The sequence below is a fragment of the Antedon bifida genome, chromosome 4 (assembly GCF_963402885.1).
Source record: "Antedon bifida chromosome 4, ecAntBifi1.1, whole genome shotgun sequence".
In the NCBI taxonomy this organism is placed as follows: Eukaryota; Metazoa; Echinodermata; class Crinoidea; order Comatulida; family Antedonidae; genus Antedon; species Antedon bifida.
This window is the reverse complement of record NC_136229.1, coordinates 26,916,509-27,172,163: the sequence shown is the minus strand read 5'-3', so window position 1 is coordinate 27,172,163 and position 255,655 is coordinate 26,916,509. Positions and strand designations below refer to the sequence as shown.

At 33.6% G+C, this 255,655-nt stretch overlaps 25 protein-coding genes and 25 non-coding genes across 64 annotated transcripts; 40 read left to right on the top strand and 10 right to left on the bottom strand.

Annotated features, from left to right (window-relative positions):
* Window positions 1–16,576: 16,576 nt before the first annotated feature.
* LOC144839832 (uncharacterized) lies at window positions 16,577–22,409 on the bottom strand. Its single transcript, XM_078695370.1, has 4 exons — window positions 22,314–22,409; window positions 21,513–21,856; window positions 20,860–21,126; window positions 16,577–20,154 (listed from the first exon to the last, which is right to left on the bottom strand). The coding sequence occupies exons 1-4, from the start codon at window positions 22,365–22,367 to the stop codon at window positions 18,405–18,407; spliced, it is 2,415 nt and encodes an 804-aa protein (XP_078551496.1). The 5' UTR covers window positions 22,368–22,409; the 3' UTR covers window positions 16,577–18,404.
* Window positions 22,410–23,383: 974 nt separating this feature from the next.
* On the top strand, window positions 23,384–38,440 carry LOC144839827 (pumilio homolog 1-like). Of its 3 annotated transcripts, none has more exons than XM_078695359.1 (17): window positions 23,384–23,456; window positions 23,756–24,031; window positions 24,693–24,779; window positions 25,211–25,337; window positions 25,699–25,913; window positions 27,318–27,478; window positions 28,054–28,315; window positions 28,789–28,897; window positions 29,919–30,023; window positions 30,886–31,194; window positions 31,616–31,687; window positions 32,127–32,534; window positions 32,696–33,183; window positions 33,500–33,790; window positions 33,938–34,032; window positions 34,467–34,550; window positions 34,925–38,440. In XM_078695359.1, exons 2-17 carry the CDS (start codon window positions 23,807–23,809, stop codon window positions 35,151–35,153), a joined length of 3,267 nt encoding a protein of 1,088 aa, XP_078551485.1. In that variant the 5' UTR covers window positions 23,384–23,456; window positions 23,756–23,806; the 3' UTR covers window positions 35,154–38,440. The 3 variants fall into 3 exon arrangements, with proteins under 3 accessions (XP_078551485.1, XP_078551484.1, XP_078551486.1); XM_078695358.1 differs by having other exon boundaries at window positions 34,916–38,440; XM_078695360.1 differs by lacking the exon at window positions 29,919–30,023 and having other exon boundaries at window positions 34,916–38,440.
* Window positions 38,441–38,699: 259 nt separating this feature from the next.
* Window positions 38,700–42,781, top strand: LOC144839883 (MICOS complex subunit MIC27-like). The gene is made up of 6 exons (XM_078695453.1): window positions 38,700–38,797; window positions 39,876–40,050; window positions 40,278–40,332; window positions 40,441–40,536; window positions 40,992–41,143; window positions 41,783–42,781. Exons 2-6 carry the CDS (start codon window positions 39,907–39,909, stop codon window positions 41,936–41,938), a joined length of 603 nt encoding a protein of 200 aa, XP_078551579.1. The 5' UTR covers window positions 38,700–38,797; window positions 39,876–39,906; the 3' UTR covers window positions 41,939–42,781.
* An 18-nt stretch (window positions 42,782–42,799) lies between these two features.
* On the bottom strand, window positions 42,800–46,354 carry LOC144839848 (carbohydrate sulfotransferase 11-like). Of its 2 annotated transcripts, none has more exons than XM_078695409.1 (4): window positions 46,206–46,354; window positions 45,819–45,988; window positions 44,215–44,390; window positions 42,800–43,663 (listed from the first exon to the last, which is right to left on the bottom strand). In XM_078695409.1, the coding sequence occupies exons 2-4, from the start codon at window positions 45,934–45,936 to the stop codon at window positions 42,800–42,802; spliced, it is 1,158 nt and encodes a 385-aa protein (XP_078551535.1). In that variant the 5' UTR covers window positions 45,937–45,988; window positions 46,206–46,354. The 2 variants fall into 2 exon arrangements, with proteins under 2 accessions (XP_078551535.1, XP_078551534.1); XM_078695408.1 differs by having other exon boundaries at window positions 45,819–45,972.
* Window positions 46,355–46,982: 628 nt separating this feature from the next.
* Window positions 46,983–47,054, top strand: Trnah-gug (transfer RNA histidin (anticodon GUG)). The gene has a single exon. It is a non-coding gene; the product is annotated as a tRNA-His (tRNA).
* A 164-nt stretch (window positions 47,055–47,218) lies between these two features.
* Window positions 47,219–47,290, top strand: Trnaw-cca (transfer RNA tryptophan (anticodon CCA)). Its single transcript has one exon. It is a non-coding gene; the product is annotated as a tRNA-Trp (tRNA).
* Window positions 47,291–47,402: 112 nt separating this feature from the next.
* On the top strand, window positions 47,403–47,474 carry Trnaw-cca (transfer RNA tryptophan (anticodon CCA)). The gene has a single exon. It is a non-coding gene; the product is annotated as a tRNA-Trp (tRNA).
* A 274-nt stretch (window positions 47,475–47,748) lies between these two features.
* Trnah-gug (transfer RNA histidin (anticodon GUG)) lies at window positions 47,749–47,820 on the top strand. Its single transcript has one exon. It is a non-coding gene; the product is annotated as a tRNA-His (tRNA).
* A 178-nt stretch (window positions 47,821–47,998) lies between these two features.
* Trnah-gug (transfer RNA histidin (anticodon GUG)) lies at window positions 47,999–48,070 on the top strand. Its single transcript has one exon. It is a non-coding gene; the product is annotated as a tRNA-His (tRNA).
* Window positions 48,071–48,246: 176 nt separating this feature from the next.
* On the top strand, window positions 48,247–48,318 carry Trnah-gug (transfer RNA histidin (anticodon GUG)). The gene has a single exon. It is a non-coding gene; the product is annotated as a tRNA-His (tRNA).
* A 168-nt stretch (window positions 48,319–48,486) lies between these two features.
* Trnah-gug (transfer RNA histidin (anticodon GUG)) lies at window positions 48,487–48,558 on the top strand. Its single transcript has one exon. It is a non-coding gene; the product is annotated as a tRNA-His (tRNA).
* Window positions 48,559–48,976: 418 nt separating this feature from the next.
* On the top strand, window positions 48,977–49,048 carry Trnah-gug (transfer RNA histidin (anticodon GUG)). Its single transcript has one exon. It is a non-coding gene; the product is annotated as a tRNA-His (tRNA).
* A 175-nt stretch (window positions 49,049–49,223) lies between these two features.
* On the top strand, window positions 49,224–49,295 carry Trnah-gug (transfer RNA histidin (anticodon GUG)). Its single transcript has one exon. It is a non-coding gene; the product is annotated as a tRNA-His (tRNA).
* A 168-nt stretch (window positions 49,296–49,463) lies between these two features.
* On the top strand, window positions 49,464–49,535 carry Trnah-gug (transfer RNA histidin (anticodon GUG)). The gene has a single exon. It is a non-coding gene; the product is annotated as a tRNA-His (tRNA).
* Window positions 49,536–49,953: 418 nt separating this feature from the next.
* On the top strand, window positions 49,954–50,025 carry Trnah-gug (transfer RNA histidin (anticodon GUG)). Its single transcript has one exon. It is a non-coding gene; the product is annotated as a tRNA-His (tRNA).
* Window positions 50,026–50,443: 418 nt separating this feature from the next.
* On the top strand, window positions 50,444–50,515 carry Trnah-gug (transfer RNA histidin (anticodon GUG)). The gene has a single exon. It is a non-coding gene; the product is annotated as a tRNA-His (tRNA).
* A 175-nt stretch (window positions 50,516–50,690) lies between these two features.
* Trnah-gug (transfer RNA histidin (anticodon GUG)) lies at window positions 50,691–50,762 on the top strand. The gene has a single exon. It is a non-coding gene; the product is annotated as a tRNA-His (tRNA).
* A 168-nt stretch (window positions 50,763–50,930) lies between these two features.
* Trnah-gug (transfer RNA histidin (anticodon GUG)) lies at window positions 50,931–51,002 on the top strand. Its single transcript has one exon. It is a non-coding gene; the product is annotated as a tRNA-His (tRNA).
* Window positions 51,003–51,420: 418 nt separating this feature from the next.
* Window positions 51,421–51,492, top strand: Trnah-gug (transfer RNA histidin (anticodon GUG)). Its single transcript has one exon. It is a non-coding gene; the product is annotated as a tRNA-His (tRNA).
* Window positions 51,493–51,908: 416 nt separating this feature from the next.
* Trnah-gug (transfer RNA histidin (anticodon GUG)) lies at window positions 51,909–51,980 on the top strand. The gene has a single exon. It is a non-coding gene; the product is annotated as a tRNA-His (tRNA).
* Window positions 51,981–52,398: 418 nt separating this feature from the next.
* On the top strand, window positions 52,399–52,470 carry Trnah-gug (transfer RNA histidin (anticodon GUG)). Its single transcript has one exon. It is a non-coding gene; the product is annotated as a tRNA-His (tRNA).
* A 176-nt stretch (window positions 52,471–52,646) lies between these two features.
* Window positions 52,647–52,718, top strand: Trnah-gug (transfer RNA histidin (anticodon GUG)). Its single transcript has one exon. It is a non-coding gene; the product is annotated as a tRNA-His (tRNA).
* Window positions 52,719–52,886: 168 nt separating this feature from the next.
* On the top strand, window positions 52,887–52,958 carry Trnah-gug (transfer RNA histidin (anticodon GUG)). The gene has a single exon. It is a non-coding gene; the product is annotated as a tRNA-His (tRNA).
* Window positions 52,959–53,135: 177 nt separating this feature from the next.
* Trnah-gug (transfer RNA histidin (anticodon GUG)) lies at window positions 53,136–53,207 on the top strand. Its single transcript has one exon. It is a non-coding gene; the product is annotated as a tRNA-His (tRNA).
* A 178-nt stretch (window positions 53,208–53,385) lies between these two features.
* On the top strand, window positions 53,386–53,457 carry Trnah-gug (transfer RNA histidin (anticodon GUG)). The gene has a single exon. It is a non-coding gene; the product is annotated as a tRNA-His (tRNA).
* A 178-nt stretch (window positions 53,458–53,635) lies between these two features.
* On the top strand, window positions 53,636–53,707 carry Trnah-gug (transfer RNA histidin (anticodon GUG)). Its single transcript has one exon. It is a non-coding gene; the product is annotated as a tRNA-His (tRNA).
* A 179-nt stretch (window positions 53,708–53,886) lies between these two features.
* Window positions 53,887–53,963, top strand: Trnaw-cca (transfer RNA tryptophan (anticodon CCA)). Its single transcript has one exon. It is a non-coding gene; the product is annotated as a tRNA-Trp (tRNA).
* A 112-nt stretch (window positions 53,964–54,075) lies between these two features.
* Window positions 54,076–54,147, top strand: Trnaw-cca (transfer RNA tryptophan (anticodon CCA)). The gene has a single exon. It is a non-coding gene; the product is annotated as a tRNA-Trp (tRNA).
* Window positions 54,148–54,419: 272 nt separating this feature from the next.
* On the top strand, window positions 54,420–54,491 carry Trnah-gug (transfer RNA histidin (anticodon GUG)). Its single transcript has one exon. It is a non-coding gene; the product is annotated as a tRNA-His (tRNA).
* A 493-nt stretch (window positions 54,492–54,984) lies between these two features.
* On the bottom strand, window positions 54,985–58,961 carry LOC144839887 (COX assembly mitochondrial protein homolog). 2 transcript variants are annotated; one of them, XM_078695459.1, is made up of 4 exons: window positions 58,915–58,961; window positions 56,839–56,937; window positions 56,541–56,631; window positions 54,985–55,982 (listed from the first exon to the last, which is right to left on the bottom strand). In XM_078695459.1, exons 1-4 carry the CDS (start codon window positions 58,949–58,951, stop codon window positions 55,868–55,870), a joined length of 342 nt encoding a protein of 113 aa, XP_078551585.1. In that variant the 5' UTR covers window positions 58,952–58,961; the 3' UTR covers window positions 54,985–55,867. The 2 variants fall into 2 exon arrangements, with proteins under 2 accessions (XP_078551585.1, XP_078551586.1); XM_078695460.1 differs by lacking the exon at window positions 58,915–58,961 and adding an exon at window positions 57,345–57,477.
* Window positions 58,711–101,415, top strand: LOC144839873 (very-long-chain (3R)-3-hydroxyacyl-CoA dehydratase 2-like). 2 transcript variants are annotated; one of them, XM_078695441.1, is made up of 6 exons: window positions 58,711–58,749; window positions 96,182–96,299; window positions 97,296–97,403; window positions 97,806–97,967; window positions 99,446–99,584; window positions 100,017–101,415. In XM_078695441.1, the coding sequence occupies exons 2-6, from the start codon at window positions 96,219–96,221 to the stop codon at window positions 100,094–100,096; spliced, it is 570 nt and encodes a 189-aa protein (XP_078551567.1). In that variant the 5' UTR covers window positions 58,711–58,749; window positions 96,182–96,218; the 3' UTR covers window positions 100,097–101,415. The 2 variants fall into 2 exon arrangements, with proteins under 2 accessions (XP_078551567.1, XP_078551566.1); XM_078695440.1 differs by lacking the exon at window positions 58,711–58,749 and adding an exon at window positions 95,715–95,849.
* LOC144839838 (signal transducing adapter molecule 2-like) lies at window positions 59,194–70,113 on the top strand. Of its 2 annotated transcripts, XM_078695381.1 has the most exons (13): window positions 59,194–59,314; window positions 60,619–60,703; window positions 61,156–61,231; window positions 61,926–62,021; window positions 63,061–63,140; window positions 63,436–63,499; window positions 63,652–63,727; window positions 64,236–64,434; window positions 64,532–64,626; window positions 65,249–65,431; window positions 66,082–66,284; window positions 67,044–67,315; window positions 67,958–70,113. In XM_078695381.1, the coding sequence occupies exons 1-13, from the start codon at window positions 59,272–59,274 to the stop codon at window positions 68,271–68,273; spliced, it is 1,788 nt and encodes a 595-aa protein (XP_078551507.1). In that variant the 5' UTR covers window positions 59,194–59,271; the 3' UTR covers window positions 68,274–70,113. The 2 variants fall into 2 exon arrangements, with proteins under 2 accessions (XP_078551507.1, XP_078551508.1); XM_078695382.1 differs by lacking the exon at window positions 60,619–60,703 and having other exon boundaries at window positions 59,245–59,314.
* LOC144839302 (ras-related protein Rab-7a-like) lies at window positions 72,390–74,040 on the bottom strand. The gene is made up of 5 exons (XM_078694619.1): window positions 73,693–74,040; window positions 73,391–73,440; window positions 73,086–73,209; window positions 72,743–72,955; window positions 72,390–72,623 (listed from the first exon to the last, which is right to left on the bottom strand). The coding sequence occupies exons 1-5, from the start codon at window positions 74,038–74,040 to the stop codon at window positions 72,390–72,392; spliced, it is 969 nt and encodes a 322-aa protein (XP_078550745.1).
* Window positions 75,752–77,519, bottom strand: LOC144839299 (ras-related protein Rab-7a-like). The gene is made up of 5 exons (XM_078694615.1): window positions 77,370–77,519; window positions 76,760–76,812; window positions 76,445–76,556; window positions 76,112–76,318; window positions 75,752–76,000 (listed from the first exon to the last, which is right to left on the bottom strand). Exons 1-5 carry the CDS (start codon window positions 77,517–77,519, stop codon window positions 75,776–75,778), a joined length of 747 nt encoding a protein of 248 aa, XP_078550741.1. The 3' UTR covers window positions 75,752–75,775.
* LOC144839872 (survival of motor neuron-related-splicing factor 30-like) lies at window positions 78,781–83,042 on the top strand. Its single transcript, XM_078695439.1, has 7 exons — window positions 78,781–78,839; window positions 79,302–79,367; window positions 79,999–80,132; window positions 81,102–81,189; window positions 81,509–81,600; window positions 82,265–82,391; window positions 82,653–83,042. Exons 1-7 carry the CDS (start codon window positions 78,786–78,788, stop codon window positions 82,806–82,808), a joined length of 717 nt encoding a protein of 238 aa, XP_078551565.1. The 5' UTR covers window positions 78,781–78,785; the 3' UTR covers window positions 82,809–83,042.
* Window positions 86,349–95,373, bottom strand: LOC144839874 (ras-related protein Rab-32-like). Of its 2 annotated transcripts, none has more exons than XM_078695444.1 (6): window positions 95,223–95,373; window positions 92,353–92,478; window positions 91,346–91,424; window positions 90,258–90,439; window positions 88,988–89,131; window positions 86,349–88,541 (listed from the first exon to the last, which is right to left on the bottom strand). In XM_078695444.1, the coding sequence occupies exons 1-6, from the start codon at window positions 95,223–95,225 to the stop codon at window positions 88,431–88,433; spliced, it is 645 nt and encodes a 214-aa protein (XP_078551570.1). In that variant the 5' UTR covers window positions 95,226–95,373; the 3' UTR covers window positions 86,349–88,430. The 2 variants fall into 2 exon arrangements, with proteins under 2 accessions (XP_078551570.1, XP_078551569.1); XM_078695443.1 differs by lacking the exon at window positions 95,223–95,373 and adding an exon at window positions 94,383–94,517.
* Window positions 101,416–105,584: 4,169 nt separating the features above from the next.
* LOC144839837 (dolichyl-diphosphooligosaccharide--protein glycosyltransferase subunit STT3A) lies at window positions 105,585–138,471 on the top strand. Of its 2 annotated transcripts, XM_078695380.1 has the most exons (16): window positions 105,585–105,689; window positions 123,694–123,716; window positions 128,785–128,916; window positions 129,526–129,708; window positions 129,945–130,090; window positions 130,569–130,766; window positions 131,169–131,360; window positions 131,773–131,929; window positions 132,418–132,570; window positions 133,088–133,170; window positions 133,427–133,588; window positions 133,903–134,091; window positions 134,243–134,359; window positions 135,148–135,250; window positions 136,022–136,210; window positions 137,115–138,471. In XM_078695380.1, the coding sequence occupies exons 3-16, from the start codon at window positions 128,805–128,807 to the stop codon at window positions 137,258–137,260; spliced, it is 2,130 nt and encodes a 709-aa protein (XP_078551506.1). In that variant the 5' UTR covers window positions 105,585–105,689; window positions 123,694–123,716; window positions 128,785–128,804; the 3' UTR covers window positions 137,261–138,471. The 2 variants fall into 2 exon arrangements, with proteins under 2 accessions (XP_078551506.1, XP_078551505.1); XM_078695379.1 differs by lacking the exons at window positions 105,585–105,689; window positions 123,694–123,716 and adding an exon at window positions 127,963–128,030.
* Window positions 106,770–127,589, bottom strand: LOC144839836 (solute carrier family 12 member 8-like). 2 transcript variants are annotated; one of them, XM_078695378.1, is made up of 11 exons: window positions 127,531–127,589; window positions 126,192–126,458; window positions 121,610–121,753; window positions 120,108–120,299; window positions 119,640–119,871; window positions 117,302–117,591; window positions 116,381–116,527; window positions 113,471–113,936; window positions 113,003–113,091; window positions 112,364–112,539; window positions 106,770–107,515 (listed from the first exon to the last, which is right to left on the bottom strand). In XM_078695378.1, exons 2-11 carry the CDS (start codon window positions 126,393–126,395, stop codon window positions 107,326–107,328), a joined length of 2,130 nt encoding a protein of 709 aa, XP_078551504.1. In that variant the 5' UTR covers window positions 126,396–126,458; window positions 127,531–127,589; the 3' UTR covers window positions 106,770–107,325. The 2 variants fall into 2 exon arrangements, with proteins under 2 accessions (XP_078551504.1, XP_078551503.1); XM_078695377.1 differs by lacking the exon at window positions 106,770–107,515 and adding an exon at window positions 109,780–110,410.
* Window positions 138,472–138,845: 374 nt separating the features above from the next.
* On the top strand, window positions 138,846–141,250 carry LOC144839849 (uncharacterized). Its single transcript, XM_078695410.1, has 3 exons — window positions 138,846–138,985; window positions 139,431–140,348; window positions 140,491–141,250. Exons 1-3 carry the CDS (start codon window positions 138,924–138,926, stop codon window positions 140,636–140,638), a joined length of 1,128 nt encoding a protein of 375 aa, XP_078551536.1. The 5' UTR covers window positions 138,846–138,923; the 3' UTR covers window positions 140,639–141,250.
* Window positions 141,251–141,839: 589 nt separating this feature from the next.
* On the top strand, window positions 141,840–161,310 carry LOC144839839 (uncharacterized). The gene is made up of 7 exons (XM_078695383.1): window positions 141,840–141,914; window positions 143,085–143,186; window positions 144,731–144,826; window positions 156,770–157,000; window positions 157,841–158,092; window positions 158,678–159,262; window positions 159,741–161,310. Exons 1-7 carry the CDS (start codon window positions 141,857–141,859, stop codon window positions 159,992–159,994), a joined length of 1,578 nt encoding a protein of 525 aa, XP_078551509.1. The 5' UTR covers window positions 141,840–141,856; the 3' UTR covers window positions 159,995–161,310.
* A 460-nt stretch (window positions 161,311–161,770) lies between these two features.
* Window positions 161,771–172,511, top strand: LOC144840224 (small ribosomal subunit protein uS14m-like). Its single transcript, XM_078695963.1, has 3 exons — window positions 161,771–161,883; window positions 170,719–170,907; window positions 171,612–172,511. The coding sequence occupies exons 1-3, from the start codon at window positions 161,827–161,829 to the stop codon at window positions 171,792–171,794; spliced, it is 429 nt and encodes a 142-aa protein (XP_078552089.1). The 5' UTR covers window positions 161,771–161,826; the 3' UTR covers window positions 171,795–172,511.
* Window positions 162,890–169,456, bottom strand: LOC144841180 (uncharacterized). Its single transcript, XM_078697401.1, has one exon. The coding sequence runs from the start codon at window positions 169,454–169,456 to the stop codon at window positions 162,890–162,892; it is 6,567 nt and encodes a 2,188-aa protein (XP_078553527.1).
* Window positions 171,497–175,316, bottom strand: LOC144840223 (cytochrome P450 2J4-like). The gene is made up of 4 exons (XM_078695962.1): window positions 174,764–175,316; window positions 173,942–174,558; window positions 173,025–173,355; window positions 171,497–172,767 (listed from the first exon to the last, which is right to left on the bottom strand). The coding sequence occupies exons 1-4, from the start codon at window positions 175,119–175,121 to the stop codon at window positions 172,589–172,591; spliced, it is 1,485 nt and encodes a 494-aa protein (XP_078552088.1). The 5' UTR covers window positions 175,122–175,316; the 3' UTR covers window positions 171,497–172,588.
* Window positions 175,317–176,482: 1,166 nt separating this feature from the next.
* LOC144839297 (uncharacterized) lies at window positions 176,483–183,302 on the bottom strand. The gene is made up of 7 exons (XM_078694614.1): window positions 183,236–183,302; window positions 182,477–182,593; window positions 181,999–182,097; window positions 180,929–181,165; window positions 178,469–178,729; window positions 177,502–178,080; window positions 176,483–177,133 (listed from the first exon to the last, which is right to left on the bottom strand). Exons 1-7 carry the CDS (start codon window positions 183,300–183,302, stop codon window positions 176,877–176,879), a joined length of 1,617 nt encoding a protein of 538 aa, XP_078550740.1. The 3' UTR covers window positions 176,483–176,876.
* A 5,816-nt stretch (window positions 183,303–189,118) lies between these two features.
* On the top strand, window positions 189,119–191,488 carry LOC144839296 (uncharacterized). The gene is made up of 4 exons (XM_078694613.1): window positions 189,119–189,470; window positions 189,746–190,878; window positions 191,125–191,260; window positions 191,484–191,488. Exons 1-4 carry the CDS (start codon window positions 189,197–189,199, stop codon window positions 191,486–191,488), a joined length of 1,548 nt encoding a protein of 515 aa, XP_078550739.1. The 5' UTR covers window positions 189,119–189,196.
* Window positions 191,489–191,542: 54 nt separating this feature from the next.
* LOC144839881 (fibrinogen-like protein A) lies at window positions 191,543–194,962 on the top strand. The gene is made up of 3 exons (XM_078695451.1): window positions 191,543–191,691; window positions 192,497–192,758; window positions 194,516–194,962. The coding sequence occupies exons 1-3, from the start codon at window positions 191,569–191,571 to the stop codon at window positions 194,761–194,763; spliced, it is 633 nt and encodes a 210-aa protein (XP_078551577.1). The 5' UTR covers window positions 191,543–191,568; the 3' UTR covers window positions 194,764–194,962.
* Window positions 194,963–198,824: 3,862 nt separating this feature from the next.
* On the top strand, window positions 198,825–202,092 carry LOC144839859 (fibrinogen-like protein A). Of its 2 annotated transcripts, none has more exons than XM_078695424.1 (4): window positions 198,825–199,305; window positions 200,045–200,181; window positions 200,563–200,827; window positions 201,750–202,092. In XM_078695424.1, the coding sequence occupies exons 1-4, from the start codon at window positions 199,011–199,013 to the stop codon at window positions 201,995–201,997; spliced, it is 945 nt and encodes a 314-aa protein (XP_078551550.1). In that variant the 5' UTR covers window positions 198,825–199,010; the 3' UTR covers window positions 201,998–202,092. The 2 variants fall into 2 exon arrangements, with proteins under 2 accessions (XP_078551550.1, XP_078551549.1); XM_078695423.1 differs by having other exon boundaries at window positions 198,825–199,325; window positions 200,062–200,181.
* Window positions 202,093–203,204: 1,112 nt separating this feature from the next.
* On the top strand, window positions 203,205–213,417 carry LOC144839884 (uncharacterized). The gene is made up of 7 exons (XM_078695455.1): window positions 203,205–203,344; window positions 206,486–206,557; window positions 207,738–207,845; window positions 208,212–208,363; window positions 210,685–210,742; window positions 210,890–211,012; window positions 213,170–213,417. The coding sequence occupies exons 2-7, from the start codon at window positions 206,543–206,545 to the stop codon at window positions 213,233–213,235; spliced, it is 522 nt and encodes a 173-aa protein (XP_078551581.1). The 5' UTR covers window positions 203,205–203,344; window positions 206,486–206,542; the 3' UTR covers window positions 213,236–213,417.
* Window positions 213,418–218,733: 5,316 nt separating this feature from the next.
* LOC144839843 (uncharacterized) lies at window positions 218,734–225,560 on the top strand. Its single transcript, XM_078695398.1, has 7 exons — window positions 218,734–218,886; window positions 220,714–220,816; window positions 221,597–222,372; window positions 222,628–222,759; window positions 223,048–223,180; window positions 223,398–223,565; window positions 224,740–225,560. Exons 2-7 carry the CDS (start codon window positions 220,732–220,734, stop codon window positions 224,904–224,906), a joined length of 1,461 nt encoding a protein of 486 aa, XP_078551524.1. The 5' UTR covers window positions 218,734–218,886; window positions 220,714–220,731; the 3' UTR covers window positions 224,907–225,560.
* A 15,517-nt stretch (window positions 225,561–241,077) lies between these two features.
* Window positions 241,078–254,390, top strand: LOC144839634 (uncharacterized). 5 transcript variants are annotated; one of them, XM_078695079.1, is made up of 13 exons: window positions 241,078–241,392; window positions 246,399–246,873; window positions 247,307–247,381; window positions 247,558–247,676; window positions 247,977–248,044; window positions 248,275–248,429; window positions 248,577–248,639; window positions 249,061–249,123; window positions 249,523–250,596; window positions 250,994–251,281; window positions 251,713–251,740; window positions 252,878–252,997; window positions 253,379–254,390. In XM_078695079.1, the coding sequence occupies exons 1-12, from the start codon at window positions 241,390–241,392 to the stop codon at window positions 252,957–252,959; spliced, it is 2,493 nt and encodes an 830-aa protein (XP_078551205.1). In that variant the 5' UTR covers window positions 241,078–241,389; the 3' UTR covers window positions 252,960–252,997; window positions 253,379–254,390. The 5 variants fall into 5 exon arrangements, with proteins under 5 accessions (XP_078551205.1, XP_078551204.1, XP_078551203.1 ...); XM_078695078.1 differs by lacking the exon at window positions 251,713–251,740 and having other exon boundaries at window positions 241,084–241,392; window positions 249,523–249,750; window positions 249,841–250,596; XM_078695077.1 differs by lacking the exon at window positions 251,713–251,740 and having other exon boundaries at window positions 241,084–241,392.
* Window positions 254,391–255,655: the final 1,265 nt, after the last annotated feature.

Sequence of the window (255,655 nt, the reverse complement as noted above, 5' to 3'; positions counted from 1 at the left end):
AACGATTCGAAAATAAATATTATATGATGATAAAACTACCAACAATATGTCTGCTTCGTGGACGCGCTTGACGGCTTTAAATTGATTTTGTTTTCTGCGGCCTTATCAATTATCTCATAATAGATTTTCAAAATATTTATTATACTGTTTAGCCGTTGATATATTATATAACTATAGTTGACAATTATATTTGACGCGTAAGTACATCGCAATAATTTGACCAATCACGACGCGATGGATCCTCCGTATCGTCGCTTATGATTGGTCCAAGTGGGAACCAAACAGAAACAAAGTGATGCTAAAGTTTAGTTTTAGTTTTTTGATTTTTTGATTTTTTTTGGGCTTGTTAAAAAGACAAGGAAGGGAAGAAAAAAGAAAAAAAATGAAACGTATTACTTACATGAAAAACTGTATAAATAAAAAAAATGTATATGATTTTTTTTAAACACTATCCATAAGGTGTAATATTATACATTTTTAATGTATGTGCAATATGTGTATACAGCACTATAAAAAGATTGTTTGTGTGCTGTCTTATATTAACAACTTGTTCTATAATACTATTTTATTATATTATATAATAATGAACTTTTGTATATCAAAATATGCATACATTAATGAATGAATAAAGATGGGAGAGACCCATAAAAGGTAAACAAAAAAATTCAAAGTTCAAATATTATAGTATAATGAAAACAACAATCTAAAAAAAGAATACATAAATCGCAACATAATTTTATAAATGTAATCATTACTTAATGACAATGGAAATGAATAATTTCTTACATTTTTGCATATAATACAAGGATCGTTTGGAAATGTTTTCGCAGGCGTAGTATAGTACGTGACATACTAGTTTACCAGCAACAGTTAAATGCTCTACTAGTCTGAACAGTTTCAAGACCAACCTGAACGTCGCTATTCGCTGATGTACTCGCACGTTGCTAATGCACAAAGCGCCATGAACTTCACATGGGTGGGGGACACCGGCGCTATACAAGTTTTCATTTATTATTATTATTATTAGTTATTATTTTATTATTACTAGTAGTAACAACTAGCTATAGCGTATCTGATTGGCCAATTTCTGCTGCAGCCATTATTGTTGGAACCTGCCATGATGAATCGCTTGAACTGCGCGACAACATTGGGAGTTCGTCCTCTAGCCAATATAATAATACCTCAATGGGGTTACGTTTGAAATGAACATCTATTTGTATAATCAGGGAACACTCTTCCCTGGTATATAATAGAGCTATGGTTTAATATGAAACTAGCGTGTGACAAGCGTTTTTTATACGATACGATATTATTTATTGTCATTTCAACAAAAAGGTACAAATGAAACATTCCTATATTAAGCAAAAACAAGGCCAACAGCCATTAAGTCGCGTGCTACAATGCATAGTGATACCGGACCGACAGACAGACAGACCGACAGACAGACCGACAGACAGACAGACCGACCAACCGACCGACATAGTGAACTATAGAGTCGCGTCCACGCGACTAAAAATGTGATGTGGCCATATATGGACATGCTGATGTCATATCACTACCATATTTGGGCATATCACTACCACATTTGGCCATATCAAACTTTTAATTTGATAGTGTGGACAGAGCTTTAAACAAACATATCCATCTGACTTTAATTTCACTCGAAAAATGTATGATTTAAGAATGGATTTAAAAAAATAGTGAATGAATATATGAATCTTAATAACAGTAAATTATGATATTTCCATATATCAAACTTCCAATAAAATTCAATAACATATCAAATGTATCTAGCATCATATCATATTTAGAGATAATGACATATCAAATTAATATAATGACATATCGAATTATTAAATAACAACATAAATTCTGTATAATAATGCAGTATAGATCATGCAATCCACAGTAGAACCACTCATGTTACGTCTATTCGGTCCAGACACCCCTATTTTTGTTATTATTAATAATTCAAGCTATTCACTTAACATACAAAATGAATACACATAAAACTGTTATTTTTCACAAACAGCAAATAACCAGAAAAAAAAACCATTCCAACATTTTTGTTATTCTCATTCGATATAACAATTCACCAGCTCAAGTTTACAACTTAGATTTTAATAAGGTGTATTGTCATTAACTTCCCTGCCATCCAAAAATGTGAATAGATCCACTGTAAAAATAGTGTTTAGATCTTAAACATGTACTTTGTACCCACTTTTTCCACATATTTAGCCTTAAACATTTTAAGATATGAAACATGTTTAGGTTCTAAACGCATTCTAAACATGTAGTCTGTATCCAACTCAACACATCAGTGACGTGTTGAATGTTAAACATGCGGAGCAATATAAAGACACGTGTTTAATTTGCCATGTGTGGAGCCTTTTTCCGCCACAGAAAAATCGTATGCACGCAAACACGTAACTAAACATGTTGACTGAACATAATAGTGGCATGTTGACTGCTAAACGAGTGGAGGAAAACAACATGTAGCTATAAACACGTTTAGGCTTTAAACACGTACAACATGTAACTATGTTTTTAAAAGCTAAATGTGTGGAAAAAGTGGTTACAAAATACATGTTTAAGATCAAACACTATTTTCACAGTGTATAAATATTAATTTAATTACTTTACAACCTCGTCGCCGAGAGGTCCATGTACTTTTCCGCCTGGGATGCCTTGGAAATACACCTCACAAGATTTCTCTTCTTCTCAATTATTAAAAGATACTTGTGTCCCGAGGTACGTGTCCCTTTAATATGGCGTCCAAAGTCAACTACAACGAGGTGTTCATCTTAAGACGAGTAAAGTGATGTCTCCGTTGATGATGATAAGGCTATTCTGATGTTTTACCAATGAATTATTCTTATAGAATTGTAATTGTTTCTTAGTAAGGAAATTATCAGAAAAAGAGTGTAATTTATATTGGAAGCCGAATTAGAAAATCTACACAAAACTGGAAAAAATCGACTCAATATATAGATCTAAACCGTATAAACTGTCATTTATTTTTTAAAACAGCTTTTGGCCACAAACATTTTGAGAACCGCACATTAGAGTATGATAATCAGGAAGCTATAATACATTTGCTCTTCTTTGATTTAGGCCTATTCATCATCATTTTGGGCACATAGGCCTACTTTGATAACTGTGCATTATAGTATAAAGGCCATACCATTATAGTTATTTGATTAATCTTTGATATCTAGTCAACTTGGCTTAAAAAATAACACATTTGGGCGCAATTTTTTAAGAATCATGCATTAGAGTATGATGACCGTGATGCTAAGTGTTAAAGTATCGTATCATCACTTATTCTTATCTTATTAATCTTCTTTGATTTTAGCTTTCTATTATCTAAATGGAACGAGTCCTCGCGTATTCGCCTGTATAGAGATTTCAAGTGTTTTTTTCACTGCATTGAATAACATGCATTTAAAACATAATTATAAACAAAAGCATTACGCCGATCTCTTGTGTAATCCCAATTGGCTTTTATTCTCTAGATTTAGCGCAATATGTCTTATTGATAATAATCAAGTTACATGCTGTTTAAATAGATAGTTATTATTTTTGCCATGCTTGCATCTAGAGTAATACCATTAATTCTTAATACAACATAGCAAGATGATCGTATTCATGTTATTGAATGCCAAGAACACAAGACACAAATGTGTTACAGCGTAATATAATCTTGTCGCGATATAGGTCTTTTCGTTTCAGAATTGTCTTTTGAATTATATATTTTACTGGCATTGTTTTCACCGGCATGATTATTGAAATTATAACCACATCCCTGGGGAGAGTTCGGGGTTTTAGCCAATTGGTATCATAACGCGCCACGAGAATAATCCCATGAGCATGCTAGTCGGCACACATTCAGCGCCACCTAGCCAACCGGCCTCTACCATACGGAACATTACAGTTTCTCTAATTCATTATTATACATACAACGATATTATTTTTCCACGGAAAACGGGAACAAAGCAATGAATGAAACCAGATTCTCATTCGGGGTCCGAGGTCCATATTACGACGGATTGACTATAATTGTTACCTTTAAAAACATGCACAACTTAATGCCCTTCCAACGCTGGAAGCCTTCGGGCGTGTTTAGCCCTTTTCGATATTTTAATGTCTTTTTTACTCTGGCACTGCTCAGGGGCTCATAAGCTCCAAGGCCCCTAGGTTTAGCTAGTGAGCGCTCATAGCCGTTACGCCACTGTCTTATACATAATAATACAGCATATTGTATAATTTATAATCAACCTAAAAACTCGAAATCTTGTATTTTTTAAGTGAATGAATAGAAGTATACTGTATTATAGAAGCGTCTTGGGCTTATGTTCCGGTGGTATTACGCTTTGAAACAAACCGTGCTTTTAGCAATTATAAAATTAAGTGGAAAACTTTGAATATTCTTTGCACTAGATATCAATCATGATAATTAACTAAATAAAATAAGGGATTCCACGTAATTTTTACAATAATGTATTACATTACACATTCATATTGAACAAAATGTATACCGAAAATTGGTAATACAACAAATGGAAAATACTTACTAGATTGTAATTACACGAAAAGTAAAGTATATTAGGCAATATATTATTTTGAATGTGTGTTTGTGTACTTTTCACTTTATCATCGTCATTCATTATTAAGAGAGGGCGCACGCATACTTCTAGCCTAAACAATATTAAAGTGTCAAACTTGTTTACGTAGTAAAATTAAAATACAGTATAGGAGTATATGGAGTTTTCGATTTGCGACACGACCGACGAAAAACGTTAGGCCTACGTCATATTTATTCACTGTGGGGATGATAGGCCGGTCATAGGTTAATCTTAATCGTATAATAATACAGACGCCACATGCGATACTTTTTCATGATACTGGACACAATGATTTATTGTCACTACAGATACTTATGTTTTCTCATTATTACATTTAATGTTAGCATCACCCCCAACAACCATGCATTTTTTGCAACATTGACTGCTCATTATATCGACTAAACTATAATGAAATGAGAACAGATATACCTACAACACCTATTTTAGACTAATGATTGTCGTGGGTTTTACAGATAGAGCAAATTCGCCATTCAGATGCAATTGTTATAATATAAACGTGTAAGTAGCAAGTTAATCGAAATATAAACACTTTTCTAATGGTTTGTAGAAGATAGAAAGCGTTTAAAATGAAACTTAGTTGATAAGCCCATTTTAACAGTAGGGGAGATAGGGGCTAAAAGTCACAAATTCATTATAATCCCCTCTGGATATTAGGTTTTAAAGCTAAATTAACTTAGTTTATACCTCCCAACATAGCCTAGGGTATGGTCTATATAAGGGGACCATTGATTGTGAAAATACTCTTGACCGTGACCCAGGGGAGCACTTTCTCCCCAATGTGTCAGATGTGACAATTTGCCCCGTACATGGGGCAAGTTGTCACATGCCGTGGGGCACTTTGTCACATCGTTAAAAATAAGACAATATGTATGGAATATCTGCTTAAAACTCATTTATTTATTGAAAGTGTGTTTACCAGACATAATTTAGTGAGTTTAGATGATAACAATATTAATAAGTATGTTGTATATAGGTCTATTTATAATCCTGTTGTAAGTAAAAGAGTCCGCAATATATTTATGTGTAATGAGTTTCGCGTAATTAAGGGTAAAAAAGACACTACATGTCGGCGATCTTTTCAAACTTCGTACCCTTATTGTTGTTGTTGATAAAATTGAGTTAGTATTATAATTATCCTATGGAAACCAATACCAATATAAGAAGGAGAAGACCAAGATAAGAAGAAAAGAAAAAGAAAAAACAGAAGAAAAAAAAGAAGAAAAAAAGAAGAAAAAGAAAAAGAAGAAAAAGAAAAAGGACGAAAACACCGACGACGACGACATTTTTTAATGGCATTTTTATTTGTTTTTTTATTGCTATAATATTGTATTGTGTTTTTTTGTGCTGCCTTTTATATATTTTTATATCATGTAAATACAATTCTTTTAACATTTGCTGCTTTTTTATATTGTTTTATATGCTATAATAAAAATAAATAAATAACAAATACAGAAAAGGAACAATGACGCGTTTCATGATAATAAAAATACAAAAGGAACATTCGACACGTAATTCACGCCAATAATGAGACTAATGATGAGAATCGAACCCCATAAAGGAAGTGGATTGGCTGAACGAAGAAAATGAAAAAAGGTAATTTATTCATTAGACACTTTTAAATGATACGATACTATGGCAATATAAATAACAATTTTACTGAAAAAATTGATTATTTTATCATTATAAATACAATAAAATAGTCATTTTTGTCATCAAATGTCATGATGGCCAAGATGACACTAGAACTAGTAATGTTGACTGCTTGTTTTGTTTGTCAAATTCAAGTTGGACAAACATGTAAGTTTAAATATACGGTACTGTATGAATTTGATTGTACCGTAAAGGCAATTTTACACAGACGAGTGGTAACGGTAAGCGGAAATCCGCGTAGCTTGTCCCACGGGACGTAGAATCTTTTTTTTTATACCGAGCGTTGTGAAAATGGTCATAGGGAATAACATATAGATTCTATATTTGTATATTACTATTACCGCTCGTCTGTCTAAATTGGCCTTAACAGTTATTGCTTCATCAAATAACATACCAGGGGTGTAATATATTTGTATTTATATTTTATATGTAACAGTATGTACCGTAACTTTGTTAAAACATTTGTCTGGGTTAGAGTGAGTTTTCTAAAGTGCTATTTTAGTAAAATGGTAGAATTTAATTAGGGAATAGTTCAATTACACAAATAAAGTCCCTTTTCTTTGCACTTTCATTTTCTGTGAAGCCATCGGATATGGTAACATCAGTACCAAAATACTCCCGACTGTTTTTTATAGCATAACTAACAATATTGTAGTAAGGAATGAAGATTGGAATTCCAAAATTATAATTTAAATTATGATTGCATAACTAGTATGTACTTTTTTAAAAATAAAATATTAACTGAAAGGGAGAATATGAATGACCATGTTGGGATGATCAATATGTCGTCTAGCTCAAACTCCATTTTATCGTTATGTTTGTAGTATTTTAGAGATTCCTGATCATTGTAATAATATAATATAGCTAGAATTCGTAACCGTGTGTTAGTCTCCACGCGTACTTAACTTAGTACATATTGTCACACTTTAAATCCTTCTCTCGATATTCATCCAATGTGTTTTGATCATAATGTACCTGAGCATGAAAGGTTAGCTTTCTCACGTTTACGACTTGTATCGTTATAACATTAGAATAGAAACTGGGCGGTGGTCTCGCACGCCACCCGATGGACGTCTTTGTAAATGCGGCAAAGTGCAGACCGAGCTTCACGCATTATGTGAATGCCCATTTACTGCACACATACGCCAAACTTGTAATATACATTGCCATAGCCTTGTGTATTTATATTGAACCTTTATTACTGTCAAAGTTTGTTATTGCTATTTTCATGCTTGTATCGCCTACAAATTTGTGTGCCATGTTGGACACTGTTATCCCCAGTTGTATAAGAATAATAATAATACTTAATAAGGAAGGAAAATTGGTTTTTAAAATTATTTGAACATAAATTTTATGACATGAATATTATGAATATCTGTTAATTTCAAATAGTTTGAGGAGAGGGTCTGACGTTTTAATTATTACTCTGAGTGTTTCAGTTGATTTTTTTGTAATTGAGATACAAATGGTAGGACACGTGGCCTGTATCTGATTACAGTGTTAATTTAACTAAATCGGGTGACGGATTATTTCAATTGGAAAAACTTAACCGAATCGGTTTTCAAAGATATTCATCACATTTTTTTTATCAAGGTTGTGAGTGAAATCTGTCAATTTTAGAAATTCTTGCCAGTCACAAATGTCTTGAATGCATCAATAAAAAATACTTATTTATGATTTCTTTTTGAAGCATATTTGTCGTACAAAAAGCCTGCTGATGCGTATTCCGCAAACGGCTTTGGTACCACAGGTGTTACTGATAGTAATGATTATGCATTAACTGGAGAATGGTGTTACCACTCAGGTAGGCTTCTTGATTAGTAACAAAATGCCCTGAAGCAGCAAAGCTGCAGCGAATATTATCACATCAACCCTGAAACGTTCACTGTGTATTTGCTAGTTTTTGTCAAATAAACCACGGAGGTTTAAGCCCCACGCCAAACTTCCCTATAGCTTTCGGTTAGCGACCTAACTATAGATCAGGTTAATCGATGTGTCGTCGGTCGTCGTCTGGACCTAGAAACCATCAAACCTGTGTCGATGTGGAAAGCGACGACACATTTCCCAATATTCCCGCATGCGCACAATGAATCAACATGACGTATAGTTTGGTCGTCATTCGTCGAAAATCAAAAGCTCCCTAATGTACTAAAGAAAGATTGAAAATAAATAAAAAAAAAAAAAAAAAGATCCCTCTAACTAGAATGAAAAGCCCAACTTATCTGTCGAATAAGACAGCCGTCGTCATCCTCCATCCTTTCGTGTACAAAGAGTTCCTCAACAGCTTCCACCCAGCTGCTTTAGTTCACTATGTAATACGGTGTGACTTTCGATTTCCATAAAAAAAGAAGCTCATGGACTACTTTTTTATGACTCTTGGATGGGCTTTTTTTTTTATAGATGAGCTTCTTCTTTTCTTGCTGCAATTAAAGCACCATTTGAAAACTGTAAAAATAAATGTATATAAACACGATCATACCTCATTTCTATACTCTGCATTACACATATCCGGTATTAAATCACGATATACTCTTAACCATGTGTTATCTATCTCAAAAGGAAGACTATCGTGGGGCTTCCTTTCGAGATTACCAAAGAACGCTTCTTTTACGATATTTAATTTATTTATGTATTTGTCTCACAAAATTCTAATTTCTATGTATTATAATAAATGCAAATTATTATAAATATAAATGGAAATAACTGTTTCTTCTGATGATTGAATACACTCGCAACGTCCAGTCGCGTTGATAATTTCTAGCAAAGTTTTAGGTTGTATTTATAAATGCATTTTATCAATTTATTTGTTCTTAAGATGGGATAAGTTCTAATGAATGGGTAAGAGTTGATCTGCAAAAGGAATATAACGTTACAAGTGTAACAGTAATAAATCGAGCCAGCACCTACAGTAAGTAAAATGGAATTCTAATTTCTTGTGTTTTTTATGCATATTTATCTAGTTAAGATATCGCATCGCAGATAGACAGAAACGGATAACTTTTCTCGGATATAATTGACGGACTTCTGACTTATCGTATTTTGAAAAGAAGAAAACGAAAACAAAATTATTATTTTAGAACGACAGATTTACAAGATAATTCTTCTCGGAAATCCTTCTTTCTTATAATAAACCATCTCGTTAGTCTATCTTTACAAAGTGGTTATCTTCGTAATTCTTCCTTTCCGAGATCATTAACTCGGAATTCCGCCTTTCCAATATATTATTACCTCGGTAATTGAAATCTATGCATGGACATAAATCAAATACTGTAGGTTATTTTAACGATTTGTTGCCTTAAATCTGAAGATCCGTGTTCGAAACCCATCGATTCTATAGGTTAGAAAATATCAGTTAGGAAATAGGTCGGCTCTCTTGAAATGCTATAACATATAGCCTAATATAACATAATTATGCTCGTACATTTTAGGAAAACAATGAGGAAGTTTTAATACATCTCTAACCTTTTGAAATATTTTTTTCGCCGAAGAATTGAGCCTTTTCAAAATAATATACTGACATTACAACAATACATTTTTATTGTACGATAGAACCAGCGACACATAGGCTTGTTCATACTGACATCCGAATTAGTTTTGAAACTGAAATAGGAAGTGGTCAAGTGTGCGGCAACCGTGTTACTCAAACGCAAACTGAAACCAGTCCTATTATTGATTTTACCTGCTTGGAAGGAATTAGAGGAAGATATGTGGTTCTCGGGATGAATGCAATCAATTATATGAACTTTTGTGAAATCCGTGTATACAGTGAAGATTCACCCGAAATAAGTAAGTGTTTATAATTGATATATTTTCTCGTAGGCCAAATGTTACGTTGCACCGATAGAAAAAGCTGATAGCCCATCAAATACATTAGACGTAGCTTACTTAAGAGCGGCTTACACGCTCTTTCATGTGAATGCAGAGTCACTGAATCTGGTGAAGACTATCGAGGCATTGTGGCCATCACTAAGAACGGTCGAGTTTGTCAAGAATGGTCGTCAAATACTCCACACAATCATTCTGTTGTACAAGATCCAGACAAAGGAATCGGTGATCATAATCTGTGCAGGAACCCGGATGGCAAAGCAGGAGGACCGTGGTGTTATACCAACGATGTAGATACCGAATGGGAATACTGTGACGTTGGTGAAGTTGAGGAGTACTGTTCATTGGGTATGTGTATTTTAATCACAGGCATACTATAAATCATGATATCCCTTTATCTCAAACAAATACATTATTACCACATTACTCTTAATATTCGTTCATGGCTATTTGAGCTGTTCACTCTTCTTCTCACAGGTTATGGATAGTGATCAGTGTGGTTTCAACATTTTGGTTTCCTACTTTAATCTTTGACTTCTCAGATTTCCACAGTATTTTTGATTTTGACGTTTCTTCTTTCTTTTCGCCAATATCCCGTCACAAATGTGATCTTCGTTTCAGACCACCCTTTGCTTGGACTGTTTCAATCCACTCTTCCTTCCCTAGATTCTATAAACTTTGGAGTGATCTTCCTTCAAATTTAAAAGATTTCGCTCTTCTTGGCAAGTTTCGAGAATTTGCGACCAAGTCTTCTTAAAACTATTTAAAATAAATCTCACGACCAATACGTTTATTATGCAACTATTATTGTAGCCCATGAACAAAAGTGAAGAGACCATGTTATTTATAGTATCATTTTGGCTATAATTGATATATTGAATATTCATAGGTTATTCTCTTTATTTTCATATCTAAATTATGCTTCTCTTACATCTTTTTTATTCAATTTTTATTTGAAATTTAGTTTAATTTTTATTTTAGATTTCTATCTAAATCGTTATTTTTTAATATTTCAAAATCATGTTTTAAATGATTTTTAAGTACTTTTTCTTGAGCTCGGAATGTAATAAATCAAATCAAATTTATTATTTGCATAGGAAATAAACACGACAAACGAGTATGTGTGAAGGCGAACTTTCGAAATTGACAACAATGTTTTACCCTGTTTAATCTTTTCAGATGCTGTAAGCATTTTAAATCCCATTGGACTAGTTGACATGGATTTGGCAAAGTTGCTGTCACGACAAGCCAACAACATTTTATTTACATTTAATGTATATGAGCTACCGACGTGTAACTTAAATGAAGATGCGACGATGTCATTCGAAAAGAAATTATTTGACTTATCTTCACTCACTCTAGCATTTTACATACTACCTGGCGTTGATTCCTTGGGATCCATTTTAGAGTTCGGTAATGCTGGCAAGTACCTAGTTCTTAAGCAAACTTGGTCGCAAGTTGACTGGTTGTATGAGAGTGAAGTGACTGTATCTTACGATGATGGAGATGTACTTACAAGAGCTTACGTCTTACAGCCAGACGTCTGGACATTTATTGCCCTTACCTTCAACGGAAAGAACAAAAATGTGAAGCTCTGGCGAGATGGAGAGATTGCAAGTATCGGATATACAACGTTTACACATCTTGAATTTGAATATGATATAATAGACCTTTTTGTTGATACTGGAGATGATCTTAACTCTGCGATAGCTATGGTACAAATATATGATCACGTGCTGAACGAAGTTCAGATGAAAGCAGCAAGAGATATGACATTTAACGGTATGAATATCTTGCACTATTTTAGCTTTAGAATCCTTTATGGGTTATGGCATGTAGGGCGTGTGGCGCAGTGTGCTGGACGTTCTGCTACTAATCGAAAGTTCGTCGCATTGCCAAAGCGTCCAGAAATAATACGGTCTTTTTATTTTTTGTAGCTTTTGCAGACAGACAACTTATTTTTGTACGAAGGGAAGGACTTGGAGGTCACCAAATATCAGAACAAAACTGCAGGTCGTTGATAGAATGCTCACAAATGTGTCTGAACAAGAATTTCTGCGAAGGGTTTAGATTTGAATCCTACACCAGATGTGTTCTTTTCACCTGCCTTCGTGACGTATCATCAAATACGCTTACAAGTAATATCATTCACTACCAGAAGGTTGATGTTATGTTTACAGTTGATCAATACTCACAACTGTGAGAAGGCTACTGATTTGTTTTTTTAATGTGGAACATTTCCTTTACTTTGCCACATCTAGAAATGGAAACGATGACGTCATATCACTACCATATTTGGTCACATCACATATTTTTGTTTGATGGTGTAGACAGAGTTTTATTATGTCAGACTATCAACCAACAGCTATTCCTGATCATGAATGGGAACGGTGTATACTCTGGAAAAAAATCAGAGACGTGTAGATTTTACTTGTGGTACTACAGGCGGCCATTAGAAATACCTACTCTGTATGTTGTTTTAAAAGGGTTTATTTTCTATCCATATTTTTCTTTGAATTTACCCATTTTTTTATTCACAATATTCACTTTAATTATTACGACAAACCCATGGGTTTGATGTATTCGTCATAATCACACATACAGTCGAAATATTTAAGTGCAATGCTTTTAAACACATTTAACTGTTCTTCGGGGACAACAACTGAATGTCTATGACATATTTTTCATCTATATATTTTAGCGTCAAAGGTTAATAATGTATCGTAGGGATTATTATTGCAAAGAGAGGAAATAGGGAAAACGACACATTTGCGATATGTCAAAGCAATATGCCACAGACATACAATTATTTTAAACTGTAGTCTTTCTGATCAATACAGTAAAAAGATAGAATTGTCTAATGCAAAAATACGTCTACAAAATGTTTTCCCCAAATTATTCGTATAATGTAGACATTAACTTTAGTTTTCTTTTTTTATGTTAGTTATTTTAGATTATTATATTGTAACTTATGAAATTCAAATTGTCTGTAGGCCTATGCAGTAGATAGAAATGCATTATTTTCATTTTCCCGATCACTGCTATACAAATGCGACGACATAAAACCTACGACATCGCATGTAATATGTTGTGTGATTAGAATCCGCCAAAACTGGGACTGAGAAATACATCAATGTCACGCGCGAATGCGCACAGGGCATACTTATTTCCCATTCTGGGGGTCGCAAATCGCATGCTCCCTACCAAGACTCAGTTTTTAGATTACTAAAAGTGATTACTTTTTAAAAATGTTGGAGAGCAATCATACTATAATGGTTCTTGGACAATGTGCCTTTAATATTTCAAACCGTGTAATAATAATTGCATTATGTTGGCGGCGCGCACTGTTTTTATTCACGATGCTTTAGAAATATCATTCACAGAAATAGTCAAAGCTGTGTCCATTCATCATTTTGTTTTTTCGATGTAAAACAAATACAGGAATATTAATCGTCTTCATTTTTAAACTAAGAAAACATTCTTTATTGATATTCCAAACAATTAATGCAAATCTATACAATCTTATATTTTTTCAAAGCGTAGGCCTATAACCCACTCGTTATGCAAAAGGATTTGAAAGCAGCTGGAGGGATTGGATGCATGTAGAAGATGCTGGCCGATGTAGATAATTAAGTAGATAGATAGATAGTACATAATTCATAGGCCTACACTAATTTAGATAATTTAAATAAAGCGCTCAGATAACCTGATATAATAATTAAAGGACAAACTTTACCGAGAACCATATTTTAACAACGTATTAGGGATGTACATAATGATTTAAGAACAATCGCGAAATTTAGGATATCGCCGCACGCGCTCGCCGTCAGCCGTTGCCGTAAATTGCTGTGACGTTACAAGTGCATGGTAAAATCTACTTTATGAGTTTTCACTGTTGTTAACATGCAAGAGATATACCGTCACTTCAATTGCTAATTTGACTTATATTAAATTTGCCAAAATGTTTAGTCTGGTATTTTGAAGAAAAACTTAAATATCCATTTAGGCAAAAGAAACAATAACAAAATTCAACATTTATATTTTTTACGATTTATTTAAAAAGAGTGTTTACTAGAAATGTTCGCGCTTCGCCAGAGACGAGGAGGTAGCTAGAAATATCACGTATGTGATGACGCAATGGAATCACTCAACCATTACATGTCACACTCAAAACGTTCCTCTTTGACGTGACACACTCGACGGTCGGTGTGTGTGGTCGTGATTCTGCAGCCTATTGATATGCCTACTCTCTAGGGCGCCTATGCCTAGCCTCATAGGCATAGCTAGTCTAGTAGCTACACTACTAGCTAGGTATCCAGTCGGTCTGATTATTTTGGCCGCCGTTTATGAACGCCTAAATTCATGAACTTTTATAATTTACTTACCATCGTCTTTGAGTACAAGGGTTAGGGCGGTGGATTACTATAAACATCATCGTCTTTATTTACCAAAAACAAAGAACTTATAACACAAGAATCTCCTGTTCGTCCGAAGCGCGTAACAATTTCGAAAGGCATTGTGGGATAGAATAAAACTAATGGGTGGCGCCATTGTGAGCCATGGAGTAGGGCGCCCGCATCAAATTAGAAAGTCAAAATCATAGAGGGGATCTGCTAATACTCTAGGGGATAGAGTAATTCACTTCCTAGTTTGGAGGGGGCGCTGCTCCATGCTGTGAAATGGCGTCGCCCAGTTTGACCTTTTAACCCTGTACTTCCGATACTGTGTTTTGAATGCAAATTAAAGAACAGGAGATTCTTGTGTTATAAGTTCTTTGGCAAAAATCACCGTGATTGTTATTAAAAAGGTTTTTAGTTCGATATGGTTGAATGATTCCAGAGCATCACTTTACGTCATGTTTCTAGTAAACACACTTTTTAAATAAATCGTAAAAAATATAAATGTTGAAATTTTTAATTCTTTCTTTTCCCTATCTGGATAATGAAGTGTTTCTTCTAAATACCAGATTAAACATTTTGGGAAATGTAAGCATATACAGGTCAAATTAGCAATTGAACAACAGTGAAAACTCATGAGGTAGATTTTGCCATGCACTTGTGACGTCACAGCAATTTAAGTGCGTGTGGCGATATCGTAAATCTCGCAATCATACTATACGTTGTTAAGATATGGTTGTGGCGTCACAAGTCTCTGTATTCTTGTCTTTACGTCACCCAGAGCTACGACGTCAATGTTAACAACTGGAGCGTATCACTGGCAGAACACCCCGCGGAATTTTCAAACGTTTCTAATACAGTACGTATACCATGGATTAATGAATATTTATTAATCCATGGTTATACCACTATTTCAATTACAACTTAATTTCTCCAACTCATTGCATCTCGCATAAAATTCGATCGATTTACCATAATATTCAAAAGTAACGTAGGCTATAATTGCACAAACTAATTCGCCATAAACATTTTTGAATGCGATCCCAAATACTAAATTGTCAATTATGTGTTGTATGAAACAGATAAAAGAGTTTTATGCCATTATTTATGTTTTATTTATTTAACGATCATTCTGTTCTCACGAAAGACTCACTGTAGCGCATAGGATGTTTTGTAGGCAATCCTAATCTACCTTTTTGTTGAGTTTCGATTTAGGTATGTGCTTTTTACTTTCTGTAGGCCTCACACACGGTACAACACACATCCACACACACACTATTCACTCCAGGGGTAATTTGAATATCCATAACTGACACATCAGATGTCAGAATGTCATTACACTTCTGACTAACAGAAATACACTTACAGAATTACACTTACAGAATTGTATATGATGGACTACTGGACATATAATTCCATTTATTATTTAGAGATTATACAGTTTAGTAATACTGTAAAATCGATATATTCACCGGTTAATAGTACTACTAGACTTACTATTAGTATTAAATAGGTTAATATATTGATTTTTCTGAAATATAATAGACATATGCACTTAAAGATGTATTGTCCCCCAAAATCATGAAAAATAAAGATTTTTAAAATCGAACTTTGAATAGGCCATTTTGCAGTTTTAATGAAGTTGTTCACTTCCATAAGAAAAAAATAATTTCACCTATAAAAAGACAAAATAAACAGTTAAATTACCCAAAAACTCATTGTCTTCCAGACAATTTGACCATTTTTTGCTTTAAATTACATTTTTCTCAGATAAAAATTTTTTTTTCAGACCCAATTTTTTGTGAGAGTGAATAACTATTATGTGACATTAAAATAACATATTCAACAAAAAAATTTAAAAAAATATTTTTTTAGGGGGACAATATATCTTTAAAATTTACATATTATAAAGCATGTAGCCTAATAATGTTACCCAAGTATATCATAATGGGAATGAAAAATGAAAAGATATTGTAGTGGTGGTTTGCCGCTATCATAATAATGCTTGGTTGCAAAGTTTACGATTTTCGACTTCAAATGCTGACTAAAAATGTCATAAGCCGACTTTGGAAAGCCATAAAAAGCCCTAATACCATAAACGTATGGTTCACAAGGAAATACGCGAAACGCAACTATTTAACAAATGGCAAGCAGTATATTTCGAATGACCTCGCTTGTGACAGATTACGTCCTAGTGGGAACACAGTTTTATGTAGTCTCCTAATGTTGTTTCAGATGTGTGATAAGAAAAAAATGCAACCATCATCAAACTATAACAACTCCATTTAAAACCATCAACAATGCGGATTATATGTCAGATGTTACATTTTTATTATTACGATACAGTTGGGAGATATACTACTGTATTATATAACAGGGCAATCTCCATGTCTGCAGTACGGTATTATGCCTACTGTATTTATTGTTTGCATGAGCATTAGAGATCATTTCAAAATTATTCTACTACATTTACTACATTTTCTTACTGAAATAACGTATGCATTTTAGTTTGTTTGATCATGGACCTTGTAGAAGATTATGAGGCCGCACACTGCAATACACAGTTGTCGTATTCGATTGGGAACTTTCGTTGTCAACGTAAAGATTCGTTGAGTACTTTTTGTATTCGAACAGAAAGTCATTCGAATAGAAAACGTTGAAAACGAAAGCTTTTTCGTTAGAACAATCTCAACGCTCAAAATACTCCGTTAAAGAAGTACTCAACGGAAAAACTGTACTCAACGGTGAAAGTCTAAATCGAATACGACAAGTGTGTCATGGTTATCACAAACAAGCTTGCTAAATACATGCAGATTTAAAGATGTATTAATTGTCCCTTAGAAAAATGAAGATTAATAAAATCAGACTTTGAATATGCCATTTTGTAGTTTTAACCCCGAAAAAATAATGTTTTCACTTATAGTATGACAAAATAAACGGTTGAACTCAACCAAAAACCCATTGAATAACTTTAATATTACTTTGATATGGCCAATTTAAATCTAGAATATTTTGACCTTCATTTTTTTGTGTTTCAAGTGACAATACATCTTTAAATTACAGTTTTTTCAGGTAAATTATTTTTTTTCCCGTCCAATTTTTGGTCAAAGTGAATAACTATTAGGTGACATTAAAATGGCATATTCAACAAAAAAAAATTTTACAATTTTTTTCAGGGAGACAATACATCTTTAATAGTAAATACAAAATGTCAGCGTAGAATCATTAATTTCATTCATTAGATGATTTTTTTTATATAGTGCCTTCTAATTTTTTATTTTAAGATTTTGGCCCAGTACAGTAGTTGTAATAACTAATATTTTGGCAAGACTGCATGGTCATTCATATCACATCTTCAACTAAAATCTTTAAAAAAAAAACCGATTTACCGTTTCCAACTGATGCTGTGCTTGGCAAAATAACGATTTGGTAAAGTTGTTGTGACCTAACATTTTTATTCATTCAAGATGTCTAAAGTAAGCAACAACCAAAGCTGACAAAAGAGCTGGATAGTGTATTAATTAGGCTACTGTGAATGTGAAGCAAATAAAAAATACTATAGTAAAACCCCATTTATAGGACCTACTAGAACGATAACGATCGACGATAAGTAGGCCTAATATGCATTTTTCCCACAGAAAAGTGTTCATCTTCCTATAACTACTTTAATGCTGTCTTTGATGAAAATAATATTTTCACAAGCCCAATCAGACGATGTCATGATTTATATTAAGAGCAATAATACCATGATGATATAACGATTTTATTGTCCTTATTGATCATGACGTCATCAAAAAAGAAGAAAAATGTATTTACAGTATTTTATATTGTTATTCTTTATCGCCCATAGTACAAACGGGCCTTAATGAAGAGAAAATTATATGTTTTATGTTGTATTTTTGTCGTGAACTATTTGTACAGGAATGTTATACAGTGCTTCATCTGTTGTATTTGTTGTAATCAGCTTACCAATGTTCTCATATATAGGCCTACCCTGCCTAAAGAATCTGTGCCCTTCCTTCCGTCGAGCAATGGCTGTTGGTTGGACTCCAATTTTATTTCCAAACCGGTTGCGGCTACTATGAACACTAGAATGTTTACCAAATGATGATAAAGCAGATATCATTTCTGAATCGGTTTTGAGTTTGTGGAAATTGGTAATAAAAGAATGTATTGGCTTATGGAAGACCTGTGGATTTTCTTTGTATTTATTCTTTAGGACAGCGACGAAGTGGTCTATGTCATCAATATTCCCCTGTATCTCTTCTTCATCTCCACTATCCTCCATTGAATCATTGCTATCTTCCATATCACTATACTCTATCACCTGAACAAAGTCTGTGTTGGTAGTAGGTTCTGTGTGCTCTTCTGTTATCTCAATACCTTCCCGCTCTCCAAACATATTATCAATGTGAACAGTAAAACGATTTTCATCTATTTCTATTCCTTTAGCTATTTTGAAAAAAACTTCCCTAAGGCTTGGGCTGCACTTAGGGCAGATGATGCATTCTGGAAAGTGTTTGGAAACCATGTGCTGATGCTTGCAAAGAGCTCCATTCATACCAAAGAAACATGAACATACTCCTGCGAACATATCGATTTCGTAAAACGTGCTAGCTGTCTTCTCTGAAGGAATCTGGAAGTGGTATTGGCTCAACTGCACGATATCTTCTTTCTCCAGATGCCACTGTTGTATAAGTTGATATCTGTTAGAAATTGATGTGCATTTATTGTATGCTACTTCCAGAAGTCTCTGTTCATAGTATGCCTGCAGCCGTGTACATAAAAAATCAACAAGTTGCACAATATTGAAAGACTTTGTTCGCAAGTACACATCATCTTTCTGCATTCTCGTGGTTAACTCGTGGTAACTGGTTTCATGTTCTCCTATTGGCAGTTCATCTCGTATGAAAACAGCCCACAGATGTTTGCGCAAAAAAATATGTTTGATATGCAACCCATAGCAAGGATACTTACAAGCAATTATATCAGTTAAAATATTGCTGTAGTTTTGTTCGAGTTCTTCATATGATTTAGCATACAGCATATCCTTCAGTAATTTCTGAAGGTGTGGACGATCCTCTTTGGATATTTTATGCTTTTCATCCAAAAGAGATCTCCACATTTCTTGCAAAATGTGGAAGACGGAAAGTAACTGGTGAGAATCAGGAAAAACATTTTGCAATGCATTTTTTTCGGCTTCCGAATCATCACTCATAAATACGTCTGGTCCATTTTCACTTTTTCCAAAAAAAGCATCTTGTGGAAATACAGACGTCAGTAGCTGCAAGCCGGCAGTTAATACATCTTCAGCTTCAGATGTTGTCACAAGAACTCCAAGAGGTACACCACCTGCGCTACTATGCGCTAACATCACATACACTCGACACCCATAGTGATTCAAACCTCCTAAAGAATCAAGAAAAACCAATTCACCACTTGGTTGATAACAGCGATGTACTCGTTTCATTAAAGGGGTGCACAATGCTACACATATATTTCCTCCGCTCAGTTCTTCCTCCATTGTACAAATAACCTCCTCTGCATTGTAAACGTTTATATTCCTCTTCAAATCAACCAACATTGATTCACGGTTTGGCTTTACATAATGATGTTGGAATGTTTTGTTGTAAAACCTATAAAAAATATAACAGTTAAAAACTCCATGTCTTTCATCAACATCATATATTAATTAATCCTACGATCAAAGCAAAAAATCATTCATTTTAATCCTAAAATAAAAAAAAAATCTGACTGACCGACCTAGTTTTCCAATTGATTGTGTGCTTGAGTAACATAACAATTTTGGGCTAATACTATGCATTACAATATTATGGTTACTTCTGTCTACAGTGCAAGCAAATGTTATTTTCTCTAGGATGAAACAATTATTTGAATTTTTAAGTTATTTTTGCTGGCAAGAAAATGGCATTTGTTCATACATTAAAGAGGCATTGTCCTCCTGAAAAAATAATCTATTTATTTTTTATTTAATATGCCATTTTAATGTCACATAATAGGTATCCACTTTGACCAAAAATTTGATTTAAAAAAATGCTATCTACCTGAAAAAACAGTAATTTAAAGCAAAAAATAGTCAAATTGGCTGCCAGCCAATGAGTTTTTGGTTGAATTTAACCATTTATTTGGTGATTTTATAAGTGAAAACAATACTTTTTTTGTCGTTTTATTTCTATGGAAGTTGTTAAAATATTAAAACTACAAAATAACCTATTCAAAGTCTGATTTGATTAATCTTCATTTTTCATGTTTTTATTTGGGGGACAATACAATGTTTCAGGTTTTTGCACCTCAGCAAAAGCAGGGCCTAAATGACTTACCTATAGCACCACTGAGTGTCTGGAGATTGAGATCGGTCACCAGAAACAAGCACATAGTCATCACCATGCTCTTCTTGCATGTCAAACTTATGAGCTATCATTGCCGTCGAAGGTGAATGTCCTGATTCGTACAAAACTTTAAATTTCTCAATAACAAATGGCGAAACATCTCTGTGCTTTAAAACATCAGCACAGTTTACAAGATGGTTATGTGTATAATTTAGTCGCACAATCATTGGCATGCTGTTTGAATGAATGTCACTCGACCTTTAAAAAAAACATGTTTTAATTAAGACAATATTGTTTTTTCTATTATTTGAAATTGAATTGGAATAAAATTATGTATATATAGCAATAATAGGAACAGATGATGATTTTGAATTAATAGCAAATTGAAATTGTTGGTAAAATTGATAATACTCTTAAATTTAATTTTATATCATTCTTCACTGCACCTATATTGTGTGATTATTTAAAAGTGTAGTGAATAATGTAATACATTTAATGTGTAGGCCTAGTTTAGAAATAAAATAAAACAACATAGAAAGACAAGACAACAACAGAGTTCATCATAAGTCAGAGATAAAAAAAGATACTTTACAACCATATATTTGCTCTCTGTATGAAAAATTATCTTTCTTTTATTACTGTACCTGCTTTTCCTATTTGATATAATTTTCTTAACTGTTATGGCCACAGTTGCTGGACATTTGGTGTTTTTTGATCCAGCTCTCTGGTCAGCAGTGGATGTCCTTGGTAAGGTATTATGTTGACATCTTAGGTCCAATGTGTAAACAACCTTTGTACTTTTCTTTGGTATACGTTTACGGGATATTCTATATGTATCTTTAGAAGTATCTTGAAATGCTTGCAACCACATGTTTGCTTCTACTTCCGTTGTTAAATTCAATCTTAAAACAGATTTGAACTTTCCATTTAGCTCCGGCACCTCTTCAAATTCACAAATGGTATGCGAGTATTCCGATGGAAGAATGTTCTGTAAAATTAAACAGGTACATGGATTCAATTATATAAGAATATTAATATCTAACTGTCTCCCTGAAAAAAAAAATGAAATTTTTTTTCAAGTTGAATGCAATTTTAATGTCACATAATAATTGGATCAAAAAAATATATTATTTACCAGAAAACATTGTAATTTAAAGCAAAAAAATAGTAAAATTGACCCATCTGACAGACAATTTTGGTTTGATTGAATTTAACCATTTAGTTTACAGTTTAAAGTGAAAACTTTTGGAGGCCTTTTTTGAGAAAAGAAACAATTTAGCGCCCTCTGTAGTTCTGTCCTAACACGTCGGAAAAGAAAAATATTGATGCAGCCTGCCTATTTTTAGGCAGTCCTTCGTTTAGGTTGTTCTTTGCAGGAAGACGATAAACAACGTCTACCGTCACTCCAAATGAATATGACGCTATAATAATAGTTAATTGTTTACCTGAAGTAGCTGAATATCACTATTTGGGTTATGAAATTGACAAATCTCTATCATTTTTGCAATAAGTCTGTATACGCAACAACACTTCAAGCGCCCGCCGCGGATGAAAAGATTTAGCGCCCTCTATAATTGATGTAACACTACTTTACTGATGATGTCCCCGCCGTCAGCGGCAGTTCACCCGTTTGTGGCCCGAATTAAAGACGTAGTGTCCCCCAAAAACATGAAAATGAAGATTAATAAAATCGGACTTTAAATGGGTCATTTTGCAGTTTAAATAAAGTTATTCACTTCTGTAAAAAAAAAGACAAACTAAACGGTTAATTTTAGACAGACAATTTAAAATATTGTTTTGCTTTAAATTACATTTTTTTCAGATAAATCATTTTTTTTCGAATCAGTTTTCGGTAAAACTGAATAACTAATTACTATTACGTGACATTAAAAAAAAATGTAGGGGACAATATATCTAAACGGCTTTAGCAACGGCGATATCTTTATTTATTTTTATTTGAACCATATTTAATGAGGGTGATCCCGGCATCCAGCAATTGCTAAAAGTATTCTGTATTTAATACAAAAGATCTTGGATCCTGTATTGATCTGGCCATTACCACTGGAATTATGGCTTTAGTTTTATTAGATGGTGGTTTGTGAAATAGTCCTACAATAGAACTTATACAAGGAGAATACAGTACACTTTTTTGCAATGTAGTAAAAAAAATATGCGATAGAGATACGGGTGGATGACATGCAAAGATTTTCCATGATTTTTAAGTCTTTTTTTACCCCCTGAGTAGGCCTATAGTATAGAGGCGTGCATGGTAGACGCGTCTGCAAAGGGCGTAGCTAGCTAGTAGTATAGGCAAAAATGAACCAGCGAAGTCTTTAATTTAAAAACAATAACTCATTTCAGTTCATTATCTAAATAATTCTATGAAAGCGATTGCTAACAATGATAAGTAGCTCTCTGTGTGAGAACAAAAGAACTTTCTGACTCAGCTCAGCTCATGGTTAGAAATGACGTCATCCTTTATAAACGCACATGCATGCTATATATCCCAGAATCCATCATTTTCAAAATGTCGGGATGTTTGAGTTAGAAGGAAGATAAACTGTTGTAAATAATCCAGTTTCATCCCCGTAAGTTAAAATGTTTTTTGAATTATTGTAACAAATTAAAGTGAATAATAGTTTTATGCGATTTATGAAGTAAATTTACATGAAATTTAATTTTTGATAGGTGTGTTTTTAATGACTAATTTGGTGGAACGATAGATCACACTCCGTGATTTTCATTGTTTACCCACTCGCCACACAGTAGTATTCGTAGTATTATTTGTGCTCAGTTCAGTAAAATATAAGGTAGTCAGAATGCAATATAATTCCATGTTATGTAACCAGTAAATATTGTTTTAAATATATATTTAATTTGTTTTTAGATCGTGGAATGATATTTGTAAATAGTTGTAAAGTTAGTTTGTAAAAAAATCATGACTGAGGTAGCTTGGGACGATTCTCGTATTGGACAGCAAGGAGGCCCTGGTGGTGTACAGAAAGGCCCCCGATCACAGCATCCAGCCCTCCAACAGGGGTCTAGAGACGATGCCACTATCGCTTACTTTCATCAACGCCAGCCTGGTGAAGCAGTTGACCCTGGACAGTATGAAAAACAACGATGGGCTAATGCAGATAGAGATGATAGCATCATTGAACAGGCAAGTACAGTTTAATTTATGTGTAGGCCTACCTAGCCTCTCTACTTATTACTAGCTCACTCAGTAGCTGGGGTATTGCGTTGCCTTAATTATTAATATTATAAAGAAGGTAGGCCTACAGTAGGTTTTATTTTAGATTTTGGTATTTAACTCTTGTTTCAAAAGTGCCTGTTTTTGGATCATAATTCAAACATTAAAAGGAATTGAATAATATGTTGGGCCAAATGGCCTAATCCGAATTTTGAACAGCAGTATACTGTATTTAGGCCTAGTACAACCAATAAGGCTAATAACAATCATTATTCAGTATTATGAAATTATATTTTATGGCCTACTATATTTAATTACTAAAATGATTGACATGTACTTGGAATAATTTAAAAAAAAAGGTACAGCCAGTCAAAAATTACACACATACAGTGTTTCACAGCTATTTGTTTTAATATGTTTTCTATGTAATTCAAAACTTTCAATACAGGGAAATCAAATTGAACTTTGAGTCTAAACAGTTTTGTATTGAATGTTTTGCATACCATTTTGTAAATATATGATAGTAGTTTTTGTATAGCTTTTTGCTATGCTACACTGTGGCAAAATTATTCTTTGCAATTATTGTAATTTGGTTAATTTCTAATACAAGTTTTCCTTGTATATTTTACAGACCAGGGCGGCTGAAATTGCTCGGATGACAAACCAGTTCAACGCATTGCACTTGGAAGGTGATCGGAGATTAAGAATTAATGAAGAGGTAAGAACTGTTGTAAGTCAATGGTTAGGTCTTTCAATCAGTAAATTAGAGGTTTAAAAATGAACACAAAAAAATAGATAAACTAACATTATTCAAATAGTTTGTTGTATTCGTACATAAACAATAATGATACAAAAAGAAATTATGATGGTGGTACGTTGGAATGCTCTGTGTAAATGTAGTGGACTGCCTCATGGGCAGTTAGGGATGTTTCACTAAACATTCTTCTTTTCGTATTTGTCATCCACTTGGTGGGGGAAAGGGCTAATTGGTTTATCGCACTCATGGACTACCAACACCATTTCTCGTCAGTGCAAGAGGTTCAGAGACACTTGTGAATTAGTTGTTTATAGCTCATGTTCAAATTAATACATTGAATTTGAAATACCTGTGATTGTAGATTATTACAATTCTTTTGGTTTTCCATTCAGTTTGGTGCAAAGAAGTTCTGGGATCAAGGAGATGAGCAGAAAGCTGATGGCAGCCTGTTCTTAGGTGGCAACCAGTGGCCAGCTAGTAGTTGGGGAGGTGTTTCAATGCCTCAACAAAGTGGCACTGGTATGTATAGTAAATATAAATAAATATATGGAGTTTATGATTTATACTTTTAGATAAACATCAATATGCTTCCTTGTCGTTCCTTGGCCTGTGTAATTTAATACAGTTTTCAAATCGTCCTGTACCATCTTTGTCCATATTTTTTTCGTTCTTCCAACGGGTCTGTTTACTTTCTTGTTATATTGAAAATTACTTCAAACATTAAAATAAGTAATATATTCTGTCTAATCTAATTGGAACCAAAGCGCAGAATTGGTTCTCAATGCATTTTGAGGAAAATTCATTTGTTTCAATAATTGTCCATGGGCACATCACACACAGTGTAGACAGAGCTTAACATATTTTACTTCTGAATCTTCAGATCATTCTGTATCGCAACCGATTATGGTACAAAGAAGAGGATTGTCTCCAGGGTCTTATCAGGGCCAAGAGAATGCTGTGTTGTCGCCTCGATCTGAAACGAGTGGCCTCGGAGTTAGCATGGCTGAGTACGTACTTGGCAGTTCACCGGCCACCATGGGCAAGGATATGGATGCCAATAAACTTGGCAGAATGAAGGCGGGAGGAGCGAGATTCGTAAGTACAAATCAACTCTCTCAAAGTACACTTGTGCTTTCCCAAATTGTCCTAGGCTCTCCCAAACTCTCCTTGGGCTCTCTAATCTGTCTGATTTCCCAGGCGAATGACTGTTTTTAATGGTGTAAATGGTGATTACATTCTGTTGATTATAAATTGGACCTACCCTAACAAATTATTGCAAGTGATAATGATAACTGATTTGATATGTAAAGCTCTGTCTACACTATCAATTTTTATGTGACAAAAAGAATGTGATGTGTCCATATATGTTCCTCAACCTCATTAAAAAAATATGCAAGTATTGCATAAAGTAAAGCTTGAAACTTATTGGGTGTGGATGTATATATAAAATAGGCTAATTCACTTGTTTGTGATTTGTTTCTTTATTATACATAAAGAGTTTCAACCTTGTATCTTTAACCTAATAATACATAGTCAATGTCTTTGAATAACAGTAACTATATATAACTGTACTGTAGGTTGTATGGTGCTTAAGTTTTATTCATTGACCTTTATCTTTCACATGTCATTGGATTAATTGTTGCAAACAAAAGAACCAATGAAATCCATTGTTCAGAATATGTAAATTCTGATTGTACTATTCAATTGTTTTTATTGTTGGCTTTTTTAATCTAGCTTGCAACAATGATTTTTTTTTTATAGAAATGTTTTGTCTTGAATTAATGTTATTAAAAGACAAAATGGAATAGGTGTGGTACTATGTATCCATGAAAGAGTCCTACGCCTCCATGAAAGAGTCCTACGCTACTTGTTTTAAAATTAAATAGATTAAGTAATGAATCATAGAAATATTTTGCACTAAATACAGGCTGTGCTAATAGATTAAATAAATGAACACCTGTACTGTATAATTAATAAAATGTTGATCTTGCAATTTAAAATGTCAAGGTAGTAAAGGGTATATTTTTTAATTCATAGAGGATAAACCTTCCAGCTGGACAAAATAGTTGTTATTCTTCAGGGGCCCTCTTAAATTTCACATTTCAGGGGCTCTCTTAAATGTGCCTCTTGTACATGTATCAAATGTCCCTACCATCAGGTACCTACAACTATATTTTATTTATTCAAAATATCCACAAATCACAATAAAACCTGAATTGGTTGGCGATTTGGTTTACAAAAAAAAGAAACATACATGTTAACAATTTAAATAGCTTGTTTATATATTCATTACTAATACATTTATTCCTTGTTTGAATTTAAAATATTTTTTTTTCTAAATTAAAATTATTTTGTTATTTAGTTTGCATTGCCATTTGAGGGTCTGCTGAAATTCATATTTTTTTCCGAAGAAATAAATTTAGAATAAAATGAATATTAATTAATATTTTGTAAACCACATTATTAACCTAAAATCTGTTGTTTTATTTAATTACACAGCCAGTTGCCAATCAGACCCAGGAACCAACCCAAAATGAGACCAATGACCAAGCTAATGCAAAGGGCAGTAAAACTCCTTCTCCCTTTGATGAAAGCAAAGAACTGAACCAGGTTGACAACCAGAATGAAGTCCCTCAAACGACCACTCAACCGCAACAAGAGTGAGTTATATGTTATATTTTAAAATTGTATGTAGAAAAGTGAGAGTGAAAAAGATCGATCCCTTGAATTTGCCGACACCTACCCATTTAAACCACTATTGCTTCCAAGCTGTGTTGAAAAGGTCTTTTTTTTCAAAATTATGTCTTTTCGAATGAAAACATCATGCACAGATCTGAAAGTTTATGGTGGACTGAAATGGAAGGTAAAACAGAGGGGCAAAATGGGTATCGGGGGTGAGTGTCTCTTCTGATTTGCTAGGGTTTGGTTATGTAAGTTTTGGCAGGAGTGTTCAGTTGCGTTGACAGGACAAATTAACTCAGTTCTGAAGTCCTAAGGTAAATTCAAGAGGAAGCCACCAGATTTGTTTTTAGTGTAAAATATTATATTAGGCTCTGTCTACACTTTCAAACTAGTTTGACAAAAAAATAGTGTGATGTGCTCAAATTTAATGGTGATATGTCATCATGTCCATATATGGGCACATCACATTTTTTTGTCACATCAAGTTTGATAGTGTAGACATAGCTTTAGAAGATGCTTTGCATAATAACGTGTTTTATCGTTTGCCATATAGAACCATTCTACCTGGCGTGAATCAAGTTCCAGTGGAGGAGGTAGGCAAGGTACAAGTACAACAGCCGATGGACCTTCACCGACATGTCTTACAACACCAGAAGACCACACAAGAGAACTACATGGAACAGGCCCAGCAAAACCCCCTGCAGATTGATACCCAACAGCATGTTTCTGTTGACCCCTTGCAGTTTGATTATGGCGGTCAAATGGTGCCCAGCATGGACAGTCCCAGCTACTTGGAGTATAACCACACCCAGCAGGTAATAACTGGAGAATACAGTAGCAGGGTTTTTGGTTTTTTTTTCTAGAATTTATAATTACATTTTACAGCATATAGTCCCATAGGGCCTAGGTATTCAATTTGGAGAAGTTAGGTAGGATTATACTGTCCATTATATTTTGGTTGGTGGGTGTTCGTTGGTCAGATTGTCCCATTGGCGGCTGCTGCTGCAAATGCAGAAAAACAGTATTGAAAAAAAAAATTGGGGGCCACTAGATTTTGATAAAGGTGACCAACATTTATTTGTTGGTAGCCCTGCTGGCTCCTGAGGTTTAGTGGTTAATTTCTAACCCTGTGATACTGTCAGTGTTTTTAAAAAGATATGATAATTATAAGATAAGTTAGAGGCTTCATTACATCAATAAAAAATAGTATCTCCTCCTATTATTTCTTATATTGAATCTTAACAAAAATTGTTACCGTATGTTGCATTAAACATTTTGTTCACCGCAGATGATGCAGCAACGTCAAGCTACCCCGCAAGCTATAGCTATACAACAACTGACGTCCCAACAGCAGCAACAGTATGCATTGGCCGCAGCTCAGCAGCAACAACAAATGGGTAAGACTAAATTTATCTTTGACTGGATGTAGATTATCAAAGTGAGTGTACTTAAATCTTCCGATTATCAATCTTTTTGCTTCAGTCAAGATCGTGCACATTTTTATTTGAAAAAAAGTCTTTATTTAATCAGATGTTTTTATCATATGGAATAAATTTCAAATTTAAAAGATTTAAGAAAAGAAATACGTAAACGGTTTTTTTTTAAACTACTTAAGCAAAATCATTGACTTAAAATAACATTGCCAAACTGTACTTTTTCTACAATATGTATTATTTTGATTTGGTCTGATGTTACCTCATAGGTTATGCATGCATGCTACATTCTACAGTTATTCTATTCTATGTGAAAGCCGCAAATGAAAACTGGGTTGTTAGCAAATAAAAAAACTGGGGGTTCGTAGCGGTGTATGCAATATTTTATGATACGTGTGTCAATACAGTCTTGAATGCATATCTAGAGAAGATATTTAGTGTCAGTACTGTCAGTATGTTATGGCATACCATGCCAACGTAAAAGGGAGAACCATGAATAAGCACCCGTTCACACTAAATTGGATATCATTATTCCTAATAAAAAAGGTTTTTGTCTGATACATTTTACCACTGGATCTGCATTCAAGACAATTTTTCTGGGCTATTTATGTGTATTTATCATCCAATTCTCTGTATTGTATCTTGCCATTGACTGTTCCGTATCATATGCACATTCTGTAATACAGTGTGATGCATGTATTGTTTACGTTTAGGCTTATGGCCTATAGTACAGGCATCATATGTTATGCATATGTGACGCTGTATTGCAGAAGTTGCCTATGGTACTTTTTAAAGATACAGTACAGAAAATTGGCTATATTTATTTACTGAATGTATAAGAATGTTAAATTCACAGATGGTTGTCATTCTATATAATCTGGAGAAGCTGTTTAATTTGAAGCATTTTTTTAATTATTTTATCTGTTTGCCATTTAGCTTGTTTTATTATTAAATACATCTCTATTGCTTGTTGTTATTTTCATAGGCCTAGCTCCCACTGCATTTGCTCCTACCAACCCGTATATAATTACCGGTGCGGCACCCACTGCCCAAGATCCTTATGCATTAGGCCTCACAGCAACGATTGCAGGTAGATTCAATTTTTGATTTTGTTTTTCGATTATCCCAGTAAAGATTGCAATTAAAACAATTACACAATTTAAACAGGCAAATGCATGAGTTGTAGCACAAAATTGGGATATTTTAATTTGGTATTTGGTATTCTGAAGAACAATAATTGTTCACATGTTCAATTTTTGTTCAATATCACCACATTTGATTAATTTACTTTTTATTTGCAACTTTACTGAGATATTCACTTCACATTTTCCCGTCATAAACTTTTACATGATTTCTTTAGATTTTGTTACCATGTTTAAAATGATATATTTTGGAATGATATTTTGGAAAGATATCCTCTGGTCTCTAAAATATAGCATGTGCATGCCATATATGGTATCATACTCACTTAGAAAGCCATTCTCATGTAAATATACTGTACAACAGATTCTGCACTTTATATGTAGGTCACATTTATACATAATATGATGTTTTGGTAATCCAATAAGGAAGATTTTATTGAAAAAACAATTATTTTCTACCAATACTTAAAATTATAAAAACATAATATTAATTCCTAGGTATGGGCAGGTAGTATTCTATTCTTTAAAAAGTTATTTAGACTAGAGACATTATTTATATATAACCAATGCAATAATAGCAGAAACAATGTGTAAAACGTTTCGTTGAAAAAAATGCAATCTATATTATTTCATTGACAAATGATAAATATACACACTGAAATCATTATATCTGCAATAAATTGTTAATTTTGGAGTGAAGAGATTTCACGATATCAGTCAACCAAAAGTCTTATTCTGCTCCTGTACATCATAATGGTGTAACAAGTAATGACAAGATATGATTATTTTGATATCATATTTTGTGATTAGGTCAACCGACCGTGGTACAACCTCAGTATGCATATGGTGTGCCTCCCTGGAGTGTCTATCCTGGCGTCATCATACCCCAGCAACAGCAGCAAGGTATGCAACAGCAGCAGCAAATGGTGAGGAACCAACAGAACGGACGTCCTCTTACACCACAGGGACAACAGCAACAACAGCAGCCTGGACAACAACCCCAACAGCCTGGCCAGCAAGAACAAAACGCTCAACCTGGTACAGCCCAAGCGCAGGCACAAGCTCAGGCTCAAGCCGTTCAGGCCCAGGCTTTGCAAGCACAGGCTTTAGCTACTCCCGGTAAGCTTTTGTTTGTTTTATACGTTAATGCATACATTTATCATTTAGGCTCTACTACTAGGCCCCTTTTGGTTAACAAAAAGTGAAAAATGTATCACCAACACAATGCATATCGGTATGCGCTAAATATTTACAAATAGATAGTTATTTTCTTAAATAGTACCCTCTACAATTTGTGTATTTTTCTGAAATATATAGCACCCCTTATAATTTGTTGTATTTTTATAAATTTATACGCACCATCTATGGTTTTGCCATGCTTTTATAAAGTCTTCCAATTTTTCATTCATTCGTCTGTAGTATGCAAATAAATATTGAAATTTATCAGAAATCATTTATCTATATTGATATTAATTTACTGATATTATTGAAATCAATAGTAGCATTTCATTGTTCATGTTTTTTTATTGACATTTCTCAGCTGGTTACCAAGTGATAGCACCAGTGTACTATGATCAGACTGGACAACTCATCATGGGCAACCCTCGACCAGGTAAAGACCAGTTTCTTGAATTTTCTAATCAGCTCATGGTCATTGCTTTAAAAAGAATTATAGGGACTGTGTGACTGTTATCCTGTTCTAACTAGACATACTTTCTTATAAGACCTAAACCAATAAAAATATAATGCATTTTGTGTAAATCAAAGAAATGCATAGAATTTAAGCAGGTAAAATATGTTATTAAATGTCTCAAAAACTGAGGAAAGACAACCATGTTACAGCCATGATTATTGCACTGGGAAATTTCAGATATATTGATTGTATGCACAGTGAGCCAATAGCATTATGTCCCATCTAAAGGACGAGGTATCAAGCAAAAAATATCTTGCCTAAAGATATATTGAATATGGTGCAGAGACAGGTTTGAACCTATGTCTTTTGCATGGATATCCTTTACGGCTTACGTTATTTACATGTTTTTTCCCCACAGTACAAACAGCCAATGGAATGGCAAATGCAAATGGACCATTTCGTCTACTTGGTGCCCAACAACAACAGCAGCAACAGCAACCACCAATGTCTCTGTATACAAATAGCCCAATGCCAGCCGGTACGCCTACGCAGACCACCAATCCGGTGGGATCGTTCAACCAAAACAGCTCCATGTTCAGCAACGGAGGTATTGGATCGCTAGGCTCCACCGTAGGTTCGATTGGCATTGCTGGTTCAACATCTCTGAGTGATCGTCGAGATTCGCTGGGTAGCGACAAACGCCAAGGTTTCTCTGGATTTTACGGCAGCTCCCCAACTGCATTAGGACCTTTCGGTATCTCACCAACGAACACTGGTAGTCTGACACCACCACCGTCCCAAACATCTCTGTGTGGTATAAGTCTAGGTATGTTCCATATTAGTCAATGATGATTGAAGAAATTAAATGCCATATATTTTAGCATTTTCTGATTGCTACACAATTCTATATTGCTAGAAAAAGTAATATTTAGAGGGTTATATTTACATTATATTCAGGTATTTATTAATTATTCAATTAATTTTCAGCCCCAGGAGCTGAGGCCAAGTACCATCGAAACAGTTCTTCATCAACCAGTGGCTGGTCGAACACCCTCTTTCCACCACGCAGTCTTCGTAGTTCCACCTTTATGGAAAAGAGTGCTCCCGGTCGTAGCAGACTTCTAGAAGATTTCAGGAACAACCGTTTTCCTAACTTACAACTTCGCGATCTGACTGGCCACATTGTCGAGTTCTCGCAAGATCAGCATGGTTCACGCTTCATTCAGCAGAAGCTTGAACGCGCTTCCATACCGGAGCGTCAGATGGTGTTTGGAGAGATCCTTGGTGCCGCGTACAACCTCATGACTGATGTGTTCGGTAATTATGTTATCCAAAAGTTCTTCGAGTTCGGCAGCACAGAACAGAAGCAGGCATTGGCACAGCGTATAAGAGGTCACGTTCTTCCCCTTGCTCTGCAGATGTATGGGTGCCGTGTTATACAAAAAGCTCTGGAATCCATCCCGCCAGAATTACAGGTACAGTCACCTTTTTGTTTCATAAATAAAGCAGTCTAAATTACTGTATATAATTCTTGTATTCAATATATAGTATATTTTGTTTAGTTTTCTTTCTAAATAGTCATCATTAGTCGTGTATGTCTAATCCAAATTGTTTCATTCCTTATGCGTTTGTAATTTATCTGAAGCTCTGTCTACACTATCGAACTAGTTTGACAAAAATGGTGTGTGCCCAAATATTGTATTGACAACTGACCCCTTTAATTTAACCCTCGTTTTGTTTAATTAAAAGTAATTACAATGAAATTAATTAAAAAAAATTAACTTCCTTCAGGTTGAGATTGTTCGTGAACTTGATGGCCACGTTCTGAAGTGCGTGAAAGACCAAAATGGCAATCACGTTGTTCAAAAGTGCATCGAGTGCGTTGAGCCGGTTGCGCTCCAGTTCATAATTGATGCGTTCCGTAGCCAAGTGTTCTCCTTATCTACTCATCCTTATGGATGTCGGGTCATCCAACGCATCTTGGAACACTGTACCGTGGATCAAACTCTACCCATCCTAGAGGAACTACATCAGAACACTGAACGTCTGGTTCAGGACCAGTATGGAAATTATGTCATTCAGGTAAAGAATTATAAAATCGGATTAAACATTCATTCAATTTGTATTGAATCATTTTATTAAAGCATAGAAAATATACAATTTAATGTTTTATTCAAAAATATCACTATCTTAAGCATATTTGAATTTAAATTTTTGTTTTGTTTACAGCATGTGTTGGAGCATGGAAGACCTGAGGATAAAAGTAAAATTGTGACTGAATTAAGAGGCAAAGTTCTTGTGCTCAGTCAGCATAAATTTGCAAGGTAGGCTTTAAATTATGCTTAGCTCTGAGATAGGGGAACACAGTGCAAACATTCTAGCGGTTTCAAATATTCCAGGAAACTTAGATTTGATAACATTATAGCCAATGCCCTACTGCTGTAATATATAATAATATAATAATATATATATATAATAATAATATTTGTTTCATGCATGATAAAATAAAGAGTTTTAAATTGAAATGTTTCAATTGTGCGCTTCCTGGTGTATCCCCTAGTTAATTTAATTGTACAAATAGAGTATCTGGATCTGGTAGGCACTGCACTGATGGCTGCCATTGGTCCGTGGTGTGCCTATTCCCAATTCCTCAGTTCAGCTTGAGGACCAGAATAAACACATTTTACCTTGTACTTACTAAGTATTGTTAATTAGTTGTTGCTACCATCTCTAAAATTGTATTATATTTTTTTTACAGTAATGTTGTGGAGAAGTGTGTAACGCATGCGTCCAGGCCTGAGAGAGCTTTGCTTATTGATGAAGTGTGCACATTCAACGATGGGTGAGTAATTCATTACTTTTATTTTCTAATTGGATTTTTAAATGAGCCACAATTTATTTGAAGTTATACTTTATGCCTAGGTAACAAAAATAATGCTAATACTTAATCAACACTTTAAGGTTATTATGGTGAAAACTCTCCCCCAACACTGGACTCTCTGAAAACCGGAAACTCTCCCAAAACCAGGCTTTTCTTGAGGGTCACAATGTCCCAACCTGTGTGTTGTTTCCTCTTATCTTAGCCTAAGTGTGAATGGTGTCATTTGACTCAGACAACAGTGTATGAATATATGGTGTTGTGTGAACAGTAAAAGCAATAAATATAGAAAATACAAGTACTAATGTGTTGCCTGTTACTTCATACAGGCCCCACAGTGCTCTTTATACAATGATGAAAGATCAATACGCAAACTACGTAGTACAGAAAATGATTGACGTTGCCGAGCCGAACCAACGAAAGCTACTCATGCATAAGATTCGCCCGCACGTCAGCACCCTTAGAAAATACACGTACGGCAAACACATCCTGGCCAAGCTTGAGAAGTTCTTCATGAAGAGTAACGACCTGGGACCGATTGGCGCGCCTCCCAACGGGACGTTGTAAAGGGTTTGCGGGAAGTTTGTGTGGCTTATAATAAGCCGAGAGAAATTGCTTTTGACATAACATTTTAGTTTGTCAATCGCAATGTGTTTTTATCTTTATGTCGTATTATTATTAGAACAAAAAAAAAGGAATGCATGATATGAAAAATGGTGTTAGGTCTTGGTAGAACACGCAAGAAGGTAAACTTATATATTGTCATTTTTTGAATATTTAGTCGTCGAGTAATAGATCGCTTGTTTGATGCTAAGCTAAATGCGGAATTCTATGTTTTAGACCAGAGACTGGGGTTTTTTACTTGCAACTATTTGTAGTTTGTACAATTGTAGAAAAAGTATTGTAGATTATATATAACCAATTGTTTGCATGGGTTTGAAAGTTAACTGTCTATACATATATAATGTACATATCAGGGGAAATAAAATAATGTAATTTTAGCTTATCATGCTGACTTGTAACATAATGTTATCAGCAATAGTCAATACAAAATAACAATTTTGTATACAATTTATATTGAATGAACTATATTTTCCCCTGATATTTACCGATTATATGTACAGATGTCTATATAAACTGCATGTTATTATTATTAAGAAAGCATGGATTTTAACTAAATTAGGTAGAACAAGCAGGTGATTAAGCCATTATAGAGTTGCGACATTCAGCTCCAGTCACATGATACATGGCAGCCATTTTGTGTCATTTTTGTCACTATTATAAATGCATGTAAAGTATTTCACCATGGTTTTTTAACTATGTTATATTATTCGCATATATGATGATAATTATTAGTAAATTATTATTCTAAAGCTTAATTGAGTACTCGCACAGCAAAGAATGTTTTTTTTAAAGTTAATTTAATTAATTTATAGCTGTGTGTTTGTAAAATCTACTGCTGCTGCAAAATGTACTAAATTTGACACAAAATGGCTTTCTAATTGTTGAATGTCATAATTCTATATACGGCTCTAGCAAGTTATTTGCTTTAATGCCATCAAATTATAAGCAAATGTGTGTAGAATATTTCGTTTCAATTTCAAGGTTTTTTTTAAATAATTATTTTGAGGAAATATTAATGTTTTGTATTTTATAATTAACAATTATGTAAACTTTGTAAAATTAATTAATTGTGAAGAAATCCTAAATTTAAAACAGTAGATATTTTATTAATTAAGCCTCAGGCCATTCAATATTCATTTTTTTTAAAAAAATGTCCTCATTTCAAATTAAATATAAGCCAATTTTAGAGTGGAAACTGTATGGTAGGGTTCTTATCCTGATTTTAAAAGTCTTCCACCTCAATAGTGCTATCTATCTTTATTATAAAATGGTATGAGGTTAAGAATCCTCGTTAGAATTGTAAAAATTAATATGTTGGTGATACACATTGTATGAATTATTTTGATGGTGCTGTATTTTGAAAAGTTAACCCTTCTATACATTGATTTTGGTGGTGTGCTAAGGAAAACAGAAATAAGGAAAATGATTATTATATTTGAAAGATTTACACCCTTAATATTCATGGTCAGTTAAACTTAAACCGCCTTGAGAAGAAAAAATTAATTGTTGCCTTTAATTTACGAATCTTGTAAAGTTAATTATAAAAGTATAGAAGAGGAAATATGCTTTGGAAGTAACATCATGTATTATAATAATGATGATGATAATAATAATAACCAGTGGTTGTTTTGATATTGATAATAAGGATATTTTCAACAAGGTTTTTCACTGTAATGTAGAACACCCCCAATGAAAGAAATTATTTAAAAAGAAAACTATTTTATAAATGGCATACAAAGTCTGTATAAATGAATATACTGTAGGTTATATAAGCCTTGTACACAAACCCCGTATCTGTATAAAGAAAATTACATTCTGTACAAATTTACAACTGATGTATAGAGAGATGCTCATATTTTTTTGATATGTTTTTTTAAATGGGTAGTATTTTGATTTGACCAACTTTTTATTATATTTTTAGCATTTTTTTAATAATAAACATTTTCTATTATATATATAAAAAAATACCGATGTTTTTAAATAGTTAGTTTTGGGTGATTTGTATGTATAAATATATTCACGGTGAACAGTAGGGTTTTGTTTCGATTCTAACTTGTAAACAACTTTGTAATAAATATATATCATCCCAACACTAATATTATATTAATTAAATCGGGATGTTTAATGTTGAAAATAATATACAAAAATTTGATGCAAATAATGGTCCAATTTCTGTCTGGAATGTTGTAAAAAGACACCCTTTTTATCCTGTTTGAATAGCGACCATGTTTTTGATATTATCAATTTTATTTAAATGTGCTGTGTGTAGGTTTTGAATGGCTTAAGTAAGCATCTTGTAATTTCCACTCTGCCTTGCTTATAGCTTCTATGTACAGATGTACAAATGTAAATTGTTTTCATGTACACTTGCCAACAGGTCCAACTCAAATTATTGTATAGAAAATTTAAAAACGGACTTGGCTCTAACCTTAGAAGTACATATTCTGTCAAAGAGAATTCTATATTAAAATGTACATTTGGAAGAAAAAAAATGATAGTACCATTGAATAGGCTTTGTAAATTTAATTGTGATAACTCCTTTGTGTGTCTTTTCCCTATCAAATGTTTTTTAGTTGTAGTAAAAGTTTCATAATAATATTTTACTGTAAATTTGATCTGTATAAGAGAGAGTAAATAATCCTCATAGTAATGAAATTTGTCTATTGTTTGTATGAATTTTTTCTGAATTGAAATATTTAATTTTTAAAGTTACTACAAGTAGTTGACCTTATTTGATGAACTTTTGTCTCAACACATATCCATCCATTAGTATTGTGACAATATTTCTGATCCATTGCACCCGTTTACTCATTTGTTATCTAAATATTTTCTGGATTAGATAGATTGAATTTTGTAAACTATTTTGGCATATTGTAAGTAATTTTTTTATGATTAGTAAAATTGCTAAACAAAGTAATATTCTGTGATATGTATTGTTTGCAAGTTGAATGTTGTTTAGATTATTTTATAAAATGCAAATTTTCTGTAGATTTTCTAGATAAAATGTTAGCAGGCCTTCAATTGTATTACGCTGCTTAGAAGAAAACAAATAGAAACATGCTTTGAGTTAGGGGAAAAATTGTACTTTTTGAAAAAATATGATTTTAATATCTGATCTTTAAAACTCTCCGTTAAGTCCTAGATTTGATGCAGCAGGTTTTTGTTGGTGGCCTAATAACTGAATATATTTTTTAATAGCAAGTATTGTTAGGTTGTGGCAATTTTATGTTTATGGCATTCTATGTAATGTTCTGTTTTTTTGTACATGCTGTACAAAGAATCTTAAAATTGTATTGATGTACAACAAATAATAAATGGTTTCTTTTAGTACCATAAGCAAAATAATGTGTGATTTGATTTTGTTCGAATGATGTATAGATCACATTTTATAGTAAATATAGATTAGATAGATGGATACAATTAAATAATCGATTAATTAAGAAATTTGTAAATAAATAAAATCAGAAATGGTGGTAATGGGCGTTCCATACTAAGCAGCACACGACGTATGCAGCATGCAGAGAATTTAAGTGGCCGAAGAAAAGTACGTTAAGTTAGGAAGCCGAGGCCTAGGCTTTAGAAGTTTAGTAAGTGAAATTAACTGTTTTAACAGAATGTTTAATGTTAACCAAACATACCATTGTTCGATTGTCAATCATAACAATGGTACACTAATCTAAAGTAGGAGTGAGGTTTATTTCCTACTCTTCCTCTAGCCTAGGCCTAGCTAGCCTAGCCTAGAGCTACTCTAGGAAGGTTATCAGACATCAGGACCACGGACGATCGGACCCAGACAATCGGGCCCACTTCAAGACGATCGGGTCCAAATCGTCAGACAATCGGGCCAATCAAGGGTGAAAGACGATCGGGACCAGAGACGATCGGGCCCAATGAAAGACGATCGGGCCCAAATTCTCGGAAAATTATAAAAAAATAGAAAAAAATAATTATTCGATTTAAAGTCAGAAAAATATGAAAATATGTATTACCGAATCAGGTTTCACGCATGTGCTATTAATTTTGTCGCGAGAGAGAAGTCAAGTTATATATAGGCCTAGCTAGGCCTAGGCCTATAATAATATATATTAACCTGGGTGTGTAGAAAGCGATGACCTCAAATTGGACGACCCGGGCGACCTCGAATTGGACGACCTAGAATTGGACAACCCATAACACGAAACCGACGATCCTTCTAGCCTAGGCCTAAGTGTGGTATAACATCCCGAAGCCGAACATAGCCAAAGATCTTTAAACCATGATACCTTATATAATACTTGCAAGCAAGCAAATGATTGAAAAAATACAGAAATATCTCCATTTGATACTGAATGTGTCGACACGAACAAACGAACAGATATGGAACGCCAAGAGTGCATCATTAAAACTGCATTCGACTCGATTAGCACACGAAATATCATAAACATGGCAAACCAGGTCAAAACGGCCCTTTTTTCACACTTGGGCCTAGGCTAGGCTATAGGGGTCGTCGGTTTCGTGTTATGGGTTGTCCAATTCTAGGTCGCCCGGGTCGTTGGGGTCGTCCAATTGTTGTTGTATGATCCATCCATTTGGATTAAAAAAAAAAAAAAAATTGTAATAGGCCTATGTGTATGTTCCTCTATAATGAATGGTAGGCCTAAATAAATTGATTGTTTCAATTTGCAGCTGATTGACTTTATATGATATAAAGGAAAACATGGTGAAAGCAAAAGATTTAAGCATTTATGATAACCCAGTCAGAGATGTAGAATATGTTCTTCAACCAGAAAAAGAATCACCACTTCAAAATGGTATATCGGTTGTCAGAAAAAAGACCTGGGAAGTAACCGATCGTTTTCAAGTGAGTTTACAAAATGTTACAGTTGTTAATATTCAGGCGATTAGATGAAAATTCCAAGAAATCAGGACGATTAGAACGTGTGAAAGTGTAATTAGAGGGACTAATACTGTTCCATAATGGCGTTCAACTATAACATATAATTGTTATATATATGTGAACTAAGTTGTCTTAAAATCTATCCAAGAAAAATAATATTATTGTTAATCTTTTATTACTTTTATTTTTAGGGAATGGTCCAGTCCACCAAGAATGCCTACAAGACAGTTGAAAGTACAGCAAATGGTAATGATAATGTTTTAGATGGATATAATCGTTTTATGATTTATCTTTACTATGTATTATTGAATCAATTCAAAACACAAACTATTCTGTAATAATTCTTGATTTTAGATGTTGTTGCGTTTATAAAGACAGAGGAAGGATTTTACCCCAGAGCAGGTGTTATCTCGTTAGCAGGACTGGCTGGAATAGTTTTAGCAAGGAGAGGTAAAGGAAAAATTGTTTTATATGTAGGCATTTGTTAAAAATAAATTCATTCACTATCCTTCTTAAAGGGGAACTACTTGTCATAGACAAAGAATGCTGCTCTACATATAAACAAAGTCCTTGTTTTTTTTTTTTGTAATGAGGAAAACATCCCGACATAAGATGGGGTTTGAACCCAGGAACTTGTGATGAACAGTTGAGTATATTAGCCACCAAGCTCCAATACTTCTGAACTGCCATCATTATTATAATATAAAAGATAAGATTTTCTTTTTGAAAGGGGAGTTTATTTTCGAGGGGTGAGGTTATTTCAAATAATGTTCTATGTGGGGGTTTATTCAAAGCGGGCGTTTATTCAAAGCGGGCGTTTATTCAAAGCGGGCGTTTATTCAAAGCGGGCGTTTATTTGACTAAATACGATAATACATATTTATCACTCTTCATCTCACTTTTAGGTGGAATAGTTAAAAAAGTTCTTTATTCTGGGGTATTGGTATCTGCAGCTGCCTCTATATGTTATCCATACCAAGCAGTGAGATTAGCTGAGAAAGAATGGGATTGGATAAAGACACATAGTACACAATTGCTCAAGCCTTCTGACACTAAGGTAAATGATAATGTGTTATTAACACTGTTTTATTCAATTTTGAGAGTTGAAAGAACAGTGTGTGGCCATACGGCCGTAGAACCCGGAGTATTCAAGCTCCCCATAAATGCATACATGCCACTAGCCAAAGGAAAATGTCTTATCATAATTTGTGTATCATACAGTATCATAGTCCAATTCCTACATACAGGGTCACATGTGAATTTATTTTTTACCCTAGCCTTTACAAAAATACTTGCTACCATACAGTTGTAACATGTGATGAATATGTGATTCTGTATCATGGAACTTTATTTATTACTGCTCAAATTGAGATACAGTCATTAGAATCGTGTGACCTGCACAACTAAAGCTCTGTCTACACTATCAAACTTTATGTAACAGAGAGTGTTGTCATAAAAACTGCAGTAACAGGTCTTCACATATAATGTGCTTTTTTGCCCATACCATAATATATTGTTGGTTTCATCTATGATTTTGCCAGTTGTACTATGCAGGGAAAGTTTCAGTTACCCAGATTTGTTATTTTTGTGGGTCTATCTGTGTGTGTATAAACCTAATTAGTCGCTTTATATGCAAACAAAGTCTGCTTTACAACAATCTATTTTCAAAATGTAATCAAATCTAATTTCTTATTAGGAGGAATCTAAGCCAGAAGAAGAGACAAAGCAAGGGTCAAAGTTGACAGATGTCAAGGAAGTTTCAAAATCAGAACAGACAAATAAAGATGACAAAAACAAAGACTATGGCCAGTCAAATCCAGCTGATAAAGACTTGTACACAACAAGAAGTTGAAAGGTCAACGGGTACAACTGAAAGGTCATTGTACAGGTGAAAGGTCAAAGTACAGAATAATCTACAGAATAACAATAATCAATTTTAATTAATATTTTATTGCTCTATCGAAAAAATAACATAGAAAATATAAATTGTATATTATTATTATACAATGTTTACTTATAAATCAAATAATTAAAAATAGAACAATTGCAGGATTGTGTTTAGCAAAATTGGAAGTAAATTTTGTTTAAATAACTTTTATTTTTATGTTCAACTTGGTAACATTTATGGTGCTTCAAATCCAGGAAAATTAATTCAATACTTAAAATTATGTTGTAAACTTTCTATGGATAATAAGCAAATCGGTGGTTTATTATTTTATCCACCTAAATTTATGAAAAACATAGCCTAAATGTCCAGTTTATTTAACAACCTTACTCCAGGTTAATGTCCAGCTCTATTTGTAGCCACATATGGAAGACTTTTACTGGAGTCTTAATTGGAGGCCAATATGTAATTTTTAGATTGTAACTTCTTCTTGTTTAACATATTACCAAGCTAGTAAACTTTAAAATATAAATACAGATCCTGTATGCAGTGTACCAACTAGTTCATTGGAAGAGTATCCAGTAACTTCTTTTCAAAGTACCCTCTTTGCAAACTTATGTGATTAAGTCAGAGTTCTCCTGAATTGAAAATGCTGCCACAAACCTCTGACATCACCTTCCAAAATATTCTTGACTGGCATTATCCATTTATGAGCGTGTGCAGATGTTTGTTACGCTCCAGTGATTCATATAGTTTTGTTATTGCATGCCATCAGAAGTCTGAATTAAAGCCATGAGGTACTATTAAGCAGTGTTACATATGTGATTTTTATTTCTGTAACCTATTTACTAATACTTGCGGCATTTCATACCCAAAGAGTTCAAAGTCTATTCTATATATCTTCCATAAACGCTTTAATACACTGGTTTCTAACGATCCGTAATACTTATCAAATTCTTTTGCACTATTTGTCGGATGGCTGTTGGCTCTCGGTGGGTACGTAACCGTATCACTGACGTTTAAAGACCGTAAAATATATTTAGCATCTTCATTAATTGTTTCTAGTTTACCAAGAAAATCGTAAGAGATTTTACATGGTGAGCAGATCCTGTACGTTTCCTCCCAGTGATCGTCGAAGCTAGAATATTCGGAAGGATCAGTTAAATACTGAGCGAACTCTTGCCAGGTGATACCCTCCCCTGTCATAAGATCGTGTACAGACGGATTTTTTCGATATTTCTTCATGATACGCTTAGCGAATCTATGAAAATACGTCTCTTTAGCGTACATCTTTGGATCCTGATATTTGTTCTTGTACGCTGATAAAATCCGTGTAAACGGGTTTCTAGCGAACATGAACTTTTTATACGACTTTAACTTTTCGTTTTGAGCTTCGACGCTGTAACTTACGAGTCGCTTCATGCCATTTCGGAAATGTGCTTCGTGTGAGGAAATGTCATCTATGGGTTTTTCGTTTCCGTCTAGCTTCATAAGGACTCGCTTCCAGTTACTGCAAGCAACCTTAGGCACGAAACAGTATAATAATTTAGTTTTTTCGTGGACGTATATATGTCGCAGTGTATCGTATGTAAGGTCTCCTCGAGTTAGCTGTGTATTTCGTCTGCATATTTCCGCCAAATTCTCCTTTCTTTCCGATTGAATTTCGGACTGCTCAACCATAAATCGATCAATCTAATAGACAAAGCAAGAACACAAAATAAGATTACATAATCATGTATAATCTAGTACAGTACTGTATAATCAAGGAAATCTAACAACAGGATGCCTAGCTCTGGAGATCAAAGGGTTTCTGTGGCTGCGACATGATCTGTTCCAAGCCCCATAAACAGACAACACATCGCGGAGAATAAGTACATAGTACAGTACTGTTGGTATTTGACGCAGCTACACATAAGATCAAAGGACTGTTATGAATTTTGTGTCCGCTTGTTAGATTACCTTCGTATAATTAATAATTAAATTAAGTGCTCAAAAAATGATTTTAATAAGGTTTTGTGAGGTCATCAATATATCGATAGGAAATATGAAAATCAATTAGCGTACTGTACGTTGCATCGATGGTTTTATATTTGGGACGTAAGCCAATCACGAATAATCCATTGCTTTTGGTTGCGTCCTAGTGGGAACCAAGCTTTAGCTGGCCCTCGCGTGTAACACGAATACAACACGATGGCTTTAGAACTTTTGTATATATTATATTAATTTTTTGACTGAATACATACCTGTTTCTGTGTCGGTTTTTTCGTAATAACTACCCTTTCAACTTCTTTTGTTTGAGTAGTAGGCCTACCAACATTTTGAGGTTTGGCAGTTTTGCGTGTAACTCTGCGATCGTCGTTATGTTCCCATGGAAAAGTATTGGCTGATCGAATGTCTGGTGTTCTTAGATTAATATCTCCTATAAAATAGAAAGCAAAATCCTTTAAAAAACTTATATGTACTTAAACCCAATGTTTCCATAGCTGTTACTGTACTTTAAATACTAATACATAATCTGTTCTAAAGACAAGTTGCTGCTGTAGGTAAGGTAACGGGACGATTCGGCCCTGAGACGATTCGGCCCGGGACGATTCGGCCCTGGGACGATTCGGCCCGGGACTATTCGGCCCGGGACGATTCGGCCCTGAGACGATTCGGCACACTTAAATTTATCGGCTTTGATATGCATTTATAAGCATAAAATAAGCTTTTTTCCCCAAACTTTATTTTCAGAGACTATGGGATAGTACTACTAGGGATAAAGATGCAATAAAGCAAACATTTTGAAAACATTGTCGAAAATGATCATTTTTTAGTCACGCGAACGATGTAAACAAGTTACGCCCTCTGTTGGCCGCTTGGCGAATGCACGAAATAAACAAAGTTTTCGGAGTAATAAATTGAATATAAAATTACGTTTTTTTAGTAATATATTATATATATTATATCAAGATTGTCAATATCAATAAATACGGATTGTTAAACACCTTTAAAAACTGGATAAATACCAAAAAAAATGAATATGAATTTGGTCTAAAGTGAGACGTTTCGGCCCACAAAGTGGGACGTTTCGGCCCAAAAGTGGGCCGAATCGTCTCACCAAAAGTGGGCCGAATAGTCCCGGGCCGAATCGTCTCAGGGCCGAATCGTCCCTGAACCGTAGGTAACGGGACGATTCGGCCCTGAGACGATTCGGCCCGGGACGATTCGGCCCGGGACTATTCGGCCCGGGACGATTCGGCCCTGAGACAATTCGGCACACTTACATTTATCGGCTTTGATATGCATTTTATAAGCATAAAATAAGCTTTTTCCCCAAACTTTATTTTCAGAGAGACTATGGGGTAATACTACTACTAGGGATAAAGATGCAATAAAGCAAACATTTTGAAAACATTGTCGAAAATGATCAATTTCTAAAGTGAGACGTTTCGGCCCACAAAGTGGGATGTTTCGGCCCAAAAGTGGGCCGAATCGTCCCACCAAAAGCGGGCCGAATCGTCTCAGGGCCGAATCGTCCCTGAACCCTGCTGTACGCATTTTAAAAAGGAAAAAAGTAAAGTTGCGAAAATCTCGTCTATTCGGTTGTTAAGCCCTGTCTACATTATCAAACTTTATGTGACAAAAATGTGTGATGTGCCCATATATAGATATGATGATGTCATATCACTACCATAGTTGGTGATATCACTACTATATTTGGGCACATCACATTTTGCTGTCAAAATAGTGTTTGGTGTATTTGGTGTATGTAACGCAAATTACTAATGTTTATTCCTTATCTGGAATTGTATTAAATCATCGTCATCATCCTCATTGTCATCCCAATATCATTGAGATATCTTACCGTCGAATATTTCTGTTGTGAATGTCACTACGAATGCACAGTAAAGGAAAAGCACCCCAAGACAGCCAATCATAAAACGAGGGCTGTATACACTCTGCGACGTCTCTATAGTCAACATGACCACGAATTTTCGTACGATGAGAACCGTATTGTACTACAAGAAGAATAAGCTGGATATTAATTTATTAGGTTAATCGATTAGAGGCAACTTTGACGAAAATTACAAAAAAAAAGAGGTATAAAAATTCCTGGTAGAAAATGTTCTGGACCACACCACTTTTTACACAGTTATAGCAGGAAGTTGTTAATTAGAACTCCCTGGTTATAGTGTCAAACGCCGCCTACATGTTTCTTCTCATTTTCTAATAATTATGTACTTTTACTTACTACATAAAGATTCCGTCACTCTATCTGTCTCCTCATTTATATACTCTCCGATGATGTGCAGTTGTTACCACTAATATAATATAAGCGTAATTGTAATGATTTTGTTAAATTTAAAAATGGTTTAGTGTCGACGATGCCAGAGTACCTAAAATGCCCGTGATCCAGAGTGCCTATTGAAGGAAATCAATGGAGCGAAAAAACTATACAATGAAAATAATAGGTATTTCATCACGCCCTTTATTATGATGAATAGGTCAATTGTGTTTAAATTTACACCGCTACGCCGACTCATGGGTACATTTTAAGTAGGGTTACTAAAATTCCCGATTCGCCGTACTGCACAAAACCGCACTATAACTTCCACTTCATAAGATGGATGGGACGTGAAGCCGTTGGTTCCCTATACATAAAATAAACATGTGCATGATAAAAAGAACTTGTTAAAATATTAAGTACAGCAATGTGGTTATATAATTTAAGGAACATTATCATATTCAAATAAAAAAAAATTTATCTCACTGCCGTGTTATTGTGTAAATTCAATGGATTCGAACCTGGGTTATTGCGGCCACAACGCAAAGTACTAACCGCTATACTATCACGGCGAGCTACGTAGGACACATAGCATATTAATATATACCTAATTGTACACACACAAAAAACACTTTTATAAATAATGTATATAGTCAATTATTAATAAATCGAAATGCATATTACGTCAACATAATCTATTACATGCCTAACAGTTTGTTCTTGGTCATGTGTCCTACGTAGCTCGCCGTGATCGTATAGTGGTTAGTACATTGCGTTGTGGCCGCAATAACCCAGGTTCGAATCCTGGTCACGGCATTGATAAAACAATGTCACGGCAATGGGACTATTTTATTTTTACCCACAATGAATGCAATTATGTTATTTTTTACGCATTAGAATTTGTATATTTCTGCAGGAATGTCCGAAATAAATTATTTTACGACCACAAAGATGTCCATAGTTTTTGTTTACCTACATCTGACTCCGTGGCGCAATGGTAGCGCGTCTGACTCCAGATCAGAAGGTTGCGTGTTCAAATCACGTCGGGGTCAATTTACATTTTTATACCACCAGCAATGACGTAATATTCGTATTAATGTTTCCAGCTGGAATGTGTATATTTTTGTAGAAATGCCCGAAATAAATTATTTCACGAAGACATCTGACTCCGTGGCGCAATGGTAGCGCGTCTGACTCCAGATCAGAAGGTTGCGTGTTCAAATCACGTCGGGGTCAGTTTAACTTTTGATACCAGTAGTAATATAACATGATTATGTTCGCATTATACCAGCCGTCAGCCTTATTTTATGACTAAGAAGATGTTCATATTAATTTGTTTACCAATATTGGACTCCGCGTGGCACAATTGAGAGGGCGTCTGACTCCATATAAGAAAGTGCGTGCGTTTAAGTCAGGTCAGAGGTCATTTTAAGATTTGATACCAGCAGCAATGACATATACTAGCAAATACAAAATGATCGACAACATCAATGTCTGTCCTACGTAGCTCGCCGTGATCGTATAGTGGTTAGTACATTGCGTTGTGGCCGCAATAACCCAGGTTCGAATCCTGGTCACGGCATTGATAAAACAATGTCACGGCAATAGGACTGTATTTTATTTTTACACACAACTGTACAAAAAAAGGTTTTATAAATCATTTATATATTTAGTAAATTATTAATAAATAGAAATGCTACGTCAAAATAATCTATTACATGCCTAACAGTTTGTTCTTGGTCATGTGTCCTACGTAGCTCGCCGTGATCGTATAGTGGTTAGTACATTGCGTTGTGGCCGCAATAACCCAGGTTCGAATCCTGGTCACGGCATTGATAAAACAATGTCACGGCAATCGGACTATTTTATTTTTACCAACAATGAATGCATTATACGCACTGAATGACTGAATTAGTGTATTTCTCTGTAAAAATGTCCAAAATAAATAATTTCCATAGATACCAAATGTAAAATGATCGGGTACATCAATGTGTGTCCTACGTAGCTCGCCGTGATCGTATAGTGGTTAGTACATTGCGTTGTGGCCGTAATAACCCAGGTTCGAATCCTGGTCACGGCATTGATCAAACAATGTCACGGCAATGGGACTATTTTATTTTTACCCAAAATGAATGCAGTTTTATTATTTTTTACGAATTTTTTGGGGTAAAAATGTCCAAAATAAATAATTTCCATAGATACCAAACGTAAAATGATCGGGAACATCAATGTCTGTCCTACGTAGCTCGCCGTGATCGTATAGTGGTTAGTACATTGCGTTGTGGTCGCAATAACCCAGGTTCGAATCCTGGTCACGGCATTGATAAAACAATGTCACGGCAATGGGACTGTATTTTATTTTTACACACAATTGTACAAAAATAGGTTTTATAAATCATTTATATATTTAGTCATTTATTAATAAATAGAAATGCTACGTCAAAATAATCTATTAAATGCCTACCAGTTTGTCCTTCCTCATGTGTCCTACGTAGCTCGCCGTGATCGTATAGTGGTTAGTGTGGCCGCAATAACCCAGGTTCGAATCCTGGTCACGGCATTGATAAAACAATGTCACGGCAATAGGACTGTATTTTATTTTTACACACAACTGTACAAAAAAAGGTTTTATAAATCATTTATATATTTAGTAAATTATTAATAAATAGAAATGCTACGTCAAAATAATCTATTACATGCCTAACAGTTTGTTCTTGGTCATGTGTCCTACGTAGCTCGCCGTGATCGTATAGTGGTTAGTACATTGCGTTGTGGCCGCAATAACCCAGGTTCGAATCCTGGTCACGGCATTGATAAAACAATGTCACGGCAATCGGACTATTTTATTTTTACCAACAATGAATGCATTATACGCACTGAATGACTGAATTAGTGTATTTCTCTGTAAAAATGTCCAAAATAAATAATTTCCATAGATACCAAATGTAAAATGATCGGAACATCAATGTCTGTCCTACGTAGCTCGCCGTGATCGTATAGTGGTTAGTACATTGCGTTGTGGCCGTAATAACCCAGGTTCGAATCCTGGTCACGGCATTGATCAAACAATGTCACGGCAATGGGACTATTTTATTTTTACCCAAAATGAATGCAGTTTTATTATTTTTTACGAATTTTTTGGGGTAAAAATGTCCAAAATAAATAATTTCCATAGATACCAAACGTAAAATGATCGGGAACATCAATGTCTGTCCTACGTAGCTCGCCGTGATCGTATAGTGGTTAGTACATTGCGTTGTGGTCGCAATAACCCAGGTTCGAATCCTGGTCACGGCATTGATAAAACAATGTCACGGCAATGGGACTGTATTTTATTTTTACACACAATTGTACAAAAATAGGTTTTATAAATCATTTATATATTTAGTCATTTATTAATAAATAGAAATGCTACGTCAAAATAATCTATTAAATGCCTACCAGTTTGTCCTTCCTCATGTGTCCTACGTAGCTCGCCGTGATCGTATAGTGGTTAGTGTGGCCGCAATAACCCAGGTTCGAATCCTGGTCACGGCATTGATAAAACAATGTCACGGCAATAGGACTGTATTTTATTTTTACACACAACTGTACAAAAAAAGGTTTTATAAATCATTTATATATTTAGTAAATTATTAATAAATAGAAATGCTACGTCAAAATAATCTATTACATGCCTAACAGTTTGTTCTTGGTCATGTGTCCTACGTAGCTCGCCGTGATCGTATAGTGGTTAGTACATTGCGTTGTGGTCGCAATAACCCAGGTTCGAATCCTGGTCACGGCATTGATAAAACAATGTCACGGCAATGGGACTGTATTTTATTTTTACACACAATTGTACAAAAATAGGTTTTATAAATCATTTATATATTTAGTCATTTATTAATAAATAGAAATGCTACGTCAAAATAATCTATTAAATGCCTACCAGTTTGTCCTTCCTCATGTGTCCTACGTAGCTCGCCGTGATCGTATAGTGGTTAGTGTGGCCGCAATAACCCAGGTTCGAATCCTGGTCACGGCATTGATAAAACAATGTCACGGCAATAGGACTGTATTTTATTTTTACACACAACTGTACAAAAAAAGGTTTTATAAATCATTTATATATTTAGTAAATTATTAATAAATAGAAATGCTACGTCAAAATAATCTATTACATGCCTAACAGTTTGTTCTTGGTCATGTGTCCTACGTAGCTCGCCGTGATCGTATAGTGGTTAGTACATTGCGTTGTGGCCGCAATAACCCAGGTTCGAATCCTGGTCACGGCATTGATAAAACAATGTCACGGCAATCGGACTATTTTATTTTTACCAACAATGAATGCATTATACGCACTGAATGACTGAATTAGTGTATTTCTCTGTAAAAATGTCCAAAATAAATAATTTCCATAGATACCAAATGTAAAATGATCGGAACATCAATGTCTGTCCTACGTAGCTCGCCGTGATCGTATAGTGGTTAGTACATTGCGTTGTGGCCGTAATAACCCAGGTTCGAATCCTGGTCACGGCATTGATCAAACAATGTCACGGCAATGGGACTATTTTATTTTTACCCAAAATGAATGCAGTTTTATTATTTTTTACGAATTTTTTGGGGTAAAAATGTCCAAAATAAATAATTTCCATAGATACCAAACGTAAAATGATCGGGAACATCAATGTCTGTCCTACGTAGCTCGCCGTGATCGTATAGTGGTTAGTACATTGCGTTGTGGTCGCAATAACCCAGGTTCGAATCCTGGTCACGGCATTGATAAAACAATGTCACGGCAATGGGACTGTATTTTATTTTTACACACAATTGTACAAAAATAGGTTTTATAAATCATTTATATATTTAGTCATTTATTAATAAATAGAAATGCTACGTCAAAATAATCTATTAAATGCCTACCAGTTTGTCCTTCCTCATGTGTCCTACGTAGCTCGCCGTGATCGTATAGTGGTTAGTGTGGCCGCAATAACCCAGGTTCGAATCCTGGTCACGGCATTGATAAAACAATGTCACGGCAATAGGACTGTATTTTATTTTTACACACAACTGTACAAAAAAAGGTTTTATAAATCATTTATATATTTAGTAAATTATTAATAAATAGAAATGCTACGTCAAAATAATCTATTACATGCCTAACAGTTTGTTCTTGGTCATGTGTCCTACGTAGCTCGCCGTGATCGTATAGTGGTTAGTACATTGCGTTGTGGCCGCAATAACCCAGGTTCGAATCCTGGTCACGGCATTGATAAAACAATGTCACGGCAATCGGACTATTTTATTTTTACCAACAATGAATGCATTATACGCACTGAATGACTGAATTAGTGTATTTCTCTGTAAAAATGTCCAAAATAAATAATTTCCATAGATACCAAATGTAAAATGATCGGGAACATCAATGTCTGTCCTACGTAGCTCGCCGTGATCATATAGTGGTTAGTACATTGCGTTGTGGCCGCAATAACCCAGGTTCGAATCCTGGTCACGGCATTGATCAAACAATGTCACGGCAATGGGACTATTTTATTTTTACCCAAAATGAATGCAGTTTTATTATTTTTTACGAATTTTTTGGGGTAAAAATGTCCAAAATAAATAATTTCCATAGATACCAAATGTAAAATGATCGGGAACATCAATGTCTGTCCTACGTAGCTCGCCGTGATCGTATAGTGGTTAGTACATTGCGTTGTGGCCGCAATAACCCAGGTTCGAATCCTGGTCACGGCATTGATAAAACAATGTCACGGCAATGGGACTGTATTTTATTTTTACACACAATTGTACAAAAATAGGTTTTATAAATCATTTATATATTTAGTCATTTATTAATAAATAGAAATGCTACGTCAAAATAATCTATTAAATGCCTACCAGTTTGTCCTTTCTCATGTGTCCTACGTAGCTCGCCGTGATCGTATAGTGGTTAGTGTGGCCGCAATAACCCAGGTTCGAATCCTGGTCACGGCATTGATAAAACAATGTCACGGCAATAGGACTGTATTTTATTTTTACACACAACTGTACAAAAAAAGGTTTTATAAATCATTTATATATTTAGTAAATTATTAATAAATAGAAATGCTACGTCAAAATAATCTATTACATGCCTAACAGTTTGTTCTTGGTCATGTGTCCTACGTAGCTCGCCGTGATCGTATAGTGGTTAGTACATTGCGTTGTGGCCGCAATAACCCAGGTTCGAATCCTGGTCACGGCATTGATAAAACAATGTCACGGCAATCGGACTATTTTATTTTTACCAACAATGAATGCATTATACGCACTGAATGACTGAATTAGTGTATTTCTCTGTAAAAATGTCCAAAATAAATAATTTCCATAGATACCAAATGTAAAATGATCGGGAACATCAATGTCTGTCCTACGTAGCTCGCCGTGATCGTATAGTGGTTAGTACATTGCGTTGTGGCCGCAATAACCCAGGTTCGAATCCTGGTCACGGCATTGATCAAACAATGTCACGGCAATGGGACTATTTTATTTTTACCCAAAATGAATGCAGTTTTATTATTTTTTACGAATTTTTTGGGGTAAAAATGTCCAAAATAAATAATTTCCATAGATACCAAATGTAAAATGATCGGGAACATCAATGTCTGTCCTACGTAGCTCGCCGTGATCGTATAGTGGTTAGTACATTGCGTTGTGGCCGCAATAACCCAGGTTCGAATTCTGGTCACGGCATTGATAAAACAATGTCACGGCAATGGGACTGTATTTTATTTTTACACACAATTGTACAAAAATAGGTTTTATAAATCATTTATATATTTAGTCAATTATTAATAAATAGAAATGCTACGTCAAAATAATCTATTACATGCCTACCAGTTTGTTCTTTCCATGTGTCCTACGTAGCTCGCCGTGATCGTATAGTGGTTAGTACATTGCGTTGTGGCCGCAATAACCCAGGTTCGAATCCTGGTCACGGCATTGATAAAACAATGTCACGGCAATGGGACTGTATTTTATTTTTACACACAATTGTACAAAAATAGGTTTTATAAATCATTTATATATTTAGTCATTTATTGATAAATAGAAATGCTACGTCAAAATAATCTATTAAATGCCTACCAGTTTGTCCTTCCTCATGTGTCCTACGTAGCTCGCCGTGATCGTATAGTGGTTAGTACATTGCGTTGTGGCCGCAATAACCCAGGTTCGAATCCTGGTCACGGCATTGATAAAACAATGTCACGGCAATGGGACTGTATTTTATTTTTACACACAATTGTACAAAAAAAGGTTTTATAAATCATTTATATATTTAGTCATTTATTAATAAATAGAAATGCTACGTCAAAATAATCTATTACATGCCTAACAGTTTGTTCTTGGTCATGTGTCCTACGTAGCTCGCCGTGATCGTATAGTGGTTAGTACATTGCGTTGTGGCCGCAATAACCCAGGTTCGAATCCTGGTCACGGCATTGATAAAACAATGTCACGGCAATCGGACTATTTTATTTTTACCAACAATGAATGCATTATACGCACTGAATGACTGAATTAGTGTATTTCTCTGTAGAAATGTCCGAAATAAATTATTTCCATAGATATAGACCTATAGTAGCTTAATATTCTCATGATTTTATTAATATATTATTCGGACTCCGTGGGGCAATGGTAGCGCGCGCCGTCTGACTCCAGATCAGAAGGTTGCGTGTTCAAATCACGTCGGGGTCAATTTACATTTTTATACCACCAGCAATGACGTAATATTCGTATTAATGTTTCCAGCTGGAATGTGTATATTTTTGTAGAAATGCCCGAAATAAATTATTTCACGAAGACATCTGACTCCGTGGCGCAATGGTAGCGCGTCTGACTCCAGATCAGAAGGTTGCGTGTTCAAATCACGTCGGGGTCAGTTTAACTTTTGATACCAGTAGTAATAACATGATTATGTTCGCATTATACCAGCCGTCAGCCTTATGTTATGACTAAGAAGATGTTCATATTAATTTGTTTACCAATATTGGACTCCGCGTGGCGCAATTGAGAGCGCGTCTGACTCCATATAAGAAAGTGCGTGCGTTTAAGTCAGGTCAGAGGTCATTTTAAGATTTGATACCAGCAGCAATGACATATACTAGCAAATACAAAATGACCGACAACATCAATGTCTGTCCTACGTAGCTCGCCGTGATCGTATAGTGGTTAGTACATTGCGTTGTGGCCGCAATAACCCAGGTTCGAATCCTGGTCACGGCATTGATAAAACAATGTCACGGCAATGGGACTATTTTATTTTTACCCAAAATGAATGCAGTTTTATTATTTTTTACGAATTTTTTGGGGTAAAAATGTCCAAAATAAATAATTTCCATAGATACCAAATGTAAAATGATCGGGAACATCAATGTCTGTCCTACGTAGCTCGCCGTGATCGTTTAGTGGTTAGTACATGCGACTATTTTATTTTTACCTTCCATGAATGCAATTATGTTATTAGTTTACTCATTTGAATTTGTATATTTCTGTAGGAATGTCCGAAATAAATTATTTTACGATCACAAAGATGTCCATAGTTTTTGTTTACCTACGTCTGACTCCGTGGCGCAATGGAAGCGCGTCTGACTCCAGATCAGAAGGTTGCGTGTTCAAATCAAGTCGTGGTCATTTTCACTTTTCATACGGCCAAGATGATGTCCATTATACAATAAATGCAGTATATTTCATTATTTTCATAAACAAGTACACGACATTGATGTTTATACAATTATTTATTAGCAGAAAATGATAATTGTTCAGCAAAACAGTTTAAATAACATTTTAATTGAAAGAGCTGCAAAGATATCATTTTTAACTTCCGAGTTCACTAGGGGTTAAGGGAGGTCTCTCTACATAATTTCGTTGTCAGTGAATGTCACTTCTCCCCATTATGATATGCTAGGGTACCTATTTGATTATGTTGTATACCTATTCTCTTTCAATTCAACTGTATTTTATTTTTCATTCCCATATCCAGTAGAATTAACAGGATTAAACATGTGTTGGCCCTTGTTTCATGAGGAAGTGTCCTCCTAATAAGGGTGTTCCCTTAATTGAGGTATTCCCTTCATAAGGGTGATCCCCTAATAAGGAGGTTCCCTGAACAGGGTTGACCCAAAATATGCGTTCTAACTGTATGATAAATAAAACAAATGTTCTTTATTGATTCCACATAATTTCTGCATTATTCCGCTGTCAGTGAAGGTCACTCATCATCTGCTGTGGTATCTATATATAAATTTTCTAATCAATTTATATTATGCCTGTTATCGTTCAATGTATACTATACGTATATATATATATACTTAATTCTCATATATAATAAATGAATAAAATAATTTCAACTTTTCAAGTTAGCTTTATCAATTCAACAAAATATATGCACTTCTCATGTCACTCTACCCCATTATGACATGTGCTTATATCTAATCAATTTATATTTATGATTTGTTATTTGTCAATGTATTCTTAATTCTCATGTATAATAAATGAATAAAATAAATGTTAATTTTTCAAGTGGTTGTAGCTTTATAATCATTTTTAATTCTTCAACATAATTCCCCTGTCATTATTTCAATGAATATTACTTCTCCTCATCATGACATGCTGGGGTATCTCTTTGATTTCTGTTTTATTCCTGTTCTTCTGTATTCTTCTCTTTCCCCTAAATATTCTTGTTTACATTCTTCATAAAGTGATTTGTCTTCATAACTTGAAAGATAAAAAAACACAATTTAAAACAACATTTGGCTATTAAGCTATACTATCAAACTTTATGTGCTGTGCCCATTTATGGACATGATGATGTAATATCACTACCATATTTAGGAACATCACTTCCATATTTGGGCACATCACATTTTTTTTGTCAAACTAGTTTGATAGTGTAGTGAATGCTTTATTATATAAAGTAAAATAATGATAAATATAAATGCATGATTTAAAAAAAGTGTTTGCTTACCAATGAGTGAGATTGAAATGATTTTGATAGCTAGATATTTTATAAATTTATTTGGACCAGTACAACAGGGCAATGCCTACCTCTTCCTAAAATTACACTAGGTTCTTTAGAGTGCATATAAATGTTTTAAGTACTTATCGAGAAGATTTGTTTTACCAGTCATGAACTATAGTCAATGGCAGCTTGAAACCTGTGCAGGTTTTATTGCAATGGCGGTTTGTGTTGCTGCTGCCTTAACAGCTCAACAGACTAGACTATGTAGGCCTATTGGTTTATTTAAAATTTCAACAATAAAGATTTTAACTTACTGTTTGGTTAAACACGCTTTTAAAGCTGAATTTTCCACCCTACATTTATACACCATAGCGAGGGCATTTTCTTTACAACATCTTGTAAATTCTATAGTATATAACAAATATATATAATCTATTTACAACAATCTATTTATTCAAATAAATATGGTACATCTCTTGATCATTTGTATGAATACATTACAAAAAAATACCTTTGTGCCAATCAAAGGTATTACATGTAAATAAATAAGTAATTATTTATAAAAGCAATAAACAAAACATAAACAAAATACCAATAGAACCTAAAGCTTACCGACAACTTCTTTGTCACATAAAACCTTTGCTTTTTCTCTTATCTTCTTAGGAATTAGCACTTCTGACTCAACTTTTCTGAGGTGCATTTTAGGATCAACTTAAAAAACGATATTTATTTATTATTTTTATTATTGATACCACTTTATTTTAAAATTTGTCTTTACATTGATTTTTGTCAACTCAAGGCTTCAAAATTCAAGCTTCTACTCTAGTAAGTGGCTATTTATTCAGGTAGTAGAGTAGCCTAGGCCAGGGTAAGTAGGATTAGAATCAGCAAGGTTAGACTAATACTAGGTCTAGGCCCCTAAAGTCCTAGTCAGGCAGAGAGGTTGGTGGGCCGGTTTTAGGCCGGCAGGCAGCAACATGTTCCGCCGGCGCACTCACTGTGCTTGCATGCTGCATGCATGGATGGAATCTGGATGGGCCTAGCTAAAGCTAGCGGCGCTAATGCAGTTTCGTACCCACCCCTTAAAATTACTCAAAATCTTCATCCAACCTACTCACGAGTTGTCTACAACATCCTGCAATCATAAAATTGTAAAAATTCGATATTTTTTTTATTTATAACTATTTTTAATCAATTAATACTGAGCACCCTTCAGAAATAGGCCTACATCGCCAGCTTAGCTTTGCGAAAATCGTCGCTAGGCCTGCCGATAAAAGTACGGAGGCCTCACAGGACATTAACTCTTGATAGAGTAAACAGTTACGTTCTATAGAGGGCGTAGTTTACTAATATTTAAAGCACGCACTAAATAATAATTTGCATTATTTCCGACATGAATTTCGTATTTTTAATAAAGAAATAATATACAATTATTGTATTCATCATTGTGGGTATCATCATATGTTATGTTTTTAATTTGTTTTTCATTTTTTAATAGTAGAATTTCACACAGGAAAGAAGATAATTGTATGGGACTGCTGACTTGAAGATTTAAGTACTACAGACCAATTTTCCTCTGTTTTAGTTTATTTTACATTATGATTTGTAGGTCAAATAAATAAATAAAATGAAATAAAAAGAATTACAGTACTTCGTTCAGTCCTGAGCTACATTGTACAATAAACAAGGAGCTTATGACAAATTAATTGTTTTAGTAATGTTATCACTATATTAGAAACACTAATGGTTTCCTTGTTTTAAGATTTTATAGAAGTATATAAATTAACATTTGTTATTCACCCATGAAAGACCTCTTCAAATACATGGAAATAAGAAATGCAACAAAAACAGAAAGATATAATTTATTGAAATGTAATGTACAGTAATAAAATGATAATTATAATAAAAATGTTTTCCATCAATTACTAGAATTTATTTTACTTCTGCTGACACTGAAAACATCATTTCATGTCTTTCATTTCTTCCTTTTTATCTTCTTTCCTGTTGTGTTTATTAAAATAAAATAAAAATATAACATTTAATAATGAAGCAACTGTTCCTTTATTTATTTCAACAATATTTTACGAAGGTGGTCCATCCAGCCGAAGCTGATCATTAAAGACCCACACAAAAATATAATTTGACAAGACAATAACACTCAAATTAAAAAGAATTTCTAAAAATTAACAACATAATTAAACACAAAATATTTCTTTATGAAAAAACTTAAAAGTTCGTTTCACGAGGAATATTTTTTAAAGACATATAATATGACCATAACAGCGTCCTCTATAGATCGATGCCCTATGAGGCCTCCGTACTTTTATCGGCAGGCCTAGCGATGATTTTCGCGAAGCTAAGCTTGCGATTGATTTTCTGAAGGGTGCTCAATTATCAATTGATTAAAAATATTTATAAATAAAAAGTTATCGATATTTTACAATTTTATGCTTGCAGAATGCTGTAGACAACTCGTGAGTAGGTTAGATGAAGTATTGAAACAATTTTGAGTAATTTTAAGGGGTGGGTACGAAACTGCATTAGCGCCAAGCTAGCCTACCTAGACTTGTTGTGTATTTTAAACACTGATGTTTGAACGTTTATATTCTATATTTAGTTTGTCTAAATCAGTAATTATGGTGTAATTTCTAGATTTTAATGATTTAAGGTACAGAAAACGTTTCTTACCATCGCCGAGGAGATCCTCGTTTGTTTTGGAAGTCATGTTGTTTTTGTGATTGACCTAGGAATGAACTTTAACCTAAAAAAGGTTATTGACTTCTTGTTTTAAATTATATTTTTTTAATAGAAAAACCAGTTATATGAAAACATGTTTAGTCAATGAAGTTAAATAAATTATTCTATAAGTTTAAGTATACATTTTAAACTAATTGAAAGCGGAAAATTATATTTTAAAGAATGTTTTCGTCACTATCTATTATTAGTAAGATGACAAGGCCTATTTCTTTTTGTTGGTGTGAGCATGCGTAAAGGCAAATTTGATCATAAGTTTGGTTAGAAGAGGTCTATGTTTACCATATAAAAATGCCTTTATTTGGAAGTTCTTCGCCTTTTGATCAAGATGTTGGTAAGTTAGTTATTTTATCTTTTTATATAGTTTATATATGTTGTTTTACGCGTTATATAAAATGATAATAGTGTCCATTTAACCCCAAATAAAGGCAGTTAGGCTAAGCTAGGAAAATCCAAAGTGTTGGGCCAGCCCAGCAAGCTGACCTCTCTCTGGCCTAGTCTACTCTGGCTGTTGCTTCAGCGTTCGCATTTTTGTTTTGTTCTGCCATAGGCCTAGCTTAATTGTTCAATTTATCACTAGATACCTAGGCCTTAATTTACTTTTTGATTTATAGTTTATAATTTTCACTTCCTTCTTAAAGCAAAATATACCATTTGTTTATTATATAACTGAAACTAAAAGCCCCTTTTTAAAAATGTTTTATTAGATATAAGATGGTGGTTGTGTACTGTCTGTGCTGTGTGTTTATGATGATTCATTGTCTGTTGATTAAAACATGATGGTGGTTACTGTTACTGTAACCTACCAGACAGTGACTAAGTTTCAGCAACCTAAAACAAATAGCCTACAATGTGTGTAGTCATTTTGAATATACCAGTTATTTATTCTTATATTTCAATGCTCAATGCCTGGCCACTTGAATTGTTTTGCATTTATTCCAGTACTCCTGAAATGTTTATAAATTTGTATTTATATTCTAACTAGTTTTCTAAAGTTGTTTTATCATTTTTAAACCTTGTTTTATAATGGTTTTATACATGTAGTATGTACTGCGCCTATGTGCAATTTGATTGAATGGCGCCGCAATATAAATACATTTTTTTATTATTATCGTTATTATTATTAACTAACACCTCTGTTGATGTATTATAATTTTTATAACATAACGCTGTGCATTGTCCAACACAGAAACCCCATACAATATGAATTTCCCAGTAGTAGTACAAACTGCACACAACAAAAACATTGTTAATATTACATTACAATTACATGAACAAAAAAATTAAATATAAGTCAAATCAAACTTGATACTGCATTTACATAGTCCAATTTCAGGGAGCTCTATTTCATATTAATATTCTAAAAATTTAATGTGCTTCTATTCATTGGATATTCTACTTAAATTCGTGTTCGTCTTCAGAAATTTCTCTTTTTAAATATAATTTATTCCTGTTATTTTAGTGGTTTTTCACCGATGTCTGGTAAAATTAAGAAGCAGTATTTTTCACTCTCCTCACACGGTTTATTTTGAGTAGATTTTAAGAATTTAGAACTAGTACACCACAATATCCTTCAACATCTAAATAATTCCTCCATTATTAATAAATGATTTTAAAATTTTCTTTAACCGTTTTCAGAAAAGGCAACATCTGAAAGTAATATCTCCGATAATTGGGGTATTATTATGGACATATGTGACAAAGTGTCTGCTACACCAAATGGGTAAGACATCTGATTTGATCTTGTCTCTTTCCAAATCCTTTCAAAAGAGTAGACTCTTTTCAATTGGATTAGATATCACTAAATATACTTACTGTATTACCCCAAGAGACTGTGTGAACATAAATAGTCCCAGTAAAGCAGTGCAGTACTCATGTTTGCATTGAATTCTTAACATGTAGATAGTGGAGCTGTAGCTTGGTGATCAACGTGCTTGCCTTCCAATCCCAAGGTCCAGTGTTCAATCCTAACCTACAGTTGTTTGTAGTGCCACAACTATTTCAACTGCACTCCCTAAACCTCAAATGAGACTTAGTTTATAAGCACGATAAATTAGAAAATAGTTTATCTATCCTGTAATTGCCGAGTTTTTGCTCGCTGTTGGATGCATATGAAATATAAAAAAAACATACATTTTGTATGTTTCACACCATTTTTAATTGTCATTTCTATAGGCCTAAAGATGCAATGAGGTCAATAATGAAACGCCTTAGACATCCAGTTCCTCATGTTGGGATGCAGGCTCTTACAGTAAGTAACAAAGTAACACTTCAACAATGTTTTGGAGTGATTGAATGGCACGATGGTAAAAGGAATCAGACTTTGGTCCCTGATTTGATTTTGCCTGACATGCTAAAAAACCGCCGTCGATAACATATCTAATCCATACTATACTGAAGGCATGACTAAGAATTATTTGATGGATTTTAATCTGTTATTAGTTACATTCTTAGATACTAAAATGATATTTGTAATATTGTCTTTCATTGAACTAAACTGTTGCCTTTAGTATAATCAAAATTTTATGATTTTATTTTGAAATGTATTTATCATTTTATGGTTAAAAATCTGAAAATTGCAGTTGATTCTAGTAAAAACAGATAGAAACTCTGGGGCCTTGTTTATTTACTTTTCATTGGGTTTAAAGCGTGGTTCCCACTAGAACGCATCGAGCTATTGATACAAAGTGCTGTATTGTGTAAGCACAAGTGGAACCGAGCAGTGTGCTGCAAATATTGTCATGTCAATGGGAAATCAAAGCAGTTTGATTTTATGCAACAACGAAAGACCAAAAACACAGAGAAACATAGTACAGCTCGTGGCAACTGATTGATACGCAACCAAGTAGGTTTGATTTCACGCAGAGGGAGGCAAACACAATTGGTGGAGGGGCATTTTCTTACGTTGTTTAAATAATTAACTACATATTGGTTTCTTTACATAGGTTCTTGGTGCTTGTGTAAATAATTGTGGAAAACAGTTTAAAATGGAAGTTTCATCTAGGGAATTTTGTAATGAAGCAAGAAATATTGTTATGAAGGCAAGTATGATTTTAATTTATGATTGTTATGTTTATCAAAATAAGTGCATGATTATTGAATATTATTTTTTTAAATTTTATAAAAAAATATCTTAGTCGTTCTTCCAAAGTTTATCTATATATCACCTTAATCCAACCTAATTTAGACTTTTGTTCTGTTATTTACAATTCAATCTCCAAAACCCAAGCCTCATGTATTGACCGACTCTACTCTAGATTTTTGCGCTACATCAGCTAAAACAGAATAACCCTTTTAAATGTTATGATCTTTATAATTGTGATGATGATAAAAAAAATATATCCCATATCTCCCCCTTCATTACGTAGATGTCATGATGATCTTATTTTTCTTTTTAAATGTCTTCATTCTATTTTTGACTGCAACTTTATCTCCAATTTCGGTATTCGTGTTCACACCTGTAATTTAAGAAACAACAATATCCTTTGTGTTCCCTTTTGTAGAGTCAATGTTCTTAAAAATGGTTACATCAGTAGATTAAGTTTATCTTATAATAGTTTAGTCCAGGCCCATCCTATATCAACATTTTTAATTCCAATCTTTATCTGTTTCGTCGTAATTTAAGTGTTTCTGAGTTGTTGTAATTGTCTTTGTATCTGTTAAACCAAGCTGTAAGTGGCGGATTTGTTTCTGCAATAACTATAGCTAAATATAGACAGAAACGGATCCAAAATAGGAAAACAAATTTGGACAATGGTCCCTTTTGAAAGGAAAAAATGGATAGAAGGCTTCTTAGAAATATACCACAACTTCCCCTTTTTTTTTGGCTCTATTCCAGAAACACGTAAAAGTCAATTATTGTTTGTTTCATTCCTTGATTTACTTTTATTCTTCATTGGAAAATGGCCCAATTAACATAATATACAATACAGTAAGTATAGAAATGCAACTTGAAAAGTTCTAAATTCATTCAATTATCATTTTATTCTTTGTTACTTATAAAATCTATTCAGTAATATAAATGTATACAGTATTATTGTGTTGTTTTTTATAAATAATATATTTACATTTTTATTATAGAGTCATCCAAAACTGGCAGAGAAATTAAAGTTAATGATTAAAGACTGGGCAGAAGATTTTAAAGGAGATTCTCAACTTAGGTAAAATCAATGAATCAATTAATAAATGAATAATCAATCAATTGAACAATCAATAAATTTATCAATTTATAATAAATACTCAATCAATAGAACAATCAATAAATTTATCAATTTATAATTAATCAATCAATCAAATATTCAATCAATAATCAATCGGCAAAGTGTCTTCTTCATTCTGTAACTTAATAACTGCAGGATGCAATGCCAACGACTATAAAGCAACAGTTAAAGCAATTATTAATTAATTATAGTTCATTTAATTTTACTATATTTAAACATTTTATTTCCATGTTAGTTTAATTCCAACGCTCTATCAAGAATTAAAACAAGCAGGGCATGATTTTGCACCAGATAAACAGGTAAGACAGTATTTAAATGCAATAAATCTTCTCTTTGAAAGAAAATGTTTTATTAAAATACAAGAGTATATAAATTTAAAAAAAAATTAATGCCCATCTAGAAATGTGTGTAAAATGTTTGATTGTAACCTTAGACAAACCATTGTTTTTAGCCTACAAAGAGTACACCTGTTTCCAGTAATCCAAACGTAGTGTCGTCGCAACAAGAAGAAGATGATATTGCAAAAGGTCAGACACACAAAATATTTTATGGTCTGCTATTACTGTATCAGCACCATAGACACAATTTTCTGTTCTTTTGTATTTACGTAACAGACTAGTCCAGTCTTAGAGGTGCCAACTTAAAAAAGAATTACCTTGAGATTTTAATGAAAGGATGACCTAATTATAGAGGGTGTTATAGATTTTTTTAAATACATCAAAACATGTAATGTTAATATTTACAAAATTCCTAAGCATCGATGTCTATAGTAAACAATAACTCCATTTCCAAATGCAGAAAATGTGTTGGCAACATATTTTTGTCTTTATTTGGGTTTTTCTGAAAAAAAATGGAAACTGTTAGTGGGAGTATAACTCAAAACATCACTCAAATGTCATGATATCAGGTTAGGTTAGTTGAGAAGGTGATTTACCAGGTCCAGTGGTTGCCTACAAGTACATACACTACTCTTATTTCTTAGTTTTTATTCCGAAATTGTATATTATATTACTGACTCATCATTTTGTTTTTCAGCTATCCAACTGTCCTTAGAAGGTAACGCACCTAGCCCTGCCAGTAGCCTCTATCCAACTACCAACATTGCATCAGTAACAGCAAGCCCCCAGCCTAGGAGGGAGTCACGTAAGGTCAAAGCTCTCTATGATTTTGAGGCTGCTGAGGATAACGAGTTGACCTTTAAAGCAGGAGAGTTTATTAGCGTTTTGGATGATAGGTTAGTCATGTGACAATCTTTTGCTAAAGCTCTACACTATCAAACTAGTTTGAAAAAAAAAGTTTCTATTTTACAATTTTTGTTGTTGCTTTGTTAGTGATGTAAATTGGTGGAAAGGTGAAAATTCAAGAGGAGTCGGGTTATTTCCTTCAAATTTTGTTACTGCAGATTTAACAGCGGAAACTGAAGCTGGTAAGTAGGTGTTTGTAAATTATTATTTGTTTGCATTGCTTTTTCACATATTGAATTTCAGTAGTTTCTGTGAATCTCAGAATCATTATCAGTTTACCAAAATTAATGAGGCCCATATTTGCAGTAAAAATCACCTTTGAAATAAACTGAATACAGTAGAACCCATGGGATCCACCAACAACTGAATAGAAGGTGGACATAGATATATTTCCCACCCTCCTTTTAACAGGAAAGTGTGTTCTCTGAATATGGTTGCCCCCAGGGGAGAGGTTCTACTACTGTAGTAGTTTGATGGTGTAAGAATGCCATTTGAAAGTGTTCTCTGCCCAACGTTAGGTGCAGCTGAGTCAATACAGTAATTAATATTAATAACATCTTTTATAGAACAAAAAGATTAGAAACTACTGTAGTTATACAATTTCATAATCTTAAGCTCTGTCTACACTATCAAACATTACTTGAAAAAAAAATGTTATGTGCCCATATATGTATATGATGACATCATGTCACTACCATATTTGGGCATATCACACTAGTTTGGTAGTGTAGACTAGTCTTTACATTGTTTGGCAATTTAAGATGAAGTCTTACTGTTATTTTTATACCAAATCATTCATTTCAGATATCAAAGCAAGAGAAAAAAAAAGTGTCTCCTTCGATGAGGAGGTCGAGGTTCGTGCAATTGAATCAACACCAATTGTGGTAACAATTGATGAGACTAAAATGGAAGATACTTTAACAATGCTTCAAAATGCTGACCCGACGGAAGAAAGACCAGATCCAGCGGAAATGCTCGTTTCAGAAGGTAATCCATTAACAAATATCTAGTTTTAATAAGTGGCCACTAAATGGAGGCAAATAGTGCAACAGCTTTGTTTGATTTTACTTTACTTTATTTCTAAATTCACATCCAATAGCGAGAAGCCTGCCCCTTGAATGGAACATAAAACATGAAAAACAAGATAAATAAATAAATGTATATATAAAATAGATTCTAGATTTAAATATATACCTTAATTTTATGTTTAAAAGAACAAAGAGAATCATAAAAAATGTCAATAGAATTATCTATAGAAAGAAATGATTTATACAATTTGGGCAATCTACGAATAAAAAAACTGTGTTTAGAAGCATTGACTTGAGAGAATTGAACATTCAATATACTTTATTCCAAGAGCACACATTTTAGACTGGTGTGCAACCATAGGAGCCTGTCTCTGTCTACACTATCAAACTAGTTTGAAAAAGGTGCCCAGGTGCCCAAATATGATAGTGATGACATCATTGTGTCCATATATGGGCACATCACATAAAATTTGATAGTGTAGACAGAGCTTAAATTAAATTTGTCTTGCATCAATCTGTCATTTTCTTTAAAACATATATAAATATCTGTTATCAAAGTTTTTAAAAAGTTTTATAATAGGTAACATTGTATATATGTTTTTACTTCAGAAACTTGTAATCGTATGGCACCCCTTATAGACCAAGAACTTGAAAGAATTGACCGTGAACATGCGGACCTAACAGGATTGAATGAGAAACTAATTAAAGCATTTGACACATATCAGAAGTTAATGAGGGAGGCACCGGTGTATGGGTATTCATTAAGGGGGTCAGTTGGGCCTGGAACAGCTTACAGCTCTTTGCCATCTCAGGTAACAGTTATACTTATTTAAATGTGTAAAGCTCAAACTTTATGTGACAAAAAAGTGTGATGTACCCAAATATGGTAGGTAGTGATATGGCCAAATATGGCACTGATACAACAACATCATCACATCCATATATGGACACATCACATTTTTTTGTCGCATAAGGTTTGATAGTGTAGACAGAGCTTTAGAGGGTGTAGATTGAAAGGTTTGTTGAATGGGTGACATGTTGAAATAAGCTTTAGGCTAGGTGGGTGTTCCTGCCCAGCACAATTACATTCATTAGTTTTAACATTATGATGTGAACAATTTCTATAGAAATACCTGTATAAATACTAGTATACTACTGTATAATGTTAAAGAGTGAAAGAGTTTTTTATTTCAACCAGTCTAGCCCAGTGTGTTAACTGATATACAGGAGCCCTCTTTAATATAATTAAAATAATGTAAAACACACAACAATGTAAAATTCAATCTTGTTGCTTAATGCAACTACTAAATTAGACCATTGGACATTTTATTATACATTTTATTTGATTGATGTTAAAAACAAAAACAGACGGAGACAGCTGTTGTGCAGTGTAAAACTAGAATAGTTTCAAATATACAGTTCACAGTTAACATAGAATTTATATAATTTGATTATTTTTTTCAAGAAAGTAGGCCCATATTGAAACAATTATTGGAAATTGTATAATTAAACACGGTCATGATTTCCCTGAGTGCGTGGATGTGAAACTGAATGACAATTTTATTTTATAGCCCTATGGATCCATGCCTCCCCCACAGTACATGCCGCACGGTGCAATGCAGCAGATGCCTGGCATGGCAATGGGAATGCCACAGATGGTGGGGCAACCTCAGAATGGTCAAGGTATGGCAGGGATGCCTCATGGTATGGTACCACCTGGTGTAGCACATCCAGGGATGGGACCAGGTGCACCACCAGGTGTCCCTCCAGGTATGTCCACAGGTGTCGTACAAATGCCAGGTGCCATGGAACAACAAACGGGCCAGATGCAATATACATCAAGGTAATTCTTGAAATAAAACATATTGTGCATTTTTTTTAATCTTTATAAATTCTATTTAATTTAATTTTTATTTGTTGAATGTTTATGTCTTGTCATTGTATTTTTGTGAGGGTCCCCCTATTGATCAGCTTCGGCTAGATGGACAACCCTCGTAAAATATTGTTAAAATAAATAAGAATTTTCACATATTTTTCTATTTACTACAGTAGAACCCGTCCTTTGGGACACCATTATTGCGGGGGGGGGGGGGGGGGGGGGGGGGGGGGGGGGGGGGGGGGGAACACCCTTTTTACCCTTTTAAACAAAAATTCTTGTACACTATTTTGCTGTTATCTTTATATATTGTATTATATATATTGTATTATATATATTGTATTGTTATATAATTGTACCATAGCTCATGTTGTTTTAAGGGGTGGGGGAGGGAAGGGGAAGGGGGTTCAAGTCTTTTGTTGCTTATTTGACCTATCTCCAAACAAATACAAGAAACAAATAAATTGAGAGGACACCCTCTTCATGGACACCCTTATGTAAAGAACATTTTCACAAACAACCCCTATTCAGAGAAGACTATGTTGGGTATTTAAGATGTCCTCTTAGTAAGGTTTGATATGACATCATGTATTTGTTAAATTATTTCAGTCCAATGCAGAGCGGGACATACACACATCAGAGTACAGGTGTTCCTGGCATGTCAGTCCCTGGCAGTCTTATGAACTCACAGCAAACCAGTAGCACAGTAAGCCTTCCCATGTCGTCATCTAACCAACCACCATCATTAGTCTCGTCAGCACAACTCGGTGTTAGCAGCGGGAGCTCATCCTTGCCATCGATGCACACTACAGGTCACATGACCACAGATTTTAGCAACCAAGGCAACGCTCAGATGCCCCCATTTCAGTCAATGTCCCCACCTAACCAACCAGTCTATAGCCAATCACCGCAGTTTTTACTCTAACAGAATAGACAGTAAATAGAATATACTTCGGAATAGTTCATTATGCGGTAGGGTATAAATACATATTTATGGATGATTAATATTGAATAACTAAATCATGCGTCAGTTTTATTATTATGTGTTTTTAAGCATTATTATTATTTTATTTGTGATGAATATGGTAATTTAGTATAAAAAAGAGAAACATATGAATTTTTTTTATTATATTGAAGTATACTGTAATATTAGTGTACTGTAACATAACCCTAATACACAGAAAAGTATTACTGCAGTAATTGCAATGTTTAATGCAGCATTCAATTATATATTACTGCATGAATATTATGTATTCTCTTTTCATATCATAAATAGAAATACGGAATGGAAGCATAATGTTTATTATTCATATACACATTCACAACAGCCCAGGTTTCTCTGTTTTTGGATTTATTAATACTGTAATATGTACATTAATGGTGGTATACCAGTATATAAGTTTAGAAATGTGAATTCAGATAATTAAATATGCACTTTACTTCCAGAAGCATGGGTGTGTCCAGGATATTCAAAATGAGGGTATGCTAACATAATATCAATAGTCTGTCAAAAATAGAAATATCAAAAATTAATTTATAATTTCACTTTAGCTGTCAAAAGGTGGGATCACAAGCCCCAAGTGACCCGTCACGCCCCTCTGGATCCACCCCTGAGAATTGATCTTATGCCTGGCTGTGACAAATAACAACAGTATTGTACTATGTACATATTCTCCGTGGTACGCAGCGTATGTTAAGGGGCATGGAACAGATCATGTCGCAGCCACCCTTTGATTTTATTGTTTATTATTGGTTTAGGAATGCTTATATTGTGTTTTTGAATGGAGAACTGAGAAATGAGATATATTACAGTTTATTTTTTTAGGCTATGTTTAAAAATTAATTCTGAAATGGATGGACCGCCAACCCCCTTCAGCCTCTTCTAGTCACTGGATTAATCTGTTGGGGTCCCCCCCCCCCCCCCCTAGTTTTACTCGTAATCATTTTCAATGTTTAAGAATATGATATAAACAGGAAAATGTAAATCTATCTGCTAAATATGTAGATAAAATTAAGAAATATAGAGGTCTAAAAATAAAATAAAAAAATAGAAAATGCCACCAGTTTAGGGTAAACTGAAAAAAAATAAATAATATCACACTCTAATATTTTCATTTTCAAACTTATAAAAATGTAAATAAATTGTAATTAATATACTATTGTTGTCGTATAAGTCGTTTTGGTTTTTAAAATGGCAATAGGGACAATATTTTAATTGTTAAAATGAGTTTTATGTGTCTCTCCTAATATATTGTTTGGTGGGATAGTTGCTAGTGTATTTTTTTTTATTTGTAATCAAACACGCACTTATATTACGCTCTGTCTACACTATCAAACTAGTTAGACAAAAAAAATATGATGTGGCCAAATATTGTAGTGATATAATATCATGTCCATATATGGTCACATCACCTTTTTGTGACATAAAGTTTGATAGTGTAGACAAGTACTGTATACAGTTAGAGTAGAAACCTTACTTGGGAAACCTCTATTACACTTTCTTATAAAACAAATGAGAGGCATACAATGCAATACACTTTGTTGTGTGCTGAAGCTGTCCCCTTAATAGAGGTTCTACTGTATATGTATTTTCATCCAGGGTTATGATTGTAATGAATGTCTTACTGTTATTTTCGGCATGGTCTTTATCGGAATGTGGTCCTTAAATGGAGACATGCGAATGCTTTTGTTATTTATACAGTATTTGGTAATATAAGTATTGTATGGGCACGGTGGAGTATTAAATATTCACCTTTAAGACGTGACTGATTTTAAGCATGCATCATATGTTTGTCCCCTCTAGGCCTACTTTAGTAAGTTAAACACTACATGAGTAAAGTACAAATCTCACTACTGTGTCTATCTCTGTACTTTTCCTGGTTCAGCTTCAAGAAGCCTACACAGGTTTTTAAAACAATTCGAATAGTCATATAATATATAACCGGTGTAAGCACACAAACTGCAGTAAAATTGTTTTTGAATTACAATGGAAAAATTACGTAAACGCAATGCATGTAATAATTTGACCAATCACAAGCGATGGATTATCCAAACTGTCGCATTGTCATTGGTCAACTTGCTTGTATTGCGTTTACGTCCTTGCGTTGCGTCGTAGCTTTACATGGGAAGGAAATGAATTCTCTAATATTGTCAATGAGCTTATGATCGGGTCAGTATAGTATATAATTTGAAATTAATAATATTTTATTCGTATATAACATTATTTTTTTTCCAAAGAACCCAACAAATTGTATGTAATTATTACCATATTAACATGATTTCTATTAAATGAAAGCGGAGAAAATAAGAGTCTGAAACCATGTGTGTTTTGCTTGTAAATGTGGGCATGGTGGGAGTATTGGAATGGTGTAGGTTGTTGGATTGCCTTGGCTGTAGTAATGGAAAAATAATGTACTGTACTAGAACATCTGCTTCAAATTGACCAGCCTATCACACACGCTTGGTATGGACTTTCTCAGGCTCGAATACTTCATTTCTATTTTAAAAAAGAAAATCATTTTGCCTAGGCCTATACTATAAAGTCCTATACTGTTCGTATGATAGCAGAGGAGACTTGTACAGTATGCCACGCAATGTCAGTAGATCTTATATTCTTTATTGAATCACGTAAACTAGAGTATAATGAAGTTACTCCTATAATGTTCGTGTGATAGCAGCGGAGACTTGTACAGTATGCCACGCAATGTCAGTAGATCTTATATTCTTTATTGAATCACGTAAACTAGAGTATAATGAAGTTACTCCTATAATGTTCGTGTGGTAGCAGCGGAGACTTGTACAGTATGCCACGCAATGTCAGTAGATCTTATATTCTTTATTGAATCACGTAAACTAGAGTATAATGAAGTTACTCCTATAATGTTCGTGTGATAGCAGCGGAGACTTGTACAGTATGCCACGCAATGTCAGTAGATCTTATATTCTTTATTGAATCACGTAAACTAGATGAGAGGTTGACAAAAACAGTAAAAATATTCAGAATAGGCCTATTTTACGAGAAACAACTAACAACATGCGGAATAACATTTCTAAAAAACAAATACAATACAAACTAACTTCAAATTTAGGAAAGTATCCATTAAAAGAAATAAATATCATTTGATTGCATTACTCTACAGCTCACTATGTCGGTCGGATGGACGGTAAACACTAACTCAAATTTGAGCACGCGACTGTAGCCATGTATATGGCCTTGTTTAAATACAGTAAATTTTATTTTATATTTAAATATTGCAATAATTGTCTATACACTAAAGTTCTATGTAATTGCAAACTTATCTAACAGTGACATGGAAGGGCGTGTGGCGCTGTGTGTTGGACGTTCGACTACTGATCGTTAGACCAAGGTTCGAATCCAACTCTCGCCGCATTGCTTGATCCTTAGGCAAGATACTTTACTTACGTTTGCCTCTCTCCACCCAGGTGTATAAATGGGTACCCGGTTAGATCAAGACACAACTTTGCGCTGATTACTAGCTGCATATATGGGAGTATGTTTTCATAGGTGTTTGATCAGGAAATGACTGGGGTAATAATGTTCAGCGCATTGAGAGCTTGCTTATATGCGCTATATAAGAATGAACTATTATTATTACTAGCGAAGCAATTTGAATACATTTAAAAACGTATTCATAAAAACAATTGAATTAAACAGTATTAGTAGGTTTTTTTAATTTTAAATATAGCACTAATCCAATGTAAATACACTTAGTAATACATTTTGGATTGTATCAGTATTAAAGTTTAATTTATTTCCAAAAATTGCACTAATTGGCCTATAAATACACAAACTAAACTTTTAGATTGTATCAGTAATGTTTAATTTTATTTTGCAATTGTATAGGCAATAAACTAAATTAAAGTTATGTAGGCCTACACCTACATTTTATTGAAAACAATTTAAATAATGAAATATTAATTGTTAATGTTCTATCAAAATAATTTAAAAACGATAAATTAACTTTACAAATCGATAATCCTCAAACACTCCGTGAAACGTGATAACGTTAAACAAGATACTCTAACAACACCACGAACCACCACCAGTACCACCGGGACCACCACGGCGGTCCTGTTTTGAAGTGTTTTCTTCTAGTTTAATGGTTTTGTTATCTTGTCCCAGTTTTTGGGCGAGGCCATTCTTTGCAATCGTTTTGAAAGCTTGCTCAACTTGAATGTTAAACTTGGCACTGGTTTCAAAATAAGGAATGTTGTTTTTCTCCATACACCAATTTTGCCCCATTTCTTGAAATACCTGTAAAACACGTAATATTATATCAATCAACGTGACGGCCTACTGTAGGCCTACTACCAAGTGAGAGAAACAGTGAGCAGCCTGTTGAGAAATGTGATATTGATTTCATCAATACATACCACTCTGTTTTTCAAATCGTCGATTTTGTTTCCTAGCACGACAAATGGAATATTATCTCTATTTATCCGTCCGAGGGATTCTTTGTGCCATTTGTCAAGAGATTCAAAGGATCTGCGTGAAGTTACATCAAATACTAAAACGCAAGCGTCGACGTCACGGTAGAATGCACGTCCTAGACTATTGAACCGTTCTTGACCTGCTGTGTCCCATACCTATAGTGTTACAGTAAAGAAGAAATCATCGTAAAAAGATAATATTTTTTTATGAAATTGCATGTTAATTTCAATTTCAATATGTGATGTTGTTGATCGATGTATTTTTCAGAGAAGAGCTAGGCCCTACATGCATGTCAACTAGTCTGTTGTCCACCATAACTTTTGCTCTTCTACGGTCTGATCCTACGGTTGAGATAACTTTACGGGATATTTCGTTGATACACAGGTTTGCCAAGGAGGTTTTGCCAACACTAAAAAGAAAAAAAAGATATTATCGTCACCATTCATAAATCGTTAGATAGGCATATTAATGTAAATCAATCAGGTTTCCGTCCTTTGAATAAGAACAAGGGAGTTTTTAAATTTAGGGTGTTGCTCTTGCTTATAGTAGGTCTAAGTAGATGATATTAATACGGTACTGAAGTTTCTTACTTAGAATTTCCAACGACAATGACTTTCAATACATTTTTTGCTTTGTTGCCCTGCAAATAAATAAACCAAAAATTTTAAAAATAATATTTAAAAGAACCCCCAAAACGAAAAACAAAACTCACTCAGGAAGCATTTCAGTTTCAATATCTATTATTATTGTTGAAAGAATTTAATGAGAAAAAAAAACACGAATAAATAAAAGAACTGAAACTAAACTAAAATTGTTTGTGTAATTAATGTATGTATTTTCACACCAATGGAGTCGCGATTCACCTATTACATACTGTCAATTCTGCACTTACCCCTGGAACTAACGCCATAGCATCGAAAGTTGGTCGGTGATGATGATGTTGGTCGGTTTCTAATCTTCTATCTTTTCTTAATCTTACGTTCAAAAATTCAGCTTGAACCTCTTCCATCCACTCCTGCTCTGTAAGAAAATCTTCATCCGTTTCTAAATCAAGCGTTATCTTCGTATGGACTGCTTTTACTTCTTCAAAAGCTGTTTTCACATCGTCGAAAAGCTCATGAACGGTGTCTGTGTTTACTTCCGAGTTTTCTAGTAGTACTTGGTCCAGTCCCTTAATTGCTAGGTTAAAAGATCCCAGCGAATTTCGCTTTTCTTTATTTAGCTGTTCTAGATCTGCCATATTGTATACTGTCACACTGCATACAATTAACGCCTCTTCATTATTACTCGGTTGGCTGCTGCCTGTCTGGGTTACGGAAATTTGCTGTAAATTCCGATTTCACTATAAATAGGGTAGGCCTACTACTGTATGCCTACATTATCATATTCAATAGAAATTTATATTATTATTCACTCTGTCAACCACGCTTTTTAAATATTACTGATTGATAGCAAAACATTTATTTGCTCGGGTTCCAGGTGATATTGAATGTTATTGAATGAAGTATCACCAATACAAAAGGTTACTATTAGTATATATTTATGTTTTATTATCTGTGTGTATGCAGCAACTGCTAAATGAATACACTTTATATTTTATACTATTCCGATTCGAATATAAGCCCAGCCTCAATGCATTTGTGACGGGCTTACACATTAGGACCAAAATGGTTTGTTTTGGCATCTACGTGATGGAAATGAATTCTCTAACATTGTCAATGGGCTTATGATCGGGTCAGTATAGTATATAATTTGAAATTAATATTTTATTCGTATATAACATTATTTTTTTTCCAAAGAACCCAACAAATTGTATGTAATTATTACCATATTAACATGATTTCTATTAAATGAAAGCGGAGAAAATAAGAGTCTGAAACCATGTGTGTTTTGCTTGTAAATGTGGGCATGGTGAGAGTATTGGAATGGTGTAGGTTGTTGGATTGCCTTGGCTGTAGTAATGGAAAATAATGTACTGTACTAGAACATCTGCTTCAAATTGATCAGCCTATCGCACACGCTTGGTATGGACTTTCTGCTGCTCGAACACTTCTTTTCTATTTCAAAAAAGAAAATCATTTTGCCTAGGCCTATACTATAAAGTCCTATAACGTTCGTGTGATAGCAGCGGAGATTTATACAGTATGCCGTAGATCTTATATTCTTTATTGAATCACGTAAACTAGATGAGAGGTTGACAAAAACAGTAAAAATATTCAGAATAGGCCTATTTTACGAGAAACAACTAAAAACATGCGGAATCACATTTCTAAAAAACAAATACAATACAAACTTCCCTTAAATTTAGGAAAGTATCCAATAATGAAAATTAATGCATTTTAGTCGCGTGCAAACGCGACTCTACAGCTCAATATGTCGGTCGGATGGTCGGTCGGTAAACACTAACTCAAATTTGAGCACGCGACTATAGCCATGTATATGGCCTTGTTTAAATACAGTAAATTTTATTTTATATTTAAATATTGCACTAATTGTCTTTCCACAGTTTTGTGTAATTGCAAACCTAACTAACAGTGACATGTACTAAGCGTCATTTACAATAAAACTATGATGCAAGAAGCAAGACATATTAAAAAAAGTATTCATTAAGATAATTGAATTATACAGTATACGTACGTTTTTTAATTTTAAATATTGTACTAATCTAATGTAAATACACTTATTACTAAATTTTAGATTGTATCAGTAAAGTTTGTTGACCTTCAAATATTGCACTAACATAAATACACTAAACTTTCACTTATTACATTTTGGATTGTATCAGTAAAGTTTAATTGATGTTGCACTTGTAATTAAAGTTATGTAGGCCTACACATACATGTTATTGCAAACATTTTAAATAATAAAAAAACCTTCATTATTAATGATCTATTAAAATAATTTAAAAACGATAATTTTACAAAACGATAATCCTCAAACACTTCGTGAAACGTCATAACGTTAAACAAGATACTCTAACACAAACACCACGAACCACCACCACGGCGGTCCTGGTTTGAAGTGTTTTCTTCTAGTTTAATGATTTCGTTATCATCTTGTTCCGGTCTTTGGGCGAGGGCATTCTTTGCAATCGTTTTGAAAGCTTGCTCGACTTGAATGTTAAACTTGGCACTGGTTTCAAAATATGGAATGTTGTTGTTGTTCTTCATACACCAATTGCGTGCCATGTCTTCTGATACCTGTAAAACACGTAAATTATATCAATCAAATTGACACTACCAAGTATGGGACAACAGTGAACAGTGTTGAGCAGTGTGATAACTTAGTCAGTATATCTTTTCAATACATACCATTCTGTTTATCAAATCGATTTTGTTTCCTAGCACGACAAATGGAATATCTCTGTTTATCTGTTTCAGGGATTCTTTGTGCCATTTGTCAAGAGATTCAAAGGAGCTGCGTGAAGTTACATCAAATACTAAAACGCAAGCGTCGACGCCACGGTAGAATACAGGTCCTAGACTATTGAACCGTTCTAGACCAGCTGTGTCCCATACCTATTGTGATTACAAAATACAGAAGAAATCATTGAAAAAAGATATTTTCCATATTTCAATATGTGATTTTGTTATTTAATTAATGTATTTTTCCAAATAGTCTTTTCTGAATAGGTCTATACATACATCCATGTCAACTTTGTTGTCCACCGTGACCTTTTGTACTCCTATGGTAGGGATACATTCATTACTGAATGTTTTGTTGATATACAGGTTTACCAAGGAGGTTTTGCCAACACTAAGAAGAAAAAACATGAAATTCAGTTGTTGTCACCAATTCGTTAAATAGGCCTATTTAATCTTAAATCAGTAAAGCAATAAATATTCAATCCGCTCTTTAAATAGAATAAAAGAGTTTTTTAAATGTAGGATGTTGCCCTTGCTTATACATAGACCTAGGTAAAATGATAAGTACTGAGAAGGCCACTGGAAGTTTCTTACTTAGATGCTCCAAGGAGGATGACTTTCAATGATACCTTTCTCGGTTTGATACTCTGCAAAAAATAACAAAACTCACTCTATAGGCTTTTCAGGTTCAATACTCTATTTTGTTGAAAGAAATTAATGAAAAAAAGGAATCAATTATTTGTGTAATTATCTACACTACGGTATATCTATAGTATATTATATAGTATATCTATTAACCACCACCGGCTGGATTTACACCCAGTACTATACTGGATACTACCGGATAATAACACGTCTTAGCCTACTACAGTACCACAAAAGAACAGTCAGCTAGGTGCTTGGGATTATTGATTAATGTTGTATTATACATTTTAAAGCTTATACTTTCAGAAACTGGTACAAATCAAATTAAAGTTGGATGCTCGGCGCCGCCTAATTCCAAAACTGAATGGTGCACTGCTTTCTTTAAAACATCGCGGCAGTCGTACTTATTACTTTCTACACTTACCGCCCCAGCATAATCAGGAGTTGGTTTATTATTTTGTTTTTCGAAATCTTCTTTTCTTAATCTTATGTTCAAAAATTTAGATTGAACATCTTCCATTCACTTTTGCTCTTTATAAAAATCGTCATTCGTTTCTACTGCATCAGTCATCTTCTTATGGACTGCTTTTACTCCTTCAAAAGCTGCATTCACATCGTCGAACAACTCATTTACAGTATTAATGTTTACTGCCGAGTTGTCTAGTAGTACTTGGTTCAGTCCCTGAATCGCTAGGGTAAAAGATCCCATCACATTTCGTTTTTCTTTATTTAGCTAGATCTGCCATATTGTTGGTTAGTAGTTAATTACTTTTTACTAGCATACGCCATTAGTCCTCGATTGCTGCCTGTCTGGGTTTTGGAAAATTGTTGTTGGAAATTTCGATTTCATTATGAATAGCCACTGTAGGCCTAAATTATCATATTCAATAGAAATTGATATGATATTATTATTCACTCTGTCAACCACGCTTTTTAAAAATATATTACTGATTGACTGTGTTTATCATGTCATGAGTGAATGATTTGTGATCTTTTTTCTATACGTATGTTTTTAATATTTTATATACAAACTATTATATATTGATAAAAAGGTTATAAAATATACGAAAATTACGAAAAAAGGACGATTGGATAATGGATTATAATAATTATGTATGAAGATTAAACAACTAAACATTACTAATTGTATATGAATGTTAACGAATAAATAAAAAATGGTGGTTCAAAAGAGGGGAAAAGTATATTATTTTCCTAATTATATTACAGTATATTAACATATAATTAAATTATGTCAATTTGTCGCCATATTGGATTTGAAAGTGACCGCCAAAGTAGATTGTCATTATTATATGAATCATACAGTTAATAACAAGAATAAATCTCACCACCCACGGATCGAACTCCGCAAACCAGATGCACAGCCAACTCTAAACGGGAAAGGAGACTACCTATTTTATAACGAATCGCGCAGTTTCTGACGTCACACTGCATATAAAACAACATTTGTTATATTATCCTCGTTTTTTAACCAAACAAATCACTAGTTCAAATAGATTAAGTCGGGCTGATGTCCTTTTAGTATAAATGGGAACATATACTGTTTAGGATACAGAAATGATTGAGAGGCTAGGTTTCGGAATTGTACGCCCATTGAAAACATAACGAAGTTATTGATATAGCTGACAAGTTTAAGTCATGTAAACATTGCAAATTAATCATAAAACACCATATAGGCCTATGCTTTAATTGGTCTTTAGTTTTCTAACTTAGACCACCAAACACTTTCCGGACAGTAGTGGTTGTAGTAGTTGATGATCATGCAGTGTAGCAGAGAAACTAATGATGTTATATAGCCTTGGTTTATAGTAGGTTTAATTCGGTCGAACGCACGCGCATCTGACATCCCTATCATTAAAATCGAAAAAATTGTCCTTAGCCTATGGCACATTTGACGTGCCATACTCTGCCGCGAATCGCGACGCGATCGTTTTTTTCTAGCGATCATCATCACAAAATGGCTGAAGACTACGATGGAAATCTTAGTACTTATAAAGCTCAATTACAACAGGTGTGTTGGTCTGGTAGAATATAAACATTTGTAACGTTTTATGGTATTATTTTTAACAATATAGAGTGAATTACAAGAATAAAGACAGTCTGAAAATGTCTACAAATGTCTTTTGTGCTAGGCATATCGATAGGCCTGCCCACTAAACTTACGTCTGGTCTGCACTAGCTGGCCCGGGCCTAGGTAGACCTGCGTGGTGGGCCAATTAATACAGTACAGACTAGGCCTAGCTTATTTAGAAAACGGTCGAGTACAATGCGATGAAACTAGGACAATACTAGGCCTATATTCTTTTTAAAATGTATATTTTTAAATTTCCTTATTTTTTAGATCTATAAAAAGTGTTTAAAATGTGTAATTTATTAAATATATAAAGCCTAGCTAGAGGCCCTATATACTGTAGGCCTAGTTAGGCCTAATTTGAAAACAAAATAATTACCAGTTTGTTTTTGTTAATTAAAGGTTGAGGCTGCATTGACTAGTGATCCAGATAATGAAGAACTACTTAAGCTAAAACAAGATCTTCAGGTATGTTGGCTATATAAAATTTAAGGATTAATATTTAATTTATATTGTATTTTTTTTTTTCTTATTAACAAATTTACAATATGGAGATGTATCTCATATAATATAACTAAGCAAAGCTAATAATTTATTAGTAATGTTAATAATTTCAGTTCTACTATGGGGAGATTTACTTCTCATGACACACAACTCGACTGCATACAGTACAGACAGATGCATAGTCTAGTGAAAAATAAAGCCTCCAAAGGGATCATGTCAAAATTATTTTACTACAGTTACTGCAGTAACTACATTAGTAATGCTTTTAGTTTGTTTCAACATGTTGTATTTTTCCTCCAAAAAAAACTAAATAATTTCTCCATTGTTAAATACAGTAATATTGCATGAACAGGTTAATAATGTTGACATGATCCCTAGTATAAGTTGGAACAATTTAACTATACCATATGCTTATTCTGTTTGAGTTGAAATAAACAAAATAACAAGCTAACAGTTAGAGGAAAAATGGCAAAATCAGCACTGTGGTCAAATACAAGAGTTGTCAAAACAATATAGATTGATAAAAATCCTAGAAAGTAGGAAGCATTTTGCCATTTTCCCCTGACTGCTAATGAATGAATTGTTTATTCTACAGGAAGTAATAGACCTGACATGTGATTTGATCAGTGCTACCCCAGAGAGTGTACAACAAGCAGAAACCTCAGTAATACCTCTGCAGAAATGGAATGTGGGGGACAGGTGTTTGGCCATGTATGATGAAGATGGATTGTAAGTGTCATATTTAGATTTATGTAGATTGACATGGTACAATATTCAGAACCAGTCGCTCATTTATCGTGTACCACCTCTCTCCCTGACTTTATATAATTTGAATGGTTTTTATCTCTCCATGATATTCACATTTTGATAAACCTCAACTACACTATGAAACTATAGTTTGACAAAAAAAGTGTGATGTGCCGAAATATGGTAGTGATATGCCCAGATATGGTAGTGATATGACATCATCATATCCATATATGGGCACATCACATGTTTTGTCACATAAAGTTTGATAGCTTAGACAGAGCTTTAGATGTTAGTTAAATGTTCTTAAACAACCCATACCTGAATATATTATTATTGGTGAACTTATTATTATGCATTTTATACCTACCTTTAAGCCACACCCCATCTCCTTACCTGGATCCTTCACCAAGTACAGTTCACACAAAAGCTATATAGATTGTTATGCAGATTACTGCATTGGTTTGTTCCATCATACTTTTTAAAGCAATCATATTAAATTGTCAATTTATTATTTTAAAAAAATGGTAGGCCTATACTCAAACAGCGTTCGCAATAACACATGGCGGACCAGTTAAATAGTCAAATACCAGTTAAAATTTCAATAAACTAAATAGCAATAATTTTACTCAATTCATCTCTTCTCAATATTTCACCCCTGGACTAAAGGTTGATTGTTTGTACCTCATTTTTAGTTAATTGAAGTCCTGTCTATTATGCCCATATTCTGTGACTTCTAAATGGAGTTTTTTTTTAGTTAAAATAAATCCTTAACAGAGACCTCTGCTCAAATCTCTTTCCCTTCTATCTCTTTGTCAACAAAATAATACATTGATCAAAATGGTGATTTGCAGATACTGTAGTTAATTTAGCATGACATCTAGCAAATATCTTAATTAAACAATAATTCGATCTATCTCTTTAATGATTGCTATGTTACTTGTTATGCAGGTTGTATCCTTCAAATGTTGACGAAATTCATGAAAATGGTACAGTAACTGTCACCTTTGATGGTTATGGCAATTCAGAAATTGTAAAGGTAAGTTTCTTGTATTAGTGTCTTTAGCAATGTTGTCCTTATATATTATTTGTACCTTTTATAAATCTGATGAGTTATTTTGTCACTTTATGAGTGAAAACATTTGTTTAAAGGTTTTTTCTATGGAAGTGATTAACTTTGTTAAAACTATAAAATGGCATATTCAAAGTCTGATTTTATTAATCTTGTTTTTGGGGTACAATACTTCTTTTTACCAAACCATTTTAGAAACTTTCTGTTGTTGTGTAACATTGGACTTTTTATTTAGATTTTCTTAACTCTGAAGGTTTACTGATGTTTTACACCATTTTCTTCTCAGATTAATAAACTAAGAGAACTAGTTGAGTCAAAGGGTGAAAAAAGAACGTCAGAAGAAGCTGGTCTAGAATCAGATGGAAAACCCAAATCTAAGTAAGTTAATTGCCAAGGATAACCATAGGCGAATTCATTCACTATCCATCTTAAAGGTAGCAATCCTGTTCACAAGACAAACATATACACAAGATGCTTTACATAAATAAACAAAGTCTTATTACAAATCTTTGGGAGTTATAATTTGTCATTAGTTCCGGACACTGACAGGACTTTGATTGGTAGCCAAGCATCATAACCACCAAGCCACAATACACACTCGATAGCTAATTTACTAACTAAACACAACCTGTTAAGAATTCAGGTAGCCATAAAACAAAGATACTGTGAAAAAGCAAGATTTTAACCCATAATAATTAAATTTTTGATGGCCTTTTTGCACAAAAACTTAAATCCTGTCCTGAAGTTGTCTTGGTAGGCTGTCAGATAAAACCTTTGGCTGGTGCTCTATAACGTCATAATTATTACCACTATTCTTTCCATTATCCTCTGTCATGGGCAGGATGGTTTTGTGTTGCGTCTTATGTAAATTTTAATTTCCTTTTTAACTTTCGTGATCCATGTTGATTTTGGTCTTCCTCTTAGTTTTACATTTACATTTCTGTTAAATTTGTCTCTTCAGGGAGTCTTATCATATGTCCATAAAATTGTATTTTTCGTTTTTTAATCTATATACCTGACTGGAATATTTGTTCAATTACAGAAAAGAGCTTTTAGAACAACAAAAGGAATACAAGAAAAGAAAACAACAGAAGAAAGCAGAAAGATTAAAACAGATGGAACAAGCTCATGAAAAAGCTAAAAACAACTGGTTAGATTTTAATAGCAAGGTGGGTTGTAGTCTTCTACCATTCAATCTTCATTCAATAAATTGACAGATGTCAAATGCCCCAGACAGAATTATTTTTTGAATTATATTAAAATCAACAATAACCATTATACAACAGAGGTCGATTCTTGTGGGTAACTCCATCCCTTGGACCCCAAAAAGAAATTATATACTTTTGTATGTATTTTTGTCAACATCATAAAACCTCACACTATTTCATTTTTCTAATGTCTAATACTAATTAAATTGTTTTATTTTATAGGCATTTAACAAAAACAAAAGAGGCTACGTGAAGAAAAGTATATTTGCATCTCCTGATGAGTCCACTGGTAAAGTGGGTGTAGGTACATGTAACAAAGGAGGAAAACCAATGACTAAGTTCCAGAAACAAAAATACCAAGTTCCTGCAAAGAAATAAGTGTCAGGGATTGTTAGGGATTCAAAATACTGTACTGTATGGAGGGCCAAGTGTATATCAGGTGTATGCCTTGGTAACACCCAGGTGGCTGTTTGCTTGCTTGACTGGGGTGAAGTCTTGGGAAAGGTATCCTAAGTCAAGGCATACATTTTTTCGCACTATGTTGTTAATGGTAAATATAAAAAATAAAACCGAATGGTGGTTCAAGTCAGAAGGGATGGATAAGGGTGGGTGTTGTGTTGGTGAAGGGGTGGAGTGTTGGGGAAGGGGTGGAGTGTTGGGGTAGGGGGTGGAGTGTTGGGGTAGAGTGTTGGGGTAGGGGGTGGAGTGTTGGGGTAGGGGGTGGAGTGTTGGGGTAGGGGGTGGAGTGTTGGAGAAGGGGTGGAGTGTTGAGGAAGGGGAGGAGTGTTGGGGAAGGGGAGGAGTGTGGGGGAAGGGTGGAGTGTTGGGGGAAGGGTGGAGTGTTGGGAAGGGTGGAGTGTTGGGGGAAGGGGAGGGAAGGTTGCGTGTGTTGAGGAAGGGGAGGGAAGGTGGGCGTGTTGGAGGAGGAGAGGCATCTTCAGCAAGCCCTTCTCATCCAATATCTATCTTTTTTTATGTAGGCAACTGTATATTGTGCTAAGAATTCACACATGTGCTTAGGCAATCATCAGAGTACATGTTAATTCCATTCGAAAGTAGTGCGGTGCTAACCTGTCCTACCTTTTAATCCCAAATTGATTCTATTCTGTCTTTAGAAGACAAGATACCAATACCTCATTGTTAGTTTTGCATCGATTTTGGAGATGTGTGATAATGATTAAATTAATATTGGTTGTGTAAAAATATTTGTATAAACTGTCCGTGATCAAAACTGAACATTTGGTCTGAGGAAAAACTATTAGAATGTCTCTGTAGTTGAGACTCTACCTGTATGTGGGACACTCACTGTATGTGAGACAGTCACTGTGTGTGGGACACACCCTGTATGTGGGAAAGTTGGAGAGTGTTAGTACAGTAGAACCCCTATTAAGGGGACACTTTTGGGACCCAAATTTGATTAGCCGTTTTTCTATAGTGTTAAAACATATACTTCCTTTTGTTTGATTCGTGGGAGAGTGTCCAGGGCCGTAGCCAGCATGAGGCTCGACTCGTCTGAAATTTTCAATTTTCACCACCACAGATCGTCATATTTTATATAAACAATTATATTTAAAGCATCTTTGCCTCGTCTGTTTTTAACCTCTCGCTATGTCCCATTATTGGAGGTGTCCCATTATTGGAGGTGTCCCATTATTGGAGGTGTCCCATTATTCGAGGTGTCCCATTATTCGAGGTGTCCCATTATTCGAGGTGTCCCATTATTCGAGGTGTCCCATTATTCGAGGTGTCCCATTATTGGAGGTGTCCAAAAAAAGGGGTTCTACTGCTGTTACATGGTTTAATTAGTGTACTACTGTAACAGTTTACTGTACAGTAAAGCTATTTTAAAAGTGTATGTTCATGCAGTATGTATTTATATAGGAAAATAAAACATTCATGATTTATTGGAATAAATAAAGATATTGTAATGTTTTCATAATAAAATCACGTGTATTTTTTTGTTCTGGCCCCTTAATAACCTCATAAAAAAATCCTTTAAAAAAAAAATGGACCATTAAGAAAACACAATATATATTGCAAGATTCAACTATATCAGACTTGCCATAAGTATCAATTACGTCATATAGTAGACTTGCCACAAGAAGTCTCATTACGTCATATAGTAGACTTGTCACAAGAGTCTCATTACGCGTCATATAGTAGACTTGCCACAAGTCTTATTACGTCATGTAGTAGATCAGACTTGCCACAAGTCTCAATTACGTCATATAGTAGACTTGCCACAAATCTCATTACGTCATATAGTAGACTTGCCACAAGTCTCATAACGTCATATAGTAGACTTGCCACAAGTATCATTACGTCATAATATAGTAGACTTGCCACAAGTATGGTAGCGATATTATGTTATCGTTTCCATATATGGGCACATCACATTTGGTTGTCACATTTGATAGTGTAGATAGAGGTTTAGGCTTGGTTCTCACTCTAGTGTAGTACCAAACGCAAATAGTTTGACCAATCACGACGCGATGGTCAATTTTTCTCTTGCGTTGCGCGTAAGCCATTTTGATGCGTCTCGTCTAATTGAATCGATTTAGGAAAATGTGGAGTCAATTCTCATGGATTAGACTACATAATAAATTGGCAAGTGCTATCGGTACGTACATCATTGCGTTGAATCCTAGCTAACTCTGACGTAACAAGAAACGTACCGTACGAGTCAAACCGAGGCGTTACGTCCAGAGACTTGGTGGAAGGAATGTTGATTTCAATTCCCGTCAAGGGAGTGGGTTGTGGGATGGTGATGCTTATAATGTCTTCCGTTGTTGGAAGTAGAGGCTATATAATCTTTCTCTCTGCATTTTGAATAAGTAAGGTAGGCCTATAGATAGGATATCAAATGTTGTAACTTCTCCTAATTTGTTCAGAAAATAGCTGGGCTATGGTGATAATTAAACCAAGTACTGTATTACATAATGAATCTGTATTTTTTATTTTTTTATTTATATAAATGAGTAAAATGATTAATTGGTACGATAAAACACAATAAAGCAAAGAAAGAAGAGCAGGCCGTTTGACCAGAGCAGCCAAGTCAATTTCCGTACGTAAGTGTCGTTACAGTTACAGTGAACCGATCAGCGTATTTTTATACCACAGATTCGATTCCGAATGCAGATAGTATAATCAGCGCAAAGTTCGACCTTACCAGGTACCCATGTACACCTGGGCGAGAGAGGCAAACGCGGTATGTGTATTATCCACGGGCGTGTGTGAATGTAGATATAGATTAAGCTTGCTTCCCGGCCCACTTGGACGCGACGAAAGGACGTCAGCGCACGGCATGTAATTTGACCAATCATGACGCGATGGATCATCCATCTTGTCGCTTATGATTGGTCAAGTTACCTGCGTTGCGCTAGATTTTCCCAAAGTTTGTATGTAATTTATTTATTTATTTTATGTTAGTCCACCGGTCGGAGTTTCGATTTTTACTCGGGGTACCCCATTTTCTCCTCCTCCGCCTCCATCTGGACACTATTGAGTAAAAAGTGCAATTTATAAAATACTACTCCTCCCTTATTCCTTGTAGTATGGACCTGGGATTTGGTATGAATATGAATACTAACAGGAACATGTCCTCAAAGCTATAGAGCCGGATTTTTAAATTTCAAACCGGATGCAGCCATATCACGTCTCGAAGTTGGACCGTATAGCCGTATTTGGTAGCGAGGTTATTGACGTGTATGTGACGTCACATCCTGTTTTAAGACGTCATTACATCTTCTTTTGCTGTACCCCGAGTATCGCACATTCGTGCTTGTTGTATTTTGTGAGCTAGAGTATTATACGTTTGGAACGCCATATGTGCCAAAATATTTATATTTCTAAATTCGGTCTCTAGAACTTGCTTTGGATTAGTAAAATCTTGTCAATTAAAAGACTAATGACAACTGATTTCATAATAATAAATTTGTATTTACATGTATAATTTATCCAATTATTGTCTTAATTATTAGAATTAAACTATTTTTCTATAAATGATATAGAGAGTATCTACATGGTTGATACTAGAGTATGTTACATAAAAATACTTGATAGTAATGTGCTAATAATATTGTTTTTTCTGCTTCAACTCAACTTGCCCATATATGGACATAATGATGTCATATAACTACCATATTAAAAAATATCACTACCATATTTGGGCACATCACCCTTTTTTGTCAAACTAGCTTGATAGTGTAGACAGAGCTTAACCATGTTTCTAATCCCTTTACAATTTAAAAAATATAATAAATTTAATTTAAAATTGGTTTATTTTTTGTTCAAATAGCGTTTCTTCAAACTACACATCACTTACTGTACATCATGCAAAATTAAGCAAGCACAAAAGTTGTTCATAAATATTTTATAATATTCTTATTATTAATTAAATTTTTTTGCATTTTTATTCTGAGGAAGACTTAGAAAAATACAAATTAAACATTGACTACATATTATTTATAAGTATTTGTAATGAAAGCACTGGTCTATAATTCATTCAATAAATTTGTTAAAACTTGTTGTACATTCTTATAGTAACGTATAGAGTGCAGTGCTAGAGAAGAGCAGGTTCAGTTGAACTGAAACAGTCTCTAAATCAAGTGTACAAAAGGTGGGCATGACAATATAACTGTAATAAAGCCTTGTCCACACTGGTATTATATGCATATTGACCAAATAAAGGCCAATCCACTGGCTACAATTCACTCTGATTTAAATTAACCAAAACTGACCATGGTCCTGATAAAACTAAACAAGTTGGTGTCCAATCCGAACATGCACCTCCATGAGTTCATGACCTTTGACATGCACTTCAATCATAGTTTTTAAGTTTTTATTTAAGTGGTTAAATTTTGGTAAACCCATGGTAAAACTAACCAGGTGAACTTTAACTCCAATTATACATGTGTGAACAATGGTCAAATTCACCTTGCATAAATTTACCATGTTTAAATTTCAGTGTGAACAAGGTTTAAGTATACAATTGTTAAAAAATCGATAAATGTGCAAATATGTAAAACAACGATACGTTAAAAAAGAATAGCACAGCGTAGGGTAAATATTAATTCAAACATAATTATAATACCCATTGCAATATTCACAATAACTTTAAACAAATTTACTGATTGTCCATTTAAATAATTATTTAAAAATCTTATCTATATATAAACTTATCATAGTGATAGATTTGTTTATATTATACAATTCAGGGAAAATCAATTAGATTGTCATACACAATTTTAAATTCTACCTTGATTAAAAACACTATAAATTTTATTGTAAAAAATATATATAGTATCAAAGTTTAAGAAGTGAGGTGAATAGACCATTTTGACTTTGAACTTATGCATTTCACATATTACCAGTGTGAATACATCACATGTGATGCATTTTAAAATTTCCAGTGTGAACACATCACATGTGATGCATTTCACATACCTGTATTACCAGTGTAAACACATCACATGTGATGTATTTCAGATATTACCAGTGTGAACACATCACATGTGATTCATTTCACATATTACCAGTGTAAACACATCACATGTAATGTATTTCAGATATTACCAGTGTGAACACATCACATGTGATGCATTTCACATATTACCAGTGTAAACACATCACATGTGATGCATTTCATTGAGATGGAGCAGGGTAATTTATGATTATTAGTCATTTCCAACGATTCAAATTACATCTTTGAAAATAATTTATGCCTTGTCCTTAGATAAAATCTTTTTTTGCATTCCTGCGAATGACAAACTCGTTTTTCTATGAAACCACATCAGCCTATTCAACAAACGTGATTGAGATGGTTAAATGTTAACAACATGACGACCCCTTATATTCCATCTCCCCTGCCTTGTGAGTTCCAAGCTCTATTGTTAACAACACGATCCCTTATCACCTGTCTCCCCTGCCTTTTGAGTTCCAAGCTCTATTGTTAACAACACGATTCCTTAGTCATCTGCCAGGTCTTGTAAGCATCAAAGGTTAACAACATGATCCCTTACCACCTGTCTCCCCAGCCTCATGTGCATCAAGCTCTATTTTGTCTTTATCTTGATCTCTATCTACTGGGTTTTCTTTATCATTTGTAAGAATCTAGAAAAAAAAATTATTTGTTAAACTTACTGTATGGTAGTTCACCTGAATATGCAAATTAATTACAACAACATGCTAGTGTACAGTAAGCATAATCATGTGTATCTAGACAAATGAGGTGTGCAGTTACTGTAATTATAGGCAAATTATGTGATAGAACATTACATGGCAACATATGGCATAATTTTGTTTATACGGTCAGGATAATTGTCATCCTATGTGACATCATTCCTGTGATATGATCACTGTATGTGACATTGTATTATAAATTTGGCTAGATATATGACAAAAAATGAGATGTACCCATATAATATTGAAATGATAATGTCATTTAACTACCATACTTCGGCACATCACACTTTTTTTTGTCAAATTAGTTTGATAGTGTAGACAGAGCCTTTGATACTTTTGAAATTAAAAAATAAAATAAAATAACTCCGCCTTACTGATGTAACTAAAAAGCGTGCAGCTTCATCTATGTTGATATTTTCCTTAGCAGATGTTTCAAACCATCCAATGAAACCCTTTTCTTTACAATATTCGTCCATTTGTGAATTATTTTGTACTAATCCTTCCTTTGCTTGATCACACTATAATACAAAAATACAATAACATTTATATACAAATTCATATGGACTGCAGGGATAGACTCGCGAAGTGAATTTCGCTAACACCCCTAGATGGTCGGAAATGGTACTCTCGCACATAATTCACGATAAAATGGCATCTGTCAATCAAATAACCGTTATTTTGTGTTGCAGTTAAAAGTTAATAACTGGTTAAATTGCTTTTGTTTTTAACCGTTATTTATTTAACAGGTTACTGAAAATTGATCCTGTTTCTGCTGCCAAGAAATTAGGATTAATTAAACCGGTTATTTTTCTGTAGCAGAAAGGTAATTTCTACAAATTTGATTTAGCTTTTTGCTGACTATATTTTGTACTTCCATTGAGATCAGCATTGTCATTTTTCAGTAATTTGTCTTTTGATTAATGTACAAAACGTACAATAACATTTTAGTTTGTGTCAAGTTTTATTTCAATTCAATTCAATTCAATTCAACTAAACATTTATTTTTAAATATGTAAGCAATACACATCAGATATAACTATACCAAACCAACACTACCACCATAAATGTTATATCTTGTTGCGGGTGTTCATAAATGTTTATTTCTACGTGGGCCTCAATCATAATTCTGGAAGTAAAACCTACAACACTCAAATTTTATGAATTCTAAATCAATTTGACAATTTTTTTTATATTATTGACTCAATTTTCTTTTTGATAAATGGAAATACCTAGTGTAGTATATAATAGTGTTATTTGGCATTTGACGTTTTTGATGTTTTACTTATTAAATGTGTGATGAATTAGAAAATTATACAATATTCCAATAAAATATAAAAAATAAATAATTATATAAATAAAATTCCTATTCTAAAATTATTATGAATTATTTCAGCTTTTAAAGCTTAAGAAGCATGAGAATCCCCAATGCAACTACCCAGCATTGGCGGCTTTTAAGAGTGCTAAATGTAGGGTCTTTGCTCCCTGCGTTATTCCACTGTAGGTAATTTTATCTCCCATATTTCATGTGTAATTTATTGTTTGTGGTTGAGTGCCAAACAAATCATGATAAAGATTCACAAAAAACTATTAAAATTGAATACTGCAGCACCCGTGAGAATTACTGCAGTAAAATAATCTACAAACCTTATTTGCTAGTAATACAACTGGTATATTACTGCCGTTCGGAAGTTGTACTTTGCTATCCAAGTCATTTTTCCACTTAGCAACAGCTTCAAACGTAGACACCCTCGTTACATCAAATACAATAAAGGCACCTACTGCTTCTTTATAATAAACACGGGTCATGTTGCCGAACCTTTCTTGCCCTGAAAAAGAAATTTAATTTCGTAATTGTTATTATTATAGATGAAAACAGGGTCATTTTTATGAGCTGGAGAGATTTTTTTTTTTTTTTATACGCATCCAACAGCGAATAACTCGCCAATTACAGGATGGATAAACTATTCTATAATTTGTATTAACACTATTAGTTATTATTAAAATTATATATTAACACTAAATTCTCCCAGTACTAGACGCTTGTGGACTGGACTAAAATGTCTTTAGGGTAAGAAAAATGTTTTGATAGATTAAATAAAATAGTATGTACAGTGAGATAAAGTATCGAGAGAGTTAAACAAAAAGGAAAAAAGACGTATTATGTGTCTCTGATGTTGGGACAGCCCCACACCAATTTCAAATACAAAAGAATTTGACATCATTTTATCTTAAAGAGTGGAAAAATGATATTATGATCAAGGAGGTACTAATTTATAACTCCATGTTATGATCAAAATCAATTGTGTGCTAATGTTTACCATGTGTATGATAAAATACACAATTTAAAGTTCAATATTTTGCCTAGAATTTGCAACATCTTTCAATTCATAAACATTCCTGGTATTTTAAATGTTAGTCTAGGTTCTACATTGTATTTCAATATAATATTGGTCAAAAGATATTTTGGCACACATGGCGTTTCATACGTATAATACTTAATCTTGAATCCAACTGTTGAACTTTATAAAAAAAGACAATAAATACAGACTTGGGGCAAGTCTGTTAAAATGTGAGTAAGGCCTACTGAGCAATAACCAGAATAATGGAATTGCATTGGAATGGAAGGCAAGCATTTCACCATGTTAATCACCACCTGCTATAGGCTACCTGCTTTTTCAACAAGAAACAACTGACAGGGCACACTCATAGGAAACGAATTGTATTAAGCCTACCAGCAATGTCCCATAATTGTAATCGAATCAATGTGTCTGCATCCCAATTGATAACCTTTAATGCAAAATCCACTCCAATCTGAATTTGTTTTGTTAAGTACAACAACCACCGAATATATTTTACTTCCATACTAATTTAATGACACAATTATACTGCATAGTGTAAAGTTGGTTACAATATAGAATTATTGTTTTTTGGATCGTAGTGGGAACCAAGCTTTAATAAGGGTTCTACTGTATTTTACGTCATTGGGTTGCATCCTAGTGGGAACCAAGCTTTAATAGGGGTTGTACTGTACGTTATTGTGTTGGATCCTAGTGGGAACCAAGCTTTAATAGGGTTGTACTGTACGTTATTGTGTTGGATCCTAGTGGGAACCAAGCTTTAATAGGGGTTGTACTGTACGTTATTGTGTTGGATCCTAGTGGGAACCAAGCTTTAATAGGGTTGTACTGTACGTTATTGTGTTGGATCCTAGTGGGAACCAAGCTTTAATAGGGGTTGTACTGTACGTTATTGTGTTGGATCCTAGTGGGAACCAAGCTTTAATAGGGTTGTACTGTACGTTATTGTGTTGGATCCTAGTGGGAACCAAGCTTTAATAGGGGTTGTACTGTACGTTATTGTGTTGGATCCTAGTGGGAACCAAGCTTTAATAGGGTTGTACTGTACGTTATTGTGTTGGATCCTAGTGGGAACCAAGCTTTAATAGGGGTTGTACTGTACGTTATTGTGTTGGATCCTAGTGGGAACCAAACTTTAATAGGGGTTCTACTGTACTGCATGTTGTTGTGTTGCATCCTAGTGGGAACACATCTTTAATAGGGGTTCTACTGTACTGTATATTATTGCGCTGTGTCCTAATGGGAACCAATCTTTAATAGGGGTTCTACTCTACTGTACGTCATTGGTTTGCATGCTAGTGGGAACCAAGCTTTAATAGGGGTTATACTGTATATTGGTTGATTAAAACAATATATAATTAATAATATTTTAAAAAGGATACTGTAGCTCTGTAATGCTGTGAGAAAAACTGATGAACATAGCGCTTGATGACACTAGTTTTACCAACACCTAAATCACCTATCACCAACACCTTGTACAGATGCTCTCTCTTCTCACCTGATGTTGACTGAAAAGAAAAAAAAAACAGATAAAACAAAGTTTGAGCCACACTATATCTTGTTGTAAATGACTTTCAACATTTTAGTGACTAGCATACTATTATCACATCAAAATTACTGTATAAACAGTGGCGTAACTAAGGTGCCTGAGACCCCTGGTTTAGGAATCCTAAGTGGCCCTCCAACGCTGGAGGCCTTGGGCATTTTTAGCCCTTTTCGACACTTGAATGCCTGTTTTTTCCTTTCAGCACTGCTCAGGGGGCATAAGCTCCGGGGCCCCTAGGTTTAGCCAGTGATAAATAGTCGTTACACCACTGTGTATAAAACATCATGCAAAGCAACATTGGTATAAATTTTCCAGAGTGCGAGCCCACATGTTTAACTTGTAATTGTAAATGATGTTACGTAAGAACGTTACTCAATTTTATGTTTAAGGGGGATGGGCTTTACATCAAAATACCAAGATATTAAATGCATTCTCCTCTAGTCTTACCTCCATATTAGTTTATCAACTTTTAAAGCTTTGCAATTTTAAATATTAGAATCCACAACCAGCAAGTTAGTTTGTCGGTGAAGGTTAAACACTTAGTATAATCACACTATTTAATAAAGTGTAAGGTAGTTTATGTAAGCAAAGGATTTGGACTTTGTCCAATACTTTGATTTAAGCATTTATATAACAAACAACAATTATCAGCAATCAAACACTTTTCAATCACACCACAAAGTATCATCATATACGTACTTACTGTACGTAAATTATTGTATATCAATCCCTTTTACACTTATCACACAAACACTAAGTTGAACTTGAAGAAGTCAACATCTGTGGACCGGGTATCTAACTCGGTGAAGTGTAAAACTAGTCACTAAGTCAAGTCAACCCCGTGAGTGAAAAATGGCAATAAACAACTCAAGGAAAAATGGCAATAAACAATTACGAATAAACGTCTACCACATATTACTTTCTTTGCATGTTTTTTTTAAAGATATTAAATAATAATAACATTTTAATAAATATTTATTTCAAGAAATTCAATATTGTGTATTAAAATCTATCACTCTCTGCATTTTGCTAAATTCTCTTTGTTTCTAAGAACTTATTATCTTTTTTTTCCTTACAATCTTTTTTTCCCCCATTTTTTATTTTTAACTTTTTTCCTTAAATTTAATACAAATAACTGAAATTGCCAGTGTGTATTATTTACATTTATATAAAACCTAAATAAATTCCTTCATTTGATTGGACGATAGTGGGTCACATGGCATGCAAATAATAAAAATAACTGAACATGCCAGTGTGTATTATTTACTTTTGTCTGAAATTAGTTTTAATTGCTTTTTTTTTAAAAAACATTTCATTTTTAAATTTTGATTCAGTTGAAAATGTGTTATTTCCTTTAAAAAAAGATCATACCATTATCTTGTTGAAATTGACTGATTGCAATTTACACAATCTAATGCTCTAAGAACAAGAATGTATAAACAATCTGAAGTACAGTATGTTGGGTGTTTTTAATATTTTCTTCCTCATTGCAGCACAAGACAAAATTTCAAGTATAGTGAATTTACTTTAATAGTAAAGAGTAATCTAACAAATTACTACTTAATTTAAAAAAAAAGGGTTTCAACTTCTTTTTAGAAATGTTTATTTTAAATTATCTAACTAAAAAATATCTCAATTAATGTTTGTTTACGCCCGACGCTAGAGTATCTCAAGACAACTCATCTCGTCGTCGGGATTCAACTCAGACAGCACCGATGAGTCAAGAAGTAACATCAGGCCTCATCATACGATGTTGTCTGAGTTGGCCTTAATTAAACAAGGGAAACTGTTATTTTTCCGGTAGAGTGAAAGTAAAATAGGTTGATTTCACAACAGTTTAACCAATCACATACTATCCTTACTTACTAGTGAATGGAATTGTTGACTATCTTCGTTTTCTATTTCCATCATCATATCGCAAGATTAAAAAAGAAGTATATAATATCGAAATTTAATCCAAAAAACACGCTGACGAAGAGACAAGTTGTTATGCCATACAGTTTGGTTGAAAACTACCAGGTAATTTGTCTCTCTTTATGCTAATAATTGCGTTAATTCTAGATGGCAGCATGAAAATCAACATTATGAATTACTATCATCTACCAGCATAAATCAAATTAATCATTACTCCATATTGGTATTGCCAAAGTATTTTTTTTTAAATTACAAAGTTATTTATCGATAAATTATTATCAAAGTCTATGAATATCTAAGTATTTCAATTCAATAATTCCTCAAAAAAACATATAATTAATAATATACTGTATGTGTTTTAGTTAAACAGTATAAACAATCATTATGTCATTTGCATTAAATCTAATAATTATTGTAATTATACACAGAATGAAAAAACAAATAATGTATACAGAGTAAATAAACAGCCTACTCAAGTCAATATGATATTGTAATTTAGTAGGTAAAAGTTCATCCATATTTTAACAGTAAATAATATAAAACCTGAGTGTCAAAAATAATAATAGGCCTATACAGTAAATCTGCATATCTTCTGACAATAAACGTATTATTACTTAAAGTAATTTTTATTTTTTACCTTACCTTTAATAATATTAAAACTTTATATCCACATCCCATTCAGTTTCCCCACCACCAGACAGAGAAGGATTGGCAAGAGGGAGGGGAAAGAGTGGCCTACCTTCCGTTTTTTGGGGAGTGGAGTTAATGTTTTAACTAAATTTGCAAACTTACCATGGCTTACTCTATTCGTCCGTCCGTATCTGTTTTATCTTTTTAATTTAATGTATAAGCCTATATCGGAAACTGAAACTAACCATTGACCTAGGCTGTAAAAAGGACTCTGTTTTGTATTATTTCATCATGTGATTTAAAGAGCGATCATGGTACTTTTACAGCGGAAGTTTGTTTACATACAAGAGGCTCCTTCACATTTAACTACCTAGTTATATATTAAAATCGCCATATTTATTTTAAAAATAGCAATAATATAATAAAATAAATATATTTATTTGCTATTTATTATTTGTTTATTCAATAATATACATTTTAGTATATTGTTAAAAAAAAGTAACATTGTATTAACTATTATTGTACAAAGGTTAAAAGTTTACAAAAATTCGATCACTTCTTCACATACAGCATGGCTGTGCCCTTTTGGCTCCAGAGGGCGCTAAATTGGTATTGTTTTTGTTTTTTTCCCGTTCACTTTTCTATATGCTAAGAAGAGAAACCATTTCGATCTTTTTTACAACGACGGAAGAATCGAGATATGGCCTCTGAAAATTCCAGCACCAAGAAAGGATTGTCAGGAGTTGCTACAGCATACCTTGTGTTGTACAATGTGATTCTTTGTGCAGGGTGGGTATTTTAAAATAATTATTAGAGCTAGGGGATGATCTGAGCTAGGCATATAATTAATAATAATTTAAGCTAGCCTAGGCCTAGGCCTAGGCCTAGCTAACTAGGCTAGTCTAAAGAGAGAGGGGGTGGCGGGAAGGGTGGAAGGAAGGTTAGCTATCCCGGCGAGGCTAGCTAGTGAGCCTAGCTAGGCTAGGCCTAGCTAGCCTAGTCAGGCCCTCTAGCTAGTTAGGCCTATTTGCACAGTTGAAATTTTAAAATTAAGATACTATTACTAAAAATGCTTTGAATAAATTAAGCAACCCTAATCATTTGAATATTGTTTTGCACAGATGGGCAAGTGTTGGTGTTATTGGAATTAAGCATTATATGTCTACTAAAAGTTTTCTTGGTGCATATGATGCTTTTGAGTTGCCACTGAAGGTGTTTCAGACTGCTGCTTTACTTGAGGTATAGTATTAAAGTGCACCACAAGGACAATTAATTATCATTGCAAACCACACATGTGCATATGCTCACAGACGACCACACACTGGTATATGCTCACAAACCACACACTGGTACATGTTCACAAACCACACACACCGGTACATGTTCACAAACCACACACACCGGTACATGCTCACAAACCACACACACCGGTGTATGCTCACAAACCACACACTGGTATATGTTCACAAACCACACACTGGTATATGCTCACAAACCACACACTGGTACATGTTCACAAACCACACACACCGGTACATGTTCACAAACCACACACACCGGTACATGCTCACAAACCACACACACCGGTGTATGCTCACAAACCACACACTGGTACATGCTCACAAACCACACACTGGTACATGCTCACAAACCACACACTGGTACATGCTCACAAACCACACACTGGTACATGTTCACAAACCACACACTGGTAAATATTCACAAACCACACACTGGTACATGCTCACAAACCACACACTGGTACATGTTCACAAACCACACACTGGTACATGTTCACAAACCACACACTGGTACATGTTCACAAACCACACACTGGTACATGTTCACAAACCACACACTGGTACATGTTCACAAACCACACACTGGTACATGTTCACAAACCACACACTGGTACATGTTCACAAACCACACACTGGTACATGTTCACAAACCACACACTGGTACATGTTCACAAACCACACACTGGTACATGTTCACAAACCACACACTGGTACATGTTCACAAACCACACTGGTAAATGTTTACAAACCACACTATGCATAATCTCACAATTCGAATGTCTTTAGCTTAGTATTTAAAAGATGTAGGAATGGTATTTGTTGTTTAGCATATTTTACTGATCTGGAGATAGTAGCAGTAAAGCCAAGAATTATACCCACAGACACGCTCTAACAGTAACTATACTGAACACCTTTGTACATCTTTTTTTTTCAGGTTTTCCATGCAGCGATTGGTATTGTTTCATCAAATATTGTATTAACAGCTTTTCAAGTTATGTCAAGATTGATGCTATTATGGCCAGTGACACACAGTGTACCTCAGGTATGTTATACACTTGCAGTGTCATTTTGCAAATTAATGTCATATATATTACATTACTACTCATACCATGTAGTATCAGTGTTTCTTGATTTATGACTAGCTGAACAGTGTTTGATTACCAATTCCCAGGTCAGTCATATTATAAGCTAATTCCAGTAAGATAGGTGGTCTTTAAAAAAAAAATAAAATTCCAGTGGGTAGGTGGTGTTTTTTAAAATTGTTTATAATGTTGTATGAATAGGATATTTAAATACATGATTAAATAAATTTATTTAAAAAACAAAATAAATTCCTAATACCGTCATAAAAAAAAATCACTAATCACAACAATTTTGTGTGGAAAAACAATAAACAAACAAAACATTTCTTTTCCATGATTTTTTTTTTATGCCATCCTCATAGGTTCAAGATGAAGCAAGTGTCACCATGTTTGTAGTTGCCTGGACAACCACCGAGGTGATTCGTTATGCATTTTACACGTTTGGTCTTTTAAATCGTCTACCCTACCTATTGACGTGGTGTCGCTATACTTTTTTCATCATTCTATACCCAATTGGCGTTTGTGTAAGTATTGTTCGTTAAATTTGTTTAAATCGCTTTAAGTACAGTAGAACTCCTCCTTTGTGACCCAACAGAGTGTCCCCTTAATAGTATTTCTTGGAAAAGGGTTGACCTCAGTGTATAGTGGAGTGGTCTTTTGGCTTGGTGGTTATGATACTCAATCCAAGGGTCCTGGGTTCAAGTCCTGTCAGGATTTTTTCTAATGACAATTTATAAACACCACTCCCAAAGACTTGTAATAAGATAATAAGTTTATGTAGAGCATCTTGTGTATATGTTTGTCTTGTGAATGGGATTGCCACCTTTAAGGATAGTGAATGAATTTGCTTATGGTTATCCTTGGCAATTTTCCTACATAAATATAAAAACAAAACAAATAGTGTAGTGTAACATTATTTCCCCTTGTTTCACTGGAAGGTGTCCCCTTAATAGGAGTATCTCCTAAATAGAGGTATCCAAAAGTAAAGATTCTACTGTACATATATGTAAGCCCATCTACTCTGTTAAAGTTGGGCTTGTACAATGTTGTGGTTTACCGATGGGCTTATAATTGAGACCACAGTTCAGTGTGTCAGTTAGTCAATTTGGGTAGTAAAGGTAAATACACATCATCAAGGTCGCAATGACCTCTAAAATTCAATGTGAGTAATAATCATTGAATGGAAGTTTACCACTGTATACATCTATGCATGGATTTATTGATTTTAATCAGTGATAACCAATCAACAATGTCAATCAATAACTCAGGTTATTCAAATATACTGTACTACTGAATATGAAAGTAAAATATACTGGAAATCCTTAAGCTCTGTCTACACCATCACACTTTATGTGACAAAAAAAATGTAATGTGCCCATATATGGACATGATGATGTTAATTATATCACTAACATATTTGGGCACATCATACTTTTTTTGTCAAACTAGTTTGATAGTGTAGACAGAGCTTTAGAATTGCTAATATGTGTGATTATGAATGTGTTTTTAATGATAAAAAAGAATTTGGGGCCTTTTGGACCTCAAGACTTGGTGTTGGGAGAGTTTCCCAGCTTTTGAGAATCCGGTATTGAGAGAGTCAGTTTTTTTTTATGATATTGATATGGACCATTGAATTAATTGAAAAAGTTTATTATATTATTATATTGTATTTATATGTTATAAACATTTTTTTATTTTTCAAACGATGTCAGACGATGGTTTTCGTTTGTGAAATGATTTTTTTTTTGTTTTTTTTTTACATTAGTGAATAACTTTATTAAAACTGCAAAATTCAATTTCGCATAACATAGTTAAAGAAATGTTGCTATGTATGTTATGAGAATCCCAAATTCTGTGAATTCCAAATGATCAGCTCTTGATGAATGGACTCATAAAATAATGCTATAAATATAAATAAATCTATTAAATTTAGTTTTTTGTATACAATTTTATACAGGAAATAGAAGACAGTAATTAATTTATTTCAAATTGTGTTTGACAGGGTGAATTATTGACAATATATGCTGCGTTACCAATTGTAAAAAGGAATGGTTTGTACTCAATAATGCTGCCGAATAAATTCAACATATCGTTTAATTTTTACTATGCTCTCATCTTTTTAATGGTGATGTATTTACCTGGTAAGTAAAGTTGTTTATTTTTTAATTGGATGCATAAATATGTTATTATATTATTTTTAGTATTGCAATGCATTTTAGTTATTATGATTTTGTAAATTTACTATTGGTTCTGTTTTGGATCATACACATTCTTTTTTGAACAAATGACAAATTTCCTAAATAGCATTTCACACATTTATGGATGGCATGGTTTTGAAATAGTATTATGTCAATATATTAAATTCTGATTCTTATTGTAGTTAGTGCAGTAATGTTAACAAACTTTCTGCAACATACAGAATACAGTAGTTACTGTATGCATAATAGTTACTGCATAGATTTTTTAAAACTTTAATTTGACATTAATTTTGAGATTGTTTCCTAAGCATATCAGAAAATTGTTTTTGCTTTGATTATTATTTTTACACTTAATGGAACTATTATTTCTTTTAGTTTTTCCTCGATTATATTCACACATGATCAGACAGAGAAAGAAGGTGATTGGTGGAATTCAAAGAAGTAAACAGGATTGAGGAGAGGTGTTCAGAGCTAGGCTTTGTTTTTAATGATTCAGTAAAATTAACTTAATTGATTTCAATTTGTGTGCTTATATTAAGCTGTAGTGATCAGTATTACTATAAGAGTATAAAGTTGTTTTGTAATTGAAACTGAAGAGTCCATTGATTGACCGTTACGAGTCTGTGCAGGATTATATTTACTTGGTGTGTGGTTCCAGGAACACAGTTGTCATTCCATACATTTTTAGATCTAATTTAAGGTCAAAAATTACATTTAAGGTAAGCATAAATACTATATGGTCCTATTTTGATAACTGTTTTCATCTTTAAACGGTTAAAAATGTGAAAAATAAGTCGATTCTAATCATTTAAGCAGCCTGCTATAACTCCCAACATGCATTGTGTGTAGATTGATATTTTTGTTTTTCTTCTGTGATTCACCCACTTTTAATCGATCGTGAAGGTCAAAACAATCTGGAAGAATCATAACTTTTCAGCGGAAATCCCAGGTTTTTCCCAGATTCTGGCAAAAACAGAAAGACAATTAATGCAGCAACTAGACAATGTCAGGCTAGACCTATAGCTAGCATATGGTGATCGTACATTACTGCTGTTTACCAGTTAGGTCCACAAAACTATGCCTAGCTAGGCCTGAAGACCTACCCACGAGAGGTAGAGCATTGTTTCTCTCTTTTTATCATAATTTACTAAATGTACATCTAAGACAAGGAATGACCTGGTTTAATGTTTTTAAAGTAATATATATGCATTATTTTTACAAAACGTCAACAATTGTAGGGAATAGGGCTTTAACGGTGTTGGGTAGGTCTGAGCTTACCCATATAAATAACTTGGCCCGAACAGGACCTAGATCCTAGGTAACTTTATTTGGAAAATAATACCGTGTTCATGTGTGGCGACTTTAACAATTAATCTTTATACCCTGTATACAGTATCACTCAACACAATCTATGCACTACATTATAGGTCTGGAAATATATTATTTTTTTATGACAACATCATACTGTAATTAATTTTATCATTAATTTTGTAATTACTTTATATAAAAAGTTATACTAAGTATTATAGTAATGACAGTTTGCTAAAAAGAACATTGTTTGCTGTGAATTTTAAAGAGAACTTTGATTTTATTTTGTTGATAGATATTAATCTGTGAGTTTGACGTGAGCCTCACCTTCAACCACTACACAAATGTCATGATGTCCATTTATCAGTAATTAATACTTTCTGTGTATGAAATTATGAATTTTGGAATAATTAAATTCAAAGTAAAAATCAAATTTGCTTCAATAAAGTCCAAACTTTTAACATCACATTGGAAGTTTGTTTTGTCTTCATGTTGTTTATAGGCCTACTCGACTTATCTAGGTTCTAGACCGAAATTAGTAAAAAGATGAATATTTTGGCACGTATGGCGTTTCATACGTATAATACTTTAGCTCACATTTTTTTTTAGTTTTCAGACAAAAATCGAAATGCCAACTGGTGAACTAACAAAAAAAAGACAATAACTACATACTTGGGGCAAGTCTACCTTCAGCTCTATGGACCAACCTAATAAAATATTGTTGAAATAAATATAATCAATATAATTATACAAAAACTAAATTAAGTAAACAGAATATTCATAAACAATAATTTGGGAGAATAATACGATGATCCACTTTATTACAACACAATATCCATACTTTTTTCAACATATTATTAACAGTACTGTCTAGTTTTGATGACATGAATTAAGTTTGTAAGTAAAATATTTAATACTATCAAAAAGTAATAATGCAAGAGCCTTGGGTTTATATATAGACTTACTATGGAAATGATACAGATTAGCAATATTTTAACGCTAGTTTTTTTTTAATGATCTGGTACCACACTAAAAAGCATTAAAACTTAAAGAGCAACATACAGATCTGAATTAGTGTGAAGATTATCAAATTGGGGTAAGAAGAAGCTATCACAATCTAGATTTGTAACCATATACAGTATTCAGATTTTTCATGTTTACACACCTGCATTGCGAAAGTTATATGGCAAGTTCTTAAATTGGGGTCAATGCAGAAGCTATCAGAAATGCATGTTGATACTAAATACCTATCGCTTTTAATCTTAATTATACTATCCATAAAACCTGTTTTCCACAAATCAAAACCATCAGCAGAAACGCGATGGAAATGAAAATCGCAGCTACTGGCCCTTTGTATAGTGAAAAGGTAGCTCAATTGTTTTTTTCTGCAAAATGTTGGTTTGCGCAAACAAATTCACCCAGTGGAAAACGTATTTTAGGAAAATTGGAAGCATCTGGCGCATGCATATTCAAGCATAATACATTCATGAAACAAGTTGTGCAACCAATGAAAGCTCAGGAAATTAAATAAAACTTCAATTCAGCAAAATGCGATTGAAATAAAAATTACAGCCATTCGCTTTTGTAGTAAACATTGTAGTGAAAAGTAATAACAATTTTTGATTTCTCATAAGTAAATTCGTCTTATAGTGGAAACAGGCTTTAAGAGCGATGACTGTATTTCAAAATACATACTGAAGGTAGGCCTACACTTGATAGCAAATCTAAAGAATGATTTGTGAGCTAAATGGTATCTTTTCACACATATAAATACATCGATTAATAATCTATATGATAATCAATTCTCTCTCAACTGACATATTCCATGTATAATTTTAATAGAATATTGACAAATGTGAAATATATAGGAATATTTAAAACTATGCTGAGACATAATTTTCACTTATTACTACATGTTTGATTTAATTAGTTTAAGGAGTACATTTTAGGAATGATGCTATTTTGAATTTACATACAGAATTAAGTACACTTTTTGTTAATAAAACAATGACAATAATATAGCAAGAAGCAATAATTATATATTTATATAATGCTGTACTTATACTTACTTCATAGCACACATAACAATTTTCATTTTAATTCCACCATTGCGTTTTCAATTCTTTTTTATAGCACACATTTTCACCATTTATTAATACTGTACATTTTTGTAAAACTAATTTCTTACATTACAATATAATACTAATAAGGCAATACATCTTCCATATTTGGAAATCTGAAATTGAATTCTTATAATTGTATTACGTCCACCACGAATAGTGGCATAAAGGTATGACACCAGGCATGTGATTTACAAGAGATGGGGTCAAATCTTTGTTACAACATATACTATTATTGCATTACTATTTTTATCAATAATTGCACATAATTTATTTAATAGAAAATTATAAATTCTCAACAATTACACCTTAATCACTAATCAGTAGTCCTTACAAAACATAATACGATTATTGTTAGGATTCTACAATACTAAAACTATAAAACAATTGTAAAACATGTACTAAAACACTTAATACAAATTCATGTTTTACAATGTGGAAATGTAGAATATTAATATTTTATGTAAAATAAATAAATTCCTTCATAAAGCTAGATATTCGTGAATTATACAATTTATTGGAAAAAGCAATATTATGATTCCTATGAAGGAAAGCAATATATATTGTAAATATACTATAAAAAGCCTTCTATTGAGCGACATTTCACCATTTGATACTTTAACACTATAGTTATACTGTAACATAATAAATTATTGTATTAAATCATACTTTACACAACCCATTCATTTCATTGCACTTTTACAAAAGCTCAACAATTTGACAAATATTGATTTATTAACTACAAACCATTTAAATATTATCACTTTAATATACCAGTATATTGTTAGTTCTACTAAGATAAATGTATATATATATATAGGGAAGTGCTATAAGGATGCCAGTATTTAGTATCCAGGATTATCCTGCAGTGTGTAGAATTCTGAAGACTTCAAGATTCCTCTGGAGTCTGCAGAACTCTGTAGTCTCCAAAATTCCCTGGAGTCTGCAGAATTCTGTTGTGTCCAAGATTCTCCTGAAGTCTGCAGACTTCTGTTGTGTCCAGGATTCTCCTGGAGTCTGCATAATTCTGTAGTATCCAAGATTCCCCTGGAGTCTGCAGAATTCTGTAGTATCCAAGATTCTCATGGATTCTGCAGAATTCTGTTGTGTCCAAGATTCTCCTGGAGTCTGCATAATTCTGTAGTATCCAAGATTCCCCATGAGTCTGCAGAATTCTGTTGTGTCCAAGATTCTCCTGAAGTCTGCAGACTTCTGTTGTGTCCAGGATTCTCCTGGAGTCTGCATAATTCTGTAGTATCCAAGATTCCCCTGGAGTCTGCAGAATTCTGTAGTATCCAAGATTCTCATGGATTCTGCAGAATTCTGTTGTGTCCAAGATTCTCCTGGAGTCTGCATAATTCTGTAGTATCCAAGATTCCCCATGAGTCTGCAGAATTCTGTAGTATCCAAGATTCTCATGGATTCTGCAGAATTCTGTTGTGTCCAAGATTCTCATGGATTCTGCAGAATTCTGTAGTATCCAAGATTATCCTGCAGTGTGTAGAATTCTGTAATAATCCCAGATGTCACATATATAGTGCATATACAGTATAGTGACTATTCAAAGGGACAATACTAAATAACACAGACTTGATAACATCAAAACATTAACTCCTTATTTCTATACAAGAGTGTTACTGACACAGCTGAGGTATTGGAATCTACTATATAATATGAACTGGGTTATTACTACAGTATTAAATATAACATTTTTAAATGCTAAAAACAAACATCTACCAGACAACATAATTTAACCTATAAATACACTGGACTTCCACACTACAATATACAGAATACTGTAATACAATGTTTACTGTGGCATATCTGGACTAGGAAAACATTATGTGGAGAAAAAGAAGGTTTTTTTTGGGTGGTGTGCTAAAGTATTAAGTACATGGGGCCTATTAGACAGGCATATGCTATTTCAGAACATATCAAACAATTAAAGCAGATATTTATACTAATACAGTAAATACATGTTACCAAACAATTTGTACCAAAAATACCATTTCATTTATTATATAATATATATTTAATTGTGACTGGAAAGTTTTATGTATGTTGAATCAAAATTTTGTATTTTAAATGGCTCTGTTAATTCTGTTTTTTTTCTTAACTACTGTAACTCAGAAAAGTTGGTTATTATAGTAGGTAGCACCCTCTATTGTTAGGTATTCCAAGGGAACTTAATTTGCATACTTCTCCATGTGTTGCATACTGTACAATGACCTTGGTTGTTGTACTCAGTAGCAGTGAAGCAGCCAAGAAGATAAGGCCATTTTAAATACTAGTTTGCTTCTGCTGTATACTATTTTGCCTGTAGATATCTTTGTACTACTGTTACTACTATACTTATTATAAAGTTGGAATGTATCTAAAGTTTACCTGTGAGACAGTTACAGCCAGATTATTAATGTATTTATGAATATGGTTGCCTATCTGTTACCTTTTACATGTGGATATATTAGATGTTTGTACCAGTGAGAACATTTGGATCTATAATATTTATCAGTTGATTGTATTCATGTTTAACGTTTCCCTGTGAATATGTTTGGATTACTGTTTTGCTTTTGAATATACTAGGATATATATAATAAGGATTATTTATCATTAAATAAACGTAAGTATCTTTATTTTATACCTTAATTACAATTTTAAATTAAGCTATACAATCTTTTGTAGTCATCCATGTGCAATTTTACAATATAATATAAGCTCAGCATATTGCAATTGCACTGTAAGCTAGGCCTCACTCGAAGAAATTGAACGTATATTAAGCGATGCTATAGTAACAAATGGCATTACCAGACTTTATATAGTACAGGGGTCTGAATACTTTTCTACTGTGGGCCAGATTGTAATTTACAAATAATCCTGCAGGCCATATACTATATAGAGTATACAGTTTTACAGGGACCATGGGGGTGAAGCCCTGGATCATATGAAATGCACTCACAGGCCATCTGTTGAGAACCCCTGATAGAATTCTTACAGTACACACATATAGCTTTCTTATCAACGTAGCACACTTTTATAGAGCATTTTCAACTTTACAGCAGATTCACTCAAGGACAATGAACACATTATAGTTAGTTTTTAGTAACAATAGCATTATTACAATACTGATTGATATACAGAATGTTACAATCTAACAATACAGCAAGAAACACAGTGTAGGATACAAAGTTACCGCCCACAAATGTGTATAATTATTCATTTTTAGCAACAAAATCCTATCACAATATAAGATGCATATCTACATAGGAAGAAATACCTGGTTAAAATACTTAGCTGGGATTTATAGCACTTAAGATATATATTTTTGGAATGTTACTGCGATCAATAAATATATTAAATCCATTTGTATTTATTACACACTGATAATAATAATTTAAAACCTTAGATCTACTACATTGGAATGAAGACAAGACATATATTATTTTAGAATTTCTTAAACATACCATCAATATGCTACAAACAAATTTAACCAATCCTCATTAAATACAATATATTAAATCACCTTAAATTATACGCACATCACAATGTAATTAGATGGGTTTTACAGCACTATGGTAAATATACTATCTAATATACAGTACATATACATATTTATAACATTCAAACTGTCATAGGCACACTATTAGAGCACTTGTAAAAGTTCCAGAACACACGCGGCAGGGATAAGAAGAATATGTCGCAACACAGTGATATTACTATTACAATATCTGATAGAATAAGCATCCAGTAGCATACAATAATTAAAGATATTAGGTGTGATTTTTGTAATTAATATGGATAGCCTTTTGGTAGGTACAGGAGAAATTCTACTCAACAGTAGAAGTAAAGTGAGACTACTACATTATGCTCAAGCTGCTGGGGTCCCTAAGCTGCTTTAGGGACCCAGTGCACGGGCAGCCTCAATGCAACTACCCAGCATTTAAAGAGGGTCCCCTTAGTGCTAAACCAGGGGCCTATGCCCTGCATTACACCACTGGATGTTATCTCAGACAGATTATAAAGATAAGTGTGTATGTGCGAAGGTGGTATAAAATACTCTCAAAGCATACAAGTATGCCATAATGGGGAACATATATTTAATTTAAGTATGCTTGAGACTGGCGAGCACTGTAATTAATATAATCTTTTTCATAATATATAATATTAAATTACCAAATTCAATCTATTATGCATTTATGCTACATATTCCTCTGTAACTGCCACAGATTTTGTTAATAAATAAATATGTCAAGATTCCCTTAAAATGCTTTCTTTTCTTGATATTCATAATTATCGTCAAAGTTGTTTCCTTCCATGACCGAAGACTGATGATAGCGCCCTCTGTTGGCAAAATCTTCATTATCTTCGGTTAGTTGTTCGGTGTATGATGTCCCTGGTGTGAAGGATTGCCCACTTACTATCATCTGTTCTTGGGAAGATACATCTTTCCTATATTTAAAAGAAAACATTTATTAAAATTGAAAAAATTCATCTTCTTCCAACAAATATTATTTGAAAATAATTTTGTTTATGGTGAAGGAAAAAGGTTGGGTAAGTTTCAATGTAACCTTTTTTCTTCACCATAAACAAAATTATTTTCAAATAAAAAAATATTACTACAGTAGCTCTTTAAAATGTCTGGTGCCCTAAGTTTATACTGTGTTATAAAAAACAAATTTAATATTTAAAATAAAAACAATTTTTATTTTTCTTTGCCTTCTACTGGACCATTTTGATTGTTGAATTTATTTTTTGTTAAATGGTGTATGTTTAGTTGTAATGTATATGGCGGGCTATATTTGTGATCCACCTTTAAAATCAATACTGTGATACTCACTGAAATTGTTATCGCATAAAAGACAATTTATAAAAGTAAATATATATATTGAAAAGATAAAGATGAGGAAATCTGTGAGAATGAGAAGAAGACCCCGAGATATAATTATTATATAATAAACGAGTTCAATTATGTTTTATAAAATGCAAGGGTTTTAACCACAGAGGCTTTATGGTTTGGTTCCATTCAAATATCTAAAAGATAAACAGTATTGCATAATGTGTAGTGTACATCCGCAAGAATACTGTGCTGTTAAAAATAAATAATGATTCCTGGAAGAATCTGAGATACATGGTTAGAAATTAAATTATACAAATTAATTATAACAAATATGATTTTAAAAATGGTCATGTGATAAACGAGGTAACACTGTTCAAGTACGCAACAAAATAAAAAATCTTAAAAAAAATAAAACAACAAACTTCTGTTTTTTTGAGTAAAGTTGAAGCAGAATATGAAACTTTGCGTCATGGTCAAAAGCTTTCAATAAAAAGCATAAACTATTTGGAAAGAAATAATATAATTCAGAATGCATATGGAACACAAAACACTATGTGACATTATTAATCACATTTAAACATTTTTTTATTTAAAATTTGTCATATTTTTTAAATAATCACAAAATGCATACACTTATTATTAAATTAGACATTAATTAAAGTTTATTACATTTTAACGGTTGATGAATAAAACTAAATAATAATATACAGCATACTAGTAATAATAAATTAGTTATAATTATGATAAATATTTAGTGTAAAATTTAAATATGACCTATAAATTAAATTTGGTTTATATAATTTGCACAAATTAAAATTGTATAGGGTTTATTTATTCTTTAAATTGATATTGAACCAATCAAATTAATGGTTGCAACAAGAATTTAAACTTAATTATAAAAATATTTTTCATATTAAATTAAATTTGTATCGAAATCAATCACCGATTTTCTAAATCTTAAAAAAAAATATATACCATGACCATAAAGCAAAATGAATCCATATTTGTTATGAATTTTAAATTATGATAAAAAAAAAATTGCACTATTTTATTACATTTTTTATAATTGAGACAAAAATAAAATGAAAGCAAAACAATTATAACATTATGGAGATGATAAATGTAGATGACATGTAAATTGCCATTCCCATAATATACAGTAAAAACTAACAACAAATTTAACATCAAAATGGAAGAAAGATTACACATTCCATATACAGTAGTTCTATATACAGTAGCACACTATTAATCTTCTATATTCCTGAAGATGAATAAATAAAGTTTGAAAATGGCTTGCCTATACTTTTAAAAATATGTATTACATAAATTATTAGTGGACCCTGGGTTTTTGTAAAGATAAATTACGATAAAAACAATGCCTACAGTATGAAATGAAATTTATTTAATTTAAAACTAAATTGAAGATTATTAAGGACAGTTGAATGACTTGAGTCAAAGAGTTCTTCATTGGTGTACAGTCACTGTACTGTTGGTAAAGACAGCCAAATCCCCTCTATTGAACAAAAACTTTGGGTATCCCTATACCAAGACATTGTAGATATTGTAATCTTTTAGATGTTTTTATTTGAATGGTTTTATGCTATATTTGGTTTTATAGTGTTTTCTTTGTTAATATGACGAGCAATGAATTTCCTTTTTGAGGATCAATAAAAGTTATCTTATCTTATCTTATCTAACAACAGGATGCTGAGCTCCAGGGATCAAAGAGTTTATCTGTGGCTGCAACACAGTCAATTCCACGCCCCCTAAACTTTTAGACTGAATTTCGTTTGGCCAATTGGCTTCCTCAAATATTTGGGTTGCAGACACCACACCACAGAGAACATGTACACAGTACAGTACTGTTGGCATTTGTCGCAGCCAGACATAAGATCAAAAGACTGTTACGAGTTCCTATCTTGGCAAGGCGTACTCAGTGCCCTGTTGTTGGATTGTCTTTCCTACATCCCTTTTCTTACAATGTAGAATCTTTAGTGTGATAAATTTAGTTTTGCGATCTCATACCGCATTAAAACAATATTTTTTTAATTTTTTTCTTTTAATTATAGATATATACTATACTTCCTAATATACATTTTACTTTTTCTTGCATAATATATATTATAGATACATTCTAAATATACACTATCAATATGGAATGGAAAAGTTGACTAAAATGAGGCAGAATAATATGTTCAAGCTACACTGTTTGATTATTTGTATTCTTGATATCAACTTATAATAATTATATAATTAATTAAGAGCAGTGATGATGACATAACTGATTTATTTTTAATTTATAATTTTATTCTTTTTCCATTGAATCAACCAATAGCTTTTGCGTTTCAAAATCATCATCAAAGTTGTTATGCTTAAGAACCGACGTGTGATGGTAACGGCCGCGTGTCGCGTAGTCCTGGCTATCTTCGGTCAGTTGAGTGGTCGACGTTCCCATACCGCCCAACATTGGGGTCACAACCATTTGGTCTGCTGGAAAAGGCGTACTCCTAGCAAGGGGCAAAAATAAAATTGGTATAGGGATAATTGGTGATCAATTTTTTTAAAACCATCACCAAAAGAAAGAGAAAAAGCATGCTTAAATGAAAAAAGTTTGGTGTAAAAGTGTTTAATAATGCTAAAAGAAATGATAATTAAAAAGCAGGCAGAAATTTAAAAAGATAAAATCCAGAAGAAAAAATGAAATGATTCTACTGTAAAGTCAACTCTCCGAAAAGCAAGAACTTTCCAAAAACCTATTAAAGGTCCCAAAATCAAATACACATTCAGAATACTTTCAAGATCCACATCCAACATTTGGCCAGCACAGGGGAGTTGACTGTATATAAACATTAAAGTTTCTCAGAAAACAAATCCAACCAGCCATCAATCAATTAATGTTTTGGAAATTCAAGATAAACTAAACATTTTTAATGTAGCTCCAATCCAGTCTTGTTTGTCTTCAGTGTAGAACTGTACATTACATTCAGGTGGGTAGCAATTTTCCACAGGCCATAGCCCTGTACATACTCAAATGGATTAGATATGCCATTCTACACTTTCTTCTCCAAATTAATTACTCTTTTACCAACAGCTCTTATCTGATCTTTTATCTACTAGAATGTTACAAAAAACAAAACTACTACCTACAGCACAGTGTTATATTAAGCTTCAACCACCAATTAAACTGCGCGTCTACTTCATCGTGCAATCCTTGGCGTAACGGCAAGAGCTTACTGGCTAAACCCAGGGGCCCCATAGCATGAGCAGTCCAATGCAACTACCCAGCGTTTGAGGGGCCTTAAGAGTACTAAACCAGGGGCTTTTGCCCTGTGCATTAAGCCACTGCCACCGATCCATAAGGATGTGGTTGGCGGATTAGTCCATTATTGTAGAAGGGGGTAAAATGTTATCTTTTTTTTATCAGACTTTGGCTCTTCCTCACAAAGGCACTGGCTATATGGTCGGTCCAACCATCCTTCCAAGACCACTGTTGGTTTGTGCATGGAAGAGTGAACTCTTCCCTGTTTGGTGTAATCAGCTGTACCAGTACATTGTAGACTGTAGTTATTATGGCACTCTGATCAGCCATTTGACTTGATTGTATTAAGTACACTTAATTTTATTTATAAAAATACACTTTTACCATTTTTAATATCAAGTTTGAACAATTTCAATTGTGGTGTTGATCATCCACTATTATAATAAATAACACATGCTTTATCAAGTTTTTTCGCTCAGTTTCAAAGCAGTTTTATGTTAAAATTCTTTTTAAAGCCTATACTGTACTTGACTGTGTTAGTGCAGCTGATAAAAAAGTGTAATGAATAGTTGTTAAGTATGCATTTAATAGTAAATCAGTATGGTTATGCAATATTTCAGAATGCTATAACTATAAGAAAAAGGTGTTTTAAAGTCGGCTGAAGACTCTACATTGTGCAATAGTATACTAGAAGTAAATTGAAAAAAGGTGCTACTTAAAATCATTTTCAACAAATAATTCAATATATTCAACACATTCAGCAGATTTGTGAAATCACTCATGCATATAAAGGGTGTCATAAACATTTCTTGTAGATATTGATGAGCTAATGCATGTTAACGAGAAAGTAGTAAAGTGTTTATATTTTTTTAAAGGCTACATAATACAGAGTAGAAGAATACCAATATTGTTTATAGAATATTAAGAAAATGTATTAAAAAAAGATTTCTAGTATTAAAGGATCATGTGAAAAATTCTACTGCAGTTACTTCATTTTGTTTACTCTTTATCCTTTGTATGCAATTATTTAGCAAGCTTTTCTATGCAATCCTACACACTGATTTATTGCAGTAACTGCCTCAAAAACTTCTACTGTACAAACTACGATCATGTTTATTGTAGTAAAAAATTTAGTTACTGCAGTAACTGCAGTAGAATAATTTTTTAATGATCCATTAAGAAATGTTATCAAAAACCATACCTGCATAGTCGCTGACAGGAAAACTGTAGCCATTTAAAGAAATTGAAATCTGCAATTCCTGGATAAACGCCGGGATTAGCTTGACCTATGTACACGAATATGATGAGACTAATGGAGATGTTGACCAAGGCATAGCTCCACTGAATGCAGAACATGATCACAACACAACACAGCACCTGCAAAGATAGAGGCCTACGTTTAGCACTCATGATTAATATGAGGGTATATTTGACTGGTTGCTCATAAGCTGCTGCAACAGCCCACACAATTTGCATTCGCTCTCATCAGATAGAAATAGTAAAGACAAAACACACTCAGTCAAATTTATCATGGCGTATTGTGCTTTGTAGCTTGTACCGAATGTTACAAAAAGAAATGATGATGGTGGTACGTTGGGCTGTGCCGAAGTAAGAGCGGGGTTGTCAGACAAGCCCTTTATTATAGCTGAGTGATGTCCAGTTACAAGTGTCTAACAATTGCCGTAAACACCTAGGCCTATAACCAAAACTAATCTGCGGCCATCACAGCTACAGTTTCATAGAAAACTATGGAATGATGACTCTTTCATGAACATATTTTCAATAGGTTTATGATCAATATAAATATTAGGGTTAAAAGATCAGTATAAAAAATACAAACCCCAAAAAGTGACACCCATCTATTGCAGAGGTGGGAGTACCAAGATTCTGGCATTCGGTGGATCTCAGTAGCAAAGGGCCTGGGTGGGTCTGCAAAATAAACAAAAGAAAATCATTATGCTATTAAAATCTTAAAATCTATCAAATACTTTCCTACAACATTAAACAAAAAATGATGATCAAAAAGATGAAATACTGGTTCGATGATGATTTTATGAAATAAAACTGCATGGTTTTAGTGGTCATTCCAGGTTGGTTGTGGATTGTTGTCAGAGATTTACCTTCTAAAGTGGTCAATTTGAAACTGCGATCAATTTGAAACTGCGATTGGATTTTTTTTTTGAAAAGAAACTTTTTTTTGGGCAGAAGTGCCATTTTTAATGTTTTTCTTGCCAGTAGAAACAGGCCATATAAATAATGGAAAACATGATGAAATAGAAATGATTATATCTCTATATTCAAAACGTACCTTGTTTATCATCAATGTCTTTATCTTCATCTAATAGAGCTTTCTTGTCCCCGGTTTCCGAAGGTTCTTTATCTTGCGTCTCTTTATCAGATAACGTCTCTTTAATCCTCAACGGAGAACTACTATCGGTAATCTCCTCTTCTTCCTCCTCGTCATCAACATTGTCGATGTTCTTCATACTACCGTAGCCGTTCGGCAACACCACCTGTTCATCCTTGTTCTTGTCTATAAGATGCGATAGAAAGCTCTCCTGTTTTTCAGACATTTTCTTGTGGCTTTTTTCCATCTTTTTCTTGTCGTAGCTCATGGCCAGTGCGAAGTATGCGTAGTCGACGCCTGCGTACGTCAGCATAAACGGCATGGTCACGATCGGTCCAAGTTGGTTGACGTGTCCGACAAAGATGAACAGGATAGCTACGAAACAGACCAGTAGTTGGGCTATTACGGGTTCCTTGTTTGGTCCTTTCTGTTTAAATAATTAAAAAATTTTAGATTAGTTCAAATGATTGATAATTACTGGCTTCAGACTTCTTATTTTGATCATGAAATTTGGCATTCGATTGGGTAACCTCTGTTTTCAACAGTACCTTTTGAATGGTAACACTATTGACATAATTAACGTTCTGTAATTAACGTTAAGTAACACAAGCTTGTTCGTTCAGTTCTTATTTATTTCTGTTTTTAGTATCGGTATTGAAACTTTTGTTAAAATGAAGTTAGCAACACTATCGAGTAGTGTATTACACATACATCAATAACACAAACAAATCCTGCTTATTAGTGCTGACAATGAATGATTTTATCCCATTTTAATCATGAGTGTTAAAGTGCTTTTAAAGCAACAAACAATGCCAGCTACTACAAATAACATCATATGACCTAACTATGACCCGTAGCACTCCGGCACAAAGTTCAGTTAAAATATATATGCACAACCATGATGTCTAATGTATGTTTCATCATTGCAATGTTTTCTGTTAATACTACACTCTACTTGTGTTGTACCCACATACTGTAAAAGCCCACCTTGGGATAAAACACCACATATTATTATGAAAAATTGTTGATGTGTTGGTACTCCGGTATCACCTGATCTTGAGGTATAAAATCAAACAATAAATTACTGTAAGAGGAATTCACATGCAAAACTATCTGAATGTGCAAAAAATAACCCATTACAGTACAATAGAATTTGAATTTAAGCCCATCTTGGGATATATAAATCCACTCCATATTAGAAGTTGCTTTTATGCAATACTATGTGGGTGTTTCTGATTTTGTATTATAAGGGGAAGGGGAGGGGGAGAGGGAGGGGGCTGTGTGGGTGTATTATAACTAGGTCATAACAATAATTTAAAAAACTAATTACACACAGACCACAGATAAGCCCACCCTGGGATATAAATACACTCCAAATTATATGTAATGTGCAGATTTTGTATCTGAAGTAAACGGTCAATACAGTATTAATTTAACCACTCATTACACATGGACCTCGAATGTAAGCCCATCCTGGGATATAAATTGACTCCAAATTAGGATTTGCATTTATGCGAAACTGTGTGGGATAAGCTGATTTCGATCGAATCCAAAAAGGGCAGGGAATGTGTTGAACAAGGAGTTGTGTGGGTGTATTATGATCATTTTATGCGATAATTTAACAAAATTATTCGTGATCAAGTGTATTTGAGCTTCTTGACAGTAGAATTTGAGTTATCTATCCAGATGGTTAATTACATATGTTGCTTTTGGCTGGAAATACTGTACACATGATATGAAAGATGATGGGATGATATGATATTAATGTTATCTCCAGACCATAGTTAGTTATTATAATGATAGTGTTAAAACTACATAAGGAAACCAGTACTATCATTCTATACACAATCATTTTTTGTTTGCATATACTGTATGTTCCCTCCCAAATATATTTAGATATATATATTGTGCAAATTATAATATTCATGCATTTATTATTTAGTATCATAATACGGTACATTATTTAAAGTTTTAGGCGGACATTGTGCAATAGCATAGTACTGTAACAAACATTATTTATAAAAATAATGAATTTTTATCAAGATATTATTTTCTTTATAACACAGCTATACTGTACAAAAACTATTTCATTATAATTTATATAGTAAATCAATTATTTCAGTCAGTAAAACAAATAAAATCTGCTGCTTCTATCTTGAATTAGGACTGCAGAACAGCAGCTTTTCGTGTGGCACAGACAACAATCTCAAAAGTTTAGAGAAGCTGGTCATTGAATAGAATACTCACTTTCTCGTTTAATGGAATAAAATGTCATGTAATAAAAATCAAGGCGTGTTATAATACATCTAAATAAGTCTAGTAAATTTATCAATGAAATAATTATTGTTTATATGACAATATTTTGTTATCTACCAATTCCCAGACATACATTGTGCAAATGACAGTGTTACCTTGCATAATTTTTTAGTATTAAACTATTCTGTACGTTATTAACAAACCCATGATAGGCCTACATAATTATACACAGAACAATACATTTTAATACCTGAACTTACATTTCACATACACTTGTATCTGTAAATTAAGAAGCCTACGAGACATTAAAGTTTGTTCAAAATCATCCTGATAATCATACTTACCAAACGTACAGAAAAATCAAACGAAAAAAAAAAGAAAACAAAATACCAAAATAAAAGTTACAAACAGAAAACATGAATAATCACATCAATGGTGTGTTTTCTAGCATTCAAACATTAATTAATTGTATGAAATCGGTGTTGAATGGTAAAACTTTGTATTATTTTTAAGCCTAAAACTAGCATTTTCCATTTAAAATCATTGTTACCAAACTAACCAATCGGATTGTGTTCTACTTTGAAGTAACATACACTTAGCATGTAATATACTTACTCCATGACCGAGGAATTTGATAATTGGAATAACATTTTCATTTGCTATACATTGCAGTATACGAGGCGCTCCATACAGTCCTCCAAGGCAAGATGATAAACTGGATATGTACAAACCAAGTAACCATAAAAACCCCACTAACGAAACCTGAGAAAAAATTGAAAAAAATGTTTCACTGTTAAATCTTTTGCAGTTTTATTCATTGGTAACATAATATGATATAATTTTTACAATCTTATTTTAACTTCGCCCACTTCAAAAATATATGTGCGCAATGAGACCTTTTAACCTTTCGTTTTCTGCTTTAAATGTTAATTTTACGGTAGATTTAGTGACAAGGCGTTTGCAACTTGACACTTACTGAATAACAAGAAGCAAGTCATTACGAATCAATCAAATAATCGTTCAAATTGTAAGAAAATACTCAAAGCAACATCAAAATCCTTCTATCAACAACAAAATCTGTAAATGACTTTGTTCTTCTTTGGTGCTTGGGGCAGTATATACGTATAGTACTCAAAAATACTCCTGTTCAACTCTTAGTCCTTTAAAACTATGACAGTACATTTTATTATGGCTTTTATTTTCATACTCAGTCTTTGGAAAAAAAAAATGAATTGCGAGTGAATTGATTACATGGCTGTACACATTGAGATACTTCATACAACCTGTTATGACCTTCTCTGAAATAGTCTTACAGTCAAAATCCACACTGTTTTTTGTCACTAGACATGATACTGCATACTATTTATTGTCACTAGACATGATACTCCACACTGTTTTTTGTCACTAGACATGATACTGCACACTATTTATTGTCACTAGACATGATACTGCACACTGTTTATTGTCACTAGGCATGATACTGCTCACGAATTGGCTGACCATATTTAAAAAAAATATATAATACAAACATCTTACTTTTTCAGCAATCATATAATCATTTTGTAAGGCATATCTTGTACAAGTTGCTCCTAACAGCAGAGAAAAGGCTAAATACATGACTGTCGTGACTGCTAGGGCGGATAATGTCCCGTGCGGAATATTTTTATGAGGATTCTTTAAGTCGCCACTCATGTTAATTCCAGCCATCACACCGGTGGCAGTCGGGAAGAACACACCAAACACAGTAAAGAAGTTTTCACCAGGCATATAGCTAGAATCAGTATTATTTCTGAACGTCTTACTGCCGATGCCAAGGAAACCATTTGCTGAAAGACAACAAAAACATTTAAAAAAAATTATCAGATCATTACTTACAGGGTGGCTCCTTTAAATTCTATTGTTATAAAATAAAAACCTTTGCAACAATATTATAAATAACCTCACTTCAGTAATCTTTTAGCCACTTTTTTTAAGAGAATTGTATTGTTTTTGTGTTGTTGTGTTGGTGCAATTTTTCTGTGTATTTTTATTGTTTTACTTATATATGATATGCCAGTTTTCAAAACAAAATTACTGTTAATTCTTTTTAATGGACAAAAAAAGATACTATGACTATGAGAAGCACAACAGCATCGTGAATACTAACCTACCCTTAGGCAGTTACTGTAAAAAACGAATAAACTCCGCAATAGATACTGTACATACATGTATTTAAAAAAAAAATATAATATCAAAGTACTTCATTATCACAATATACTAAAACAGCTTATAAAAGGTACTGTAATAACATACAGTAATATACTGATCGATATAACAGCTTCATTTAGCATACAAGGCTTAAAGGCATATGGGTCGATGGCGTACATTATGCTTTATAAACAAGTCATATAAAATAGATCTTTAAAATTTGTAACCAAATGAATATCTAAGAATTATCATATTATTATTTACTGTATTATACAGTACTGTGAAGAAAGCTTTTCACTGAGAGCCCTATTTTCCCAAATGAAAAATAAAGCATTTACTGAGCTATTCATCTTTAAATTGCAAATGAAGATTCGCTCATTATCTGTTCTGCTGGTGAAGAATGGATCTGTAATTGCTTTATTACCAAAGGAAGTCAATTGAGATAATGAGAAGCGTATAAGATGTTTAATGGGGTTTTGTGACGTACGATTTTTTCAGCAAAAATATCGCTGTAAACTAGTTTTACACATTTTATTGTAAATATAAGTGTACATTATTCTATCACAAAAATAGCTGAGCTCGAAAAGACAAAACAAGATTTAAAAATTAAGGGATCAATTTTTTTTTACTGATTTTATTTTGTTAATGTAGAAGTTTATGAAATAGTGTGTATGATTAGCCTAAAAAAGAATTGGCATTTAAAAACAGGTTTATAAAGAGTAAACAAAATATAGTACTATGTCAATTTTATTGTAGGCCTGCAAATGTTTATTCAAAAGTATTTTATATAAACTGAAAAAAAAACTGAACATCAATCATGGTCTCACCAGGTAAGTAAAAAAACCAGACCGACCTTAAAAATACACCTACCCTATAACTTTTTATTTATTAAAGACAAAAAAAAATAAGGAATAAAAAAAAAATTAAGTTTATTATTTTTTATATTTTTTTTTATAAAAAAAAAAAACCACCAAAAAAACCTACCTATCTACCCTATATTTTTGGGCCTGCCAACATAACTTTTTGTTTTGTGTACCTAATTGTTATATAATCCACCAATAGATGAATGGAGGATATGACAATTGAACAAAACAAGGAGTGGCCATAACAAAGTATCTGGTGGAGATTTATTTCCTATTCTAAAGGTCGTAAAAGTATAAAAATATTATCTATCTTCTACACACTAAAAAGACATAAGGTAGAATTATATGATGTCAATTACTGTAGGCGATGGCAAAACGGCAAACAGGATGGCAAATGGCTGTCATATTATTTAGAAAATATTATTTTATAATATAAAAATAATAAAACATATATTTTTAGAAAGTTAACCATTGTTATGGCAATAAAATAATTTAGTGGTGTATTCATGACTATGGCATTTTGAAAGGTTGATGTAGGCATATTTGTGGGGTCTCTGTGGTTAATCATTTTTGATTTTGTAGGAGTTGTACTGTACATCTAGTGTCTATGATAATACCATACTGTGTATGTTTTGGCTTTTATGTTGGAGTGGCAACAGATGCTGTTGGCTTTGCCACTCCTTGGCACAATCATACTATTGTTGCTTTTTGTTTATACTTGTGTAGCAAAATTAATGAAATAATTATTATAACAATAATTTAGTGAACTTTAGAACAAACTGACTGATTAAAAAGCTTTTCTCTGGCATTATTTTATTTCTTACCTGCATCAGAATGTGTAAATGTCCCAACAACAAAATCCAAGGTAGCAACACACAAGATAGCTAACAGAATAAGCTGCATTTTAATGACCCACTTCACCCCAGCAATGTTTACAGCGAGTAGAAGTAGGATCGTTCCAATGCCAACACCCCTCACGGCCCACGTGTTGTCCCAGTTGAGCGTTTCCGACACGGATTCACCAAAACCGGTGCAATACAACGCACAGGCAACCGTCTGTGTTGGAAAGAAATTTCAAATTGATCAATTGTTAAAAGACGCTAGTAATTTGACCAATCACAAAAGACGGATCATCCAAACTATTGCTTGTGATTGGTCAAATGACTTGTGTTTGAATTGTTAAAAAAAATTTTTTTTTCAGGAAATGCTCCACCCATGTAGAGATAGTTCTCCACCTACAATAGGGAGAAATTGTATGTTATGTATAAGTTTAGAAATGTATTAGTAATTACCTGGCCAAATGCATACATAATTCCTAAAGTACCGCCCATTCTACTTCCTAACACGTGTGATAATAGAAAATAAACACCACCACTTTGAATTTTACATCTTTCACAAATGCCGATTGCTGACAATGCTGCCACCAACGCTACGATTACAGTGATGAAGATGATTAACACTGACAATCCTATACCTGCATTGCCCTAGAAAAATCAAGAAAAAATTATTATACAATGCAATGGAAATGTGTTAACAGTGGTTATTGAGTCTAACAGTCATTCTATTGCATATTGTCAGGGCTTAGTTAACTGTAAATCAAGTTCTTTTTTCTTTTCTTTTCTCATTTCTGTTTTCATTAACGTACAGTATGGCCTTGCACAGCTTTGATGGAAAACACCCTTGGGTTTTCCGTAAGAAAATAAAGTATTATTATTATATCATATTATTCTTTATTTTTTATCTGTACGATCATTCCTTTTGAACAAAATCAAAATGATTTATTAAATGTTAAATTATTCATGGGTGTCTCTAAATAGAGGTTTGGCTGTTAGTGTTAAAAAATACATTGCCCCTCATTCAATGAGAAAAGTTGTGTCCCCTTAAAAGAGCTGTCCCCTGAATGGGGTGTCTCAAAGGAGATGTTCTATCTAGTGTAATTACATGTACAGATTTTAATTTTAAACAAATCTTTATAAAACAAAATAGCACTAGGTGATCTGTGTCATTAATAGCAATCTACAATAGTGTAATTACAAAATGACATGCGTGGAATAATTATAACCAGCTCTGATTGGCTTTGTCACGCATGACTGCACAAGCTTACATTAGTCATTCTCATTTCAATCAATCTACCGAGTTTGCAATGCGACAAAATCCATTGCTTTTAGCTTTCCGTGTCTCAGATTGAGCCATGTTATTTTTTCTCTCGTGTTTCAGCATGTTAAATCTGGCATTAAGTCGCTTTACAACGTGCGTTGATCAGGTGTATTATTACTTAGTCTGGTTTCATTCCAATTTGTTTACGACATTTACACATCAAACATACATTAACCCACAATCATGCGTTATCACTGACGACTGATACTAATACTGATATATATTATTTTGTGTTGGTGTATATTTGTTTGAGCGTTTACTGAGTGTGATAGATAATTTAATGTAAACAATTTCAAAATCGTACAGTATAGTGTCTTGTTGGTTTTTTCACAGAATGAGATCTATTCAATCAAATTAATGTTTATGAAAAATTCAACAACACAGTACCTTCATGATGTCATTTCTTCCACTGATACTTTATTTGAATAAATTTCCAATGAACATTTTTATGTGTTTAAAGCTCTGTCTCCACTATCAAACTAGTTTGACAAAAAAAGTGTGATGTGCCCAAATATGGTAGTGATATACCCCAATATGGTAGTGGTATGACATCATGTCCATATATGGGAACATCACATTTTTAGTCATATAAAGTTTGATAGTGTAGACAGAGCTTAAGATTTTAAATATTTCTTACCACCATCCATCCTGTTCGTAAGAAGATCACCACACCAAATATATTGATCATACATGATGTAAACACCCCATCCCATGTACCAAACAGCACCGGTTCCTTTATAAAGAAGTTAGCTTTCCACCACGGTTTATGCCCTGTACCACTCTGTAATAAAAACATGAAACAAACGATTATTATTTATTGAGATAAAACATTTAACGAATATGATGACATGACTATGAACTGTAGAACTAATGATGGGATTTAAAAAAATTAATTATTCAGCGCAAGATTAAATTAATGACCAACGTTACATAAAAGGCACCAAAAAATAATAGGGAAGGCCATCTTGGTACGCGCGATTTAAGAAAGCCTGTAGATTAGGCCTATAGCAGAGACCAAAACCAAAATAGCTAGACATAAAATTCTCTATCTCTGTCATAACAAAAACGAATGAATGACAGTGTATTGGCATTACAACAAAAAATGTATTCAAAATAATATTCAGTACTGATGTGTATAACAAAAAAAATGGAAAGCAAATTAAGACTGACAATAATTTATAATAATAATAATGATGATTTAAAAAGCAAACTAAAAGTTCAGTATACCAGATTTAGAGGTTCCCTCCTGTTATACTATATAAAAATATTAGCAATTTAGAAATTTAAGCTTCGTTCCCACTAGGACGCAACGCAAAGTGATTTGACCAATCTCAAGCGATGGATTATTCAAACACCTGCGTGTGATTGGTTCAACTCGCTTCTTGCATTGCATCTACATTGCATTTAATTTTGGAACAATATATCGATTCTAAACTACTGTACAATGTTGATGGCCATTGACCTTTGCACAGGCCCGGCATTGGATGGTGACGCAAAAATTATATGATGATTATGATATAAATACTGGGTAGAACATGTTTCAGTTAAAATGCCTACTGTAGATTGTAATGTAAATTATCTTATAAAAATGATATTATCATACTTCAGTATCTCATCCCTATTGGGGCTAAATATGGACACAAGTAACAAAAACTATATTATTTTGTTAATAAAACCCAAGTATAACCCCACTCCTCGCCAAATTTTGTACCCAGACCTTAGGTTCATATACAGTTAATAAGAGACCATGTAAAAATTATTCTACTTCAGTTACTGCAGTAACTGTACATTTTGCTGTTGTACAGCAGCATCATGTCCTACAGTACACCCACACTTTATGTACTATGTAAATTTATCATTTTTTTATTCATTTTTTTTCTAATTCATAAAAGGAATTTTCATTATCATAAACACACTACTTTGAAGGTCAAAGGTTGGCATAGTTTCATTCAAGGTAGCAAATTTGTAATGTAAAATAAACGAGAAATGATCAGAAATAGATATATTATTATAATTCCAAAAAGTAGTATTAGTTATTACATTAAAAAATACAGCGCAAGAAACTGTATTAAAACAACAATGTAATTCGCAGGAACAATTTTAGACTGTTTGGTCAAAATGAATGACTATTTATTTGAGATTAAAATGGCATATTCAACAACAAAAAATATTTTTAAAAATGGGGTAAATCTACTGAATTGTGTTCCTAGGTAAATCATCAAGTAGGCCTATTGACAATACTATTAACACCAGAGATTGAGTGGGCTGGTAGCAGATGCAGAATTTGTTTAAATACTCTACAGTGTGTGGGATGGTGTTGAGATGAAATGTTATGATAAAATTCATGTTTTATCGAGCTGAAGTTAGAGGCTGTCAAACAAAGCAACAATTAACAGAATCTTCAGTCATGTATTAGCATTTTATTATTTTTATTTATTATAATAATTTATTATCTTATTTTTAGCTTCAATTCAGGGAAGATTCATGGTGGGGGGAATGAGAGACCACTATTAATTACAGTAATTAAAAAAAGGGCTTACTTTTCCAATGAAAATACTGTACAGCTATCATGGAAACATTACCAGTAAAAAACACAAACGATAAAACTCTGATTCATTGTCCCTTGATTTGTTCTTACTGTTTTTGATGTGATGTGGGAGATTGTTTTTTATTTTATTCATCATTTAAAATATATTATCTACTGTTCTTTTTTTTTACTAGGGCTTGCTGTCAACAAGTACTAGGTGAGTACATTTCTATATTTGGCATCTTTCTTGACCTTTGTCCTATTTTTTAAAAATGATATTTTATTATTGAGAAGCACTTCACATTATTACTGTACCACAACTATTTTCGCTTTACAACCATCGAGATGTACTTCCATAATGTTGTAGCTAGTACAGAATCAGCGCATTTTGTGCTTTGACCATGTGTACAGTACCTATTTGTAAAACTGGGTGGAGAGAGGTAAATGCAAGTGTCTAGCCTAAAAGACGTTACATAAGCAAGCGTTGGGCCTGAACTGATCATAATTTTAACGTCCAACACACTGTGCCACACGCTCCTATATAATTTCTTGATGCAAGACCTTGTGTTAATTTCGAAGGCTACATTCAACAGCAGATGTTGTTCAGTAAATTAACATGATCAAATACAGAATTGATAGATTACTAGAACTGATAGATTATTTCTAACATCCGCTGACGTTAAACTTACAGATTGCTAATATTAATAATTAATTAAACCTAATCAAATAATATCATCAATCAATCATAATGTCACTATAAATTTATCAAAAATAAGCAATACTGTATAAAATTACATAAAAATAATTGACTAAACTTACCTTCTAGTTATTGTACTAAAACTAATTATATAAAATGTTAAAATAAATAATTCAAAATAACCATAAAAAAGGCTAACTCATAATAGTATATTTTTAAATAATGATTTTATTAGTTTATGAACAAAAGAATGTAAAAATAGACACAGATTCATTTTAACCTGGTACCTAATTATTTTCAATTTTATCGATATTTTCAATACAGAAAAACTAATCATATTTCAAAAAGAATCCATAAAAATATAAGTTTGAAAAATAAATTTATGTGTAAAATGATTTTATCTAAAATGATCACTCTGGGACTAAGGCAAAAGTTTCCATCACATACTGTACAGAACAAAAAATCAAAGTTAATGTTGAATGTCTTTGCATTTACACAAATTGCAAAAAAAATGAATTTAAAAAATAAAAAAAATTTACATGTCATTGCATAAAAGGAAGAGATTAAAAAAAAAGGTAAATATTAAAAGTAAATTGGAAAATAAAATTGGTAAATTTATGTGTCACTAATCACTAAAGAAATATGTTTTATACTATAAAATACTGTATCTTTAATTTTAAACATTTGAACAATATTAATGTACTAAATTCATTTATTTCTACATTTACAACACAGAATAATTGTCACCAAATTTTAAAGTAAAAATATTATACACTGCACTGTAATTTAACTGTATTTGAAAAAAAAAATGTTCAGTTTTGTGTGGAACAAAATTACATTACCTGTTTTATTAAATACTTAGAATAAACTTACAAATAAAACACATTTTTCATTTTATATAAAAAAAATATATAATTAACATTTTAAATCAGTTGATTGATAAGCAAAACTTTGAAGAAAAGTCAATACTGTATACGTTGGAATTATGCACTGTATAAGGAATGAGAAAAACAGCACTTGGATTCTAGATTCCAAAGGTCGGTGGCACGATACGTGTCTGTCGACGGTAATGCGTCATTTACGGCATCTTAGCAATGATGCTCATTTATAAAAACGACAACCGTTAGTCAGATTGCGAGTGTCTAAAACCTCAAGCGTGTTTTCAGCAACTATGTGTCGCATAACAAATGAGTTGTGAAGGGCAATTTATGCATGTTTCTTGCAGCATTGTTGCAAACTGACAATTAATAGAGTTGTACTGTAAATATTATACTGTACATTGGGCTTAGTTTTTAAAACGAAATGAAATAAAAGAATAGTTAAAATAGTAATTCAATTGTTCGATTTCTCTAGATTTATTATAAGTTATTTTTCTTCTTTGCCTCTAGTCTAATTTACTCTTTCTTAAAATATTACTTTACTTCAATAATTATATAAAAAATATTAATAAAAGTTATAAAAGACTAGAAATTTATGCTTATCTTTTGTAGTACTGTACTGTATGTAATTTAAGCATGTAAAGTATGTTTGTACAGTATACAGTATACTTAAATTACAATAATTTTAGTGATACATTTTTAAAGCATGAATATTCATCGTCCAGTAATATCCTTATTTCAAATTATAAACATATATTTGTTAACTTTCTATTAAGCATAAATTTGTAAAAATCCAGTACAATGAGTTCTTTTTTGTAATTTTTATTATAGTATTTTTAGTTTTAATCTCTAAAATTACTATAATTTACTGTATCATCATGTTGTATACACAATGTCAATATTTCAACATAGTGCATTAGTTAGAATTTAAGAAAAAAAAAGTTCCTAACTATGGCATTTAAGTTTTAATAATTTGATGTACGTGTGGCTGCAATACGTATTGTTGGTGAAAAACATAGCTTTATACACACACCTGTAAACTGTACTATGTAAACTGTACTATGTATACTAATGTACTAACTGTGTAGCTTGAAAAAAACCGTATAGGCCTACATACCTGATGCTCATCGAATATCTCCTGTATTTTTTCACCATGTTGACCTGGCGTCTGCTGGTAGCCGTCAGGATTGGCATTACTTGCAGCCCCTTTGTAATCCTCAGCAAGACCGAACCGGCCCCATTCAATGTTCTTAGGTGATTCTCTTTTCGATGATGTCATTAATTTGGCAGACTCACCTTCTTGGCCTATATTTTCAGCCATTGCTGATTTCTTTTTATTATTTTTTTATTGACTTGGTCACCTCAGCATTTTTGTCTTGCAAGTCTGAAAGGCAGAAAAAAAAATTGTCTTCGGAAAAGCAGATTTTACAATGCTTTTTGATAATAGAAGTTTGTTCCGACATGATGTAGCCTACCTATTAGTATTTGCAGTCAATGTGGAAATTCTGTTTGCCTCATGAACTACAGTAGTTTGAAATGTATGCCAATTTTGCATTGACACAAACAGCAGTGACCTTGGCGCATGGTGTACATTGCGCACAGTTCACAAATTATTCACAAATTTTGAATGCATGCACAAATTTTCCACATTTTTGCGCGCATTTCATGCATTGACCATTGCACCTCTCGCAAAAGTCACACATTCAGTGCGGGTCGAAATGACATTATGTATGACTATTAAATGACTAGGACCCACTGTACAACCCCTGGGAGAGGTGCACAATGTCTGTCACTTTACCACCAACAATATCATGAACCTAAAGGTAAGTCATTTTTTGACTATTTTTGGAGTATTCATAAGGTATGACGCACATTGACGCACGTCTCCCGGGGGTCGTATAGTGGGTTATACAATTGACAAGTGCATTATACTGTAGGTACTGTAGTGTTGACGGGGCTATATAGGTTTATTAATGTTGCTATACAGACAGAGCGCTCACAATTCAGATAAAGGGGGAAACTTAGGCCTAGTAGTAGGAGGAGAGGAGGGGGAGAAGAGAAATTATCGTTCATCATTGCATTGACTCAGTCATAGTAGTCATTAACTAAAGTTAGTAGCATCAAATGAAACTTAATCTTTCATTATCCATTCAGTCTAGGCCTAAAAACTAACCAAAATCAAGCAACATCCAGTCAGGCCCATCCCAGCCAGAGAGGGGGCAGTAATGATAAACATTGCAGCACAGGCAGATCATCATCATCAGGATGATGAGCCTAAAACTCATCATACAACACAAACAGCAGACGTGTCCAGATGCCAAATTAGTTTACTTTAATATACCTTAAATTGTGTCGTTTATGTGGGACTATAGTGTTCCATCATTATTATAAATTATTCCTAAATAGCCTGTGCACAAATAATTTATGAATAACTATAGTTTGATACAATTTCTTACCTCCGAAACAGGTGTCACTTCTTGCTTTTGTATCTTCTGCCGGATCTTGTTGTTTATTTTGTGTTTTCAGCAGAGGGTAACTTCATTTTGGCGAAAGAGCTATTTTAACCTTTGACACCAGGTTATAGCTATTCTTTCATTCATTTTTACTCCCCGTTGACGTGGCATGAACTCGAAATAAATAACTGATGTTTTACTATTTCGTTGAAACCTATACTTACAACTTACAATATATTTCTATTATATACTTATATCTATATTCATTTGAATAACTAAAAGTCCCTGTCATACTAAATAACCCACCTTTTTAAACAGTTACTGTAAATCGTGTACAGTCGGAATAAATCGTAAACAGTTCGGGTATTCAAGATATCTATCTCATTCACTTACAATCGGTGTTCGGATTTATTCGGAAACTGTCGGATTTATAATGGCTGCGCCCAGGTGTCGTCGTGTACATTAGTCAACCGTATGTGTACCCTCTTTGCACCGGTCCCTAGGTAAGTAATGAGGCTTGTGTTTTCGAGTTTAAAAAATGTAAATTTTGAAATTGATTGACATAAACAAATCAAAGTTTTACTATGAATTGGTATTCTTTAATTGTTTATGTATTCATTTACCTTCTAATTTCTTTAATCATAATTAATGTTTTTACAAAATCCATGAATAAAAACGAATCGGTGCTGCCGCGACGCTCTAGCTAGCTAGGCCTAGCTAGGGTAGCCTGTAGTTGTAGGCCGAATAAAGCATAAACCACGTAAGCATCAGTACCCTGGATGGGATGGATGGGCCTAGGCCTAAATAGTTTTAGGTTGCATTTAGGTAGAACCACCTGCCTCTAGACTAGGAGCAGTAGGTTTAACAGAAAAGGAGCTAATTAATAATAATAAATTATTAATTTAGTCAAGTCGCCCCATCCATGATCCATCGCAAAGTCGCCACTCCTTAAAGGTTAAATAGTTTACAAAACAAGTGCGTAAGATTACGCAAAGATATTTTTGCGCAATTTGAACACAAAATAATATGGAACGTGTAGGCAAAAAATGGAGAGCCCCGTTTGTAGTCTCAGGTCGCACTACATCGGGGCGACTTGACTGGATCCCATATCATATCCCAGCCAGGTCCATAAAAACATATTTAGATAAAATAATAATTTATTTTAGGCCTAGCTAGCCTAGTTCAGTTTCTGTATATACTGTAGTAGTAGGTACTGTATACTCATTCATACTATGAATCATTGTTTTATTTTTATAGATTGAATAAAGCATACTTTGATGATGGCAGTGGCTGCAGGATACAAACCCCCAGGTTTCTTAGGTCGGATGGCCTATGAGAAACAGGAGACTCTATTAAAATTGTTTATCCTTGTGTCATGTATGATCTTATGTAAGTTCTTGGTCAATTAAGGACACCCTCAGTAAATAGTGCGTTCAACTCTCCCAATACCGGACTCTCTGAAGTCCAGTAACACTTTCAGAACTTACAAATTCTTTTCACTGTGGCTATCCTTGAATCGTAAAGTCCAATTTACACAGACGCGTAACTGTAAGCAGAAAACAAGCAGATATACATGGTTTTCCGCTTACCATTACCACGCATCTGTGTAAATTGGCATTTAGGTATCCAACTGATTGACATTAATTGCGCATACGCATTGATCGTTGTATTATTGCTAGTCTTAAGGATAGCCACTTTGAATTATTTTTTACCAGATCAAGGTTGTTTGGTATTGGACGAGTTGATTTTATTGATAGATGCTCTGAATGCAAAACAATGCTTCTTACTTATTTAGAATAGTAGCAGTACAGTACTTTTTAATTTTTTTTATTGCCTAAAATAGAGGGCAGCAGATACACACTAGAAACAAATTCAATAATACCGCTATTGCTAGTTTAATTTTGATTTATCAATGTTTGTTATTTTCATTTGCTGAAATATTCCATCTTTAAATTTTCATTTTAGGTTTGTTAATTTATATTCCTTTTTTTTTTTCAGCTTTTGCAACTCGTCTGTTTTCTGTATTGCGATTTGAAAGCGTTATTCACGAGTTTGATCCGTACTTTAATTATCGTACAACTCGCTTCCTTGCCGAGGAAGGTTTCTATAGCTTTCATAATTGGTTTGATGATAGAGCATGGTATCCTCTTGGACGTATTATTGGAGGAACTATCTATCCAGGTAAGTTGAAACATGGGGCACTATGAAAAAGCTTTTTTTGGTGTAAAGATATCCCTCATTAAAATTCATCCCCTCCAATTCTACCTATCACATTATAGTATATATATACTTTTAAACTGCCTTTCATTGTGAATGTTTGATGGTAAACAGGATAGAAATGAATACTTCTTAATAAACATCTGAATATATAATAAGAAAGTAGAATTGTAAAGTATTAATTTCCTTTTTCCCCTTAGGATTGATGGTAACGTCGGCTATTATTTACCATTTGCTCAATTTCCTGCACATCACCATTGAGGTCCGCAATGTATGTGTCTTTTTGGCGCCATTTTTCTCCTCATTGACTACTCTGGTGACGTACCATCTCACAAAAGAACTTAAAGTAAGTCTTTATTATCAATTATGTACCATGATCTGGAACAGCCTCTCTCCTCCTTCCCACCTCATCTCCCAGAACATGTGAAACCAACATTTAGATATTCCTATCTACCCATACAATAGAATAGTAGAAGTAGAACCTCTATTCTGGACCCAATGGGCTGCATAAGGATTGACCGACCATAGTTTTGACTAATATCTTCACTAGTATGTTTCATGTGAAAGTGTACCCTTAACAGGGTGTCCCAAAGGAGGTGTTCTACAGTATTGTATGTATTAGGAGCTACTTAAGTCTAGTGGGTGAAAGGTATGAAAAAAATGGATAAAAAACTAGCTACTTTTACGTATCTAGTGTTTTCTTTGGTGGGTACTGAGGTGAAATTAAGCTGGGCATTGAATTACCCTTTTGGCCAGACGGAGTTCTTCCTCAGCCAGCACAGTCGTTACATTTAGAGACTAAAATTATAAATTCTTTCTCGTAGGATACAAGTGCTGGCCTTGTTGCAGCAGCCATGATATCCATTGTTCCTGGCTACATCTCTCGATCTGTAGCAGGCTCCTACGATAACGAAGGAATTGCCATTTTCTGCATGCTTTTGACCTACGCCCTCTGGATCAAGTCCGTCAAAACTGGCTCCATCTTCTGGGCTAGCTTGTGTGCCATTGCATACTTTTACATGGTAGGATTTACTTTCAATTTGAGTGATGAATGGTACAATTGAGCTGCTAATATACAGTTTCGTATATGCAGTACTCTATAGATCTCAGGCCTAAGAAAAGTTTTCATCATGTTTTACTGGAAACCGATGACATTTGAATTAGGCCCTCTACGGTTGTTAGCAGTGCAGCACACCTAACTTACACTGTATGTACATGAGACAAACAACATTGCATCCCCATATTAAAGATAAAACAATGAGAGTAAAGCACCTTGCCTAAGGATACAACCAATATAGCACAGACAGGCTTGAACCCACGCCTCTCACATGATACCAATTATCACTCTATTTATCCGTATTAATCCATATTAACTCTTATAACTTTCTAACAATTCCTAATTGTACATTCATTATAATTTACAGGTATCATCATGGGGAGGATATGTCTTCCTGGTCAACTTAATCCCTATCCATGTCTTTGGCTTGATGGTCACCGGTCGATTCTCCCATAGGGTCTACCTGGCCTACTGTACATTTTACTGTCTTGGAACAATCCTATCCATGCAGATTTCTTTCGTTGGATTTCAACCAGTGCAGTCCAGCGAACATATGGCTGTAAGTATTACCAAGTTAAATTTTGTATAAGCTAGCCAGTCAATTGAATAGTATTCAAATAATGAATGTTGGATGGTGAGAATATTTCATGAGTTGAAAGATTTGTTCTATTCAACCTTTCCTGGTGTTTTATGTGTGCAGCCTTTTCCTTGAATTTAATTCAGTTTTTAACATTTCTTAAGGTCTGTCTACACTATCAATCTAGTTTGACAAAAAAAGTATGATATGCCCAAATATGGTAGTGATATGGCATCATCATTGCTTTAGGATTGTTATTGTAATAAAATTGTGTATCATGTATTTGTCATATTTAGATGTTTGTTGTAATGCAATTGTAAACAAAAATACAAGAAACAAAGAAAACAAACATAATTGTTGGTAATAATCATATTTTCTCCCCTTTTTTTCCTAGGCCTTTGGTGTTTTTGGATTGTGCCAGATATATGCTCTGACTGACTACCTTCGTGCCAATCTTAGTGAGCAGTATTTTTCAATTCTCTTCCGAAGTGTTCTCATCATGGTAACGTCTGTCGTGGCTGCAGTTGCTGCTGTACTATCATGGACTGGCAGTATCCTTTTCGTTTTTTAATTAATTTATTTTTTAATTTCATATGCCAATTACAGGATTGATAAACTATTTTAAAATTTGATCATGCTTATAAACTAAGTCTCATTTGAGAGAGTGGAGTTGAAAGAGTCGTGAGTTACAACCCTGGGACTAGGTCAGGATTAAACCCTGGGCCTTGGGATTGGAAGGCAAGCATGTTAACCAGCAAGCTACAGCTCCACTACTACATTTACAAGATCCCAGGCAGGCACCCAGGCACTATACTATATCACACTTTTTATGTTAAGCTCTGTCTACACTATCAATCTTGACAAAAAAAAGTGTGATGTGCCTAAATATGTAGTGATTTGACATCATCATGTCCATATAAACATAAATAAATCACACATAAAGTTTAATAGTGTATACAGAGCATTAGATTTCAATCTCTAAATATTTTTATATTCTATGTTATAATTGATTGTAATATCCTTAACCAAATCTCTTCAGAAATTTCTCCATGGACTGGACGTTTCTACTCCCTTTTGGATCCATCTTACGCCAAGAACAATATTCCCATTATCGCTTCCGTTTCTGAACATCAACCGACCACGTGGAGCTCATACTACTTTGATTTACAACTACATGTCTTCATGTTTCCAGGTATAAGCCCATAATTTCTATAAAATATGATTCATAGGATAATAGAGTATTTCTACATTTGAAAATCTTTCTTTATTACTGATACATAATTCCCCAGTATGTTCATTCTCCATGTGAGGTTACTGCTTGGAATTTCTTTTTAATTTCTGAACTATAATCATTTTCTAAGCTTGAGATTGCGCCAATGCATTTTGTGCTGTTAAAGGGAAGTGTGTATGTCGTATGTATGTAAATTGCAAGAACAATCAATTTTGCATAGGAAAATAATATTGTTATTACAAATAGTTACAGAGTTAGTTGTAAGTCATTGAAAATTAGGTTCTATAGTACCATAAGGTGCGGGGGAGCTTATTTCATTAGGCTTGTTCTGCTTCAACGCTCTGTCAACAAATAAGTGTGGTTATCAATATTTTTGCAAAGATTTATATTTTGTTTTGATTTTATTTTGATAAATAAGAGCATTGTTTTACTGACATTTCATGAATTTTGACAGCAAAAATATATCTTTTTCTTACAGTTGGTATGTACTACTGCTTCTCCAAGCTGACTGATGCTAATATATTTATCATTTTGTATGGAATAACCAGTCTTTATTTCTCTGTAAGTACCAATACTTATCTACACTATCAAACTAGTTTGCCAAAAAAAGTGTCCAAATATAGTATCAAATTTGTGTCTATCACTATTTTATTATTGTACCATGGCAACCTTAAAATTTAACATGTTTATGAACAATTTATGAAAGTCTACAATAAGTGCTTTTTGTTGAAGTTTATTCTATTTTATTGGACTCATAATTTTGTTGATTCTAGGTTGAAAAAGTTATATAATAGGTCTTTCTTTTTTTTTATCTCAGGGTGTGATGGTACGTCTTATGTTGGTATTGGCACCGGTAATGTGCATCCTATCTGGTATTGGAATCTCGTCCGTTTTAACAACTTACATGAAGAACTTGGACATATCAAGAAAGGATAAGAAGACTAAGAAAACTGACTCAAGTTATCCAATCAGAAATGAGGTTAGAGTTCAATGCAATTCATCTTACATTTCACCTTTCCCTGACAAATCGTCACTTTCCACACTAAGACTTGCAGGTTTTCCTTTGGAATAATTAAAATGTTTTGCTATTATATATTTATTTTTAATGTAGTTTTTGTTATTGTTTTAAGCTCTGTCTCTACTATCAAACTTTATGTTTATGATCACGATGTAATATCACCATATTTGGGCACATCATTTGTCAAACTATTTTGATAGTGTAGACAGAGCTTAAGAAAAAAAATGGACATATTATTATTATTTTTACCAATACTATATTTTCCTATATTTCAGGTTGCAACAGCTGTTATCCTACTAGTAACGTTCTTTCTAATTACCTACACATTCCACTGTACCTGGGTGACATCAGAGGCTTACTCGTCGCCCTCTATTGTGCTATCAGCTCGTGCCGGTGATGGTGGACGTATTATTTTCGATGACTTCAGGGAAGCTTACTATTGGTTACGACAAAACACTCCAGAAGTAAGCAAATTGAAATTTAATGTTTTTGAACTCTAGTTTTCGTGCACACTTTTGCCCTTTCACCTCGTTCAGTCTTGACTGCTGAGGATAGTAGCGAGCGCTACTTAATTAGTTATTAGTAATTTGAAATCGTAAATATTATCATTTTCAGGATGCCAAGATCATGTCGTGGTGGGATTACGGGTATCAGATAACGGCAATGGCGAATCGGACAATATTAGTTGACAATAATACGTGGAATAACACGCACATATCAAGAGTCGGACAGGTTAGTTTGAGTTAGTTAAATGTCATGATGCATTCTATTTTTTTGCATATTTCTATTGCTATTTACAAAGGTAGTAATCTCGAACTGTGTAGACACAAAATTTGATACTATATAAAGTATATGCATAAAGCTCTGTCTACACTATCAAACTAGTTTGACAAAACAAGTGTGATGTAACCAAATATGGCAGTGATATGCCCAAATATGGTAGTGATATGCCCAAATATGGTAGTGATATGCCCAAACATGGTAGTGATATGCCCAAACATGGTAGTGGTATGCCCAAACATGGTAGTGATATGCCCAAACATGGTAGTGATATGCCCAAACATGTCATATATGGGCACATCACATTTTTTTTGTCACATAAAGTTTGATGGTTAGACAGAGCTTTAGGCTGTATAGAAAGTTTGTGAAAGAGGGTCTTGTTCAAAAAAGAAAAGTGACACCAAACTGGATTTGAACCCAAGAATGTGGTACTTGTAGGCAGTATCATCATGGCCATCATGCTAAAAAACAAAATTTACAGATATGGTATAGCACCCTCTATAGAACAAATTTCACTGCGTCATAACATAAATTAGAGCAAGAACAAGCAACAAAAGTTCTTGATATACTAACTGTTCTAAAAGTTTATGCATTTAATATTTTGTTCTTTCATCTTTATTTAATTATTCCTGACTATATTTTATTATTACAGTTACCCTCAGCACATAATATCATCCTAATTAACGTCTTCTTTTATGTGTTACGATCAATAATGCTGATACTTTAATTTATTTTATTAGGCCATGGCATCGCCTGAAGACAAAGCGTACGAGATAATGAGAGAGCTTGATGTTGACTATGTATTAGTTATCTTTGGTGGATTGACTGGATATTCATCAGATGGTATGTTGTATAATATAATAATAATAATAATAATAATATCCTGGATTTATATAGTGCCTAATGTTGTGAAACCTCTAAGCGCTGAACATTATTACCCTGGTCATTTTTTGCATCAAACACGTATGGAAACATACTCCCATAATGCAGCTAGTAATCAGCTCAAAGTTGTGTCTTGATCTAACCGGGTATCCATTTATACACCTGGGTGGAGAGAGGCCTAAGGATACAAGCAATGCGACAGAGTTGGATTCGAACCGCAAACTCACAATCAGTAGTCCAACACACTGCGCCACACATCCTTACGTATATTATTAAAAAAAGGAAAAAAACTACTCAATTTTCAAGCAAAATGATTCTTGAGCCAATGTGATAAAAAAGGTTTTTTTTTATGTCCACTTCTTTATTGTAGTCGGTTGTGTCTCCCAACTCTGACTGCTTGATACAATTGGCAATTGTACCATAGTTTGAAAACTGCATATACTCAATCGATTTTTTCTTTTCGATTTTGTCTTTTATTTTTTCATTGGATTAAGAATATTCAGTAGAATTACATCAAAGTTAACCAAGACTATTCGTATTCGTTTATCTCTATTTATATTTATTTTTAAATCCAAAGGCAAATTACTGAAAAAAGATAATGCTGTAGATATCAGTGGCTAGATCTCAATGGGAAAACAAATAGAATAAGCAAAAGCTAAATAAAAATGAATTTAAAAAGCCAGAAAGAAATTTCAGGGCTATCAAATAACAATCAATTATTATTATTTGTAGATATTAATAAGTTTTTGTGGATGGTCCGTATTGGAGGCAGTACTGACCGTGGCGCTCACATCAAAGAGAACGATTACTACACACCTCAAGGAGAATTCAGAATTGATAAAGAGGGTTCCCCAACCCTGCTTAACTGCCTTATGTATAAAATGTGTTATTACAGATTCGGTGAGGTCTACACCGAAGGAAGTAAGTAATTGTTTTAAATCAAGAAAACCATGTCTGCTTTAGTCCAGTAGATGAGACAAAATCATTTGACCCCAATAAACTATTTTGTATTTTTAAAATAGGCTTTTATGGGTCACATGTTTTTGTGTGGTTGTTAGGACAACATAACAGTAAAGGCCAACAGGTAGATTTTGGAGATAAATTCCATCTGAAAACTGGAAAGTCTCCTAAGCCAGAATTTTCTTAAGCTTCCTAATTATTTCCGATTGTGGAAAAACACATTCTAGAATTTGGAAAAAAAAACATTTTGACTGTTTATACTAATAATCCATTATACAGTAGAATCCCATCTTTTTTGTACACCCCTATTAACTTTCCTCTGAAACGAATGCAGGGAAATATATGTTTTAAAACAATGGCAAACTTCTAATTTGTGCACACTTTTATGAAGGGTACACTTTGTTGAGTCCTGACGGTGTCCCCTTAATAGGTGTTTTACAGTGTAACAAAATAGGTAAAGCAACTAGGGTTTATTTAAGGTTGGTTCACACTTGGGGCACCACAAGGATGTAAGCTCACTGTAAGTAATTTGACCAATCCGAATTGTTGTCTGTGATTGGCTAGCTCACTTGAATTGCCTCTACGTTGTTGCATTGCCTATAAAGCTTGGTTCCCACTTGCGACGCAACGTAATGCAACCTATGCAACAAGCCTGCAATGTTTGCCGCACTGTTGCTTTGTCGGTTCCCACTTGTGATTACGCAATACAGCACTTTGCGTCGATATGTCCTTGCGTGGGAACCACGTTTTAAGTGGAAACCAGAGTCTACTATAGACAGGAGCATTTTCTCTAATACAGTCGGCAAACTAGCCTAGGCCTCAATGACTTTTTATAATAATATTACTTCATTCGTTATCTCAACAGATAAACCCACTGGATATGATCGTGTTAGAAATGCAGAAATTGGTAATAAAGATTTTGAGTTGGATGTTCTTGAAGAAGCATACACAACAGAGCACTGGCTTGTTAGGATTTACCAAGTTAAAGATTTAGAAAATCGTGGAATTTAATTATTGATTACTTTTTCGATATTTTTTTTTCTTGTATTTCATTTGAATTAATTTTGAATGTATGGATACATTTGTTGTATTTTTCTTAATCTTTTTTGTGTATTTTCTACAATTTTTCTCGCGTATTACGGCCAAGGGAAATACATTATATATGGTTCTCATCAGCACCTAAAATACTACTTGTACCAGTGTAGGATTTTTATCTTTTGTCCCCTGATTTTAATTACTTGCGCAAACTTGTCGCATCCTCCCAAGGTCGACAGGTCGTTTATATGTGGTAGCGTAGCTAGACTTGGCTCCTGTAAAGCTCTGTCTACTCTATCAAACTAGTTTTACAAAAGTCTAATGTGCCCAAATATCGTAGTGATATAACATCATCACGTCTATATAGGGGCACACCACATTTTTTTGTCGCATATACTTTGATAGTGTAGACAAAGCTTTAGGTCTATGCTTTTACATGGACATTACATAAAGTAAATGTTTTGTGTAAATATATTAAGAAAAGAATGACAATATCAACAGATTTTGATTTTTTGTTTTCAACCTTTGTATTTATTTCTTGACAAAAAAAAGTTGAAAATAAGCATTTTAGGTGGAGGGCGAAATTTCGCACTGAGGCAACTGATGAAAACCATAAAATTTATTTTGCATGGCCTAAACCAAGACTTAGTATTTAAATATTGACATCGCATTAAGTAAAAGCATTCACATGAATACAGTGTACACAGGGCTGTAGCCAGCATGAGACAGATAAGCCACTCGCCCCAATTCCCCAGTAAAAATTGTCATATTTTATATAAATAATTATATTTAAGCATCTTTGCCTCATCTGTTTTTAACCTCTCGCTACGGCCTCACTACTTCATTCTGAAGTTCAAAATATATAAATACAATTGACAAAATTTAAATACTTGTGGGTGTTAATAATAATTCTAAGCACAACATATACAAATTAAAACTACAAGACGTTCTTGTGAACACAACATACAAAGTAAATGTACTTTTGCAGTCCCATAAATTGGTCATTTTGTAAAATGATTTTTTTTCTTTCTTTAGTTGTTGTTATTGAATATAATTTTCAATGTACTTAATTTCTATTAAATTTGCATCAATAAACTCATCGTTACGTGAGATACATAAGATGCATTGTGAAGTGTATAATGTACAATGCTCTCAAGATATATGAATAAAACATAGAGAGAAAATTACTGATCTTGAATTTTCATTGCTACAAACAGCACTTTAGAACACACTTTATACTGTACTATGAAACTAACTTGTTTTAATTACAGTAGTTGTTACTAAAACATAAAAGTTTGATAATGATAAATTTAGTATGATTACTAGATTGTGATACAGGTAAAAGCAAACATTAAAATACAATCATTGTTATTATAAAAATGTCACCATAAATGAACAGAGTTCAAAATAAATTCGAATTTAGTTTTGATTGTCTTATAGAGGAAAAATTATTTTTCAGAGTTTTTCCAAAGACCTTTTTTAAATTAGCGGCGCGCACAGCAGCACATACACGTTTTTTTTTATGTTGTTGAGCGATAGATGGCGACAAACATGCAGTAAAGTGTGTAAAAAAATGCCGAGTTGTTAATGTTTACATTTTAATTATGAACATTTTAAAGACATAGTTAGTGAAAAAAACATGATGTTGAATAGAAATCCAGACAAAGACTTTGTTTTACATGGTACATCAACGCCACTAAGGTACACTTGCATTTCTAATTATGTCAATTTAGGCAGCCAAACATAACCATCTCTAGGCCTACGCCGCGGCTTAGTTACGACTGTTGCCACGGACGCGGAGCTTGTTCCCCAAGTATTTAGCTGAACTACTACTAGGCCTAGACTAAACGGAATTATAAAGGACTGGCCATTTATCAATAACAATGCTAAATGTGTACACCCTCATAGTTAGTGACTTATGTTATTGATTATTCGATTGATATTAATATTATTAATGTCTAATGAATATTATTAGCTTTATTAGTTAGGGGCCTAGCCTAGGCCTAGCTAGGCCCTGGCTAATTTATAGTAGGGTATAATATACATTAGCTAGCTACAGTATAGGGCCTTATAAAAAGTTAGTTGTAGAGCAAGGAAATTGATTTATTTCTAATTTTCGTAATATTTATGATTGTTCTCTTTATAGAAAAGAAAATTCAAGACAATACCAGACTAACTCTGAGCGGACCTTGAGTACAAGTAACTTATCGCAATCAGCAATACTCACTGGATTGCGCAATGGGATGTTGAGTCGCTCATCTGGAAAGTATTCAACGTATGATACTCAACAATTGAATGATAGTGTCAGCAGTATTCTAAAAAAGAGTAGTCTTAAGCCAGGTAGACGGAGACAAACTGGAGAACTCTCCCTGGACCTGCAGAGTTTGAATAGCAGCTTGAACAAGAGCTTGAACAAAAGTGTGAGTTTCACAGAGCATCAGTCTCATGCTCACCACAAAGCTGAAGCAGACAGTGACGAAGAAAGTTTAACAGCTTTCGAGAACGAGCTACAACGACTTATCGATAGCGATTTACAAGAAAATGACGAGTACGAGAAAAAGAAGTATCAAACCAGCAATATCCCAAAATCTCAATGGTATATCGATCCTGTACATCTGAAGGATGACATGGAGTTTCCTGTCTTTGAATCCCTCGGAGTAAGTATGAAGTCGGTATCACCACATTCAAGGACTGCCGGAATGTTGGGAACTGAACTTGCTCAGCACCGGATTAATTCTGCGATTGTGCAAGACTCTAACACTCGTCAGTACTTTCCTCCGACGTCACAATCCACTCTGAGAAGCACTGTAAGTAGACCACTGTCGGAGAATGGAAGGTCAAGAAATTACTTATCAAAAAGTGCTCAACCAGTAACAAAAGCAACGTCGGATTATAATTATCTTGTAGCTTCACAGCGCTTTGTCGATGGGGAAGAGATCGTTTCTCCTTACCGTTATGAACTTGCTAAGTTAAGAATGGAACGGTTGCGTCTTGAAGAAGACAGAATCTTGGAATCTAAAAGACAAGATGAACTGGAACGGATAAGAGGTCCGCAACCTAAATGGTTAGTTTGAATTGGTTGGAAATATTTCAGCTAAACAAATTTTTTTTCAAATGAATAATTTATTCTTCTATCAATGTATATTTTAGTATTTGTCGTGAAATTATTTAACAGTCATACTATAGTGTATTACTTTTTTTTACAGGTATGAGCTGAAAACCCCTCAATTTTGCTATGAAGCTCACAAGAACAATGGCCTTCTGAAGAGTCAAGATGAATGGCAAAATCTACTGGACTATCGGCAATCACTAATTAAGTCATCTAAACTCTTTCAAGACTCATTACATCAATGAAAAGAAATTCTAGGCCTAGAACACTGATTCCCTTTTGGTAAAAAAAAGTCTTAGACCTACCAGTACTAGAGACATTCAAGATACTGCACAAATTACCCTAGGAGCTTATCCAGACCTGACCATAACAAGACTACCTTGAACCTCTGTTAAAGATATATTGTCCCCCTGAAAAGATGTTTTTTTTTTTTAATTATGCTATTCTAATGTCAACATAGTTGTTTACTTTGACCAAAAATTCATGCATCTGAAAAAAAATATTTACCTAAAAAACTGTAATTGAAAGCAAAATATAGTCAAATTGTCTGTAAGAAAATGAGTTTTTGGTTATATTTAACCGTTTATTTTGTCTTTTTATATGTGAAATCATTCGTTTTTAACGCAAAGACGTATGCGCAACGCAAGCGATTTGACCAATGACAAGCGTTAGTTCGGCTAATCACCGCCGTGTCGTGATTGGCCAAAGTACTTGCGTTGCGCTTACATCCTCGGTGTTGCGTCTTAAGCGTGGTTCCTACTAGAGACGCAACGCAAGGATGCGAGTTGACCAATGACGAGCCACTGTTCGAATAATCCATCGCTTGTGATTGGTCAAATCACTTACGTTGCGTTACGTCCTTGCGTCGCTAGTGAGAACCACGCTTTAGTAGGAACCAAGCTTGAGTACTAGGCCTACGATAGGTAAGTAATACTGTATATAATTCTAGTAATTTATTGATGATGCAAATGTCTGTAAATCAGTAAAATATTTGCGTTAGCCTACACAGGCATTATGTGTTTGTAAACCACAATTAAAGTTGAGTTTGAGAATATTGTTATAGTGTATATCATCACATTTAAGATTGTAGGCCTGACTATAATCTGGATCAATTAATTCGTTGCAAACATGGAAACTATGACCTGTTTTCCACCACACCACGTCGAACATTTCTGAATTCTGATTAGTTGCTCAATTTAACACGTTACAAAAAGTAGAAGAAAATATGAATACACATGCCCAGAAGAAGTCAAACGCTTTTGATGCGAAAATAAATTCGCCAATTGGAAAAGAGGCTTCAATTCGCTCAGTTGTGTGACGCATGCGCATTTTCATCATGTTGGTTTGACTTTTGAAGAAAAAGACGGTGACGTATATTATAACGTTGCTAATTAATTTTTATTTGGGTGTTGCTTATAATACATTCTTATTTGCGCACCAACCAGCAACAAACAAAGACCAAAATGAAACTGGTATTCGTAATTTTGGTGGTTTCGTTTATTTTAAAAGTAGGCGAATCTGGTGAGTATCATTTCAGATTTTTATAATACAAATAATATAGGGGCCTACTATTAATTAATGACCTTTGGTCGAAATTTAATTAATTACTGTACTGTAGTATAAAGCATTAGTTACTTGCAAATCTTTATAAAATTGTGGAAGTCCACACACTTTAAACTTACAAATTATTGGAAAAATTACCGTACTCAACTTGAATCAAATGCTAAAGCTAAATGCTTGGTTCCCACTAGAGACGCAAGGATAATGTAAGTGATTTGATTGATTTTATTCGTTGCGTCTAACAACGCTTTTGAATAAAAATGTCTTACATCTCTCATTTCTACTTTATATGTTATTCCTTACACAACGAACCTTTATGGCAATGCGTCGCTATTCTATCAAAACCATGCAAATAATAACGACATTTTTAGATCATCAGCCAATCAGAAAACAGAAAATGATTTTTGTCGTACGTACGTATGTTACTGGTTCATAAGAGGTTTTGAATACCAGAATCGGAGTAAATTCCTCAGCTTAGACATTTCTTCAAAAAACCAGGCAAAACCTCGTAGGCTATGCCTTTTTAAAAATGTGAAATTATTAAAAACTAAAATACTTAAAAGGTCAGGGAGAAAATGGCAAAAGGCTTCCTACTTTTATCAGATATTCTATATTGTTTTGACAATTCTTGTAACATGACCACAGTGCTGATTTTTTTTTCATTTCCCCCCTAACTGTAAATCCAGTTATTTATATTATTGTCTTTCATAGTTTATTGATGGGTTTTTAGTTGTTCTTTAATTTAACCGTTTCTTTTGTCTTTTCTTGTCTCTTTAATAAAACTACAAAATGACCTATTTAAATATTTGGTTTTCATGTTTTCTGGGACAATAAATAATTAGTGACATATTTAGGCTTAGATGAACAGTGATACTTACGGTACCCCGTAATTTTACTGGATTTCTTCAAAATGCGTTGGATAGAAAATATATATTCTTTCCATGTATTTCCGTACCAACAAAACACAGTAGAAAGCGTTGACACAAGTTTAAAATTGACTTGTCCTATTCAAAATGTGTGTAATTTCCAAAGAACAATTCGAATGTTGCCTTTATATTATTTTATTTAATAATTTTTTTTAAAATTCCTGATATGTAAAATAGGACTTTATTATGATAAATTTGATTTCAGCTTATCTCTCCTTCAAGAAACCCACTTCATCTAAATCAGGTCATTCTGAGGAGGCAACTGATGGCAAAGACGGTATTGAGAGAGGCTGCACGCACACAGACGGTAGGCCTAATTACATACATCTATGTATTGGAGAAAAGTTCAGTTTATTCGATGATCATCCCCAATTGATATGACATTTTTAAAATATATTTTCTATATATTATATATATTTATTATATAAAATATTATCTATATATAAATTTACGTAAGGGCAAAATTCGGTAATTCGCGCGTTACTTCTAGAATGTTTACTCGATGGTATATCAAGTTGGTTCGTACTTTCGGTACTGACTTTAACCACCTGATGTAACCCTGTTTACTAATTAAATTGAGTTAGATAATTAGTTATTGACAAAACGAATTTAGGTTCAACGATTTGCCCCAAATAGGGGTGTTTTCCGATCGTGGTATACACTATCCAATGCATTGAGGAAGGCTGCACGCACTCCGGATATCCGGGTAGGTTTAATACATCTACTGTATTATCTTATATAGGGTTAAAGTTTAGTTTATTCGATGATGATCCTCAAGAATGTAAATTGATCTATTGGTTTCAAGTATGTTCGTCTTTTTGGTGGCCAGATGTATTTTGGAACTAGAATTTAATTCGTTACTTTTTTTGATTAATCATTTTTATAATGTTACTGAAATTAAATTTTTTAAACATGCACGTACGTTAACATACGATCGAAAAATATTGATGTATGCCATCCTATGACCTGAGAAGTGCCTATTCTATACCATATATTACATATACAGTATACTGTACAGTATATCTATACACAGTGTAGCATAGATGAAATTACGGACACGTCCACACATCATGTTCTAATTTGGTTTTGATAACTGACTGGTATGATGACATTATCAAAATAAACTTGAAGATGACAATTTCGAAAGATAATGAATTGAGCAAATAAATATAAGATTTGATAGAAAATGTGGCAGGCAGAAGCGCGGTGCACGCTCTTTGAAAGCAAATATTAAAATTTGAGGAAACCGGGTCCAAATAAACTAGATGCGCTCTGTTGAATGTGATAATCTATGACGAAAGAGAAAAAAAAACCCCAATTTTTTGGTGGCTAGTTGATGACGTCGCAATATTTTTTACGTCAAATGTGTACATGAATTCATATTTACAACTCAATGGCTTCCAGAATAAATGTTTTTAAAATGGGGGTTATTGTGCATTCTGGAGAATTATTTTCATTTTAAAAATTCCTTATTTTTTTTTCATTTTGAGCACTTTTGTGCAATTAATGTGAGCATTTTGTCATTTTTAACCTGCTCGTATAGTTTTATTTTAAGTCGGAATGGACTCATATTTGGTGAATGTACTAAGGATGGTCAGTAGAATGCGATTTGTACAAACATTTTTTAATTTTTATGTTTCTTAAGTTAAAAACGTATTTGTGCAAACCTACATAGACTCTGTACTATAATTCATGATCAATAGGCTTCCTCCTCTCTCAATTCAATTCAATTACTCTCTTTTCTTCAGCAATCCGTTTCTGCCTTAACCGGTTCATATCACTTTACTTCCATTAAAAACAATCCTGGGCGATCATTTCACGAATACCTACCTTTATTTTATTTGTTCACAGGAATGTCTACAGGTGAATGGTTAAGAGTAGATCTGGAAAAAGAGTATAACATAACAAGAGTCACGGTAATCAACCGCGTTTTATATGGAGAAAATCGTAAGTAGGCTTGTCTCTAATGCTTGATTACTCTGAGACGCAACGCAAGCACGTACGCGCAACAAAAGTGAGTTTACCATTCACAAGCGATAGATTATTCGACGTCATTATTGTACGTCATATGACCAGCTGAATTCAAAATGTAGGATTTTCATCTCTTTTGGTGTTATGTAGTTTATCAAAAGAGCACACATTTGTCGCTCATGTGCTCAACAATTGTAATAAAGTTCTATATCTATAGCGCGGTTAATTAATTGTTAACTCATCATATTGCGTTGGCAGGAATCACCTACATTGTCGTGGGTTACATTGCGTGCGAATTGCCGCGCGGTACAATAAAAACTGACTGATTAACAGCATACAAACTTGATCAAAATTTTTGAAAAAACCCTATTTCGTGGGGTGGGGGATTTGAGATCGTTTAACCTAAATTCGTTTTCAATCGTCACAAACTAATTATCTAGCTAAACTCAATTATTGAACAGGTTTACATTCGGTGGTTAATTTGTGAGTAAATCTATTATCATTGACTCACAGGCGCTCGGTCGGTCTACCAACAATGAATCCAATATTTCTTGTTTCACTACTTATGAATGATATGGTGTGTCGCTCCTCAACTCAAACTTTTATCACAGTAAATTAAAACAATTAATTTTAATTATTGATTCTCTTTATTAGATTTTGTTGATAACAGGCTCGTGGACGCTGAAGTAAAAATAAGTTCAGAAGAAGATATTGAAAGTGCAGACAAATGTGGCGAAAGTGTTACTGATACTGAATCGAGCCCAATCATTGATTTTCTGTGCCAGAAAGGAACCAGAGGTCGATATGTGTTCATATGGAATCCTAGACATGAATATTTAAACATTTGCGAGATACGTGTATATAACGAGTACCAACCTGAAATAAGTAGGTTTAAAATGCGGTATTATTATTGTTTAATGCACAAAATAATCCATATTTACAGTTAGTCGTTCACATGTAGGCTCGGATAAATGCAAGTGGAATTTGGTTTTGGCAATGAAGACTAGAAAGGTTTATATATGAATACCGCTCTGTTATTTGTGCAAAAATAAATGTAATTGTGCGTTACAATTAAGTGATCAATATTGGATAAGTGTTAATTTGGTTTAAACTTTTGACTACTATACTTAAGCTAATGTTTGAATTGGCCTGTAATATATTTATGACACTGTACAACACCTCCAGTTGTTGATTAAAATTAGGGTTTTTTAAACAAAAAAGTAACCATTCAAAACTTAATAATATATTGAGAACCACCCGTTGAATTAATTTACTAATGTACATACAATGTTTTATTTATTATGAATGTTGAATTTTATCTTATACTTTAATCGAACATATAATTAAAATCGTATAGATGAATGTAGAGTCAAAGAATTTGGTGAAGACTATCGAGGCATTGTGGCCATCACCAAGAACGGTCGAGTTTGTCAGAACTGGATGTCACATACTCCACACAATCATTCAGTTGTACAAGATCCAGATAATGGAATCGGTGATCATAATCTGTGCAGGAGTCCGATTGGCAATGCACATGGACCGTGGTGTTATACCAACGATGCAGATACTCGATGGGAATATTGTGACGTTGGTGAAGTTAACGAATACTGTCCACTTGGTATGTTTCTACGATTCTTCAATTTTGCGTGTAACGGCACCTACACGACACTCATAGTAGGCCTACTAGCAGCAGCTGTCATACTATAACACGGCTAAGCTTGTTAATCTGCTACTACTGCTCCACATTACGCCTGTAGTTTACTGCAACAATTACTTTCCTTGCTACTGTTTGCTACAATCTCACTACAATTGCTACTGTTGAAATGTGATGCTTTTCTATACTTGCTACTACCGCCACCACTGCTACCATATTTACTGCTATACCACTATTTTTACCTATTTCTATAATACATAAATTAATGCATGCTATATGACCGATTCTGTTGCTGGTGCCAGTGACGAGCTGTAGCTTGGTGGTTAACGTGCTTGTCATTCAAAGTACAGGGTTCAATCCTGACCTACTGCCAGGATTGTAACTCGACATGACTCTTTCTACACCCCCTAAGCCTAAAATAAGATATAGCATATAAGCACGATGAATGTATCCATCCTGTATTTGGCGAGTTTAAATTAATGAAAACAAGAATTAAGATAGTTTCTGAAACTACACTTTTTGCTTTTCAGAATCTGAAGATATTCCAAACCCTATAGGAATCGTAGCATTGGATTATACAACGTTACTATCATCAGACCAATACAGCTCTACATTGAACCCTAACGAAACACCAGGTTGTCCAACCACGGCGTTTAAAACAGACGTCTTTACAAGCCAATCTTTCACTTTATGTTTTCACTTTCACTCTGACTACAATTCGGTTGGGGATATTGTACGTCTTGGTAACAATGATCACTATCTTACTATTACACAAACCGTGACAGATTTGCACTTTTATCATTCTGAGGTAACTGTTAACTACAAAGATGATGTACTGACTCGAGCTTTCGTCTTACAACCAAACGTCTGGACTTTCATTGGTGTGACTTTCGATGGAAAGAACAAAAACATAAAACTGTGGAGGAATGGAGAAATTGCGAGCATTGGATATACGTCATTCACGAATTTGGAATTTGGACATGAAGATATTGCATTCACTACTACTGATACCGGTTTGGCCATGGTACAAGTATTCGATGAAGTGCTCAACGAAGTGGCAATGAAAGCGGCAAGAGATCTCCAGTTTAACAGTAAGTATATTTATAGTAATCGAAAGCTTTGCTTTGCATAAATGTTAAATTATATTTAAAAAAAACGAACCTGTTTTCAAAACACCAAAATGATGATCAGAATTCGCGCTTTGATCTTTGTGTAAATGCGCTATATAAATGATAATGTTAATTTGTTATTTATTAACAACCTCGATTAAAATAACCAATGTAGTAGAGCTGTAGTTTTGAGGTAAACATGCTTGCTATCCAATTCCAAGGTTCAGAGTTCAATTCTGACCGAGTGCTGCCAAGGATGTAACTCCTCCTATTAAACCCCTTAAGTCTCAATTTAATATTTTATAATTACAATTATTATAGCTTATCCGTCATTTAATTGGTTTAAGTTGTTATTGAATGTGTGAAATAAAATAAAGGTAAATCTAATCTTGATTGTGTTTCTTTTTTTAAAGAATTGAATTTTCGCCAACAAGCTATTTTTAGGAGAGTCGATGGAAATGAGCGTCTTCAAGGAACAACAATTTCTGAGCACACTTGTCAATCTATAATTAATTGCTCTCAATTGTGTCTTGGCAATGTGTTCTGCGAAGGCTTTTGGTATTACACAGGCAGATGCACGTTGTTGGGATGTGTTCAAATCTCAACAGGAAAAGAAGAGGAAATACTTGGTACATACTACCTGATTATTTAAAAATATATCTTGCGAAATATTACGATTTATTATTCAAGGTATATTTAATCAATCAGAGAAATCATACAGGCAGCCAAAGGCTGAATTTAGTACAATTTTACAGATATAAAAACTTTAAAACTAATAGCAATCAAACATTTAAAAACACGTAACATCTAGAAAAACATTAAAAGCTTAAAAAAGACAACTAGGAAACATTTTTTAAATTAACATTCAACGCCTGATAATAATACGTCTGATATATATTACAAATTTAGGATATTTAGAACAAAATCATGTTTGTCGCAGCATTTTTCTAAAATGTACTAAGTTATAGTAGTAGTATATATAATAGTTAACAACGTTGTTGCTTATTGTTTATTAATGTTGCAAAAAATGAATGGAGTATTACAAATTTTAATACATGTAAACTGTGAATTAAACTAGACCAAACATAAACAGTATGCATATGGTAAACATATATGCGTGTTTGGCTGTAAATTAGGCCTATTATAGGTTTAGAGTACTAGTATTTGATGTTTTTCAACAATTATTCACATTTATAAATAGAAACAATTATGTATCGTAAGAGAATCGTTATTACTGATTGGACCAACTGAATGATTGCGCTCTATCAAATTACTGCGCATAATGTTTTTGGTAAATTTAAATTGCTAGTAGGCTATATTATGATTATATATTTGCGGTTTTGTCTTTTAACTCTGCGATTCGGTAGTGAATATTAGTGCAGCTTGGATCATATTATATATAGTGCTAACTTTAGAATAATGTGATCGAAAATGATTGTGATCGTTAAAAATCTTAATCAAACAAGACAACTGGGTTTGACGAAATCTCACAAACGGTATTGTAAAGCCAAGTACTTGTTAATTATATTACTCTATCTCTTCAAGCTGTATGTGTATTGAAAGTAGTCCACGTATGTTGTAAAGCAAGTATCATCTTTATATCAAGACCAGTTTTAATGCACCCTTGTTTTCCCCTTAGTTCTCCTTTAAATTATAGATATAAAGCAAGCAGCAGTTATAGTATCTAAGGCCGACAGTTTTGCGACTTTGTAAACTCGACTATAATTTATAGATCCCAGCTGCTGGACCCAAAAAAACGTCTGGGAAAAGAGAGTCTATGAGGACTCACGGTTGAACGATTTTGGATTCTCGCCCTTTAATTTTTTGACGCGAATCAACAGACTGGAAAGAATTTTCTCACTTGAAGTCACGTTGTCTGTAGAGGGTATTCAGTTGCATGCCTTGAGGTCACACACACACACACAGAACATTAAAGTTAAAAATTGACCATTTTTAATGGGCATGTGATTCATAATTAAAGAACTATCTTTGATTTGTATGTATTTTTGGGATTAAAGGACATCTTTTTAATAGGGAATCATAAATATATCTGAAGAAAGAACAATGATTAATTTTAAAATGTCGAGCAGCGTTTTTTGTAAGAAATATTTCTTGTTTAATCTCGTTTGTCTTTCGATGTCTGTATAATATTAATATTTGTAATAGTGTCACTGATCATATCGTAATCAATTCTCGTTATCTTGACTCCCTAACTTTTAAAAATATTTATGCTCGCACAAACTCACTCAAATCTTCGCCTATCCATCGTTTCCCTGTTCTTTGGTCTTCTCTTCATTCCTCCCTCACAGACTCGTCTGTCCTTTTTTTCTCTTTCTGTTTTCCTCAGGCAGTTAAAACAACATTTTACTGATTCCTAAATCGACTCCGGTTTTATTTCTTTTTCTTTGTCCGCTTTTTCTTGTTTTTAAATTTTTAAATGTATATTGATTTTTTAATTTTATGTAGTTAAGTTCTTCTGGGGCCCCATACATTTTATAATATGGTGACTCTGCTGCTTTTGGGGTCCCAGGACATGATGTCGAATAAATAAATGAAATGAAATTATGTTGATCTTAAATAGAAAAGTCCACGTGTTTTGTAAATGGAAAGCAAACTCTAGCCTCGGCCTTTTTTGGTGTAATAATCATGAACCACTAAATATTAGGAAATAGCATTCCAATACCCCAGTTGATCCAGACATACAAACAAATTAAAATTGGCAAAGTCATTAATGTCATGAGAAAAGCGAAAGAAACTAAATAATGTGCTAACAAGCAAAATAAATACTATTTATCATAACTATTACTTATTAATTCTAAAACCTAGTCTATATTATACTTGCAAGCTTGATCAAACATAATGTTGCCTAATCTAAAATGGCAAACCTTTGTTTACAAACTTGATTTTGTCAATTAAACCGTTCTAAAGTTGTTATAGTTTAGACCAGACCAGTTGACAAACTGCAGAAGTTTAGTTTACAAGCTCCGAGTTGATAAACAAACATTTGGTAATGTTTGCTAGTGTAAACTAGGCTTTAGAATTAATACACCAAGAACAAATTCAGGTTTGTAAATTAAGTTTGCTAGTGTGGATTAATAGCTTTTAGGTTTTCAGAAACAATTGGTCTAAACTACTAAACTTGTCTTCGAACTCGTTTAAAAACTTACTAAGTGTAGACTATCATATACCTATAACTTAACTAGGTTTCTGTAGTTTCTGAAGCTTGTATAACTGTGGTCTACAGTAGCAAACTTGTCTTGCCAAACTCGTTTGAAAACGAATGTTTACTAAGACTTAGTTAACATCCGACTAGGTCTATAGGATTAACTCGTGCAAATCAGTAGGTTTTTAGAATTATGCATCAAAGTAGGCTAGAGTATATTTATCCGACATCTTGTACAATTGGTTGTTTGATCTAATAACTGAAACGTTTCATTACGATTAAATGTACATTATGTAATAATAATTACAAACACGAGTACATTTCATTCGTATATCGTATTTGATTAACTCATGCAAATCAGTAGGTTTTAGCAGTTTTCTGAAACAACTGTTCTACAGTAGCAGACTTGTCTTGTCAAACTCGTATGAAAACCAATTTTTACTAGGACTATGAACTAGGCCTTAGCTTAACTTGTACAAACCAGGGTTCAGAAGCTGCAAAGTTTACCAAACTCTGAGTTTGCAAACTAAGTTTGTTATTGTATAGAAGGTTTAATACACTATTATGTACTATTTCTTGTTGTCACTACTTTGATTTTACCATTAAAATATACAATGAAATATTGATTTTATGTGCATAATTGTTTGATTACAAGCACGACTAGGCCTACTACAGGCCCTACATTATTATTAAGCGATTAATTCATTTAGTCAAAGCTTTTATACATTTTCTATATTACGAATGCACTTTGAATTGAACATTTCGAAGAAAGAATTGTATGCGCTTGCGTATTCTATTATATATACTTTTTGCGAGGTGAATTCAAGGCTGTTGTTGACTATTTGAAATTCGCGAAAATCGAACATTAGAGAGGTTTCGCAACGCTACGAATACGATAACGAAAACGAATACGTCACGCACATGTATTCGTTTTCGTAAGCCTGCAAAAATCGAGGGCGCCGTCGATCCAAAAAAAAAAAATGTGACTGCGGTAAATTGAAATTCGAAGCGCAGCAGGTACGTGTTGCTTGGCTGCCTAGGCCTAGCGTAACATCAAAGCGAGTGAGCACTTTAAAAACTGCTATTTATCAAAATCGACTTGTTATTTTAGTAAATTACTTTTAGTAAATTACTTTCAATAAATCTATAATTATATTATAATCATGAATCATTTCTGATTCAAATGCAAAATGTGGAAAATAATCAAAAACTATACTCGTTTTGTAGTTACGAATATGACTGGTGATATTCGTCAACACAAATACGCTTTACGAATATGAAATGGGGATCAGCTCAAAAGTTTCATAAATGTATGACGTATCCGTTTTCGTTATCGTATTCGTAGCGTTGCGAAACCTCCCTATTGGTTGTGCTTTTTACCGCGTCACAAGCAGTAGATGAAAATATGAATACGCATGCGCTTTAGTCAACGCTTTCCAATTCGCATGAATCTTGAACAGATTTATAACTTTGCTATTCATGGTTACTAACGTATAAACGGGTTAGTATTTCTATCGGGTGTTAAGAACAAGTACTTTATTTGTGATCCAACCAGCAACAAATGGACACCAAAATGAAACTTGTCTGCGTTTTATTTGTGATTTTGTCTCTTTTGAAAGTTGGCGAATCTGGTGAGTAGGCTATCTTTCATTTCATACATAATTAATAATAAAATGGTAAGAATAAGAGTGTGTTTTATGTGCCGTTTTCAACAACAGTGATAAGAAAGGAAGAAGATTTTGTTTTCAATGTCAATATTGCCGCGCTTATTCGAACTACTTTCTGTGAATAATTATTTAAATAGGTGTTTTAAAATGCCAAGGACATTATCCTACATAAAATAAGAACAAAACAAATCAATAGAACATTTACAAATTGGCAAATTAAGAGTATATTTGACGTTGGAAAAATATACTTTATAATGTTACACTAAATTTTATACTGAACATTTTTCACGGTGCTCTTTTAGAAACAAGGGTTTAGCGCTTAAAAAAAGATATATAATTGGAGATATTGGGAACCGTAACTCAAATCCCAAATCTTGTAAATAGTACGGTACACCGGGGTAACCCAGCCCCTATACTCATCTAGAACGACTTTAAAGTGCACACGAGCATTTGTGTAGGGCCAACACTCTGAAGCTACGGTTTATAATCTTTATCCGAGGAGACTCGTTCTACCACCAGAACCATAGAAAGAGTTAGCATCGAAACCTTGACATGAGGCTGTGGATTACGGTTCCACGTCTTAAACCTCACTCCTCCACTCCCTCCCCCACTCACTCCTCCACTCCCTCCCCCACTCACTCCTCCACTCCCTCCCCCACTCACTCATTCACTCATCTTATCACTTTTCTTAAATAACCATTCGTTTTTATCTAGAGTTAACTAGAGTTAACTAATTATTGAAAATAAAATATTCTATATCAATTGCTGGGACCTTCAAGACTTATCAACGGTGAGGTCATTAACGAGACGGACACAACGAAATGATAAATGGTTTCGGATTTATCAAAGCACCGGACAAAACTCTGGAGATTATGGTATTGTGCCTTAGGGCACACGTTTTTAGTGTTAGGCATCAAAGTAGGCTAGAGTATATTTATACAAAAGCTAGTACAATTGTTTGTTTGATCTAATAATTGAAACGTTACATTACGATTAAATGTACATTATGTAATAATAATTAAAAGCACGAGTACATTTCCTTCGTATAAATGTAGGTCGATTTTCGATATGAATAGATTTCTAAATCGGAAAAGAAATGTAGGATCATTATCTTTTTAACTGTTATGACCAAGAAGATTTTGTTTTCAATGTCAAAATAGTGCTGCGCTTATTCGAACTACTTTCTGTGAATAAGTATTTAAATAGATGTTTTAAAATGCCAAGGAAATTTGAGTTAGTGTTTACTAAACATTGATCGATTTTCGATATGAACAGATTTCTAAATCGGAAAAAGACCATTATCTTTAAACTGTTACGAACAAGCTTCTATATCTGGACCTCCCGGTTGTTAATAACATGGACGAAGAATTCCCTCAAAATGCTATGTTATATTTACAGTTGACTGGTCCTGATGACGTTTGTCATCTCTGTAATTATATGGCTTTGATCGTAGTAGGTATACAAAACCATGTCTGTATGTTTTTTTATTTATTTATTTCAAAAACCTCCCGAAGGAGAAGCATAAAATACAAATATTTAAAATACAAGATACCTATACCTATCAACATCGTTCAAAAATAAAAAGTACTTTACACTATCACAGATTCCATGATTAATACAGTACCCTATAGTTAAATATGATTTAACATGCAAGCGATACTTGAAAATAAAAAATAAATTTAGTAAAAGAAAAAATAAATAAAAATAAACAATTATATATAAAAGAAAAACAGTTGTTTATAGGTTAAACCAATCGATTTTGTCGTGAAATGTAGAGAGTTTATTGCAATGAATTAAGTTGAGTGAGGAAATGAATACAAAATAGTTAGGCCTACTGTATTTATAACGTTTTATAAAGAAAATTACAAAGTTCTTTCTATTTGTAAAGTTATAAGATTGGAGGGAACATACAATGTGCAACCCAACGCAACGAGTATTATTTCAATATAGAATTATTTCAGTTATCACTACAATTTCACTTTCCCTATTACAATTAAGTGACATTAATAAACATCCGATTATTAAATGTGTTATTTTAAAAATTAAAATTACGTTTTTATTATTTCAGCGTATCTCTCCTTCAAGAAACCCACGTCATCGAAATCAGGTCATTCTAAAGAGGCAACTGACGGCAAAGACGGTATTGAGAGTGGATGCACGCACACAGACGGTAGGCCTAATTACATACATCTATGTATTGGAGAAAAGTTCAGTTTATTCGATGATCATCCCCAAATGATATGAAATGTGTTAAATATATATTTTTAGATAGATTCGTACTGACACCTTTTCGAAGAAACGGGAAATTGGCGTGGAGGTTTATAGATGTGTCCGCTTATACGAGAAGTTCGAATAAGGATCACAATGTTTTAAGCTGTGACCGATAAAAGACCTCTCTTTTCTTAGTTATTATATTTATATTCCATAAAAGTTTATCTCTGCTCTACTCGAAAACAACTCGATCCCTTATGATGTATCAGTAGAAACAAAAACAAATATCGAACATGCACAGGCAAATAAACCTATAAACCCTGTAGGCCTACTAGAATTCATGATCAATAGGCTTCCTCCTCTCTTTCTAATTTCTCCTTCTTCAAACACCCCCTTATTCTGTCTGAACTCCGGTTCATATCACTTTACTTCCTTTAAAAACGATCCTGGGCGATCATTTCACGAATACCTGTATCTTTATTCTATTTACAGGCACGTCCACGGGTGAATGGTTAAGAGTAGATCTGGAAAAAGAATATAACATAACAAGAGTCACTGTAATCAACCGCGTTCAATATGCATATGGTAAGTAGGCTTGTCTCTAATGCTTGATTACCACTGAGACGCAACGCAAGCACGTATGTTGCGTCGCACTTAATAATAATAATTGTCATACTTTGTAATACCTGTCGCACTTTGTAACAAAGTTGTCGCACTTTGTAATACCTGTCGCACTTTGTAACAAAGTTGTCGCACTTTGTTATACCTGTCGCACTTTGTAATAAAAGTTGTCGCACTTTGTTATACCTGTCGCACTTTGTAACAAAGTTGTCGCACTTTGTTATACCTGTCGCACTTTGTAATAAAAGTTGTCGCACTTTGTTATACCTGTCGCACTTTGTAACAAAGTTGTCGCACTTTGTTATACCTGTCGCACTTTGTAATAAAAGTTGTCGCACTTTGTAATACCTGTCGCACTTTGTAATACCTGTCATACTTTGTAATACCTGTCGCACTTTGTAACAAAGTTGTCGCACTTTGTAATACCTGTCGGACTTTGTAATAAAAGTTGTCGCACTTTGTAATAACCGAACTGTCGCACTTTGTAATAACCGTCTGTCACAATTTGTAACACATGCTTGTCACACTTTGTAATTTCGTTGATAGACTATAAATACATTACAGGTACCATTAACACTGACTGATTAACAACATTCAAACTTTATTTAATTTTATTGAAAGCACCCTATTTCGGGGGCAAATCGTTTAACCTAAATTCGATTTAATCGTCATGAACTAATTCTCTAGCTCTGTTCTGAATTATTGAACAGGTTTACATTTGATGGTTAAACTCTGTGAGTAAATCTATTTGTCATAGGATCTCTTTTGGTGTTATGTAGGTTATCACATTCAAAAGAGCACATTTTTGTCGCTCATGTGCCCAACAATTGTAATAACGTTCTATATCTATAGCGCGGTTAATTATTGTCAACGCATCATTTTGCGTTGGCAGGAATCACCTACATCGTCGTGGGTTACATTGCGTGCGAATTGCGCGGATTATTTCGGGGGCAAACGGTTTAATTTTAATCGTCATAAACTAATTCTCTAGCTAAACTCAATTATTGAACAGGTTTTTACATTTGGTGGTTAAAATCTGTAAGCAAATCTATTACGAGTCAAATGGCAGAGCGGTTAAGGCAGGGACACCGTTTACCGTACCTAAAGAGCCAACAACATCGGCAAGGGTTCGAGGCCGACTCACTTCTAGTTCTGGTGGTAGAACAAATCTTCTCGGATAAGGACTATACACCGTAGGTCCAGTGTACACAGTTATAACCTGCACTTTAAAGAACCCATTTCATTATTCGAGAAGAGTAGGGGGTTACCCCGGTGAACTGGTTCACAAAATAGCCCCTGTATCAGGGGGATTACCACCTATCTGATAGGACAGTGATTATTTTGCTAGTGGTAATCATTGGCCACATTGCCTAAAGACATAAATTAAAAAACAATTATGATTGACTCACATACCCTCGGCCGGTCTACCAACGAACGAATTTTATCACAGTACATTCAAACAATCAATTTTAATTATTGATTACTCTTTATTAGATTTGGTTGATAACAGGCTTGAAGGTGCTGAAGTAAAAACAAGTTCAGAAGCAGATATTGACAGTGCAGAAAAATGTGGCGAAAGTGTTACTGATACTGAATCAAGCCCAATCATTGATTTTCTGTGCCAGAAAGGAACCAGAGGTCGATATGTGTTTATATGGAATCCCAGAGAAGAATATTTGCATATTTGTGAGATGCGTGTATATAACGAGGCCGAACCTGAAATAAGTAGGTTTAAAAATGCGTATTATATTTTTATATTAACAACATAACAAATTAAAGGCCATAATACAATTATTGTATCGATTGTTGGTATTGTATCTATATTTCTCCAGTCAGAGAGATATTTGGTAATACAACATCACATGTGTTTCACATGTATTTTCTTATTGTATAAAACACTTAACCTTACTTAATACATGCACAACATATGATACAAATGAGATGCTGGATTACCAAATATTTCTATGGTACTGGGCAAATTGCAGTATGTATGAAAATGGTTGCGTTATTTGCAACAAAGCTTATAGGCATTATACAGTATAGGGAGAAGCAGTTGCTATTCAACGTATGGTAATATCCTTGTTGTTTGTGTTTGCAAACATATGCTCCATAACTCCAAAATGTATTGTAGATGGAGAAGCATTCTATATACTTAAGTTTAGAGTTTACGATTTTTCTTTTTCTGTTTATAAGTTTATTAATATGGATGATATTTCCGAAATAAAAAGAAATTGAATTGAATAATAGTGGTGTCACCAAGAAAGCAATTAAATTGTGTCATAAAGTGATCAATGATATTCGATACTAAGTTTTTAAATTTTGTACTTTTACTACTACTATACTACTTCAAAAAAATGTTTCGAATAGACTTTCATTACTTTATACAGCACCACCAGTCGTATTGTTTTTATTTTATAGTAGGTTTATTTTTGTTTTAAAAAAGTATTGAAAACTATTTGGACCACCAGATGAATTTATCTAATAATATTTGATAATTTAAGCATTGTACGATCCACGATTATACATTGTTCCATTTTAATCGATACTTTAATGATAATCTTATAGACGAATGCAGATTAACTGAATCTGGTGAAGATTATCGAGGCATTGTGGCCATCACCAAGAACGGTCGAGTTTGTCAGAACTGGATGTCTCATCCTCATCCTGTTATACAAGATCCAGATAAAGGAATTGGTGATCATAATCTGTGCAGGAACCCGGATGGCAAAGCAGGAGGACCGTGGTGTTATACCAACGATGCAGATACTGAATGGGAATATTGTGACGTTGGTGAAATGAACGAATACTGTCCACTTGGTATGTTTCTACGTTTTTTCTTCAACTTTGCGTGTAACGGCACCTATACGACACTCATAGTAGGCCTACTAGCAGCAGCTGTCATACTATAACACGGCTAAGCTTGTTAACCTCTGCTACTACTGCTCCACATTACGCCTGTTGTTTACTGCAACAATTACTTTCCTTACTACTGTTTGCTACAATCTCACTACAATTTCTACTGCTGAAATGTGATGCTTTTCTATACTTGCTACTACCGCCACCACTACTACCATATTTACTGCTAGTTCATGCATGCTATAATACATAAATTCATGCATGCTACTGTATAATACATAAGTTCTCCAACATGAACGATTCTGTTGCTGGTGCCAATGACTAGCTGTAGCTTAGTGGTTAACGTACTTGTCATCCAATGTACAGGATTCAATCCTGACCTACTGCCAGGATTGTAACTCGACATGACTCTTTCTACACCCCCTAAGCCTCTAATAAGATATAGCATATCAGCACGATGAATGTATCCATCCTGTATTTGGCGAGTTTAAATTAATGAAAAGAAGAATTAAGATCGTTTCTGAAACTACACTTTTTGCTTTTCAGATTCTGAAGATATTCCAAATCCTATAGGAATAGTAGCACTGGATTATGCAGCGTTACTATCATCAGACCAATACAGCTCTACATTGAACCTTAACGAAACACCAAGTTGTCCCACCAATAAAAATCGCATTGATATCAAGACGTCGTTTACAGCAAGTGTCTTTACCAGTAAATCTTTCACCTTAGGTTTTCACTTTCACTCTGACAACAACTCGGTCGGGGATATTGTACGTCTTGGTAACACTGATCATTACCTTACTATTACACAAACCGTGTCAGATTTGCAGTTTTATCATTCTGAGGTAACGGTTTACTACAATGATACTGTACTGACTCGAGCTTTTGTCTTACAACCGAACGTCTGGACTTTCATTGGTGTGACCTTCGATGGAAAGAACAAAAATATAAAACTCTGGAGGAATGGAGAAATTGCCAGTATCGGATATACTTCATTCACGAATTTGGAATTTGAACATAAAGAAGTTGTCGTGAAGGCTACTGACACCAGTTTAGCCATGGTACAAGTGTACAATGAAGTGCTCAACGAATTGGCTATGAAAGCGGCAAGAGATCTCCAGTTTAATAGTAGGTTTTGTGTTCATCAGTTAAATAAAACTCTTCTTTTGCCATGAAATCGTTAGTGGCGCCACGAAGTGAAACTAACTGCTTACTAGTTTGATGGTATCAATACGTTTCACGTTTAGTAGAGAGCTTCACAAAACACATCATATTTAGTTCAACAATTTTCATTTAGATGCTTTATCTACACGCCTGTAAAGCGAGACAACATAGCTATTAAAAGATGAATTTGTAATCTTGTTGATTGATGAACCACTATTTTAAGGCCTAAAAAAAAAAAAATCATTCTAGTAGTAGTCACCAACGAAATTGTTATGGTCTTAATTTGTCTTTTAATAGATTTGCTCACCTTTCTACTCCTCTTTCTATAATCCTCTCAACCAAGCCGTCATCCAACTATCATTAACATTTAAATTAAGCAAATAATTTTCAATTACATGTAATAAATAATTTGCTGTTATTGTATTACTACTTTTTTTTCTAGAATTAAAGTTCCGCCAACAAGCTACCTTGAAGAAAGTCTTCAATAATGAGCGCGTTCATGGTCAAACAATATCTGAGCACAATTGTCGATATTTGATACAATGCTCTCAATTGTGTCTGGGAAATATTTTCTGCGAAGGGTTTTGGTATTACACAGGCAGATGCACGTTGTTGGGATGTGTTCAGATCTCAACTGGAAAAGAAGATGAAATACTTGGTACATACTACCTGAAGGATCGTAATAAATTCATTTAAGGAGATAATAGTATGATTTATTGATGACAGTTTTCTTGTATTTTAGGGTATTTTAGTCGATATCGGATTAATGGTAGAGAGGAATTAACAATATCGTTTCTAATTATTCATTGTCTAATCGTTCTCTGTATGATCTTCAAATTCAGTATTAATGTTGGATTCTATCAAGTAGAGAAACCCATTGCAATCAAGTGTTCGATGTTTGGGCACTCCCTATAGGCCTAGGCGAGGTTGTAGTCACCAGAATAGGCATCATCCGCGGCAGTTTTTGAATTGAATATTTAATATTTTATGTCATTGTCTCATTATGCACACACATACTATATAACGTACACACAATATATTTATTTTGTATTGTAAGTAGAAAATTGGTTCATTGAGCACCATGGAAAAATAGTTTTAGCAGAAATTAGCAATATCAACTGTACAATAGCGCAATAGCAGTTTCAGCAGCTTAAACAACAGTAAAAGTATTATAAAAGTAAAGTTTTTTAGCAGAAATTAGCAACATCATTAAAATAGCAAGAGCAATTAAAGCACATTATAAGCAGTTTATTTTAGCGTAAGAAAACGACAAAAGAGTGCACTGCAATAGTCAGTTTTCATTTTTTTAGCAATATCAATGGCAAAATAAAGTAGTATCAAGTAAACTAGTAGCAATTGGTACAATTTGTACAACAGCAATAAGAATGCTAAAAAAGAGTAGTTCAACTGGCCAAAACAGACATCGGTAGTAATGACGTGTTCGCAAGCAATGTTCCCATCGTTGTTAAGTTTTTATTGATGGTAGCAAATTGAAATATAGATTAAGCAGTGAAAAATATCAGCGCTAGTAAAGTGCAGAATAGCTGATTTAAAGTTTAAAGAAAGCATAAACAATGAAACAATGATTATATAACGGATATATTTGCTTAAGTTTGCAAAATTAGCTAAATATTTAGATGCTACATTATTCTGTTTTGTTATGCTTAGACCACCAATCCAGATAAGAAAAAAATATGAAGATTTATTCATTTTGTTATGAGTTTTTGTTACACAATCAAACAATCCTAGGACAAAATGCTTATATCTTAAGCAAGGACTAGTCAATGCAAAATGAAAATGGCAAGGCAGATGCAAAAATATAACGGTTACAAATATATATATCCAAAAAAAGTTGTGTTCACCCTGGAGGGAAAATGTGTGTGGATAAAGGTGGTGTTCACAAAAGAGAAAACAAAACAATCATGTGCATGTAATTTGATGTATTTTTCTTGTAGTTTTATTGTCTTTTATTGTCATAATTATGTCAAACAAAATGAATTTCTATTTTAAGTGGACCAATAAAATTTCTTGAATCTTGAATCAATATGCGCAAGTGGACGTTTATTTATATTAATATAAACAGTTTCTGTTAGTGATGACCTTCTACTTTTTTGTGGCATGAAGTCTAGCTTAAAACCTAGTCTACAATAGCAAAATTAAGTTTTGAAACCACCACCGTTTTCGTGCAGTTTTTGTTGCCACCAGAGTCTGGGTGATATGATTCTTGCGAATACATATACATGCATGTATATTTATTTTACATTTATTGTTTCCCGCAACGCGAAGTAGACCAAACGCAAGTGAATTGACAAATCACAAGCGTTATCTGTTGGGTCGTGATTTGCCGAATAGGTTGAGCTGCACATACGTTCTTTGCGTTGCGTCGTCCAATTGGGAACCAAGTATTAAAGAGCCTTCGAGAGCAAAGATTATAAATCTTTGTTAAAAAAAAAAGTAAGTAAAACTATAGACTATAGAGGGGGTAATACTCCTTACTTTGATGCATTCATGCGTGACTGTGTGAAATCATGGCGAATTTGTTAGGCAGAATTTTTGTAAACATGACTTCAAAGTGCTTGAATCAGGTTCGTATACTTTTATTTTCATAGCTTATGCAATGTTTTGTGAATTTAAGTATACTTTTGTTCATGAAAAAACCAATGGGTAGACCTACCCTAGACTCTAGCCTGAGCCACTCACTGTTGTTGGCAGTGACTGCCAACTGGACTGGCCTCACGCGTCGAACTAGCCTAGGCCTACTAGACCGGCTCCTACTACTATAGCCTAGTCTATAGGCCTAGCTAGCCAGAAAGCCGAAGGGTAGGCTTAACCAAAAAGCCGACATTGACTTTAATTGGATCTACCAATTAGGTCAGCTGCTGTTGATTCCTTGTTTTTAAATGTACGCAGCTCTCACAACATACAGAAATTAAAAGAGTAAAAATTGATGTTTAAAGTACTTCCTTTAATATGCACCATCCACAATAATATCCACTTTTGCAAAGTAATTCCAAAACAAAGTAAAATCCCAGAAATATACAATAGAAATAAAGTGTAAATAATAAAACTGTAGAGCTAGAGCTGGTAAAAGAAAAATAATGGCTGCTTATGCACTTGCACAGACCTGTACCCTTGCACAGGCAAACAACAACTGAGCAGAACAAAAGAAATCAGGACAAAAGGAAACAAAGGAGAAACAGCACACTGTGCACACTTGGCAAATAATATGTAAATGAGAATGCAAATAAGAAAGTAACAGAATAAATGAATATTCATAGGGCAGAAACTTCTAGAATAATAGGAACTAAAGTAATATAAAATAAATACATGCACTCTGCAGTAACATGGCTCCCTCAAGGACGTAAAGTAATTAAATTAACATTGAAGTCCTTGTAAATTATACATAAAAGTTCTTGTTGAAACATTATAACATAAGTTCTTCTCAACAAACAAAGTTCATTGTTTACAAAATACTCAAAAGTTCTAATGCATATCCAAGTAAAACGTTCATAAAAAAAATAAACAAAGTTCTTGATTCCATTTTCTCAGTACGCATCAAACGGTTGGCTCCCTGACTGGGATTGGACCACTTCAAGAATCACTAGCCACTAACAATATCAACTTGTGAATAGGTCGTTCGTAATGACCACTCTGATGACGAAATTTGACCTTCCTTACGAGATCATCCTTGCTCTTCATCACTTCCACAATTCGACCAAGCTTCCAATCATTGCGTGGTGCATTTTCATCCTTGATGATAACTATGTCACCTACACAAAAATTTCTTCTAGTGACGTTCCATGTTTGTCTGGTTTGAAGAGTGGTGAGATACTCGTTACGCCACCGATGCCAAAACTGATTGGCCATAAACTGGACCCGCCGCCATCTCCTTCGGCAATATATATCACTTGCCTGGAATTCGCCTGGTGGTGGTAACAGAATATTTGACTTCATTGTCAATAAGTGATTCGGTGTGAGTGCTTCTGGAGCTGTAGGATCTGAAAGATTGTTTACAGTTAATGGACGTGAATTTACAATACTCTGTACCTCACACAAAAATGTGCGAAAAGTTTCATCACACAGATGATCTCCACAGCTATTCAATAACGGTGTCAACGCACTGCGCACAGTCCTTATTTGACGCTCCCATACGCCTCCCATGTGACTTGCTGAGGGAACATTAAGTATCCATCTGCATTGCCGGTCACGTAGAAAGTTTTGCACTTTAGAGAACTCGTTGATCGCCCCAACAAAATTTGTTCCCTGGTCCGATCGCATCTGGTAAACTGGACCTCTTATGCTTAGGAAACGTCGCAAGGCGTTTATGAATGAATTTGTTTCTAGTGAGTTGACTGATTCAAGGTGTATAGCCCTAGACGCCATACAAGTAAATAATACACCATATCTCTTGACTCGACTCCTTCTCTCTTTGATAATAAATGGGCCAAATAAATCAACTCCACAATATGTAAATGGAGGCGATTCCGACAGTCTATCCATAGGTAAGTCGGCCATTTTTTGGGCACCTAGTTGACCTCTGGATCGTCTACATGTCACACATTTCCGTAAGTATTGCGAGACAGCGGATACTGCGCCGATCAACCAGAAACCACCTTGTCTTAGACTGTTTAACGTGGCACTTCTGCCCATATGGTTTACTTTCTTGTGGTGGTGATCAACAAGAAGAGTCATTAAAGGTGAGTATTTTGGTATGATTATAGGATGTTTTATTTCCATAGGCATAGATGAATAATGTATTCGACCGCCAACTCTCAGAATTCCAGATTCATCTAGAATTGGATGTAATTTACACAAACGGGAATTCTTGAGTGCAAATTTCTTGCTTTTAGCCACATCTCGGTCCGGTAAGTCATCTTTAAAGTTTTGCAAAACATTAAATTCAGGTAAGTAATGTTCACATTGTACAGAACGAATGATTATTGTCTCTGCTACCTGCAAATCGTCAACAGTCGGTATGAAGTCTCCTGATAACTTGTTCATGATGCCATTGGTTTTAAGTTTGATTTTTGCTGCAGTCATTAATCTTGTCTTAAGGTTTAAAAGTCGAGCAATCACTATCTTTACCATTTTCCATTTGGAGAACTTCTTAATTACTCTACCAATCACATCATTCTGACTTGTAATTACAGCTGTGACAGCAAACGAGCGTTTAAATTCTGTGGAAACAAGTTTTGTTGCTTCCTCATCGACGGCATTTTGTCCCAAACATTTTAATTCACCATCCTGCTTCAGAAAATCCGGTCCACTGATCCACTTTGAAGTTGTGAGTAATTTGAGAGTTGTCAGCCCTCGGCTTGCCTCATCACTTGGGTTATCTAAAGAATTGATGTAGTGCCAATCATCAACATTAGTTTGGTCATGAATTTGTTGCACTCGATTACCAACAAACATTTGATACCGTGTAGCTACATTCTGTATGTACCCTAGTACAACTTTACTATCGGTCCAAAAGTAATCCTTTATTGGTACTTTAACATCCATCTCATTCTTCAGGATATGACTGACTCGAGCTGATACCACTGCTGCATTCAGCTCAAGGCGAGGTATCGTAATCTTCTTATTAGCAGGAGTTACTCTGGCCTTGCCAAGCAAAAAGGAGACAACTGCCTTCCCATCTCTATCAGTTAATCGCAAGTACGAGCATTGACCGTACGCAGCTTCACTTGCATCTGAAAAATGATGACATTCTGCGGTCACTGCTTTAAAATTGGTTGGTTTATAACAACGTGGTATGCTTAGTGTATTTAAGTTCTTTATGTCTTCGCACCATCTCTCCCATTTGCTCTGCTCTTCGGGACCCAAAGGATCGTCCCAATCGAGATTCTGTGCACAGACACTTTGCAGAACCATCTTCGCAACAATGAGGACAGGAGCGATAAATCCTAACGGATCGTAAATGGAGCATACGGTCTTGAGAACATTTCGTCTGGTAGGGAGATAATCATTTAGTTGCACCCTAAATTGGAACTCATCACTTTCGATGCACCACGATACGCCTAACACTCTTTCAATAGGTAGAGTGTCAGACTTCACATTGATGTTATATAATGACTTGCCTCGTTGTCCTTCTGGAATACAGCTGAGAACTTTCCTATCATTTGAGATCCATTTATGCAGTCTCAAACCGGCTTTAGCACATATACCTGTACTATTTTGTATTAAGCTTATTGCTTCATCAGCTGTAGACAGGGACTTTAAACCATCATCGACGTAGAAGTCATTCTTTATGAAGTTTGCTGCTTCTTTTCCATAGAATTTTTCGCCATCTTCAGCTGCTCTCTTCAAACCAAAATTAGAGCAACCTGGTGAGCTAGTTGCTCCGAATAGATGAACCATCATTCTATATTCAATTACTTCATTGTTTGGATTATTGTCTTTAAACCACAGGAACCGCAGCAGATCTCTATCCGCATTAGCAACAAAGAATTGATGAAACATCCCCTTGATGTCAGCCATTATTGCGACGTTCTCCTGTCTAAACCTCAGCAAAATTCCAAGTAGACTGTTAATTTGGTTCGGACCGGGCAACAAACGTTCATTCAATGATGTACCTTGATACATGGCAGAACAATCAAATACCACTCTAATTTGACCAGGTTTTTTTGGGTGATATATTCCCGTGTGTGGTACATAGTTTATTCTTCCGATAACAGGCTTTGTTTCTTTAGGAACTTCTTCAGCTACATCCGTCAGTACATCCTTCATGAAACCAAAATAATCTCTCATGAACTCTGGTTGCTTTGTAAATCGTTTCCTCAGACCGTTGAAGCGTTTAACAGCCAATGGTTTATTATCAGGAAGATTTACATTTGGTGAACGGAGTGGTAATGGCATCTCGTAATGTCCGTCACTTCTCTGACGAATATTATCACTCAGGATGTTCAGAAACCGTCTTTCGTCAACTGACATGGAAACGCCAACACTTCTATCTGAAAAATCAACTTCCATCATTTCTTTAATGTGAATTGGTGATATTATTTCTTTATGTTTAACAGTGTTAGTAATGTAGGAAACCAAACGATGAGACGTAACATCCTCCGGTTTACAAATGGTGCCAATTATTCCCCAGCCAAGTATAGATTGTTGAGCATATGGATGGTTTTCTTCACCAGCAATTATGTTCCGAGGTCGTAGTACACAGGGCACATTATTTCCTATTAACAAGGCAACTGGAACATCTTGCATATGAGGCACAATTTTATCAGCAATTTGTTTTAGGTGATCCCACTTGCTCGCTACCTCCGGTGTCGGTATCTGCGACCTTTTAGCTGGTATGCTGTCTCTCGTGTAGACGGCTGGTAGAGGTATTACTTCTTTCCTGTCAAAGCTTACTATTTCGAGATCAGCTACCCTCATACAATCTATTAAGGAACATGAAGCATGCATGGTAGAAAGTTTAAGTTGTGCGGGATGAGATTTTACACCCAGTTTACCAACCATATCTTCTTTAATAAAGCAGGTATTGCTTTGTGAGTCTAAGATACAGTAAACTAGTCTTTCGGATATACTACCTCTACCTCTAACCCATACCGGTAAAATCATAGAGTTGTCATTGCATACGGTTTCATCTCCGCATACCACAGTGCATTTGCCATCCACACTTGCTAGCTTGTCGAAGTGAAGACAGGATATATGTCCTTTGCTATTACAGTGATGGCATTTCACCTCAGTCTTGCAGTGCGCTGCAAAATGACCACCAGTACCACACCTAAAGCATAATTTTGATGCAAAGATAAATTTCTTCTTTGTATGCACTGGCTGAACTTTAAAGGAATCACATTTGTCTAATGAATGCGAGGACTTACAAAAGGGACATGTAGTACTAGTAGGTGCCTCACTCTTCTTTTGGTCTGTTTTGATGTTCTCAGTTTCCGTCGATACATCTGTCTTCAAAGTCAAATGGCTGGATTTTCTTGGTTTGTGGTCCTCCTTTGCATAACGAGAAGAATCCTTCATCTGTCTCGTAGCTTCCAGCATAGGAAGATTAGCTTCTTCTGCCTTATTTGTCAAAAAGACAGCAAATTGCGCAAAGGATGGACTTATTTGATTTTTTTGACATGAAGCTACTATCCCTCTCCATTTGGTCTCAATGTAAACTGGCAACTTATTAAGAATCTTACAATTCTCCGCAGAATAGTTAAGTATGCCTAAATCTGGGATTGTGGCCTGAGCAGTTACAATTTCATTTATGTAGTCAGAAAAGTCGCGTAATCCTATGTGATCTCTTCCATTAATCTTGGGCCAGGAATCCAACTTCTTCAGGAACGCCTGTGCTAAAACGGAGCTGTGACCATACCTATTGCGCAACTCTTGCCTAGCCTTCAAGTACGCATTTTCCGTTCCAAGTAACAAGTAGTTCTCCACCAAACTCTTTGGTTTACCATCCAGATGTTGTCTCAGCAGATACAATTTTTCATTAACTGAGACCGCCTTACATTCTATCAAGGAAGAGAATGCTGCTTCCCACGTAGGAAACTTCAGTGGGTTTCCATCAAATTTCTCCACTACAACAGGCGGTAGCTTAAATGAATCGGTAAGTTGACGTAAAATGTTAGTGTCATAAATGGATACTAGATCTGGTCGCACATCAGCTGCAGGCACACCTACAGTAGACGACTGAATAGATACTACAGGTACACTCTTAGATGATGATATAGAAGTTGTGTTAATTGATGAAGTATATAGATGCGTCGAAGGTGTACTGCCAGATGACACACACACCGGAACAGGTAGGTAAGTCATTGGTACATTCACTGGTGCTGCACTAAATGGCACGTAAGTACTAGGTACTCCTGACGACGCACAGATTGGAACGTAATTTGATGTGGGCTGTATACTCACTGATGCTGTACAAACTGGTAAGTAATTCACAGGTACACCAACTGACGACGCACTAGTAACGTAAGTTGATGTCGCACACACAGGCACGTAGGTAGAGGTGTAAACTGGAACGTACAGTGATGGTACATTAGTATAAATTGAAGTTGCAGGAACTGTGTACGTCTGAGAAGCTGTACAATTAATATTAAAGTTAGTTGCAGGCATTGCATTAGAGGCACTAATATTTGGGACCCTGGTAACAGTAGTGTTGCGTACATCTGCAAATGATAATGGTTGATTAATGTTAGTGGAAATAATATGGGTGGAAGTGTCTATTGCCGACTTTGCAATATAAGTAGAAGTGGCAGAGGTACGTACAGTCACACTCGTGGTTGTAGATACATTTGAGGAAGGAATAGTAAATTGAGCTGATTCTGCAACAGATTTAGATCTTGCCACAACTGCCGTTGGTTCACCAACTGCCTTTGGTAGATCATCAAGGAATTTCTGCAACCCAAGAGGAATGTAATCATCGTCATCGCCACTTAGCAATGCCTGTGAGTCATCACTCACTACATCATCCTCACGCAAGACATCTATTCTAGCTTCCATCTTTGCTAACTCCTTCTGTTGCTCAATCAAAGTAGTCTCAAACTCAATTTCTAACATCTTCTCCTCCATCTTAAATTTATGTTCTGCCGCTTCACGTTCAACCTTAAGTTTATGTTCCTTAAGTTTGTGTTCCATTCCACTAAATTCTAATTCAGCTTTCAATTCTGCCCTTTTGGCTTCTTCGAGAACTCTTAAGTGTTCCCTTTTTGCACTAGACGAAGACCTCCGGGTAGTAGAAGAAGAATTAGATGAATGTTTCGACTTCCGAGACGAATGTCTTGATGAATTAGAGTGATGTGAAGAATGTTGTGTTGAGTGCCTAGAGGAATTACTTTTCACTGAACGACATGGTTTCACACTAGCTTGTACATTACCAGATGTATCTACACCTAGATTCTCAGCTTCGGCAACTTGACCTCGTCGATGCAGATCTTTTGTCACTTCATTATGCGACAACTGCAACATATTAGTGTATTCTTCTCTTTCAACAACATTCAAAAGTGGACAGAGCTCTGAGTATACTTCACGTAGTATTATCTCCTGGTCTACCATGTCACTTAGGACACCCTCATTTGGTTCCACGGCATCACTCACGGCGTCTATGAGTCTGTGCAGCCGCTTTCTTTCTCTAGTAAATGCCTTAATTTTCACCTCACGGTTATATTCTAGACCCTTCTCGGTCAATGTTCTTCCTCTTTTCTCCATAATTATTACTATATAATTATTTTTCTTTTACTTTAATTGGATCTACCAATTAGGTCAGCTGCTGTTGATTCCTTGTTTTTAAATGTACGCAGCTCTCACAACATACAGAAATTAAAAGAGTAAAAATTGATGTTTAAAGTACTTCCTTTAATATGCACCATCCACAATAATATCCACTTTTGCAAAGTAATTCCAAAACAAAGTAAAATCCCAGAAATATACAATAGAAATAAAGTGTAAATAATAAAACTGTAGAGCTAGAGCTGGTAAAAGAAAAATAATGGCTGCTTATGCACTTGCACAGACCTGTACCCTTGCACAGGCAAACAACAACTGAGCAGAACAAAAGAAATCAGGACAAAAGGAAACAAAGGAGAAACAGCACACTGTGCACACTTGGCAAATAATATGTAAATGAGAATGCAAATAAGAAAGTAACAGAATAAATGAATATTCATAGGGCAGAAACTTCTAGAATAATAGGAACTAAAGTAATATAAAATAAATACATGCACTCTGCAGTAACATTGACTTTTTAGGTTACCACGCAATGGGCTGCCGGTTGACCTATGTTTCCCTTAATAATTACTGGGTTTTCAAATTCAGGAAAATAGGCCTGGCTAGAGCCTAGCTAGTAGTAGCTAGGTAGGAAGGAATAATAATAAGCCTACTTAACTAATAACAAGCTAGCCAGGCCTATTATTATATATAAATTATAATATATAAGTAGGCCGAGCGAGGACCTATAGATGTTATATTAATTGTGAAAATACAGTACCGGTATATGGTGGCATAGGCCTATATAAAAAAAAACTATTCTTTCAGGGGACAATATCTTTAAATATAATGCACTTGTCAATTGTATGACCCACTATACGACCCCCGGGAGAGGTGCGTCATGGGTGCGTCATTTACAAATAATTAGTGACGCAGGGGTGAGTCAAAAAATCTAGAAGGTACGTCACATCAATGAACAATGGTGTGTCAATGGCGTTACTTTAACACTCAACTCAAATATCATAAACAACATGGTCACAGTCCGTCAAAATGGGTACGTCATGGTCACCTAAAGGTAAGTCACATTTTTTGCGTCATGGTATTTATAAGGTATGATGCACATCAGACAAAAGACCCACCTCTCCCGGGGGTCGTATAGTGGGTCATACAATTGAAAAGTGCATAACATACTGTAAAATAAGCCTCTAGTTGATTTTGAACAAAGAAATCAAGCCACTAAATATATACTTGACATTCTGTTTTAGGTTGGTACTGTCAGCGGACAGCCTTTGTTATCAACACAAACAAGTCAGGTGACATCAGTCAGGACACGTTATGTAGATTGGAGAATGTTACGTGACGTCAAACGAAGGCGGCTTGTAAAAGAAATGGGAAGAGAAAGACGCTCCATCAATGTTCTTAGAAAAAATGATATATTGCCTTCAGAACTACAAGTAAGTTGCACCAGAGTTTGAATCCTAACTTAAATACAGAAGCACCCCAGGGTTGAGTCCACCTTGTCGTTCTGTTGCATCGATTTGACAATTTTTAGGTGCATACTCATACATAGTATGAATACTGAATATAAGTATTAGTAATCTTATACTTTGTATAAGATTACTAGTATTTACAGTATATTCAGTGTTGTCCCGAAGCAGGTTTTGCTAACAAGATTTGCCAGTTTAAATTAGCTCCAACCAGTATATTAAAAATGGTGATAAGAAAATTATAAATGCAAACACTTGTATATTAGGTTATAGCCCTAGCCTTTAAATACAAGAGTAATCAGAGCCTATATTTTGTCAATTGGATTGATAAAGTACAATGTACTTTTTTGTATTCAGATGATAAATCTTACATATAGCAAATCACTTATGATTTGGTAGGCCTACTTTCACTTAATTGTCCGGAATTGATTTCTCTATTGGGAGAAGACTGAAGTAGTCTATCAAATAGAATTCATAATTTCATCTGTCATTTTCAAAGAAAGGAATGAAAATTTATTACATTTTTGAAAAAAAAATGACTTCAGAAAGTGCTATATTTGTTGATCTTAATTTTACTTTTTACAATAATGAAACTCATTTTATATTACATTTTGTAATTAGTAAATTAATAATTTATGCATCTATTCTAATTAGTGATGTTAATTTTCCAGGAAGTAGCACATCGAGAAGTAATAGCCTTGCCACGAGACAGCAACTACATTCGTATACGTCACAGATGTGGGCTAACATCAAGAGCACGTTCTGTCCAACATAGGTGGAGACTTAGTAGAATTATGTGGAGACAAATAGCAGATGGAAATCACATGGCAGGGGTCATCAGAGCATGGTGGTGAGGACTACTGCACTTATCACACATTATTGCAATGATTAATCAAATTCATTATTGGATCTGATACTAACACTTCTGTTGACAATTTAAGACTAAGATATTCTAAAATATTAAAATCAATCGATACCACTGATTACTCACCTGTATATGGCAAAGCATACTAAATACTTTGGTGTCCAGAGTAACATTGAATGGTGACCAGAGTAACATTGAATGGTGACCAGAGTGCCATTAAATGGTGACCAGAGTAACATTGAATGGTGCCTAAAGTGACATTGAATGGTGACCAGAGTAACATTGAATGGTGACCAGAGTAACATTTAATGGTGCGTAGAGTAACATTAAATGGCGCGTAGAGTAACATTGAATGGCGCCTATAGTAACTTTGAATGGTGCCTAGGGTAACATTGAATGGTGCTTAACATTGAATATTGCCCAGAATAACATTGAATGGTGCCTATAGTAACATTGAATGGTGTCTAGAGTAACATTGAATGGTGCCTAGAGTAACATTGAATGGTGCCTAAAATTACATTGAATGGTGCCTAAAGTAACATTGATAATTTCCCAGAGTAACATTGATAATAACCAGATTTTAGTGATAATATTAAAATAACCAGATTTTAGTGATAATTTTCACACAATGCAAAAAAAATGTTTATCAAATAAATTTGATTCTATTAAATGTAATTAATTAATTTCTCCGTAAATTTTTATTGAAGATTTAGTAGGAAAAAACAGTAGTCATAAAAAAAATGAAGCCAAGAGGCAGGATGTAATTGCTCTTCTGCAGTATATTTAGCGAGGAACTGCACAAACTCTAAATGGAGCAGGTGAAAGAGTGAGTCCATTTATGCCCACAAGACTAGGCTTTTGGTCTTCTTCTGGGATTTTGAAATTAAACTCCTGCACTATCTTTGACAATATGACAATAATTGTGGACATAGCAATCTTTTCACCAACACAACATCTTTTACCTGAAAAAAAAAAAAATAACATTTTTTGTTATGTATGACAATTGTAATATAATTGTTGGAGAGGTTTTAGACTCTACTCGCTTGGTTGCAATTGTGTTCATATTTTATTCAATTTTGTACTACTTATACAATACGACACGATAATACTACAGGAACAAAATTAAACATATGTAAAGTTTATCTATAGACCTAGTAACAATTTATTGTGTTTAGTAACATATCTGTCAATTCACAATCTGTGTTGTGCAAATACCTACCTAAACCAAATGGTATGAACGCTTTAGAAGAAATTACTGTCTCCTTGTCAACCGAAAGAAATCGTTCTGGCTTAAACTTAGTTGGATCCTTCCAGTACTGATCATCATGGTGTACAGCCCATAAGTTTGCAAACACCCAAGAATTATGAGGAAACAAGTGGCCTTGAATTGATATTGGCTTTGATACCTTCCGAGGTAGTCCAAGCGGCGAAACGTTGGCATTGCGCAAAACTTCCATTATAGTTGCCCGAGTATATGGCAGTTTCTCATAATAAGATTGCAGCGTTAGTAGTTGATGCTGTCGTGTTACATTATCCACTTCCTTTTGAATCTAAAAAAGACAGATTCATTATTGTTTTTAGTCGCGTGGACGCGACTCTATAGTTCACTATGTCGGTCGGTCTGTTTGTCTGTCGGTCCGGTATCACTATGCGTTTTAGCACGCGACTTATGGCTGTTGGCCTTGTTTAAAATACAAATTTCTGTCAATATGAAGACTTTTCAGTCAATATGAATGTCTGTCTGTCTATATGGACAAACTTCTGTCAGTCAATATGGACAAACTTCTGTCATGTGTCAATATCAATACATTTCTGTATTAACTGAATAAACTACAGCTCACTATGTCGGTCGGTCGGTAAACACTAACTTGAGCACGCGACTGCAGCCACCTATGTATATGGCCTTGTTTCAAGATGAAAACAATTCTGTTAAGAGGAATAAACGTCTGTCAATATCAACAAAGATGATTAAACTCAGTCAAAGATGAAAACAAATTCTGTCAAAGGAAACAAACTTCTGTCCATATCAACAAACTTCTGTCAAGATGATAAACTCAGTCAAGATAAATATTGGAGGAACTGTAAGAATCAATTATAGAAAATTAAAACGACAAATGGTTGAAAGATTTCACTTACAGCTGTTTGCTGCTCTGTGTATTGTGTCATGTAAAGTATTGACCATTCTAGAGCAGCACTTGTTGTGTCAGTTCCCGATGCAAACATATCAATAATTGCTCTTCTTACACGAGTTTCAGTTCTTTTGTTTGGTACTCTGTCAAGTTCTACTTCATCTGTTAAGAAAGCGTCAATCAGATCTCGAACGTTGATTGGGTCATAACTTTCAATATGTTGAGAGATTTCTCCATCTATGAAATCCGATAAACTCGTAGCAAGATTTCGAAAATTGCTATAAAAAGGTGTGTAATATAAAAACGGTAGAAAATGGCCAATTGTTGTACCAGAAACACTTTTACCTAATGCTTGCAAATTACTAAGAAGCGATCGAAAGTTGTCATCGTCGTATTCGAAACGATGCCCAAAACACAATGCACACAGCACGTTTGAAACTGCCATACTGATTGGTTGGCAAACATCCATAGCTGCTCCATTATGTTGCCTTATAAGGTCACAGAGTTTTCCACTCTCGAAATTAAGTAACTTTATCAACTTTTGTTGTTTGAAATCGTGTAGGAATCGCAAAACAAACTTTCTTGTCTCTTTCCATTTTTCTCCATTTTCCCAGAGCAAACTACCTAATGAAAATAAGCATTGAGAAGCATTACTTTCTCGTGTTCTGTATTAGGAATGTAACTTGTTTACTAAGGATCCCAGTAAGATAAATTTCCTTGGAGATGCTTCAACATCCCTGTTTAACCCAATACCGTCGCACATCCAGTATATACTGTAGATTATATGCTATTATATGCATTAACAGCATTGAATAATTCAATAACTTACCGTCGTTAGAAAATGCAGCCTTCAACAAACCAGGAGCAGGTCTGTTCAAAATCCCCCCACCTTTAGTAAAAGCTGACTCAATAGATTGCAAATCATTTAACACCACAACATTCATAGGTCCCAACTTAACTCCAATCACTGATCCGTATGTCTTGGCCCATTTAGTGAAGGTGACATGCGCATTACGATCTATGCTTAAAGCGTTTCCAAAGATTGGCCACCGTTTAGGCCCAGGAATATGTGTTGTTGTCGAACCCCTGCTTGCATTCACATGCAAAAGGCACACGCATGCGGCGATCAGTATCACTACTAGTAAGCCTGGTGAAAACCAGGAGCCTATAAGTACAATCGTTTCCATATCTTAGCCTTTCTATATTGATTGATTACAATGATCATAGTACAAATCAAAATAATGCAGGCTTTACTGTTGTTGTAACGCATTGAAGCGTTAAAATGTACCTCTATAGTCTGTTTTCCACTAACCGAATTTATTCGGGCGAATCGAACATGTACAGTGGTAGAAACAGGCGTAAAATTAGGATGCGATGCCTTATTTGTTATTCTATACATGAGATTGGACGAGGAAGAAGAATTGTGTTGCCTTATTGTCTGTCCTAAAATGTACAGGAAACATCTAAAAAATCTATTTATAGCTATTAGCTTTTTTCCACAGGTTCATTTGACCGGTCAATATTTCATACTCGCCCCGTGGCTCTGGTACAGAGCTTTCGAGCAGACGCTGTATTTTACAACGAAAGCAGTGTTGTTAGCAACCGCCCGTAGACCTCTCCTTTCGAGATCAAAATGGTGCAAGATGGTCCCACTAGGACGCACGGCAAACATATATAAATTGACCAATTACAAAGTGATAGTTCCAATTGAGTTCGGCGTAGGTTCTTGCGTTTCGTCGTATAGTAGTGGGAACCAAGATCAATTTTGTCATGGAGAAATAATACAGTAATGATACTTATTTCTCTATTATCATATATTATATTTTTACACTTAATTGTAACGGAATTTCAAGGGGTTTGATTAGTCTGTTAAAATCCTCTTTATTATATTTTTTTCAAGGTTACATAAGATATAATGTCACGTAGATTTACTATCTGATTCAAAAATGTCTTAACGTTTTATAAATCAAAGTACGGAAGTACTAGGACATGTTGAATTCGACAGATAGAGACATCTGTAAATATTACTGTTATCTTGTCCATCATGTTAAAAAAATCAAACTGAATGGTTCTAGGTTGTCATGGCGCGGTAATAATACTTTATATAAATATTTTGAAAAGTATCCGATAGAAAACCTTTTATATCTTTTTTCAGTTTCCTCTACAGTAGGCTACTTTTTTATAATTTGTCTACCTTCTTCTAAAGACGATATTTTTAGCTCACTTAATAGGTTTGTTAATCGATTGTCTGAAAGTTTAATTAGCACAAACTTTGATATAAAGTGTTTATATATTTGTTTATTTTGCGTTACTATGGAAACATGTTTTAATACATCAATAAGTAATATGAACGTCATGTAAATTACAGTAAATACAATGTTGCGATTTTTTGCTTTTAAGATTTGGCATTCAGTAGCCGCCAATCAATACTCAATCTTAGATTAACTTTTTGGTTAGTTAGTACTAATGAGACTGTTTAAAAAACCAATCACATTTACTACCGTATGGAATCTACTATTGCAATATTGAACAAGTGAGAGTTCAATGGAGCAGTTAATATTGAATATCATGTTACCTACAATCCTTTTGTTCAAATGACAAGAATCTACTTAGGTATGTTATACAATATTTATTTATCATTTTGAGATCCTTCTCAATAAAATGTATTTTGGTAACGAGAAGAAAGAAAGCAACAAAATAGAAGAAAAAAAGTCAAACTACAGTTATACATTACTATTAATTAATTCACTTGGAAACAAATAGCTTCTTTAAGACTTTCATTTAGGTGCTGTTTATATTAGTTCCTCCTTCTGAAATGTCTCGAAATCGAAACACATTTAAGAACAGGACAGGTTCTACAACCGTCACGGTCTGCTAAATTATCGTTTCCTGCCTTCTTTTCCAACGGGAAAGGAGGGGAGTACAGCCTTATTTGACGGTTATTATTTTTTATTAACTGAAAATTTAACAGCAACCAACCGGTAGTGAACGATATTACTTGCAAGCGTATTTGATGTTACGTCACGAAGACAGGCAAGGAGTACACATCTGGAGGATTCAAATCTAAATCCTTTGCAGAAATTCTTGTTCAGACACATTTGTGAGCATTGTATCAACGACCTGCAGGTTTGTTCAGCTATTAGTTGACCTTCAAGTCCTTCCTGTCGTACAGAAATAAGTTGTCTGGTGAATTTTACTTCTGAAAAAAGTACAAGAAATAAAATAAAAAACATTATCGGAATATCAGTATTTTTATTTTCAAATAAAATAACGGACAAGACTTGTGGAGAACAGAAATGAAGAACATATAGCATTCGTTGGTAACCAAGATTGCACAGGAAACGGTGTCAATTGAACTTGACCCGAAGAATAACAAAACATGTAGACCTGACCAAGGCTTGGTTCCACTGGGTCTCAAGATAATGGTGTATCCGCAGCGACGAATGGATCAAGTTGTTGCTGTAAATGGTCAATTTGACTTACTTGGGTTAGACAATATGGTTTTACGCTCGTACAATAGTGGGAACGAAGCTTAATTGAGTATAGCTAAAACCAAAATGTTCATACCGTTAAATTTCATATCTCTTGCTGCTTTCATCTGAACTTCGTTCAGCACGTGATCATATACTTGTACCATAGCTATCGTAGAGTTAAGATCTTCTCCAGTACCAACAAAAAGGTCTATTGTGTCATACTCAAATTCAAGGTGTGTAAACGTTGTATATCCGATACTTGCAATCTCTCCATTTCGCCAGAGCTTCACCTTTTTGTTCTTTCCGTTGAAGGTAAGGGCGATAAATGTCCATACGTCTGGCTGTAAGACGTAAGCTCTTGTCAGTACATCTTTATCGTAAGATACAGTCACTTCACTCTCATACAACCAGTCAACTTGCGACCAAGTTTGCTTAAGAACTAGGTACTTGCCAGCATTACCGAACTCTAAAATGGATCCCAAGGAATCAACGCCAGGTAGTATGTAAAATGCTAGAGTGAGTGAAGATAAGTCCAACTTTTCGAATGACGCCATCACGTTATTTTTCAAGGTACACGTTGATGTCAGATTGAATGTAGATATGTCTTTGGCGGATGGTGACGTTGCCAAATCCATATAAACTAGTCCAACAGGATTTAATATGCTTTTAGAATCTGAAAAGATGAACAATAAAATATGTTTAATATTGTATTCATTGTTATCCGCCTTCAACGTCTGTCGTCTTTGGTGTCTCTGTCACTGTAAATATACAGCATAAATAATTTATGTTTATAAATTGATATTGTAGATATAGAATATATATATATATGTAGAATATTTTCATGAGTCGCAGGCGTAGTTTGAATAGTGGCGCGACTTCTAACTGGCATGTGATTGGTTGATTTCGAGGGTTTACGGTATGTGATTGGTTGATTTGAAGATGCATCCATTATGCATAGTCGCTCTTCCTGGCGCATTACCTTGATCAGCTGTGATTGTGTTAACGTTGATTGTTTAATGTTTAGAGTTGTTATTATGTCTATGATAAAAATGCAAACATACCAAGTGGACAATATTCGTTCATTTCACCAACGTCACAATATTCCCATTCAGTATCTACATCGTTGGTATAACACCACGGTCCTCCTGATTTGCCATCTGGGTTCCTGCACAGATTATGATCACCAATTCCTTTATCTGGATCTTGTATAACAGGATGAGAGTGTGGAGTATTTGACGTCCATTCTTGACAAACTCGACCGTTCCTGGTGATGGCCACAATACCTCGATAGTCTTCACCAGATTCAGTTACTCTGCATTCACCTAAAATTTGGCAGATACAATGCTATGTGAATGTTACAAATTACAGGTACATGACATTGATTAATTTATAAATTATGAATTTGAAGAAACACGTCCAAGGGAGATTCGAACCTGGAATGTTCTGCTTGATATGCAGACAACCTTCTATTTGGCCACTGGGACTTTCATGGTAATTTGACATCGATTGGATAGCGAATATTCTTTTTTTTGACATCACCGGAATTATGAGATGCAAATGAAATATACATGTGTTGCCTATCTATAGTTCACTATGTCGGTCGGTTGGTCGGTCTGTCTGTCTGTCTGTCGGTCTGTCTGTCTGTCCGGTATCACTATGCATTGTAGCACGCGACTTAATGGCTGTTGGCCTTGTTTTTATTCATTTATATATTTATTGATGGGGTTCCTCTGAAAATTGATAATTATATAACCTACAGTATCTTGGCCATGTGTTTAGTAACAATTTGAGTGATGAAATGACATTAAACGTCAATACCGATCTATGTATTTGTATTAGGGTCAACTCTCTAAGTATAAAGTTTTAATGTTATCTTTTTAAGAGTTACTGTGTCAGCTTGTAGTCTACTGTTCAGCCTTATGTTGTAAATATAATAACATTCTGCTATAACAATTGTAGTTCAAGCATGTTATTTGTTATCAATGACTTTCCATTATTTAAAGATGTATTGTCCCCCAAAAACATAAAAAATGAAGATTAATTAAATCAGACTTTTAATATATTATTTTATAGTTTAAATAAAGTTAATCAAAAAACTGAAAACAAAATAATGTTTTCACTTATAAAATGACAAAATAAATGGTTAAATTCAACCAAAAATTCATTGGCTGGCAGCCAATTTGACCATTTTTTGCTTTAAATTACATTTTTTCAGGTAAATACATTTTTTTTAGATCCAATTTTTGGTCAAAGTGGATAACTATTATGTTACATTAAAATGGAATATTCAACAAAAATGTTTTTAAGAATTATTTTTTCAGGGGGACAATACATCTTTAATGAGTCCGTTAGAAAAGTAGTAGTTTTTAGTTGAGACAATGCCAGTGTTAATACTCTGATCATTAAATGCAACGTTCTTAATGTGCCAATAATACATATATACTTTGAATACTTTCCTGCATTGGCAAATATTGTTTCAACTTCAACTCCACAATATATATAGGCCTATATATGTGTGTGTGTGTTTGTGTGTTTAATGCTGTGTGTGATTTAGGCTCATTTAACTACAAGCATGGGTATGCGAGTTTGGTGTAAAGGTTATGTAACAATAGAACAGGAACGCCAAAAACAAACGGGTGAATTTGAAAAAGAAATATGTTTTTTAAAACTACTCGTATCAAAAATCCTGTACATTAAATCAAATTGTGTTTTAAAATTACGAATCACAAATTAGAACTCTTGCCTATTATACAAAAATGAAGTTTTTTGGACGAGAAAATGCAATTTCAGTTTACTTTACTGAAAATTCTGTCCTATCTTTTAACACTAGCAGGTCTGAAATATTTCTAAAAAGGGGTCCAGAATTGGCACCGTAGTCCGGATTGCCTCCAAAATATAATGGAGTGGTCCTTGACCACATATCTATCTGTATTTTCATTTTGGTAAAGATCTTGAAATAACTTTTTGAGTAATCCTGCTAACAAATAGACAGACAGACAGACAGACACACGCGATCGATTACATATACCTCTTTGGCGGGGGTAAATTACAACAGCTACAAGCTTAGCATGCATTTAAAAATGTAAAATAATTGAGAAGGATCAACGTTAGTATAGGTTCGTTTCGTACCGTATTTCGAATTAATATTATCAAAAATATTTTGGCACATAGGACGTTTACGTATAATACTTGAGCTCAACTTTCCAGACAAAAATCGAAACGCCGACACAACCGGTTGACATAATTATAAACAAAGACAATAAATACAGACCTTGGGCAAGTCTAGATCAAAATATATTGATAGACACGTTATCATCAAGCCTTAAATAGATAAATTCATGCCCAAACATTTAGAGGCTAGCAACGCTTCACTTGATTTTTCATTCAAATAATTTTTCTTTTGGATGATCCAAAGGGAATAAAACCGTAACACTTGCGTATTTACTCTAGCTTTCGCTGGTTTAACGACGCAGCTTAATCATGAGTGAGTCTATGTAAATGTATCAATTAGAAATACTTACTTATTTCGTGTGAATATTCACTGTATACACGGATTTCACATAAGTTTATATAATCGTTTATATTCACCCGGAGAACCACATATCTCCCTCTAATTCCTTCCAAGCAGGTAAAATCGATAATGGGACTGGTTTCAGTTTGCGCTTGAGTAACAGGGTCGCCGCACATTTGGCCACTTCCGATTTCAGTTTCAAAACTAATTCGGATGTCAGTATAAGCAAGCCTATGCGTCGCCTCTTCTGTTGTGAAAGAAAAGGGCAATTTAGCAAAAAAAGAAAAAGAAAAAAAAGAAAAAAGAAACTACGCTAATTAGTCATCCTCCAGTGAGAATAACTAGTATGAGGATTTCGTTTGTTATTGTTGTAACAGACTTGTAGTTTTGTAAAAAAGAATGAGCAACTGTCACATTTCATTAATTTCCTGACCCACCCGATTCCTGGTGCTATATCTCAACATATGGCCGTATTTCTCCAGTATCATTGAAACATTTTGTACAGCATCACATTGTGTTTCACACGTTATGACTGCATGGTGGTTAGGTTAAAATGGAGCTCCGGGTTTGAAATTTATATTGTTTTTATTAAAAATGTAAAGCTTTGCATCAACATTGATAATAATCCCACTTATTTTCTGACAACAGCAGTAAAATCCTAATTAAATAATCCCCAATTTAAAAAAAATGGTGCTACAAGACTTGTTTGTAATGTTTCAAAGGTTTTTATTTTTTAATATACAATTTAAGGTCTGTGATATAATAGGCTTTGTTTCACATGACAGACTTGGCTATGAAACTGGGAAGATTTAGATACAGACCGACCGACATCATCACAATAGCCTACTGTATTGTAGTAGTACTTAAGAATGGTAATAAATGCCATTAATGTTAGATAACAATATTTAAAACCACCCGTGGCTACAAAACATGGTACAAAATACATCAGTTTTTATAATAAAAAAAGTCTGATGTGCCCAAATATGGTAATGATATGATATTATCGTGTGCATATATGGACACCTCACATTTTTTTTTTATAGTTTAGGCAGAGAGCTTTACAAAACAGTATTTACTTACTATAAGTACTGACGCGATTTATCACTGTTACGCCTGTGACGTTATATTGTTTTTGCAGATCAACTCTAACCCATTCATAAGAACTTCTATTTAAGTCATCTTAATAATAAATAAATCGAATGCATTTATAAAAAACAAACTCGAAATATACAGTAGTAGGCCCTAGTATTTAAAAGGAATGGTCGTCAACGAAACTGTAAATTTGGCGCCGCGTGTTTGTTCAACAGGATCTTTGGTCGTGGTTATGTATACGACAGCAGCTGCGGTGTGTGGTGGAAAACACCGCTTTACCTTCAGGGTAGTGCTTTAATGTGGTGGGAATTTGCGACAGTTTATTTGACGAAAGCTAGCAACACCTTTCACACGTGGTGGTTATTATTCGACTGGGCAGCATTTGTTGTGATGATTATTTGCTGCCGCCAAGTAATTTATGATACATGAATCAAATCTATTAATGATAAATAATCAGTTAGCTTACTTGAGTGGAAACACCATTCTCCATATAATGCATAGTCATTGCCATCAGTAACACCTTTGGTATCAGTGCCGTCTGAGACGGAATATGCATCAACAGGTTTTTTGTACGACAAATACGCTTCATAAAGAAATCATTAGTAAGTATTGAGTTTTTGTTCATGGATGTATTCGAAACGTTTGTCACTGTTCATTGTTTATAGAGTGCCAGTAAATGTGTGAGGCCGTCGCTAGAACAATATGAGTACATTGCAATATTCATGGTATAATCATCTGCAAATGTGAACCTACTGATCGATATATCTTGTATTGAAAGTATTTTTATTTCATACGTTTCTAGATGACTTGCGATTGTCGGTTAGACTCTATCTCCGGGCGATTCCCTAGTATGATTTGTATCAATAGCGCGCGGGCAAACAGAAAAATATATTTAACTTATTAAACATTAGACGTACTATTAAACCCCTGTTAATGAGGATGGACACCATTATCGTAATTTCATTGCATAGAGCCCAGTCGACTAAACTGGTGGTAATCACTGAAATACGATAGTTATAGACGTTAAGGCTTTGGACCAGTATTCAACATGGCTCGTGTACACGTCGTTCAAAAACGCAGTACACTCTTGAGATCGTCTCCCGGTGTACCTACGTGTACCTACTGCCCACCAGAAAAACCCCATAGTATGAGTACAGTACTTAGTGGGGTTAGTACAAAAATAATAACAAACAAACACGGTAACAAAATAAGTATTTAAACTTACATGTTTGTCCAACTTGAATTTGACAAACAAAACAAGCGGTCAACATTACCAGTTGTACTGCTGCCATCCTGGCCACCATCATGTTATTTGATGAACAAAATGATTATAGTGATATAAATAGTCTCTTTTATCATTAAATGTGTTATTTATGTTGCCATAGTGTCTAATGAATGCAATACTTTTTCAATGCTTTCCTATCCTCTCCAATTTCTTATATAATATCTTGTTATTGAAGTGTCAAGTCGGAATTACATTTCTTTTTATAGTTTTTTTTTCACTTAAAGCAAAATTTTGCGCTATATTTTTTAAGAGCTCCAAAAGTAGTTTGTGAAATGAAACTATTTAATTCCTATTTTAACTACAATTTTCTAATTTTAGGACATATTCCCCTCCCTTATTTTATAAACTTACAATATTAGATGTAAACATGACCTTTAATTTATTATATAATCTTTATTATAACCGAACTCCCCATAATAACCGATTACTTCTAAACTAACAAAGTAGTAGGCCCTAGTATTTACCTTTTTTACGCTTATGGAATATCCATTATACATCCAAATGCTAAAATTACTGTAATGTGCTCATTAGTTCTCATCCATCAAGTTCCGTGATCACATCCTCATTGTCTTTTATAAAGTCGTTATAGAGTGTTTAGACCATTTTATTAAGTTGCTACTATAGCAACACATTAAAATGATAGCAAAGTAAACATGTTAAACTGCACAGAGCTATTTTTGTGAGTGTGAAACTCGTGACAATTAGGCCCAGCCTATAAATAGACCTAGATGTTCTATAATTAAATATATCATCACATAGCTTAGTAGACGATGCCATTATTCAGATCTTTCAATTTTTATATACAGTAAGACTGAGCACGGATGTATATGTTTTCCATAGTTGGAATATCCAAATTAGGAGAACTTATTGTATAATAATTCGTCAATTAGAGACTAAAAAATAAAGAGTTTTAACATTTAAAAATGAACAACAACGATTTTTTAAAATGTAGTGCTTCTACTCAATCCGCCCCTGGCTAGCATTCACTTAGTTGACCATCTAGCCTCCCATTTAACCACTGGCGTCTTCCCCATTTCCTCTCGTGGCATAGTAAGATACTGTACAATTAAGTTTTGATGTAATGAAGCGATTGAAGCGAGACAATCGAAACAACATTTCTTTTAAAAAATGTCTACGTGGTTACCACAATTATAGAACTCTACTATTCAATCAAACAATATCGTCTAATAGTCTATTCAATTCTTGAATTCGTGGATGATTTTCTTCATAAACAGTCCGAAGAACTGACAAAGATTTGCTGATACAATCCTGTGCTTTTTTTACGTCTTTAAGCTTTCTGAACACATTGCCTAAATGTTTTAATGTTTCACTGATACCAACAGCTTGAGATCCCTTATTGCTTAAATCCTCAAATATTTCTAAGGCTTTCTCGTGTTTTATTTTCGCCATCTGTAGGTCTCCATTTTCACAATGTATCAGACCTATCCCATTTAATGTATTTCCTCCCTCCGAACTAATTTCTCCGAAGGATCTTTTGAAAATCTCGAGACTTCTCTCTCCGTTCGATAATGCGTCTTTCAGATTATGCATTTCTCTTTGTGTATTGGAAAGATCGTGCAAAACTTCACCAACGGAATAGTGTGATGGGCCATAATATTGTTCTCGTATTTTAAGGGATCGCTCTAATGTTTCCAGGGATTGTTGCAGATCTCCCTTTGCACGGTATGTAAAACCTAAAAAATATAATGTTTCGCCCACATTGGGATGTATATCACCGTGGATTTCTTCGTGGATGTTTAAAGCTTCTAAGAGTGCATGAACGCTATCATTATACTGTCCAAGAGAAAAGTAATTTGTCGCTAAAGTATTTAAAACTCTTGCTACTCGTTGGTCGTGAGCACCATAAGCTTCTTTGGTAATATCCAATGCCTCTTGATAAGTCACCTTAGCTTTGTTTAATTCACCCTGCCTATTATATACCACAGCAAGATTTAAAAGAAAGGCTCCTAGGCGTGGATGTTTATTCGAGTAAATTTGTTTTGCAAGTTCTACGGCTTGTTCGTGGTATTGCTGAGCTATGTCAAGCTGCTTTCTGTATCTGTGGATAACTCCCAGTAAATGCAAAGAGACAGCAGTCATTGGTGAAGAGACATACTTCTGTGAAATATTGAGGGCAAGTTCATGTAATTCCTGAGCTTTTGACATTATCTGGCCAACACCTCTGTAAACTGTTCCCATCATGTTGAGTAAAAGCGTAGCATTTGCTGCTGAAGTTGGTTGTACATTCTTAAGAGAGCTCGTAGCAAAATCCTCAACCAGTTCCACAATTTTCTCAAGGTCTGTAGGTTGTTGGTTTCCAGTGTAATATATATAAAGAACAGAAAAAAATGCCCCAAGCTCTGGTTTTCCTTCTGAGAAACTTTCTTTAGTCATATTTACCAAAAACTTGACTTCTGGCATAACGACTGTAGATTTATGCTTATTGGGCCAATAGAGGTAGGGTTCTGCCATGGAGTTAAGGAATTTCCAACAAAATTCCTTTGTTATTATTTTAGAATATTCAAGATTTAACGGAATTGTGTGCGACACCAAAGACATTATAACATCCACAAGTTTAAAGTTTAACGTTGTATACTCTGTCATTTGGTTTAACGAAGCTTCCGGCTTTTCATCTAATACTTTTGATAGCACTTTAAGAATCCTTTGAAAAGAATTTTCAACAAAGCGATTTCCTTGAATAGAGTTGTCATTAAGCCCTTTCGATGTACAAACTTTACGAGATGCTTCTCTTGTAACTTGATGAGAAAGAATAAAAATATGCTCTGATCGATTCTGCAGTTCATAAATCGACGATCTATAAATTAACTCCTTAACGCTGTATTTTGTGTAGTCTTGAAGGACTGAGTTCATTGTTATATATTGCAAAAACAGTTCTACGGATATCGTCTGCGAGTCGCAGTATCCCACGAAGAAAGCAAGATCTTTGTATAAATCTCCATCGCTTCTGTTAACTAGCTGGTTTATTGTTTTAATTGACGTTGTCAACATAGATAAGTTGTAAGGTAAGCCTTCATCTTTAGCGTCGTTCCAAAAAAAGTCAATATCAGACCTGTACGCTTCTAACTCCAGTTTAAATTTTTTTAGGTAATGAAAATAAGACTCGTGACTGTGAAGGGTTCTTTCTGTTCTAATAAAAAGTGCTGCGTTAGCTAATGAAAAAGGCAAACCACCCAATTCTTTTGCTAGATAACTTGCGTTTTTGTCATCATTGTGTATGTTAGTGATAGTGTTTAATAATTTAACGGAATCAGTAGGATGCATACCATCAAATAAATTCATGTAGTGAGTATTTGGTAACTCGTAGATGGGTCGGTGTTGAGTAGTTACAACAACTCTTAGCTCACCATACTCGTCATTACCGGGACGTAGTAGACGCATTCCATTGCTTCGATCTTTATAAAGAAATTTGTACATTTGTTTTTGTACATTGTCAATTATCATCAATGGTCTACTCGATCGTCTTTTAAAAGCCTCTTTAAGCTGAAAAAAGGTCGTTATTATGTCTTTTTCTTCAATGTCTTTGCTGTAAGCTATTTTATGTTTAGTTTTTCCTTGGAATCTGCCAATGATGTATTCCATTGAATTCTGAAGTTCAGTCATAGATTCCGCATTCAATCTGATAACATCAACAGGAGGGATAACGGAAAAATTAAAAACAAAACTGAAATAAGTGTTAAACCAATAAGGCCATGTCCCGTTATAATTAGTGTATACATGCAGGCCAAACTGTCTGGCAAGTTCAGATTTCCCAGACCCAGGCCCCCCACTAATTACCACATGGATTTCTTTGTGTCTATGCATTGATGATAAATTTGTTAAGTTATTGATAATATGCTTCACATCCAACGATCGCTCATATGAAGCATGTGACAACTCATCTTTCAGTACGAGTAGGCCTAAATCCCTAGAATATCCAATGTCACTGACATTTGGTTTCATCAATACAATTACATACAAAACTGCCAAAGTTATCGCCAATTTATAATAACCTGCTGTAATGCCACTTACAAACAACGTCCACGGTGATTGCAGAAAAGTGCCTCTGACTAATGTGTCAATTTCGTCAATAACCCTTTTAACAAATTCATATTTTTTCTTTGTGTTCTTAGTTTGCTTTCCTGGCGATTGATTCGCCTTCTTGACACTCCTCTTGGGTGTTTTCCTTTTCGTTGGTTGAGATCTGACAGGCTGTTGTCGACCAATGTCTCTACTTTGAGATCGTGTAACAGCCATTTTCAGGGTCAAATAGCGTATAGTCGAGTCGGGTGTTTAGTCGACGGCAAAAATTGTTTATGTATTCCTACGACGGACGACCTGTTCGTGTTGCTTTCCAGTGCCTGTCGACTTGCCTTCTTTCTTTTGTCATCTATCACCCAATTCGATAGCGTTGTTGTAATAGTCAATGATGCATGACGTATTACAATACGTGTTCTTGGTAAATGTAAAATTGATGAAAGGGCATATTATTTCAATTGAGTAACTCTTTTTAACCTGATTCTTCAACCGTTAGTTAGTAGGCAGAGACCCAACAAAGGCCTACACGATTTTTGTGCTACGGAAACCATCTCGCAAAGATGACACACAGTGATCAGCCAAACATAGAACACAAACCAAAATAACTGAATGGTGGAGGGTCGTATGAGAAAAAATATATTACTGTAAAATGTTCTTAAAAGATTGGCAATTTCCATCTTTTATACATTAACTTCACTTTAACATATCAACAATAATGTGAACTGAATAAAATCCAATAATATAACACCCTTTTGGTTTGTTTGTTTTGCAAGCTAATCGAACCCTCAACAGCTACATGATAATTCTAAGCGTGAGAAAAACAAATGTTTAAAATCTAAGCACCTGGTAAAGCTGAATATGTATGTATCCAATTATATACAGTACGTTCATAATCGTGGCACGTGACATTATAGCTAATGTATCAGATGGAAGAAGTGGGTACAACCTCTATGCGTTTAACTCCTAATTTCGTGGGCTATTAATGAGTGTTGCTGACAATAGTGAATTAACTAAATAATGGTTTCCGATGTTTCACTTTATGTCAAAGTATTGAATCTTTCTTGTTATTTAATATATTTTTACAAGATTTAAGTGAAATCCTTAACATGTCAAAACTTACTGATATTCAAATTAATGACACTGCACCATTATTATACGCAGACGATATAGTTTTGTTTGCAGATACTGTAAAGGGTTTACAGAGATTAATTAACATACTGTCTAAATATTGTGACGATTAGGGACTTATAGTTAATAATTATAGAACAAACAAAAATAGTATTTAAAACTTGGGTAATATTTTGAATAAAAGTTTTACAAGGGAAATTCCTTACAAGTTATTAATTCTTTTAAATATTTAGGTATAGTATTTAGCTCTTACGTCTATAAGTGCCATCCACTTGGCTTGTGTAGATAATTTATCTTATCAAGTCGACATAAATATGAATATTTTTATGTCGATATAGATGTTGTCATGGCAAGATACATTCTCTTGTCAAGTATCATGTATAGTTTTATGCGTATTTGCGTTTTAATAGATTAATTTTAAAGTCACCGTATTAATAGACAAATGGTGTCTTGTACCACCATGGAACTAATACAATGTATTACTGATTGTCAAGAATCATTCACAATAGGCTTACTTTTGGCCTACGCAAAGCAATTATATTTTTGTATGAACATTTCGAAGAAACTTCACGTGTGTTTCCATGTTTACTTTGTCTCCATGACTACTTGTTATTAGTTAATATCATGTATATTTCCAAAGTGTTATACTTTGATATTTGGATGCATGATAGTCTTAATCACTGAAAGTGTTCAGGGGTTTAGCTTTATAAACTGAAATCTATCAATTACATTCGAATTATGAGTAGTGGAAAAGAAACAAATGGAAACACAGACGTTGAGGCAAGCACTATTTCAATTCCAGGAACGGCTGACGATAATACACCGGCTGAAATAAGATGTGGGGCAACCAAACGTTTTGTCGATCAAGATGTGAAGCAACAAAATACGTCAGGGTGCAAATCGTTGATTGAAGAACATATGGCCATTATTGTAGGAGCAGTTATGTTAATATTAGTAGTTGTTGCAGTCACTGTCACGTTGTGTCTTCTTCTCATTAACTCAACTTCCACTGGTAAGTACTTCTTGACTTTCATCTTAGCGTCCCGCTTTTTCCAGCCTCCTGCGTAAATGGTTCGTGCTTGGTACTATGATGAAGAACGTTTTGATCATTATCATTAGTTTTCTCCCTAAAGTAGAGCTCTCCTCAAACTGTTATTACCGTATGTTTAATTAAAAGTGATTATACAAAAAAAAAGGGGGAAAATATGCCAATATTTTTCAAAAACTCATTTCTAAAAAGTCGGTCAGGAAATAGTGTTTTTTTAATATATTAAATTTTTTCTGCAGAGTCAACTACAAAGGCGATTGGTACAACCACATCCGAGGCATCAAGTGAACTTGACACGTCCAACACGAACGGTCTTGAATCAACTAACCAAACGACATTAAGGTCGACAATCATTACACATACATCAACTACAGAGTCACCTACAACGGCGAATGTTAAAACACCTGAGCTAAGTACCACGTTGACAAATGAAATGTCTACGTACAAAACAGATCTTCCTAAATCAACAACACCGATAAGTACGACTATAATTCAAAATTCACCAACGGCAGAGTCAACAAAGGCGAATGGTACGGCCACACCTGAGTTACCAACAGTTAGTGAACTTGACACGTCCAACACGAACGGTCGTGAATCAACTAACCAAACGACATTAAGGTCGACAACCATTACACATACATCAACTACAGATTCACCTACAACGGCGAATGTTAAAACAACACCTGAGCTAGGTACCACGTTGACAAATGAAATTTCCACGTACGAAACAGATCTGCCTAAGTCCAAGACGAACGGTCTTGAATCAACTAACCAAACGACATTAAGGTCGACAACCATTACACATACATCAACTACAGAGTCACCTACAACGGCGAATGTTAAAACAACACCTGAGGTAGGTACCACGTTGACAAATGAAATTTCCACGTACGAAACAGATCTTCCTAAATCAACAACACCGATAAGTACGACTATAATTCAAAATTCACCAACGGCAGAGTCAACAAAGGCGAATGGTACGGCCACACCTGAGTTACCAACAGTTAGTGAACTTGACACGTCCAACACGAACGGTCGTGAATCAACTAACCAAACGACATTAAGGTCGACAACCATTACACATACATCAACTACAGAGTTACCTACAACGGCGAATGTTAAAACAACACCTGAGCTAGGTACCACGTTGACAAATGAAATTTCCACGTACGAAACAGATCTGCCTAAGTCCAAGACGAACGGTCTTGAATCAACTAACCAAACGACATTAAGGTCGACAACCATTACACATACATCAACTACAGAGTCACCTACAACGGCGAATGTTAAAACAACACCTGAGCTAGGTACCACGTTGACAAATGAAATCTCCACGTACGAAACAGATCTGCCTAAGTCCAAGACGAACGGTCTTGAATCAACTAACCAAACGACATTAAGGTCGACAACCATTACACATACATCAACTACAGAGTTACCTACAACGGCGAATGTTAAAACAACACCGGAGCTAAGTACCACGTTGACAAATGAAATTTCCACGTACAAAACAGATCTTCCTAAATCAACAACACCGATAAGTACGACTATAATTCAAAATTCACCAACGGCAGAGTCAATTACAAAGGCGATTGGTACGACCAAACCCGAGTCCAACACGACATTACGATCGACAACCATTACACATACATCAACTACAGAGTCACCTACAACGGCGAATGCTAAGACAACACCGATAAGTACGACTATAATCCAAAATTCATCAACGGCAGAGTTAACTACAAAGGCGAATGGTACGGCCATTATATGGCAAATTGTTTTATCATTGTGTTTGATTAATATATATACTTGCTAACACATAGAGTAATAGGAGGGAGAGTTCTATTTGGGGGTTGTAACTCAGATATAATTCAGATCAGCCAAATTAAAAACTAAAAATTGAATAGAAAAATTACCTTAATCTAGTGACAAAATAGGTCAAAACTATGAATAATTTGATAATGAATAATTTTGTAGCATAACACTTTATTTTGCCTAAAATATATCAGAGATTTTTTCCCCATCGTTATCACGTCAAACTTTGTACATTTTAGAGTGGTTTATGGGGTACTGTGGTGACACTTCACAGTTTTATCCTGTGAGTGGTGAATATGTGATACAACCAAGTGATGGAGGAGCACAAATTACTGTGTACTGTGATATTAGGGAAGATGGCAATTGGACGGTGAGTATATACAGTAGGCAACAGTTATCAAGAGTAAACCCACCTTTATTTATTATTCTATAACACACAAACAAAAACAACAACATCATCATTACTGTAAGGATTGCCAGGGATCAGTGTGGACAGAAACATTTATTATAGGGTCAAAGAGAAAAACTCACTACAAAGAATTGTTAACTTAAGTTCTAAATTAATAGGTTGTCAACTTCGTAGCTTATCTTCTTTCTGTGACATGCAAACTCTAGAAAAAAGTAGAGCTATTCTAAAAAATATTAACCATGCCTTGTTCAGTGATTTCGAGCTCATGCCTCATGGGCGTCGCTTTCGATGCCCGGCATGTAGAACAAACCGGAAAAGGAATTCGTTTTTTCCAGTGGCTATTCGACTCTTAAATTCTTGAACCTTGACTTTTTTTCTATTTTGTACTGTGTATTGTGATATTTTGTATATTTTGTAAGATCATTTTAATCCAGACCTTTTTATTTGAATTGCCCCGTGTGGGATGATTAAAGAATTTTGAATTGAATTGAATTGAATATTATTTGGGAGGACGTTACAGTCTGAACATTGTTGAAAGGCCAATCATTATATACTAATGTTTCAAATCGTGCAAACTAAGAACCAAGAAGCAACTTAAGTGTAGTCAAATGGTACAATATATTGTCATAGTGTACTGTAGGCCTACCTTAGTCGTAATATTACTGGTCAGGTTCTCGTTTCATTCATTTCTATTTACTCCAGTTGATGGGCATGCTATCACTGTTTTAGTGAAGTAGAATATAGATTACTATCTTTTCATTATCAGGTGATACAGAGAAGACAAGATGGATCAGTTAATTTCTACCGTAATTGGACAGAATACAAAGAGGGTTTTGGAAACTTGAACACAGAGTTCTGGCTTGGTAATGAACAGATCAACCGTATAACATCTAACGGCAGTTTTGAGCTCTTAGTAGAGATGACGGACCACTTGGATGTAATAAAGTTTGCAAGATATTCTCACTTTGGTATTGGTCCTGAGGACTCTAACTATACGTTGACAATCAGTGGATACACAGGAACTGCAGGTTAGTGCATTCAATACATTTTTAAAAGAAATAGGTTTTTTAAAACTACTCGTATTAAAAAACATGTACGTTAAATCAAATTATGTTTTAAAATTACAAATAACAAATTATAACTCTCGCCTCTTGTTAAAAAAACTGAGGTTTTTTGGACAAGTAGTTCTTGAGAAAATGCAATTTCAGTTTACTTTTGAAAATTATCTTTTAGCACTTACCTACCAGCCCTGTTAGATATTTTTATCTGAAAATAATACTAAAAAGGTCCAGAATTGGGACCGTGGTCCGGATTGCCTTTAAAATTTAATGGAGTGGTCCTTGACGACATATCTATCTGTATTTTCATTTTAGTAAAGATTTTGTAATAACTTTTTGAGGAATCCTGCTAAAAAACAGACACACAAACAATCACACGCGACCTAATATACCTCATTGGCGGATGTAAATGAGGAACACATGTTAAAATGTAATACAGTACTAGTATTCGATTGTGGCACATGCAAGCGAAATCGGACATAAGTCGCATTTGTAGATTTGTAGAAACAGCCAAAAACATTAACGCCCGTATTCTTAAACTGGACTTTAGTCGTAGTTCGACTTAAAAAAGTCGTAGTTCAAGCTATTACTTCAAATTCGATTCATAAACGAATTAGTCAAAGTTTGCAGTTCGACTTAATGAAGTCGAGCTTTTAGTCGAGTTGCACACGTCTGGGTAACAAAGGCTATACATTGGCCAATGACAAGAGAGTATTTGAGGAGTAGACGAAATTTTGCGCATTGATATCACTTTCCATTTTCTTACAAAACTTTTTACGCATCAGGACTATATACATGAAAAATAATTTTAATCGTTAATTATAGATCAGTATTAATTTAACAGTAAAGTACTTTTGATTAACAACAAACAAAATCTTCAAAATATATTTAGGAACCATGGCGGTACGGTAACTTTCATATTTTCTAGGCCCCCAACAAAGTATGATCGCGACGAACCACGCAGTTCATAGCGTGACAAGAAAGCGCTAGGCCCCCTAAACATTCCATCGCGTGGTGAATTTCCGCATAAGTTAAAGAAATAAAAAAATATAACTACTGCCAGTAACTACAGAATTATAGAATTCTCTACCCAAAATAATTTTTATTGTAAAAATCAGACAAAACACCAGGAATGACACTCCTTGTACCTTACAATAACATACAGTATAAGCTAGTCGCACATTAAAGTTATTTTGTAGACAGTGGTCCCTAATCAAGGAGCCAGTGATAACAACTAAGGACCACTCTGATTTCAAAGTAAATATAAATAGATCTGGTATACAAAATAAAGTTAAAGAAATTGAAATTGAAAATAAAAATCATAGTGTGTGCTATATACTCTAGTACAGTTTCATATAACTTGTGTTTTCTTCTTTCTTCTTCATTATTAAATGCATTGCTTTTATAAAGTATAATAACTCTGACAAAACAAAATATATAAAATAAAGAATATATGATATAAGAATAGTTAATAAAAAAAAAAAAAATAAATTTAAAAAAAACTATTTATATAATTGTGCTATGATTTAATTTATGGCCCACATAAAATTAAATCAATTATAAAATATATTACAAATTTTAGGGTATATTGTATATTATTATTTTTCCTTTTTATATATCAAATATCTTTTATTTTATAACACGAAGAAAAACAAATATTTAAAAATGAATGTTAATTTAAAGATTTATTAGTAAACTGAAGATGACCTAATATTTTGTTTGTGTAGGTGACTCTTTGGCATACCACAATGGTCAACAATTTTCAACGTATGATAAAGACAATGATAAGAGTAGTAGTAACTGTGCTGAGTATCGCAAAGGTGCTTGGTGGTACAATGCCTGTCATCTGTCAAACCTGAATGGCCTTTACCTTACACCAGGTACAGATGATTCGACAAGCACCCACTGGTGGCATTTCAATAATAAAAGGAAAAGTCTCAAGAAGACAGTGATGATGGTTAAAAGAGCACCATAAGAGAGTTGTCATGATGCATACCTGAATGGGCTTTACCTTACACCAAGTACAGTTGATTGCAATTGCATCAACTTGTATACTTTTGATAGAGGCCTTAAGACAACAGTTATGATGGTTAAGAAGGCAGCATAAAAAAAAATCAGAATCAATAATTATTGAATAATTTGACTTATGAATAATAATAGTATTAATAGGAAGATTCCTCTTTGTTTCTTTTAAATATCATTTGCTTTATCATTAAATTATTAATTTATTATAATAAAAGCTAGTTATTTAATCAAAATGTTATAAAATTAATAGTCAAATAATATTTTCATATTGTGATTTGTTTAAATTTCTTTTATAAAATTATTAACTTTATTATTATTTAAATTTAGTAATATTATTATTCATTGTGTTTAGTTATTAATAAATAAAATTGATATCTAATCAAAAATCAGTATTTATTATATTTTCATTAATAACAATTAGTAGTTTAATCAAATTTTAGGAGTATTTTCAGTAGATATTTGCTTTAGTTTTTAAGTGATGTGTTGAATCTTGTTTTAAATGATTAAAAATGAAATAAAAACTTACAATGAATGTAGGCCTACATATTATACATCTTATTATATTGGTTTTTATAGAAATTAGTGACATAAGCAAACACAAGATGAATGTTGATGTATTTTCCAAGGTAAAGGTGAAAGTATATAAACATTAAAAATCAAAAACAAAATTTAAGAAAAACTCAAACTTTTAATGTATAAGAGTAAAAAATGATATGATTTTTTACGATATTATACGATATTGTTAACAATGTGTTATTAATCATTTTTTGTGAATCTCTATGTGTGAATTTTAACTTTTATTAAATGCTTGTTATTTGAAGTTTGAATGTAGTAGGCATTTTGTATGGTTTTGTATTGTTATAATAGTGCCTCTTTAAGTCACCTGTACTGCAGCTGTAGTAAAGCTGTTAGAGTTACCCTTGTAAAACAAATATAACTAAATAAAATAAATAAATACAAATTCAGATATGTATAAAAAAAAGTCAAATATACAAATTTAATATTCACCAACTGATGTTAGGCACGGCACTGTGGCTGCTCTGTGTCCATAGAGGGCCTAGTCCATATTTTCTCAATTTAGGATTCAAAAATCTAATTAAATATGGAACTACTGTAGGCCTACTCGCAAACACTAGTTTTACAACACTGTAAAACTAGTGTGATTCGCATTGCTACAGCAACATCGCCCTCTATCAATACCTTTAATTGATAACCCCACCCAATGAACTACTGTATGTATATTGTAACCGCTCTACACACAACACAAAAGATTATCGACTTAGGGTTGAGGTGAGCGGGGTTCGAGTTGATTGGGGCAGCGGCACTAGACACACATAGATAATAAATAAAAGAGTACAAAATAGTTGGCTTATAGTAGATATGTTATTATTCTAAATCGTAATACAAATTATACAATATGCGACTTATAATTAAGTATGCTTAAAGATTTAGATAACAAGTCAAACTTAAGTTTGTTGACAACTGGCAGTGGTCGAGCTTGTCCCCTTTTTGGTGTGGTAAACCCGTTCGAAGTTTGATGCTTTACACTCCACCGATTCCCTCGTCTGTTAATAAATTACAAATTGTAGGGTATATATTTATTATTATTATTTTCCCTTTTATATCAAATATCTTTTATTTTATTTGTAATACAAAGAAAAACAAATATTTAAAAATGAATTTTAATTTAAAGATATATGAGGTAAACTAAAGATTTAATATTTTGTTTGTTTAGGTGACTCTTTGGATTACCACAATGGTCAACAATTTACAACGTACGATAAAGACAATGATAAGAGTAGTGTTAACTGTGCTGAGCATTTCAAAGGTGCTTGGTGGTTCAATACCTGTTTTTATTCACACCTCAATGGGCTTTACCTTGAACCAGGTACAAATGATAACAAAGGCATCAACTGGAATGCTTTTGATAGAGGCCTTAAGACAACTACAGTTATGATGGTTAAGAGAACAGCATAAAAACTCAGAATCTGTAATTATTGAATAATTTGACTTATGAATAATAATAGGAATAACGAAGATTCCTCTTTTGTTTCTTTTAGCTATTATCCATTTGGAATTATCATTAAATAATTATATTATCAAATAAATCCAAATGTTACAAAATTAATAATCGAATATATTGTCATATCACTTCACTGTTTAAACATTATTAGTAGGCCTATTTTAATTTGTAGTGATTTATAACAACAATTATTTTTAATTTAATTTTTATTTAAATTTATGCTACAAATACATATATAATAGTAACATTATTATTAATCGTTTTTAATTACAAAATAACATTAAATTGATAATAAATCAGTGTATCCTTTCATTACTAATAAATAGTAGTTTGTAAATCTACTTTTAGGAGTATGAATTTCAGTCTTTAAGTGGTTTGTTGAATCTTGTTTTAAAATTTATTAAAAATGAAATAAAAACATACAATGAATGAAGATGGCTGTTTTAAAGATATTAACAATCAAACAAAAAAACTTCAACATTGGATCTTCATAATAATTGTTTGGAAATCATAAATTTACTCAAATTATGTTTCAATTTATGCAAATATGAGAGAGTTTTATTCAAATATATTATTGACGAAATAAAAATTAAAACAAATATAACATAAAGCGCGTCTTATTCAATACATATACTTTCAACAATATAGATGGATATAACGTTTTATTATCATTTCGATTTCTCGACTTCGATTTTTTTCATTATATTTTATTTTATTCGTGATTATAATCGATGTAATAAAAAGAAAAACGAAATACATCACCAAAGGGGTTACTACGAAGAGAATGTGAATTTATTTATTATCGCAAGACACAAGCTTCCTCAAGTTAATAATGTCGTTTATCAGAATTGTTCAGCTGTGACGGTCCATCTGAATGGACTCGGAAAGACTTTATGACCAGGTGCGGGGAAAAAATGTCTATTGATCATACATTCCAATAATTTTCAATCTATAGTTTCCCCTATGTTTCATATTTATTGGAATTTATTTGTGTCACATGATCTTGTTGAAAATAAGCACTTTCTTCAGTCATCAGTGGGGTGGGGGGAATTAAGCCATTACTTGTTAATGAAAACCAAACTGTATGATTTACCCTTCAAACTTGAAAATTGTGATACCATTAGATTTTTGACTTGAAAGCTATGTAAGATATTGTTGCTGTAGAGAATTGACGTGGCTGTTTAAATAATGTTTGCTTGTCAGTCATCAAAAGAGATTGAAACAGCCAATTCAATATATGAAAATAATTATTTGTTTGTTTAATACATCTTCATCACATAATGAATTATATAGTTCGTAAATTCTATACATATATATGTAATTTCTTGGAGATAAACACGTTTTCTTATGTTTTATGTCTCCTAAAAGAGATTCAAAGAGTCGAGTTGATTTAATATTGGAAAATAAAACAAATTATTGATTGCAGTGGCCATATATTTATATTTTGTGTTTACTTTTATTTTGTTTGTTTATCCAGACTACTGAAATTATTCATATTATTTAATATTTTAACTGGTCAGACTTTTAGAGATGAGAAAAAGAAATTACACAGAAATTCATGATTATCACCTCAACATTACATCAAATGTACCACTTTTCTGTCTGCAATCAATTTAATTTTTCAATATAATTTTTTTTTGTGGTGGAAATGCATACAGAAAAAACAAATTGAAAAAAGAAAAGAAGATTCAATTGGAATACGTAAGACTTGCAAATAAAATATTATAACTGGACACTCCACGCATTATGAATTGTTGCAGGTATTGAATCAGATCAGGTGCTTCTCAACAAAACAGAAATAATTTTAAAAAGTGAAATACGCTAGAGCAAACCAAAGTTTTAGAAAGTAATCTTTATTTTAAGTATTGTAATTTGTACACAAAAAAATGCGTCTAAAAAAACAAATAAGCATGTATATCTTCATGATTGTTCATACATTATTATGTAAATCATATCTTACACTCAGCATTTTGATTGGTGCACACTGAGTTGTCTATTGATGTGGTTGGATAATGGAATATCTACTCATCATATACATATAAGATGAAAATATAGTTCGTACCACAACGTTAAGAAACTCATTCAGGCGTACGTCGAGTATTTGAAGGCGAATTGTAGATTATAGTCGCACGGTAACCGTTTCATTCGTTAATACATAATTCTAAAACGTCGAAATGCTAACTTCAACTTTAATTGTCTTTCTTCTGCCCTTTGTTGTCAGTGATCTTTCGATCAATACATATGATTATACTGTTATCCTAGAGGGGCATGCTCTTAAAGGTTGGAGTTATGAGTTAAAGAATATACACAAACTAAATTGTTTGCTGGAATGTTCCAAGAAATCTGATTGTTTGTCGGTCAACTATAACCAGAAGGATCGTGTTTGTCAAATCAATAAGCAAATACTGGAAACATCATCAGTTGAAAACAACATAATTCAAACGTTTGAATTTTGTTACATTGAAAGGAGTAAGTATACAATTTGCAAACTTCTATATTAAATAAATTGATTCTTTATATGGAGGTTCATATCAATGATGATTGGTAGTGATATTTTGTTGCTGTTGAATTTGCCTAGGAAATGTTCTCTTTATTTTCATATAATTCAATAAAAAGTGTTCTTCAAGATATTACAGTACATTTACCAGGATTAAATTAAGCTACTATAAATTCAAACCAAATGATGAACGTTTTGTATAGACTACATGATTTGGTACTGCGCGTTATAGGCATATCTACCAAGCCCATGGGATTATCACCTAGGGATTCAGTTGTGTTTGATGGTCACCTGGAGACTAAATTACTAAATTATTATTATTAAAATTAGAAAATGTGCACATTAATGAATTGTATTAGTTTTACAATTGAAAATTGAATTTCCTTTATAAAAGATACAAACTCGGTGTGGAGTTGTGGCTTGGTGGTTATGATGCTTAGTTAGCACTCCAAGGGTCTTGGGTTCAAGTCCCGTCACATGACAGGATTTTTTCTACGGACAAAATTACAACTCCACCCCAAAAGAAGTAATAAGACTTTGTTTATGTAGAGCATCTTGTGTTACATATGTTTGTCTTGTGAACCTCTGAGGGTCCCTAATGATCAGCAATTGCTGGATAGATCACCCTCATTAAATATGGTTATTTTTCCTAATAATATAGGGCCTACCAGTATTTTTTTAAACATCAACTTTTTTATTTTTTTATTTTAGAGAGTTTTATGAGGGACTGTGGTGACATTTTAAAATATAATCCTTCTGCTGTGAGTGGTGAATATGTGATACAGCCAGGTGATGGAGGACCAGAGTCTACTGTGTACTGTGACATGAGGGAAGATGGAGGTTGGATGGTAAGTATACAGTACCGTAGGCAACAATTTATTCAAAGAAATTAGAAGTACTGTTAATCCAACATCATTGCCGGGCACAGCTTAATAATTTTACTAAAACAGTGCCAGGGACAGAAAACACTGAATATAGAGAATCATTGTAACACTTTGGAAGCCTTTACACGGCTATGGAAACGTTCAAGTTGACAATTATGTTGAAGTGTTAACAGAAAGACCAATCATTATATACTAATGTTTCAAATCGTGCATACAAAGAACCAAGAAGCAAATTAGTATTACTGGCAGTTCTCATTTCATTCATTTCTATTGACGCTAGTTGATGGGCTTACCATCACTGTTTTAGTAAAGTAGAGTATTACTACAGTATCTTTTCATTATCAGGTGATACAGAGAAGACAAGATGGATCAGTTGATTTCTACCGAAATTGGACAGAATACAAAGAGGGTTTTGGAAACGTGAACACAGAGTTCTGGCTTGGTAATGAACAAATCAACCGTTTAACAGCAGCTGATGGCGATTTTGAGCTATTGGTAGAAATGACAGACTACTTGAATGTAATAAAGATCGCAAGATATTCTCTCTTTCGTGTTGGTACCGAAGAGTTTAACTATAATTTGACAATCAGTGGATACACAGGAACGGCAGGTTAGTATATCTTCAATACATTTTTACATTAAAAAACACATTTAAGTAAAGTAAACAAGCATATTGTAGAGTTTCTTGCATTTATCACATTTAAAGTATAATAACATTTTTAGAATTTCGACTGCTTAAATAATCATAGTTAAATCATAAAGACATAGCTTCAGACATGTACTGTAGTTATTGTAGTAATGTAATAAATATTTACATATTGAATATATTGTATTCTATAGAATATATATATTTATTTTTCTATCATTTTAAGAGAAAATGGCATTCTAAATCAAGTACAAATGCCGACGAACGAAATCATTGCACGAGGTCTGCAGTAGAATACTTTTGACATATTCCCTTATAGATCAACACAATTATAGAATTCTCTATATAGAAATTCAAAATAAAAATCTCGTGTTTTCTATTATTTAAGCGCATTGCTTTTAAAGTATAGTAACTCTATGACCAACAAAGTCTTCATGTGTAAGGTTTTAAAACTGAAGTTCCGTGTACATATCTGGCTCGTGTGCACTCTAAAGAAACCGGATCATCTTTCAAGAGTGGGTGTAGGTGTTCTGGTGCATTCATCCTCTGTCGTTGTGGACAGACGAACGGGCGCCGTTTGGTGGAAGCACTCGACACGAAAAGACACTTATGATATTATAACAGCTACAAGAATTTAAAAAATTATAAAAACAATAATATTTATAATTGTGTTATGATTTAAGTTATGGCATACAATTCTTTTACAGACAAATTTAAATCAATATAAAATAAATTACGAATTGTAGGTTATAATTGTAAAATTATTATATTCCCTTTTATATATCTTTTAATTGATAATACAAAGAAACACAATTATTTAAAAATGAATGTTAATTTAAATATTTATGAAGCAAACTAAAGATTATCTAATATTTTGTTTGTTTAGGTGACTCTTTGGAATGGCACAATGGTCAACAATTTACAACGTATGATAGAGACAATGATAAGAGTAGTAGTAGCTGTGCTGAGTATTACAAAGGTGCTTGGTGGTACAATGGCTGTTGTGACTCAAACCTGAATGGCCTTTACCTTACACCAGGTACAAATGATGTGACAAGCACCAACTGGTATCATTTCCATAATAATAACAACAGTCTCAAGAAAACAGTTATGATGATTAAAAGAGCACCATAAAGAGAGTTGTCATGATTCAAACCTGAATGGGCTTTATCTCACACCGGTACAGATGATAACACTGGCATCAACTGGGATAACACTTTTGATAGAGGTCTTAATAGACAACACTGATGATGGTTAGGCCTAAAAGAGCACCATAACAAAATCAGAATCTGTAATTATTGAATAATTTGACTTATGAATAATAATAGGAATAACGAAAGATTCCCCTTTTGTTTTTTAGCTATTATATACATTTGAAATATCATTAAATAATTATATTATATTAAATAATATAGCTAGTTATTTATTCTATATGTTATAAAATGAATATAGTGATAGTCATATCACTTCTTAATTATTAATTAATATAATATATTAATATGATATTATGTTTTAAATATATTAAAAATAAAAAAAAACATTGGATCTTCATAATAATTGTTTGGAAATTCACTAACTAATTTACTAATTTATTTAAATATGAGGGAGTTTTATACAGATATGAATACAAACAATATACATACAAATATATTATTCACCAACTGTTCTAATACTACACACGTGAGACAAAGACGATCAATTATTAATTACATTCTTAGTGCATGTACAGAGGTAATTGGCGAGTTACTCGATGTTGGATGCAGATGAAATAAAAATTTTAAAAAAATAAATAAAAATGGCCTTCTATAACATAAAGCGCGTCTAATTCTTTAATACATGTACTTTCAACAATATAGATGGATATAACGTTTTAGTATCATTTCGATTTCTTGATTTCGATTTTTACTCTTTCATTATATTTTATTTTATTCGTGATTAGCCTATAATCGATGCATGAAACAGAAAAACGAAATACATCACCGTTTGACGTTTGACTACACGGTCCATCTAATCTGAATAGAAAGAAATTGACAAACGCCAGGTGCGGGAAAAAAAATTTCCGTTGATCATACATTCCAATAATTATCAATCTATAGTTTCCCTTATGTTTCATATTTGTTGGAATTTTATTTCTGTCACACGATCTTGTTGAAAATAAGCACTTTCTTATCAGTGGGGGGAATAGTTCACATTACACAGTAAAATCCCTATTCTTTTGTACACAAATGTTGTAATAGAGAGGCATTTTTAAATACTATGAAAAATAAACGGTGTGTTCAAAATGGCGCCCTCTGTAGTTCTCTTTTTCGTCGCGCTGGCTACACATGTAAATAATAACATAGGCTGCTGGGCCTGGTTTGGGGCTTAAAAAGGAGAGTCATCGATTCTTTTTAATCTTATGTATAGCTAATATTAGGAGTGTATTTTCAATTAGGTCTTACAGAAAGAATCAGACCTCCTCTACTAGACTACTCATTTTTAGTAAGTATAATTAATTACTAGGGCCTAGGCCTAGGCCTAGGCCTAGGCCTAGCTAGGCCTAGGTAGGCTAGCTAGGCCTAGCCTACTACTACTACTACTACTAGCTAGCCTAGTACTAGGCTTATGAATAATAAGCCTAGGCCTAGTCTAATAAGCGACGTATGTAGTGTAGTATAGGCCTAGTAGAATAGGGGGATCAGGTGCCGTTTTCGGCCACCTCGAATTATATGGACTATACCATTATTATGATAGGGGTGTGGTGTATTATGTTTTATGTAGAGAAGGGTGTCTATTGAATGGGAAGACAATACAATTGTTCTGTTATGTAACCTACAGTACAAACTACAAGGAACAATACAAAACATCAAAAACTAGCAATGCATGTACTTTTTATAAGGCATGTTATTATTATTAGGTACTGTGTTAGGGAATGCCAAGATTTTGTAACAATATTACTATATTAACTAAAGATATTTTAAATAAAACAAATTTTATAGACAAATTTAATCAAGAACCATCTACTAACTGGATAAAGCCATTTAGGAAAAATAATAAACAAGTTGATCATAACGAGTGGTTTTCAAAGGCCCAATGCAAAACAACGTTGATCCTAAGAACAACCTCATAGACAATAATTTAAGTATGTACTGGGATAATTTTAATTGTGGATCTAAGGAATTAAAACACCACTTTATGCTAGACAATTTATTCACTGAAAATGAAACATTAGGAGAAATCTTTGATTTTTATTGTAAAAAATATTTCATGAAAGCATGGGTTACTCTCAACTAATTGATTAATAATTATAGTAAACAAGCTACAGACATCTCTATGAGGATGTATCTGTAAGTTTTATTTATTTATTAGGCCTATTCTGTATTTTTGTTGTTCTGTTTTTATTTTTGTAGTTATATATATTGTACAATTTACGTATTATGTATTTTCATACAGATCTAATTAATTAATTTGTTCACATTTTTTTTTTATGTTATGTATTAGTATTTAGAACTTTGTGGCTTATGTTATTTGTAATTTTGTCTGTAAATTGGATGCACCATTAACTGATAAATGTGTGACACTGATATAAAGGTGATTCCTATGAATAAATAAATAAATAAAAACTATATAAGTAGGTATACTTACTTATTATATATAAAAACTAAACTAAACACTACAGTATAATCAAAATTAAAGCATATTAATTAAATACTAGGCCTATGTTTTCCTATCTGGATTTAAACACTTTAAATTTTAGTACAGTCGGATTCGAAATTAGAAAATCTTAAATACTACAATACAATCGGAATTAAAACATGTTACTACAGTACTGTACAATCGGAATTAAAACATCCTAAATACTACAGTACAATCGATATTAAAATATCCTAAATACTACATTACAATTGGTTAAATTACCTACACTCTATAATGTTGTAAAATATGTAAAAGAATGTTGGCAAATGCATTCTAATCGGCCCAATCCTATCGGTAGATAAATCATATTTTTTATTTGCAAGGGATAAATCCCAACAACATGGATTTAAACCCAAGAACCTGGAATCTACTGCTTGAGGAAACTCGGTTCTTTGGGGTAAAGCAGGATATTTGTACTATAGAATGTTTATGTTTTACTAATCAGTGATGTTCTATTTGGGCATATTGTATATTGGGCTAGGAATATCAGTAAGGGAGATAAAGACCGAATTGAGAAGGTGCTGAGTAAAGCGGGGAAAGTAATTGGTTTGTCTATGCAAATGCTTGACTCGTTCTGACAGCGAACAGCTTGCCGATGTATTCCATGCTATATTGGAAGACACCAATCATCCTCTTCATGGCGACATTATCAGCTCCGTTTGCTTTCGCTATTATAACGTTTTGATGCAAACGTTGTTCAATTAGAACATGTATTTCTACACAGAAACGTTTAAAAACGTGTTTAAAACGTTTTAGAAAAACCAAACCTAAAAACATGCAATGTCAAACGCTGTGTTTTCTGGGAACAAAATGGTACAGATTTATTGACAAAATTATAATGTTTATTTGTTTTACTGATTACCTAATAATCAGTATGTGATAGATCTTATTAAATGTACTACTGTTAGGTAAATTATATTTTTTATTTGTAACTGGAATAAAAACTTTCTTTATATATTTTCTGTATCTATAAATCCGTAAAAATTATTCAATATACACCTTAGGGAATCCACCTAATATATTAGGGGAAGGATACCTAAAAATTATATAGAAATAAAGAGCCATAATATACTGTATTAACTTGAAAACTTGAATTTAATTCTACACCATGCAGGGCGTAGTTGTTTTCCCTTTGTTGCTGAAACATAATGCACTAAACAAAAGAACAAAAGTAGCAGTATTTTAACACATTAACACACTCAATTAATAAATGGGACACCCCTATTTTCCCATCTTTTTATAATGGTATAGTCCATACAAGTCGAGGTGGCCGAAAACGCTCGCTCCATGCATCATACATGGTTTGTGGCGGTAGCCCTGCTACTACTAGCCTACTAATCTATACACTACCTAGTATAAAGTGTAAATTATACAAAATATGATATTTCTAGAGTTCTAATTGCACTTTTTAACAATAAAACCTAAATTTTAGCACCATATATATGTAAAAAAATGATTAATATCGACAATTTTACGTTGCTGCAGGGCATACATAGTAGTAAAGTAATAGTTGATGCATTACAGACATATTGATGTATTGAACTCAGTTCCTTTTGTAATGCAAAGTTTGTTGATTATTAAACATTTTATAGGTCTATATCTCTCTAGAATTGAGGTTTTATTGTTGAAAATGCAATTTTAGAACTGTAGATATATCATATTTGTATAATTTTACACTTTACTATTTAGGTGGACGCGATTTAAAAAAATTATTTGAATGTATATGTCCATGTGGAGATATTATAACTCCATGGTGGATATTTCCATACCATTGGTTGGCTTATTGTAATTTGTATATAGTCTGATAGATAATAAAATGTACAGTAGGCCACCCTAAACAGAGCGTCACTTTGATTTTAATTAAAAAAATATTTGAATGGACACCAAAGGCCTATTGTAGTTTTCATAATATGCTAGTCTACTATATTGTTTTTTTTTTAAATATAGAATTTCAAGAAGCACCTAGCCTACTGTAGGCCTGAGTAGGGGTAGCAGCAGCGCAATATGGGAGATGATAAGGTATGTAAATCCTATACTAAAGAGAGATCAAAATTTGCTTGAGAAAGTTCAGCAAAGAGCTACTAGGATGATTCCAGGATAACGTAAATTATCATATAAGGAACGTTTGAGGGTATTAGATTTACCAACTTTAATTTAAAGATGCCATAGAGCTGACATGATTCAAGTTTTCAAAATTATAAATGGTATGGAGTCTGTCTCAAGTGATTTTTTTTTTAATTAGATGTCGATTTAAGGACCCATAGACATAGGTATAAATTAAAGTTTCATCGAGCAAAGTTAAACTTGAGAAGGAATTCTTTTTCGTTTTTAACCGTTCAAAGACGAAAAAAATCGATATAGGACCATATATGATAGTATTTATTTTTACATTAAATGTAGTTTGTTAAAAAACATGGGGATTTTACTGCAATCCAAATTCTTGCAATTCTCCACCAAATTAACAAACCAACCAGGTCAAGTGTTTCTTAATTGAATAACTAATATCAGAAGAATTTGAAGTTGAAAATACTGGTGACCACCTGAAATTACAAACAATATTACAGTTTATGTACAGTTATGGCTGAAAGTTGTACAGTACATAAAACATGGGATCCGTAAAATCCAGGTTGACCTTAAATTCAGGTTGACCTTAAATTAACCCCAACAATTTGTTCCTAGCTAAAAAAGGCTGCAGTGTTTAGCTATATACTGTAGCTATAGTAAACTAGACCTACTTATTATTATTACATTTTATTTTTTATTTATTTTTTTTTTATTGACTACTTTTGAAACATTTATTATATATACTTTTTGAATTATTTTTTTCTGGTGGAACTTAAAGCCCTTTGGGCTTATTTATGTTTCTCAAACATATATAAGTGCATTCTACTTTTAAAAAACAAACTTTCATGTTATTACACAATGATGTATCTTATGAAAATTGAAATTGAGTACAAAACAATACATTAGTAAACATTTTATAATATCATTTTATAATTAATACGTACTACAAGGGTATGTAAAATGAATGTTCTAATGTATGTATATTATTAAGTTTATACGTGGAGTTTTTTTAATCCATGGTTTATAATTAAAAGTTATATATTAATATTATTATATTTTATATACTCCTCAACAATCCTATGTCCATAAATGTATTAACATTTTTTATACACATTTCTCCTGTCTGTAAATACAGCCAACAAATTCTGACCCAAAAGAGAAATTTAAACCTCAGAACAGGAAGAAACTAAGTCAACGAGAAATCAATGCTCTTCCACCAGTACAGAGGAGTAAATATCTAGCAGTGAGTATAATGCATCCAGCATTTGTGGAAGATTAAGTGATCATATTTATATCCTATTCATGTGCATTGCATCATGTTCAGCTGCGATGTAATTGGTTGTCTGTCAGGCACAGATTTAGACGGGGCTAAACAGGCTTTAGCACCCCCTAAAATTTAACTTTTTAAAATAAAATAATGACTATTTTTATTTTTCTGCAACGTGACGGATCGTTTTATGAAATATTTAGCCCCCACTAATCTATAATGCTGGATCCGCCCCTGGTTGTAGTCTTTGAGTTTTTAGATACCATACTCCCAAATTGCCAGACACATCCCAGATGTGTAATTACTCACTTTTTTATTATTCTTATTTTTTTTGACTTTTAGTATGAAGAACCATCAAAAAATGCCCTGGAGGCAATATCTAATTCTAAAAAAAGAGTCCAGGAAAAACAGAAGAAATTAAATGAAAATGAGAAAATAAAAAATGAAGTCGATGTAGAAAAGGAACAACATAGTCAACTTATAGGCCAATTAAAGTAAGAATTTTATATATATTTTTTTTACTCCATCACAAATACAATGCAAATACTCAGATAAACAATTCAAGTAATAATGTTTTTTATGTTTTCTTTATAATTATATTTGTGCAATTGTTGGTAGCTTCCTTACTCCATCACAAATAAAATGCAAATACTCAGATAAACAATTCAAGTAATAATGTTTTTTATGTTTTCTTTATAATTATATTTGTGCAATTGTTGGTAGCTTCCTTACTCCATCACAAATAAAATGCAAATACTCAGATAAACGAAAATGGGAAAATTTAAAATTTGGTTGAATGTAGAAAGGAACAGCATATATCAACTTTTCAAGATTATATATTTCCAATTGTTGGTGGTGTATAGATTGCTTACTTCCTTTCAAATACAACGCAAATATTTAAAACCCAGCTTATTGCTTAAGTACATTAACTCATATCCAGTGGCGCAACACAGAGGCATGAAGCCCCTGCTTTAGGAAAACCTAAGTGGCCCTCCAGTGCTGAGGTCGCAGTTGTTTTTTACCATTTTTTGACATATTTTACTGCCTGTTTTTCACTCTGGGCACTGCTCAAATGTTTGAAGTTTGTGTTATTGTATAAACTTGTTACCCGGACCTATCTACAAGCTTTGATTTCTTGATTTCAGGTACTTTATTAATTATATTGTATATTATTAAATATTATTGTACTTATTATTATATATTATAGTACTTATTGTATTTGTACTGTTTTATATTCATTAATTGTTGGCCTCTCTTGTGCAAAAGACAATGCATATACCAACTGAACAGTTAATGACGGCCTGATGTTCTCATTCATGAGAACAGCTAACAAAACAAGTACTGTATTTAGTTACAACTTACAGTAGTATAGTACTTAAATTACAGTATTATACTTATATAATTTATATGTAAATTACAAACAGGATGAAGCAAACTTTATTATACTATAATAAATATATACTACAGTATATAATATACAGTACAGTATATTATACAATTATTACAGTATAATTATTATTATACTTTATACTTACATATTAATTATATTATAGTAATATTGTATTTGTTACAAGTGGAATAAATCAGTATATATTATGATTTGTCTCAACAATTTCAAATCATGTTTTCTGCAAACTATTTTACTATACTGTAGAGCAATTTATACCTTCATGCTTTAGATAATCAATTCTTTATCAAATCAGTTTTTGTTTTACTATTAAAGTCAATATCTGATTACATACCCTAATTATGTTACCACGCACTTAATGCCTTAGTTACATTTAAGGGTAGAAATCTGATCCGTTCAAATTCTTAAATATCATACTTTATGATATGATTCAAGTTTTATGTTTTGAAAATAAGTAGTTTATTCAATAAGCTGGTAGATATGCAGGAATGATGACTTAAACACCTGGATGATACTTTCATTGTCAGTTATTTTTCGTCTTTTTACAAAATAATTTTTTATTAAATGAATTAATGCTACAGTAGTAGAATAGAATATTTTAATTAACTAGATAATCAAAGTTTTCGTTTGTCTTTCTTGTGCTCGTCCAGTTTTTATTGTAATATAATAGATTTTTAACGTACTTTAAATGACATTTTGAACAATATTGATCTACTTCGTTGATATACAGTATATTTGTGCAATGGAACAAATAATTTCATTCAGTAAAAGAGAATACTGTATTTTAATATAAAATGTGGTAAAATAATAGTTATATTGCCTGCATCTTTGGAAAAAATTCCATAACCTTTGTATTTAATATGGTTGTTTTTGGCTTTTTACCAAACAATTAAACCAGTCAGAATTTGAAATGTTCTTCTATCATAATTCATATTATATTTCTTTTGTTGAAAATGGCACCCTGATATTTATCATCCAATTCCCATTATCAAAAATTCCTCTTTTGTTCTTCACTAGTAACAATAATTAATTAACACAATATGCTATTGTTTAATAGTGAAGAGTATCTATGAAACACTATGTACATGAATGTGTGTATTATTTTATGGGTTAAAAAGAAGTTGATTTAGAGCACCAACAAGTCATAACAATTTTGACTAGTCTTTTAATTTTTAGATTAATTTTTTTTAATTAAATTTTAATTAAAGATAAATAAACAAATCAAAAGCTCCGCAGAAATTTCTTTTTTTCTGGCTGTTTTACTTTAATCATTTTGATTTAGCTTTTTGATTATTATATTTGTTTTTCCATTGAGATGCAGCAACTGATACCCACATCATTGCCATTTTTAATAAATAATATACTATATCATATTATATTTTATTAATTATGACTATTTTATTACAGAGCAGCTGAGGCTAGGAATCGGTTACGTGTTATAAGACTAAGATACCAAGCAAATAGGGTGAGTTCTTGATATTGCCTATGATATCATCATAATATCATCATTATGTTATTACCTTATTATCATCATGATCGTCATAATTGTAATGGTAGCAAAAAAATGTTAAAAAATAAAAAAATACAGATCAAGCTTAAATTCTTTTTCTAGGCCCAAGAAGTCAAGCATCTGATATCGTGTCAACCCACAGCAATTAAGGCTGTCCGTCTGCAAGTCCTAGTACCCCCTTACCCTGATAATGACAGCCCAGGAGATTCTCTTGATAAGCTCCAAGTAAGCAATATTTTTAATAATTTATAATTTTTCTTTTTACTTTTATAATTATGAACCACCATGTACACTTTTATCTAGAAAAACATTTGTTACTACAACTTGTTTTTTCTCTATTATAGTTTAAGCATAGGATGTTACAGTATTACTTGATATATATAAGCACTCGAAAACCCTGTAAAATATTAGTAAAATTCTTAGTTTTATTGATAATGTTTATCGTTTTTAGAATATACTCATACAGTTGTATGGCACGCTCACAGACATTCTGAGCTTTACTACCGCGAGGGACGCTGTTTCTAACCTAATTGCCCAATTATCAGCTTGCTGTATAGGATTAGTTCTCAACACCATATTGTATACTCTAGTACCCTGTACTCTTATAACATCTTTCTTTTGTAGACATCAAACTAACATAGAAAACACACATACACCCACGCCACCAAATCTTGATTTTAATTTTCAACAACACTGGCCTAAATATAGTCATTATTTTGATGACCCATATTTTCAAGCAAACCATACTGTGTTTTTTTAAACATTAATCATTCAATAGCTATATTTAAATTAAAAATAGAAGTGATTTTCCACATGTTTCATATCCATTATTAAATTAAAACACTAAAGCTAGTGCATAGGACATATGCTATGTTTGCTATTAAATGCTATCACAAAGAGAGCGCAAGCTAATTAGTTTATATAGCTCCATATGTAGTATATATAATGTGCTTTTCTGAATTAACACATAAAAACAATTCTCTAATTTAGTAATCAACAGGTTACATTTTGAATATAAAAGATTAAAGTATTGTTTAGTTTGGTTTTTATCTATTTTAGAATTACCAACTCATATCATCCATATTTAAAAAAAAAATCATAGTTTTTGTAGGTTTTGGTGTTTTTTATTTTACCACCTTTTTAATTTGCACTTTCGACATTAAAATAATTTTTTGCTACATTTTCTGTGATTGTTCAGTGCTTAGAGGCACCATTTTGCGCTATATTAAATTGTACATTATTATTATTTTAGAATTACCAACACACATCATCCATTTAAAACCATAGTTTATAGGTTATTATTGAGTATTTGTCAGTTTTATAATTACCATACAGGTCTCATCAATTGGAAACCATAATTTTAGTAGTTGTTGCTGTTTTTTGTCTTAAAAATTACCAACATACGGTTTAGCATGAAATTTGTTTTTCTCCTCAGTATTTGGAGACTCTACTGTTATAAACTACACTAGAATCCTTTAGTCCCCTTCATAGATCTGCTTTTTGTTTGTTTTTTTATTTTATTATTCTATTCAAAATAAAAAATTTTTTTTTATCTTTCATTTCTTTACTATTTTAAGTGACTTAACTATATAAAAATTAAACCAATAATAATAATTATTATATTTTTACCTGCTTATACATTTCTTTAGCAACCTTTTTTGGGGTAATCATACACACTGTTTTATGCAGTGACTGCCTCATAAACTTCTACATTAAAACGATTAAAAAAATGTAGTTACTGCAGTAACTGCAGTAGAATAACGGTTCCTAATGTTCTTAATTCAACAGCTTAAACGTGTTGTTACTGCAGTAATTGCAGTAGAATAACGGTTCCTAATGTTCTTAATTCAACAGCGTAAACGTGTTGTTACTGCAGTAACTGCAGTAGAATAACGGTTCCTAATGTTCTTAATTCAACAGCGTAAACGTGTTGTTACTGCAGTAATTGCAGTAGAATAACGGTTCCTAATGTTCTTAATTCAACAGCTTAAACGTGTTGTTACTGCAGTAATTGCAGTAGAATAACGGTTCCTAATGTTCTTAATTCAACAGCGTAAACGTGTTGTTACTGCAGTAATTGCAGTAGAATAACGGTTCCTAATGTTCTTAATTCAACAGCGTAAACGTGTTGTTACTGCAGTAATTGCAGTAGAATAACGGTTCCTAATGTTCTTAATTCAACAGCGTAAACGTGTTGTTACTGCAGTAATTGCAGTAGAATAACGGTTCCTAATGTTCTTAATTCAACAGCGTAAACGTGTTGTTACTGCAGTAATTGCAGTAGAATAACGGTTCCTAATGTTCCTAATTCAACAGCGTAAACATGTTGTTACTGCAGTAATTGCAGTAGAATAACGGTTCCTAATGTTCTTAATTCAACAGCGTAAACGTGTTGAAGAATTGCTGGAAGATGAGAAGTGTTTAACGACGGACAGAGAGTTATCATGAATTACTGACAATGAATCAAGAATTCTGAATCAGAAACACCAAATCAAACAGATGTATATGGATATGTTTATTTATTCAAAACACATATTTATACAGACTGCTCGTTTACAAACCAATACACTTATTACTTCATAGTCTGCTTAGTGTCACCTTTATGCAAATAAATCAGGTGTACCATTCTTTCTTTCTGTGTAAATTTACTTTTTGTATTATTCATTTGTTTATTATAGTACATACAGTATCGGTATATATGTGTATATATATGCAAATGAAGGTAGGTGTCATTCGAGGATAAATCTAACATTTATGAGAAAGTTATTGTAATTTTATAAATGAACATTATTGAAAAAAAAATTCAAGTTTACATTTTAAGTATTTATTCAAACAAGACAGATTTGATCTGAAAATTCAAATAACAATAGTAATGTTGTAATTTTACATTTTTAATAAATGGTGTTAATATTAGATTATTATTATGAAGGTAAAGTTAGATAGAGATAAATAAAAACTAAACTCGTAACCCATTAAGTTTCTAGTATTAAAATAGGGTCTGTTTCGAATAAACAGGTTATTTCAAAATAGAATTTAAATATAATATGTTAATTTTCTTTTAAATAACTTTTTAAATCCGTAGTAGGTCGTTGACGAAAAATGCTAACATTACCCCAAAAGGAGATGTAATAGGTAGTTATATCATTGTGCTTTATATGAAAACCTTCTCAAAGCTGTGTACGCCGGATCTCCAGTTTTAAGTTTTTATCTAAAATTGGCCTTTAGAAGACTCTTGTTCTACCATCGTGAAGAAGTGCCTGATTGTATAGCTATGCTTTGTGGATTCCCTGCCTTAAAGCGCTTGACCACTCAACTACTCAACTTCAAGACTGCAAAATCAAAATTTGCTCAATTAAGTTTAAGATAATAAATAAAAGAAAAGAAATTAGAACGATCACAATAATTTAAGCTGGTGTAATTATATATATTCTATGGAATAATTTGATAATTTAATTAATTAATATTTAAATGTGTGTGTAATTTAATGTCTGATCACAGTTTATAAAGTATAGAACCTTGAATAAGTTATTATAATAAGTGTCGTTCGCACTTGAATTTGTGTTACACATGTCTTGTTTTTGTAGGCCTATTTGTAAAACATCTAGGGACCATGTGGACATTATTCCACGATACGATAGTATTTATTTGGTATTCTACTGCAGTCACTTCATTTTGTAGTTCATGCAATTATTTGGGGGCTTGGGGCCTGTTTATTGCATTTATTATTGCAGTAAGAAAATGTAGTTACTTAAAAATGACGAAATTTGTGGCTCTATAAGATGATGATAACATAATAAAGGTGCATATAATGACAATATTATCGCATAATTATTGAATTTTAAAAAGTTGATATTTTGGCCATTTTTCGAAAAAATCCCTGTACTATAGTACAGGGAAATTTTAGAAAAATGGCGAAATTTCGACCCTTTTATGTTTTGACCTAATTAGTTACTATGGCTCTATAAGATGATGATAACATAATATAGGCATATATATGGCAATATTATCGCATAATTATTGAATTTTAAAAAGTGGATATTTTGGCCATTTTTCGAAAAAAATCCCTGTGCTATAGCACAGGAAAATTATCGAAAAAATGCTAAATTTCGACCCTTTTATTTTTTGACCTAACTAGTTACTATGGCTCTATAAGATGATGATAACACAATATAGGCGCATATATGGCAATATTATCGCATAATTATTGAATTTTAAAAAGTGGATATTTTGGCCATTTTTGGAAAAAAATCCCTGTAGGCCTACTATACTACAGGGAATTTTTTTGAAAAATGGCGAAATTTCGACCCTTTTATTTTTTGACCTAACTAGTTACTTGGCTCTATAAGATGATGATAACACAATATAGGCATATATATGGCAATATTATCGCATAATTATTGAATTTTAAAAAGTGGATATTTTGGCCATTTTTCGAAAAAAAATCCCTGTACTGTAGTACAAGGAAATTTTCGAAAATGGCGAAATTTCGACCTTTTTATTTTTTACTTAACTAGTTACTATGGCAAGATGATGCTAACACAATATAGGCGCATATATGGCAATATTATCGCATAATTATTGAATTTTAAAAAGTGAATATTTTTGCCATTTATCGAAAAAAATGCTAAATTTCAACCCTTTTATTTTTTGACCTAACTAGTTACTATGGCTCTATAATATGATGCCGATAACACAATATAGATATATATATGGCAATATTATCGCATAGTTATAGAATTTTAAAAAGTGGATATAGGCCTATTGGACGTTTTTCGAAAAAATCCCTGTAGGCTTACTATAATAGGGCCTACAGCGATTTCTTTCGAAAATGGCTAATTATCGACGGTTTAGAAAATGTATTGAGGTAACTCGCAGATCACAATAATATGTGATCCTGTATGTAGGCCTAAAAGGGGTCTAAATTTTGCCATTTTTAAAAAATATCCATGGTGGCCTACTATAGTACAGCGAATTTTGTCAAAAAATGGCCAATTAACGACTAAAACATGTATTGAAGTAACATGCGCAGAACACATTATATGTATTGAAGTAACATGTGCAGAACACATTATATGTATTGAAGTAACATGTGCAGAACACATTAGGCTATATATGTCATGCTCAGAACACATTATATGTATTGAAGTTACAAGTAACATGCGCAGAACACATTAGGCTGTATATGTCATGCTCAGAACACATTATATGTATTGAAGTAACATGCGCAGAACACATTAGGCTATGTATGTCATGCTCAGAACACATTATATGTATTGAAGTAACATGCACAGAACGCATTATATTATTTTGAGTATGTCATTTTTCAAAACTTTCCCTGTACTTATAATACTAGTACAGCGATTTTTGTCGAAAAATGGCCAATTATCGACTGTTTAAAAGTTTGATTAAAGTAACATGCGAAATATAATGTGTTAAATACATATTTTAAGAGATTTTTTTTGGAGAAAAATTTCGAAAATATTTACTTTTGTAATAGGCCCTATATATTTTAATTTATATATGAATATATAACATAAAGCAAAAGGCCTACAATATACACAGTCCTAATTCACATGTATTATCGATCATGAGAGATCTATGCTCACGATACATAAAGGCTGGTAATATCGTGTGTCGCTTTGTTCCCAACAGGGCCCGGCGGGTTGGCCATCCGGAAGTAATCTAATCTAGTTAGTTTGAGGGTCTTATCCGGTATCTTGTCTATTTTCGGAAACGCGTTTTCTCTTGGCCTCATGCTGTAACTGTAAAGCGTGGTTTCCACTACGCAAAAAGCGTGGTTCCCACTAGAACGCAACGCAGCGACGTATTGACGCAAAGTGGTGTATTGCGTATTCACAAGTGGGAACCGACGACGCAATAGTGCTGCAAAAATCGCAGGTTTGATTTCACGCAGGCGGGGGCAAACACAATTATTGGAAGGGCATTTTCTTACGTTGCGTAGGTTGCGTTACGTTGCGTCGCTAGTGGGAACCAAGCTTTACCTAGCATACGCAACGTAACAAAATGCCCTTCCAATAATTGTGTTTGCCCCATCCTGCGTGAAATCAAACAACGTTTGCAACACTATTGCGTCGTTGGTTCGCACTTGCGATTACGCAATACACAACTTTGCCACAATACGTCGCTGCGCTGCGTTGCGAAATTGCGTTGCGTTAAAGTGAGAGCCGTACTTAAACACAAACAAGCATGAACAAATAGCGGAAAGTGTGATGTCGGAAGAAGAATATATTATAGCATGCCTCTCACACACCACCGATATAATAAGCTTCTCATTCAAACAAGTGCTCCTCTTTATAGTAATTAATACATTACATTACATAGCCTAATTAACTTGCCGCAAAGGAATTAGTAATTTCGCAAACATAAATTACTGAATTATATGCAGCAGTAGTCCTACTATTCTATACCTGCAACAAAGCTGCAATTCCGAGAATTTATTTGTTTCTTATTTGCATCAAGTTGATCTTTTAATTACCTACTTTAAAACCGATTATTTATAATGATGATTTCATAATTTTTTATGATTTTATTACCGTTTTTATCAATTTTTTTCACGTTCATATAATTGTATTATTATATTTGATGTTCCATTTTTGTGAATTTTATTTTTAAAATTATCTTTATTTTTTTCTTCTTTTATTACTAAAATATATTCATAAAAATAAAATTATCTTTATTAAATATTTGTGTAGGCCTAAATAAATGGTTTTTTCGTATGAGTTTATCATCATTTTTCAATTGTATTTTTTTGTTATGATTGTATTACTTATTTTAAATAAAACACTCAACCATTCACTGTCGTCGTATTGCATCGCGCGTTAAGCGTAGTTCTCACTAGAACTCAACGCAGGGACGTATCGACGCAAAGTGCTATATTGCGTAATCACAAGTGCTGCAAACATCGTAGGTTTGATTTCACGCAGGCGGGGGCAAACACAATGAGTGGAAGGGCATTTTCTTACGTTGCGTAGATTGCGTTACGTTGCGTCGCTAGTGAGAACCAAGCTTTATACGTCATCGAGTTTAGTTGTTTACGACCCGTTACTAACCAAGCATTAGTATTAATTAATTGCTATTTATTTAGGCCTAGGCCTATGTTTAATGTTTTTGTGTACATTCGTTCCGATTAATGAAAATGGAGATTTAAATGTAATAAAGTAAAGAGAGTAAAAGCGTTCCCAAATGATGACACAATTCGATTTAATATGCGCCGCACTATTCATTGTAGGCCTACTTTATATACAAATGTTTTTCTCTCTAATGCTTGGTTCCCACTAGGGCGCAACGCAAGCACGTATACGCAACTCAAACGAGTGATCAATGGCAAGCGATAATTCGAATAATCCATCGCTTGTGATTGGTCAAATCGCTTACATTCTTGCGTTAAAAGCCTAAAGCGTGGTTCCCACTATAGACGCAACGCAAGTATGTACGCGCAACGCAGAAGAGTTGACCAATGACAAGCCACTGTTCGAATAATCCATCGCTTGTGATTGGTCAAATCATTTACGTTGCGTTACGTCCTTGCGTTGCGTCTCTAGTGGGAACCAAGCTTTAAGAGCCGTAGTAAAAAATGCGCTGAAAATATATGTTTTATCTTTATAGTATAGGCCTATTTCATTTTGTTTTTTACTATTTATTATTATTATTTGTGTGTGGTAAACAAATAAACCAAACAAACAAAAACTAACTAACATTTTTAAAGCAACAAAATATTGTAATCGTTTAGACCTACTTGATGGAAAACCAAGGAAGAGTAAAATTAAAACGTACCTGCAAGATGGTACGGAAAATAAAGAGTTTTGCGTCGGGGGACATCATAGTAGGCCTATATCATTACTTTATTTTATAGGCATAAAACTCGGCATTTATGCTCCGAACACGTTTATCTATAATTAATTTTTATTATGCGTTTATTGTTTCATAGGTGTTGCGATTGGAAGTTTGACGCTATGACAATGCCGTTACTTTCTGCTGGTACTGGTATCGATATAAAAAAGATGTTATTTGCGAGCGTACTTTAATTCCGTCGCTAGCCCAATAGCAATTAGTTTAGGCCTATACATCATCGTAAATTCGTAAGTACTTGTACTATGTTTTCTTTGATTCTTATACTATATTTAACATTGGCAAAATGATCTATTTTAAACTTATTTATTATATGTCTTTAGGCATATGTGGCCAATGATTACCAATAGTAAATTAATCACTGTCCTATAAGATACAGTGGCTATTTTGTGAGAACCAGTTCACCGAGGTAACCCTTATTCGTCTCGAATGATGAACTGGGTTCCTTAAAGTGCACATGGGTTATACCTGTGTACACTGGACCTACGGTGTATATCCGACTTCACCACCACTGGAACCACCAGAACTAGGAGCGAGTCGGCCTCGTAAAGGTAATAGTGCCCATTTGACTCGCTCAACTTGTCACAAAAAAGTTATAGTTGTTATTAAACTCTTAATTTTACTAATAGTAATATTATATATTAACACGTTTAGAATTTTTAAAGTTCCACTGTAGCCTAACGATTATATAACTATTTCAAATTTGTATTTGAATTAATAATAGTTTTCCTTTTTGGGAAATATTTATTCGTTGATTACTTAATTTTAATTAATTGAAAAAAAAGTAGAGTAGTTGCAAATTCTGATACTGTAGCTAAATACTATAACTTACATTAAATAGTAGTGGGCCGTATAGGTTTGTACCGTGATAAAACAGATAAATTCTATTCTCATTTAAGGATCGTACTTTATGTTTATTTTCTTTCTTCATCTCATTCATTCAATTTCTTACATAGTTACAAATATATTATGTAAACGAAATATGCCTACGTTTTAATAGCAATTGTCTATTCGAACGAAATACGTCTTAATATCAATTGTCTATTCGAACGAAATGCGTCTTATTAGCAATTATCTATTCATTGGTTCATACACTTTGCGAGGAGACTGAGAGATGTGTACTTCTTTTTGCATGTTTCTGAAGCAGTGCTCTTTAAGGAGATGTTTTTCTCAACCTCTGAACTAAATTTCATTCTGTGAACATATACATTTAGTGTATTGTTTACAATTACAGTAAATTTACTGGGTTCGGTATTTGTTATTTTACCATCTTTAGACCTAACTATCTTAGATCTAACTATTTTTTTGGAATCGTACTTAAATAGTATGTAGGCCTAAATCAGAATGTAAACCAAGCAACCAAATTTCATTTGTTTTTTATTTTTTTATTTTTTATTTTATTCAATTTTCAGGCACAAATAACAACGTATAAAACATACAGCAGCACCATGAGGATTGCCATGAGTGCTGAACACTTTCGAATTGGCTCTCCATACTGCACTTTTAAAATGTTATTGTTAAAATGACAATAGATGATAATCGTATCATATCGTAAAGCGCTTATAGGCCTAATAGTTTGATCAAGGAATCGTTCGATTTAGGTGTTGTTCTCTTGCATTTCCGGATTCCACTATCACTTTATGATTGTGGATTTTATGATAGGCCAAGTCAACCATTGGCTCCTGAATCATCTGCTGGTATTCTAGCCTACGATTTATAATTAATTGTATCACAATATTTGTTTTGCCGAGCTTTGTAGGCCTACATATATTATATAAATTGTTATTAGTTGTTGTTGATAATAAGAACAGAGATAGTGAGGGTATAATTCTTACAACAAATTCAGATTTGAATGCAATTCGTGAATTAATTATAGATTTTATTGATCCATGATGTATATAAGTTTACTGTATTACAATTATTAATTCATATCGAGACCTAAATAAATAAATACATAAGGAACATGAACATATTTAATACTATGAAAACAACATTAACTAATATCAATGTATAATTTGACGGATTTTGTTTCTTATGCGCAAAATTTGTTTTTGCAGATTTAACAAACCGAAGTCATGCCCCGTGCTTTTCTAGTAAAACGTAGGCCACAGAGTGGTGTAGCGTTCCCTGGTGATACGCAAGCACAGGTGCCAAACAAAGGTAGGCCTATGTACTACAAACTAGCCGTGTTCAGTAGAGTTAAGCATGCAAGAACGTCTTTAATTCATCAAAATCATATCAGAGTTAGGGGTGGCGGACACTTGACACGCTATGGCGCATTGTAGCTGACGTACCCCTTGACCGATTGTGTCGAATAAATAAATGAAATGAAAACATACGCAAGTGCTCCGTGTTGTTAACTCCGATTCATAACTTGATCGATTCATAACTCCGATTGACCTCCAATATAATTCCGATACTTTTCATAGGCCTTGGTTATACTACGTTTGAACGCAGAGCAAGTGAAACAGTTTAAATATTACTCAGATAGAGAAAGGGCGTCTGAACAAAGCTATACTTTGAAGTGGTTTAATCCTAATTTCATTGTACTGTATTTGTCAGGTTAAATTTACCAACATCAAACGTGCGGAAAATTATATCTTTCATGAAAATCTAACCTATTCTAAACAAATCTATTATTACTGTATATCTTTTCAGTAATTGTTACTTTCAGTTATTATTATTTAGGTCTACTGTTGTTATTTATTATTTTCAGTTTCTCACTATTACTATTTTTAATTATTATTTTTTAGTTATTAGGCCTACTACTTAATTTTTATAAGTTGTTGTATATCTAAGTGATCGACTACGACAATTGTTGTATCTGTTGTATTGATTTTGTATCTGCTGGTTGTTTTAAGGACGCTTTGTATGAACGTCTGCCACCGTTGTGAAGATGTAGCTTCAATAATTATTATTATTATCTACTTTTATTTACAGTTATAAAAAGTAATTTTCCAATTAAGCCGCTTGCAATACACAGTGCATTATCAACCACCGAACTTCCGTCTTCACAGCTTTTTGATTTGCATGAAGTTGAACTTTTCAACAAATGTCATTCACAGTTCCACCAGTATCACGTGACCAATGACGATCGCCTGTCCAAAGACAGATACCTGAAATACAACCAAAGCATTTGTGAACAGGTTGAATATTTCAAAAAAGCAAAATCAATTGAAGATTTGTCTAAACAGCTAAAGAAAAGTGCGGATAAAGAAGTGATTTCCTCAACCGACCTCCAACTTGCCTCGATATTTAATCTACCGGAGCGAACACAGGTAGACTCAGGGAGAGATTCTAATGGAGAAGTGTTTGAAGAAGAAATACACACCACCGATTCCCTTCTCACTACCCATAAAGCGACTATTCCCCCCGTGTACGTAACTGAAATATTGGCAAAACAGAGACAGAAAATCTTGGCTAAACATGTTGTTAACATACATAACGGTTTTTTTGCCAAGAAAGTTAGTCGCAGAGGGCGTAATAAAGCCAGGCAGCCAATCCCTGGACTAGAATACATACAGAATGGCACAGATATGCAATATAGAAATAATACATCGCTCGAGTCATCTTTCGCAACGGACGATAACGCAGAAGACAGCGCCAAAACGGATGGAGAGTTAAATGAGTCGGAAGCCAAACAAACACAACGCAAATACGTCTGCGATATATGTAATAAAGGATTCAGCAGAAGTAATACACTTGTGACTCATAAGGTAAGATTATCTTAGAAAAAGAATGAAAACATCATCGGCAGTAGTATTCGAAATTCTGACAGTGTAAAATTATTCTATTACGTTGTACGGACAATGAACGTAACGTAATGAATACAAAAAAAGTTCCATCATGTCATGTTTTTAATTACATTTTGCAGATTATATGATTACCATACACCTTATGGAATTGTCATTAATAATTCATTTGATGAATAAAAATATGGTTAATTCATTAATTTGATATTTTATCTATAGCGTATTCATACAGGTGACAAGCCATTTGAATGCGAGATATGTGGGCGCGCATTTCGGCAACCTGGAAACCTAACTCGTCATCGCCTAATACATACAACTGTTAAACCATATAAGTGTTCACAGTGTGGCAAGGTAAGCTAAACTAAATTGTACAAGTTTTGACTATCGTTATTATAATTATTATCAACATTTAACACGGGCGCGTACATAAGCGTACCATTATTATCAACGTTTAAACGCGCGCGTACACATAAGCCACTACTATTAGTTTGAAGGCGAGCGTACATTAGTCGTACGGTATCAACGTTGGAACGCGCGTGTACATCAAACGTACAATTATTATCAACATTTGAATGAGTGCATAACAGGAGTGTCAAAATTGTTTCTTTTTGAGGTACAAATGTATGTTGTTTTTTGTAGGCATTCAACCGTGCATCAAATCTCCATACGCACATGCGCACTCACACGAACTACAAACCATTCGTATGTCAGTACTGTGGTAAAGGATTTCATCAGAAAATCGACATGAAGATTCATTCGTACACTCATACAGGTAAGTATATAAATAAAGGACACATTTATAATTATGTATAATTTGCTCTCTCCGCTCTCTGGTGGGATAGGTTTTCTAAACGAAGGCTCCCAAATAGTTGCAAACATAAATACTGTAAATATACGGTAATAAAAATAAAGACCAACATATAATAATTATAAAAAAACATCTTTTCTAATGAGCTTTCTATAATTGAATTCTTGAATCATTTATCTAGGTGAGAAACCGCACAAGTGTAAAAAATGCGGTAGAGGATTCAAACAGCTAACACATTTGACCTATCACATGAGGACACACTCTGACGTCAAAATGTACACATGCACATACTGTGGTAAAGGCTTCAACCAAAAGGGAAACCTACAAGCTCACATATACGGACATACAGGTAAGAACTAAGTTGTTAAGCCCTGGTATCAATATCCAATGATGTAAAGGTTTAGACGGCGATTCCACTTAATATTGCGTCGTAATAAAAAATAAAAATGTTGGCACACATTGCGTTTCATACGTATAAGCTAAATTCCGATGGGAAAATGTAACTCTTCCTGATGACGTAAACAATATCTGGTCAGGGCTCCCTGATCTGGGAATGCATGACTAGAAGAATAGAAGTACAGTACTCTAGATTGTATATTCTTCCATTCCGGTGCATCCAGCCAAAATCAAAACGCCGACTGGTGGCGCTCGTAAAGGAATACTAACAGCATAAAATATTAATAATTATGAGCAATAAAAATGTATGCCTTTATAATGTCACCAATCGACGATTTAAATGATTAAACTTTATTAATATTATACAGTATTGACTTTTATATAATATTTCTGAATATTACAACTTTACCAAATAGTAATACTGAACATGCGCAAGGTTGCGACGAGTATTTGTTACTCCATTATAGCGCCACCTATCGACGGACTGATTATTAAAATTCATGATTAACGTAATCAATATACAATCACTACTTGTGAACAATGTTATTCCTGAGTGTTACTACTTATAATTATCTATCGAATTATCTATTTATACCGAGCAAGCGTTAGCGAAGAGCATTTTCATTAGTATTCATTAAATTCAGCATTACTACATTATAAATTACTTTAAAACGGCGATATCTAGCACAGCCTACAATAGATATTACTTCCTCAATCTTGGTTCCCACTAGCGACGCAACGTAACGCAACCTACGCAACGTAAGAAAATGCCCTTCCAATCATTGTGTTTGCCCCCACCTGCGTGAAATCAAACCTGCGATGTTTGCAGCACTGATGCGTCGTCGGTTCCCACTTGTGATTACGCAATACATCACTTTGCGTCAATACGTCGCTGCGTTGCGTTCTAGTGGGAACCACGCTTTAAAGGGTATATATATATTAACTCTTTGCAACAAGTAGGCCCGATTTCTTTTGATTATAAATATAATATATGTACTCTTTTTATTATTTATTATTACTTTAATCAAAGTGATTTTTTTTCTAATTATAACAAAAATGATTCGAGTTTTAAGCAAAAGTTATACACATTATAACATACTAAAATAGAGTCTCTTTTTAAATTGTAGGAGAGAGGCCATACCGCTGTGAGCTGTGTGGTAAGGGGTTTACGTTGGCGAGTACACTAAACACACATCGAAGAACGCATGCAAACCGGCTAGCCATCCCTGCATTCACATCCAAGACCCTGTCGTCTTACGGTGCTTTGCACCTTTCACCCAAGATTGATGAATAGAATTATGTCTGAACCTAAACACACAGGCCTAATAATGACTAGATAATTATGGACGGGCTTGGTTCTAGGTAAAACCCTACCTGACACTTTCGGTCAATTAGGCTTTTAGTTATTTACCCCGGTAAGTTGGTTCATACTCAATAAAAAGTGTCCATAACTTACCCGGGTAACTAACTAACTCGAACAGGCGTAAGGTTTGTAAATAAAGGTACACTCGTTAGGGTTATCGGACAGAAATTGAATTATTCAAATTGGTGTCACAGGCAGGGAATTAGCGGCAATGTTTGCAGTACGTGCACCTTGTCGTAATGTAATGGCACGGATACATTGTATTCAGGCTATGCCACTTGTCTGTTGTCCCATTTGACTTCTGGATTGTACAACCCTTTTATGCTTTGTCCTTTTGCCTATCCATGAATAAGCTAGGCCTATGATCAATAGGTTGATAGGCCTACTTGACGAACCATAACTATCAACATAGCGAGAGTACGTTAATTAAGTGCAAGTAAATAAATGAATGAAAGAATGTATATTAGAATATAAATTAGCTGAACAATACTGTACACTGACAGAGATTATGCAAATTATGTTTTAAGCTGTGCTATAAAGATCCGACTTAACTTAGCAATTAAAAGATGTCATTCGCACATTGAATCGTTTTGTCTCGTCTTTATTTTGTGAACAACAAGGTGTTGAGACATGAGGACGAGTTGGTAAACATTAAGCAAATTTCATATGCCACTGCTGGTACCGACTTTCTCCGGAAAATGACGTATTATTGTATAACCAAATATAGTAGATAGTATGGGGCTGACTTACAAACGAATGACGTAATGAAACATAACCAAATATACGTGAACTGCAACAAATTGGCGTATATGATATAACCTAGCCGATTTTCTTAGTGCACCTATCTAAGCAAATGTCATAATCTATTACGAGAAAATTCCTAAATACCGGTTAATACAACATTGGTTTATACACTCCCTTAAATCTAAAGCCTGTTTTCCTGTCGACGTTGAAATACGTTGAGTTGCGTTGAGTTTAAAATCGTTAAAGTTGAAAAATTATAACGACAACGGTGATCGAGTCGGACCGCCAATAACCTAACCATGACATAATTCTCACCACCAAACTACGAATATAAATTCATTATTTTTATACCATAACATTCCTGCCTATGATCATAGCTTTCGAGCAATGGTTCCAGTAAAATGCTACCTTTATTGTTCATAATTAAGCACAGCATGCTGTTTTTACTTATTGTTTTGTTATACTTTAATTAAAATGTATATGTTAACAACAACAACCAACATTCTCGTCGCACCATCTGGTTAACTATATGAATAATTAATGAACCGTCAGCGTCACATGCAATACATGATAATTAATCTGGCGTTAATTATGTGCGTTCAAATGCTAATTTTATTCAAAATGGATAAAATATATAATAAGTAAATGCGTATACATGCAGTAAGCAATCTTGTAAGCTGACACCATGGGGTCCGGAAACATTGGCCTACATCTCATAAGCGGACTCTGACCGTACAATTTCAATTTGCCTTACGCTACGAGGAGCTGCTGAGGGCTAGCCATTTTTGCACATGACCGATATTTTGCGGCGTTCTAAATTTTCTAGCCAGTGTAACAGTACTTCCCCATTTCAATAAATGCTATTTTTATTCTGGTTGACCAAAGGTCACTTGATATTCATTCAAGATTTAACAATATATTACAAAAGTTTACAATAACGTCTACACTATTTTGACAACAAGTTTGATATCCCCAAATGTGATAGAAATATGATGTCAGGCGCGCCCAGCAAATCCATTTGGCATGAAGCACAAACGGCCGTTCGGGTATGTACGTTGGGGTGACTACGATCCTGTTCCGCCTTAGAAATCCTCGCTAGATCAGCTGTTGGTTGCTTGTTTCCATTTTTCCTAAGGTGCACATAATCGTGATCTTAATTATATTATATAAAATATAAATTACTAATTATTAAATTAATAGGAAAATAACGCTTAAAAAAGAACGACGTTTAAATTGACAAATGATTTTACTCCAATCGATAATTTCAGAATAAAAGTCAGGAATTAGTCTTCTCTGGATAAAAGCACGGTAGTGGCCTAGGCCTATAGGCCTGTAACAATAAGTAAGCACATGGCTTATTATTTTAAAAACTAAAATTACTAATAATATTCAAGATTAAAAATAAATGATGAAATACGCTGGCTGCACACTTAAAACAATATGTTCGATGACGAATGTATTGCATTAATGATTTATAAAACTTCAATTATGCCTATATTGTAACTGGTTGTATAATGTAGGCCTACATGTTACGGTTATAAGTGCCTCTATCTGTGCATTTTTCCATGTAAACCTAAATGGAGTTGAAGTAAAATAGTACAAAAACAAGTTCTCTAAAATTCTCATTTTAAGCATTTATTTTCAAGAAAAAGTTTATTATGAATTTTGAATTTGTTTTGCTCGTTTCTTCAAAAGTTGTTAAGTAACGGCTGTTTCTTTTTTCTTGTGTCACGTCTGGTAGTGTATTATCTCTTATTTTCACTTCTAAAATCTCACCTATTTCAGTCATTTGATTTGGTCTTATCAATAAACAACGCAAATAAATGTTTATTATTATTATCATTAATATTTTAATGATGAAATAGATCAAAAAATAACTTTCTAGTTGAACTATTCTTTCCAAATAACACATTGGCATATGAGGTATTTCTCATAAAAATATTCAATTTTTGTAAGCACACAATTAAGGAGATTACGTGGAAATGGTTCTCTACGTGTTATTTTTTTGTTATTGTAAAGGTCAGCAGGTGCGGGCAAACCATTTTATTGATCATACATTCCAAAAATTATAGATTTTATAGTTTGTCCAATGTATAGTTTTTACGATTTTATTGTTTTTACATAGGCCTAATTAGGCATAAACTTTCTTAACAGTGGAAATAAAGTTCAAATTACACATTAGAATTCCTATTCCTTTTGTACACAAATGTTGTAAATAGAGAGACTTTAAAAATTAAGATAAACGGTGCGGTAGAAAATTAGGCCAACAAATTGTACGACATAGGCCTAAATATACTAGCTATGTTAACATTTAGACATAGTTTATATTCTTTCGTATTTTTAACTTGTTTTACCGTTGTCACCAGAAATTACCTACTACTGAAAAATAAGTCTGCCTAGTTTTTATAATTTTGCCAAATTCTGCATTTTACCATTTAAACGGAAATTCATATTTTTTCCGTAATGGTATTATGTGCATTTAACCCGATTATATCTAAAATTCATGCCTTTATCTGAGCTTTAAAATATATAATTGTACAAAATATTGATCATTCTCAATCATTCATTTTCAAACATGACACAATGCAGCAGATTGCAATACACATTCATAAAGCCTTTCGATTGATTTTAATTTAAAATGTCCTAAAGTCCAGTTGCCACCTCACAAAACTCAAGAGCTATATCGATTTCAGAATAATTAAAGCAAAACGCAATTAAAGATGTCCTTTCGCCAAAGCCAACGCGCTTACAATTTTCATACATTGATTACGTAATAATATAACGTAGCGGTCAGACTTTTAATCTACTGTTGTTCATGTAATATGAAAACGATGAACTGTTTTAGTTTCTATTCATTTGTAGCATATTGGATACGTTAGTTAATACATTAATAATTGTACAGCGGATGTGTCTTTTGTTCAGCAAGGGCGCTAAGCTGAAAATACGCTTATTTATAGATTTGGCATGTTTTGTCATTTACATATAAGAATTTATTACATTTATACATGATTTCGTTTCAAGGGTACTTGATATGAATAATTTTCTCAACTGGCATTATGGGCATTGGAATATGTTATCAACACTAATTGTGTCAATAATGTAACCTGTTAAAGTTAGTTTTTATGTAATGTAACATTTAAGGTTGTAAAGGCCCACAAAAGAAAAAGAATAAAAGCAAGCATTGAATAGAACATTTTGAAGTTTTAATTAATTTCAGCAGAAAAATAATAATTTCACTTATAAAAATATTGAATAAATAATATTAAATGTTAACAAAATTCTGGCTTCCCGTTGACTATTTAAACAAAATTAAAGTAAGGATTCAGTAAGTTATTATTTTTTTTCGATTGCAAAATTGGTGGGAACCACTCGTTATATTTGCAGTATGTTTCCATAAATAATTATAATATATAATAAATAAGTTTGTAAAATAAAGGAGTTTAATTTTAAATTTAATTTACCAATATTCATGAAGAACAATATGATAACAAAATATAAAAACCATAAAGACCCTAATAAAATAATTGAATGTATTCTTCGAAAAAGTGTATACAGAAAAATTTCATTTACCGAACGGTATCTAAAATCTGTGAAAACAAACATAGTTTGTGTTAACAACGACTTCTATTATATAAAACTTTTTGCGATTAAAAAGTATAAATAAATACAAATATGAATAAAACAACAAAACTATTATGGAGATAGCTAAAACACGTTCGGACGTTTCCACAATGTATTGTTATGGATTCTCTTATTGTTGCAGATACATATTTTAAAAATTTCGTTTACTAACCTTCTGAACAGTGCGCGCGCTTTCCTTTTTCAATTGTTTTGACGACGCTATAATCTTAACAAATAGTAACAAGATATAAAATAGATTTGAAATAAAGAAACCATAATAGGATCATTACTAGAAGATAAAAAATCTTGTCACGTAAGACCCTTTTAGAGTAAAGAATATTTACATTGTTGAGAAATTTGTCTGTATTTTCGTTTTCAACAGCTTCCGAAAAAGAAAGAGTTGATTTAATGGTAGAAATAGAAATATTGGAACATTTTTGTTTCAAATTTTTACTATTTTCACCTTTATATCTATACCATAGTTTCGTTAATTTGTATCTCTGTTTGAAATGTATAAACCACTCTGGTAAGAAAGTAAGTTATCGTAAATCAATCCGTTGTCCTATGAAAGTAATTTTGGGTTTAGAAATTCATCAATTGATTATTGTCCTCCTGAAAGATTGTTTCAATTAATTTTGTTGAATATGGCATTTAAATGTCACATGATAGTTATTAACTTTTTAGATCGAAAAAAAAATATTTACCTGAAAAACCCCCTGTAATTTAAAGCAAAGTCAAATTGTCTGTCAGATAATGGCGTTTGGTTTAAGAGTAACAGTTTACTTCGTCTTTATATAAGTGAAATTATTATGTTCTCCTTTTTTCTACGAAAGTGAATTACTTGATTAAAACTGTCTTAAAAGTATGATTAATCAATAATTTTTTTGAGACAATATATAGTTTTTTTTAGACAATATATCTTTAATTATTGTTATTTCAAAATACCATCTTATTGGAAATTGGTATGTCAAATAAACCACAACAATAAACAGTAAATAATGCTATGATTCTTCATTGTAACACCGTTGAAGTCAAAACAAACAAATGGCGAACAAATCAGCTAATTAGCCAACAACAAGTAAAATAATGAATGTTGTAACTAAAATGTTTAGACCAATAAAGTTCGTAGACCTTTTCTAAGTGCTTTCTTAAAAAGTTCTTAAACTTGTATTTAAATCATCTTCCTATTGTATTGAAAACAAATAATGATAATTATATGAGGCCATACTATAAAGATGGGTCACAGTACATCATACATAACTTTAAAAAGGACAAAGTATTAGTTACGTCTTCTTCATGGAAGCCAATCATTACATAATGATACACAGTTTAAAACAGCTCTATTTCTGAAAGGTTTTCATTAGATGATATGCATAATATTGTATTCTTGTATAATGAGGCCATATAAAGATGGGTCACGGTACATCATCATAACTTTAGATTTCACATTTAAAATGGGGCAAAGTATGAGATTAAGCCTTCTTAATATAGAAATTAACCATTATGTAATGATACACAATTAAAAACGGCTTTATTTCTTGTTTTCTTTCTAATTGAATGCTAGGCCTAATATTTAATACTTGAATAATGTTGATTGTTATATGTAGGGTGACCACGTCCGAAAAGTGGTTCAGAATTGGGATCATGATCCTCAAAACTGATGGAGTCATTTCATGGGTTTGAATTCTTGTATATTTGTAGGCCTAACTAAAATAACAAAAAAGTGATCCAGAAGTTGGGATCATCATGATCTATATCCCCCACCCCCCTCCATCCACAATGTGTGGTTTAAATGTGGTACGGTAAAGATCCATCATTTAGTTTTGCTGTCCCCATGCTAACACACAAACAAACAAATATCGCAGACAAAAATAAAAACATCCTTGGCGAAATATTAACTAGACAATAGCGTAAAACTTGTTTAACACAACAACGAAACTCGCAATCCCATTGGCTATCAGCATGTCTTCAAAAGAACCAGTCATATAAATAGTCTGCTAACAAATAAATCAAGCGAGTAGGCCTTATACTTACTTTACGGACACGCGACCAGAGGAGATACTTAAGTGCTTAATTACTATAATTAAGTTATTTAAAATTTGCAACATATTTCTGAGGTAAAGTATTAAATATTATTACTTTAAAAACACTTATACCAGTATTTAAAGTGCCTTTCTGGTCGGACACAGTTTGCTAATTATTGTTATACGAAAGCATGCTAAAGAAAGTGTCTTTAAAAAATATTTTCTATCCATTGTGAACATTGTTATATTTCGTTATATTTAAAATAACATTTTGGAAATACAGCAATGTCGAAATAGCGAGTTATTTTTCTTTATTTGTTTTTCTTATCTTAGAAAACGAGAATTCTAAAGAAAATATTTTAAAACCACGCAATAAAGCAATAATTCAAAATACAATTGTTTAGGATTTATTTTGGTCAATTTTTTTTTAATTCGCAAAATATTTTTGTTTTACTTAATTTAGGTGTAGATTCGTTCCAATCTCGCAATATTAAACTATTAATTTATTCAAATAATTTTAAAATGCATTTATTATACAGGTTTCATTAATATGTCTTCGTTCGCTTATTACGGGCAAAAACCTATTTATTTTAACTGACTTAAATAATTATACAGTTTTTATCAGTATGGCTTCGTTTTAATACTGGCAAACTTTGTTACCGTATTTATTAAACTGTTTATTTGATTCAACTAACAAACTATAAATACAACCTGTAGGCCTAATTGGATTTTTTTTAAAGTAAGATTAGTAATAAAAGTTGCCGGTTTAAATAATTTGCTAATTATACAGTTGTTATCATAACGTCTGTTTAAATCTCTATCTAAAATAATATGGGTAAAATAAGATGCTATTATTTTAACACTCAAAATGATTCATTACAACTTATCAAGAGTATTTTATAATACATATAGGCCTATATGCTTTCTTAAAGGTAAAATAAAATTTGATTTTTGGTCGAGATTTCTTCCACCAACATAATAGGCCATTATCATTACCTGTCCAGTATCATCAAATTCTGCAATCATAGGTATCATATGTGACATTGTATTAAGTTACATTGGTGACATTGTATTTGGATATTTGACTTTAGGTCCACAGTATTGTGAATTGGCTAAAAAGACAACGCGCTATTGCTATAGTAGTTTACTGACTTTTCTACAATACATCTAGAGACAATAGGATCGTCTAAGAGATACTTGAAATGAAGGATTAGCTAGATAACATAAAAAAACAAAGAGCATTTAAAATAAGGAATCTTTTTGTTCTGTAACAACACAACAATACGGGATCAAAATGAAAATAGAAGAGTTGGGTCCGTTAGTGTTTCAGAAAAGGTCTATGAACAATTGTAAATGTTTAACAATGAAACAAAAAGATGAATCATTTCTGGATTTCATTAAACTTTACAAATTATAGTTAAGAATATGATAGAGTTAAAAAATAACAGTTACATTAAATGGTATTAAATGTTTTTTTTTACATTTCTTTACAGAAATTTCAGCATGCCACGAGCGTTCCTAGTTAAGAAACGGCGGGAAAGAGACAATTGCATTTTACCGACCAGACCAATACCTGGTAATCATTATAGTTAATTATAGGTTGTTTTAGTTTGTCTAGGTTTTATAACAGAAATAACAAAATGGTATAATACAAAAATTGTTACTTATACTATTGGTGTAGGCTTCATTGAGCTATAGCAATTGTTCTGTGCTCGTGTTAGTTACTTTACATCTTTACGGTCGTTCACACGGAGCCACGATTCGATCATTCTGGCGTTTTGTTCTCGTGTGAATTACTTTATATTTCTACGGTCGTTCACACGGGGCCATGATTCGATCTGTTGGCTAGATAGAGCTCCGGGTCTCATATTCTGATAACACATGTACGTTTTGTACTTAATCCAGAATGAGTATTACCTGTTCTATTCTTAAATATTAACAATAATAAGATTTTTATCGGACCGGAATCCGGGTTAAATGTGAACGTAGACATATTTAGGCTAATAAAAGTTATTTTGTTTTCAGATAATGTCCGACAACCTTTGACGGTTGATACTCACTGGCCTTTACTGATAGATGTGCCTAAAATCTACTCAAGTCAATCACGCAACGATACACCGCATGAAGAAATCCTAGAAAGTTCAGGATCTTCCAAAGATCATCAGCGCAGTCCCTATGGTGATCTTACTCATCAGGCTGCAGACGTTACTCCAAAAGGCAAAGTGGAAAAGAACGACAAAGAAAAACCACTAGACCTGTCCAGCAATAAGACTGAGCAAGATATCGAGTGTTCTTCGCCTAAATCCGCCTTTCAACCCGTCCAACCTGTTTTTATTCGGCAACATTCAGAAACAAATACAACACCACAGCAGTCTGTGTTTCACCCGCAGAAAGGTTTTGGCTCACCACACCATGACGTCATAAGAAGCAGTCTTGAAGTCACTCCTAAGAAAATATTTTCATACAATCCATATGTCGTCTATACAAATTCAACTAGCCAACACAAAGGACATTACTTTCCATATTATAACATGCCGATGCAGTTTCCTTATGCCTTTAAGCAAAGGTATAACATACACGGTAAGCCGCCCATACCAACTAGTCTTGAAACAGAAAATGATATGGCAAGTTTTACTACTTCTAAAGCCGATAAGTCGTATTACACATCACCGGTAATAAGAGATATACCCCAAAATAAAGGGTCAATTTCGCCAGAAAACGTCAATACTGATAGACCTACCACAACCCAACCAGACCTTACGGGTGGCCAGCTACATAAAGAATTTTTGAAACATCATCTGGTATCCTTACGCGGAGCAATGTATCTAGGCCAACAAGGACGACAGGCCAGAGCTCCGATTGCAGGACTAGAATACATACAAAATGGCAGTGATACTAAATTAAGAGACCTAATCGAAAGTGAATGTACTGGTAATATGGAAGAAGAAGGGACGAACTGTATTGTGAAAACTGAGCCTGAAGACTCATCCATAGAACCCGAGAGTCAAACTGCAGAGGAGCATGCAATGACGTCAAATCAGACTACTGATGACTTAGACAAAACTAAAATGCAGCAGCAATTAAAGAAGTACAAGTGTGACGTCTGTGGGAAAGGATTCAGTAGAAGCAATACACTAGTCACTCACAAGGTAAGTAACTTCAAGTTCTGAATCTGAAAATAGGCCTATTTACGTTACTGGAAACTCGACTTGAAAACTTAAAAAAAAAACCTCTCATTTTTAGAGCACAGCAATAGTCTTCACTTTACCATTTATTTTTCATTTTCTTTTTAAAGCGGATACACACTGGAGACAAGCCGTTTAAATGTGAATTGTGTGGACGAGCATTCCGTCAACCTGGCAACCTAACGCGTCATCGTCTAACGCATACTACAGTGAAACCCTATGTTTGTTCTCAATGTGGAAAGGTAATTAATGTTTATATAATTATTATGACAAGAATGATGATGGTGACTATGACGAAGATCAATTATTACTTGGCAAAATAGATTTTGCTAAGTATAGTACACGCTTTGTTTGTTTGTTCGCACGATAGAATCCACAATGTTTAGGCATTTAGTTTCTGAATGTGTTTAAATTCAAGACATTTTATTGGTCCACTTTAAAATGGGAATTCGTTTGGTATATACTTACAGAACATGTCTAAATTCGATAAAGTTGTGAGGTCGCAAAAGCTTCTTACATTTAAATCTCGAGTTATCTTCAACTTCAATATAGGCCAAATGATAAATAACACGACCTGTGTTGTTTTCTTTATTTTGCCAAGCACCTAATTCACTAAGTTCTTTTATTCTGTTATTGTTAATGTTGAAGAGCCTTAATAAATGTGTTGCCCAAAACCAATTGAAAAACAATATCGATCGGTCAGATATTGTATTTTTAGGTCGGTGTCTTTTTAAGGCATAATACGTAAGTGTAATGATAAAGATGACTACTAACAATAATGGTTTTAAGTACTTAACCTTTTTTACATTTTAACAGGCATTTAACCGGGCATCCAATCTCCATACTCATATTCGCACTCACACAAACTACAAGCCATTTGTATGCCAGTACTGTGGTAAAGGATTTCACCAGAAAATCGACATGAAGATTCATTCGTACACCCATACTGGTAAGTAAATGTTCATTTAAAACTGGATTTTTAAAACAATAATAGTTTTGTACACAATACAATATACTGTGTACAAAACTATTATTTCGATGTTTCATTATTTCCTTGTCAGATTGAGGGTTTTTAAAACTATATTTCCAGGCTTTCCCAACACAGCGCCCTCTTTTTATTCATAAACAAAACTAGACTCTTATTTTTTGTCTGTAAAAATAATGTAATGTAATAATTTGTTTGAAAATCGTATTTTTGTAGTAATATTCAAGAACCGCAATGGAAATAAAGAAATGAACTACCTGAAATTATGAGTAAACGCTAAAATTGTAATATATAATAATTTGCATAAACACTGAAATAACAAGTTTTTTATTATTTATTTTGTCAAACAGGTGAGAAGCCACACAAGTGTAAAAAGTGCGGCAGAGGGTTCAAACAGCTAACACATTTGACCTATCACATGAGGACACACTCTGACGTCAAAATGTACACATGCGCATACTGTGGCAAAGGCTTCAACCAAAAGGGAAACCTACAGGCTCATATCTACGGACATACAGGTAGGAATTTATGGTAATAATTCTATATTTAACACTATTATTTTCGCTACAACTAATAATTGATTGATTAAAACATGTATTCTATGCCTAATAGGACGACATTAATGTTATTGATGTTAGTAGAGATTTTAAAAAGTAATAAATACATAAAGAGAAGAACATAATTTTAGAAAATCTAGCATAATCTGGCATAATTCTGAAAAACAAATGTTCAAGCAAATCTCCAAAAATTCAGCATTATTTCAATCATTTTTTTCAATCATCTGGTATAATTTTAACCAATCCTAGCATAATTTTGCCTCTGGTATGGATTTTTGTACAATTGTGTCTAGCAGCATCCCTTATTGCTTGTATAACACGTGTTATACGGCTCGTGCAAGAACACCTTCCTGGTGAACGAGTTTGTCCATGATTGAAAGTATTTAATATTATTATCTATGATAAAAATTACTGTATTCTCGTTTTAGGAGAAAGACCCTACAAATGTGAAATTTGCGGCAAAGGATTCACTCTTGCAAGTACGTTGAACACTCATCGACGTACTCATGCGGAACGCAAACCGTTTTCTTGCAACGATTGCGGCAAAGACTTCTACCAAAAGAACGCGTTGAAGAGTCACATCATCGCTTCTCATCCTTTCACAAGTTCCGAATGTGTTTTGTAAATTAGAAACATCTCTAAGAAAATAACAGCTCATGTAAATTCTAGAGTAAAATATGTAAAATTCTGAATATAATTGGATAACGTGAATGTTTAGAGTTATTTTTTATGTTTTATTATTTTGTCACAACAGTACATCAACGGCGAACATAATGAAATTATGGTGGTATATCGTTTATTTATCTTTCATTATTCCGAATAGCTTAGGCCTACCTTAACATCTCTGTAAGTGTAAATTTATATAGAATAATTATACAACCAATAAGTCTATATCGTATATAATAAGTAGTTTATTATAATGATGATTAACCAACTATAGTAAAACTATTAAATTAACAGTGCAATTGTACTCGGACTTATAAATGTTTTAATTTGTAAATATAATAATAAATTCTATATACAGTAAATTTCAGTCCTAAATTACGATATTGTAAAATAAATAATCCGTACGTAAATAATACGTGTGTGCTGTTATCTTTTGAGGTTTTTTTTGTATCACTTATAATACGGTTTGACTTTTTTTTTTAAACCATATTTAATGAGGGTGATCCATCCAGCTATTGCTGATCATTAGGGACCCTCAGAGGTTCAAGACAAAAATATACACAAGATGCTCTACATAAACAAAGTCTTATTACAAGTCTTTGGGAGTGGAGTAATTTGGTCCTTAGAAAAAATCCTGACATGTGACGGGACTTGAACCCAGGACCTTTGGAGTGGTAGCCGAGCTATTTTGGTCTATTGGGCAGAGATTAGCCAATCAAAATGTCTTTTTAACCAATCCAATCATTGCGCATAGGTTGTTGAATTAGCCAAATTAGTTTCCAATACAGTATAAACGAATCTAAAACTGATAATACAATACGTAATAGAGCTGATTTATATAGACTTTTGGGCTCCTTGAAAACCAATTAAATTATTTGAACGAATAATGTTCGTTCAAAGAAACTTATTTGTCTATTTTCATTAATAATTAATAATAGTAGTTATCTTTATGTAATTCAAAGCGCGGTCTTTACAACAATTACAAATATACGTCATACGGCATATATTGCCTGAAAAGAATAATTCTTAAAATGTTGTTGAAGAAGTCAATTTTATTTTACATTAAGAGTGATAGATTCAAAAATTGAATCGGAAAAAAAAATATTTACCTGAAAAACTTTAATTTAAATCAAAAAAATTTTGGTTGAAATTAACCATTTATTTTTTCATTTTATCAGTGAAAACATTTTTTTTATCGGAAGTGAATACCTGTACAGTATTAAAACTACAAAATAAAATATTCAAAGTCTGATCTTCATTTCATGTTTTTGGGGGGCAATAAATCATTTAAAGAACGGAAGAGGGTGAAACATCCCATAAGAAGATATTAACAATAAAAGCAATATTATTACACATCCATATCAAGGAAATATTCGAAAGGAAGAGGTGGGGGAAGAGGGATGTATCAATATCCTAGTAACGTAATAACTTCACACACATTATATTGTATTCATTAGAATTAATAGAACTTAAATAGTATACTAAGCTATAAATAGGCATATATAGTAGAATAATTATGAATTACCGGTATCTGAAGAATGGATTTAGATTACTTTGCGTAAAAGTGGAAGAACTGAGGTCCATTTCATCACCACCCCCACTACTCAGGTTAGGTTCCATCCTCACCCACCCCCACCACTGGTTAGGTTTCCATCCTCACCCACCCCCACTACTGGTTAGGTTCCGATCCCCACCACCCCCACTACTGGTTAGGTTCCCATCCCCACCACCCCCACTACTGGTTAGGTTCCCATCCCCACCACCCCCACTACTGGTTAGGTTCCGATCCCCACCACCCCCACTACTAGTTAGGTTCCGATCCCCACCACCCCCACTACTGGTTAGGTTCCGATCCCCACCACCCCCACTACTGGTTAGGTTCCCATCCTCACCCACCCCCACTACTGGTTAGGTTCCCATCCTCACCCACCCCCACTACTGGTTAGGTTCCATCCTCACCCACCCCCACTACTGGTTAGGTTCCGATCCCCACCACCCCACTACTGGTTAGGTTCCCATTCTCACCCACCCCCACTACTGGTTAGGTTCCCATCCTCACCCACCCCCACTACTGGTTAGGTTCCATCCTCACCCACCCCGACTACTGGTTAGGTTCCCATCCTCATCCACCCCACTACTGGTTAGGTTCCGATCCCCACCACCCCCACTACTGGTTATGTTCCGATCCCCACCACCCCCACTACTGGTTAGGTTCCGATCCCCACCACCCCCACTCCTGGTTAGGTTCCGATCCCCAACACCCCCACTACTGGTTAGGTTCCGATCCCTACCACCCCCACTACTGGTTAGGTTCCGATCCCCACCACCCCCACTACTGGTTAGGTCCCCATCCTCACCCACCCCCACTACTGGTTAGGTTCCCATCCTCACCCACCCCCACTACTGGTTAGGTTCCCATCCTCACCCACCTCCACTACTGGTTAGGTTCCCATCCTCACCCACCCTCACTACTGGTTAGGTTCCCATCTCCACCCACCCCCACTACTGGTTAGGTTTCCATCCCCACCACCCCTACTACTGGTTAGGTAATTTCCATTTCTATGTTACACGATGACGTATGACCGCACTATTGCAGAGCTCATTTATTAGATTAAACATTACAACGATCACAGCGTAGCTAGTGAAATGATTAATGACCGTCCGTGTATGTTGAGCAATGTCTAAAACAATCGATAGGGATTTCTGCATCTAAAAATACATTCGCAATGCGATTTACTTTATATGGAAAAACACATAAAAAACAATTGCTAGTATAAAATCTAAAATCGATGAGATGTATTATGATGAACTGCTGCTAAACTGGGCCATGCAATAGATAATATAAATATGAATAAATTAACATGTGTTTCACACTGAAACAAGCAGCCACGATATTGTTAGGCAATGAGAAATAAGTGTAGGCTATACAACATTATAATAGTATAGTATATAGTACATTTTCTAGTTCTCCTTTCACACATGGTATACCGGAGTCATTATTATGAGTATGCATAGGCCTACTTTCTGCATGTGGTATGATAAATACACTATGTTTGGTACAATTATGTGCAATGTAATGTTACTGTACCAAACTTCTGGCTTAATAACAATTGCCATGAAATATGTTTAAACATCTGTTCACACACATGCTGATGAATTTATTTCTGGTACATTAGTCCAGCCTGATGATATAGTATATATACATGGCCTATACTATTCCTCATATTAATGTATATGTTACAATTACTGTATTCTGGCTCCACATACTTAAGATGTCACTTCTTAGGTTTAATTTTAATGGGCCTCAATCCCCCATACTTTAAAGATGTATTGTCCCCCTGAAAAAATAATTCTGAACAACATTTTTGTTGAATATGCCATCATTATCCACTTTACCAAAAATTGGATCCAAAAAAAATGTATTTACCTGAAAAACTGTAACAGTAAAATTGGCTGCCAGCCAATGGGTTTTTGATGGAATTTAACCATTTATTTTGTAATTTTTTAAGTGAAAACATTTTTTTTTCTATGGAAGTGATAAACTTTATTAAAACTACAAAATAGCATATTCAAAGTTTGATTTAATTAATCTTCATTTTTCATGTTTTGGGTTGTATTTGTACAATGCGATTTCTGATTTGCTATGCTACATATTATTTATACGCAATGTGTTGAGGCCTAACGAATTAGATTTTGTTTCGTTGATCTAATTAAACATATCCATATATGCACTTATCGCAATAATAGTTGCAAATGATTATTTTGATTGAATGGTTAATCACATAACATTCAATTAAGTCATGTACCTTTGTCCAAATTTAAATACAGAAATATTTAGGTGATACCGAAACAATATACTATTTAGTTTATATATTCTATTCTGTTGCTAAGCTCGGTATATTCATTATGTTGCAGGCTCCTTTGGGACTATAGTATAAGGCTGCGCCTTGTGAGGAGCCTCTGAGTGAAATATTGAATTAAAAAATAATAATACACAGGCCTAAAAAGATCACAAAGATCAAACCGGCCAAGATTGAAATGTAGGCCTCAACTACCCCATAATTATTTTGGTGTGACAAACGGTTGAACGCCCTCTAAAATCATCATTCCATATCAATATTATTTTGTTTGCTTATTATGACGTAATCAATCAATACCATTGATCGTATCTGTTGTGAATTACCCAACATTCATAACAGTATGTTTGATATGTAGCAATCATTAATGATGTTGCCAAGTGTGTATACATTATTATTGTGTTTTCCCGTCGTTCTATTTTTAGATTTTGAGAAGCATGTTTATGCTTATAAATAACGTCGTATAGTCCCGCAGTTACCGTGTTGAACTTGTAGTGTCTTTCCGCCCTACTGGATCACAATAGAGTACTTATCCGGAGGCTTTCAATGCTTTGTAATTCGGGTAGTTGAACAAAAATATAAAAGAGTGAGAAACTGACATAAAAGCCGGAGTTAACTATATTGAGATTTCATTTATTCTTCTGGATTACGTATAGGTGTTATCGGTGTGCATTGTGACAGATAGAGGCACGGCGTCCGGTAGTAGCAGACTATAAACTCTTGACATTATTATATTATCATTTCTGCTTTATATAATACGTAACAGCAGTTCAAAATGGTAAGTAGGCCTCGTTATATTAATGTAGTGTTTAATATTATGTGTGTGAATATTTCTACTGGATGACCGGGTTTAATTGAAATTGGATGGATAGCTTAAGAGGAAGGCAATCCAAGAGGAAGTATCCAGATACTATTGTATTATAAAATAATAGTTGCAATGAATATTAAATCAAAGGTAATATTATACTGTAGTACATAGACGGATTTAAACAGGTATTGTTAACTTCCGGTATCAGGTACCTGTCTTTTATACAAACCTATACTTATGAAGTAGCTCATGATTTCTACGCTATGACCATTGATTGCGGGAGTGTACCGGCATACTGAGATGAGTTCTTCTCAGTTTTTTGCTTAAAATTCTTATAATAATCTATTTCCAATCCTAGGCCTAACGTAAAGTAGGCCCCCGAAACATGGATTTGGAATTAGGGGATGGGACAGGAAAACAGTATAACATGACTAAAACACACTAGTTCTCTTGGTAAAGCAGGAATTGATGGGGTCACGGTAACTGTAACTAACCAAATACAGTAATCCGTCAGGGCTTTGTACCCCTCCCTTATTTTTGTGTCATTTTAAGGTCACTTAATAAATCAAATTTTCACTGAAAACTGAAATTTAAAGCAAACATAATCAAAATGGGTTTTTGGTATTTTTTCCTTTTTATAATTAAAATTACTACTTTTGTTGGTTTTGAAAAATTGTATTAATCTTCATTGTTCATGTTTTTTTTTTTGTGGGGGGGGGGGGGGGGTTGCGGAGACATTGACAATATACATCTTTAATATCATATCTGAATAGTTATTGTTAATGTTTGTGTAAAAACTTTATATTTGCGATTAAAATATATGATTAATCGATACAGAGCAGCAGCAGCTGGCCAGTGCTATTCAACAGGCTTTTCATTATAACAATCAGGTTTATGTTTTGTATAAAATCACTCAGACTGATATAATCTTGGCTCGTGCTGGATTTAGCTTAGGCCCAAATGGGTACGGATATATCACACCACACAGTAGTCCTCGTCGACAGGGATACATATTTAATTATTGTTCAATAGGCTCTATATGTTTTATATTTATATTATTATTTCGGAAGTATCGTATTCATGTCAAAACGAAAGGAAACCAACAACAAAAGTAAGCCCTAAAACTGTACAAAAACAAATGTCTATTTATAGAGGGTTGTGGGATGGTTAACATGTCTGTGTTAGCCTTAAGCCCTGGGGGATTATGGAGAAAAAAAACCTGCTCAGTCAAAGTAGTTTCATGGGATAACATAATATTCTTGCTAAAATGATTAAACAAAAATGCATTAATAATTTAGGCCTACCATGAGTGTGCGAACGCGTAAAATATTTATGTGAAAGTAAATTTACGCATTTTGTTTATTTGTTATTATGGTCTTAAAAGGATAGTTAGGTGAGTGGGTTCCGGTTAAATTGAATTTCAACGTTATCAGCGCCTCTCAGGACCTGCGTTAAGTAGGCCTACTATCATACTAGAGGAAATGTTGTAGAATCATTATGATGTGTAATGTGAATAAAGTTTACATCGGAAATTGTTGACGAATAATGTTTTATGAGAATACGGTCAAAGGCATTAAGTAACACAATTGGGGTTGGGTAGTTTTTAGCCCCGTTTGTAGCTTTGATTACTTGTCGATGGAACCAATCCTGCCATGTGTTGTTGGATCAGTTTAGGTGGTACAAAGGTGAACGCCAGCACGTCGTGATCAGGAGGTCGTCGATATCGTAAACGATTAAACAAAAAATGCATTAATAATTTAGGCCTACCATTGTGCGAACGCGTAAAATATTTTACGCATTTTGTTTATTTGTTTTTAAAGCAATTATGGCTTTGATAAGATAGTTGGGTGAGTGGGTTCCGGTTAAATTGAATTTCAAAGTTATCAGCGCCTCTCAGGACCTGCGTTAAGTAGGCCTACTATCATACTAGAGGAAATGTTGTAGAATCATTATGATGTGTAATGTAAACGATATCGAGTTATAATTAAATATACCATCAGAAAACACGTTAAACGTAACTATACAAATGATTTAATAGTCAAACAGTAGTATCAGTTTATCTTTCATACAATGATTATACATTTATACGAATACAAACAGTATATAGAAATGACAGCCGATTCTAGGTACTGTATCTATTTCCGATGTATCATAGGAATATTTGGTAATACAACATCACATGTATCTAGTATAATAACCTAACCTTACATGATACAGCCACCACATATAAATGAGATGGTGTATTACCAATTATTCATACGATACTTCGGAAATAGATAGTATGTGGAGATCGGGAATCGGGTGGAAATGAGCACATTTGGTCTGAACCAAAAAATGTTGCTTCATTGGTAATCTATTGATTCTTAATGTAGATATATATACAGCACTATAACATATTAATTAATTCAAAACATTAACGACTATTAATAAACCTCCTGCTAGTTTCATTTCTAATTCTACGTAGTAAAAGTCATTCACTGAATTCTTTCCCTCAGTTTTGTACAGTTACGGTGAATTACCTTATTATTTCATAACATAATACATCCGTTATGCTCGAGTAACACTATTGATAAAAATATAACTTTAATTAGTATAGTAGTAGAAATGGAATTCCATTTTTTTGTACGCAGCGAAGTTGGTGGAGTGGGCGGGGGAGGTGCAAACAACTTTCTATTAAATATATTTGCACCTATAGCTAATCCAAAAATAGACAAAAGTGTTATTATTTACTGTATCATGCTTTTAAAATCAATATCTTAAAATAACACAAATTTGGCAATTCAATCACTAAATATCACACGTTTTCATGTAACTGTAGTATACAATACTAATTTATATCTAGGTATTATTCTCAATGCCATTTCGTGATCCAACGTTGTATAATACCCGATTTCTTAAATAGATAGGTATTTTAATGTCTTCTAATTCTAACAATAACCATTGATACCATGAATAAGAGTAAATAGGGGTATAATCACGGTGTACAAAAGATCGATAGGGCCGATTGTGTTAATAGTAGCACACACCCATGTGTTACTCACACGGCCAGTGACAGTACTACCAATATGAATCACAACCCTTTCTCTTCAAAAATTATTCGGTTTTTAATTCATTTGAATTCATGCATGAAGTGTATCCACTGAGTACCAATGCCAGCAATGAAACACAGTATTTATCTAGAAAGATTTCTAAAGATGTTGAAGTTAAACAAACTTGCTTTTAAACTTTGAAAATAATTCTGGTATTTTTGATTTACGAAATTATTCTCTGTCTCTTGTGTACTTTTTAGCATGAGCCGATTAACAACAATACAGTTGGGAGGGCGCCCAGGGTTAAAAACTGTAATGAAATACTGAATCTAATGTTAAAAATTATACAAAGCCTACCAAAGATAGAACTTCTGTCTTTGAAAGTCATTGTATTTTTTCAAATTAGTATCCGCCTATGAATGTGAGTGTTTGTACGTGAACTAAACATTTTCCTTCAGTACCAAACAATGTACAGCACTTCATTGTCAACAATTAACCAATTTATATTTTGAAATAAAAAGTAACAGTAACAAACGATTAATATTTATTGCTTTCCAAGAACAGTACAATTTATGAAACAGCATAAATATGAATGAAAATAAATAAAGAGAATAATACAAACAAAGACTTGAGAGAAAAAAACATGGAAAGCAGTGGATAACACTTGTTTCCAAATTCATAGTCATACAAGTAAACGATTCTCTAGTATATGTTTCAAACTATTGGAGTGTCTACTGGATCTGTAAAGTTCTATCGATTCTCGATGGTGACGTCACTAATTTCTCCCAAAATAACCTGATATCTAACAAAAAAGATTAAGCAACATATCCATGCAGTGTTCTACCTATTTTAATTTTCTCAACACAAGGTGAATGAATTAATAGCATATTATAAAAAGATTTTGGAAACAATCGATAGTAACAGTTACATCAGCTTTAATCTGAACATTAACAATTACAAACAATGACTAAACCTAGTTGTCCACAGTCCACGACTATTGTAAAACACATATTCAATATATACCAAAAGACTTTCGTCCACGCCTATGGATGGGGAATGCAAATAGACACCTATTGTATGAGAACACAGACCATGCCCCAAGTCTGTAGTTATTTTCTTTTATGTTAGTCGATTTTTGTCACGAGCACAAGTAGTATAAGTATGAAACGCCATATGTGCCAAAATATTTATCTTTTTACTAATATTAAGTAAACACTCCGTCTAGAACCTAGACTATAGAACTCAGTACAGTAACAGTGTATTAGAGCCCCGCCTGTGGGTCACTTCTACTATACTTGTGTAATGAAACAGGGGAAATATATATGTTTTTTAACACTATCACCAACCTCTATTCTTGGGACACGCATATCACCCCACACTTTATTTAGTCCCAAGAATAAAGGTTCTACAGTCTACTGTATTGTTTTTTTGTACCATACCGAGCCGTCGTAGGGTATAACTAAATTACTTCATGGTTATGGCATTCGATGTAAAAAGGTGAAACTCTTATAGCTTTGATACAATACAATACACAATTCTTTTATTGTCCAAAAATGGTTACGCAGAACAGTACTAACAACTTGTTTCGTTTTTGGAATTAGGCCTACTGTATAAGGATTAGGATTTTTGTTTTTGTTTTATTCTTCTCATGCTTTCTACAGTTTGTCTTTCAGGGACGGGTTTTCTTCACCGGCATTAGTACTGTACTAACCGAAAAATAAATATTCCTCTTATAGGCCTATTTTTAAATTAATAGTGAGATTTGATTTCTCATGGTTGCATGTGTTTTGTGTATCACACCGTTGGTGGCTCCAACAATAGCTTTATGAACGCTTGGACAAGTGCTATTGGCCCCAAGTGTTCTTTGTTGTAGTATTGTTCAACAAACAATAATTCTATGACAAATCACACAGAATATTGAACATCTCTTGTTTTTGTTTTGTCTAGGCTAGCTTTGATAGTCCTGTATACGAACACGGCGAGGATAACTCAGACTACCCTGTAGCCATCACACACGATGATGACATAGATTCCGGAATCAAAGATCAAGATAGTCCACATTCAGACACTTCAACAATTGAAAAGAAATCCGATTCCTTTCAACAACCAGACGAGGACGATGACGACGACGATGATGAACACGAATATACATACCCTGACGGAACGGGTGGAACATTTGATGCCCCGGCTCCATCAGCGGCATTGATCACGGCACCGAAGACAGAAGACGTAATGATGACAGAAGTGGTCATTCCTGACAGCCGTCGAAAGACATCGATACCGGATTACTACAAGGCGCGTTCTTCAAAACCGTATAAGTTTTACGGTAAATTTCATTCGACCACAGTCGTCTGCAAGATTTTAGGTTATTGTTTTTTGGCATTGGTTTTGATTGCAACTTGTACGGTACTTGTTTTAAGAGGTATGTTTACATTTTTACTCTTTACTTTCAATTAGTAAATGAACACATTTTTATTGAATGTAAATTACATTGTTTTACTAAGTTGCGTCGCGATGTCACCCTTGCTGTTTGGTCATGGACCCCGAAGACTATTAGAACGAACTTGCTTTTTTCCTTTTCACTATGATAGCGTCCACGTTTTTAAGTTTTCGTCCTGCATAACTTACAGAGCATGCCTTGGTTTTAACATGTTAATACTCCATGGTTTAAAGGAACATTGATATAGGCCTATTGGTGACTTGACAAAAGCTTATTACTGTATGTTAACATCTCGAGTTACCGGTCTTATGAGCTGAAATATTAAATAGAACCTGTCGCTCTGTATTTTAGTAGGTATCTAAGTATTTCACTCAGTTCCTCAGTTTAAATGTTAACATTTCAATTTATATTTCAGTAAGCGTCGATCATGAATTCTTTCAAGACGACGAAGATTCAACTACAGCACCTACACCTACACAAATTACGTCAAGTAGGTTTTATTCTGTAATTTTGTTTCTTAAATAAGACAGGATTTATGTCAACTCTGCCACCACTGGCCTTATGTCAACAACGCCATCTAACGTTTGGTGGCCATTTATCTGCGTATTATCTATGTGCAACGATTGCCAAATTATAATAATATAATATATATTTCTTATATTTTAGGATTTACTTCTTCGATTTCGGTGTTAATGATCGACGGAACAGCACTCGTTTTTACAGAAGCTTTTGATGATAGCGAATCATCCGAATATAAACAACTTGCAATGGCAGTTGAGGAGTCTGTAAGTTTTTGTTTCCGACTCATAATTAGGGACAAAAGTAGTAAATTTAAAAAATAATTATTCTAAGCTATGATTCATAATTAAAATTGTTTGGTAATTCGATTCGGAATTTGTAAGATGCTGTACAAAAGGCACCAGAAGATCCGCTGAATAATTTCTGATACGAAGGCAACAACTCCAAAAAAAAAAGAGAATATTGAGAATTCCCAAAATGTGTTCTGTGTTTCTTTATTATTATTCCATCTGTATGAAATATGTTGAATAGAGAGTGCACGATGGTTTTTTTGTTTTCTGTTTTAGATGGATGATATCTATTCAACTGGAGATCTAAGCGAATCTTACGAAGGAAGCAAAGTTACAAATATTCGGTAAGTTTCCATTATGACATTCGAAACTGGATCGCCGTAGTTTAGCTCAATTATTTGTTCACGGAATTCCGTATGGATGGTAGAGTTTCAATCCTTTAAATCAATTACATACAGAACAAGTCCTTCTATAATTTTAAAAAGCGTTCCATATTAGTGCATTGCTTGCGCAAACGTTAAACATGTTACCAGCCTTTAATAGTTTATCCTATACTTTGGAATTGTTTTTACAGAGAAGGAAGTGTTATCGTAGAAGTGGAATTATTATTCAAATCGACAGTCCAAATCACATCAACTGAAGTAGAAGAGGAGATCACAAGTGATCTTAGCAGTAATAATAACGTACTCACAAACATTATGGTCGACCCGGATAGTGTTGCGGTGTCAGGTAGGTTCAAATGGTAAATTTCGAGCCTAAAGTTAGAATCGTTGTTACTTTGTGCCGAAACGTGATTAACTATAAATTATGTTAATATTATGTCATCACATTTTGAATTCATGCTTATTTAATCATTATTATTGATCATTGTTACAGATTATGATGACGAGATCCAAATGTCTTCTCCAAAACCACAGACCACTGTTACACCAGTTGAAGGTATGTTTATCACAACAAATGTTTATAATTAATTCTTTTATTAATTAATTAATTAATTTAAAATACATTACGATTGTCTCTAGGCCTAAACAAGGTCTACGAAGTTTAAATGTTCCCATAGAGCCAACGGATTTTCTGAAACAATATACCCGATTCTCGATACTACATCTACATTTTAAAACTCCAGTATCATAGGAAGATTCCGTGACATGTGAAACACGTGTAAAACTTGTATATTAATGAGATGTTGTATTACGTAATTTGCCTACGATACAAGACAATGCGGCACGGATAATCGGGTGGAAACGGCGGAAATACGTACATAATTTACATAATTTGAATTGTGAACAATGGACATTATAGAAAACCTTCCTTACCTTCTTTTTTTTAAAAATCATAATTTATTCGATTATTCTTACAGAGGATTCAACAACAGCTTTGCCAACAACCAACACACGACCAGACGTTGATTCAACGACTACAGGTTTGTGACAATAAGCAAAAATAATCAACTCATAGTGAATAACTGCATGATTGCAATCATTAATCCAATATTAACAATCGATTTAATTTTATTTAAACTTTAAAAGCATGTTGTTATTTGTATTTATTATTATTTTGTCCATAATCCTGTATGCTTGTGCACATTCAACACCTTTTTTCTCAATAGAATCTCTATTTGAAAGCTCTAAAAATCACATATTTCTACTTTTGTCAAACCAATGGAAATTGTCTAAAAACAATTTGTTTAAAATGGAACATTGCTGATGAGTTTAAAATTGAGTTTCAATTATGATTGTGTATACTTTCATCTGTCATTATTTCGTTTATTGCATGCCATCACATATTGTATTCATATTCTTTATTGCACGTTCTTCTTCAGACCCAACAAAGTCTATTACAGATTTTTCTAAAAGATCAACTACAGCTTCTCTTCAACCTGTTCCATCAACATCGTCTACTACTCGTTCATCCCAATCGGTTTCATCTTCCGTCTCTGCTATTACAACACAGAAGTCAACGAGTTCTTCTACATACAGTGAAAATATTTCATTCTCTTCTACTTCCTCACAACCTCTTCCATCTTCTTCTAAATCAACTACTTATCAACCTATGTCGTCTTCAAATCCTTCTAAATCAACTGTCTCTTCGACTACCCTTCAATCTGTTCCGTCTTCTTCTAAATCAACAACTTATCAACCTATGTCGTCTTCAAATCCTTCTAAATCAACTACTTTTAAACCTATGTCATCTTCATATCCTTCTAAATCAACTACCTCTCAACCTCTTCCATCTTCTTCTAAATCAACAACTTATCAACCTATGTCGTCTTCAAATCCTTCTAAAGAAACTACTTTTGAACCTATGCCATCTTCATATCCTTCTAAATCAACTGCCTCTTCAACTACCCCTCAATCTAAATCAACAACTTATCAACCTATAACGTCTCCTAAATCAACTCTCTCTTCAAACACTACCTCTCAAACTATGCTATATTCATCTTCTAAACCATCTTCGTATCCTTCTAAATCAACGACTTCTGAATCAATGCCGTCTTTATCTCCTTCTAAAACTCCCTCTTCAAATACTACCTCTCAGCCTATGACGTATTTACCTCCGTCTAAAACAACTACTTCTAAACCCGTTACGTCATCTTCTCCAGAAGGACAGAATTCAACTACTAAATATGATGCTACTGTAGAGACAGTATCAACCACTAAATATGATGCTATTGTAGAGACAGTAAAAACGACTGCTACTATCGAACCTGTCAAAACAACCATAGCTGCCACAATCACAATTAACAAACAGACTCCAGAAACAATGTCAACAACCATCAAAACATACCCACCCACTGGAACACCAACAGGTGAGGATATTCCAGTTTCAACAGCAAAAACAATGCCGGCCTCCTCTCCGTTTGTGGGAACAACGGAAGAAACTTCGTCAACAACAGGTATTATCTTATTATGTCAGACTATTAAGCCAAACGTTTAATTTTTAACAGTTTTTTTGCACATATTTTCAGCAATAATTTACATAATGCACCACTGTAACCTGTATGTCGCTTTTGATTGATCATATCGCTATTCACTAAGTTAAAAAATAACTAATCTATTTTGTTTTGTTACATTACAATTAATATGTATCAAAATGTAGAAAATGTATTTATCCATACGTGTACTACGTATTGTTAAGTACCGTAAATTTGTTAAATACATTGTGATGAATAGGAATAGTTAGATTAGTAATTGCGTCCTAGTGGGAACCAAGTAACATGTAACTGAATAGTAATAATACTGTGTACATTTTATGATTGGTTAACGTATGATTCACACCGTCCTACTTCGCAGTAATTGATGTGAACTCAACATGCGCTGAGAAACGCGACGTTCTTGTTGAAGAATGTGATTATTCCAGCATTCCATGCCCGTGGATTTACTCGTGTTTGGAAGATGGTTCATGGAATCCGATTCAATGCTTTAACGATAGCGATATAGTTGGATGTTTCTGTGTTGATGAAGACGGAACAATGCTGCCCGAACCGACCACTTTTGACGGAACAGCACCAAATTGTACAGCAGACGCGAGCGACTGGTTCTCAACGTTGTCCTCAGTCTCAATCCCTCTTCCTGTTGGTCGTAAGTTCAAACTATTATAATTACAGACGTATGTTTCGTGCCAAAAAAGTACGAGAACATGGGCTGTTAATGCGTCTGTTAAGATTTATGCCTTAACCTGATAGAAAAAAAATGCTGGCCGTATAGTATACCATAATTAAGATTGCCCTAAAACATACGTAGTTTCTTGCTATGTGAAGAAATCAGATAAACATAAGCAGTAATGTATATATTTGCCAGCCTGCTCACTTATACACCTCGGTCCCGGCAGTGTTTGTAATTGCGATAATACAATTATTTCCACTTAAGCGAATTATATTCGTGCGATCTGAAAGCGTTGCTTTATGCGTATTCATATTTCCATCTAATGTCCGAATGTGCAACCAAAAATAAAATCATAATTAAAGCTACGTCCGATTACATAATAACTTATAAATATCATTTACACACAGGTCGTAAGAAACGCCAAATCTCATCTCGGTACGTAGGTCTAACCAACTAATAAAATGTATAATGTCTCTATCGGTTACGTAACCGTTAGTCCGTTTCATGATGTATGTGGGTACTTTAGTACTTAAGTAATGTATCGTGTGTGCTATGTTCGGTGTTACCTGCAAACAGGCCACCAAGCACCTCTAATCAAAACCAAACGATACCCTTGCATTTAAATGAAATTCGCACACTTTGTGCAGTTTGCTTCGTGTTAGGATTATTGTACTGTAAATGCGGTATTTAACTGGTTCTAATTAACTTTATATATATTTTAATGTTACTGTTCCATCCTTGTATATGCCTAATAATAATAATACAATACGCTTTCTTTATATACCTCTTAATGTCGGTTTATCCTACAGAAAACAACTACAGAAATGTTTCCATCTTAGAAATTAGGATAACCAATTATACTGTCTTATATGAAAATGACGTTTTTACAAGTTAAATCAAAATACACAATGATAAGTAAGATCAATAACATTTAATAAATTGAAATACATTGATAGTATAAATTTATTGTTATTGATCATGACGTCATTTGATTAGACTTTTAATATATTTTCATTGATCGGTAATCATTTATATAGTTCACTATCGTCAGTCTTTTGTTCACATGTTTTTCTTGTTTTTTTGTTTGTATTTTATCATCATCTGCACGCTAACCTCTCTAACATAAATATTCATTTTCGTTTTCTATATCCAAATTAACACATTAATGTCGATTGAGAATTTGTTTGCATATATCATCATCTAACCCTCCAACATGAAATTCATTATTTCGTCTTCGCCATTTTTTAAAAACTAACCGATAATTATCTCTTTTAAATCGGATAATTATCAGATAAATGTGATAGTTTTCAACCTTTGACATGATGATAACATTGTTGCATTGTGATTGGGCACTTGCTTTTTCGATAATGAATGATCATGCGCACTTGTTTTTTAATTAATTCTGATTGGTTAAAACTTAACATTGACCGATAATTCTTGTTTTGGCTGCGGATTAAATAGATTTAATATGTGTACGGTATACGCAATACATTCATTCATTCAAAATTATACAGTACTAGGGTATACGTTAGCCTAATATTTTACCCATTTTTTTTTTATAATTTACTTCAGATCAAAGTATGACCTGCTCAATCTCACAAGTAAAATGCAAAAACGGAGCATGCGTAGAATTTTATCAATTAGGCGACGGTAATGATGACTGCGGTGACAACAGTGATGAAAAATTCCAGGGTAGGTAGAGACCTAGCTAATAAAATACTCCCCTCATATTAGTAATAATAATAACAGAATAATGTGGCATACAACACGGATAGAAGGCGCTATGATGTTATGACGTATTCATGGATATAAAGGGTCTTTCAAATCCCCTGCTCCGGTCTTCCTGCTCCGGTCTTCCGACTCCGGCAAATAAAATCAAACCTCAATGCTTTGTTTCACGACACACTAGTACGCGTCTGCGCGCCAATCGATATACCCGTAACCGCATATGGTGATAACTTTGAGGTTCGATTCACGATTTTTTGTAGAAAAAAAAATATTGCATCGGATGCTGTGCTTTTCCTTAACCATTGGATTTTTAATGACTTTTCATATTATTATGTTTACTTTTAGATTGCGGCGATACCCCGTTTGAGTGTCAACCAGAACTATGTGTCCACTCTGACTTTGTGTGTGACGGTGAACCTGACTGTACAAACTCTAAGGACGAAGAGGACTGCGATTGAACAATTCCTTAAAGAATGCATTTTTTGTCTACTATTCCCGATCCGACGCCCTCTCTGGTTGCCGACGCCCTCTATTTTCCTAGACACATTGTCAAGGACCAGGAAACTTTCAGTGTCACATGACACATGTCAATAATAATTCCTAATAGAAAAATGGACACACAACAAAAATAAATCGTTTAGCACACCATACGAATTGTATCGGTATCCAATCGGTTTATTGTTTAGTTTACTTTAGGTAATTAAAACTATCTCGTTAATAAGACAACAATTTAGGGGAAAACACCAAAGGAAATTATTATTTTCCATGTTAAATATTATTGAATACGCACAGTCATATTATTATAAAAGACAATTTGTTATACTCGTTATACATGTTAAGTAGAGGTTAGGCCTAATTATGTCTACTTGTTTAGACTTAGAGAATCGGTAACGTATTGCTGGGATCCTATGAATGTTACATAGATTGAATTGGTGCTTATAGGTCTGCTTAAAAGCTATATCATTCGCTCTACCAAAACAAGTAGTTTCAATATTTTAAAGCATTGCAGAAATAGTTGTTAGTTACGGTTTAGCTAGATCTGGTTTAACCACGGGGAAAAATAAAACACAGGTCCATGCATTGTACAGTATAACACAGTACCTAACTTGTTTTTATTGTAACACACGACGTGGCACTCACGACACAGCATCAGAGCCAGTCAGGTGATCGTGGGTACCGCGTCGACCGTAAATATGTGTATATTTATATGTATATAAACTATAGGCAGATTACATCCTCCCCGAGTACCATTCTTGCCTGAAATCTAGCCTAATAATTCCATGTACTGTACATATTCAATGTGGTTGCTTTTTATACATTAATTACTAGGCCTAATGTAGTTTACTTTTATATAAAATTATCGACATAAAAAAAATATCTATAAATCTTCCATTTCAAAACTACTTCGTTTGTTACAGTTTATCAAGTTTAAAACAAATAATGTGTTAGTTTTAAATGTTAAAAAATAGATTCATTGGGTAATTCAGGGTTAGGTAGTCTTCCAGAGAAGGGCATTGGCTGCCTTATTATTTAATAAAAAGATGTTTATATTCATTGGTTTTTACAGAAACAGCTCGATTGAGTTTTTTTTTTTGCGTGTTTGTACTTGATTCGCACTAGGACGCAACGTATCCACGCAAAATTACGTAAGAACAACTGACGACGTACTGTAAGCACGGTGTCGTAGACTCCAACATTATTTTCTGCTTTGCGGACGTCATAACAGTGATGATTCAACTTCTACAGAAGGGGGGTGGGGGGAAGGCGCGAAATTGTCGTTATTTGCACGCTTTATGATGATTTTTCTAGTGGGAACCAACTTTTAAACACGATTTTTTTTTGATGTAAAAAATTAGGTAAAATAAAGAACTGAGCTAAATATTTTATCCTTTGAATTGAAAGTCTATATTTCAAAATGTCATCTTCTTTTCCAGAAAGTAAAATAAAAATTTATATTCAGAGAAGGAGAGAGCAAAATCTTATAAATACAGTAACCAAGAAACAAAATAATAAAACAAACAAAATGAAACACAAAAACATTTGATTAGTAGAGTTTTAAAATATAATTATACAATTTTATCTAGGCCCAAATTTAGTTTAAAACATATTGTAAAAGATAAAGAAATCGAGCAAAAAAAGCAAGAAAAAAAAGCAAAGGCACGCAAAAATAAAACAATAAAACAATACAAACATTGAAAAAATGCATTGGCTAATATGCACACTATATATCCGGTGTAAGGATTATATATATATAACTTTACCTTCTGCATAACTTCCACTTTCGACTGAAATGCTTGGCTTGAAAAAAACTTTGCAGGATTGCCTGTCTTATATACAACACGTTTAATTTCATTCTAAATAATGTTTATGATCGCTTTACCAGTGGGAACATTAGGCAGTCATGTTATACGTACCGAATGTCTCAAGATGGCATGTAGGCCTATGACATACTGAACAAAACAGGGGAAGCATTAGGGGTTTTCCAGTTTTAAATATTGTGAAACAATTCGTAAACATATACTGTGCTGCTATAATTAATATTTCCTTAAAGGCCAGGTGAGGGAAAAGAAATATCGATCTATAATTTCTCCTATGTTTCATAATTTTTGGAATTTTTAGTAT

Excerpts from the sequence above, each read along its gene's own strand:
- LOC144839839 (XM_078695383.1), top strand. The coding sequence starts at position 141,857 with ATGAAACTGGTATTCGTAATTTTGGTGGTTTCGTTTATTTTAAAAGTA. Across the intron at positions 158,093-158,677 it reads GAACGAATACTGTCCACTTG|ATTCTGAAGATATTCCAAAT; the intron begins GTATGTTTCTAC and ends TTTGCTTTTCAG. Across the intron at positions 159,263-159,740 it reads AAGAGATCTCCAGTTTAATA|AATTAAAGTTCCGCCAACAA; the intron begins GTAGGTTTTGTG and ends TTTTTTTTCTAG.
- LOC144839884 (XM_078695455.1), top strand. Across the intron at positions 208,364-210,684 it reads CAACTTATAGGCCAATTAAA|AGCAGCTGAGGCTAGGAATC; the intron begins GTAAGAATTTTA and ends ATTTTATTACAG. Across the intron at positions 211,013-213,169 it reads ATTCTCTTGATAAGCTCCAA|CGTAAACGTGTTGAAGAATT; the intron begins GTAAGCAATATT and ends TTAATTCAACAG.
- LOC144839883 (XM_078695453.1), top strand. The coding sequence starts at position 39,907 with ATGGTGAAAGCAAAAGATTTAAGCATTTATGATAACCCAGTCAGAGAT. Across the intron at positions 40,051-40,277 it reads AAGTAACCGATCGTTTTCAA|GGAATGGTCCAGTCCACCAA; the intron begins GTGAGTTTACAA and ends TTTTATTTTTAG. Across the intron at positions 40,537-40,991 it reads AATAGTTTTAGCAAGGAGAG|GTGGAATAGTTAAAAAAGTT; the intron begins GTAAAGGAAAAA and ends TCTCACTTTTAG.
- LOC144839837 (XM_078695380.1), top strand. The coding sequence starts at position 128,805 with ATGATGGCAGTGGCTGCAGGATACAAACCCCCAGGTTTCTTAGGTCGG. Across the intron at positions 128,917-129,525 it reads TGTGTCATGTATGATCTTAT|CTTTTGCAACTCGTCTGTTT; the intron begins GTAAGTTCTTGG and ends TTTTTTTTTCAG. Across the intron at positions 134,360-135,147 it reads ACATATCAAGAGTCGGACAG|GCCATGGCATCGCCTGAAGA; the intron begins GTTAGTTTGAGT and ends TTATTTTATTAG.
- LOC144841180 (XM_078697401.1), bottom strand. The coding sequence starts at position 169,456 with ATGGAGAAAAGAGGAAGAACATTGACCGAGAAGGGTCTAGAATATAAC.
- LOC144839887 (XM_078695459.1), bottom strand. The coding sequence starts at position 58,951 with ATGACTTCCAAAACAAACGAGGATCTCCTCGGCGATG. Across the intron at positions 56,632-56,838 it reads ATGTGACAAAGAAGTTGTCG|AATTTACAAGATGTTGTAAA; the intron begins GTAAGCTTTAGG and ends TATATACTATAG. Across the intron at positions 55,983-56,540 it reads AAAGCGTGTTTAACCAAACA|TTATGAAGACAAATCACTTT; the intron begins GTAAGTTAAAAT and ends TTATCTTTCAAG.
- LOC144839848 (XM_078695409.1), bottom strand. The coding sequence starts at position 45,936 with ATGTTGACTATAGAGACGTCGCAGAGTGTATACAGCCCTCGTTTTATG. Across the intron at positions 44,391-45,818 it reads CACAACAGAAATATTCGACG|GAGATATTAATCTAAGAACA; the intron begins GTAAGATATCTC and ends TCTATTTTATAG. Across the intron at positions 43,664-44,214 it reads AAAAACCGACACAGAAACAG|ATTGATCGATTTATGGTTGA; the intron begins GTATGTATTCAG and ends TTTGTCTATTAG.
- LOC144839873 (XM_078695440.1), top strand. The coding sequence starts at position 95,761 with ATGGCCTCTGAAAATTCCAGCACCAAGAAAGGATTGTCAGGAGTTGCT. Across the intron at positions 95,850-96,181 it reads AATGTGATTCTTTGTGCAGG|ATGGGCAAGTGTTGGTGTTA; the intron begins GTGGGTATTTTA and ends TGTTTTGCACAG. Across the intron at positions 97,968-99,445 it reads TATACCCAATTGGCGTTTGT|GGTGAATTATTGACAATATA; the intron begins GTAAGTATTGTT and ends TGTGTTTGACAG.
- LOC144839874 (XM_078695443.1), bottom strand. The coding sequence starts at position 94,430 with ATGATGATGGAAATAGAAAACGAAGATAGTCAACAATTCCATTCACTA. Across the intron at positions 91,425-92,352 it reads CACAGCATTACAGAGCTACA|ATTGGAGTGGATTTTGCATT; the intron begins GTATCCTTTTTA and ends AAACAAATTCAG. Across the intron at positions 89,132-90,257 it reads TTGTATTACTAGCAAATAAG|TGTGATCAAGCAAAGGAAGG; the intron begins GTTTGTAGATTA and ends TTTGTATTATAG.
- LOC144840224 (XM_078695963.1), top strand. The coding sequence starts at position 161,827 with ATGGCGAATTTGTTAGGCAGAATTTTTGTAAACATGACTTCAAAGTGC. Across the intron at positions 161,884-170,718 it reads CTTCAAAGTGCTTGAATCAG|GTTGGTACTGTCAGCGGACA; the intron begins GTTCGTATACTT and ends ATTCTGTTTTAG. Across the intron at positions 170,908-171,611 it reads TATTGCCTTCAGAACTACAA|GAAGTAGCACATCGAGAAGT; the intron begins GTAAGTTGCACC and ends TTAATTTTCCAG.
- LOC144839872 (XM_078695439.1), top strand. The coding sequence starts at position 78,786 with ATGGCTGAAGACTACGATGGAAATCTTAGTACTTATAAAGCTCAATTA. Across the intron at positions 79,368-79,998 it reads AGCTAAAACAAGATCTTCAG|GAAGTAATAGACCTGACATG; the intron begins GTATGTTGGCTA and ends TTTATTCTACAG. Across the intron at positions 82,392-82,652 it reads GGTTAGATTTTAATAGCAAG|GCATTTAACAAAAACAAAAG; the intron begins GTGGGTTGTAGT and ends TTTATTTTATAG.
- LOC144839836 (XM_078695377.1), bottom strand. The coding sequence starts at position 126,395 with ATGGCTGAAAATATAGGCCAAGAAGGTGAGTCTGCCAAATTAATGACA. Across the intron at positions 113,937-116,380 it reads TCAAATTCCTCGGTCATGGA|AAAGGACCAAACAAGGAACC; the intron begins GTAAGTATATTA and ends TTATTTAAACAG. Across the intron at positions 113,092-113,470 it reads AGACATTGATGATAAACAAG|ACCCACCCAGGCCCTTTGCT; the intron begins GTACGTTTTGAA and ends TTTATTTTGCAG.
- LOC144839859 (XM_078695423.1), top strand. The coding sequence starts at position 199,011 with ATGCTAACTTCAACTTTAATTGTCTTTCTTCTGCCCTTTGTTGTCAGT. Across the intron at positions 200,182-200,562 it reads GGGAAGATGGAGGTTGGATG|GTGATACAGAGAAGACAAGA; the intron begins GTAAGTATACAG and ends TTTCATTATCAG. Across the intron at positions 200,828-201,749 it reads TGGATACACAGGAACGGCAG|GTGACTCTTTGGAATGGCAC; the intron begins GTTAGTATATCT and ends TTGTTTGTTTAG.
- LOC144840223 (XM_078695962.1), bottom strand. The coding sequence starts at position 175,121 with ATGGAAACGATTGTACTTATAGGCTCCTGGTTTTCACCAGGCTTACTA. Across the intron at positions 174,559-174,763 it reads GGCTGCATTTTCTAACGACG|GTAGTTTGCTCTGGGAAAAT; the intron begins GTAAGTTATTGA and ends TATTTTCATTAG. Across the intron at positions 172,768-173,024 it reads GTTCATACCATTTGGTTTAG|GTAAAAGATGTTGTGTTGGT; the intron begins GTAGGTATTTGC and ends TTTTTTTTTCAG.
- LOC144839296 (XM_078694613.1), top strand. The coding sequence starts at position 189,197 with ATGAGTAGTGGAAAAGAAACAAATGGAAACACAGACGTTGAGGCAAGC. Across the intron at positions 189,471-189,745 it reads CATTAACTCAACTTCCACTG|AGTCAACTACAAAGGCGATT; the intron begins GTAAGTACTTCT and ends TTTTTTCTGCAG. Across the intron at positions 190,879-191,124 it reads CTAAGTCCAAGACGAACGGT|ACGACATTACGATCGACAAC; the intron begins CTTGAATCAACT and ends CCCGAGTCCAAC.
- LOC144839849 (XM_078695410.1), top strand. The coding sequence starts at position 138,924 with ATGATGTTGAATAGAAATCCAGACAAAGACTTTGTTTTACATGGTACA. Across the intron at positions 138,986-139,430 it reads GGTACATCAACGCCACTAAG|AAAAGAAAATTCAAGACAAT; the intron begins GTACACTTGCAT and ends TTCTCTTTATAG. Across the intron at positions 140,349-140,490 it reads AGAGGTCCGCAACCTAAATG|GTATGAGCTGAAAACCCCTC; the intron begins GTTAGTTTGAAT and ends TTTTTTTTACAG.
- LOC144839827 (XM_078695358.1), top strand. The coding sequence starts at position 23,807 with ATGACTGAGGTAGCTTGGGACGATTCTCGTATTGGACAGCAAGGAGGC. Across the intron at positions 34,033-34,466 it reads AGTCAGCATAAATTTGCAAG|TAATGTTGTGGAGAAGTGTG; the intron begins GTAGGCTTTAAA and ends TTTTTTTTACAG. Across the intron at positions 34,551-34,915 it reads GTGTGCACATTCAACGATGG|GCCCCACAGTGCTCTTTATA; the intron begins GTGAGTAATTCA and ends TACTTCATACAG.
- LOC144839297 (XM_078694614.1), bottom strand. The coding sequence starts at position 183,302 with ATGGCAGCAGTACAACTGGTAATGTTGACCGCTTGTTTTGTTTGTCAA. Across the intron at positions 182,098-182,476 it reads AGAATGGTGTTTCCACTCAA|ATGACTTAAATAGAAGTTCT; the intron begins GTAAGCTAACTG and ends TTTATTATTAAG. Across the intron at positions 178,730-180,928 it reads TGAATATTCACACGAAATAA|GTGAATGCAGAGTAACTGAA; the intron begins GTAAGTATTTCT and ends GCCAAATTTTAG.
- LOC144839881 (XM_078695451.1), top strand. The coding sequence starts at position 191,569 with ATGGGGTACTGTGGTGACACTTCACAGTTTTATCCTGTGAGTGGTGAA. Across the intron at positions 191,692-192,496 it reads GGGAAGATGGCAATTGGACG|GTGATACAGAGAAGACAAGA; the intron begins GTGAGTATATAC and ends TTTCATTATCAG. Across the intron at positions 192,759-194,515 it reads TGGATACACAGGAACTGCAG|GTGACTCTTTGGCATACCAC; the intron begins GTTAGTGCATTC and ends TTGTTTGTGTAG.
- LOC144839302 (XM_078694619.1), bottom strand. The coding sequence starts at position 74,040 with ATGGCAGATCTAGAACAGCTAAATAAAGAAAAGCGAAATTCGCTGGGA. Across the intron at positions 73,441-73,692 it reads CTATGGCGTTAGTTCCAGGG|GGCAACAAAGCAAAAAATGT; the intron begins GTAAGTGCAGAA and ends ATTTATTTGCAG. Across the intron at positions 72,956-73,085 it reads ACAGACTAGTTGACATGCAT|GTATGGGACACAGCAGGTCA; the intron begins GTAGGGCCTAGC and ends GTAACACTATAG.
- LOC144839838 (XM_078695381.1), top strand. The coding sequence starts at position 59,272 with ATGCCTTTATTTGGAAGTTCTTCGCCTTTTGATCAAGATGTTG. Across the intron at positions 60,704-61,155 it reads GTGTCTGCTACACCAAATGG|GCCTAAAGATGCAATGAGGT; the intron begins GTAAGACATCTG and ends TCATTTCTATAG. Across the intron at positions 67,316-67,957 it reads CAGATGCAATATACATCAAG|TCCAATGCAGAGCGGGACAT; the intron begins GTAATTCTTGAA and ends AAATTATTTCAG.
- LOC144839832 (XM_078695370.1), bottom strand. The coding sequence starts at position 22,367 with ATGATAGAGATTTGTCAATTTCATAACCCAAATAGTGATATTCAGCTA. Across the intron at positions 21,857-22,313 it reads GTGATATTCAGCTACTTCAG|AACATTCTTCCATCGGAATA; the intron begins GTAAACAATTAA and ends TTAATTTTACAG. Across the intron at positions 21,127-21,512 it reads ATATCAAATAGGAAAAGCAG|GTCGAGTGACATTCATTCAA; the intron begins GTACAGTAATAA and ends TTTTTTTTAAAG.
- LOC144839299 (XM_078694615.1), bottom strand. The coding sequence starts at position 77,519 with ATGGGATCTTTTACCCTAGCGATTCAGGGACTGAACCAAGTACTACTA. Across the intron at positions 76,557-76,759 it reads ATCCTCCTTGGAGCATCTAA|TGTTGGCAAAACCTCCTTGG; the intron begins GTAAGAAACTTC and ends TTTTCTTCTTAG. Across the intron at positions 76,001-76,111 it reads TCGATTTGATAAACAGAATG|GTATCAGAAGACATGGCACG; the intron begins GTATGTATTGAA and ends CGTGTTTTACAG.
- LOC144839634 (XM_078695077.1), top strand. Across the intron at positions 248,430-248,576 it reads GGATAGTGTTGCGGTGTCAG|ATTATGATGACGAGATCCAA; the intron begins GTAGGTTCAAAT and ends TCATTGTTACAG. Across the intron at positions 252,998-253,378 it reads CAGTGATGAAAAATTCCAGG|ATTGCGGCGATACCCCGTTT; the intron begins GTAGGTAGAGAC and ends GTTTACTTTTAG.
- LOC144839843 (XM_078695398.1), top strand. The coding sequence starts at position 220,732 with ATGCCCCGTGCTTTTCTAGTAAAACGTAGGCCACAGAGTGGTGTAGCG. Across the intron at positions 222,373-222,627 it reads ATACACTTGTGACTCATAAG|CGTATTCATACAGGTGACAA; the intron begins GTAAGATTATCT and ends TTTTATCTATAG. Across the intron at positions 222,760-223,047 it reads AGTGTTCACAGTGTGGCAAG|GCATTCAACCGTGCATCAAA; the intron begins GTAAGCTAAACT and ends TGTTTTTTGTAG.